Source organism: Anas platyrhynchos, chromosome 24, assembly GCF_047663525.1.
Source record: "Anas platyrhynchos isolate ZD024472 breed Pekin duck chromosome 24, IASCAAS_PekinDuck_T2T, whole genome shotgun sequence".
Classification (NCBI taxonomy): domain Eukaryota; kingdom Metazoa; phylum Chordata; class Aves; order Anseriformes; family Anatidae; genus Anas; species Anas platyrhynchos.
In genome coordinates this window covers 6,570,234-6,856,495 of record NC_092610.1, presented here as the reverse complement: position 1 = coordinate 6,856,495, position 286,262 = coordinate 6,570,234, and the positions used below count along the sequence as shown (strand labels likewise).

Below are 286,262 nucleotides of genomic sequence, written 5' to 3'. Positions count from 1 at the left end.
GGACTACAGACCTGGGAAGCTGAAGCGGAGTTTCCCAAGATGGCACCGAGAACTGGGATTCCTCCTGTTCCAGCAGAAAGCATTCTGTGACTGGGGACTTTTCTCCAGCTCTTTTTTTTTTTTTTTTTTTTTTTTTTTTTTTTTCCACAGGCTCAGCACCCACCTGCCACTTCCCTGCAGTGGCAGTGCTTGACATGATGTCTTTGGTGAACTGCATCACCCAAGGCTGGGTGATGCAGAGACTCTGCATCAGATAAAGAACTTCCAAATTCTACGGGCATGGAGGGCCGCAGTGTCACCTGGCCACGCTGCCCTCCATCGGCCTTTGCCTGCTCCCCCCTGCTGGTGGGTGCAGGTGGCCAGGAGGGAGGGTATTTTTAGACAGGCAGGATAAAGAAACTGAGTATGGATTAACCAGACAGGCCTGGGACCAGGTAATCTGCCTGTGCTCTGTGGCCTTTGCAGCCTGTGCAGCTCTGGTCAAGTGGGGGATAAAGCTTCAATACTTGTCATAGAGAAGACTTGGAGATGCCTCGGGCACTCGGTATGTTCTTATGGTGAGCCTGGGTTTTCTTTTTATCTTCATGTGACATTTGGTCTCTGTGAGTGGGAAGTGCTGTGACCCTTGTGTGGGGAGCCCTTCTGGCAGGGGACCTTGGGAGTGTCCCGTCTGTGCCCAGCCAGACTGTGGATGTGGAGCTCTGGGTGAGCATCCCTGCTCCAGTCTGGAGATGCTAGTCAAATGAAGGGGAGCAAACAGCCAAAAGTCTTGGTGGATGGCAGCAGTGGGATTGTACCTTTATACTAAACTTACGCCTCATGGTGTGAACAGGAGCTTTGCGGTGAATAATGTCTGTGCAAGACAGAAGTATAGAAGAGGCAGTAGAGCTCATAGCTTGGGAAGGGAGACTGTGCACTCAAGAGCTTTCCTCTCCCTTAACATCTGGGATTGAACCAGTTTGTGATCCAGACATCTGCCTCCAGGAGCCAGGTAGGTCTCTCCCCACCAGCCAGTCCCGGCTCCAGAGATAGCTGTGGGATAGCTGTTTGATTCAGATCCAGCAAAGACACAAGAGCAGGTCAGTTCACCCTGAAGTAGGCACCTTGAGCCTCCCCCTAAACACCACTGACTGGTGATGACACCTCAGACTGAGTCCCAGCCCTACATACAGGTGAGTTGGACCCTACTGTGGTTTGTAGAGGGACACTCAGGTGACTCATGGCCGGATGAATCTCACAACAGGGGTCTCCAGGGGAAGTTGGGATCAAATCAGAAGCAGAATATGTTTAATTTGGGGTGTAACAGGTGCAACTGTCAATCAGGTGTGCTCTAATTAGCATGGCATGCACTGCATAGTCCTGCATGTGGCACTTGGGCTGGAGCAGGATCAAATGTGTCCCAGAGCTCCTCAGCCCAGAGGGGAACTGACTTGCTGGATACCAGAGAAGCTGTTTGTGCAGCCTTTCTTCTTCCCCCTGGTGCTTTAATAGAGCCTTTGCTGACCCTGTCTAATGGATTACCCCTTTTGCTGTAATCAGCAGATTTCATAATTGCCACATTTCTTAATCAATTACAGTTGTTTGGAAATTCTTTCAACAAGCAACTCCAAGTGTTTGGACCTCCTGTCCAAACCCAGTTCCTTCCCTGAAATTTTCTTGGCCTGAGCTGCCAGGCAGCTCAGTGCCTGTGGGTCCCATGTACATTAAAGCAGAGCTGAAAATACACTGAATGCCCTTCAGAGTGTTTGCTGTTTGTGAGCTGTTGCTTCCAAGTCTGATTTGCCTTGTCCCTGTTTCTTGAATTTCCTTTCACTCTCATACAAACAGACAAGTTCTGGCACTGGATGGCAACGATGGCAAGCCATGAGGAGCTGTGGCCCCTGTAGACTTCTCACTGATGCCTTGAGCCAAGGAGTCCTGCAAAGCCAATATTCAGCTTAACTGCTTGAGAGCACTGGGAACACCCATTGCTCCTCCGTTTTGAAGCTGTTAAATAGCAATGGGTTAATGCTCAGGGTGACAGTGCAGCACCTGAGCTGATGGAAGGAAGAGGGAAGTTGGTTGAAGAAAGGCTCATGGCTGGTATAGCTACCCTTGATACTATTTTGTGGATGCAGATAAGAGCCGTGAAGAAAAATGCAGATGTGTTAAGAGCAATGTGGGCTTCTTCACAGTAACTAAATGCTATGACTATCCTGCAAACAACAGGAAAGCATTTCAAGCTCAAAAAGGAGTGAGCTCAACAAAGAAGACAGGAGTTCTGGAATTGCAGGGAGCCTTGGGTGGGGACAAAAACTTGCACACTTGCACCAAATATCAACATGAGCCAGAGGGAGAAAAAAATAGATGAAAGAGAGGTGGTAGTAAAACAGGAGGTATACGAGATATACGAGGCACTAGTGCACAGCCCAGCCTTGGTCATGTAGCTCCTAGCACAGCCAGTTAAAGATCCTGCAGCCAGCATCCAGTCTGTGACTGTTAGATATCCCCCATAAAGCAGTCTAGGCAGTAACCAGGAATGATCTTTGCTCTAGGCCTGCATTGTGTCATTCCCCCCCCCCCCATCTGCCCCACCTCCCCTTCTCAACTCTGTAATCAAGGCTTGGCTTTGTACAACACTGTGATCAACTTGCTTGCTCTCAGATTCGTTGTGCGGTGGGAGAAGGGAAGACAGATTGAAGCTGAAAATACGAGGCTTCATCTTTCTTCAAAAGGAATGGATCAATGCAGAGGGAAATGTGCAGGAACACCCAGAGCTTGCGCCTACTCTCTGTGACTCAATTATGATGGCTAAATGACACTTCTGGTTGCTACCAGCTGAAGTTGCATCAGGAGGCACATGGATGGAACACCTTGCTCCAGGTCTCCAGACTGGCTCTGAGCATGCACAGCATGCTCCATAATTAGACCGCTAGGGTGAGATCCTTGTCTCCTCAGACTTGTGGTTTCCTTTATGATCACAGCTTTCCTGGCAAGTTACTATCACATGATAAAATCAGAAAGTATATAACACGAAGAACTCCGGGATACCATAAGCTGGGAACTTTCAGCTTGAGGTTTAAAATACATTGCAAGAATCAAATTGGAACTTTATTCTGAGAAATTCTAGGGCAGACATGCCTAGCCTGTGACTTTGCAGGTTTTCTCCACTGTGATAGATATCCAGAAACAGATCTACTAAATGGAGTGACAAAATATAAGACTTCAACTGTTTTTGACTCTAGTTTGCCTAGCTGACTCAACACAGCTACCAAGGTGGGTGCCAGATTATATTATTGCACATACTAAAGCGATGCAGTTATGACCTAAATTCTGACTGCAGAGCTCCTGTCATTGACTGTGGATGACTCAAAGCCTACTTTTTTGATTTATTATTAGTAATTTGCCTTTTACTCCTTAGCTTAAGCAGTGCACTCACCTAATTTGGGCTTGGAAAATGCCCTTTGGCAAGGACTTTTCAGACGGACAGTGAAATGTGTCTGCCTTCATTTTTAGGTGCTCAGCTGTTTTTTTTTTTTGTTAGCTTGTGTTTATTTATTTTGTTGTTGTTGTTGTTGTTGTTTTGTTTTGGTGGGCATGAAGAGTTAAGGATTTCCAGTCACTTCCAAAGCTCCTGGTCCACATGGCTGTTTGCATCTCAGCTGAACAGAAGGCAGAGTCTAGGTAAATCCATCTGCAACTCAGTCATGAACAGCCTTTTTCCAGAGAAGGCTTGTCCAGACATTGTGGGGAAGTGCTATTGACTCACCAGCCTTCCTAAACATTGGGAATAGATTAGTAAGGCTTTGAAAAAAACAACAGAAGAAAGGCCAAATTGATCATATTTTGGAGGTGGGTTGTGAAGCTTCCAGGGCAACTTCATCCTTGACGTGTTACAGTCTGGGTCTGATTTGTGTGTGTGTGTGTGTGTGTGTTTTGGGAGCTGGGTACTGAGTAGCTGGGCATTTTCAGACATCCAGGTCCTGTGGATGGAGGCGATGATTCCCCAGAAATACTTTAAATATTTTTCTTCATCTGTCTTCTGGAAAGGGAGAAGCCGCAGAAGCATCAGCCACACACACAGCCTAGTACAGCTGACTGGGCAAACAATGTATCTGAGAATCCACAGCTCCTGACCGCCTCTCTGGGTACCAGTCCCAGCAGGTGGTCCTGGGGCACAACCAGTGTTGGTGATTTTGCACGCCAGTGACCTCAGAAACCAGCCATGCTGGCAGGTGGCCCCTCCATCACCACTCTCCCCAGAAGCAACCAGCCCAAAATGAATCATATCTGCCCTTTCACTCAGCAGCAGCATTGGCTTTTGCAGATTAAGGGCAAGACATTACATACAGAGAGGTGAGACAGAGGCTCAGTACAGCTTGCAGACAGTCAGCACCCACTGTCTTCAGGGTGGAGATCCATGTCCTGGACCTGTTGTCACTGTAAGCTTCTGCATATTTCAGGTGCCACATTTATGCCCACAGTGGTGTTGCAAAGACTTTGTGACAGTGGAAAGATGCATTTTGCTATGAAAAAATTAAGACTGGCCGTAACTGTCTGGGTGGCAGAGAAGGAGCAGATGCTAGAGCTTGTTTTGCTATCATCCATTCCAACCAGCAGACCACATCAACTAGGTATGTGTCTGTTCCTGATCCGTAGCTAAAATTTGTATTGAATCACCCTGGACAGGCAAAGCAGCCCTGGGAGGCTTAGTAAAGGATCACATTTCTTTGCTGCTTTGCTGTTGCTTTGTCCCTGGCCATACAGTGCCACAGTGTGTAGGAGGAGTGGTGAAAGTGGCTCCTGGGAACATGCTGTGTGTGCGTGTAGCTTTTGGGATGTGGAGGTGGAGACAACTTGTTCTGCTTTTTTCCATTGTGCATGGGTATGTAACCCAGCTCTCAGCCTCCTCTACAATAACGCTTTGTTTCCCTTAACCAACACCACTCTTTCAGTGATGCAAATAATTTTAGTGCATCCAAACAGGAAGTGGCTGAGTGTCTGAGTGTCTGAATCAACATCCTGGAGGCTGGGCCTTTGCCACCAGCACAATTACTAAATAGAGGAGTTGCCTATGGATGGAAGCACAGGTCTTGGAAATGGCAGAGCCAGTAAGATCATGCCAGAATGTGACCATTGCCAAATAATACTGTTGCTTGGCCAGTTCAGCCCTGTTTGTGTGGCCACAAGCTGCTCCATCTCAGCTTCTCTGTGCTGATGCAATCACATTTCTTCTCTGTGGCACTGGGTTGGAAAGAGCAGAATAGAGGGATCATCACTATTGCTTTGGTGAAGGTGAGCAGTTCTCAAAGGTTCCCAGTATTGCAAGCTCAATGGGCTTGCTAATAGGGAAGCCATGCACAGAACAGGTTTCAGAGCTACTCGTCCTTCCTGGGACATCTCTAAAGGGGATGCTGCTTACGTGGAACTTCTGGAGTCACTTACAGATCTGGAGAAGAGCCACAAGAAGCAGCAGATTGTCAGCTGCTTGGCAGAGGTTACCATTTCAAATTACGTTTTTTTTTTTTTTTTTTTTTTTTTCTCTTTCATATAAAGAACAAAAGATATCTTTCAGACTTTTGCTGCAGGTTTTCCAGGAAATCTAACAATCCCAGTAGATTACTAATCTGCCCCCTTTGCGTGTGTATTTGTGTGTGTGTGTAGGGTAAAAACTGTAACTGGCAGTACCGTCCCTGAATGCTGCCTACAAAACTGAAATACCTCCCTAAACCCACTTGATTTCCTGTTGATAAAAATGTTTATGTCTCCTGATCTAAACCTAGAAGATCTTCAGTAGGTATTTTACTCATGGTTCTCCTCTTTTCTCTCTCGTGAAGTGACTGAGGAAGGAAGGAGAAAACGGATAATTTGAGCTATTGAATACCCAAAAAGATTCCTGTGGCTTTTCTTTTGCTGTATGTATAGTCATGTTTGACTGTGAATCCAGGGCCTGTATGTTGCTTCATGCCAGGCATCTGTAAAGACTGAGCTGGATTTGGGTTTGACAGGCCAGGTAGCTGGGCACTACCCTGATGTTGGAGGTCACCATGCCTGGAGACATGAAGGTATCCCCGAGGAAAGCAAGACAAGGAGCCCCAAAGCCAGTCCCTGGGGCACTCACCTCGATCACTGATATGGTTAAACAGCTAATCTGATCTTGAACTTGCCTTTCTGGCTGCTGTAGATGGAGTCAGCCCTACCAAACACATTCTTGGTTGTGACATGTCCACACACACCAGTGTGAGGGAGATCTGAGCTGTGAGACACAGGGTACTAAGCTTCTCTAAACACTGAAGAAGCTCTTTAGAAAAGAGTATTTCTTCAGTAATCCCAATTCTGGACATCCAAACTTAGCCTCTCAATCACATAGCTGAGATGGAGGAGAGTCATGCCATGGTAGAATGGTGAGAGGCTGACTTAAACCTTTTGAAGGGACATCACTGGTCCCCAGGGGTCCAGTCCTGACTTCAGCCAACGGAGAAGGGAGGAGAGGCAGAACTGCCACACTGACCACTTCAGTAAGAAGACCTTCTTGCTTTGATGATGTTCTTCATCAACACCTTTGATTCCTTTTCCTGAGATTGGGAAACATGGATCAGCTCCATTTAAAAATAAGCATATTCTTTGATGCTTGGAGCTTTCATACTGTGCACTGCTCAGGGATAGTACCATTGTTCATGGAAATTTAGAAAACCAGTGGTGGCAAAATTAAATGCATTGAGTACTAGCAAAGTGTTAGCCATTATAGAGTGGAATTCTGCTGCAGTCTGGAAGGAGTGAGTTGGAAGGTTAATTTTAAAGTCCAGGAAAAATGCTTTTCTGAGCAAGTTCTCTTTTGAGTTTGTTACTTAAAAAAAATAAAATTAAAAAGCCAAAGAGTGAACTAAAGAGCATAAGAGCATATAATCTCATTTTAACATTATTATCATTAATAAAAAATCAAAGAGATGCAGAGGGAACAATACACTGTACTAGTATTGTGTTCTCACCTTTCACAAACATGTTTTAGACAAAGATGCTAATCTCACAGGAGCACTTCTGCTTCCTTAATCTGACACTTTAAGGCAGATGTGGATAGTGTTTTGTGCTGTGTTGAAAGCATCTATTAATTTTCTGTCATTTCACTAAAGAAAGTGGAAGTATTTAATGATGGGCTGGTGTGTGGGAGCTGTGACATTTCTGTGTTCCTATTCATCAAGAGCATTTTGGGCCCACTGGGCTTCTCAATTTGTCCCAGTGCCCTATTTCAGAGAAGACTCTAACAAATCTACTCTGGTTATTTGTAACACAGCAAAAATATGGCATTTAAAATGCTGCTGGCAATTTCATGGGGGATCAAACTCTGCCTTATATCAACAAATTTCTGAAAACTAACCAGGTCACCCTGGGGGTTGGAAGCTTCAGAGGAGAAACAGATCAGATTTGGGATAGAAAATACAAACAAACAAACAAACAAACAAGAACAAAACAGTTCCAAAATTTTGAAGAATAAAATTAAAAGAAAATCTTGATTCAGATCAAAACAAAATGTTGTTTCATCTCATGTGGGGAAAAACTCCCAGGGTTTTCCACCAACTCAAGTATCATTATTAACAGAGAGTGGCTTTTCTCATAGTGAATATGGTATTCGTCAAATGCCAATGATGGCCATAGGAAATTGGACAAGAGTTTTTGGTCTGAATAAAATGTTTGGGGGCTGGTACTCCCACAGCTGCAGAGCTGTGGAGTGCCTTTGTCCTGTTGTGAGTGTGCACACTCAGGGGGTGAAAGTCTGTCTCAGTCCTCTCTGCTTTGTGAAGAATAATGAAATATTTGTCAGTCCAATGAGTAAGAACATCTTGCTAGCCTGGGGTTTATGGTCTTTCTCATAGGGCAGGACAGGGGTCTTTCTCCTGTGTGTGACAGTTGACCTGTAGGGAAAGGTTTGAGGGACCCAGGGAGATCTTCTAACCTGCTGGTATGGGAGATGTCCACTGATGGATGCAGGACTTGGGCCAAGCACTTGATGTCCTGGTTGGGACTGGGCGCTGGGGCCTGAGATAGAAGTGAACCATTCCTCCCAGGGGACCTGGTTGTGGTGCAGAGGGCTGTGATAAAACATACTTTGTTTCAGTGGGAACAAAATGTTCCTGCTAATCCCAAACATAATACCTGGATGGTGGAGAAAGAAGGAAAATAAAGGTGTCTTGACCCGAACTGATTATAAAATAAATTTCTGTTTCAGTGATTTAATTGAAAATTCAGTTCTTGCAGCAGAAATTGTTATCTGGGTTTCTTAGAGCCAGAAAACTGATAACAGCATGGTGTCTTGACCAGACTCTGGCTGCAAGACCTTGGCACAAGCGAGCTGAAATGTGGGCCTGGATCTTGCACCCACTTCTACACCCAAGAGCCAGCAGCCTCCTCTGTGAGCAGAGGCCACCACACAACATTTCTTCATATGCCCCATTTGGCTGCGTTTGTGGCAGAACCAGCTTCAAGATAAGCTCATCACTTCCTGAAGGACTTAACTAAAGCCTAAGGGGGTTGTTAGCAGGAGATGACAAAGCCCACACCAAGGTCATGGGAGCGGTGACCACTTACATGCAGGGGACATGTGTAACCTGTGTGCAGTAACAAGGGGCAACATGCTGTCTCAACGACCTGCTCTTGGACATGAGCAAGGGGTAGGTAAAGTGATGATGGGTTTTGGAATGAGAAGGGCCCAGCCTGGAGTGCACAATGGATGGTGGATCTCCACTCTTAGCACCAAGCAGAGGAGCTTGCATGGAGCTGGAGGAGCCATCTACACATGCAGTCAACAATCCTTGCTACTGATGGCTCTGTCCTGCAGGGTCCACAGGCCATGGCAGCAGGCAGATGGTCAGGTCATTTAGGTAGGTTTGATCCTGTCTAACCGGGAAGGGAGGCCTCCTGAGGTCTTTCTCATCTCAGCTGTCTGTGGGAGTTACTGGCATTCTGTTGATCTCATTTTCACTGGCTCATCTTGCCCTGTGTTACAGGGAGCTGAGGCACAGAGATGTGCTGGTGATCCCATGGGAGCTGGGGATGTGCTCCAGCTGTGGCTGCAGCCAGGCAGCCCAATGCAGGGACACCAAGGCTGTGCTGAGACTCCTCCCCAGCTACAGGGTCCCACCAGCTCTGCTGCAGGGCTCTCTGCTCTGGGCTGCCCCCGTGGAGAGCTGAGCAAGGGACTGAGTCAGGCTTCTGCTATAATCATCCTTACAGATCAACTCTTTCCTCAGGCCTGTGGGGATTTAATGCAGCAAGGCTGAGCATTTAAACACCCCTTAAAGTGCATCTGCTCATGTTTTCCTGCTCCTTCATGGTCTAGAGATGGTCTTTCTGTCTCTGTGCTGGACCTTAAGCATGGAGCTACAAGAGAGCAGAGAGAAGCAGTGAGGATGCTCTTGCCACACTGAGTGCAAGATGGACCCATGACACAGCTCTTACACAACTACATGCTTAATTGCTTATACAGAATAAAGCAAATTCAGCTTCAGTTTTGTTTTCTCTCAGCTGAAGCCTGGCTTTCTTACCTTTGAGCACCCAAACCTTCACAAGTCAGTTGACCTTCAGAGCCCTGTACATGCAAAAAGGAAACACTTGTATGGCCATGGTCTAGCACAGGCACCAGCACAGAGCTAGCCTGGGCTGTCCCATCCCTGTTGCTGGGGACTGTGTAGGGAAACGAAGAGCCTGGCTTGGTGCCCAGGTCCTCTGCGGAGGTGGAGCTGGCAGCATGGACATGGGGCTGCCTTGTGAACAACGTGCTTTTGTCCTGGAGTTGTGACTCCTATGTAGAGTGCTGCAGCACTGCCACTCCCTCCAGACAAAGAGGGATGAAATGAGTCTAGCTGGGGCTTGAGAGAGAGCATGAAAGTGACTCCAGGAGCAGGCTGCTGTGGCCCGGTCTGCTGCTCAGCTAGCGGGCTTGTCAGTGCTTTCAAGAGTCCATGTTGTACCTGCCAAGCTCTACTAGGCATGAAAGCCTTAAAGAGGTTACAAAACTATCTAAGAAAAATTGTGTCTGGAAAGGATCTCTGGAGGTCTTTAGTCCAACCTCCAAATGTCAAAGCTAGAACAGGTTGCTCAAGTCCAGCTGAGTTTTGAAAATCTCCAGTGATGGAGACTCGACCACCTGCTCCACTGCTCAACCACTTGACCAAATGACCTGAAACTGTGGGGCAGGTAAACAGAGAGCCTGGAAGGAAGGATGTGCTCTCCTCATGGACGGGATAGTGCTGAAGGCAGTAATGCACTTCCCCACATGAAGTGCTCTTCTTCTTTTTTTTTTTTCTTTTTCCCTTCAGGAGCCTCAGCTTTCAGACCACTGTCACCTGTGTCACGGCTGAAACCTGAGTGGTGCTGGATGGTGCCTGTGAGCTGTGGGAAGAGCAGAGGGATTTAAAAGACTAAAAGATCTCTGCCCTGTGGGTGTTTATCAAGGCCAACTGGTGGATAAGGTTTCTTAATGTAGAGTTAGAGCTCTCTGGTACATTTACTGTATTTCCCACAAGAGTTTCAGAGGACTTGCATATCTTTCACTTGCACTACCATTCCATGTGCTCTCACAAGTCTCCAAGAAAGAGCTTAGCAGACAAATAGTTTGGTGTGGTTTGCCAACTAGAATTAAATAAAAAAAAAAAAAAAAAAAAAGAGTAATACATTTCTGGCCAAGACCACTTCTAAACTCAGACAAAAAGAGAAGTCTTCCCAGCAGATTTGGTGATGAGAGATGGTGTTTGTTTTTTTGGCTGGCTTGTTTTTCAAAAAGCCGTTTTGTGTCAAAACAAAGTTTTAGATGAAAACTTTTCAATCAGCTCAAGGGACAGCCAAGCACAGAGCCTGCGGGTTTCCCTTCTGCATCTCTGAGTCATTGCGAGAGTGGTGGGCCTCTATTTTTAGTCTCTGCACACACTAACTGATACCAGCTACAGGACCAAGCTGCTCTTCAGCACCGGATTACTGTTGCGAAACCTCGACACCAACATGGAGTGAGTCCAGGTCTGGGTGCATGGAGTGGCACCGTCATAGAAAGGAGGACACAGCTGTGCTGACCCGTCTTGCCCAGCCTGGGAGTGGAGCAGCACAGCCTCTCACATTCCCTTGGTGACAGCCACTGTGGCTGTGAAGGCAGTTGTCCCCTCCTGACATGCCCTCTGTGCCAGGGCAGGAGGATGGCTGGGCAAGGAGGGCCAGTACTGCAGAGGGATTAACAGTGACGTTAAGTTCGTGTCATTTTACCGTGGAAATGTTAGGGTTTTATTTTATTGTGTGTGTTTATTTACTTATTTATTATTTTTTAAGGCAACTGTTTGTAGTAGAAAGCTTGGAGTAGAAAGTAGAAAGCTTTTAAGTATCTCCGCTAAAAGCCAATGAGCACAGGTGATTGGAGGTAACCTGTCTTGGGCCTGACATGGCCTTGCAGACACTTGGGTTGGAGTGGCCAAATTCCTGGAAAGATGGCTGGGAGATGCTGTGTCTTGTAGTCTGGAGAAGAAAAGCTAGTTCACAAGCAGCAGCAGTCTACAGGAACTCAGCATTATTATTTGTGTGTGTATGTGTGTGTGTGTGTGTGTGTGTGTGAGAGAGAGAGAGAGAGAGAGAGAGAGAGGGAGAGAGCTAATTCTGGATGGAAAAAAATGACTTTCTCGGTAAAACTTTTGGATTTGCCCATAGTTATCAATCAGGCAGGAGAGAGACTTCCAAAGCCTAGCAGGGTGGTTGTGTATGGGGAAACAAGATGCTGTGTAGATGTGTCTCTGTAGGCTGTATGATGCATGGGTTAGCACAAAGAGGAAGACAGCAGGTATGTGGTCAACCCAAATGGTTAAAGAAAAGATGCTGTAAAAATAGCTTGTCAGTGAAGTGAGTTGAGCTGTAGGCAACCTGTCTGGAACACGCAGCTTTTGTTGTATGATGAGGTTAGTTGCAGTCTGTCTGAGAGACACGTAAATCTCCCTTTCTTCGGCTAGCTACAAATTACTATATGAAAGACACTGCATACTATCGGCTACACAGCAGTGTGCTAATTAAACACTGCTAAAATCAGCACAAGAACATGTCCAGCCCTAAAAGAGGCATGAGAGATGGATGAGATGGAAATACATTAGATGGAAAAAAAAAGTCAGGCATGTTCTGACCAAAGAGGTGCTGTATCTGTGCTTGAGAGAGAGAGATAAAAAAAAAAAAAAGCAAGCAGAAAGACAAAGCAGGGACTGTAGGAACTCAGTTCCTTTCTAACTCATATATATTCACTTTCTTCCCTGAACCATTTTAAGAAACAGCAGTATTTGTTCACCTTACATAACTCTGGTGTTCACTCTTCAAGTAGCGAATGCAGCATATTACTACACGGTCTCTGTGTAGAAGGCAAAGTGTTTTTCAAAGCATGTTAGCTGCTAGGATTCAGTGTCAAGAAGTCCACAATGCTACAGCAGCCCCAGGCTGGTGGCCTTGCACAGGCTTCAGAACCACTCTGCCTATGGGCAGGACACAGCCTGATGCTGAGGTATGCCAGCACGAATGACTTCCCACTGGACTACGTCTCCATTTTCATCTTCCTGGGGAAAACAAAATGTGAAAAGTATTTCCTCTAGCTCCTCTGCTGTCTCCTATTGCTCCTTAGTGTGAACTTTCAATGGGACACAGGACAATGAAAAAATCTTTGCAAAAGATCTAGAATAAAACTTTGATTTTTTTTTTCCAAGTACAGAAATAGTACTTTTATTTAGACATTTTTATTTCAAACAGAACAAAATGACATTTTACAATGGAAAATCCCATTGGCTACCATAAAGGATATTTTGTCTGATTCTGGTAGTTGGTAAGGCATGTGAACTTACGCCTAGGCAAATGAGCTTCCCTGCTGCTGATGACAGATTGCAGTATGATAGGGACCTGCTTCTGGGCTGTGTTTGGTTTAGGTGTTGCTGCCTTGGTGCACAGAGTAACTGAAAACCAAACGAAGTAGCTGGACGATAACTCTTTTCAAACTGAAGATCCCTCCAGCCTGCAACTCTGCTCACTTTGAGGAAGTCGTGGTGTTATACTTCATGGTGTTTGAAAGTGGTTGTGATTATGCAGAAATTACCTCAAAGATCTGTGTCTCAGGTCCAGACCAGTGTGTGCACTGCAGCCGTGTCTGCAATGACAAATCTCATGAGGAAGTTTGCGAACAGACGATCCCTCAGACTGTCTGCTTGGAAGTCGTGGGTGTCTCATGTCCTCTGGGGACACACTTGCATTTTCCATATAGACTTCGCTACAACTGTGACCCTATCTTGTGAGGATATATGGTATGAAGTCCATTTTCAGTGGTCAGGATGGAGTTGCCAGGAGGGATGCTGCACTCACCCATGTTCTTTCCCATTGTGTGAGCAGTGTGAGGAGGTGGGCAGTAAGCAAGCACCAAGAGGGCCTCTGCCAAAGGAATGTGACACCCTGTTTGCTCTGCTGTTCAGGCTGTTGGTCTGTCCTTGCAGCTCATACAGAAATGTACAGCCATCCAGGCAGCTGACAGGGCACAAGACCATATCTAGAGTCTTTGGGAGCAACAAGAGGACCTGAAGCCCTTGAGCAGTCAATGTGACTGCTGCATGAACTGAGATGGTTTCCTAGCACATGAAGGATAGGTCCATTTCCCGTTTCTCAGTGGGTCTGTTTGTTCTGCCCCATCTCAAGGCTTAGCTAGCTCTTTCCTGGCCCTGGCACAAATTGAGTCACCATTACACCAAAAAAAGAGCAAATTTCTCTTGGCTTCCCTGATAGTGTCTTGCACAGGCAACAGAGGTCTTCTCAGGGGGATTGCTCCCAATATGTTCCAGAGGTCTCTCAGCTCCATTCACCTGGTTTTCCAGCTCTGAGCAATGACGTAGAACCTGAAAAGAGATTCAAGACCTTTCTCCGAAGGAAAGCAGAACACTGCACACAGTTCTGTGAATACCTGAGATTCTGTGAAACACTTGACTCTGGGAACAGCTTCCCGTCTTGGAAACCCCAAACCACAGACAACAGCCCAAGAAATGAAAGCCTACCAAAGGAGGTAATAACTACCAAGTTATTTCTGTGTTTCTAGGGAGAATTTCTGTTTCCCAGGATCAGAAATGTGCTTTTCTGTGGTTGTGAGAGTGAGCCCCAGGCAGTCGTTGACACTTTCACACCATCCCACTGTCCTATGGCATATTTGTTAATCCACAAAAGAAGACAAAATCAGGAAACCTAAGTTTAGTTTTCAGTTGTAGGCAATGCAGCTGGGACAGGGGTAGGCCCCAAACTCATCTGTTGCTAACCTTTGCTACTTTATAATTAAATTCCAAAGCAGCACAAAGAGATGTGAGGCTGCCCAGTGTCAAGGTTCCCCAATTGCTAGGTGAAGGTGTTCCACCGCTGTCACTACAAGCAATTAACAACCAGGAACATGTCACTCTGTTAGGAGGCTGTACTGTTGTCATCTTTATCAGATATTTGGGAGCTGAATTTAATTAGCTCTTGCTGCATGTGTGTGCAGTGTTATCTCTTGGGATATTTGCATAGATCAATGCCAGTTATTTGTATCTGTCTCAGAGGGTGTTTTGCCTGCTAACAGCTCGGCTCAGACCTGCTCAAGATGTTTAGAATGGATTTTGTGTTAAGTGCGCCAGGTGTGTTTCTCCCAAAACTTACTGGAGTAACAGTCCCAAAGACTTAGACCTCTGGCTTCCAACAAGAGAAAATTTCCTCATTCTTTACTGGCCTGTTTTAGTTGGTTGCATTCTCATTTTGGAGGAAGCCATTCTTTTCCCTCTTGCTATTCCTGTTTCAGAGCTGTTTGTGCTTCTTCTAGGCTAGCCCCATGAGTCACTTTTTTTTTTTTTTTTTTAAAAGTTTGTTTTACAGTATAAACTCAACAGGGATTCTTAACTGCTCTTTCCAGCTTGCATCAATTCATGATTGTTAGAGCCATTTGCCCTGCTGCTTCATTAATGCCAGAGATTTCTGAACTGCAGGTACATTTATTAAGCCCCATAGCCAATGTAAACTGCCTTTTACAAAAGCTAATTGCTGAACACTGCATGTCCATGATCTCCTAGGCACTCCCTGTGATACTTTCTTTGCTACATGCGTTTATGGAACTCCACTGAAGTGAGGTGGGATCTAGCATTGAGAGACACAATGGATGGGGACCCTGGAGGAAAGATCTCCTTCACCAAAGCCTCAGTATCCATGTAAAGAGAGATCTTTTGCTCTGGAAGACTTCCCCTTACTGAGGTCAGGAAATGTGATTCCTTGTTACCCCAGGGCGTAAGGAGGGGATTTCCACTCTGGGTAACTATAGCTTTTGAAAAGGCTCAGTACAGCTCCTGCAGAAGCCTGTGGGACCTTTCTTTTGGCAACGGACTGAGAAGACCTGAGCTCACGCATGGTTGTTTTTGCTCTCGCTTGGGGCAGGTTTATGTTGTCTCACATTGGGGTCTGTGGAAACTGCATTTTACTTCCATATAGAACTAGCTATGTACCTACTGCCTTCTGGAAGTTGGGAGATAATGTGGGTCAGTAAACTCCCGTTTGTAAGCTCTGTGTATATAAGGTGTCCTTTGTTCACACCATCCTTTTCTGATGGTGAATGGCACGTCTGCCATTCACCAGCACTCAGTGGCAGTTACACGTTCTGCTGTAGACCTTTGGATCACACTTCATTTGTGAATGTATTAACAAAACTCTTTGACAATAATAAGCTTTAAGTAATGAGTGGCAACTGGTGAATGGAGCCTCCATCTGTTCTCACCCACAATGTGCAAAGTCTACCAAAGTCAATGGACTTCTCTGATGAATTCAGTGGGCCTTTTGCCAAAATCTCTGTGAATAGAAGATGCTTGTGCATATATTTATGAATGGTGAGGAATGGAATATGTGCAAATCCAGTATCCACTAAGTGCCCATGAAACTGCTCCTAATGTACTTTTTTTCAGACTCCCAGCATCTATCTGTCTGAAAACTTCATGTGTTCTAGTTGCAGAACGAGGAACATTTCCTATAGAGCTGGGGTCAGTGGTGTTGCTTTATCTGTTTGCTTGAAGTCAAACAAGCCAGTACTACCAGTACTGGAAAGGGGACTGAGACTCATGTGGGGTTTGTGAAAAGCCTGCCTGGCTTGTTCGGTCCTGCTACATTTAGGCTGTCTTCACCACAGACTCATAGTCCCTCTTGGTGGATAAAGCCATGGGCCAAAGAACTGCAAGAATATTCTGGGGCAAACCCATCTGTCTGTCACTGCAAGACAATCATGCAAGGAGCCAGTGGTGACTGGAGTTTTGTTCAAATGTTGGCTTCTCTCTGCTAAGAGAAAGCCAAGAGAAAGAGATGAGCACAGCTCTTGCCAGAGTGAAGCAGCAGGTGCCTCTCTGCAGCCCTGGGACAGCATCTGTTTTGATTCAGAAGAGGATCACATCAGAAGGCAATGGCTTTGCAAATGACACTGCTTCCCTGGTGCAGAAGAGATTTTGAAGACTTCAGCACTGTACCTCTGATTAATCTAATTTGCCTTGGGATTGTTTTTTATTATTATTTTTTAAATTGCAGACAATTGCTGCTGTCACAGTGTTTATCTAGTAATAAAAATTCCAGAGATGTTGTGACTCCTATGGAGGAAAACGAGACTTGGGAAAGAATTCTATATAAGTGTGTGCAATGTATATTGCTCTAAATTCATTAATTTCTCTTAAGGGGCTCAAGAACTGTTGAAAAGGCACATATGGAGTCAGCATATAATGAGCCCAATTAGGAATGACTTGAACCCATTTGGACATGCTGAGTTGCCACACCCAGTTGAAGAAAACTGAAGAGTTAGTCTGGACTTTTTTTTTTTTTTTTTTTTTTTTTTTTTTTCTGTTATAACCACCCAGAATTATCTCTCAAATTGTGTTTTGACATTTCAGGATAAGTGTATAAGTATTCAAGCCCCCATACAATATTGCCCACCCGAACACTAGCATTTTCCTCTATTCCACCCCTTCATTTTTTATTTTTTTTTCTGTTTTAGGAACTGGTGTCTAGAGTGAGAAAACAAAATACTGAGAGATAGAACAGGAGGAAGGTCGAGATAATGGTGTCACATTCTCTCCTCCTCCAGCAGAGCTGAGACATGGGTAGGGACAAGAGCCCTTGTCATCATAGCACATTGCCTGAAGGTGTCTGACCCCTAGCCCCCTTCACAGAGGCTATCAGTGCAAAACAACTTTCATTTGCTGGCTGTCCTGATCCCGTCTGCCTCCCTTTTGCATGTGTCCCTGAGGCTGAATGACAAAGATAAAATTCTCTTTCACATCTGCTGTAAAACCTTTGTGATTGTCTCAGTTTCACTTTCCAAGCTGGGGTGCAGTGAAGGGACATCTGCAAATAGAGCCTGAGGGCCCCTACCTCTGCACAGTGTTTGTCTCCTCCCTGCTGCCCCAGTTCACAGTGGTCAGCACTTGATTGTCCTCTGACAATCCCCGCTGTCCTCTGGGCAGCACATTTCACTCATCAATAGAGGGGGGGAAAATTTCCTTAAAGATGTAAAATGTAGTTGAAAGCTACAAGAATGGGGATGGATGGGAAGAGGTCTTACTCCACCTTACAATTTTAGGTTGATGATGCCTCCCAAAGTAAACACAAGTGATGTACAGCCACTGCCTCAACCCTTCTCCTGGCAGCTCTTTGGAGGGTTGCAGTTGTGGTTAGTGTAGAGTTAAATATGTTATTTATTTACTTGTGTGTGGAATTGCTGAATTGCACATTTGAGCTTTTCAAGATCTTGTGCACAAAGCAATCATGTTGGCATGCTGGGAGAAAGCTGGAGCCTAACAAACCTCACTCCTGCCCGAGTGCTGCAGAGGGCAGAGATGAATGTGGGCATGCCTGACAGCACCTTGCATGAGCAGCACTGGCTCATTTCTTTTTCCCTGGCCCTTGGTAGTGGTTGTCTCATCAAATGCAAACATCTTAATGACTTGAGCTATTCAGTGGATTTCCTCTCTATTATCCTGACTAAGCTATTCGCTCTACTTACAAGCTGGCAGGCATTCCAGGTCATCTGAAAATGCTTTGTAAAGTTTTGCACATCATTAGATCTAAGTAGGACGGTTATAAAGCAGTGGAGAGAAGTTAAAAGGCAATTTACGTTTTATGAGAAATGCAGGTACCCTGGTGATAAGCTCTCCAGCAGAGGATCTGCAAATCAGTGAGCCAAGAAGTCTAACACTGGTAGAAATCCCAGGCTTTGTTCCCAAGGGACATTTTCCTATTTCTCTTCTTGTGGGTGATATCATATACCTTAATAATACCCACACCCCTCCCCACAGTGTCATTTGAGCTGGCACTCTGCAAACTGTCACCAAAAGGTCAATTGCTCTGTGTTTCACACTCGGAAGCAAAGCTTTGCTGTTGATATCAGTCACCATTTCATGGTGGAGGGGCTCAGGGTCAGCTCTGTGGCAGACAGCAGTTTTTTGCTGCTGCCCTTTCTCCTTTTCAAACAGGTTACCACTTCTCTGTGTGCAGCACTAGTGTGGCAGTAATGGTGCTGAGCATCGACTGGCTGACATTGTCCTGGGGCTCTGTACAGACTTGGTGCCGTGTTTTTATTTGTATAAATCTCTGTTTATACTAAGAAATGAAGATTCCTTTGGCATTTGAATAAGGAATCTGGCCACTGCAGTTCATTCAGCAGAGAGACAAGCAATACTGCTCTTTGGTTCACTTTCCATGTTCAAATGTGCTGCATCTGTGCCCTCTCCAGAGCAGCTTATTGTGCACTAAGCCTGTCCACAGGGTGAGTGATTTTCCTAGTGCTGACAACAAATTTGTACTAACTGATGTGTTCAATGCTGTACTAATCCGGACCAGACAAAATGAACTGCTGGACAGGGGGTAGAAGGTAGACAGAGCTTTTATGTGCAGTCACAACTTGTAGTGCCTCCAGGAACAAAATTTGAGGATCTTCTGGCTACATTTGCATAAAGGCAGCCTTCTTCACTGTGCTAAAGGCTTAAAAGTATTATTTTTTTTTCTTTTAAAAAATATAACATAAATATAAATATAGTGAGCTGTATGAGATCACTAAAGTTATGTAGGTATTGGAGATCACTGTGCTCTAACAAGCACTCCAGAAGGTTTCTGAAGGCAGCAGGCTCTACTATTCCTGTCTGCTGCAGCAGTCTTACATGGATTAAATCAGTGCATGATGAGCTGCTGTTAATAATAAAAAAACATTTCTGCACCATTATGGTGGTGCAGTTACAATGCCAAGAAACAGCCCATGCCACTGTGGGCATGGCTTGCTTGGGCCAGCTGATGATTTTCCAAATTATTTCTGGGCATAGTTCAAGACTCCTTGTAGTGCAGATTCCAGTCTTGTTATTCAGGCTGGATCTACCATGCTGTTCTGGAGTCTCAGAGAGTTTAATGGTATGGATGTGGGAACATCCGGAGTGCAAACCTCTTGCCTGTGGTTTGGTGAACATTTAGTTCAGTCATAGAGACCTGAAAAGATTGCACATGTGAGTATCTTTTGCACTAACAGATTGCAAGGATTGTATTGTCTATGTAAAGCTAAAGTACTTGAAAAGAAGTAGCAGAGCTCAAAAACTCCACCAGCAAAAGTAAGACTGTGGCTCATTAATAAATTGGAGCAAGATGCTTCAACTGGCAGGACAGTGTTTCACTGAAGCGTGGCTTTTGGGACAGGAATTCACAACTGGACAGTTGAGACATGTTTGTGTTCACAGTTTGAGTCCTCGTTAGTTTTCTCTGTCCTTGTGGCAGAGCACGAGGATGTGCTGGATACTGACTTGGCAAAGAGCACTCTCTGCCTCCAGTTTTGGCACCGTGGCTCATTCCTGATAGTATCAATAAATGAAGCAGATGTCCAGAAAGCAGCAGTGTCCATCTGCCAGTGTTTGTTGATCTGTTATTTGGACTCGAGCTACTTACAAAATCTGCTTTTTAAATGCTCATTCTGGGGGGCTACTCTGAAAGTCTCAGAAGCAATTCTGGCTGGCTGACTGGTCCTGTGCACTGTCTTCCCATGGCAGATTACCCCTGACATTTTGTTCCTATTTAATGCTCAGCCCAAACACTGTCTGCACATCTGCTCTTATTCCAACCACCCTGAGTATCCACCATCCAAATCGTCCCAAGCTGTACAGAAGGTGAATCCTGCATGACCAGGACCTTGGATGGCCATGACCTTGCATACTGTTTCTCAGCCTTCCTGTGGAGCAGGAAAGGCAAACCTCTAGAACAGCCCTGAGCCCCTTGTCTGAAGAAAGTAACCACTGGGACATTACTGGCCAGTGCATACTGCTGGGTCATTCCCCCAGCCTCTGTTTTTTGGGTAGCAAGTGTTACTCCTGGAAAAGGTCTTGTTGAAATCATGCTTGAGGGTCTCTCTTTTCCAAAGGTGCAACCCTGCCTGGCTGGAATCCAGGCCATGCTTCCATCTCACTTAATCCATGTTTCTAAGCTTTTCCTGCCAATCAGGATGGGGTTAAGCCTGCTCATTAGTGAATGAAATGAGATTATCTGGCTCCAAAAGCCTGTGCCTGGTGTCTGCTCTGCTCTGTGTTCACGCAGGTGCTTCAAACACCAGTAACTAAGAACTGACACAGGACCTGACATCATAAACCCACACATTTTGAATCTACAGAAAAGAAATTGCCAACATTCAGCCATGAAAGGCTGATAGACAAAGTCACTGCCCCAGCACTGAGCCATGGGGAGCAGAGACACAGCAGCCAATTGCAAGATCAGGACAAAAGCATGAAGAAGTTCCCCATTCCCCAAGGGACAGCATGGTGTAGGTGGCTCTGGCACAGCCTACTTGTACATCCTTTCATCTCTCTCCCCCCCTTCTCCCCTCCCCCTCCCAGCACTGTGTTAGCCCCACCAAGAGAAGTCCTGCCAGACCCTGGTCTGAGCGAAACAGCTTTTGAGAACAGGAACTCAGCCTGGACACATCCTGAAGCAGACCCCACTACCTTGGGGTATGGCTCTCTTAGTCTTGATGGGTCCTTGCCTGAGAACAGCTCTGGTGTTTGCTGGGCAGTGTAGACCTGCCCACAATCCTGATTAAAAATCTATTCTGAGGAATTGCCCAGCCCCGTGGACCATTGATTAAACACTGGAGTGGCCAAAGAATGGGGGAACAGAGCCCAAGGGATTTTCCTGCTGGATCATGGCCTCAGCTTGAACATGGAGATGATTCCTCACAAGGCAGATTCCTGGACAGTTGTCTCACTTCTGTGAGAGCAACTGTGAGAGACTACCAGGACAGGCTAATGCTGGAGAAATTGTCTGAGGAAAATCTTGTATCTCCAGCATGAGAGGATTTTAAATTCAGGTCAGACACATTCTTCTCATAAATGACAGAAGCACCACTGTGCTAAAAAGTGGATTAGCTGGCATCTTGTGGTGTCTTCCAGCCCTGTTTTCTTATCATCCATTTGCCTTTTTATGGACATACCTTGTAAGGAGCTTGTAATCATTTTGTAACTAATGCAGCCAGATCTTCTTCCTTCACCATCACTCATAGCCAGTGAGCTCCTATAATGCAAAAAACGTTTTTATAAATACATCAACACAAAAAGGAGGACTAAGGAGAATCTCCATCCTTTACTGGATGCGGGGGGAAACTTAGTTACAAGAGATGAGGAAAAGGTGGAGGTGCTTAATGCCTTCTTCGCCTCAGTCTTTAGCGGCAATACTGGTTGTTCTCTGGATACCCAGTACCCTGAGCTGGTGGAAGGGAATGGGGAGCAGGATGTGGCCCTCACTATATGTGAAGAACGGTTTGGTGACCTGGTACGGCACTTGGATGTGCACCAGTCGATAGGGCCAGATGGGATCCACCCAAGGGTACTGAGAGAACTGGCAGAGGAGCTGGCCAAGCCCCTATCCATCATTTATCAGCAGTCCTGGCTATCGGGGGAGGTCCCAGCTGACTGGCGGCTAGCAAATGTGACACCCATCTACAAGAAGGGCCGGAGGGCAGACCCGGGAAACTACAGGCCTGTCAGTTTGACCTCAGTACCAGGGAAGCTCATGGAGCAGATCCTCTTGAGAGTCATCATGCAGTACTTGCAGGGCAAGCAGGCAATCAGGCCCAGTCAGCATGGGTTTATGAAAGGCAGATCCTGCTTGACGAACCTGATCTCCTTCTATGACAAAGTGACGCGCTGGGTGGATGAGGGAAAGGCTGTGGATGTGGTCTACCTTGACTTCAGCAAGGCTTTTGACATCGTCTCCCATAGCATTCTCCTCAAGAAACTGGCTGCTCTTGGCTTGGACTGGCGCATGCTTCGTTGGGCTAGAAACTGGCTGGATAGCCGGGCCCAAAGAGTCGTGGAAAATGGAGTCAAGTCCAGTTGGAGGCCAGTCACTAGTGGCGTCCCCCAGGGCTCGGTGCTGGGGCCGGTCCTCTTTAATATCTTCATCAATGATCTGGACGAGGGCATTGAGTGCACCCTCAATAAGTTTGCAGATGACACCAAGCTATGCGCATGTGTCGATCCGCTTGAGGGTAGGAAGGCTCTGCAGGAGGATCTGGATAGGCTGCACCGATGGGCTGAGGTCAACTGCATGAAGTTCAACAAGGCCAAGTGCCGGGTCCTGCACCTGGGACGCAATAACCCCAAGCAGAGCTACAGGCTGGGAGATGAGTGGTTGGAGAGCTGCCAGGCAGAGAAGGACCTGGGAGTGATGGTGGACAGTCGGCTGAATATGAGCCAGCAGTGTGCTCAGGTGGCCAAGAAGGCCAACAGCATCCTGGCTTGTATCAGAAACAGTGTGACCAGCAGGGCTAGGGAGGTGATCGTCCCCCTGTACTCGTCTCTGGTGAGGCCGCACCTCGAGTACTGTGTTTAGTTTTGGGCCCCTCGCTACAAGAAGGACATCGAGGTGCTTGAGCGGGTCCAAAGAAGGGCGACGAAGCTGGTGAGGGGCCTGGAGAGCAAGTCCTACGAGGAGCAGCTGAGGGAGCTGGGCTTGTTCAGCCTGGAGAAAAGGAGGCTCAGGGGCGACCTTATTGCTCTTTACAGATACCTTAAAGGAGGCTGTAGCGAGGTGGGGGTTGGCCTGTTCTCCCACGTGATTGGTGACAGAACGAGGGGGAATGGGCTTAAGTTGCGCCAGGGAAGTTTTAGGTTGGATCTTAGGAAGAACTTCTTTACTGAAAGGGTTGTTAGGCACTGGAACGGGCTGCCCAGGGAAGTGGTGGAGTCACCATCCCTGGAAGTCTTTAAAAGACGTTTAGATGTAGAGCTTAGGGATATGGTTTAGTGGGGACTGTTAGCGTTAGGTCAGAGGTTGGACTCGATGATCTTGAGGTCTCTTCCAACCTAGAAATTCTGTGATTCTGTGTGATTCTGTGATGAACAGTAATTCCTTTTTGAGTGTCTTTACACTTGGAAATACGGTACCACCTCTGAAAACACAGCTATAGTTGTCAGCATCATACAGAGCATCCTGCTCATTGCCTTCATCTCCTTCAAGCTGTTATTTCCCAGCCTTCTGCCTATTGGCCTGCTGCTGGCTCTGCTCTGCCACAACTATTATGAATCCTGGTATGTCTCCACACTGCAGCAAGTCCCACTTTTCAGGTCCTGTTGGTTTCAGGAAAATTCCCAGTAGGGAAGGGCAGGTGGAGAATAGGCCTATGAAAAAGATATGTTTACGGTAAGAGGGGTAGTGCCAGGTGCTGGGCACTGAATTTCTGCAAGGAGGCAAGGTATTTCCTCACCTTCCCAGGTCAGATTTAAAAGGTCTGTCTCAGCAAGGTGGCGACCATATCTCTTAGAACAAAGATGTCACCAATGCAACTCAAAGTGTGTTCAAATAAGAACTGAGTATCTGTCATTTGCCTGTGGGATTCATGAGGCTGGGGTTAGCAGTTTAGGGAGCTTTGAAATCACATTGGCTATGTATAGAATAACATTAGTATCCACAGTCCCAATAAGTAACACCAAGGAAAATTTGGGTTAAATTTTGTGTTCCTTGGCTGAACGATGTTTATATTGGGTTAGGGACCAATATAAGGCCTAGATAAGAGCCAATTTTTCATAGAATCATAGAATATCCTCAGCTGGAAGGGACCCACAAGGATCTCTGAGTCTAAATCTTGGCATCAGCATATGCTCTGTCAGTCTGGTCTGGGTGTATCAGAAATGGCTTATCCTGCCTGGCTCTCCTGTTTGTTGGCAAGACTTGTTTTGCTTCAGTTCAGCTTACCCTCATCTGTTCGCCACTTTGGATTCACTAATGAAGTTTTTCAGACTGAAATTTCCCTTTAAACAATGTTCTCATCTTGCTTGCTTTCTGTTGAGAAATTGTCCTTCTGTAGTGATGAATATTCCCACTGACTGAGTTATGCTCAGCCCAGGAAAAGGTAAAGGTGTCTTTGGTGTCTTGCAGCTGTCTTTCTGACCTATCAGAGAACCTGGGAATCTGTGAGACCCAAAGCCAATGCACTCACTAAGCTTTTGTGAACATGTATGTGTTCCTGTTTGTGCACACACCTGTGTGTCTATGTCCATGTGTGCTTTTGTCTGTTTATGTGTGATATAAGCATGATATGAGTTTGAATCCATCCTTGCAGGCTGAGCTATAAAGATGGAGATGGACCTGCAGTGTCTTGTGCTTCTTTAAAGCAGACAATACAGCTGAAAACCAGCCACGTCCACATCACATGTTATTTAGGAATCAGCTTATTTATATGCAATGTGCACTCTGGTACTTAGGCTCAAGGCTCGTTGCAAAGTCACTGGACTCAGCATGTGAATGTTTCACATTCTCTATTGCAGCACGCTAAGCCCTGTGCCATGTAGATGTTCTTAGAGCATAGTACTTGGCTGGATTCTTGAAATGCTCTGCATAAGCAAGGTTAGGGGAGTTTCTCTCACTAACAGTTCTTGAATTTTTCCATTTCCTGTCTTTTAGGCATTCATATCAGCAAAGAGATGCCTCACAGAGAGACCCTGGTGGACTAGAGGGCTGGACAATCACCACTGTATGAAGTTTAACAAGAGCTGGATTCTACACCCGGGAAGGGGCAACCCTGGCTATACATAAAGACTGGGGGATGTGAGGCTGGAGAGTATACATTATAATAATAATAATTATTAGAGAGTATACAAGAGATAGCTACAAAGATAGTGAAGGGTCTGGAGGACAAGACATGTGAGGAGCAGCTGAGGTCCCTTGGTTTGCTCAGCCCAGAGCAGAGCAGGCTGAGGGGAGGCCTCATGGCGGCCTGCAGCTTCCTCATGAGGGGAGCGGAGGGGCAGGTGCTGAGCTCTGCTCTCTGGGGACAGCAACAGGACCCAAGGGAATGGCAAGGAGCCAAGGGAGGGTCAGGCTGGATATCAAGAAAAGGCTCTTCACCAAGAGAGTGGTTGGGCACTGGCACAGGCTCCCCAGTAATGTGGTCACAGCACTGAGCCTGCCACGAGTTCAGGAAGTGTTTGGACAATGCTCTCAGAGACAGGATTTGATTTTTGGGTGGTTCTGTGTGGAGTCAGGAGTTGAACTTGGTGATCCTGGTGGGTCCCTTCTACCTCAGGATATTCTATGATCCTGTGAAAAAAGCAAGGTCTACAAAAGAGCAGGTGTGGCCAAAGTGCCTGTGTGTGCCTGACCTGAAGGGAGAAAGTCATGCAGTCAAGGACTCTCTGAGGGGGGAACCAGGCGCTTTCTTCCCACCTCATGCAGCTCACAGGCAGCAGATAAATCTGAGGGGGGATGAATGGAGCTTTATTGTCTAGATGATATGAAACAAATAGTTGCAAGACTCAAGATGTCATAGGAGTCCCAGGGACAAGTGTCAAGGAAGGTGGTTTTCAGGACACATGAACATTGTGGTAGAGAACCTAAATGGTCTGTGGATATAATCTTTGCTACACAATGAAGAACAAATGTATGTGAAAATGATCTGAAAGCCTTCCTGCTCACTATGGCAACAAAGAACCTGACCTATGCCTTGGCCAAGTGACCCAACCCTAGCACTAAATATGAGAGCTTCCAAATTCTCCTGCAATGATTTCACTTGGGAAGGGTGCTGCTATGCACCTGGTAGCCCAGCTCCTCTCTGACACACTGTGGTGGCCACACACTGACAGGCTCCAGGGACCATTCAGGAGCCACGTGGCAGCTTGCCTTTTTCTGGGCTTTTGATGGAGCAACCAGACACCATTGGAAAGGCCACTTGTTTCTAGAGGTATTTTAGGTTCCCCAGCTGCCGTATGTCCTCTCTTTCTGTTTTCTTTAGTACTGACTGGAACATCCACACATATGGTCATGGGGAAAAGTTTCCAACTCTCATGATGCAGCGTGAGGATGACCAAGGACATTACAACCAAGTGTGTGTACTCCCCCCAGAAGGGCCTGTGTTTTTGCCAAAGAAAGAAAGAGAAGCACCCACAGCAGCAAGCAACTCTGAAAAGACACATTTCATCACTGTTGCTGAAATTCCCCAAATAAATGGGAATTCAGCTTTTGCTATATCTGTCTCAGTCTCTGGATTTTGTTCTTTGCCATCAGGGTCATACTGGCCCATATGGTACTGGCCCATAACAGCATTTCTGTAAACCCCTGATAACAACAATAGTAACTGAATATTGGTGAGACGTGTGGAGATGCTCTCTGTTCCTTTTGAGGCTTTTATGGAAGGAGCAAACAGGTTAAGCTCAGCTGATCCATAGAGTTAGAGGAGCAAAGCCATCCTGCTTGTCAGTATTACGTTGCTGGTGTCCCAGTTCTGTAAACATCCTCTCACCAGAGCCTAAATCAGTCTGTCACATGTCACTGCACCATGCCTGTTATAGCCCCATGGAAAATAAGAGTGTTGCAGACCACAGAAAATAGCTCCAGTCACACTGGGGAAGCTTGGACAAGGCTGTTGTTGACACCCATGTGAATGGGGAATATGCACCATGGCACAGGATGGGTGCAAACATATGTACCTCCTTTGTGCCCACGTAAAGACAAACTGTTTTAATGTCTTTTGAGAAATCAAACAACAACAACAACAAACAAAACAAAACAAAACAACAAACCTTCCTGCTAGGTTTTATTTCCAAATGAAGAAACTGCACTCTCAACCTAAGGTGGACCCTGGGTGATGGATGAGCAACAGCTCTTTGACAAACCTAGATTTCCAACATAACCTAAAGAAGTGGGAGCCAGGCACACAGACAGTAAGCATGTTATTCTTCTCCCTGTAGGTGCCTGCCTGGAGCCAGTGGGAGAGCTGGGGCTATGTCCTTACAGAGGGCAGGGAACTGCATGGAGAACAGAGAGTGTGGGTACCTACAGGTTTCCCATCACAAAACCCCATGGGGAAGCCAACTGAGCCTTTTTATTTTCAGCTTAGCTGAAGTAGACAAAATCTTGAAAACACAGACAAAGTCAGAATGCAGTAGGTAAGAAACTAATGGGATTCGATGTGCATTTTTAATGCTAAAGTCTCCTTCTTTTAACCTGATTTCATATTTTTGAGGTTTGACAGTGACTAGCAGCAGTGAAACTCATTGATAAATAAACTGTCCTTTCTGTACTCCTAGCAAAACAATCCTGAAGGTGCATACCTGCCCAAAATCTAGGCAAAAGCAATAAAATAATTATAAAAGCAGATTCAAACCCTGTAAGTGTCCTGAAAAACAAAACCAAGCAAAACAGAAACACAACCATCCATTTTTGAGGTTTCAGTTATATGCTTTTGGTACAACTGTTTTCTTCACTGTTTTATTGTTTAAAAAGCCACAAGAGTAACAGCAATTACAGGACTGCTGTATCTGAGAAACCCTCAACTCACTGCACTCTAAGTCTGTGGAAATTTACTGTGCAATCACCACGACACAGGGAAAAAGCTCTTCCTCCTAATCCCTCATACCATAGGATTACTGCTACTAACAATAGCATATAAAACACTCAGGAAGAAGTGTGATTTTTCCGATACTGGGCACTGTGATGTTCCATGCTGCAAAAGATCCTCTTGGTTCAGTTACACATCTCTTTGCTGGCTCTGTGTGGTGAGCACTTCTGTGTTTCTCCAGCTGGTATTTGGTGATGTCTTGCTGAAAACAGAAACCAGAAATGCAAAGACATTCTCAGCAGGCTTGAATGGCCAAACTTGTTCTCTCTGCTTATAGGAAATGAAAGTTCAGTTTTGTGAAAAGGTGGCAAAAGATGGAGCTTCCCAAAATGACTGATTTTTTTAGACAGAAAGAAACGAAGTCCTCTGAAATCATCCTTGTGAAGATGTGAGTTGGGTCCTGGCAGCCTAAAACAGTCCTGTGGTTAGTACGTCACCTTGGGAAAAGAAACAGCTCAGGTACTTGAATGAGTTTTCTGCACCACATAGCACTCATGAGAGACAGCCTTCTGGCCCAAGGAACATTTAATTACATGCCCTGGATGAAAGTGGTTGTTTCTCCAGTCTGAGCCCAGGGCATGCACTGGGATTGAGAGGTATGAGCCAAGCTTCTGACTTTACTCAAACAAAGACAATGCTTGAATCTGTTTTATACACCTAACCCTGAAAAGCATCTGTCAAACCAGGCACTTTTTTTCTGCCAGAAGTTCTGATAAAATTGTTTCTTGGGAACATGCCTGGCCAATCTGCAGTTTGTACTTGATTTCCCTGGATATTCAAACAATCCAGCTACTGACAGGATGTTTGCTAGAAAAGAGTCCTGCGGTTCTGCAGAAAGCACTCTGGCACCCTCCCAGCTAAGGAGTAGGAGCATATCAGGTAGATTATCTGAGCAATTTAGGCAGAGGAGCATGGCACCACTGCAAAACACTTGTGCTTGGTGCACTGGAAAAAATAGGTGCAGATGGAAAATGTAAGGGAGAGAGGGGAGAGAGCTGATTAATGTACTCCTGGGCAAAAGAAAGCCAGGTACCTTGTATCTAGGGACCTGCACAGCCCTATCCACAAGCAAGATAAATTCAGGTTGTACATGTAACTGTCCAGGCTGAAAGAGAGACTTAGTGTAGGTTAACCACTGCCTAGCTTTCTAGGATGGATGGCAGTCTGGGTTATGGTTCTGGTCCAAATACCCAAAGAATCCTGCTGTGCACCAGCCTCTGGGAAGCTCAGATTCTGTGCATGGACACAGGGCATCAAGGCATCTTTCCTGGGAGGAGAGAGCTTGCATCTGTGCTGAGGCTCCTTCCATATTCTTTGCCTTAGGATGGGGCATGTCACTCAGAGTAGAGCTTAACCTTGGGCTGGTTCATCCAGTGGTAGGAGCTGGGCAAACTGTCCCACTGGGACAGCTCAGCTCCGCGATTCCTCGCTGCCAGGGAAAATGCCCTTCACGTGACCTTGCTGGAGCCTGCAGTGCTGTTGCCATCATCAGAAGGAAGAACAGTGAAGCCACAGCTCCTGAACCTTCCCTGTCCTGCTGCCCTGCGTTTGCTGCATATGCACAAGTACTCTGCCTTTCCACCTCATTGGCACTGAGAACCCTGGTGTGGATCTTAGGGCAGAAAAACCCACCAGTGCTGAAGAGAGCTTTGAACAATAGCAGGGTTTTTCAGAGAAATGTACAGACTTGCCAGTGACTTTTGTGTTGCAGAAGCCCTAACCTCACCCCTTCATGTGAAATCTGTTGTGACTGCCTCCTGAGCAGGCAGAGCCAAGCGGTGCTGCTTGCCTGTGGTGAGGAGCTGGGGTGGGAGGTAGCCTTGTGTCCCACCCCTTGTGCCTTTCCTGATTCCAGCTAGCTTAGAGCACAGCTCGCGCTCCTGACTTCATCTGCTTTTAAACACTCATGTCCCGTTGCATCTCTCCCACATAGTTTCAGCAACAGTTTTGTCTCCCCTTTCTGTCTATTTATTCCCTCCACACTGTGCACAGCCCATACACAGGCACTGATGGATATGGCCAGAGACAGACACACCAAAACCAAATACTCTTCAAGCAGCTGGGTCCGTGACAGCACTGGAAGGGAAAATACTTGTGCTGCCTCATGTCCCTGACCAGGCTGGGGCATCAGCAATGTGCTGCAGGTAAGAGCAACGCAAAGAAAGCTGCAGGTCTCTGCTGGTGGGATACACAACACCCACTGGTTCAGGGCAGTGAAAATTCAAGGGCTGAGCAGACCAGCATGCAACTTCATCCAGATATAGCTGCTCTGTGCTATCTAGGTAAGTATTTGCAAGCCACTGCTTCCTGCTGGGGATGTCTATCCTGACACAACCTGCACCAGATGTGCCATATCCAGGGATGACAGAGGGCTGCACTAGAGGGACCTGGGCTAGAAAGATATGAGGAATGTACCCAAGTCTCATGGTGGTTGCTCAGGCTGGCCTCTGACATGATTTTGGGGCAAGCCAGATAGTGCTCTTTGAAACAATTCCTGGAAAAAGTTTGAGGGCAGAATGGACTGCTGGGATTATTGCCCTATGTGATTAGATGCAGACAAACTTGGCTTGGAGGATAAGCAAGTTTAATAGATTATTCTGTGTTGGTGGCTTCAGGGCCAGAGAACAGTGCCAGGCATGTTTAAATTACCGGTACAAATGCAAGCACTGTGGCTGCTGGTAAATCTCCGAGCTTCTCCTGTGCAGCAAAGCAGCTATGAGGTTACGAGTGGGGTGAGAGAGGGTCAGGGCTGCCCAGCAAGACCCTTTCCTCTCCAGCTGGGAATTTCAAAGGCTGCTTTACCCAGCTTCTCATCACCTGCCAGCAAGAGCACTGCACATGGCAGGGTTGCACAATGCTTTGCTTAAGGAGCAGGCAATAAGGCATCAGCTTTCTCAGACATTCTCTGGACAAAAGACCCAGCCAGTTCTTAGAATACCTGAATGCATAATTCCTTTCATAATCACTTCAGAAGTGCATCCTGGGTGCAGGGAATGAGCGTCCCAGGGCAGCACAGAGCAAGCCAACAGTCTGAAGGAACTGGGCTGGCAGTGCTAGCTGGAGCCAGAGGTCGGGATCAGATTTCATCTTGCTGGGCTTTTTTTCCTCCCTGTTCCCTTTCATCAGATCACAAAACCTCCCCATCTGACCTTGGGGATGGTGGGAGGAGTGGGCAACACTGTGTAATTTTTGCAGTGGGGAAAATCCTGAAATCCAGCTGTTTCAGTGAGCTCTGTCTGGGGGCAACCTTAGATCTCTGTGATCCAGAGATCAGAGCTGGAGGAGACCTGGAGAACCTGGGGACCATGAATGCCCCCCACCCCTGGCTGAAGTATTTTGCAAATTCAGCAAAATCTCCATGCTGGGAAGGGCTGCCTGGAACTCCCATGGGGCTTCACACAAATTAACTCAGTGTTAGCCTGGAACAAAATTGTTTGAACATGACTCTGCATGGCAGAGACAGGCAGCAGAGTGGGGGATTGTGTTACCAGGCAGGGATCGATTCTAGATAGCACTGGAGGGAGGATCTGCCTTTGTTCTTGTTCTGCTGAAGACTCTGCATGGCATTTACCCTCCTCTATAGGGCAGTGTACGTGGTGAACAACAGTTGACAGCCACAGGCTGATGTTTGTGCTGGGCCTGGTCCTCCCACTCATTCTCAAGGAGATAAAAGTGGGAGGATGGCAATGAAATTAAGTGCACTGCCCTAGCAGGAACAGTGCACTGGAGGGTTGCTGTGGTCCCACTGCCACCGTGGGTCCCCAGCCACCTTATGGCTGCTTGTCAGTGGCCCATCATCAGCTGGCAGGGCTCTAACACACATTCCTTGCCCCATTTTCCTGCATGCTTATATTGTGCCATAGAAAAAACTATGGAACAAAGGAAGAGGGATGTCAACCTTAGCACAGGGGCTGTGAGTGAATTATGGGCACATTAAAGAGCATGCCCAAGCGAGGAGAACCAGTTCCGCCTCAGCAGCATGAAGGGCGTGGATCAGAGGCTGGAAAAAACCCAGACACAGGAAAATGAAGAAATGAGGCACGAACATTTTCCTTTAAGCAGTCAGTGTGAGTCAGAGGCACAGGCAGCCTGGGTCTTGGAGAGGAGCAGCAGAGCATGTTCCGCAGGGCACAGTCTGCCCAGGTGAAAGAGGCCCTGCAGATGGCAGGTGAGAACTCAGCAGAGCCTGTCCCCGAGCATCATCCAGGAGAACCTGTGCTGGAGCTGCCCAGGGCAAGGGAAACTGACCAGCAAATGCGTCCTAGGTAGCTGGGCTCAACCTTATCAACCAGGGCTGAGATGTACCTTTCTCTAGTCACACAGAAGTTCTTGGCTCGAAACTGCAGTGTCAACATCAGAGTAAGCTGTAACCTTGTCCTGACAGTGGGCTGCACCCTGTCACATATGGTTTCTGGTCTGCTTCTTCTAGTTCTTTGATGGCAGAGTTGAGGTAGGTCACTCTGTCAGTGGGTTTCCTCCAAAAGGGACCAACACAAATCTTTCTTTTTCTTTTTCTTTTTCTTTTTCTTTTTCTTTTTCTTTTTCTTTTTCTTTTTCTTTTTCTTTTTCTTTTTCTTTTTCTTTTTCTTTTTCTTTTTCTTTTTCTTTTTCTTTTTCTTTCTCTTTCTCTTTCTCTTTCTCTTTCTCTTTCTCTTTCTCTTTCTCTTTCTCTTTCTCTTTCTCTTTCTCTTTCTCTTTCTCTTTCTCTTTCTCTTTCTCTTTTCCTTTTCCTTTTCCTTTTCCTTTTCCTTTTCCTTTTCCTTTTCCTTTTCCTTTTCCTTTTTCTTTTGTCATTGAAATGGTCTGTTACACTGAAAGGCTTCAGCTTCAAGAAATCATTGTCAGAAGAAAAAAATTGTATGAAGTTTTGTAACTAGGTTCTGCAAGATTTGTTATATGGCAGAGGTCTTGGCAGGGCTGTGCAACTTTACAAGCAAGCAGCTATGCTCTCATCCCACTTCTTCCAAGACTGCATCAAAGGGCTACTGAAATAACCAGGCATTCAGCCTCCAGCTTCCCCAGGAACTGCAACAGCCCTGCAGCTACTTGGAGCCTGAGGAGGTACTGAGGTCTTTGGTCAAGCACATCCCTGCAATCATTCATAGAGGTTTCTCAGTGGGATGGGTGAAAGAAACAGACCAGGAAGGAACTGCTGAAACTGCCAGTGATTAAAACGCAATAAAATGTTTGCCTTCTGCTGCTGAGCAAGAATTGTGGCATGTGTTTTGCTGAGGTAGCAGAAGTGGTTGTGTTCACTGAATGAGCAGCTAATGAAAAGCATTTCAAGCAGGAAGCAACACTGATGAAGATTATGAGCCTGCTTAGATCTAGAAGAATTAAATGGCCCAGGCTGGATTCTCTTGTTTTACACCTGATTTTGTATTGATCAAAGAGGGTTTACTCTGTTCTACACCAGTGTGAAAAGGAGTAAAAACAACACTCTGTGCCAGAAGCTGCTTGGGGATGTCCTCCTGCCAGGGCTACCTGTCAGCAGAACAAATCCATTCCGCAGCCACAGACAGGGCAGCTCATGCAGATCACAGCCCAGAGTGAAATTAATCTGGCAGCAGCCATTTGTGCTGAAGCCAGTCCTATAGGCGAGAGCTTCTGACTGAGCTGATTTCTGCAAGGAGTTGGACTTGTAGGGCTCTGAATTGTGCTGGACTGCAGCAGCAAGCTGACTGTGCTCAGCCCTGTGCCAGCTGGAGGGATGGCTTTGTCCACATCCTCCTTATTCAGGGTCCTTTGCGTCCTCTTCTCCTCCTGTTGCTGTTATGAGCCAATGACCATAGCCAGCCAAGGGCCCTGTTGTGCTGAGACATTGCAACCATCGGCAGCAGGCAGCAGCTCCTGTGCTGGAGATGGTAGAAGAGAGCTACAAGCATGTGACAACATGCAGTGTGCAGTGACTTCTTCTCAAATTGTGTGATATAGAAAATGCTGATAAAGTTTGGAAAATCCATGTGAAGGTCTGAAAAGAGGGGAGAGGAAACCAAGCAGCCCCAATGTGCCAGGGTAGAAATAGAGAAGCCTTCTGCTGTTGGGCAATAGAGCTCAGAAATCACAGAGCAAGAGATCCTACTGTGAAGAAAATATAGTGAGAAGTTGTGGCTGAGGCTGTGACACCAACCAGACTCATACACATTGTCTCTCCATGGGCTGTCCTGTGGGGTCAGACAGGGGACACATCCAATATTCAAGGCTTTTTTCAGATTTACTTTCAGGTAGAACAGTCTCTGACCCAGTGGAGGGAACATTCCTGTGAGACTGGGCAGCCCTCACATTACTGCCTTTGGACAGCTTGGCAGAAGATGGCATCTAGGAGACAAGAACTGACTTGTGGCTGAGCCAAGTCCCCGAGGATGACACCAGAAAGCTTTGTGGTCTTTGCTGTGTGGAGCTGGTACCCATGCAGGGCCCGAGGTTAAATCTGCTCAGGAGCTGAAAATTGAGTCTGGAACTTGTGCTTTCTCTTACATATTGTTTCTGATTACACAATCATTGCTTAGCTTCAATGAATTTGTGTCCCAATTTAAATATTAGTAACATTGTGGGGGTTCCCAGGAGCAGTTTATGGCATGTACAAGGCCAGGAGTCCTAGGAGCCAGCACACTTTCCATCAGCCTGCAAGTCAGCTGGAAAGACCGGATAAAGGTGTTGCTGGAGGGCATGAGCCAGGGCCATGGTGGGGCAGAGCACATGACAGAGATACAGCTCATGACAACAAAGAAACTCATTTTGTCCTAGGGAACCCTTTGGACGCCAGTAGCCAGCCACTCCTTTAAGTGCCACCAGGTGCAGGTGTTTCCCTGTCCTGTCCAGGGTGCTTGAGCAAGGATGCCTCAGTGTGAGAGGCGGAGGGAAGTGCTTGCCCACACCCTCTGGACTGCAGGCTCAATGCCCACCTTGAATTTAATAGCCCTGGGGGTAAACACCATCAGTCAGCTTGTGTCTCCCTTCTCCAGGACTTACCTACTTTGTGGCTCTAGAGTGGATGTGTCAAGTAAACAAAGCGTGCCAGGATTGGTCAGGGAGAGTGAGATGCTTCAGGGAAGTTCTGCTGTGATTTCTTGTGAGGTGTCTAGTACTTTGTTAATTTTTCCCCGGCATGATTCAGGAGCCAGTAGCATATCTGAAAGTAACATCCACCTGGGCCCTGACCATGATCATTACAAATATTTTGTTTATTCCTGGTGCTAGTAAAACCCACTGTTTCTCTTTTGGCAAAAGACCATTGGAACATGGAACCTTAAAACACTGTCTTCACTCTGAAATCATCTCTGATCTTGCCAGATACGTATGAAACAGCTTCCATGTGCAGTGCAGGCAGCTTCCTTGTTAACACATGAGGAATTTCCTGCAGAGCCGGGTAAACCAAGAGACACCAACTTGGCATGTTTGAACTGTACTGAGTCCTCATAGGACTGCATGGCTGTGCTGCTCTCAAAGCCATCCACAGAGATAAACCAAGGGGTGCCTGTGGCCAAATGCTAGGAGAACACGTTGCACATGCTTATTCCATCCTCTTGGAGGGACAGGGCTGTGATCCTTACAATAGTCTCCACACTCTCCCAAACCATGGCTTCAAGTTTATTCTAGGCAGCATATTACAAAATCATGTGTGTACAAACTTGTTTGGATAGATGTTCCCTGCCTCATCTCTTCCCGCTCCCTTCAGGGCAGGAGATGTAACTCATGCTTGACGGCTGGTTCGCATTGCAAACACTAATGTGCTGTTCAGCTTTGCTGAAGGTGGGCAAAGTGCCTTCACAGGCTAAACATTGGCAAGGATCCATTCATTGTAAAATCTCATCTCAGCCAAAGCCCCAGAAGGATTCCTGGTAAAACAAGAGCAGGCATGTCTGCTTAGGCTGACACTGAGAGATATTAACATCAAGACTGGGGCAGCAAAGCACAGCTAATGGCTGGAATAATACATTCCAAGTGATACTCACATTCAAATCTTACAAGACATGGAAATGCAGTCCAAAACAACAGTTCCTCCATGGCTTCATTTCTTCAGCAGACAGTGTGCTTTGGTTATTACCAGGCTGCCAGCTAGAAGACATGTATGCTTTCTCATTCATGTTTACGCACTAAGAAGGTCACTGCTAAGAAAACTGCTTGCTACATGCATGCCCTTGTACACTGCTGGGTGTGCCGGGACTCAGGCCTGGAGAGCTGTAGTACTGCCCGTGCCAGATTCCACAGCTTGGCTGGGATTTGCTGCAGTGTGGTTGCACCCAGCATCCCATTAAGGCTTGTTGCCTGACTTCCTCTGTCTGCTTAATAGAAATGACTATTATCAGCCTGGATGCACCTGCATGTTCCAACACTGACATGCTGGGTGGTTTTGTTAAATGGGTTAAACCGACTTGTGCTGCAGAGCACACGCTAGGGGAAATTCAGCTCACCTGACTCTAGCTGTGAAGACATCAGGCAGCTGGTCCAAGATGGCTGTCTTGCATCCCACTCTAATCAGTGGAGAAATACATGAGGACAGCAAATTACAGGTATCAACTGCTAGCTTATCCCAGGCAATTTTCGATGCAAACCCTCCTGATGAGGCAGATGGGCACAGCAAATTCATGGGCAAGACTCTGGTGCTGCAGAGCACTGCTGAGAACCTACCTGGCCAGTAGCTGAAGTGTGACCTGAATTCTTCACTTCCAGACACCATAAAGATCCCCAGAAAACTGCAGTCCCTTGCAGTCTTTATTTTACCAGGCTAAACAGGTCATGCCCATATAGCATCTGCTCTAAGGAAAGGGTTTATTTCCCCATCACTACAGTTGCTGTCCTTCTGTGCACCAGTTCTCTTGAGTTCATGTTTCACTGAGCAGATAAGGTCTTGCTGATGTCCTGTACAGCGCCTTTTGTATTTCCCTCTTTTATAGAAGGGATAATATAATAGTCTCAAAGGGGGGAACAGATTCTAGCCCAGGAGCTGGCAGGGCTCACCAAGAGGGCTTTAAACTAGGTATGAAGGGAGATGGGGATGAAATGACACTCAATAGAGATGAGCCTGGGGGAGTAGTCCCAGGGTTAGGGGTGAGGGAAATGGCACAACTGAAGTGCATCTACACCAATGCACACAGCATGGGCAACAAACAGAAGGAGCTGGAAGCCACTGTGTGGCAGGCAAACTGTGCCATAGTTGCCATAACCAAAATGTGGTGGGACCACTCCCATGACTAGAGTGCTGCTATGGATGGCTACAAGCTCTTCAGAAGGGACAGGCAACTAAGGAGGGGTGGTGCTGTGGCTCTCTATATTAGAGAGTGTTTTGACGTTGTTGAGCTCAGGGTTGGAAATGATAAGGTAGAGTCCCTGTGGTTAAGGATCGGGGGGGCTGGCCAACAAGACAGACATCCTGGTAGGGGTCTGTTATAGACCCCCAAACCAGGATGAAGAAATGGATGAGGTGTTCTGTAAGCAGCTGGCAGAAAGTCGCTCAAACACCAGCACTTGTTCTCATGGGGGACTTTAAATTCCCAGACACATGCTGGAAATACAATACAGCCATGAGGAAGCAGCCTAGGAGGTTCCTGGAGTGTGTGGAAGACAGCTTCCTGACTCAGCTGGTTAGTGAGCCTACCAGAGTGGGTGTCCCACTGGACCTGCTGTTCACAAACAGAGAAGGACTGGTGGGATATGTGGTGGTAGGAGAGAGCTCTCTCTCTCAGGGGAGACCTTATTGCTCTCTACAATTGCCTGAAAGGAAGGTGCGGGGTGCTAGGGGTTGGCCTCTTCTCACAGATAACCAGTGATAGGATTAGAGATAACGGCCTCAAGTTGTGCCAGGGGACGTTCAGATTGGAAATTAGGATAAATTTATTCTCAGAAAGAGCAGTCAAACATTGGAATGGGTTACCCAGGGAAGTGGTGATGTCGCCATCCCTGGGGGTGTTTGAGGAGAGGTTGGACTTGATGGTTAGGGGCATAGTGGGTGACATTGGTGATGGTTGGACCAGATGATCTTGGAGATCTTTTCCAATTCTAATGTTGAACTTCATGAGGTTCCTCACCACCCAGCTCTCCAGCCTGTCCAGGTCTGTCTAAATGGTAGCACGGCCCTCTGGTGTATCAGATACTCCTCCTGGTTTTGTATCATCCTCAAACTTGCTGAGGGTGGACTATATTCCATCATCCAGGTTATTGCTGTATTAGTTGAACAAGACTGGACCCAGTATTGACCTCTGGGGGACACCACTAGCCACAAACCTCTGACTAGACTGCATCACTGGGCACAACACTCTGTCTGGAGCTATCTCACTGGATTGAGACTATAAATCCATTACTTTACCATAAAGCTGTAAAGCACTTTGCAACTGGTGGGGCTGAACTGTATCAAGCTGCTTTTGAACATGCAAATGTGAAACTTTCACCTTCATCTTCCCCTGCTTCCCTGTTGGTGGAACCATGACATTTCTTTGCCATCTATGTGAAGGAAGAACAAAGGTGTCTCAGGTGTGAAGTAGGGGGCTAGGAGAGGGCAGCATCTTGTAACCACCACAAATCAAAATGTCCCTTGTGGAACCTCCTCAGCCTCTGACAGGGCTTCAGTAGGTCACCATTCATGAATGATCAGCCTGCAGCATGTTAGGGCAGGAAAGAAAGATGACTTGGAGAGAGAGGGTTGGGCTGACAGTGGCCACTCCAGTACTTGAGGTTGCTCTGTGTGTGTGTGGAGCCTACAGTGTGGGCTTTTAGAAGACAGATTTGGAAGTAAGATAGGTCAGGGAGGGTGGAGCCATGGGCAGTGGTTCTTCAAAGAGCCCCAGGCAGCTGGTTGTGTGGGTAGCCTTGGATTGGTTTGCGCATATTTTCATCTCTCAGCCCACCACACAGCTGTAAGTAAAACCAGTATTTTCAGGCTCCTGTCAAGCAATTTGTGATTGACCTGGAGAAGACTTAGCACTGCACTTAGACTTGCTTTGGGATGATGCATCTCAGTCCCATCACCTGCTGAAGGCGTGTGGACAGCTGGAGAAGGACCAGCACCAAAGCTGTTTGTTCTCCTCTGCTGGCAGTGGTGGAGCTGTGCCAGGCAGGCAGCAGCACTGCTAGCCCAGCCCATGGTGATGAGCCAGGCAGCCTGAGCTCAGCTTGGAAAAGCTTTGCTGGGCAGCAGCTACTGGAGTGGAGGTCGGCAGACACGGACATGGGCTCGGTGCAGGGAGAGCCTTTTTGTTCAGTGCATTCACCCTTCAATAACCATTCAATAACCTTTTTTGCCAGAAAGCAGCATTCAGCACTGATATTACCAATGTCCTTTCTCTCCATCAGATTAGTCCCCAAAAAAATAGGCAGTTGGTAAAAGCTGGTGCTGAGGAGCAGCCTATTGTGTCTCAGGGGGATGCCCCCTTCACATCAGGCTGGAAGAGGCTGTTCCCTCCAATTACTGTTGGGGTGGATGAGTGTCCCCTTCAAGAATGGTGCTGTTAGCCAACTGCATGGCATGACAGTTGTTTTAGGAGTCCTGGCTGTTGTGACTATGTCAGGCAGGGCAGCAGGAGGATAGTAGCATAACCTCCAGCCACTCTCCCATACTTGACTTCCCCTCTTCATCTCTCAGGGGCAAGGGTTAGGCTGAGCTCTCCATCTCCCCTCCCATCACAGCAGCTAGATGGGGTGGAGGATTCAGAGGTAACGGAGGCTGAAGGCCATACTCTGTGCAGTGCAGCCCATCAAGGCTCTGCATAGAACCATAGAATTGTAGAATCATAGAATGGCTTGGGTTAGTAGGGACGTCATAGATCACCTAGTTCCAACCCCCCTGCCATAGGCAGGGATGCCACCCACCAGATCAGGTTGCCCAGGGCCTCATCCAACCTGGTCTTGAACACCTCCAGGGGTGGGGCATCCACAGCTTCTCTGGGCAACCTGTTCCAGTGCCTCACCATCCTCTGAGTGAAGAATTTCCTCCTAATCTCTAATCTAAATCTCCCCTCTTTTAGTTTAAAACCATTCTCCCTTGTCATGTCATTATATGATTAAGCAAAGAGTTACTCTCCATCTTTTTCATACATCACCTTTAAGTACTGAAAGGTTGCAATGAGGTCACCCCAGAGCCTTCTGTTCTGTGGGCTGAATATTGCCAGCTCTCTCAGCCTTTCTTCATAGGAGAGGTGCTCCAGCTCCTTGATCATCTTTGTGGCCCTCCTCTGGACCCGCTCTAACAGACCATCACCCTTCTTGTGCTAGGGGCCCCAGACCTGCCTGGATGCAGTACTCCAAGTGGGGCCTCACAAGGGCAGAGCGGACCATCCTCTGAGCCTCTGGGCTCTCCTGGCCCACTGGCCCTCAGGAAACCGGCCATGGTTGCCCTTCCCACAGGGTAAGAGAGTAGTGCTCTTGTGGTTTTCATGGGGGAAAAAATAACCAAACAAAGCAACCAGCAACAGAGACCCATCAGTGCTGCAAGCAGTGGTAATGGAAAATTAGTGTGGTAGCAAATGTCACTGTGCAGTGAGAGCTCTTCGGGAGATGTTTCTGTAGGACCCAGTGATTACAAAGCTTGTCTGTGTTTTCCAATCTGAGCTGGTTTCTCTAACTGTATAGGGACCAGATGTGGATGCTGTTAGGAAGTTCTGGAAGACAATGGACTAAAATGCTTTTTATCTTGACTGATAATACAATTCCAAAATTGTCATTATGTTTGTGTCTCAAAAACCTGATCCACAAAATATTTAGTTCTCATCTGGGGTTGCAACAAAATATGTATTCATATTAATTTTCAGTGTGTCTCATGGTGTGTGAAGGCAGGTAGTAAAGCTATCAGCACATGCCATAAGAACCAGAAAGGTTTGTCATGCCCTAGAGACTACAGGACACACATTAATGATTAGAGTGTTTGCTTTGGAAGCACTTATCATGCAAAATGGAGAACAACTTGTTCAGATCCAGACTTGGCTGCTAAGAACATAAATTTGTTGCAATTTCATGTGGCACTGGTGGGATGAGTTTATGACGAACCGTGCTTAGGGGTGGGGGATGTCCCCAGAACCAAACGAGGACTGATTTGGCAGATTTTTGGCACTTTCAGCTGTAGTCAAGAATGAATGGCTGTTGCTTTGTGACTGCATGCTGGAAATACAACCTTCCTTTTTGCCAGATCTACAGTCTGAAAAGGCAATCTTTGAAATAAATGAAGTACAAGGAACATGAATTACAGCCTTCCCCTGAAATAAAATGGTATGCATTGTTGCTGAAGTATTCATTACTACCTATCTTTAATCGGCCATTAAGTGAGTAGCAGAAGCCCAAAGCTCGTCAACAAACATCTTGGTTACACTCACATTTTAACCAGTTCCTTTCGATGACTCCTTTGAAGAGGCTTTTTGCATGCCTGCTGTATTCTCTCATCTTTACCCATCTTTCCCTTTTTATCTTCAGTATCTTCAGTATCTTCAGTGCTAATTTCAAAACTCCTGGAACCATTTTCTCGGTCCCTGGAAAAAACAGTTTTTTAACCTATTGCTCTGTGCAGAACCCTGCTGGTTCCCCTTTGGATATATGCATTTGACACTAAACAATGTGTTTGCAACTTGGTTTCAACCTCCTTTCCCAGATCTTCATTAGCATTTACCTAAACCGTGCCGAAAAAAAATAAGTTAGAAATTGGTTTTGATGTCAGTTCCAATGCTGCTGTTTAGGTATCTGTTTAGTTTGGTGCATTTCATGAATTCAACAGAAAGAAAAAATAAAAATAAAAATAAAAATAAAAATAATAAAAACAAAAACAAAAACACAAATAAAAATAAAAATAAAAAAAAATAATATTCTGGGCAGTGCTACCAACCCAGAATTCCAGCCCTGGCTTGTGTGCAGACTCCCAACTAATGCAGTGTGTTTTTCTTTCATAACTGCTTTTCTTAGGCAGAATTTAGTACAGGTACAGTCTACAAGACTCAGATATTGTGCTGGCCAGTTGTCTTGCCCAGCCTGAATCTCCTGGCCATCTCATCTTCTCATGAAGCCACTGCTGTTCCCCAGGCTGGTATTATCTTCTTATTTCCCCATATTTGACTGACAGCTGTGGATTGATTATCTCGGTGGCATCAGGGAATTCCACCCATGCCTCTAAATGGTTCTCATGGTTTCAGATTAAAATTAAATGACCTGTGGCAGAATCAGGAGTTTGTTTTTCTGGCTTTGCTACTGGAGTGGTGATGGACCTTCATTACTTGTAATGGTGCCACATATTCAATGTAGAAACACATATCCTTTTTTTTTTTTTTTTTTTTGATAGAGTCCTGGGTAACAGGCTTGGAGGACACTTGCTCTCAAACAAAACAAAACAAAACAACACAGGAATTTCCTGAAATCTTCTTTGAAATTAGTAACTCAGAATTGTGATAATGGTAGTTGGGAGGGAACTCTGGGGATCTCTAGTCCAGCCTCTTGTTCAAAGTGGGCCAATGCTACATCATGTTTCCCAAAAGTCAGTGTTAATAACTACTGTTTTTCTCATTCTGTGTTGTTCACCTAGCTTTCTATTGCTTTCACATATTTTTCCAGCAGGGCCACTAACAAAAATGCTGCTGGAAAGGTGCTCAGTTGTGGGAAATGCTGGGAATCTCAGCACCCTTCCCATGCTACCAGCCACCTGGGCAGGGAGGAGTGGGAATGGGTGCAGAAGAGAGGAGACGGCAATCACTCAGGTGGGGCAGGGTGGAGTCAATGGTTTGCTAGTCCCAGGGTCCAAGCTCTTGACTGCTTGACCACCAGCAATGGAATTTGGCTTGCTTTCACCAATAGTAAAATCTGAGAGGTGGATAACTCATTCTGTTCTGTGTTCTAATCTATTTTCAAGTCACTCTGGAGAATTAGGTTTAGTAAATGATACCTGTAAATCACCCATTTGAGACCAAAGCTGTTGTTTGTGTCGGTGATATTGTAAAGTCTGGGTGTGGGACTTTAGGTGGGTGAGCCTGCAAAACTATTTTAAAGCTGCTGTACTGTCATCTCTGCATACTTTCAGCCTCCAACTATCACAGCTCCTTCCTCCTAGGGGCATGAGGCAGGTGGTCTTTATCACCCTGTGCTCATCATTATCTTAGGAGCAGCAGCAATTTTTTCTTCTGGTATAATTACAAATTTCTCCAAATCCAGGAGGAAATAAAAGACAAAATTCTTCTGATCTCCAAACATTTCATAATAGATTTTTTTTGCCACAAGAATAAGAAAACCCAGTGAGGCTAGCCTAAAAAGAAGGCAGAAGACTTCCTGTGTGCATGTCACCCTCAGCTACAACAGCTAACCTCTGCCCCAGTGTAAGTGTGCTCATGTTTGTGGCAGCTATGTCTGACACAACTGCATGCTCACCTCCCCCAGCTTACAAAGATTCAGCATAAAAAGCCACTTGTAAGCCTCAGCATCTCTGAAAGCACCTGCTTAACTTAGAAATCCATTAATCCTGTATATCCTGAATCACTCATTGGTGTCACACAGGGAAATCTCAGCATCTTTGAGATAAGAACCAACCAGCTGCTCAGAGCTGAGGATGGGAGTACCTCGGATGGGACTACCCACTTCCCACCTGTCTGCTTGGTGCCCCAGGGAAGGATCAGGCCCCCAACACACCAACAGGTCCTCACAGGGGAGGACCCTGTGCCTTTCCAGGATCCTGTGGCTTTGGCCAACTTCAGGATCCACTGAGTCTTTCCATCCCCCATTTCCAAGTTCTCCAGGTCAAGACAGAGTGTTAAGTTACTGTGCTTTGTAAGCAATATGAGTTATACATGTCATCCTAGGGCACAGGTCTTCTGGGTTTGCCAGGGACAGTGTTTGCTCTTGCTTAGAGTCCCAAACCTCAGTTTTCAAATGAGCTGTAGCTTCACCTGACCAGGCATTTTCAGAAGAAAGGCTTCCTTGCAGCCCTCTTCCTGAAGGTGCATTAGACTCCATCTATTGATTTCCCATGGGATTCACACCTCCCAGGATTCTCTATTTTATAAATCCCATGGAGTGACAGCTAGTCCTGGAGGCCTGCAGGGTCTCCATGCACCAATGAGAAGCCTTCATCCAGCTCTCTGGTGAAAAGAGAACTGCATGAAAACATGCTGCCAGTGTCTCGGGTGGGCTGCCTGTGGAAACCTTGTGATCAGTCTCCAACTGTGAGACATACTGGGACTCTTGCATAGGTAATGCTCATCTGGTATGTGAGTTGTAGGTTACTGTGAAGCCATGGAGGCTGGGAAGCCATCAGTGTGTGAGCTGGTGGTGTTTTTTCTGGTGGCAAATTTGGCTTAAGGATTTCCCACCCCTCAGCTACCTATTCTTGCTTTTGCTTGGTAACCACCACCCCCCTTCAGTGTAGGGTCCCTTCTGACTTCAGTCAGTTTTAAAAAATTCTCCTCCAGTTATTCTTTTTATGTGACCAAGTCAGCCATCCAAATTGCCACAGCTCCCTGGACAGCTGTATTGACACAACTGAAGGGGTGGGGGAAGGAATTTCTTAAACTGGCTTTGCCACTAAAAAAAATGTTGGTGGCACCACACCCTCCAGCTGCCTGGGAAAATAGTAAGGTGGCAATGCAATCAGCCGCCTGGCAGGAGGGTGAGCCTGGTGTGAGAAATCAGCATATCACAAAGGCTTTATGTATTCCAGCACCAGACAAGCTTCAACAACGTTTCATTTGCATCCTCACAAACAACAGAGCAGAGCCAAGCTCTAAATACCATAAATTTCCCAAATTAATTAGTTAGAAGGAAGGAAAGGGAGGAGATGAGGTTGAACTGCTTTGAGGATACACACACACTCAGTACAGTCTGGTGGCCTTGACTTGTACCTACAGCTGCAAAGATGATCAGTACTAGGGGCCAGAAACATGTGGGATATGCCTATCTCACAGAAGGGTTGTCCCTGATAAGTAAACATTTTTCCTTATGTATTTATTCAGGAATCTTGTACTGAAGTGCTCTGTAGTGGGGCTTGATTGCTTAAACCCACATTGCTGTACGCAAAGTACACATTTGCCCCAAGTTCTGCCAAGTTTTACCAAACCCAGTTTAGTTTCTATCAGGAAAATGTGGATCAACATGTCCTGTTTGGGTTGTGGGGTATGTACTGTATATGCCAGGGACTTTATGATCTGGTCCACTGCCCTTTTCCTAAGGAAAGCTATGCGTCCCACAGTCCCATCCAGCCATGACATTCCCAGGTTTCACAGCAGGGGCAAGTTTTCTCGCTAGAGATATGATACGGAGATTGGAGCTACAACCTGGAGCTGGGTTTGTTTTGGAGTTATAATTATTTTTTCACTCCAGTTAATGTACAAGGCACTGAATCAGATTTTCCCCTCCTTTAAACAAAAGGGCCCATGGGAAACAGAAGTGTTATTCTGGCAGTTAGATATGCCAGGAACATGAATTGTTTTCCCACTGACAGTGTTTCAGGGTTTGATATGCTTCTAATACCACTCACTAGCTTAGAGCTAACTTGTTTCAACTGTGATATTTAAGGATTTAAAAGCTTCACCTCCTGTCTGCACCCATTTGCCTTATTCTGGCAGCCCTAGACATACCCAGCATCTCAAATCCCAAACCTTGGAAAGACAAAGCTGCCCAGATATGTTGTCTACAGTACCATTGCCTTTCATATTAAAGCCTCCTGTGAGGTCCCATGCAACATGAATTATCCTATAATCCATGTTCACGTGACTAAAGAGTTTAAGGTGATGTTCATATCTGATGCAGCGAAAACGAAAGATATGCCCTTGGCTGCAAAACTGAACAGAATTGGCAGCATAAAAGAAGAAAAAATGATTTTTTTTTCACACCTGATCTTGTGGCTAGCTCCTCCCCTAGGATGGACATGGTACATTCAGGTGGTACTTGGCTAGCAGAAAACTAAGATGACTATCTTGGAGCTGGCACCTGCTCTTAGAAGCTAATATCAGGTGAGATGGATGCTGGCTCCTTAGCTTATATTCCTGTACTGAGACTGTGTATGGAATATAAATAGGACAGATGTCAGAGTCATCAGAGTTGCTGTTCAAAGGTTTTTCTGGTATACCCTGGCACATCTTGCCATTTTTACCCACCATGAGCTGCAATGGCTTGCTGTGATCCATGCTGGGGAGATGTGGTACCTGGCAAAGGAAGACACACCAGACCTGCTGCAATCTGCCCATGAGGATATGTCACCCAAACTTCAGCCCAGGGCCCGACAGAACCAGCACTACCTAACTCAGGCTCTGGGGCTAAGACTGCAAGGTGCCATAAAGGATGCTCCACCTCTATCTGGGTTGAGGAATGCCCTGGTATACACTTGAGGGGTATTATAGATGTCCTTGAAAAAATTGTCTGCTTTCATTAATATGCACTGTATAGAAGGGTGTTCCCAAGCAGCTCTGCTGATTCAGTCTTGATGCCAGAATGAAGGCATAACCTGATGGTGGAGGAGCTGGTCACACTGTGCTGCAGGTCTCATCCTTCTGACCATGATCAGAATGGGCTGAATACACAAGAGAGAGCCAGAAGTCCCAGGAGGTACCATAAATCAATAACTTTGTTAACCCAATAATAGATAATAAATTAGCAAAGTTCAACAACAGAAGGTGGGGATCAAACAATCTGAGACCTAAAGTAAGGTGCAGGCATTAATAATTAGGCCTTGTAAGACATTCACAAGGACTGTGATTGACTGTGCTAACAGCCATTAAAGCAAGAGTGTTTAGTTGGGACATTGGAGAGAGGAGATGGAAAGGTAGTTATAAAGAAAAATGCCATCTGGTTGCTACAGCAAGATTGGACACAAAATATGTGTGGGCTGGCAGCCCCAGTGCTAACAGCATGCACAGCCGTAGCTGTGCCCCCTTGTGCCTTTGCCTTGCAGTACAGCTTGCATGCCCTGCTTGCAGGGAGTGCTGCACCCTGCATGGTCGCAGTGTGGGCTGGCTCTGCTAGATTTGGGTGCTATCACCGTGACACCCCAACGTCTTGCTCCTGGCTGCCCTTCCATCTCTTCTGTGTCTCTGGGAGTGCTGTGTGTGATTTTGCTTCCTGCTCTTGTGGTCTTTCTGATCCCTGTCTTTCCCATATTATCAGGCCTGAACATTGCCCTAATATGCAAGACTAAAGAATTTTGGAAAAGCAGAAAAATCATCAAGATCCAAAGTCAGCATCAGACATCCTTCAGCTCTGATTTTTGGGCACCACTTGTCCTTTTCGTGATGGCTGCCTGGATGTTCCCTGTTCTAGGGCGCATTTCCTCCTCATCCCCAATGCCTGCATGTCACCTCTGTGCAACAGTTGAGCACCACGCTGGTGTGCACCATGCTGTTGTATGCCATGCAGGCACATGCCATGCTAGCATAAAGCATGGTCTGCAGCTCTCCAGGGGCATGGCCAAGCTGTGCTAGCCTCTCCATTGCAGGGCTAGATGGGATCCACCCGAGGGTAATGAAGGAACTGGCATAAGGAGCAGATCACCAAGCTGCTTTCCATTATTTATCAGCAGCCCTGGCTGTCAGGGCGGGTCGCATTTTACTGGCAGCTAGCAAATGTGATGCCCATCTACAAGAATTGCTGGAAGGAGGATACAGGGAACTACAGGCCTGTCAGTCTGACCTCAGTGCTGGGGAACATTATGGAGCACATCCTCATCATGTGGCACTTACAGGGCAACTGGGTGATTGGGCCCAGTCAGCATGGCTTTATCAAAGGCAGTTCCTGCTTGACAAGCCTGATTGCCTTCTACGGCAAGGTGACATGCTCAGTGGACGAGGGAAAGGCTGTGGATGTGGTCTACTTTGATTTCAGTAAGGCTTTTGACAACATTTCCCTCAGCATTCTTCTCAAGAAACTGGCTCCTCATGGCTTGGATTGGTGTATGCTTCATTGGGTTAAAAACTGGCTGGGCCCAGTCATGGTGAACGGATTTAAATCCTGTTGGAGGCCGGTCATTAGTGGTGTCCCAGTCTCAGTATTGGGGCCAGTTCTCTTTGAGATCTTTATCAGTGGTCTGGACAAGGGGATCAAGTGCACCCTGTAGTTTTGCAAACACCAAGTTAGGAGTGAGTGTCGATCTGCTCGAGGGTAGGAAGGTTCTGCAGATGAATCTGGATAGGCTGGACCATTGGGCCAAAGCCAACTGCATGAGGTTCCATGAGGCCAAGTGCCGGGTCCTGCACTTGGGGCACAACGACTACATGTAATGCTACAAGCTGAGGGAAGAGTGTCTGGAAAGTTAACCAGCAGAAAGGGACCTGGGTGTATTGGTGGATAGATGGCTGAATATGAGCCAGCAGTGTGCTCAGGTGACCAAGAAGTCCAACAGAATCCTGATTGTATCATAAATATTGTGATAAGAAGGACTAGTGAAATGATTGTCCCCTGTTCTCAGCTCTGGTGACACCATACCTCAAATATTGTGTTCAGTTTTGGACCCCTCACTACAAGAAGAACATCAAGGTGCTGGAGCATGTCCAAACAAGGGCAACAAAGCTGGTGAAGGACCTAGAGAATAAGTCTGATGAGGAGCAGCTGAGGAAACTGGGGTTATTTAGTCTAGAGAAAAGGAGGCTCAGGGGACACCTTACTGTACTTTATAATTACCTTAAAGGAGGCTGTAGTGTGGTGGGGGGTTAGTCTCTTCTCCCAAGCAGCAAGCAATAGGACAAGAGGAAATGTCCTAATGTTGTGCCAGGGGATTTTTAGGTTGAATATTTGGAAAAAAAAATCTTAACTGAAAGGGCTGTGAAGCATTGGAACAGACTGCCCAGGGAAGTAGTTGAGTCACCATCCCTGGAGGTACTCAAAAGATGTGTAAATTTGGTGCTTTGAGACCTGGTCTAGTGGTAGACTTGGCAGTGCTAGGTTAACAGTTGGACTTGATGATCTTAGAGGTCTTTTCCAGCCTAAATGATTCTATGATGCACTGATGGCCCATGTACCAATGCCTCCTCTTCTTACCCACAGTTTCTCTGCCTTGATGCAGTGCTCATCTCTGAGAAGACTATTGGCATTGGTATGGGCAGGGGAGCATAGCAGCAGATGGACCTGTTTGCCAGCTCCTCTACTCAGCTGCAGGAATAGCAGTAAATGTACTTAATTCATATTTTGTTGGCATTCTACAAGGCTGGCCAGGAACATGCTGTGCAGCAGCTAAAGCAGAGTATTTTCTTTCCTATTGTTCTTCTTGTACTTGGTTTCTCATATTTCTGGGACAGGGGCAACTCAGGACCAGAGAAACAGGATCTTCAGGAGGTGAAGCATCATGTTAATATCAGTGTAGATGAGTTGTACTAGGACATTTTCCATCCACTTGGAAAGTAGAAGTTTGTTGTGCACTGACAGCTGAACTGAAACAGAGTTTTTGCACTCTAACAGTGTCATGCTTACTGTTTTTTTGTTTGTTTGTTTGTTTGTTTGTTTTTTTCTTCTTGAACACAGTGCCCTGTTCTATCACTAATGTTATTTTGTGCATCTGAAAACGCTGATTTAGCACTCTCATAGCTCTGGAGAAGGGAAGCAAAGGGCACGAGGACAAAAGTTGAAAGCTGTTAAGGAAGAAGCAGCAGACCAGGCAGAGCAGCTGCAGCTGTAAACCAAGTTCAGGCAGAAAATCTGAGGGCAACACTAAGACCACTCCTGAGGTTCACAACTGAGTGTGCCTCCACTGATCTGAGGCCTGATAAAAAAAGAAATAAAGTAACACATAATTAAATAACAGTTCCCCAAATCATGGATTACAGAAGCTATTCTGTAGTTACAAGCAGCTATGTGGCCCTAGAGAAAGGGGATTTAATCTGAGTTGTTCTCCTTCTCTTGTTATATACTTCTTTGCTATGTGATTTTGAAAATGATTTTGGTCCAGAGCTTTAATAACATATGAAGGAGAACCATGCAATTACTAAATGCCCCATGCTTTTGCAATGTTTTTTTGCACAGGAGTAGGTAATTGGTAGGAATTATATTCCCTTTTTGAGATTTTAAGATTTAGTAAGATTAACAGCTCTGTCCTCATAGTGGAGAAATGCTGCAAAAGATACAAAGAAATAAACATATATATTGAAAAACTCCATTGCTTGTTTTCTGAGAGCCTGTCCTGCTGACACAATGGTTCAGAGTCCTGAGTAGCTCCAGGCATTCTGATTGTTATGGTACCAACAGGGCAATGTTTCATCATTCAGGACGGAAATAACACAGGTGCAGAGGAAGAGGATTTATGCAAATATTTTGTTTCTTGCTTATAGAAGCCTGAATTTATCTTTACATTTTACCTGGTCAGAAATCCAGATCGTCCCCATTTATGGGCAGCTTCTCTATTTGGGGCAGCCATGAGGAGAGTTGTATTTGCTGGCCACTGAAGAGACAAACTGAAAAAAAGAAAATGAAACTTGACCAGAAAGTGTGATTTCCAAGAAAATGAATATTTGGGGTAGTTGAAATTTGATTTTCATCTGAACTGGGCTGAAAGCAAAACTTTTCTGCATTTCCTTTGAACAGGGAACTCTCCAGATGCTTCCAGGGCTGTGTGACAAACAGTTGACAGTCAGTGTCACTGTGTTCAGAGCACCTTTTGCCTAGACCTGGTTTCTCAGCACTTCCCAGTGTCCCCAGTCAGAGACGGACCCAGCTGGCTGGTTTCAACAGCGGTGGGAGCTGGGGCTTTGCAGAGAAGACAGAGTGGGGCTGGTTGCCAAGTACTGCCTGCCAGACCCACAGCCCTGGGAATACCAGGTCCACATGTGGTGCAGCCTGGCAACTAAGCTGAATCCCAGGCAGATTTTCCCAGCCTAAGATATTTCCAGGAAAAAAAGTGGGGATTTGAGAGCTGGTATTTTCCAACACAGAAAAAACAGCAGTTTCATTGCTAAGAGGCCCTAAATTGGGAGCAACTAGAAACCACAAATACTGCAGCTGTGAGAAGCCAAAGGTGCCTCATGAAGAGGGGTTGCCACAGTTTAGGTCTTGCATTAGCACCAGGCATGGTGTGCACACTATGCCAAGGGGACAAGGGGACATTGCCCTGCCCACAGCTGTCACCAGCATCCACTAGCACGCCTAGCAGGCTGGTCCCACCATTGGCACCACAACCAAACTGGTTAACTGCTTTAGGAAACTTCTCCATTTTCTTGACAGTTTATTTATTTTTCTAATAAATATATTGTGCAATCAGCTTGTTATGATCAGTTTAGTTTCTCTGGGTTTTGTAAGGATTAAAGATAAGAAGTTGTAATAAATGTGGTTCTTTGAGGAGGATTAAATTATGCTTTTTTATAGGTAGTGCTGTATTATGATAAGGATTAAAAACATTCACTTCTTAAATATTGCAATAAATCTATTGGAGATCTGCTGAATCTTTCAGTGCAGGACATTTCTGGAAGATCTCCACAATCAGAAGAGATGACTCGTGTTGCTTCTGCGACTGGCTGAATATCATCCCATGGATTCTCCCAATTCTATCCCTGAGTCCAATGAATTGGGCATGCCTTTTAAAGCCTTGCAGTCTTTAAATAAAAATCTTACCTGTTGGAGAGTGCATCATGTCCTAAGATCAGGTATTCCTCAATTCACCCTTTAGCCTGTTCATAGATAAATCAAATACATTGAACACCTTTTTCACCATGAGACAAATTTCAAGAACTTAATTTGAGAAGCCTATTTACTGAGTGCTGTTAATGATGGTGTGTGACCTCCATAGCCATCTTTCAGTACGTATCTGCCATTCCTTCAATTTGTAGGAGGGTAACAGCTCTCTAATCACCTTGTTCTTTTTATTATTTTTTCCTATCTTGTACATCTTTCATGACATCTCTAGCTCTATTAAAAATATCAACGTCCTATGACAGCATCCATTTGCAAACCCTTGGTTGCAGGTTATTGGAGCTGTTTAACTTTGAAGTGTTTAAGCAATCAGTTAAACTCTGTTTTTCTCAATCACAGCTTCACACCTTCTCTTAGTGGCGGAGCAGACACTTCTGTGTTATCTCAGCTTGGTAGGAAAGTATCTCCCACTTTGCAGATGCTAGCAAAACAGTTTACAGAATTCCTTGGAGCTGTGGAAAGCACAGTACACTGCTAGCATCAACCTGGTAGTTTCCATCTAATAAAGAACCTGTGAAATTTTCATAATACATAGTTCCTTCAAATATACCTTAACATTTCCACCTCCTAGTCATTATCCTTGTGTCTATTTGATTTTCATTTGTTTTATAGTCCACTGGATGCATTCGTAACATGGATTTTATTTTCTGACCACAGTACGCTTTCACACACCTGTAAGGTGTTGCCAATATTCAGGCTGAAAGAAGGCAGCCAGCTGAGATTGCTAAGACAGGAATCCAAGGACTTCCATTTCACATGTGAATTTGTGGCCAGTTATTCTGGTTTTGTGCAAGCCTTTCTTGGCCATGAAAAGGGTTTGAAAAATGGATTTTAATATTAATTTTGGTCATTCAAATATTGATTGTTGAAATTGAGCTATATTTAATCTTGACAAACTAAGTGAGCATTTAAAACTTTCCCAGTGTTTACTTTTGGTAGAAAGCTGAACATTCCTACTTACATGAACTAATCCAACCACAAGTCACTGTACAGTGACCCTAACTAATGCCATGTGGTGGCCATACCTTGTGAGCACACATGGTGACGTAGGGCCACAGCTGGCCCTGGAACCACCAAAGACTTTTAGAAGTATTATCCAAAATCTTTGCAGTTCATCTAGTCACTGTCTGCCCCAGCTTATAGCTTTGTCCCAGGTCTTCTCACTGGACAAACCTATGCTTCAGACCTCACAGACTCTTTTCAGGGCAAAAGGGAGAAGCAGAAGTCTGTGGGGCCATGAACACAAGATGGGTGTTTTATGCTGGGTGTCTGCTACATGTGCTTTGTCAGGGAGAGCACAGGAGGCCAGGGAGCATGTACATAGCTGCTGGTGACAGGAAAGGAGTTAATAAGGTGTGAGGGACTGAGCAAACCTTGTTGCAATCCAGCAAGTCTCTAGGCAGTTGCTGTGCCTAGTCACTGCAAGGACGACATCCCTGTAAGTCCCAGGCATCCCACAGCCCATCAGATATCTACCCACACTGGATCCCCGTTAATCAGTTAAGCAGAGAAGCTTAACAGAAATAGCATCTTATGTAGGCAGCCTGCCCAGGCCATAGGTGTGTGTGATCCCAGCTGAGAGACAAGGCTCCTCAGCACTACACAAGCAGCACGTCTTTCCAAGCTGTGATGGTCACCCAGAGTCTGCTCTGTAGGTTGCATCAGAGCCAGGGGACGCTTACAGAAGACCTGCAGTCAGACTTGTCCTGAGCAACTCTGCTCAGGATAACATGGGACATAGTTACCTTTTGGTCAGTATTATGCACCCAAAGTAGAGAAATACTACTGGAGATTGGAGAAGGTCCAACTGAGCATGTACCTCCCCAGCTGCTGCTGCAGTCATCTCAGTGCAGTGCATCCTGCCCTCCCCTTGTGACAAAATGAATTACTTTAGGATGGGGGGTACAATAGTCCAGGACTAGGGCCAGTTTGAGATGCCTCATCCATCCCCTACTCTGTGGAGAGGTTTTGAGCCATGCACACTGCAGCATCACTCTGCCAAAAACCTCAGTGTACTGATATCCCTTGCTGGAGAGTGGGAATGATAGGGAAAGGTTCTGGAAGTCTCTGGCATCCATAACTTGGCCAGCTTTGCCTGGCCAGCAGTAGCTCTTGCTCAGCCTGTGGAGACATTTGCCCTCTGCATAAAAAAATGCATTTATGGGCAAGAAAGGGAAAGTAGGGAAATATATCAAATACATCTAGCATCTGCTGCAGATACACAGCCCGTCTGGCAAGGTGACACCTCTTTGCAAACAGAGATATGATGCGTTTACAAGCCCTGGACTCATTTTGCCCCTGTTTGCCCAGGGATTAGTGACTTGCTGACCTTCCCTGCTGAGCAGTGCCAGGAGGGGGCTGTGACACCGGTGCTGTTTCTGGGTGAAATCCCCTGTGCACAGGGTAGCACTACTGCATTTGGGCACTCTGTGTATGTGGCAAAGGGAAAAGCCTGGGTTTATTGCTCTATGTCAGGCTTCAAATTTTGCTTTGCTTCCATGAGATGATGTCACATAGACATTAAGGCAGCGTTTGCACTTTAATTATTTTTCTTGTCCCCCCAAGATGAAGAAAATACATGGCATGACAAGCTAGTAAACCACACAGACAACTGGTCAGATGGCCTATAAAATGCAGAGTATTGAGGTGGCAGCTGCAGAGTACAGTTGGCCATGCTCCCTCAGCTTCTGACCATTTGGTTGGGACAGGTATGCACAGCACGTGGGCAGGAGTCATTTTCAGGAGTACAGACTGGGTCACAAAATATTAATACAAGCATTCTGAAATTAAAAGATAAACAAGTTTAGAATCCCTGCTGTATCTAAAAGCACTTCCTCTAAAACCACTAAATACTATGTTTAGGCTCAAACACCTCAGAGCAGTAAATAGCATGTTCTGTTTTAACAGTTTGTATGGCTGATAAAGAGCACTATAGGGTTTGCATCTGATTCACCTCCATTCAGACTCTACGTTGTTATTCAAAATAGATGGTCCCTGAACCTCTGGTCTTTAGCTGTAAATTACGTGAGAATAGCTCTCTAAATTACTGAAAATAAATCCAGGACAATGGCGTGAACTTGTGCCAGCAGAAGGTCAGGCTAATTGGTCAGGCTAGCTGGTGAAGACAGTCTCAGACAGACTGGTGAAGACATATGAAATCATTTTAGTCCCTTGAGTTACCTGACTCGGACTCAAGGTGCAGAAACACTGGTAAAGTGGATGATTTGGGGTTTCTCATTGTGATTTCATCACTTCAGACATTCTGTGTCTATTTAAAGTTCTGATTCCTGATTATTTGAGTATTTTCTCTTTTAAAATCAGAATAACAGTCTAGTGTTGGTGATTACTAAGAAACAATGAAGTACTGTCCTTCCAAGGCGGAGGCACTTCCAGGTGAAGCAATATCTTTCCAAGTGTGACACTACCATCGTGGCTGTGTCCCCAGGCTGTCAGTGTGGGCATTTCCTCAACATAGCCAAGGCCTCATGGTGCTTTCTTTACAGAAGTTAGTAGGGGCCGGCATGGGAAAATACAGAGAGAATTTGCAATCTATTTTATGATTTTACTAACAGATTTCTGATATTGATCCTCTGAAGCTGCCATAAGCATTTCTGGCCTTGCAGACCCCACAGCCCACCTCAGCCATGTCCTCTGACTGGGAGAGTTTGGTATCAAGGCTGGTTTCACACCTCCAAAGTAGAGGGCTCCTGTCTCTCAGGTCATCCTCCAGAAAGAGAATTATGTTTCCCAGCATTTGGGTTGTATAATGATGAGAATGTTCTTTACTGTATGAATCTCTCACCTGTGTCGATCACTGTGAACAAGGGAGCTTTCATGGGAACTGTTTCAAGAGTTCACTAACTCTCCATGCATCCAGTAGCTCAGGGTTACTGCTTTGCCTTGAAGATTTTTTGTGAGATGCAAATAATTACAGCTTTACAAATTCATTTTCTTGACTGAGCTACAAAACTTAGGAAAACAAATCTGTTTTGAGTGAAAATGAAACAAAAATCCAAAAATAAAGGGGGGGAGGGGAGGGGAAGCAAAGCAATTAATTTTAAAAAGAAGCTCTAACCAAGGAGCCAGGCTGGGGGATGACCCTGGGGCCACTGTAGGAATTGCACCATGATTATGAGCAATCTTGGGGCAGCCAAGAAGCAAGACATCACAGAGGGGTGTCAAAACTCCCTTAGCATCCCTCATCTTTGCTTGGTGGACTGTGCCTGTTGCCTAAGTTAAACCTTGATGCAGATATGTGCTTAATGCACTCCATCATTTCCTGCAACTGAAAGCCTGGCTCAGAGTTTACAAGCCTTGGAGACCTTGAATTTTGTTGCTACACCAAGACACAGGCTGTGCCCAACCACAGGGGCTCCATCAGGCTGTGAGGTAGAGACTGAATTCTTATCCCTTAGCAGTGAATGAGCAGTGCCTCATTCCAGCATGAGGTCACAGAAGAGAGTGAAAGAGAGGTTATCCCAGAGGTTGTATTATTGCAGGGGTTATCTGTGTTTAAAAAAAAAAAAAAAAAAAGTATAAGCATTTTATTCTCAGATAAACATTTCTCAATTTGAAAGCCCTGTCAACTGATTGACATATAACTGAAAGTCTTACTGGTGAACGTAAACAAATTGTTTACAATTGTTTATTTCAGCCCCTCCTCTCTCCCCTCCCACCCCCCCCAAATTATTTAACTTTGTTGTTGTTGTTTCTGTTCAGCTTTGAAAAAGAAAAGTTAGAATGTGTTGAAATAAGCAGGTGCTTATTGAAGAGCTAAGTCAGCCATCCTCTTAATCTTTTTCTGTTTTGATTTCATTCTTACCAGGCTTTCTCCCATGCCATTCTTCTTCAGGAAGAAAGGATGGGGTAAATTTCTACTATTTTTTCCTGTCATAAACGAACTGCAAAGCTCTTCAGTTCAGGAAATCTGAGCCTGGGAGATCCTGGCATTTAGTGGGAAAGAACGGAACATCCTACCAAAAGTTATGATGCAATCACAATTTGTCTTCACTAATACGTATTTACCTCCCACATGCCTGAAGTTGTGACTGATTTAAAACAGCAAACTAATCAGAAATTGTTTTATAAAGGATGAAAAACAAATGCTGCTTGAACTTTTTATTAAATCAATCAGTTGATTTGCTGGTGGTGAAGCTAGTGGTAGACACAGTCCTCTTTCAAGGCCTGGAGAGCAAGTCCTATGAGGAGCGGCTGAAGGAGCTGGGCTTGTTCAGCCTAGAGAAGAGGAGGCTCAGGGGTGACCTTATTGCTCTGTATAAGTACATTAAAGGAGGCTGTAGAGAGGTGGGGGTTGGCCTGTTCTCCCATGTGCCTGGTGACAGGACGAGGGGGAATGGGCTAAAGTTACGCCAGGGGAGTTTTAGGTTAGATGTTAGGAAGAATTTCTTTACTGAAAGGGTTGTTAGACATTGGAACAGGCTGCCCAGGGGAGTGGTGGAGTCACCATCCCTGGAAGTCTTCAAAAGACGTTTAGATGTAGAGCTTAGGGATATGGTTTAGTGGGGACTGTTAGCGTTAGGTTAGAGGTTGGACTCGATGATCTTGAGGTCTCTTCCAACCTAGAAATTCTGTGATTCTGTGATTCTGTGATTCTGTACTGAAGCTGATACAGGGCTCTTCATGCTTTGTTTCAAAGCTCTGCCAAGTGTGCAAAGATGAAGCATCTGTTTCTTTTAATATATATATATATGTATATATATATATATATATTTATCTGGACCATTAATGCCTCTTTGATCAGGAACTTTCAAATCCCATTGCCAAATTATATAGCTATTAATTATATAGCCATTAAAGAGACCAAAGCTCTTTCTAGTTCACTTTTTTTTTTTTTTTGTTTGTTTGTTTGTTTGTTTGTTCTTTTCTCAGAGGAAGCACCCTTATCCCATTGGAGTGAGTTGTAGAAGATATGGGTGATCTGCTACATCTGTTTTTTTCTACATTATGATCTAGACTAGATCTAGATCAGATCAGTCTAGAGACTTCAGCAAAAACATCTTCCAAGCAGAACATCAGTGCTTCCATATTCAGTGGTTCAGGACCTATACATTTGAACCCACATAGGTGCAAATTGTCCTCAGCTCTTGTATAATTCCCACACTGGATTTGAGTTATCTGTCTGGAGCTATTGCTAAGTCTCAAGCCAGTAAACAACAACAACAAATATGATACAGCTCTCAGGGGAATAAATCCTTTGGGCTTGAACAGTAACATTGATTCTGAGAGCAGCAAAACATGCACAATTTTATAACAGCCTCTGTTTGCTCCAGCTCATGTCTCTGGAGCTGGCAGGAGCTGGCAGGCTCGTGGATGGAAGCTTGAAGAGCCCCTATAAGACACAAGTGCAGGTCTGTGTGCTGGTACATCCCCTCCTCACATCTCAGGCCAGAGGCTGCCTATCATTCAGCCTGAGTGCAGTCCCAGGCAGCATGAACCAGTGCAAAAATCTACCTTTCATTATTTTTAATTCTTACCATCTAGCTAGCTGTCAGTTCAGCAAGTTCCACCAATTCCTCATGAACATGAGGGAATTAGGGGATCAGGAACAAGGAGTCTTCCTGGTCACTCTCTAAACGAGCCTCAAGGAGCAGAAGCTGCTCAAAGGAGGGTGAAGGGAAAGGTGAAGAGAGGAGAAGGCCTCCAGCATGCAGGGACAATATCTGGGTTTTCTGACAGCCAAATACTGCCAGGGCAGCTGGCTTCAAACCCTGTCTGGTGCTCAGTGTGTGGCTGCAAATTAATGCTATCAGTGAGGGGCAGTCAAGGGCTGTGTGACCCACCCTACAGCCATGCAGGCTCCCTGCTGAGTGGTGGGGCTGGGGTGGGGATGCCCTCCTCACACACCGAGGCTGGCTCCAGGTCCAGGCTGTCAGCACGAAAGCTGCTCTCAGGTGCTGTGGGATGCCACTGGCCATGTTCTGAGTAGGGCTATGGATGGGAGCCTCCATGCCTCCAGCCTCAGGTCTGTGAGGAGAGAAGCTAGGACTCTTTGGAGTGTCCTAAAGACCAGCGGCAAGGTTTTAGCACTGGTGACCTCGATGGTCCAGTCACACATGTGTAAACACAAGGGATAGCCTGCGGGTGTGAGCTGGCTCCGACAAAAAGGTTCCTGTTGACCAAGCGTGGGAAAGAGCACTCACAAGTAAAGAAATCATTGGTTTATGGGATGAAAACAACTCAGGTGACATGTCTGAGAGTATTTACTACCTTCTCCAATTTCTCCAGTCTTTCATGGTTCCCTTATTTGGTGGCTCTGCCTAGTGGAGGCTGGCCCCATTGCAAAGTCTTGTCCCAAATAAACAGGGTCATGCACAGATATTGGAGGCAAGAGAAGAAAAACAATCAATGTGTCAAGAAAAAAATAATGAAGCAGAATTCAAAGATTTTGCACAGATTTTTGAATTTCATAAACTGATTTCTGTCAAAAGCATTTGAGACATGTCTTTTTGGGTCTGCCAGTTGTAATGACATGCATACTTTCAGGATGAACACAAGCTTTTGAAGACAAAAGTTGTCTTTCAGAGAAGAATAGATCCAGAAAACAAGACACTTGTCAAGTTGTATATTTTCAGTGTGAGAGGAGCCACTCCTGAGTGCAGAAAGTACATCTGGGCTGGGAGAGGAGATGCAGTGACTGCCTGTGCCTTGCTCAATGTGTGACTTTCAACACATTAGGTAAACTGTCAATAAAAAAGATGAAAACACACTTGGAAATAGAATGAATCCCTTTAATGAATAAAAATGTTATGCAACAGGAAGTGAAATGTTATTTGATGAGCTTGTGACCCATTAAAGGAAGAAATCAGCTATTTACCTCTCTGTGCTGTGAAATCTCTCTTAAACAAACACCTGCTATAGTCATAAAGCTGCTAAGTAGTAAATTGGCTGCTCATTACACCCAGAGTATTATCAGTTATCTAAGGAAAACACTGAGTCCTTTCCAAAGCTTTTTGCTAGAGTCCATGGTAGACAGGAACTTCATTGTTGGTTCTGTTTCACCAACTTTACCCTGACTGACTGTGACACTAACATCTACCTTTTCTATCTGAAAAGCTGAGATTTTCCCAAAATATCACAAAAAAGGACCCTTGCATAGCTGTGATTACCTCTTATAGGGGACCACATGTGCTTCCATCATCCCAGAGGATGAAAGCATCCTAGCAAATCTGTTCCTTCCCATGCTCAAAGTGTAAAATGTCTCAGAAGCAGGTTTGCAGAGCTTTTGTAGGCTGAGATATTCCCTGACATACATACTTGATGTGTTGGTTCTGAGGAGCCTGTCCAGTCCCCCACAAAAAAGGCATTAATTGCTTCAGGACCCGAGGATGATGGGTGCATCAGCAGGTTCTGGAGCTTGGCCTGTGTTCCAGTTCATGCAGAGCTTTAGCACACAGCACCAAGACACAGCTCGAGCTCACACACACAACACAACTCGTCACTGGGCACTGCCTGGTCACTGCCCCCAGTTCAGCTGTGACACATCTGTTGGTACCACAAGGGACCAGGTTGTCCCAACCTGTGGAGCTGTGTTGGCTTTGGAAGGCAGCAGTTACAGAAGCCAGCACAGGATCCATGCCCAGGTGGCAGCAGCCAGTCCCAGTAACAGCCCCATCAGCTCATGTCTGGCTAGTCAGTGCTAAGTACCTCCAAATACCTGCTCTTTCATCAGCTCCCAAAGAGGTGCCACCAGCCAGGCCTCCTCTGCAGGTGAAGGATGCAAAAGCAGAGCCCTTGGGGATCTAAGCAAGGTCACAGTGCATCTGCCATAGCGGGAAGCAGAGAAAGACTCTCATGCAGGTGGCCTTTTATCACCAGCCTTCCTGGTGCTTGGGAGTGCCCTCCTTGCACTGAAACTGGAAATGAGCTGCACCCCATGAATCCCTGGGGAGCCCTTCAGCCAGATCAAATGTGTGTTTGCCATAGCTTCCATGAAAGACATAAGCTTCACGGCTCCAGGCCAACCTTTCAACTGGATCTTTTGGGGTCTGTTCTGGCTGCTCTTGACTTGGACTGGCGCACGCTTCGTTGGATTAGAAACTGGCTGGATAGCCGGGCCCAAAGAGTCGTGGTAAATTGAGTCAAGTCCAGTTGGAGGCCAGTCACTAGTGGCATCCCCCAGGGCTCGGTGCTGGGGCCGGTCCTCTTTAATATCTTCATCGATGATCTGGACGAGGGCATTGAGTGCACCCTCAGTAAGTTCGCAGATGACACCAAGCTAGGTGCGTGTGTCGATCTGCTCGAGGGTAGGAAAGCTCTGCAGGAGGATCTGGATAGGCTGCACCGATGGGCTGAGGTCAACTGCATGAAGTTCAACAAGGCCAAGTGCCGGGTCCTGCACCTGGGGCGCAATAACCCCAAGCAGAGCTACAGGCTGGGAGACGAGTGGTTGGAGAGCTGCCAGGCAGAGAAGGACCTGGGAGTGATGGTGGACAGTCGGCTGAATATGAGCCAGCAGTGTGCTCAGGTGGCCAAGAAGGCCAACGGCATCCTGGCTTGTATCAGAAACAGTGTGACCAGCAGGGCTAGGGAGGTGATCGTCCCCCCATACTCGGCTCTGGTGAGGCCGCACCTCGAGTACTGTGTTCAGTTTTGGGCCCCTCGCTACAAGAAGGACATCGAGGTGCTTGAGCGGGTCCAGAGAAGGGCGACGAAGCTGGTGAGGGGCCTGGAGAACAAGTCCTACGAGGAGCGGCTGAAGGAGCTGGGCTTGTTCAGCCTGGAGAAGAGGAGGCTCAGGGGTGACCTTATTGCTCTCTACAGATACCTTAAAGGAGGCTGTAGAGAGGTGGGGGTTGGCCTGTTCTCCCATGTGCCTGGTGACAGGACGAGGGGGAATGGGATCATGTTGTGCCAGGGGAGTTTTAGGCTGGATGTTAGGAAGAACTTCTTTACTGAAAGGGTTGTTAGACACTGGAACAGGCTGCCCAGGGGAGTGGTGGAGTCACCATCCCTGGAAGTCTTTAAAAGACGTTTAGATGTAGAGCTTAGGGATATGGTTTAGTGGGGACTGTTAGCGTTAGGTCAGAGGTTGGACTCGATGATCTTGAAGTCTCTTCCAACCTAGAAATTCTGTGATTCTGTGTGATTCTTAATTTGCTTTACAAGGTGGTGTTGAACTCCTAATGGGCCAAATCCCTGCTTTAGGTGCATAGAGGACTTGCAAATGGCAGAAAGTCCATCTTGTGAATGAGACTGACGTGAAGGATGAGGCCAGCACTGGAGGGTAGACTGCACTTAGAGTGGAGTGGTGACAAACTATGATATAGTAACAAGCCAGATCTACTGCATGAAAATGCAGCTTTGCTGCAGAAAGGTAGACTTTGGAATAACCCAGGAAATTTTGTGAGGGCAAGTAGCCTAGGAGCCAGAGGCTCAATGAATCTATCAATCAGTACCAGTGAGCCAAGGAGCAGAAATATGGGGTAACATGTTACTGGGAATCAAAAATGTGGGTGCCTGGGGGTGGCTCTGCATCATGGTCTTGGCCCTGCCAGATTTTCAGGTGTGGTGTTGTGGGTTGGGTATTCAGGCCTTCTGACCAACCAGTGCAATAGGGTAAGATCTATCTTGGACAGGAGATTTGTTACGAGATCTGGTTCTTACATCCAGTGGAAATGTGAGTGTGTTGAAGATCACACTGGGTTGTGAACATCCTGGGCTCTGTTCCTGGCTCTGCCATGATGCCTTGAGTAATGTCTGTGATGTGATGCACCAGTCTGAGGGCACAGAGGGGCTGCTTGGGTGCCACACAGCCAAAATTGTTATGAAATCAACATTCGCATGCATATGCTGTGGATTATCATATTACAGTCAGACTGGGGTAAGTTCATTTCTATAATGACATCAATATGTTTGAAATGTTCAGAGAAAAACAGCAAAATCATTTGGGACTTGGAAGCAAAAATGAAAAGCGTTAATATTTTTAGCACGGCAGTCTCTGCTTCAGCAAGGTCATGACACCAGCCCATTATCATTTGAAAAGTGTACTCATGAAAGAGGAAGAAGAACTGGTTTGGAGCAAGTATGTATAATGGGATGAAAGGCACAAAGCTACATTTCAAGTAGAGAGCAGCCTCTTCCAGGCACTCAACTGAGACTGCGATACCCAATTTCCTTCCTGTCGCTACCACTGACCAGCTTTTTCATCTGCAATTTCTATTATTCAGATGAGTGGAAATTACTGCAATAAATATTGATGGGCTAGTGTATGGGAATGACCACATGGGATATTGACAGATTACTATACAAGTGTATGTGAACTGCATAGAAATAAGTGGCTGGGATCCTGCTGCAAGTGCTGGAGCTGGCCCTGGCACAGCTCAGTGTGCTGTGGTCTCCACTCCATGCAGGGCAGGTGAGGTGCTGAGAAAGCCTCTTTGCCTCTTCCCAGCTATGACTGATGCAGCACTGCTTGGAAATGGGTATTTTGCATTGAGAAACCAGAATAGCAGCATGGATCTGAAATTGCCCTCATTTCAATTGCATTGGTTCCTTCAGGACTCCAGATGCTGCTGAACACCCAGGTGCAAGGGGTTTCTTCTGGTGCCAGAGCCCACTTGGCATGCTCAGGGGAAGCAGGGGCAGAGGACTTCACATCGCAGGTGACGCTGTGGCATGCCATGGGAATTTAACTTGCAGCCCAGCTGCTGAGAAAGGTGAAGGTGTCTGTGACCTGGAGAATGTCACAGAAAGCTGCTTGCAAATTCTAGTGGTCTCCAAAATCATTTCAACTAAAAGGTCCAGAACTAAAGACTTTTAAGTACTTAAAAGTGTTAAGATGCTAATTAATTCTGATGATGTGTATATTTTAATTATTTACTGACACTGTATTATTTTTCAAGAAGAAAAGGTTCTGAGCTGGAACTCAGTGTCACTGCCTCTGCTACTTAAAGCAGAGTAATTGTGTTTAATTAAACTGAGACCAACAAGGCTCTATTGTGTGACACTTGCAAAGAAGACTGTGAAATAGGAAATGTCAAAGATTAAACAACCCTCTTCTTAAGCAAGCAAAGGGGAGAGGTGCCACTGTTTATAAGATCAGAGCCAGGAAAAATATAATTATTAGAAAAAAACAGGTCATATGGAAAAACAGTATCCATCTTGACAATCTTTCATGCAGATATGATTTGAAGTTCATTACTCATTGTATTCCTGAACAGAAGGCTTTTTGTTATTCTTTGTGCTAAGTCATTTTTTAATTTAAATGGAGATGGAAATGTGTTCAAAGGATTTTTTTTAACAAATGAACACAGATGCATTTCATGTCATTTTTGATATAAAGGTTGAATGAAGCTGCAGGGGAAGAAAACTGCATTTAATTAATTTATATATATATACATATATATATATATATAGTCCCACAAATGGATGTGTTTCCAACTGGTCTGTTTAATATTCATGTGTGGGGGGTGGGGGGGTGGGGGGGGCAGAGAGTAGGTGAAGTTATTTCCTCATTTGAAGCTTAATTTAATTACTTGTTGAAGAATGTAACAGTTAAATTTAAGCTCTAAAATGTAAATACATTTATTAATGTAGAAAGAGATAATGGCAGATTTCTTACTGGCTGGATTTCATCACATGGACTCAATACTGTAATCTGAGAGACTCATTCAGACATAAAACACATATCATTAGAATGCACTTTAATTCTCCTCTTTAGTGCTTAGAGCTATTTTCCACCCCAAAAGGTTTCCATGTAACATACACATACAGACAGCTCACCCTCCCTCCTGCTCGGGGCTGCGTGGGGGTAGAGGCAGAGGCACTGCTCTGTATCTCGCCCTGTGCATTTGTCAGTCAAAGTCCCAGTGGTGGGCGGGCGACCGTGGCCACCTGCCACTAGCCCCTGCCCTGCTCTAACCCCCCCAGGGAAGTTCGACCCCCTCTTGGACCCAAGGTGCATGGTACCAGCCCCTTCCCTCGCTGGGGTGCAGTGGAGGCTGGAAAAACTTCTCTTCCTACATGTTCTACAACCTGCATGTTTTGGCACATGCAGATAGCACCACCCTCTTCTCTGCTTACTGACAGATATTGGGCCTGAGGGCGGATCAATGCAGAGAGGCTAAGCCTTGGGCAAATTATATTTGCCTTTACAGTGGGTCTTCTTTGGCATGCCTAAGCAAGAAGACAAATGGCTGTGCTCCTTTGTTCGGCAAATTGCTTGGCCTGAATTAGCTTGCTTACTTCCTACTCCTTGTGCCATGGTGTTGAACAGTCCTAAAATAAAATCTCTGGGAAATGTACAATAAAATAACCCCCATTTGGGAATTTCTGATTGTTAAATTCCATCCACCTTATTATCTGTAGTGCTGTGTTGCTGTGTACTAGGTGACATAGCAGATGTCTTTTTCCATTTGGAAGGTGTTAGAATTGACAAGGGCTCAATTAGGAACCCAGACCTGGGAAAAACTGCTTGGTTGTTGTGTCCACTGCCTGAAATAGCATCACATCCCATAAATCCTTTCCTAGTCTGCTTGGGATAATTGGTGAGTGGTGGAGGGGCTAGGGGTGGTTGCACCCTGTATCCCTAGGAACAGGCTGATGAAATGGGAAGGCTGCATCCTGCCTGGGGATTTCCTGCATGAAAAGCAGTTGTTTCTGGTACAGAGTACAAAGCTATCTTCACCTTCTCTTACAACAGGGGCAATGGTCCATGGGAAGGGGTTCAGGATACATCAGGCTCCATGGAAAGGGGTTCAGGAGAAAAATGGCTTCACTAGTCTCTTGGTCCCGCCACATGTCGCACCAGCATTTGTCTCCATTCTGCCATTGCAGGCACTCCTGCTGGCAGGAGTGGGACTCCTGCTGTCCCTGTCCTTCCCCAGAGGAGAGCTCAAAGGACCTCATCCGTCCATGCCAAGCTACAGGAGCCAGTGTTCCTGGGGCAGCTCTGTGACAGGGACAAATTTTTAAAATTGAAACTGTGTTCAAAATTACTTCAACTAGTTGATAGTGCTATTGAATGTGATGCTAACAAATTGAAAAATGTGGCAAAGATGATCATAAAGATGGCAAATGAGAGCCCCATGGCATGGTGGCAAATATGAAATTGCTACAACTGTGCATCTCACTGATCGCTGTTCAGCCTTGGGTAGTAATGGTCTGCTTTTCTGTCCATCTAAATATTCAGCAGGTTGATTAATGAATCTATCTACCCACTCCATAAAGAAAGGATTTTTTAGCATATAACTCTAATTTTTAAAGCATTCTTGCAGAATTTAATGGCAGAAAATGAGTTGTTGTTTCCTGTCTGGGATGAACCAATGCCAGGCACCAAACCCTCAGTCCTCATTTCTACTACAGAGCTGCAGACCATGGCAGACACATTAAACAGAGTTTGACAATGCTGCCAGGACTCAAAGCGCAATAGTCTGCACTGCTAAACTGACAAAAAGGGCCTCAAATTTTGGCCTGTGCCAGACAGCTCTCTCCAAAGAGATTCCTGCTCACAATTAGCAGCTAGAGCACTCCTGGGACTGTTCTGGATGCATCTGTCCTTCTGCAGAGACTCAGAAAGTCTGTGAGATAGTGTGGGCTGCCCATGCTGGTTGGTCCCAGTGCCCAGGAGAATTCCCAGACCTTTTTACACGTGAACCTAATGGCTCAGATACAGGCCCAAGGTGATGTCAGCCGTTGTGATGTCCTGCCACTGGCAGATACCACCCCATGCCCCAGTTGTTTCAGACCAGGGTTTCCCAAAAATCCATCTTGTTCTTACTCTACTGTTCTTCCACCATTGGTTCCTGTAGTTGTGCTGCTCTGCCAATGGCCTTCATGCTCCCCACAACCATAATTTTCAGCTCTGGGGCCCCTCTGGTTGAAAAGAGTGCTGGGCTGTGAGGTGGTGAGACCTCCCCAGTACCCTTAGGAAATCTCTTCCCATAGGCACCTTTGGCAACTCCAGCAGACACCACCCCATATGGGTCCAGTATCCCACTTATGTGGTGTACTTCCCTGGTGGCACCCTACTTTGGAGCTACTGCTCTCCGTAAAGACCCTTGCGGATGAACCATTACAAAACTGCTATCCCATACTTGTGTTAGCAAAATATAGATCCAGGTGTCCCCTCCTTCTCCTTGGGCACTTCTGAGTGGGGGACTCCTTTCCTCGGACACTTCATGGTTCAGTGGAGGACTTGTTAGTGTTAGGTCAGAGGTTGGACTCGATGATGGTCTCTTCCAACCTAGACAATTCTGTGATTCTGTGATTCTGAGTGCCTGCATGTCTACCCAAGCCTGTGCAAGTTCTGAACATCTCAGTACCTACCACAGCCCCATGTCTCATCAACGTCCCCCCTCTGCTGCCCAGTTTGGAAGGCCATTTCAGGTTGGGATGGAAAGAAAATAGCCAGAAAATGGCATGCTCCTCATCACAGCCCGTTGATGCTTAGAGATATTTCAGTGGGTCTCCTACATGTTGGAGGCTGCTCCAAGAATGCAGCCAGGATTAAAGGGGCTCTGCTCTCCTCGCCTGGAGGCTGTTCTCTTTGTTCCCTTTTAAAGCAAAGGCACTTGCTCATGCCAGCATGTTCAGATCTCAGGGCTCTGTTAGGGCTTTACCCTGCTGGAGAGACAGATGAACATTTTCCAACAAAATTAGTTTCAGCCAAAACTGATTTTCATCAACATAGAAAACATACCTTGGGGGAGGGTCAAAATTTCAGAATCTCATTAAGAAAATGAGACTGGAAAAAAACACACCTCATTTTTGCTTTTGATAAAAACCCTGGCAAATCTGGCAGAAAGTGATCAGCAAAAAGATTTGTTGTGAGCCCATGTAAGTCATTCCTGTGAATGTACTGTTGTCCTCCAGCCAGTCAGCTCCAGGCCTGGGGGCCTGGCCCAGGTGCATGGCAAGTCCAAATAGACATGTTTCCTTCCTCTGTTTGCTTGAAGTGTCCCAGGGCTGTCTTAGAAGCAGAGGATACATTGAGATAACACACACATTCATTAGTGTCGCTGCTTGGTAACCAAGACCTTCATGACAGTGATGGGGCTTCTCTGTTTCGTGTCAGTGGTGCATGGGGTGCCACCGAGCCCTTGCAGATGAAACTGTCACTGCATCCTTGGGTGTGACCCTGCCCCTTCCAGGGTGCAGCACTCGTGTGCCATCTCCCTCACCACATGCACTGGAAGGAGAGATACTGGGGTGTGTGCTCCAGGCTGGGTACTAGTGAAGATACTGGGATGATGAGGAAAAGAGAAGGCTGAGAAGTAAACTAGGGACAGAAGTCGGGGGCTCTGGATTTAGTAAATACAGCAGCAAATGTCTGCTCTTTGCTCCTGCCAGGCAAAGCCCTCAGTCTGTCCTACCCCCTTCCCTTCCCCTCCCCTCCCCCCAAAGACCAATCCTCCTAATCAGAGGTGTCTGTTTGCAGGGGTTAGGTGGAGATCAGGCTGTCTGAGGATCTTACTCTCTTTTCTGAAGAGACTCCGGTTATTTAAAGAAGTGTAATTTGTTGTCCTCATTACCAGGGACTGGGAAATACTGTATAGAGCCCATGCTGTGCTCCTTGGGTTGCAGCTGCTCTGTGTGCCTGCCCTCTCCCACAGAACCAGTCTTTATCTGTCCAACATAAGGCTTCCAGACTCAGGACCACTGATAAAAGTGCCTGTGGCAACTGCAGAGAGGGGCTTCCTCTGTGCTGGCTATTGCATCTGTTCCAAACTTCAGGGTTACTGCTTGCCTGTAGCAACTGGCATGGAGCTCTGCTGGGATGCAGGGCGGGTACCTCTGGACACCTTTCCTATTAACCTCTTCCCCAGCCACCCTCACAGAATAATCCCAAACCTCACTGACTCCTGCTAGCCTTCCCAAATCTCTCTAACCTTACTACCTGCCACCTCCCAGCCCTGCAAACCCTACTGACCATTCCCAACCTCCTGAAGCCAGCCACAACAAACCTCACAGCTCTCACCCTGGGGCTGCTCCCTCCTCTGCTGCCCTCCCCGCTCATGGCCCCGGTAAACCCAGGCCTGTCCCCCCTCTGCTATCACTGCACAGCTGCACACCGAAAGGACAGGAACACAAAGGAGGCATGCCTGGCTCTACCTGTGCTTGAACCATTCCACCATGTGTCCCTGCTGACACCTCACATCTAAAATCCTTCCTGGGGTTTGGACACATGTGGTTGAATAGTGCAGGATGTCCTGGGATGCTCCTGGGAAGTCAAGGCCTTCCTGAAATGGAAGCATGCTTCTGCCTGTTCCCTGATACTTCTGCATTAGGTCTCAGCACCCTTGTGTCTCTGCTGAACAAGTAGACTTGAATTCCCTACCTTTGATTTCCTGTAGTTAAACACCCAGTTCTTGATAATCTCCCTGGCCCAGGCATAGTCTTGCAGCTGAGAATGGAAAACCTGGAGGTCTCTTGCAAGATAACCCCCAGTTGCTGGGTCCTCTGCAGCAAACTCTTCTCATCTCACTTATAGCACAGATTTTATGAGCAAATAAGTGACTCAGTACCAACATCTTCCATGATTTGCTGCAGAGATGGGTTCCCTCTTCCCAAGGCTAGGAAACTCAGTCATGTCACATTTATTAAGAATCTTTTGATGAACTCCCTTCATCAACCTCTATATTGTCCAGGGCTTATAGTACAGCAGTACATGGGGAAGAGTGGTTGTGTCTTTTCTTTTTGAGGCTGATGTGGGAACTGCTGGTGATGTTGCACTGGTCCCAGGAGCTGGACTTGCTGTGCTTACAGGAGGTAGTGGTGAGATCTGGGGGGACTCTGTGTGGGACACGGATACCCACATCCCTACAGTGCACAATCCCACCTAACCTCCTTCACCTCCTGCCACGATGTTTATCAGTGGTTAAAGATGCCTCCTTTTGGGAGGCATCTGTTGTCACTTTGTTTTATGTCATCTGCCTTTTCTCCTGCTATAGACTCTGCTGTAATGAAAGGCTGCTCTGCAGAGCTCAGCAGTAGGCTTTTCCGAAGGATGGTCCATCGCCTCCCAGTGCACATGACACTTCACCTTCTGGTTAATGGCAAGTGCTCCACTGCTTTAATAGCAGGGACATCCCATGGGGCCATTGTACTGCAACTACCAAAGGAATTTTCTTATCCTGCCAGGCCTTCCTGCTGCTAACTCCCAGGACTTTTTGCAAAAGGCTGCTAGGCATGTGTCTCCAAAGGACAGAAACACAGAGTGGCTTGTAACAGTCCTGAGTGGGAGGTGACTGGAGACCTCCAGCGGTCCTCTTTCATTAATACTGTTATAATGAGAACCATGGAGTAGCAGGAAGGAAATGCAGATGAGAAAGACCAGCTGCATTTGCAGTCCCAAAGCACACAGAGACATTTTCTAGTACTTCATAAATTAACACTTTAGAACCAGAACAGTCTGCGAGCTACCTAGGACAAGGAACGGAAACTATTTCAGGACCCAAATGGATTATTCCAGTTGGTAGAAGTGATGTCCATTCACTACCTTTAAATGTATCTCCACTGCCTAGGACTGTGGCCTGTGAGACCCTGTGAAATGACCCAGAGTGAGACGCAAGGTCCAAGGGCAGGCTGATTTGTGGTTAACAGGTTGTAAAGTTTCACACTGGCATTTCAGAGTCAGTAAAATCAAAATGCTCTGACAAATGGCTGGTGTCTGAGGTTGCACCCACATAAACAGGTTGTTTCTAACATATGTTTTGGGCTTTTCCCAGCATCTGGTTTGCTTCACATCTTTAATACCTGTTGGGCTTCAGTGAGATTCAAAATCTCAGAGGCAATGACTACCAGCTAACTGTACTAAACTAGCCTGAAAATCCCAAAACAAGGGAAACCCAGGGAGGAGAAGACACAGAGACAGAGACCCAGGATTACAGGGTTGGGTCCCACCAGAACATACTCCTTGGCACATTCAGGGCAATGGTGCCAACAGATACACACCACTACGTTGGTGCTCTCTTGACTTGGTTCCTCTGCCAGGAGTTGAGGATGCTGCTTTGGACAGAGGGGCAATATGTGGGCAAAAATGAGAGCCTTGGTGAGAAATGAGCGCCTTGGCAAAAATGAGAGCTGCACCTTGTGTTACTTCTGCTTGCTCCCACCACTCTGCTCTGAGCTTAGTCCAGGCTTTTGTCCTGGAATGCAGGGGCAAGAAAAGAGCACCATGGGCAAACATGAGGAGCCAGAGAGCAGGGCAGTGGCACAGAGCTGTGGGAAGCATCGCGGAGAGAAGTCACACCTGTACAGCAGTGAGCCCATCTGGGGTGAACATACAGACTTGAGAAACATGTTTTCACCTGGATGTTGCTTAGCCGGGGAGAGTGTAGAAAAGATATATAAGCTATCTGACAGCTGGGGAAAATGTCTGAAAGAGTTGAATTTGTTTAGTTTTTCAAGAAAGTCTGGGAATGACCCAATTGCACAGTGCATGGGCACTAAGGAGGAGAAAACAGAGATCTATTTGTCCTTGGGGTGTATGAACTGTATAAGGGAGCATTACTTGGCCTGCCTATTCCTCACTTTTTCCATCAGTAAACTGGAGATAACATTTGCCCAGGTCCAGGAGGTTTACTGAGCAGTACTATAAAACAGTACTGTACTCTGATATAGAAAGTATAATACGATGGTATGGCATTGATTACTTGCTGAATATGCAGTTTATTTTATTTTGGATAGCCAGGGAAAGATTATAAAAGGAGATATTTTACACTCTTATTATTTGTAATCTTCAAATAAATAACCTGCTCCAGTCTGAGAAGAAGCTGTGTGAAGCAGTGAGGTACAGCCTTGAGATGAGCATCCAGGATGGGATGGCGAAGGTGGTTACCATCACCCTGGCTGCAGTGGGAATAGGCTTGTCCTGCTGTGCTGGGAAATGCTCACCAAAATGAGTGAATAACCCAAACCCATAAAGGCTGTGAATGGATGAAGCTGAGGAGCACCCAGCCCACACCTTGCATGGTGCAGGGTTTTGTCTGTAAACAGTGGTCAAGAGGCTGTATTAAAAGCTGGTCCAATGCTTTGGCAGGTGAGCAGAAACATCACGTGTGGCATCATTCCTCCAGGACATTATTTTTCCTGAGTGTAAATGATTAATGAAGGATATTGTGGAAAGCAGATGTACTGTTGCCACAGTAACTGAGATGAGTGGTAGGCAAGGTTTGTGCACATGCTGAATGCTGAAGCGATGATCTTTGTGTGTATTGCAATTATTTTAGCCTTCATAAGATTCTGGTTAATTATTAACACCATAAGGTCCTAACCAGGGGGAATATTTATAAGTTAAGCTAAGTTCATAATGAATCCCTTTCCATTTTCTCTCCCTATCCCTCTCTCTCCCTGGATCCCATTTGAATTTTATCTCCCTAAAATCTTCCATTATCTAACTTTCAAGTACAGTAACCTATTACTATCTTCAATTTTTAAAAAGGATAATAATGCAAGAGAAAATGTGAGTGCAGGAATGATTCATGGTCTGTCACTTCCAGTGGCATTTCCTTAGTTCGGTACCTACTGCTCTCTGCTTTGTGGGGTGAACCTGTGGCTGGAGGTGCGAGATCCCACTCCAGCCAGCTCATGTTCCTGCTCTGAGCCTGTGTCCAGCCTGCTCTGGAGAGCCATGGTGCCTGATGTGGTAATGTGACTGTTACTTTGGGAGACCCATCACTTCTCAGGGGCAGCTGTCACCATCAGCAGAGAGGTGGGATCAGTCTGAAAGTGAAAAACCCAGGCCTTACTAGCCCCCACCTTCCTCTTAAAAGTGGGGGTCTTCTATCATGCAGCATCAGTGTCTCCTTTACTGCTTCCAAAATGGTTCTGTGAAGGGCCAAGAAGGCAGCTGACCCTGGAGGTGGGCTGCTGAGGAGAAGCTCTAGCTGGCCATAGGGTGCAGGGATCATGCCTGCTGCTGCTCTCGCCCCCAAGATCCTGCAGTGTGACACATCCTGTTTTATTGATAGGGAAACCGAGGCACAGTCAAGCAGTACTTCTTTCTCAAGGACACACAAGAGGGTTGCCCCAGGGCTAGGAACTCTTCATTTCCTTTGGAGTCACCAGAGCTGGACCACAACGACAATGAGAAGTCACATCTCTGGCAAGCAAGGAGCATTTCTATGGGACATTTATAGCTAAGACTTAACTTTGAGGCTCATCTTCTTTTAACCTTGCAATTAGTCATAGAATCACTGAGGTTGGAAAAGATCTCCAAGATCATCTGATCCAATCATCCCTGTACTACCAATGTACTACCCACTAAACCATGTCCCTAAGCACCATGTCCAACCTCTCCTTAAACACCCCTAGGGACAGTGAATCCACCACCTCCAGGGGCAACCCATTCCAGTGTCTCATCACCCTTTATGAGAATAAATTTATTCTAATTTCCAATCTGAACCTCCCCTGGTGCAACTTGAGGCCATTCCCTCTTGTCCTATCACTGGTTATCTACAAGAAGAGGCCAACCCCCAGCTCTCCACAACTTCCTTTAAGGTACCTGTAGAGAGTAATAAGGTCTCTCCTGAGCCTCCTCTTCTCCAGACTAAATAACCCCAGTTCTCTCAGCTTCTCTTCATAAGACTTGTATTCCAGATCCTTCACCAGCTTCATAGTCTTTCTCTGGACAAAGCTCCAGGGCCTCGAAGTCCTTCTTGTAGTGAGGGGCCCAAAATTGAACACAATATTCGAGGTGCAGTCTCACCAGAGCAGAATAAAAAGGGACGATCACCTCCCTGGCCCTGCTGGCTGCACTATTCCTGCTACAGGCCAGGATGCTGTTGGCCTTCTTGGCCACCTGGACACACTGCCAGCTCATGTTCAGGCAAGCATTGAACAACACCCTCAGAGCCTTTTTTCTTCTGTACAGTTTTCCAGCCACCCTGGCCCAAGCCTGTAGCACTGTGTGGGGTTGTTGTGACCAAAGTGCAGGACCCAGCACTTGGCAATGTTGAACCTCCTCCCTTGGCCTCTGCCCATCAACCCATCCAGTCCAGGTCCTTCTGTGGGGCCTTTCTACCCTCCAGCAGATTGACACTTCCCCCCAATTTGGTGTTTTCTACAAATGTACTTAGGGTGCACTCAATTCCCTCATCCAAATCATCAATAAAGATATTAAAGAGGATGGGTTCCAACACTGATCCCTGGGGAACACCACCGGTGAGTCGCCAGTTGGATTTCACTCCATTCACCACTACTCTCTGGACCTGGCCGTCCAGCCAGTTTTCAACCCAGCAAAGTGTGTAACTGTCCAAACCATGGACTGCCAACTTCTCCAGGAGAATACTGTGAGACTCTGTGTCAAAGGCCTTGCTGAAGTCTAGGTAGACTACGTCAACAGGCTTTTCCTCATCCACCAGGTGGATTGCCTGGTCATTGAAGGAAATGAAGTTGGTCAGGCAGGACTTGCCACTCATGAACCCACGCTGACTGGGCCTGATCCCGAGGTTATCCCCCACACACTGTGTGATAGCACTCAAGATGACCTGTTCCATCACCTTTCCTGGCACCAAGGTCAGGCTGACAGGCCTGTAGTTCCCCGGGTCTTCCTTATGAATCTTCTTATAGATGGGCGTCACATTAGCAAGTTTCCAGTCATCCAGAACCTCTCCAGATGACTATGACCACTGACAGATGATGGAAAGCAGCCCAGAAATCACATCCACCATCTCTCTCAGCACCCTTGGGTGGATCCTGCCTGGCCCCATGGACTTGTGACAGTTCGGGTGTGGAGCAGCAGGTCTCTGACTGCTTCCACCTGAACTGCAAGGGGTTTATTATGCTCCCCTTCCCAGACTTTCAGATCAGGAGGCTGAGAAGCCCGAGGATAACTGATCTGACTATTAAAGAAAGATGTAAAGAAGGCTTTGAGAATCTCAGGCTTTTCCTTACCCTTAGTAGTCATGTTTCCCACCACATCCAGTAAAGGATGGAGTTTTATTCTCATTGGCCCTCCTCTTACTGTTAATATATTTGTAAAAACATTTTTTGTTATCTTTAAGCATAGTGGTAGGTTGAGCTTGTGCTGGGCTTCAGCCTTTCTGATTATCTTTCTGCATATGTTAGTGCAGAGCGGGCATTCCGCTTGCCGGGAAGTTGAGCACTCCCATCCTGATCTGCATCATCCCCGACACACTGCCAGGCCTGGCTGGCCCCTCCTCACTCTTTTGTTCCAGCTGTGTCCTGCCATAGTTCAAACTGGACACTGTCCCTCATCAAGATAAGCCTGTAGGGAAAGCCACGAGATCACCTTTCCACTCTGCCCTCCTCAAAGGAGCTCTGTTCTCATAGTACCACCACCATCCGTCAGGCTCCCTGCTCAGCTTTCTCCCCTCATCCCCCACCCCCATTCCCTGCTCATCACTGACCCCCAAAGCCACCATATCACAGACCCCTCTGGCCCTTCCCTACCTGATACCCCTCACCTCCTCTCACCCCTGGGCTGCTATGGTGACCAGCTCCTCAGCAAGCTCTCTTAAAGCATGGAAGACCTGTTCTGACAAAAGTGAACACCCCTGCTCCTACCTGCTCCCCAGCATGGTCCACCAAGCCCCTCCTCTAGCCTTGCCCTACATCATACCCACTGATGGTCCCATTGGCTCCTTCCTGTGAAGGTCGGACCCACTGTGAGGGCACCTTCTGTTCTTCATGTACTTAGAAATCACATTGATGTCTCCAGCTGATGCTTTTATCTCGAGCAGATGCTTTTATCTGGAAGCAGTGCTGACATTGGACTCACAAATGCATTAAATAAAGGTTGAGAGGAAAAATGAAGGGCATGTTGGCTGGTCACAAATGGAGGGAGCTGGGAGTCCTGCCAGCAGCAGAGGGGCTAATGGGATGCCTGGGCTTCTGCCTTGCATAGCATTCAGGGAGAGACAGATGGAAGCTCCAGGCTCTTGATTTATTTTGCTTACAAACCTCAGCACTACCCACCTTCCTCCCCAGAATGCTGATTTTGGCCTGCAGGAGAGACAGCAGTGGAGGGCAGGACCATGTGAGACCAAGCCTGGGATGGAGTAGGTTTATCAGACCAAGGGAAGCAGTGGCTCACACTAGTGTCTGCCCTGTTTAAAATGGTAGTAAGCCACACTGTGCTGAGCTATTGTGGAAAAAGCTTTTCTGGAGGTGAAGGATTTTGGTATGTCACTTGGCACACAGATGTCTGGAGCCCAAATGGCAGTGAAGAGGGAGCTGAACATGTCCCATGTCCTCCTGGGGACCCACCCCTGTGTTTGAGCATAAGCTCATGGGCTCCCTGAGCTGAGAAGCAATAGCTGTAGGGTGTGCATGTAGAAGGGCAAGGAGCAAACCCCAGGGATTAGATCCTGCAGGGAACAACTCTGGGGGCTCCAGCACAGATGGACAAACCACTTAGGTCACCTCTGGCCACACTGCACTATCAAAGCTATGTTCTCTGTCAGCAAACACCTGTGTGTCTAGGAAACTGAGTAAAGCAGTCCCTGAGCCTTTCTCCTAGGATTGTAAGGACACCACATCTGTTCAGAAAGAGCAAGCGCTGTACAATTGGACCCTGCTCCTTGAGGTGACAGTGATCAGAAGGTGCAGGTACCCTGAGGCCAAAGGTGCAGGACATTTCCTTCTGCCTTAAGCCTCAGTCTAATCTCTGAAGATCAGCTTAAATGATATTGACTTAAACCCTGAATACCCCTGCTATATTTCTCATTTCTGTTCATTATCATAATGGGGCAGTCCTCACATGCACACAAGTTTTCAGTCCTTTTTATGCATCTTCATGAATTTTCATCCTCAAAGATTAAGTGAATTTCAGAAGGAGGTGGGATAACTAATGGCTTTCAGAAAACTGCAGAAGGATCAGGAGTAAGAGCAAAACTCAGGATGAGACCTTCTTATGATTAGATACAGAAAATGCAAGATATGCTTCTTTTGTCAGTGATGTTAAAAATGTGTTGGGGAAAGGCCACTTGGAAAGGCACACAGAAGCAAGATATCAGAGGATCTGTTTTAGACCCCTTACCACTTGTTCTTTATATTTGTGCGAAGGCATTGCCAAACTGGGTTCAGCCATCAGTATGTGATGCACAAACTGCCTCTGGCAGGGACCGGCCTTAGACAAGGCTGAAGGACAGGCAGCAAGCAGAGCTGGACTCTTCTGACTGGTCTTGCTGCCACCAGATGGGGCTGCACCTACAGGCTCTGGGAAGGATGGGGGCTGGCTCCATCCAGCACAAGGACCTCATGGATCCATGGCTTGCCCCACTTCGGCAGGCTCCAACCACATGGTTCCTGTCTGTGTGTCTCTTGCAATGGAGAAGCTTCATCTGGAGAAAGAAGAGGCCTCCCTCTGTGGCTGCTGAGGCTTCAGCTCCTCTCTGGCTGGGATGTCGATGTTGACCACTGAGCCCTGCCTGACATTACAGCCTGGAATGGCCCAGCTGGGAAGAAGGGTCACAACACATATGGGCACAGGAGCAGCCTCTGCTGTAGGCACTTCAGTCCCTGTAAACACTTATGTAAAGAACTGAGAGAATCCCTGCTCCAGCCAGCTAGCAAAGCCAAGGTCAAGCTGTCAAGATGTCTTTGATGAAGACTTTTTTTTTTTTTTTTTTTTTTTTTGGTAATGGAAAATGTGATTTCATCAGAACAGCCTTTTCAGAACAAGCCTCTTTCCTAGAGCTGTGCAAGAATGCTGGAGAACATTGCACACCGATTCTGTGCTTTTGACCTAGAAGAAATAGGCAATTTGATCACTTTTTCTCATCTCTCACGTGGTTTTCTGTTTTTCAATTTTTTTTTTACTTTTCTCACAAGAAAAACATGTCTCAGATGCAGCAAAGGTAAAAAGTAAGGGAGAGGATGGTGAAGGTAGTAAAAAGAAAACACTAGTGAAAGCAACATTTTTAAAAAAAAATAAGCTTCCTGAAAAAGTAGAGCTATCAATTTTAATTAATTGCATGTCCACTTTAAACTGCCTGTGTCTCTAAGTGAGTAAAATAAGACAAAATACAGCCCCTTCTTTAACTAAATAATTAAAACATTGTGCGAGAAACCATTTGTCTTTTATACCTTTCAGTTCAAGATGCTGGGAATAGGATATGGTTTTAAACAATGAAAAAGAGAAGTTTTCATGAGAAGCCCAAAACAAAGGAACCAACTACTGACATGGAGCTGAAGTGGTCTCAGAGGAGTTGGGGTCAGCCCACGAAGCTTCTGGGTGCTGTGTTCAGGATCCCCCTGTGGATGGGCAGCTGCAGCTGGGGGACGGAGGATGCTGCAGCCCCAATGGCTCCGCATGGCCTGCAGGGAGCACAGGGCATTGCCTCGCTTCACAACATCTCCATGAGCAGGAGCTGCTCTCGTCCAGCACAGGGGGTTTCAGCTTCCATGTCCTTAAGGCACTTCCAGGAGTGTGAGCTGTGCCTCGGGACTAAAGTCTGCTGTTATCTGAAGGGTTATCTGATCTTGCAGAGACACCTGAGTAGTAGCCCTCAAAGACAGCTGATCCTAGGCTGGAAACCTGAACTCTGTGGGTTGGGCTGAGACCTGCTGTCCTGCTGGAGTGGTCTTTCACTGCTGCTCCTCTGCCCTTATCTCTTATGCCACCTGGAGATGATCCTTCCCTCCCTGCCCCACTCCTCTCCACACTGACAGTGGGTCTGGGATATTCAGGTCCCTGAAGCTGGGAGAGGGGGCAGGCAGGGAGTCACAGAGGAACAGGCAGTAGGTACATAAAAAAGTGGAGCTGCTTTCTTTTGGGACAGAAAAGCTGCAAGCTCAAAGTCATGGGCAGAGTGGGATGGCTATGTGTGGAGAAAGCTCCACTTTGGGTGGAAATCTGCTGCTTCTCCGTGACTCACTCTCACACTACTGTCACCTTCCTCATGGGGAAAGGCAGCTGCCCCTGGGCCAGCACAGTTTTTGGAAGAAATCCTTTGAGCGATGCTATCAGTACTGGAAATTGCAGTACATGTCTTGCCCGTCTGTGGGCACAGCTACCAGCTTTGCCTTGGCCAAAGCTGAGCAGTGACATGAGCTCCTGCAGACATTAGCAGGGGATGAAATGAGAGTGGGTCCTGCCAACAGCAGGTGCTGCAGATGGGGCTGGAAAGCTCCCGTGCCATTGCACGTTGCTTGGGTTTTGCCTTGGCCACAGCTTAGAGTCCACATTTCTGCTCTCAACATCTGGCCTCAACTAACCACTGTAATTTTGTCAGGATTTGTCTCTTAAATCACGAATTGCCAAATCTGCATGTTTTGTGTGTCTTGGGCACGGTGTGCGTGCTGGATGGGGACTTGAGGGACGGCACGTAACAGATGCGTCTGGTTGATGCTGCGCAGAAAGCAGTGTTATTAAATATTTGCTAAAAGAATCCTTCCACTGCCTAAAGGGTTTTACTCCTGATTTATACCATGAAGAGGGAGGAATTAGCAAGCTATCACTACAATGGGGAAATGGTATTATGTCCACTATGTTACATATTTTGCAAAAGCTCATGAATCTCAGAGCAATCTTTTGTACACACTTTCTGAATCATCCCTTTCTGATTCAGAAAGGGAGCTCTTCTGGCTGCTGCTTTTAGCAAAGAAGGGCAAATCAGAGCCCTTCTCTGCCAGAAGAATATGCTAGCATTAAATAGTGAGGGATAATACAGAAAGTCTTGGAAAGAGATGAGAGAAGGGAGGAAAGTGGATGAAGGACAGAATCAGGGAGTTATCAATATCCCCAGCCTGACTGAGGAAAGGGCACGAAAGGCTCCAAGACTCCCATGCATCTGCCCTTGGCCCCTTTTCCTGGTGCGTCAGGGCTGGAATTCAAGGCATGCAGTATGTTAGCATTTCAGATACTGGAATGAAAACAGGAAACACGAGAGGCTGCAGACACCCAGCATGCTCAAGCCCCTGCAGTGCTCTGGGAGAGAAGCAAAAAAGAGTCGGTAGCACTGAAACGCGTATTCTTCAGAAGGGTTTTCTGCCTGCAGTGCATGTCAGTGCAACTCTTCCCCTCTCTCCCAGCTCCCAAATGTGCTCTCTCACAAGGGCAGCCCCTCTGCACGTGGGGAGATGCAGGCTGGGTCTCATCAGGGCTGGTCAAATCAGGAATGCAGCCACAGCCCTAGCTCCGTTAGTTCATAGGGGCAGAAAGCTGCTCTGTCTCATCCAGACTAGGAGCTAGGAGACATTCTCATCTTGTGGAGTGGGCACCCTCTATGGATAGTGTTTCAGTCACCATTGCTGTCAGCTGTGGTCATGGGTTGGTTTTGGGCAGTCAAATGTGTTCACCTGGAAAAGCAGCACATGAGAAAGGATGTACAGGACTTACAGTAACAGCTCAGGTCCCAGCACACTGTGAGTCCACAAAACTCCCAGGTGGAGGAATAGCACCAGACACTTCCCCCTCCTGCATCTCCAGTAGACACAAGTCTCCTTTTCACAGCACCAAAGGCAGGCTTATGACAGACCTGGTACCAAACAGAGCAGGCCTCATTGTGCCCGTACATGTACGCTATGCTGGAAAGAGATGGTTTGAATGGAGGATCTCCAGACACAGAGACCATGGTTTGGAACAGCAGGAATACACACGAAGACTGATGAAGTTTCAGGTTAGGCTATGACATGGGGATTTCAAAATGTAGCTGTGGGGAGACATCACAAGATTGTATCATCATTTGTTCATTTCCCGATGAAAGGTGTGTCGATGTAACTACCACAGGGCTGGCACAATGGGCAAGGTAGCAATGACATGAATCACTGCAAACCACTGCCCTTCTCCCCTTCCCCCCGAATTCCACCTGCAGGTAAACTCTCTGCATTTAGGAGCTCCTGGGCAGAGAGACTTGCAGTACCCAGCACCACACACACTGCCCTGCTGGAGAGTTAGCTCCCCACAACGGGCTAAAAGAGGGAGCTGCTTACCTATCTGAAATGGTGATTTCCACAGAGATCATGTTTGTGGTCCCAAACAGTGAGACTTATTACTGCCTGGTTACTGTCAGTGTTTGCAGAGCCAGAGCTCTGGGTGAGCTGCTCATGAGTGAAGTATGATGATGGGACAACCATGGCCACAGTTCCTTGGGCTCAGCAGAAATGAAAAGTGACCTATGCAGATAAAGGGTTGAATGATGCAAATGCTGACTCAAGATGCTGTGTCACACACAGGATGTTGTTCCGTTGGTCCAGACAACTTCATGTAATGGTCAGTAAGAGTTGGTGATGTATTCATGTGTATTCCTGTTCATCTGCTTCCATCCTGTGCACTCTGCTCCACAAACACAGCACTGGGCTTCTGGCAAGGAGGGAAGGATCCTGCCAAAAAGTGAGGCCAAGTGACATGAAATGAAGAACTGAAACATCTAACCAACAGGATGCATAGAAAAGGCAAAACACAGGGCTCCAGAGCCAATACTCAAGTAGGCGTTTCAAGCATTCCTTAGATTGCTCAATCTCTACCACAGCTTCCTATTGCACAGAGCAGCAGTTGCTGAAGCCCTTTGTTGCTTTCTCAACAGGGAAATTGTATGGAGATAAACTCACCAGCATGCAGAGATCTCCAAGAATGTCAAATAGTTATTGACATCTGATTCAGGGTTCATTCATCTGGGTGAAAAGAAATAATGGAGGGCTACATGTTTGCATCGCATTGTGGTGCTGGAGCCATCCTGAGTCATGCACTGCCAGGTGGGACTGAGGGACCTGCTACTATGCAAGCACTATGCCATCCACTGAAGAAAGCTATGGACAAATGGGTAAGGAAGTGCTCATTATGGTTAATGAAATCAATGCATTCAATAATTACATCTGTGGAAGTGCAATCAAAATCTGCCAGGCTAAAAGCTGCTTCTTGGATTTCTCTTTAAAAACAAGCATACCTTTCCAGGTGTGTTCCAATGAATGCTGCCATGGAGTGCTGTGATTACAAGCTTGTTTACAAGCTGGGATAACTGATTGCCAATGCTGACGCACTGAGCTGGCTGATGCTAAGAATGTGAGATCATGTCATTCCACCTCCAGATGAAGTTTTTGTAACATAACTTCTCCCTACCTAACCTCTCTTCGCTGACCAAGTTGTGAGAATGATTGCCCTGGTCCCAGACTAGTGTATGATTCAAATGACTTTGTGGGGATCCCTGCAGAAACTGTATTTTGACTCATAAACTGTATTTTGTCTCATAAACAGTATTTTGACTCATGCTTCCATAAATGCTGCTTTAAAAGGAAGCTATAATATTATTCTTAATGAATGTTTCTTGGTCCTTGCTTAGAACACATCTAAGAACTCTGTATGTGAAGCTATACCTGATGCCCCCAAACCAACAAGAAAGCTTTGTTTCTGCCAACAAAGTCGTGGAGCTCATTTGTCTCTGTGGTTTCTGTTCTGTCCGTTCTGCCCCACAAACATAACTCTGGGCAATTGGTTTGTAAGATATTCATGTCTGAATATGAAAACAGAGGAGAGAGGACAGAATATAGAAAAGGAAATTTTAGTGTAAATAACTTGAATCAAAGCAGCACTCTTGGCAACCTGGTCTACTGCAATGTGAAGATACCATCTCTTAAATGACATGGTGGATGCTCAGCGCATGGGGCACTTACGCCAGATCCAGACAAGCCATAAAGAGCCAGGCAGAATGACCCAATCCCCAAGAGACAGCAGAGATTGCAGGGGTATCTACATCTGCAACCCTGACTTTGAGTCTTTAAAACATGACCTTTTCCCAGTGCCTACAGGAATTTAGCACCCACACTGCATTATTTCCCATTGTACTCTGTTCCTGGCTTTTCCAATGCACAGATTTTGCCTTTTGTTGCTTCTGTGGTATTACAGCAAGCAATTACTTCCCCGGCTTTCATGTTCTTTCAGCTCCTCCATCTGAATAACAGCTCTGGAAGCAAATGTAACATACAGTCCACTCTGGGCTCTAGTCATCAGAGCAAGACAGATGGCATAAAAACAGAATCACAGAATCACAGAACTGTCTAGGTTGGAAGAGACCTCAAGATCATTGAGTCCAACCTCTGATCTAACAAACTGCAGCACCACTGTGCCATGCTCCTGCAGTGACATTTCCAGACAACTTCCTTAACCCATGGTCTGATCTGCAAGGTCTCCTTTCTGCTGTCTCCTGCACTGGCTGAGTTCCTTTGTGCAACATCTTTGTTTTTGTTGTTTATAGAAAAGTTTATGTGATGGCACCCTGCCACAGATTAGGGCTACCAGTCCTTATTCTATTTATCAATTAATTAATCTTCAGAAAGCAATGTACTAATTCATAATTATCATTAATGTACAATGCAGTCCACAAGGTTCTTTGCTGACTGGTTGCGCTGTGGCATTGCTCCTCACTACTTTGCAAGTTGTTTTCTTTTTCCTTTTTTTTTTTTTTTTTTTTTTTTTTTTTTCTCCCTGTATATTCTCATTTCTTGAAGACATGTCAGATGCTTGTCTTTAAAGCATAGTGAATGGGACAAACTTGGGGCCATTTCAAGATGTCAAATCCATTAAATGTGGGTTAATGGGTACTTTGATGAGAAATTGATAATGTTGGGATATCTGAAGAACTGAGCTGCATTTCTGTACTTTTCTTCAGCTATTTCCAGACTTAGTACTTCCAGAGTTGTAAAAAAATAGGTATTTTAGTTGTAAAAAAATAGGTATTTTAGTTGTAAAAAAATAGGTATTTTCACACCTATATGAAGCTGCTTCTGAGGGACACAACCCTTTGCTGATTCCATCACTTCATGTATCCTGTCACCACAAAGCAGCCATTTTCTGAAACAGTTCAATCCTCTCTTCATTTTAGTTCCTGCAAAACCTGATCTCTTCAGTGCAGAAGGGTGGAGTGCAGCCAGATGCCTCATTGATTAACCAAATGTCTTGTGGTTAGTTGGCCTTCAATCTTTGCAATCCCTGAAGTTAGCCTTTTTCAGGGTTTTGTTTTCCTTTCTGATTTGCAGACTTACTTTCTTAGGATGCCTTGTACTGCCTACACATCATCTGAGTGCCTTGATCAAGTTTAGTAGTGTGAGGGTCTCTAATTCTTCAGTTATTTTCTCTTTTGTTTAGGACATCTCCCAGTGAACAATTCACCTTCTATTTTCATTGTCACTTTCTGTTATCAGGTATCCCTTGCTCACTTTGCATATATTTGCATAATGCTCCTTTCTATGGCAGTAGTTGTAAAATTCACTGTTTTCAGGACACTTATTTCAAGGACACTCAGCTCCACAGTTAATAAAGTTCAGTTTTCTGTTTATCTCCAAAGTGCCCTCTGAACTTTCACTGCTTTCAGTGCAGACCATGACAGATGGGTCAACATTTCCTTCTTGGTGAATCTGGCTTTGTTTTGTTATTCAACAGCTCCCATATTTCCATACAGCTGCGGGGGATGCTCAGATTAATCTCCCCCTAACAGCTCCCTCGACTTCTGGAGGACATCAGCACCCTGAAGTCACGCATTTCTTCCCTGGTCTACTTTCCTTCCTGCCATCTTTTTTGCTCAGCTCCTCTCACCTACCTGCTCGTTCCAGCTCTGACTGCAGGCATCACCTCCCAGAGATTTGCGGTGTCTTGTCAGAGAGCAGGGATCACTGCAGGCCATCTGCAGTTTGGCAGAAGCAGCTCCTGGGATGTCCAGGGCCACCACTCTCCTCTGATGCCGTGCTATGTAGAAGGTCAGGCAGAAAATCCTGCCACTGCTTAAAGCGTGTGTGACCTTACGAAGGGGCACGGCCACCACTAGAGGGAGGTAATTTCCTGAAGTGCTGCTCTGTGCAGCTCCATGCGGAACCACTCCTTGCGCTGCGATGACATTTTTCAGCACTGAGATGACAGCTGTGCCCTGGTGCTCTGCTGGGACTGTGCCACAGCTCAGCAGTACCAGGGGCCGGTGCAAATCTCTCAGTGAAGGAGGCTCACCTGAGCTACCGCTTGCTCACCAGCTCAACAGGCACTGCTGGCTGAAGGGAAAAGCAGGAGGATCAGTGGCTGGGGCCAGGCTGGCAGCAGCGAAGGGACAAGGGCCCTTCTGCATCATGTGTCTCCCAGCTCAGCTGCTGCCAGGTTGGGACTTGGTTTTGCTCAGTTAAAGACAGAACAGGAGGCCTCCCACTGGCTGGTGTTCATCTCAGCCACATCCAGTAGTAGCTGAAAGGCCTTTCATACTGCTGTGCCAGGTTCAGCAGTATGAAAAAAAGTTCAAGGACTCCTATCTGAAATTCTTCTTCTGCCCTGAGGACAGCACCCGTGTACCTAAATAACCAGCCTCACCTACTCCAATCTCTGATTTGGTGCTTGAACTTACCTTGCATGCAGCAAGCATGTCATGGCAGCTGGGCAAGGGGGTTACAGACAGCTCTGCCCAGCCCTGCAGGTGCCTTCTGCTGCAAAACAGAAGTGAAACTCAGCAGCACAGTTTGGGTCTAGGACAGTCAGGGCGACCAGCCCCACATCCCACCAGGCTGGTTTAGGATACTGGATCATCTTTCTTACTCATACAGCCAACCAGGTGGGGTCACTGACATTGTTTTCCTGTGGTCTTTCTCCTTTACCTGTTTTCATGTTTTGTCTCTGCTCATTCTGAGATCTTTCCTGCAATCAAAGTCACCCAGGCTGGCTCATTGACAGCATGGCAGGATTTTGAGAAGAATTTATATGAATTAACTAAACATGTTGTGCCCAAGTCCACTGGTGAGCAGACCGGTTTCCAGGCTCCGATTCAGAGGTGGCCTGGATCATATGGGGAGATGGACAAAGTCATTGCACCAGCTGAACTCCCAGCTCCCAGCATGTGGATGGCTGGATGGTGGTGAGTCACTCTATCATACATTATTTGTGTTGTACAGTCTTGCATATTAAGGCAAAATGAAATAAAATGATTCACATGCAGTAGGTGAGAGGATGCTCTGGGAGCAGAAACTTCATCATCAATCCTGCTGTAAGCTGGCCCTTCTTGCTCATCATAGGTATTGCATCTCTGATTCAGGAGTTCAAGATGCTACTATGAAATGGTGTCTGTAAACAACAGCAAGGAAGATCACAGGACAGGTCACCTCACAAAACACATCATCACTCTGATGAAATGGAGACGGTGCTCATAGCATGTCAGAGACACAGCTGTGGTTTTCCAGTCTAATTTATAAAACAACTGGCAAAACTCTTGCACAACCTTTAGATCAAGAGGTCAAAACTCTGTCAGCGCAACAGGTGGAGGAAAGCAATGTCTGTAAGTTGCAAACTGGCCCATACACATCTGTGGAGGCAGCTTGCAGTGTCAGTGTCTGCTGAAACCGCCCTGAGCTGCCTAGCCTTGAGCTGCTAGGGAATGGTCATTGTTAAGTTCTTTCCAAGGGAAAGGGAGAGAACTGTGATTAAGACCTCCAACTGATCCAAAATATTCTCATGAAGCCAGTGTCCAAGATGTAAATAAGCATAAGTACACAGGAGTTTAGAAAGCCTGTGCTCCAATTAATGATATACATCACAGACAGAGAAAGGAAATAAATTTTAAAATGTTAAATCTTGCACCAAGATGCTCCATTTCTAAATCAACCATTTTCAAATTCTTTATGTATTTCTTTTTAAATACATGCTCGGAACGCCCATAATCTCCAGGGGAATACCCCACACTTTCACACTGAAAGTCATCCCAACTTGCAATAAGTTGTCATCATCACCACCAGACAGCATGAACACTTGTGGCTGTGCAAGCATGGGGTGGCTGGAAGGGCACTAGCATAGAAAAGTGTGTCAGTGACTCACTGGTGCCCAGAAGGATTTGCACATTTTCTTTACATTCAGGAATCATTTCCATCTTCAGAAAGAGTGAGGTTCAAGCACGTAGAGCTTCACCTCCCCCTGATGTATATGTGCAGTGATGGAGGGGATGTGCAGGTTTTCTTACTTGTATCCACAAGCGAGCAAGGGCTGAGCTCCAAAGTCACATTTGTGTCACAAGCATGCAGCCATCACTTGGCACTACAAATCTTCCACCAGCTCCTGACCTGGGCTGTGATTTTAGGCTGTCAGAGCTGACTTTGCAGGCTACCCCACACATAGCCCCTCAGTGAAGTCAGAGTAGATCATTTCCTACTGCCAGGCCAGGATGAGCTTCAAATACTCTGGTGCAGCCGCTGCACACATCCTCTTTTCTAATGAAAATAAATATCACGGTCACAATTATTTGTGCTGCCTTCTAATTAATAGGCTGTTGCTTTATCTGCCATTACTTCCTGCCCACCCCTTCTCAGAAGCCTCGAACAGAAGTCAGGCTGCAGAGTACTATTTCCTGCCTGAAACAAGGCAGAGCAGAGAGCAAGGAAAAGGGTGGTTTGTTGTTTACATTGCTGGTGGCTCTGCTTAATGTCACTTTGTCTGAGTTTGTGTCATCTGGTGAGCACAAGTGGTGACTGGAGAGTGCCAGACCATGCTCCTGACAGGGAGGTGCAGGGGAATCCAGGGCTTCTTCACTGGTGCTTTACCCTCTGAAGAGGAGGAGAAGGAAAAGGAGGAGGAGGAGGAGGTAGAAGAGGAGAAAGAGAAGGAGAGGGATATCTTCCTGCTCAGTGTCCAGGGAAAAATCTCTTCCCAGTGCTTCTTGCTCACTGTGGGTGCTGAGAGTGAGATGGAGAGACAATGTGGGACAGAGCCACTAAGAACACACATCTGTCACTTGAGAAAATCTGTTTCCCTCATAAATTCTGTATTTGCCCAGATTTGCTTCAGAGATCCCAAGCTGGGCAGGAGTCACCCTCAGTCCCTGGAAGTGATCTCTTTTTGACCCTTCACTTTGCATCAACAACATCAGATACAGTTTCCTCTAGGAAAGGCGGAGAATCTTCACAGCCTCATGGCTGAGGTACTCACCAAGCAAGGGACCCCTCCAACTCCAAGCATCCTCCCTCCCAAGAAGTCCTCAGAGATGCTCCCTTTCCCCTTGATCCCATTCCTTGGGAATGCCCTGGCTCCTGATACAGGCATTGCCAAAGCAGCTGCTGTTGCCTTGGTTCACCAAGTTGGCTTGAGCAAGGTGCTCCAGGTGTGGGCCCTGTTGAGGCAGGTGTGGACACTTGCAGCTCTACTGATCAAAGGTTACTGCTCTATGTGCAGACCCAGCCTCTTACTTAGTGGTTTAAAGAGCAGCGATGCTTGTTTTTGTAAAGCCATGAGTTCATCATCACCGAAGTTTGTCTTCTTTTCTCCTTGTCTTTGTACTGAGATTCTGGGATGCCCCTTAGGCTGTGCTGGCCTTGCTGGGAGCCACAGGGAATGTGAACTGGGAACACTGCTTATACTGTCATTGTCCAAGGTTGGATTTTTACTGAAATAGTTCCTTCAGGTATTTGTTAGGCATCAGACTGGAAGAGATGGTCCCAGAAAGCATATGATTAGCGTTTGGCTCAACACCTCAACAGTTTGACTTCCACTGCTCTCAGCTCAGTGCCAGATGCGCCTGCTGGGTGTACAGCCTTCTATACAGCCTTCTAGTACAGGCATGTGTAACATGGAAAAAAACAGCTACAAACCACCATTTTCTCAGGTCTTCTTTATTTTCTAATGCTTATACCCCACAGCCTTCCACTGAGACATGAAAGTCTGCTGGTTGCTTGCTGCCCCCTTCCAAAAGCTGATGGGTTTGTCCTTGATCCCTGCCTGTGTCTGCAGGGATGCTCCCTTTCCTCACTTCGCCAAGCTGGGTTGTGCTTGTGAGAACCTGGCCAAGGCCTCCACCAGCTAATCACATCCCCCTGATTAAGGAGAGAGGGACGATTGCCCTTATTTGTCTTGTCAGTGCTTGGATGTGATATGTGGCTGATAGTAACAGGCAGCCGCTTTGCCTCAGGGCTGCCCCGGGTAATAATTTACATAGTGCAGCTAAATCTGAAAATCCCACTAACATCCTCTTCTAATGAAGCTCTGGGTACCTTCCTCAACCCCCCCAGCAAGGCTGTATCTAGGCAACAAAGACTGTCCCTCACCAAGGAAGTGCTTAGATGAACACCTCCAAAGGCAAAGGATGCTGCTAATTAACCCTTGGGGCAGTGCTGAGCTCTCTGCTCCATAAGAAGGGCTTTCCATCCCTTGCAGCCCACTGGAAGGCTTTTTGGGCTTTGCCTCATACCTGCACTCCAGATTCCCCTCGCAGAGGAGAGCTGGCAAGCAGTGCAGCTTTTCTCTTTGAATGGTATTTGCTAACATGTGGAAGGCATTCATCTGAACCCTTGTAGCTCCTCTTTGTACTAGCAGCTCCTGAATAATTGCAGTGTTGGCAGAAATTTCATGTCAAATTCTCAGTGCAAAAGGCAACGGGAGCAGAATATAATGTATTGCAGGCAGGTCTGTCCCTTCAGTGGGCAGGGTGCAGGAATAGCCTTTGACCCATGGCTACACAAACCTCCCTTCAGAGCTCCACAGGGCACCTGAGAGAGCAACTAGTGAAGCAGATGACCACCAGCACCCATGCAGTCTGACATAAGCAATAGCTGTGCAGGGCTTAAGTTTGGGACTGAAAGAGAGAGGATTAAACGGTCACCAGGTGCAATAACCAGTCACCACGGGAGTCTCCAAATTTCCAGAGGCTACAGGGAATGAGTGGAAAAGTTGCCCAAGAGCACAAGAGAGAAGAGGAAACAGTAATTTAGTGTGAAGTAAAACAGAGAAACAGAGCCAAAATAAAACCAGCATTGAGCTCTTTAGGCAGTTGTGTTGGGAGCTGTGAATAGGTTCTGCAGGCTGTAAATGGTACCTGCCTGCTACCTTATGCAAGAGATCCTCTGCTAAAATCCATGAGCCAGAGAGCAAGTGTAGTCTGGAAGAAGCAGAGTGAGATCCCCAGTGTGAGACCCACACATCTGAACACCTTTCATGTAGGAAAGGGCCCATCAATGTAATGCTGGGTTTCAGTAGAGGGGAGAAAAGGAAGGAAGGGGGGAGAATTGGAAGGAAAGAAGGAGGGAAGGTAGTTTGGTTGTCAAATAGACCCTAGAATGGCAAATGGCAAACAGGAATTAAACCTTTATGCTACTGTTAGAAAAACTATTTAAAGACCAGAACTGAACTCCCAGCTCTAGCTTTGAAGCACTTTACGTTGCAACTTCTACAGCTCCTGATAAAGTGCTTGTGAAGTGCAGTAAAATTCACCAGGAATAAGAAGAACAGGCCTCAGTTATACAGAGGCTGATCCAAAGTCTCAGAAGAGACCCCACAAGGACCAAACCATGCTGTCAAAAACAAAAACAAAACAAACAAAAAAAAAAATCAGCAGACTAAATCTGGTGCTGATGAGAGGTTCTTCCAAAGGGATAACTGCATCTGCTCGTGAACTGTACTGGCTTCTGAATTCCCTACATGAACTTGGGCAAAAGGCCTTTGTGTACATGTTGTGAGCAGAGGCAGAGCCAGGCATGCTGAAGACCCCAGGAAGGCTGATCTGGCATCCCAGCTGTGAGCCCCGCAGCTGTGTTTGGTGAATATTTTGGTAGGGGAGCTTCCTTGCATCACAAAGCTGCTGGCAACATGCAGAAAGATGCAGTCACTTGTTTTCACACAGACAGAAGAAGGCCAGAGTGTGACCCACAAGTGGCATATGATTCAGAATATAATGGAACTGGAAGAGTGCTTTTCAGGACTGGGAAGTGCTGGCTGCATCCTAACTCGGGACAGATGCTATTCTGGAAACTGGTGCTGGAATGGCTCATGCTCTCCCGGGCACCTCCAGAGACAGAGCAGATGGTTTCAGTGACTTCTAGTGAGTCAGGCACCCTTTCAGTGACATGGAACAGAAGAAACACTGGGATGCCCTGTAGATAATGGAGAAACAGAGGATGGAGAAAGGCAGCACACTGGTTCTGAAGCAGAGGATGAATTTGCAGTGCAGGTGGATCCCTCACCATCACTGCTCTGCTGTTCCTGTTCAGGAAAGTGCAGCCACTGCTTGGCCTGTTGCACCCAGGTCTTAGTGTACAGATTTCCTTTGCTTTTGCTATAAATAGGTTAGACAAGGATCTGCTGCTGTTTTATTTAGGAGCAAGTGCTCTCTTTTTTGAATTCTTGTTCTCACCATCGGGTCTCTGCCATAGCACAGGGCACAGATTTCACCAGTCCTGTGCTACCCTGGGTCTTGGATCTTTTGCTCCTTGGGCACTGAACAGGCACTGAACTGATGGCAGGGTCTGTCACTGGCATTCAGGAGGAATCATCAGCACGTGAGGCACAGAACTGGGTGCCCACATTGTGGGAACACTGCTGCAATCCCCGTTGCCACAGCCTGGGGCAACCCATCTGTGCTGACACTGACTCTTTTCTCAGTGGTATTTGACCATGAGGCCAAAGCTGTATTTTTGGGAATAGCGTAATATAAAATGTATGAAAGAAGTAAGGACAAGTGTTTGTGAAGCCTTCAAGGTGTCCATCCATGTTGGTCATCTCCAAATGAAAGCTTAGCCCATATCTTTGTAGACTGGCTCTTCTTTGAGTATTGGGGGAGAGAAGAAGAAGGCCGGGAATTATATGTGCAGTCCCGGCAAGTCCCCAGAGGTAGCTTTCAGTTGTGGACACATATTTTGACTTAAGACATTAAAAGTTCTTCCTTAAAATCTTGTAATGGCCAGGTGAAGAACTGATAAAGGGACAATGTGGTGATGATGTGACTAGGCCGTGCAAGTCTGATCACTGAAGCCAAGAGGGCAAATGAACTTGAATAACTAAGTCAGTATCTCTGCATTTTTACCTGCTCAATTTTACAACCTTGCTGCCCTCTTCACAAAGTTCATTTGTGTATTTGGACAGAGTGATTCTGCTCTAAAATGCAGATACAAGACATGAAGGTCCCAAGGAAAGATTCAGCGTGTGAAGGTGAGAATTTGTAAAGGTGCCCATAGATGCCAGGAACAATCCTGCCATGGGAGATGTTCCAGTTGTTGAATGTGTGTTTAGCTTTCTCTTGGCAAGTGCTCATGGAAATCCTACCACTGAAGTTGCTTCTGACTCACAGGGTGACTTATTAAGGACATCAGCAAACTCCCTACTTACACAGCCTCAGGGAAAAGCACAAGAAGCAATTCACTTACTTGCACCTGGACGTCCCTCCGGTGTTCAGCAAACCTGCAGTTCAACAGGACTGGAGTTGGTTTTGGGGAGGGACACCCTGGGGGCACCTCTGCATGATGGAAGCTTGTAGCTCTCTCTTTAATTGGAGGTGAATTTAATTTCAGTAATGAGCCTGGCACATTCCAGTTCCTGATTAGATTTGCACAGTGATTAACCCAGCAGATATTCACTTGGCAAACTGCCCAGTCCATTCCAGTTGCAGTGGACTGAAACCATTTCTACTGCTACTCTCACACTGGGCAGCAAGGTCACCTGAAGGTCATTGTGGCAGGGGAAATGTACCAGGACTCAAATGCATGCTGCTGCTTTTCTAAAATTTGTCTTGGGAAAGGCCTTTCCAGCTCCTCACATTTGATCCTGTCAGAACTGAGAAGACTTTGTGGTCTTCACTGTGCAACTTCTGATACTCCATGAGGCAGAAGCAGCTTTTGGAGAAGTTTCCCAAAGAGCAAGGATTTGTCTGAGTCCCTGGGGATGCTGAACATCTCTCAGAAAGTGCTGCCAAGATCTTCCATCTCAGTATCCTTAAGATATGCAAGAAGCTTCCTGTTGTTGTAGTTGCATTGTTTGCTTACCTGACTGTGCCCTTGTCTGAAAACAGATGGACTGTGGGTACATTCATACTGATCTGTGCTCCTGGACACGGGGGAAAGCTGTATGGGGAAAAGGGGCATGGTGTGCCTGAGTTACACCAGCATGTTTGCACACCAAGAATGCCGTCCCAAGTATCATCAGAAAAATGTTCTTTACCCTCACTAAATTCACTCTCTCAGAAGAAAATCACAGAATCGTTTGCTGGCATTTTTCCTTCTGCCACTAGAGATTTTGCACTTGGCTACTTTGTGGTCACTGCTGCTGAGGCGGCCAACAATTGCCACGTCGCACAAGATCCTTCATGTTTGCACGCAGCAGATCTGTGAGGCCACCTTTCTGCATTGGCTCCCTTAGTGCCTGTACCAAGAAGTTATCTTCAATGTGCTGTAGGAATTCCCTGAATATGTTTGTGTCAGCTGTATTTTCAGAATAATCCAGAAACTACTTTAAGATGTAAAATTCATATCTGAGTTGGTCTGAGCAACAAAGTGGTTTCCACATGCTTCCTGAGGAGCTCTCTCTGTCCTGCCCCACGGCAGGACAAGCCAATGGCCAATGCCCTGCCTGTGATCTCTGCACCCTACCCCTCCTGGTGAGCTGATCTTGCTCAGCTCCTCATCTGCAGAGGTGAGATCACATCGTAGTTCAAACTGAGTAGCACACAAAACGTCACAGGATTTCCTCTGTTCTAATTCCATTCCCTAGTTACTGGATGTCTCCATTATGATTATTACCAGTATAGAGAGTGAAAATGGCCATAAACACACTCTCAAATCAATTGCAAAAGTCCACTTTTGGCTTAGCAGATACACAGAGTAGTGCCTGTTCACTCCCCCCTCCCCGCTGCATGGCTTATAATTTTCTTATGCTCACAAAAGAGATTTTTTCCTTCCCTCAGGGACTGTCCAAAAGGGAAATAAGACAGGATCAGGAGATTAGCATGTGTGGTTCATGTTTGTAACTTGGCACTGTTGGAATATTATAATATGGTCCAGATGCTTGGGAAGGTGTTTAATGTAAGCCAGCATGATTGACATCTCTCCATACAGGATCTGAAGGCTGTCAGATCTCAGGTTATTGAGTGTCCCACTTACTGACAAATATATACACCAGCTAAGTAGGGCACAGAGCTCCAGTTCACCCTGTCTGAGCTCAGATCATTCTCCTGGAGCTGCTTTCCAATGAGATATGAGTTGCTAATGGTGTTAGCAGAGGATATTGGCAATTCCTAAAAACGGTGATGTCCCAAAAGCAACAATTTCCAGTTGTGCAAGTGAGGTATATGTTGGAGATAGGCACTGAGTCAAGTAAGTATCAGAAACTCCCGTTAATCCATGACTTTGGGTTGCAGGAGCAGCATGAGGACTTTGCCTCTTAGGAGGTTCTTTTTGTGCACCAGTGGAGATCCCTGGGCAGTGGCAGCCACATGGCAGCGGCCGGGTCACCCCAGCTGGCTCCATCTTCCCCCAGGCGTCGAGCCCAATGTGCCGTGAGGGAACAGCTAGGCCACAGCCACACCAGGAGCTCTTCTGATATGCTGAGGCTGTGAAGCTTAAGCAATATTTCTGCACCTGCAAAATCTGGGCATAGAAACATTTATGTTAGCATTAATTTACCCCCTGCCCCCCTTATTTTGCCCTAGAGATCACCCCGCATTATAAAGACTGAATTATATTGCCTTGGGGATCCTTTTGCCTGCACCAGTGAAGATTTTCCAGGCCCATCTGAGCACTTGCATAACAGCGGAAGTGATTTCAAATAGATGTTCCTGGGGAAAACCTCTGTTCCCTTTGAATCAAACTGGAAATCTGGGAAAGAGACATCAAAACTGATTTGAGAGATGTTGTGAGCCAGAACTCAGACACCAGGAGTTCCTTGCTTCAACTATTATTTCCAGGTTGAATTTGCCTTGCAGCTCCCATTTGGTGGATGTAGTTATGTATTTCACTACTAGATTAACAACCTAGCAGAAATCAGTTTGTCTTGCATTCACTTGCAGTTGTTATGGACTGTATCTTTCTCATTTCTTTCTTAAGATAATTTGATTGAGCAGTTGTAGCATATCTGTAAAGAGCTTTACTGGGCCTTGGGTCATTCTAGAAAACCCTACATACAACTTTCCATTTGGAGACAATGCCTGGTAAGACTCCCATGACTACCATTAGAGTCAAAAATAGCTGATATTTCCCGTTGTAGAAAACCAAAATTGAGATTCTCTCTCCAATTTATGCTCTTCCACCCCTGCTTCCAGGAAATTGTTATATCTCAGATCCCAGCTCCAATCTCTCCTTCAAGCACCAACGTAAAAGCCTCTTACCCCATCCTCACCCAGACTGCTTTGTTTGCTTGGTGGAGGACAGCGCTAGAATATCTGTGGAGCAGATTAATTCTTGGTACCCTGTCAAGGTAGGCCCTCCCATTCCTTCTTCACGTCTTCTAGCTGCAGGACCCATGCTGAATCCTCTTTTCATATTTCAAGATCCTTGCATCATCACTAAGTGCTCTTGCTGATTATCAGAGTAACCTGCTGCCGTTGTGCCAATACTCAGGAGATTCATTTGAACATTGGAGTTCCCTTTCCACATGCTCAAGAGCTCCTACACCAGCCTGATGGGCAGTAATTGGATATAGAGTGGGTTTCTTGGGGGAGAAGTGCACCAGGAAATTGATGATGGACTCATGCTGTCTTGAGTCAAACCTGCAGCACCAATATTTGGTAATTCTAGTTCATTTGAGGCTTTTGAAAGATCCCAGAGGCCCTGGGGCCAACATCTTTCTTTCATCTGCTTTGACAATCTCAACCTACACAATTCAGAAACCCACTATGGTAGAAGGTTAATGAGATGACTGTTATATACTGAACAAAGATCCTTTCATGTTTCTCCTCATTACCTTGAATGAAGAAGAAAACACACGTAGAAATGACCTTTTTCATATGGAAGAGAGTGGAAGCAGCACAGCAGCACTCAGCTGACACACTGACTCTGCAGATGGGACTGCAGTAGTGTGGGTGAGCATGTGAGGTGGCAGGATCATGCTGGAACCAGTCCCAGAACTTTGAGGATCCACCACCACCAGCATGGTGCTGTGCTGTGCAGCTTGAGCCATGCTCCTTATATGAAGTGGGAGCAGCACATCAGGAAGCTCTGGAATCAAAGGCATGCTCTGAAGTGGAAGAAATGACTTAAGCAGCATCTTCACAATAAATCTCCTTGGTTTATAAGAAACAGAATAGCACCCTGTTCTTTGGATTCAGTTTAATGTGCTCAGGAAGCATTAACGGGGAATAACATCTTGAGGATAAAGAACAGGTGTTAGCCCAGACTCAGGGTCTCATGCCAGGCAAGGATTATTTTATTATAATTAATATTCTTACTTCTTATTATTGCTAATTACTGGCTGAAGCTCAGTGCTTTAGGGACACAATAGTACTTCCTCCATCAATGCTTCAGACAATCCTGCATACTTGGAAATGCATTGTCAGATCTCATCAGGTTTTGCAGATGACTGACTACAGAGCAACTAGAGGTGAGTGAAAATACTGCAGACATATAGGGAAATCTTCTTTCAAGCTAATCCCTATGAATCATTTTGTTTGTATTCGTGACCTCCTTTATTCATGAATATTTGGTAGAAAAACATTTCCTTGCAAATAAACACTTGTGAAAAACAAACAACTTCTAATTACTTCAGCAAATATTCTCATCTGAATGTTTATGCAAATACATTTACCCATGTGAGCTCCTATATCAAACAACCATGAATATGCATTTTCATGAGAAAACACATAAGGTGTGAAAAAAACATTCTGAGTGTTCTTTGTTGGCTTAGTAAGGGAGCAGAAACTGAACTATATATCTCTTTCGACTAAAGCTTGGTTCACCAAGATTAGGTTGACAACATTCAATCAAATTACAGAAGCTGCTTTCTAAAAATATTAAATTATTCCCCCCCCCCCAAAAAAAAAAAAAAAAAAAAAAAGCATAGGATTTCATGGAAAGAAATGTGATTGTGTGCATGTGGAGTAAAATCAGTGGGTTATTTTTCTTGGGAAAGTCGAGGATGATAGTAGTTATTTAAAGTGAAAAGCATCAAGAATCTATTTTAAGGACCTAAAATTATGCTCACAGGGAACCTATAGAGGGATTGCAATGACAGCACATTTGTAAGTATAACTGTGTTTGTGATGGAGAAGATGACACAAGCTGCTCTCACATTTTTGTTTGGAAGAGTTTGGAAGAATGGGTTGGGAAAAAGAAAAAACAAAACAAAACAAAAAAACTATTTGGTGGTTCAAAATAGGCTCAAATAGGCAGCAAGCAATGGAATTGTCTGCTTCAAAATTGATAATGAGTGAAGGCCCCAAGGTGCTATTCAGGTTCACATTATTCCACATTTGATATAGTGAGCATCCTCAACAAATACATGCACAATATAAAGTCAGGTGAGGTGGATATTATGCAAAATAGCAAGGCATTGATAGAGAGGGGCAGTAAAGGGGGACTAGAATGGTCAGGGGCTGTCCTACAAGGAGAGGCTGATGGAGCTGACCTGAACTCACATGGTGAGGAGGTGATGTAGTAGCAGCCTACAATTATTTGAAAGTGAATTACAAAGACACTAGAGCCAGGCTTTCCTCAATGGTAGGTGACGTAACTGGGGCAGTAACCACAGACTCAGTCTCAGGAAGCTAAGGATGCACATCAGGAAAAACTTCATCCCCAGGAGGATGGTACAGCCTTGTTCAGATTGTGGGAAAGGTAAGAGGTCTCCATTCTTGGAGTTTTGTAAGATGTAGCTCAGCAAAGTCTTAATGCTGATTTAGAGTTGGGGTTGTCCTGCTCTGAACAGCAGGTTAGACTGGAGAATTCTACACATCTTTGCCATCAGTGCTGCCCAAATTTGAATCTAAGACGTGGGCAGCTCAGTTTCTGCATGGCTTTCCCCCACAGCTTTCAAAAAACCCCATCACAATGTGGAGGGGACAAAGCCCTGACAGGTGATGTATATGGGCTGCACAGAAATCCTGTCTCTCTGCCCGCACTGTTGAGGGCAGGCAAAGAGTTTAATGGAGAACAATTCTCTCTCCAAATCCACAGAGAAGGTCCACAGGGTCAGAGACAGATCTTCATGGTCCAGATCAGAGCCATGTGTTCTCTACAAGGTCAGACTGATCCCAAGTGACATTATGTGGAAGTAAGGAACAAACAATGAAACTCAAGGCCAGAGGACCTGCTTACCCAGTAAAACCAGTTGATTCACACTGCAGCCACTAAGGGGCAATGAGCACAAGTTTGTTTCCCAATGTTTTAACAACTGGCAGCTGTGACATATATTTTCATTTTGAATATCAATGGCACAAGTAGGTCCATATGCTGCTTTTTTTTTTTTTTTTTTTGTGGTCATGGGCAGGCCCCTTGAACCTCCCTCAGGCCCATTTTTATGTATGACAGTTGGCCATTTTTATCTGTCTTACTAAAAATCTTCAAATGGGAGTCACATAACTGTGCAACGCTGGGCACAATGGTGCCCCATACTGGTGTTTTTCAGTCACCTTTTTTCCTGGAGACCATACAGTTTCCATTGTCTTGTTTATATAAAACTGTTATTCCAACTTCCTAAAATTCACTTCTTAAATATGACTGTGATTTTGCTGTCAGAATTTATGAATGTACATATTTAATAAACCCCAGAGTAAATTTTGTTTATGTGTGTATCTATTTAAATGATTGTGTAGCAGCAACTGGCTGATGGGGACATGTCAGGAAATCTTCACAGTCCATTTCAGTGCATACCAGATTCTTGTCCAGTCTATGAAGCTAGAAATCTGCTTGGAGGAAAGCAATTCTGGGTGTTTGCACAGGCTTTTTGACTTTGTTGAAGTGCACTGTGCCATGCTGAGTCCAGCCAAATGGCCCTGTCTGTCCCAGCAATGAGATTTCACCCTGACTGGACTCTCAGTTTTCTGACCCACTTCACATGTAACCTCCCCAGATGTTGTAGATTTCTATAAAAGACACCCTTTCCTATTCTGTTTCTGCTTTGCTTGAAGGATCAATGAGATGTATTGTTTCCTAGTCTTGTAAGAAACTTATGTCAGTTTTTGACTTTCTCCCAGCACTTCGTTCTTCTCCTCTGAGTAACCACTGCACAGCAGCTCCTCTCAAAATGAGCAGGTTATTGGCTTTTGTGCCCAAAGTGTGCTCTGCTCTGTGCTCACATCAGTGACAGCACAGCTGTGCTTTTCCAGCGAGAGGGAAGAAGGCAGGTGGGATAAAATCAGGGGTTAGCAGACTTCTGGAAAACTTGGAGCAGCGTAGGTCTTGTCTGAATGTGAGTTAAGAAGGCAGGGATGGGGGGAAGCCGTGTGTCCAGCTGCCAGTAGGCCCTGCGCTGTCAGGCCGGGCTCCATCGTAGGGCCTGAGCCCAGTCCCACCGTTCTGCCAGGTATGGGGGGACAAGACTTTGGATCAGATTTTGGTCCAGTCTCCCAGGTGAGGCAGAATTTCAGCTGTGTTAAAATTTGCAATTTTGATGTGCTGAGGATTTTTTCCTCTGGATGCAAGGTGATTTAGTATATGCTGAAAAGTTGTAGCTAACCTGTCTGCATGAACACAATCATTTCCTACGAACAGAAAAACAAAATATATTAAAAAGAAATACAGACAGACAGTATTGTCCTGTTTTCCTATGCTCAAGTCTCATTTGAAAACTCACTTGAGTTTCTTTCACTTTTCATTTTGAGATTATGGAAATGTTTGTCTAAACATCTGTGGTAGCCGGTTAACAGGATCAAGCCAGCATTAGACTAGTCCAGACATAGAGAAGATAATCTTTTCCAGCCAAAGAGTAGCAGCAACATAAATGCATAAATCCTCCTATCCAACTCCATGTATTACCCAGACGTGCTACCCCCAAAACCAGGTAGTTTTGCTGCCAGTATGGGCTTTGTCTCTGCTGAAAACACAGGGTTGACTGTAGAAATCTTATGAACTCCTGCAAGGCAATGATTAAAGCCACTTCCCATGCCAGTGAGGCAATACAGGAGTTAACCATATCAATATTCTCTCGTGGTAGAGTTTGAGGATTGGCACACAGACACACGAAATCCTAAGTGTTCCATCAAACTGGATAGAAGAGAACAGAGCAAAGCTCAGCCATGGCAGTTTGCCACTCTCATATTGTGGACAGCCCTTGTAAAAAGCAATTGTAGAAAGAGTTAGGCAGGCAGGGACCTAGGAGGTCACCTAGTCCAACCTTCTGCTTCAAGCAGGGCTGGCTTCAAAGTTGGAGCAGATAGCTCAAGGCCTTGCATATTCAAGTCCTGAAAACCTCCAAGGATGGAGACTCCATCACCTCTGGGTTCATCCACTGCAATGGAAAAGAATTCCTCCTTACGTCCTGATGGAATTTCCCTGTTGTAAATTGTGTCTGCTGCCTCCTGCTCATTCATCTTGGCTGCACACTTCAGTTCTTCAGTATCTTTCTAATAGCGGAGTACCCTGGCACAGTACTCCAGATGTGGTCTCCTAATTGCTGGAGAGAGCAATCCCACCCCTGCCTGGCTGGCTACACGCTTGCTCATAGAACCCACTCCATGTCTGGCCTTCCCCACAGCACGGGCACACTGCTGGCTCCTGTTCAGCTCATTTCACCAAGATCCCAGATCCTTCTCTGTAGAGCTGTCCCCAGTCACTCGGTCCCCAGCCCTGTACCAATGCAAGTCACTGCTTAACGCTTCTTGCTGAACTTCACAGGATTGACCCCACTGCCTCCTCTTGGACAATCCCTTCAGCTCGCCCCATCCCCCCAAGCAACCTGCCAGGACATCACTCGCTACCGCAGCTTGTTGCCATCCTGGCAGCGATGATGGTAAACAGCACTTGTCTCTTTCAGCAGGGGAAGGTGTTTTCCAGAAGCTCCTGTCAGATACTGAGTTCCCATCTGTAACTCTTTTGTCCCACTGTCTGTTGGCTGGGCGCTTAATCAGTGTTTCTCATGAATAACAGACATTTTGTAATTTTTAAAGTATTTGTCATAATTGGTGGATGAATTTCACAGGGCTGCTAGAAAACAGAAGGTAATGGACAATTAGCTACAGCTGTCACTGTAATTCAACGTGTTAATTAATGTTTATTTGATCTGTTACCTTTACTGGAGGAAAGCTGGTGTGCACTCTTCTCTTCCAGATACCAATTTTCATGAAGTGGGCAGGATTTTAATAGATTCTGGACCTTAACTTCTCTATCTAATGTGGCTGATGCTAGTCAAAAGCTGCCAACATCAGGAAAGGAAGAAAGACAAGAGGCAAAGGTACGACACTACTGCATGAAGTCATCTCCTCAGCGTCACAACCTCATCTTCATTATCATATTTTAAATAGGACCAAGAACTTGGAAAAATGAAGACAAATCCACAAAACAGCTTGTGTTGCTGCTCTATAGTTTATTTGTAAAAGTTTCAGCCAAACATTCTGCCCAGCTCAAGAACCATGAGGTGTTGAAATCACAGTGCTGATTGCACGTGCAGCATCACACAACAAATTGCCTCTGTGCTCCTGGTGGTTGCTGCCATGCCATCCCCAGATCATGGTCTGCTCAGACCTTCCTGCTTAGTCCAGCTGTTGGGGTTGGATTTAAAACAAGGAAGTGAGCTGGAGTGTTTTGATTTTTCTCCACTGGACTACAAATCACATTATGCACCAAGTCATTTTTACAGTACATCAGACTGGGGGGTATTTTCCAAATGCTATGACAAGAATGGCATTAAAAAACAGGAAAATGAAGTCCCCACAGATTGACTGAGGATAAAGCATGCATAAGAATTCATTCACACACACACACCCCAGTGATAACACAGTGGTGATCAGAGCTCCCGATGAGGCAGCTGAGGGCAAACAGTGACTCTTTAATGACAAGCATAAATTTAATTTGATTGCTGGGAATAATTGAGTGTTACGGCCCTCTGCTCATTTCAGTGGATTTGAGCAAAATTAATTGGAAAGGACATGTGTTTTTTCCTTAGTACTCCCTCTGCAGTTGCTGATTAACCTCCCAGCTGCAGGATTTGAACTTGGTGCTGGCTTTCAGGCAGGACAGACACACTGACCCAGCGATGACGGAGCTCAGCCTCAGGGAAGCTGTATGTGGTACAGCACACAGAAGGCAGGAGAGCTGCAAAGGCACACAGCAGTGCCCAGTGGGCTTTGGAGGGAGGAAAGGTTGTGAATTTGTGTTGAGCCTCATCTGCCTGGGAGATAAGATGCTGTTGTGGTTTAGCCCTGGCAGGCAGCTAAGCACCACCCAGCCACTCACTCACTCTCTCCAGGTGGGATGGGGAAGAGAATCAGAAAGGTGAAAGTGTGAGGCCTCATGGCTTGAGATACAGACAGCTTACTAAACAAAGGAAAAGCTGTGTATACAACCAAAGCCAAACATGGAATCCATTCTCTACTGCCCACTGGCAGGCAGGTGTTCAGCCACCCCCAGGAAAGCAGGGCTCATCACAGTGTGGTGCTTTCTTGGGAAGACAAACGCTATCACTCCAAGCCCCCCTCCCTCCTCCTGCTTTACACCAGCTTTTATTACTGAGCATGAGGCCACATGCATGGGTTCCCTTTGGGCAGTTTGGGTCCCTGTCTCGTCTGTGTCCCCCCGCCTGAGCTCCTGGTGCACCCCAAGGCTCCTTGCTGGCAGGGCAGCATGAGAAGCAGAAAGGTCCTTGGCTTAGTGTAAGCGCTGCTGTGAGACAATTAAGACATTGGTGTGTTATCACCACTATTTTCATCAAAAATCCCAAACACAGTGTTATGTCATTCTCTACGAAGAAAATTAACTCTATCTCAGCCAAAACCATGACAGGTGTGGATTATTCCTGTCAGCCCCATTCATTATTTAGTTTTGAATATTTTTATCAGAAGTGTCACTGGCTGCTCCAGCTTTGTGTCCTCCTGTTGTGGATTCTTCCTGGCAGTCTTCCGGGGGTGTTTCTACCAACCCATGTATAAGAGAGCTGCTGCTGACCAGTAGCAACTGTGACACCATGGTTAGGTGGCCCCATGCAACCCAGATGGTGCAGCCATCTTCCTGCAGGACCTGCAGGAAGGCTATAGCCTGCTAGACAGCAGCAAGACGGGGACATGAGGTGAGGCTGGGCATTAGGAAGGCAAGTCCAAACCCCAGCAGTTTCTGCGCCTCCTTTCCCCATTGCTCCAAGTACTTTGCACTGCTGTCGTGGTCTAACCCAGCTGGCACCTCAGCACCACACAGCCGATTGCTCACCCCCCATCCCACTGGGGTGGGGGAGAGAATCAGAAAAAAAGTAATAGCTGGTGGGTTGAGATAGGACAGTTTGATAGGACAGAAAAGAAAGGATAAAAATAATTACTATTAATAATAATAGTAATGTGTACAAAACAAGTGATACGCAGTGCAATTGCTCAGCACCCACTGACTGATGACCAGCCCCTCCCCAAGCAGCGTTCCCCCCCCACCCCAGCCAGCCAGCCCAGTAAATCCCCAAAACAGCACCCTACCAGCTACTAGGAGGAAAATTAACTCTGCCCTAGCCAAAACGAGGACAACTGCCTAGACACTTCCTCCACCTCCTGACATTAAAACTCCAAAGCTATTTCCATGCAGCTTCCCATTAGCTGCTGAAGGGTGGAATTCAGCAGGTCAGTGTGCATTGTGATCTGCATCAACAATAGAAGAAGCACTTCCGAAACCATTTAGGGGACTGATGCCTGCCCCAGAAGTTCCAAAAGTGACTCAGGCAACTTAGAGCTTAGAACTGGGGAGCAACTAAAGCTGGCTGCAAAGGGCTTTGGGCCTTGTCCATCCTGCATGGCAAAAGTGTCCTCTAACCACAACTGCAAAATCAGGAGGAATGCTATTCAACAGCACCAGAGAGACTGGGGGCGAATGGGAGAGGACCAAGGTTCTCTGGAAAAGCTAGAAGTATTTAATGAGTCACTGAGCACTGTGAGCTGGTCAGCACAGCCTTCTCTTGGGGTACACAGTTTTGCCATTAGTATCATTGCTTCTGGTCCCACAGTAAATATTTTGGTCCACTAACAGCATGCTTTGACATCTACAAAGACCTTTAAGGGGCACGAGCAGTTTTGTTAGTAGCATATTGCTGCTTCGACAGAGGTCTCCACAGGTGTTCAGCAGGGACCTACTCTGCCAGTCACCTGGCTTGTGCACACAAATTCTGCTGAAATAGTTAGAGTTTTTGCATGGAACATGCCATGCCTGAACCAGAGCTGGCATTTGTAAATAAGTCATGAGCTCTGTAAGAGTGATAATTCTTGCCTGGGTTAGGAATGTATCAGAAGTAAAATATTTACTCAAAAAAAAATCAGCGTATCTTTCAGCATCCGTTGGAAATATGTGACAATCAGAAGGGGAAGTTACTTCTTTACTCCATCAGCTATTGGGGAAGGGCAAAAATCCCTAATACAGTATATGATTTTCATTCAATTGCATATTTCCATTGCATGCAATCTAGTTATGCCAGACAATTATGTATTCATTTAAATGTTTCTTATTTACAATTTTCTTACACATCTTACACTTTTATTTTTCAGCTAATTCATAAAACTCTGCAGTACAGGTGGGTTCAGGTCTGATTAGACTCTTAGTGTTATCTGAACCCCCACTGAGCATGTCTGCACCCCTTCCAAGGGACTGTTAATTCCAGAGCCCGTGTGAGATAAGAACAGACATAAGAAATTCCCTGAAAAAAAAAAAAAAAGAAATGGAAAGACCAGGAGTTTGAATTGGATCATACACATGAAAAATACGTTGCTCCCTGAAAACATAATTCCATCATCCTATGTAAAAAGCAAAATAATGACTGGGCAAGTGTCCTGGTTTCAGTTAGGACAGAGTTAATTTTCTTCCTAGTAGCTGGTGGAATGCTGTGTTTTGAATTAGGATGAGAAGAGTGCTGATAACACCCCGATATTTTAATTGTTGCAGAGCAGTGCTTACACCAAGCCGAGGACATTTCAGCTGCTCACTCTGTCCTGCCAACAGGCAGGCTGGGGGTGCAGCAAGAGCTGGGAGGGGACAGACCCAGGACAGGTGACCCAAACTAGCCAAAGGGGTATTCCATACCATCTGACGGCATGCTAAACAATATATAGGGGTGGCTAGCCAGGGTGGGGGGGCCGGCTGCTCGGGATTAGGCTGGGCATCGGTCAGCAGGTGGTGAGCAATTGCATTGTGCATCACTTGTTTCGTACACATTATTAGTAGTAGTACTATTATCATCATTATTGTTATTGTTACTATTGTTACTGTTACTTTCCTGTCTTAATAAACTGTTTTTATCTCAACTCACAGCCTTCACTTTCACTTTCCCATTTCTCTCCCTCATCCCAGAGAGGGAGTGGGGAGGGTGAGCGAATGGCTGTGTGGTGTTTAGCTGCTGGCGGAGTTAAACCACAACAGCAAGCCTCAATGCACATGAAGCAATACTATCTAATAAGGAGAAACCCTGTTAACATCCTTTCACCATCAGTCTAAAAAAAAAAAAGTATGTCCAGTGGCCACTTCCACATTTTAAAGTTTGAAAAAATGAATCTGTAAAATTAAATGTAAATCTGTAAAAATGTACATCTATGAAAGTAAATCCTGGGAGTCTGAAAAGTTTGCTAAATGAAGAAAGAAGATGACAAAAAAAAGACCCTAGAATCCTACAATATCCTGAGTTGGAAGGGACCCACACAGATTATTAAGTCTAGCTCCTGACTCCATACAGGACCACCACCTCTCTCGCTCTCAAAAAAAAAAAAAAAAAAAAAAGACATTGCAAAACACTGAAAACATTCAAACTCAAATAGTATTTGCATTGCTTATACAGTGTGTGTGTTCAGTCCTGCTTTCAAATAATAGTATACTATACACAGAGTTTCTCCAAAGGCAATGTTGGCATCTTCAGCTGCAAATATTACATTTTCAAAGCTGAAAACATTTTCTTGTAGTTCAGTTCCTAAATGTTCCAAGCTCCTAAATGTTCCAACACACGTTGTGACGTTTCATTGCTATCTTGCAAACAAGCAGCACAAGATGGGTAATATTTTCTTTTAACAGTGCAACAACAGACAATTTAAAATACTTTGATATTTCCACAGTTTGAGCAGTCACTGGCAATTGATATAGTCCTTCTAATGAAATTATTTTTTCACAATGAAAAAAAATTAACACATTGTTAGGCACAAGATGCTTCTCCACTAGCTGTCAGTGATGACGACATTTAATTCCTTAAGCTTCCTGACAAAGATATCCATGTCCTTCTTACTGTCTGACTTGAGGTAGTATATTAAACTATGGTTAGACAAATGCAGCTTTTTCTCATTGACCCTCCATGCTGTGGCATTCTTGAGATTCATGCTGCCACGTATGACATTGCCAACGTCATCCGTGTCCCTGCAGCACAAAGAAAAGGAGAGTGAGAAAACCCTGGAAAGCAAAGCTGGTACCGCCTTCGCAGACAGTGCCGGGGGATGTCTGGGTTGGATTTTTAGAGAATCACAGAACAGTTGAGGTTGAAAGTGACCTCTGAAGATCATCTGGTCCAACCCCCCTGCTGAGCAGGATCACCTCGAGCACCTTGCGCAGGATGGCATCCAGGCGGGTTTTGATTATCTCCAGAGAATACTCCACAACCTCTCTGGGCAACCTGTCCCAGTGCTCTGTCACCCTCCCAGTAAAGAAATGCCCCCTCATATTGAGCCAGAACTTCCTGGGCTGTAGTTTATGCCCTTTGCCTCTCGTCCTGTCGCTGGGCAGAACTGAAAGGAGACCGGCTCCATGCTCTTGACACCCTCCCCTCAGATATTCATACACACTGATGAGCTCTCCCCTCAGTCTTCTTTTTTTTGAGGGTAAACAGGCACAGTCCTTGTACTGGGGAGGCCAGAACTAGACACGATACTGTTATTGCATTTTGTGCTGCTCTGCAGCCTTGATGTCCCGGGGCTCTCTGCCTTCCTTGCAGTGCAGAAGGCCCCCCCCAGCTCTGCCCTCTGGCCCAGCCCGGCTCTCTGTCTGAGGCTGTCCCGGCCCACCGCTGGGCTGGGGAGGCCTTAATGGGAGCCGTGCACTCCCAGTTCCTTCCTCTCCACAGTGGCAGAGCATATGTGACAAAAAGGATCCTTTTTAAAAACCTGTTCTTGTCTGGCTGCCTCCAACCACAAAACCCCGTGCTAATCTCTTGACTTCCAGACAGTAACTTACCAGTAATAGTGAAGCCACAGGCCCCTGATTTCAAAACAGCGATTCTGGTACCAAAATATGTAATTTGTCCATTTCTTGAAGCGATAGATTTCCACGTCCATGGACACGGGATGCAGAGGACTAAACAGAAAGCTGGAACAGAAAGTGAAAGCAACATTTTTTTTAAGACTTCCCAGCAATAGGTGGGGCAAAATGCAGAGGAGCTCAGCTCTGGCTCCGAGCACTGTGCAGCCAGGAAATTAGCCCCGTCCAGTTACCAAGGGGCAGTGGCACACTCAGTGGGACAATGTGGCCACCCATCAGTGTTAGCCCAGGCAGGGCAAACAGGCAGCTGGTGGCTGGGGTCAGCCCAGAGTCCAGGCCATCAGGCAAGCCCAGGGTGCTGAGGCAGGCCTGAGGTCAAGTCATGAAGTCTGTCTTCAGGTTGGGGTTTGGCTCGTTGGGGTCTGCAGCCAGGTGTGGGCATGGCTGTGACACAGCTGTGCAGTGGCTCAGGCTGGGGACATGTGTGAGAGCCCTGGCTTGAAAGCAGATCCCAACAGACAGGGCACAGCCGTTGCTGATGCCTCTAGCTTTCTTCCCTATGGCTTTCTTTGAGGTCACCTTCAGTGCCTTCTCCAAACTTGCCCAGGAAGCCAAAGCACCAGGAAGGGAGGATGCTGAAGGTGCTGACACCCAGCTCCTCCATGCCCTGTGGCCACATCTGCCTTACAGCTCCAAGCACCTCATTTTTGCATTGGGACCCTGGGCCCTGCTGGGCTTTTGCACTTCAGGACAACACAGCCTTGCACATGAATGTCTGCACAGCACCAGAGACTGTGTCCTGCTCCAACTCACGAAGGCAGTGACACTTCCTGTGATTAACATGGAGACGTTACAGAGCCACAGATTCTCCAGAGACACGTTGGTGGTTGAATTGGCTTCTACATCAGTGTTCATGAAGTGAAAGCCTTTAAAGTTTTAAATCTTGAAGTAGCTAATGTATCACAAAAAGGAGAACAGTTTAACTTGTCTGGAAGCCAAACTGCAAGAAACACAGTCCAAGGGGAGAGCAGACACTTAATTCTACCATCTGGCACTGAGCCTCAATGCAAACGGAGAAGTGGCAAGAGATTTCCAGGTAATCAATTGCTTACTGCCAAATCCTTCCCCCAGGTGCTCCTTGCTACCACCAAGGCTCTAGCTCTGACTCTAGAGATGCTTTCCCCCAGATTCTCAAGGCCTACTTTCATCACTGCTGTATCTCTTCCACTGGTAGAAAAGTGCTAGTATGGATCTGACGGCAGAGAACACGAGTGTTTGACATGACAGCTGTCCTGTGACTCCAGTCCCACTGAGTCCTGCGTTGCCAGCTGGGAATTACTCACCTCAGTGTGCTGAAATATCTGAGTCCGAGAGTCTGTGCAGTGACATATATCAATTATGCCTCTTACATCTTTTAGGTGCTTTTTAAAATCTTAGCATGAATTCTGCACATTTTAGCTCCCATTGTTTTCCCTTCAGTAACATGGTTCAGACTCTTGCTTTCAACTGAAACCCATAGTCCATTTATAAAGGGATCTGCTGTGAATTTCTCATTCAGGGATTTTGGAATTCCAGGTCTTTGGCAGAGAAGTCCAAGGAAATTTTGCAGGAGAAAGGGAAAAAAAAAAAAAAAAAAGTATTGCGACCTTCTAGATTTCCAGCAACAGAAGTTGTCACTTATTTTCCATCTTGCACACAGGTGGCAGTGCCAAAAGGCTGGGACAGGCTCCACTTTGGGAGTAGCAGTGCCCGTTTCCATCACCATCACACAGAGAAGCCTTGGAGGTATTTATTCATGCCCTGAAACAAGAGTGCTGGTAGATGTGGATATTTAAAAAGAAAAGTAGAAAGCAAGAAAATAATAATAATAATAAAAGTATTTAAAAGCAGCTGCGTGCACATAAAAAAATAGAAGGCATTGTCAGCACACAGTCACTACACAGCAAGTCAGCATGCCCAGGGCCTGCCCAAGGAACAGAAAATCCATGCACATCATAGGATTTCTGTCTTGGCCAGTGTGGAAGAGAGGCCAATGAGTATTTCTGTACTTAGTGTGAACCCTTTTGCAAGGGTCAGCCCAAAGGTGAAGTAGCCACGCTGCCAGGCTAGCTGCATGCCAGCATGAGCATGGACAGGTTCGCCCGCAGCGGGGACATGGGGAGCTATCAGTGCCATCAGCACGCGCCTGCCAGCGCTGCCTGACGCATGGCAGCTGTCTGAGCGTGGAGGCCACAACACCCACAGAGCTCTGCTGCTTGGTGCTGGCTGAGCTCTGGCTGCCAGCATCTCAGCTCCCTGGGGTGGGAATGTCCAGAATGGGGGCACTGGGCTTGGCAGCTTGGTTTGAAGCCTCCCAGAAATGCTGAGCTGCCAGAGAATGCCCTGAGATGAAGACGACACTGTTCAGAGTGCTGACGGATCCAAAGTCACAGCAATAATGTCCCCCATCCTGGAAGTGCATGGGAATGTTTTTAGCTACCCAAATAGGCTTTTCTTTTTGATGATCTGCCACCAGAGTGATGTGGTACATAGTTTGGTCACCTACTCTACCCAGGTAGTGCAGCCCATGGAGGTTAGGGGAACTTTATCCCATGGATGATGGATTAGTAACAGAAGCTCCCATATGACATTTAGCCTTTCTGAGTGCTTTCTGAGAGAAAATTACCTTGGCTCTAAAATTCCACACCACACCCTTAGCATTTTCTTAGTTGTTTTTGTCATTTTTTACCATTGTTTTGCCGTTACTAAAATCAGATGCACAATACCATGCTGAAGAGAGTCAGCTGTCCTCAGAGACCTCTGAGCAGGGATCTCTAGGAGAAGGGGAAGCTGCTTGGCTGTCGGGGGAGCAAGAAGAGTCAAGGCTGCAACAACCACTTCAGCCCTTTTAAGCCTCTACTGTGAATTGTTGCTAGTAGTCTTAGGCTTAGATCCCATGCAAGGAGGCCGACACAAGTGATAGGCTATTTTGCAGAATATAAATGATGCAAGAAAAGTAAAGCCTGAGAATAAGCACACAGTGCCACGTTTCCAGCAACTGTAAGCCAGTGAATCACACTTGGTTTCTGTCACCTTTGAATGTGGCCCACAATCCTGAAGTTACAGAAGAGAATACAAAATGAACAGAAAAGAAAACAAGATCCAAAAGAGGTGAGAAGTGAATGTGATTACCTGCAAGCAGATAGAGCAATGTCTGCTTTTCAAATAACAGGTGATGTGCAAAAATGTCTAAGAGGGGTAGAGGTTGGTAGCAGGCAGAAGGGGAGCATTAACCAAATATTCAGTAGAAGTAAAGAGGGGAGAAAGAGAACAAAGGAAGCTTTTGAAAGACAAAGATCCTCTTACTGAACAACAGCAGAGAGAAAGGGCAGTTTCTTCAAATGCTACCACAAGATATTTCACTCCTGAAGGGCAAACACAGGCCCCCAGGCTTGGTGAGTCTCTGTATCAAAACGCAGCATCAGATGACTTCAGAGAGGAACTGTAGGGGAGGTTGGATTAGCCTAGGAGATTCTGCAGTCAAAAAGTAATGCAAGTATTAAACCCAGGGAGTGCCAGGAAGACATGAGCCCCCATCTGAATCCCATGGTTTCTCTTCTGGCACTCGATGCTTTGCTCATAATCTGGATCCTGATGATACCTGAAGTTAGGAAGAACAGAAGAGCATCAGCTGTGATCATACAAATCAATGCAGGAATGTGGTCAGACCCCAGGGGCACCATCTCAATGTCAGCATGGCCTTGCGTTTGGGTAAGGTGGCACCTTATTGCTTCCCTTGTCGCCAAAGAGACTGTAGAGTAAGGATGCTTTTGCTGACGGTCACCATAACATCCCTCTCCCTGAATTCACCCATCAGCCATGCTTAGATACACTGGCTTTTTTCTCCCTTCTCTTGTTTTTAGTTTAGTGAGGCTAACAATTTCACTCACATCAGTTCAATATAAATATGGTTCCAGCAACCCTCCTGGGATGGCTTTAGTTTTACAGCAATGTGAGGAACAGTAGGGTCTGGCTCTTTCCTTGACTATTGTCTGCTTTTTTACCTTAATTATTATCTTTCCTCTCTCTGACCTCTCTCCAACCCCAAACACCGTATCTCACTGATCAAAGAGGAAGAAGAAAGTCTTGTCATTCCATCCAGAGAAAATGAACACAAGCTCTAACCCCATTCCAGGTTCCTCAGTTTCAGCCAGTGCTGGCAGAGGGGACCTAAGTGGGGGCCTCTGCCCGTATGCCGAGCACTTGTCAGCTCTGGCTGTTGGAGCAGACAAAGCAGAGACCAGCTGCAGACTGTCTGCCCTTGAGCTACATTTGCAAGGAATGAAGTCTCAGAGTGAGCACCCTGCCTTCCCATCGCAGCATGGCCTTGAGGGCAGCAGGGCACTGACAGTGCTCCACAGCTCCCACGCAGAGCTGCTTGTGTCCACCCTGCTTTGAGAATGGACAAAGGGATCGTGTACGAGGACTATGTAAACCTGCCTCGTTTGCCTGTGTGAATGAGTCCCAGAAGAACACAGAACTGGGTGATGGTGCAGAATCGGTGAAGATCAGACTTGGAGATTCACAACATTTCTGCACAGCACAGCTGGGGCCCTGGAGGCAGCTGAGGCACACAAGGTCCTAGGACCATGTGAGCCTCCATGGTGATGGGATCCTGCATTAGCAGAGCGCAGGGGCAGGCAGCACAGCTCTGAACCCACATGTCCCCCTCATCTTTCAGGCTGTTCTTGGCACCAGCACACACAGGGGAAGAACCTGGGGCCTGCCTAAATATCAGCATTGCTTGAACTGATCTGACCCCATTCTCTCCATCCCCCACAGTGCTCTGACAGCATCCTTCTCTACCTCCCGCTCCCTCAGCCCGCTCAGAGCAGCGCTTCCTGCAGATTGCTTTGTAGTAATTAGCACATGGGTGGGGCTGGGAGTGCGGAGTGGGGAAATGGAACAGGAGGAGAAGCTAACGAGGTCAGAAGACAGCATGTGGCATCCCCACGAGGAGAGGGAAGAGGATTCAAAACCTGCTGCAATCAAAGCAGCACCTGCCTGGGATGAATCCCTGGGGCCAGGAGAGCAAAAGGAGAGGGAGAGGATTTCTTACTGTAACATACGGCTGCAAGTCTTTCTCACCCATTTTTTTTAGAGACTAATTAGGTCAACGTTGCCCTTCTAGGTTCAGCCTTGAAACCTGAGGCCTGCCTGTGCTCCAGTTTGCAGGATCCTGGAGGATGGGGGAGTGGGTGGGACAGCAAGGCTGGGGGAGCTGGCTCTAGCTTTGCACAGGGTGCTCGGTGCATTTGCCTTTTGATGCTTGCCTAATTTCTTTTCAGCCCCAGCCTTGTGGCAGAAGAATGCCACCACATGCTCAGCCTCACACTGGCAAATTTACTGGAAAGCAAAATAGATAGGACTTTAAAAAATAAAAACAAAAATTGCAGCTATTATTGCAGCTATTTACAAGACAGTGTAAATAATACTGCACAGAACAGAACCTGCTTTTGCCACCTCATTGCCAGGAGTGTCCGGAGTTCACAAGGCTGTTTTCAGCTACAGTATCTTTCACCAATGAGTTTTTCATTGATCCATATTTCTCTCACAGCATGGATATTCTAGGAAAGTTTTTAGGGGTCATCTCCAAAAATCTGCTCTTTTGTGGCATTTCAGCTCCGTGTTTGCTTTCAGTTCTGAAACACTGAGCTACCATGTAAAGCAGCATGCCAAGAAATGCAGCATAACCAGGGCAAGCCAGAAAGGGATCAACACGGAAAAGAGATAGAGAAGATCTATCACCACTCGTCACCACCACTCCCAGGAGTTCCTTATAAAGAAAAGGATGAAATCAAGATATAACATCCTGAACATGATTCAGAATTTTATTTGACAGCATTATAAAAGCAGAAGCCCCGTGTCCTTGGGTACCAAGGTATGAAGCAGCTTGCAGAGGGAAGAAGAGAGGAAATTCCTTCTTACAGGGATTATTACACCACTCAACCCTGTGAAATCCTGGCTGCTCAGGATCACAGCAGAGAGAACTTGTCAGCTAACAGACAAAGGTTTGACACAATCTGTCAGCTCCTATATCCCCAATCATATTATTAAAAGTTTGGGATTGCAGTGACTCCCAGACCTGTTCTGGTGAGGGACAAGCACATGCCTGACAGACAGCTCCAAGCAGCCCCATTTAGGAGGCCATAAGATGCAGAAGGTGACAGCCCTTTTGGCAGGTGTAGAACAACCCTGCTTCTTGGGCAGAAGGAACTGAATGCTGGTGCCACCGGGCTAAATCACCACTGGAACTGAATCCTGGTCGTCCATCTCCTCGCCGTGCCTCTCACACACATGTGGGCACGTGTGCAAGTGTGCACTTCCTCTTCCCACTCAGCAGAAGCTGGTAAGGGGGTCACCTTGTGGCACCAGAAAGCTCCTCCTGTGTGACAGCTATTCCTGGAGCAGCACAGCGGCCGTTCAGCCATCTCGGATGCTATGTTGGGTTTGTGCTGTCATCATCTCCTTCTTTATCAGGTCAGCCTCAGGGGACTAATGGAGGTTGATTCCCGTAACAGGCTCACGCCTTTACCAGGCTTTCTGAGTGCTGTCAGAGCATCTCCATGCAAATGACCTGGGAAGCTGGCAGAGTCCCTTTGACTTTTCCAGATCAAAGGTGGTTGCTTTAGAAACGAGGAGGTGGTTTTCCTCCCAGGCAGCTTGGTTTTGTTGGCAGCTGGTGAGAAGTACAGCACAGGTGCTGTCAAAGCTTGCGGAGCCAACGCAGGAGCCCTTTGGATCCCTCCCAGCTGAGCCAGCTCAGCCTGTGCACAGGTTGATGGCTCTTTGAGCAGCAGAGCATGTCCTCTTGTCATCTCCATCACCCTGAGGTGATGGCAGGTGGTACCATAATGTAATGCCTTCTCCGCCATCCTGCTCCTCCAGGCCAATTCCATGCACAGTTCTGTTCCTCACTTTCTGCTGTGCTGCACATTGCCCCAGGGCTAATGGCAACAGCCACTGCTCCTTCCACGAAAAGAGAGAGGTGGGAGAAGGAAGACAGGGCATGCCTTTCACAGCAGAATCTTTTCTTCACTTGGCTCTTCTTTTTTACTCCCTTTCTCTCTGGACCTTTGATTCCTGAATTTCTTCCTTTCCAGGCTGGCAGTGGGAAGTGACGATGCGAGGGCAGATTCCTCCTCACCCACAGCCTGGCTCAGCCCCCAGGACCCAAATGTGCCACTGGAGCCTCCCTGCACCCACAGGCCCTCATGCCCAGCATATTGCCAGGACTCACAGTGCTTTGAATCTGATCCAGATGCTCTGAGGTGAGATGAGCTCTGCTGCCCTGCCTTGCCCCCATCATTGGAGGAGCAAGTCTGGTTCCCTCATGGCAAGAGCAGATCCTCAGGGACAAGGCTGGCCCCCCAGGGGCCTGCATGGTTGCTCTCTCCCCTCTTTGCTCCAGGCAGGACCTGCAGGTCTCTCCTGCAGCAGTACCCATCGAGTAACCAGCACGGATCTCCCCCTTTCCCTTCTACATGCCCATGGCTAGAAATCCTCTTTTCACCCTTCCTTCCTCTGTATCTATGTCCTGTCAATGAGTGAGCAGCAGGAAAGGCAGCAGGCACAAGCCAGAAACCCTGGAGAAGCCTAATGAGATGGATGCTGATCACTCCAGCACTCATATACCTCACCTATGTCCAAATTTGCCTTGATGTTATCAGCAAGCACCCCAACAGCCCCACCTGGTTGTGCTGACAGAGAACCAGCAGGTGCCACACCAGTGGCAAGGCTGATCAACCCTGGGAGCAGGGCACTAGAGATCCAGTGCTGGGGAGAGCTGTGGTTGCAGCTGCTAGTGATTTCTGTGAAAGGGCTACAAGTTGTAATCACCACAGCTCAGTAAGCATCTTTGTGCTTAGCCAGACTGTATTTGATGGCAAGTGCCTGCAAAATTTGAGGAAAGATCACACTGCTGAGTTTGGAGACTGGATTATTAAAAATAAATCATAGACTAAAATACAGACGCTCTAGTCTGTATGCAAAAATGATTTATATTTTGCCTTTGAGACTCTGATATTCTTAAATCTCCTTGGAAACTTGCATGTCATCTGTGTGGAGAAAACAGATCATACTATGCCATTACACAGCTCTTGGTGTGGTCTGTCTGGGGCTAAGCCTCCTTGCTTTGCTCCATAAGTACTTCTCCGCAAGTATAGCAGGGGAACAGCCCCAAAACTCAGGCATGTGTGCCTGCCTCCAAGGGGAGCAGCTGCTGGATGAGCCAACAGAGTGAGGTGACATTGCTAATGGAGACAGAGCTCCCTAGCTGCAGAGGTGGGGTTTGTAGGTGAACAGATATACACAACTGAGGCAACACAGACGAGCAGTAATAAAGTTATCACAAATCTCCCTGGAGCACTGGAAAACAGCCAGAGGGAAGAGGAGGTTCTCTCCAAATCCCCAGCATGTTCCAGCTCATGGGTGCACACCAGGAGCCATCCCATGTGCAGTGTCCTATCTGTGCGAGGACCAAGGCTGAGATGCAGGTCCCCTGGGCACCTCCTCATCCCTTCATGAGTCCCCAGACCCCTCCAGGTAGAGACTCAGGACTGCAGTACCGTTGTTTCAAATCTCATCCACTCACCCGTGCTACTTTTCATCTGGTGATGGTTTGTTTAGCCTGTCCCCAGCAAGTGACCCGTGAGGATTCTGGCAGTGTTTATGCTATCACTGATTAGTGAATAGCTGTGTGACCCGCTGGGAAAATCTAAGTCAAGTCCTTGTCTAGCTGCTGACCCATGTAAACACCAAGAATTACTGCTCCGACTGGAATGATACAGGGCTGAGGTCAGAGGATTAAGCCACGGGGAGCGAGGGCTGCTTTACTTCTCAGTGACAGCATCTAAACAAAGGTTTATTGACTTCCACTCACAGGCACTAACGTCCCCACTCTGGCTAACTCAGCTTTCCTGAGCCTCGGGAGACAAGCCTGGTGCATCCATCTGTTTGATCTGCCCAACTCGTGGGCCTGGGAAACCAGCAAAGGGTGCAAAGAAAACAAAGAGGTCAGAGAAAAAGCAAAGTGAGAAAACAAATGCAAAGAAAGGAGAGGTTCTGTCTTCGCCAGACGTGGGAAGGCACCTCTTGCAGTGAATGCTGCTTTTGGCGTGACCAGAAACAACAGGGCAGAGGCATCTCCCACCCCAGAACTTGTCCTGCAGCAGCAAGAGTCACTGGAGCAGGAGCTCAGTGTGATCACTGAGAGCAGAGAGTAAAAGAGCAGCCTCCACAATGAACTTTGTGTGACAGTTCTGCTTTCCCCAGGCCAGCAAGGCCACAAGAGCTGAGTCTGCCTCAGGTTTCTGCTCAGTTCTCTTGACTGCTCGGTTTTAGCACGAGCTGTGCCTCTGGCTGTACCTTGCCTCCTTTGCATGCTTGGAAGAAATTATTCTAGCAAATGGCATTCATCACTCTCCAGGTTATCCTCAGTGCCTAAGCAAATACCCAAGCTGCACATGCAAATTGACATCTCTCTCAAAGATGATGTTGCATCATGGACACAAAGAGAAACAATCTCTGCTGTCCCTGTTTCCACTCCAGTTGCTCCTCTTGAGAGACACAGGTAAAAGGAGAATCGCTTTTTATGTTACCCAGCAAAAGGGTGACTGAGGCATGTGAAAGGCTGTGATGGACCCAAACCTCATGGATACAGAGCAGGAGAGGGACAGCAGGTAAAGCACTGTGCTGCATCTGGACTGATGGCAGGGGTGCAGGATCCACTTCAGGATCTGCTGGATCTTCATTGTATCCACTGAGGCTGTGAGGCACCAGCTGCTCTGCATCTCTTTGTCCAGGGTGCCATGGTTTCTGGTGCCTCCTCCCAGGCACAGTTCTGGTAACAGAGAGTTTTGATGCAGTCGCCTGCCCAGGAGAGGTGTTGGGATGGTTTATACTTGTATCTGTGGAGTTATGTGGAATGGGAGACAAGGATCAAAAATATTCTCAGCTGAAATTAACATTTTCTGAAGAAGTCTCCTTGTCAGTTCTCCATGACTGCATTGGAGCCAGTTGCTGTGACAAAGCTGCTCCTGGCACAGTGCCTTGGACAAAGGCGGGTGAGGAATTACTGGGACTTGAGTGACATTAATAACAGAGGGCACTCCCAAAACAGCAGTTTCATTTGTATCTTCTAGCTCCTTACAAAGAGAGGTCTCTTTCCCCAGGGCAGCATATAACCCCGTGCACCCACAACAGGAATAATGCCAGCTCCTGCACACAGCTCTGGCTCCTGGTCACCCAGACCTCCAGCCCTACCCATATCCAGGGGTTAATACCATGTTTTCTGATCTGTCCCACTCTCATCTGCATTGTAAACTGATCACCCACAACAATCGTCTCCTATATAGTGGAAATCCCTCCTTCACTCCCTCCGTTGGCCATATCTCATGCTTGCTGCCTTAGCTTAGCTTAGATAATTTCCTAGCTTTCACTGATCTGGATCACTCATAAATTTAAACATGAGTTAGAAGTTGTCAGCTGTTTTGCCTGATCACTACATGCACATGGGTTCTGTTTCGGTTCAAGAGAAACCAGCAATTTCCTTGACTAAAAGTTATTTGGGAAAACTGTGGCTTACAGAAATTAGTCTTGCAACACTCCCAGCTCTAACTGCTCTGAGACCTGCTTTATGCCTTAGTATCACATCCCTTTGTTATTCACCTAAGCACTCCATAGTTAATTGCAGAGCTCACACTTTTTCTTGGCTAGCTAGCTTCCTGCTGCTTCATGATTCATTACTTGTAAATGAGTCCCTGTGGTTCCCCCAGCAAAGCTCATTCCCAGCAACACAGAAATCCTCACATCTGTCCTTCGGCAGAGCTTTCGCTGTTAAAGCATGTGGCTGCTGCCAGGGGAATCTGCTGCTGAGGTGCAGGTAGTAGCTGCAATTTGAATAACTGTTTCATCTTCATGTAAAAAAGACATTTTTTTTATTTTTTTGGGGGGGTCAAAAGTTTCTATTGACTCTGGGTCTATGAAGACATTCTCGGATGTGCAACAGCTCCAGGGCAGGGCCCCAAGTCATCTCCAGACACAGAATTACACAAGGACCTCTGAAATAAGACCTATAGACAGATAGTGCAGCCACATTGCCCCACGATCTCTGCAACAGCCCACTCATGTCCAGTGTAGATGCAAGCCCAAAATAGTTCCCCTTGATCAAACTACCTTGACCAAACAAACCAAACACAGTTCCCCTTGACCAAACAAACACTACCAGTGCCCAGGGACATCCTGATAGTGTCCCTGGGAACAGTCATTTCAGATGGCTACTTAAGCATCACCTCTGAACAGGAGCAATGATTTGTGATTGCCTGAAATAGACAGAGCACATCCACTTCAGATTTGAAAAACAAAATTTGTAGTTTGCAATGTAACCCTTAAATTTGAGTTCCTCCTAGAACAGATGAAGCTCCACAGCTGTGTCCAGGAAGCTCCTTCCACCACATTCTCAGTGGGAAAAGCCTCATTAGGACTCATGTGGCTCATCCGTGGTGCAGGAGACAGGACTGCCACAGGCTATGCCACGTGTCCCAGACTCCTGTCCTGGGAACCTCCATGGCTGTGGGCAGGTCCCAGCCCGTCGTGTTCCTGGTCTCTTGAGCTCCCTGCCAAGACACAGTCCCCCACCTGATGCCCCTGTCCCTGCTCCCTGGGGAGGACATTGCTGCACCAAGGCCTGCAGGCAGGATGAACCCCTCCAACCATCGCAGTGGCTGATGTTCTGTTCCCCTCAGAAGGCCTCGGTTTAATTTTCTGAAGAACATGATTCGGTTAGGGTAAGGGCACACACTCTGTACTGTAATTTTTAAGACCTCTTGGAGACCATAGCCACAAATCAGTGCAAAGCCAGACTCCTTGGATCAGCTTCCCTGAGCTCATCTCAGTCTGCATGGAGGTGAATTTTGAGGCATATGCGCACAGCAAATCACCTTAAAGAAGCTCCTTCTGAGCAATTGGACCTTGCGCTGAAACTGTGAGTATGGGGCATACCCAGCACTGGTAGAGCAGCAGCCAAGCCAGCCAGGCACAGGGGGAGAGCAGACAGGAGAGTACCTGCCCTGAGAGGGTAAGAATTGAGATTTACAAGCATTTCAGAAACAGTCACATCCTTCTAGAAGAGCACTTGCTATTTCACAGCTGGCATTCAGCAAGTGTTGCATGTCCTCAGCCTTCGCCATCAGGGCAATGTTGTCATGGGGAGTTAGTCCACCCACAAACCCACAGCCAGGAGCTGCTGAAGTTTATGGCTGCATGTGCTCCCAGGCTTGGTGCCTGTGGTCTTGCCAAAACTCCCCCAGATGAACTGATTTCTTATTCCTGACAGAGGTGCTCATCTGCACCAATATGAGGGCCATGACTGCCAACCTGCAAGAGAGCATCCATCATGCTGGGATGTCAACAGAGTGCCTTGTGTGTGTGTGTGCCATCATGGCTAGTTGCTGTATAGTCATCAGCAGACAGCACAGGTAACTCTAAAAGCTCCTGGAAAGAAAAGAAGGAGGAACGTATGTTTCCAGTGGACATTGTCACAAGGCACGAATAATTTTCTCCTAGTCACTGTGTTAGGACTGCTTCTGCCTAATTCACCACCTCCCAGCAACACGTGAAGATCAAGGGGCAGTCAGTAGTTTGCAACCCAACATGGACAGTCATCTGGGGGGTTCTCCTGCTTCTTGGGGGAGCACTTTGAAACATCCTGCCTAACAAAAGGGTATGCACAGATCCGTTGTTGAATACCATGGGAATGGACCTTTTAAGCAGCCACTTCTCCAGGGCTGACAGTGAGCAAGTCAGTCCCTTATGCTCACAGCTGTGCCCCATTCCTAGATGGATGTGGAAAAACTGCTCCCCCCTGGAGTGGATCCCTGGCAGCAGGCTGGAAGTGGCAGGAGTCTTCTTCTCTGGAACAGCATCCTTCTCCTTTGTAGTCAGATAATAACAATGATTTCAATTTTGTTTCACTTTCTTCCTTGTCACCAACATTTCTTTTGTCCCTTTCTCCCTTTACAAATGTTAATTTCCATCTTTGTCTCAGCTGTAGCTGTTTCAGTGCTTTGTCTTTTGCCAACTGAAATAAAATCCTCCTTGATAGGCAGATCTTAGAAAATTAACATCATGCTGCAATTTGGAACAAGCACAGCTGAAGCAGCTGCCTGGCTGAACAGAGAGACAACAACAGGACTGTTATCTTGGAAAGCACCTCCGACCCAAAAGAGCTTTGCAAACTTCATGCTGCATAATACCTGTATTCACTAGGGTGGCATTACTTTGTCATCTGAAGCAAGAAGAAATAACTAGGGACAGACACTTAGACAAGTTAGGCAGGGTTTTGTATTCATTTTGAATTTGCATCAGCTGGGACAAGAACTGGGAGCTACAGCCCACCAGCCTCACCTCGGTGCCTGGAAAGGTCATGGAGTGTGTCCTCTAAGGGGTCCTTATCCAGACCAGTGAAGGATGAGGAAGCAGCCAGAAACAGTCAGAACAGGTTTACCAAGGGCAAATAGTGGTCAGGCAACTCCATTGCCTTCTGTGACTAAATAACTGACTCTAGACAAGGTGAACATAGTAGATGCAATATGTCTTAACTTCATTAAAGCTTCTGATGCTGTGTCCTGCTGAAGTCTCATCTGGAAGGCAATGCAGTGCAGGCTGGGCAAACCTACACTTAGGTGGCTGAAAACTGGCCAGACCACCAGGCTTAATGGTGATCAGCGATGGACTGATACCTGTCTGATGGGCAGCGAGGAGTGAGTGTCCCCAGGGTAACACGGGTTTACATAAGTCAACATCTGGAAAATGACACAGAGAACATCCTCACCAAATGCACACGATACAAAATTAGGGTGCATGGCTGATGCGTAAATGAGACAATGTCTTCTTACAAGGACCTTGGAAACTGAGGGTCCAGTCAAACAGAAACCTCATGAGCTGACTATGGAGAAATGCAAAGCCCAGCACGTGGGGCAAAATAATCCCACACATTAGACTAGTCTGGGACCCAGCTGGCTGAGCCGCAGCCTGTCTGGATGTTGGAGTGGACAAAAGGCTCAACACAACCCATAGCAGTGTGCCCTCACTGCAATTATTTGAGCCACTGTGCTACCCTTGTGGCAATGTGGACAGTAGATCAGATGGAGGACGGTTACTGTCCCTTTCCCTAGCTCTGCTGAGGCCATACGTGAAATTCTGCATCTGGCACTGAGCTCCCACATCAAAAGGGATGTGGGGAAACTGGAGAGGAGCAGTAAAGGGGGACCAGGATGGTCAGGGGCTTGGGGCACAGGACCTACAGGGAGAGAGCGATAGCTGGGCTGCATTAGTCCAGCAGCAAGGGTAAGTGGCAATGTGATGGCAATGTGGAGATAATTGAAAGGCAGTTACAAAACAGAGCTAAATCCTTATATCATGTCACCGTGCTGGTGACATGATATAACAAGGGGAAATATTCCACTTAAACTTTTCAACTGAAATAGGGATAAAGTCATAGCTACGAAAGAAAATTAATACTTTTGTCAGTCCTGGGTCCTTCCTGAACTATGAACTATGAAGGCTGGAGCATTCTGGAGTTGTGTGTATTCAAACACCTGCCTGGGCGTCTTCTGTTCTTCACTATGTGAGACAGGATCTTAGCAAGATGTGATCCAGCACAACTCCATAGCTATAACAAGGAGTCTGCTCAGCTGGGGACTGTGGTCAGAGAGTTCTTGTGCATCCAACAGACACAATAAATCTAGAGTTGCTAGCTGCTGGCTGAGCACATGACTGGGATCACTGGGCTCCTTGGCCATCCACTCTCTGCCATCCATAGGCACCTGTGGACTTTTTGTTCATCCTGTAGCTGACCATGCTCTGAGCAGGAGGATGAAATAGAGACCTCCTGAAGCCAGCTCCAAGGGCTACTTCTGCTGATACATTCCCTTGGCCCTCTCTGTTCCTCCTGGAGGGGCTCTGCCCTTCCCTGGTAGGCTCAGGTTGGGTCCATGTGTAATATCCCTGTCAGTAACAGCCTGAATTAATAGTAATTCACCTGGCACAGCTTTTCATCAATGGATCTCAAGGTCTTTTAAAGAGTGTTGCTCTTTAAAAAACAAACCAATCAAACAACAACAACAGACAGACTTTGCCACCGTGAAAGACAGAGAAGGGAAATGACAGTCATCAGGCAGAACAGGCCAGACCCCAGGCATTCTGGCTTCTTGGCCAGCTGGACCCTTGCATCCAGATCTGCATGGTGGTCTGCAGCCTAGATCCTTGCATCTGCTTGGAGTTGACCCTCCTAGGAAATTATTAGGCTGGAGCAGGTGGTTGTGATGACACATCCTTGTCATCTGATTGTTTATTATTTGGCATGGTAAAAGTAATGATGTCCATAATTGCAATGTTAAGTGATTGGGCTTGGAAACAAAGTCACATACAGTTTGTTACTTTTGCTCTGCTTTTATGAGACTGTCAGTCTGATTTTCTTGTGAGATAGGATTGCAAAAGAGCTGGAACAGATCAGTCTGACGAGAAGTTTCTTCAGTTTAAGTACAGAATAGCAAGGAAATGCCACTTCCAATGGCTCTGAACCTGCCACAATTCAATGGGATCTCCCTTACTTTGTTTTTCACATGGAACATTGGACAGTTATGCTCTACGTGCCTTCTCACAAGTGGCTCATGAGTTTGTAGATTTCTCTTATCCTTCTCATTACCTCTTTTCAAGGAAGATAGGTTTGTGTCTGCTCTGGGCACCTCAGGTGGAAGACACCCCAGACCTTTGATCATTGTTATTGCACTTCTTTGCAACTTTCCTAGTTCTAGAGTATTCTTCCTTGTTACTACCTGGCCACCCATAAGTGTAGCACAGTACCCAGCTGGGACCTGGTTGTGTGCCAGAGCTGGAATAGTTGGTGACATCTGGGACTCAGGGACAGAGAGATGCACTGCAGAGTGAGGACAGGGTCACATTCATGCACATTCCCTCGGGGGGAAGATGGGCAAGTTAAGCTTAAAGCATAGCCACAACAGAAATGATGCAGACCTAGAGGGAGGGTAAACAACAACCACTGAACATGGAAAAAGAGTTTGTGCCAGCAACGTGCCCAGCCTCTTTCAGCTCCATGGGCTCAGTCCAACAGCCCACTTTCTAACACAGCCATTCCACCCCTTGGTATAAGAAGGCACCTCCTGTCCTCTGCTCTTTGCAGACATTTCTGCCCTCCAGAGGCAGAATGCAGGAAGCACTTTCCAGCTCAGCACAGAGCCTCTGAGAAAGCATGATTCTGGTTTCAAATCTTCATTTCAAACCTTTGCATTGCTGTGAATATATGTAAATAATTAGATGTGCTCACTCCTTGAAAATAGATCATCTGCATGGCTTTGCTTCATGGACTGCATTTTTCATAAAGTCTTGTACTTCAGGTATCCAGAAAAGTTTTCATTATTTTTTGTTGGGAAAAAGCCCCAAACCTGTGTGTCAGATCAAGGTTCTTGCACAGCAAAGCTGGAAAGTATAGAGGATGAAGCCTGGGGAGCAAAGGACCCAGCAGCTTGTGTGTAGGGTCTGCACTGAATGTGCTGGGGGTGAGCTGTGGAGAGAGCACAGTCCTGGAGCAGACAGACGTGCAGCCATGCTTTTCTGTTTTCAGACCAACAAGTACATGCTACAACTGGTTACAAATACATTCATGTTAGCCAGAAGTGAAGAAATGAAATATTGACAGTGAGAGTTATCTGGAATGTCTTTTACTAAATTCAGACATAGGGAGGTTGGGGCCCTGTCTTTCTGCAAATCCATCATCTCAGCCAGCATTTGCTGAGAATAAATTTCCTGATGTGTGATTGACTTTTGGAGAATCTCTTGGACTCCTTCAGGGACTCCATTCAGGTTCATTGTCTGTCCATCAAGACTCCATCTCTCATTTGTGTAGATTTATCTTTTTCCTCTAAATAATGCAGTTCCTCACCACACTGGAAATGCGCTGCACACCTCTTTGGTGATCTACCCTAATATGTTGCTGGCCTACTGCCAACTCTTTGAATGACCCCTTGAGAAGTGAAACAGTAGGCAGATGAGTGCCTGTACTTCAGCAGGGAAGGGACATCATTCATTACACCTCATCTTTAGATCGATTTTTGAATTGGCAAACGCATCTGATACAATGGCGTGACTGAGCTAACAGCTGCGATCAGACACAACGGTATATCTTTGTGTGATGATGTGTTTAAGATGACTGATCTCATGTTTGGGAATTAATTCCTGCTGGAAGGCTGACACAATGACGGTTGATGTTGACGGGCTTAGTAGCAGCCACGTACTTCCTTGGTGCATGGTTTTGTCAGCCAAGAGCTGTGGAAAACTAGGTGTCCTGCCAGTGCTGAGAGAAGTACCATGGCAGCCCACAAAGGAGGATGTAAGGATACTCCTTCATGTTGATGAATGGGCGGTTAAAAGGACAGTATGTGGATTTGGCCTAGCCAAGGGTTCAGATCCTTTGGAACAACATTGTTGGCTGACCATCCAACACAAGTGAGCAGAGTTTATATCATGGCTGATCAAAGTCATCTTGTTGTCAAGTACAGGCAAGACTGGCACACATCTCTCTGAATATCACCTTTCCAGTCCTGAGGTTGCCTTTCATCCTCCAATGACTAAAGCGTAGTCTCCTCCCTGGACTCCGCTGCTGCACAGGGGGGCACCAGCACCCCCCCTGCCACCAGGGAGGACAGCAGTGTGTGTGGTACTGCACACCAGGACCAAACATTACTGCAAGAGGTCCATGCTGTAAGGAGGACATGCTCCCTACTCAGGGAACACAGAGCAGTGTTCCCCTTTGTAGAAAGAGAAAAAAAAAAAGAGAGAGAATAGAGAAAAAAATTTACAGTACCAAGATGTATGTAGAGTCATGGGAGTAGCTCACTAATGTCTATACAAGGGGATGTCTGTCAGTCCAATTTACTCTGTCGAGAAATTTCTATAAATGTTGTCAGAGACGTAATGGTCTCAAAAATCCTAACTTCATGTAAATACAAAAACCAACAGCTGTCTAGAACACAAGCACACCAGTAGTGGAAGACTGCATTCTGCTGTGCAACAGTCAGCAGGCCAACCAGGCTACTTACCCCCATTGTCTGTGCAGTCCTGTGTCAGGGTATGTGCACTTACCCTCGTTGGTCAGGTATTGCACGTGTTGCCTCGGGACAGCCACAGCACGAGCTCACTGACCTACTCAATGGATGAATTATTGTAGGTGAGGGGTGGCCATAGCATAGTCAATGGGCTCAAGGGCCCTGGACAGGGAATGGTGGTGCTCCAGAGGTACAGGAGACAGGACAGAGAGCTAAGGGAACTGTGCTTGGGCACCTAGAGGAACAGGGGTGCTGTGGCATAGTCTGGGGTCATGGGTAGAGCCACGTGGTCATGGAAGAAAGAGGGTCTTATTTCAATTAAATGTAGTCAGGGCCATAGCACAGGCACCTGGAGAAAGTAGGCTTTTCAGTTCCTATAATCGTGAAACAACCTGATTTGTCTTGAAATATAGAGACAGAAAAATCAGTATTGCCATTAAGCTCCAGTGATACTTAAGGGCCTCATGCCATCTCAGGTTCTCATTACTTAGAGGTTGTGCTGACATGGAACAGTGGAGATGAAGATGCACAGCTTCACCTTTGACACTTGGTGAGAAGTTCAGTCTCACTCTCAATAGATAAAAGCAAAAGTCCTCTGTCACTCTATTAGAAATTATCGAGGCCAAAACCTGAGCTGAGACTCACAGAAACTCTTTTCAGGTATTCATTTATCACTTTCCTGGAGAAAAAATATTTTTGGATCATTCACTTTCAGGTAGTTGGGAATGGTATCTGAACCTGTAGCAAGAGCAGCAAGACCTTTGTTCTGCTAGTACGACAACACAACTGTGGGTACAAAAAGCCTATTAGCAACTTGAGTAATGTAAAGTCTACATGGACAGGAACATACTTCATCCATACTAATAAAACACCCATGGTGTCAGCAGACAAGTTACCAAGACAGAGACCTTGTAAGTTCCAAGTGTTTGCTCCTCTTTGGAGTACATTATTTATAATTTAGGGATGACGAAAGACAGGGAAAGAAAGATTTTTAAATTGCTTGGAACATTCTGCAGTTGTATACTAGTCTACTAGAGTATAAGTGTATATATGTAAGTATATATAAGTATATGTGTTGTATATAGTCTACTAGACTAAAAAAGTCTAGTAAAGGAAAGAAAGCGCAGACCTGCTTCTGCCCCCTCAACCCATGATTATCCCATTATCTTTTTCCCATTCACACCAATTTAAATGAAACCAGAATAAGCCCCTAAGGTTTTGAGATAATCCCTTCAATTTTTTGGTTTTACATGTTATAGCTCAGGAAGTCAAATTTAATCAAAGTGCAGTTATTACCTTGCAGCTGCATTATATATTACAGCTACAATTTGCACAAATGCACTAAACGAAGCTAGAAATCTCTTTGGGTATTGTATCCTTTTGAGAACAAAAGCTAAACATCTTCCTAGGATACTAAGACAAATGCCAGAATCAGATCTAATAAAAAGCACAATCAGCTGCAGCTGCAAAACTAGCACACGAAGAAAAAAGACTCTTCAGCAGTTCTGCTTCCTAAGTGAACTTTCTCCCTTGAGCTGCAGGCAACACAACACAGTTAAGCCATTAAGCAAGCACTGTGAGGATAAAAGAGATGCTGAAAGTCTTGCAAAAAGGACTATCTCTGAGGTTTCCAGCACCTACCACTTCAGGATTTCAGTGGAGGTTGATGGTATTTAGTTGTTTAAAGGACCGCGTCCAAATGCACTGGAGGGCTCTGGCTCTGGGAAGCTGACTGATTATGTTGTGGTAACCAGCAGAATGCCTTAATTAATTCCTCAATTAAATCCTCAATTAACGTATCAGATGTAGGACAGGCTGAGCTGGACAAGGCAGTTGATGCCTCAGCAGAATCCTTTGCCATGCTGGAAGGAATGTGGAAATCATTCAGGATTAAAATTCCTCTGGCCCATCCAGATTGCCCCTCTGCAAACACAGCAGGACTGCAGCCCTGGGGTGATGGCAGGGACAAAAGCTTGCTCTCTGATCTGCTATTGTGGCACATCTCCTTCTCACTACTGGACTCTTAAGACCACGCTCAGCCTTATGCTAGAGAGATCAAGAGAGAGAGATCAAATAAAAATGCCAACTGTTTCACCATGGGGTGAATATCGCTGAGTTTACACTCCCGATACTCTGGCCACCTGGCTTGGCCATTTGCAAGACCGCTTGCTGTTCCATTTCTCCTAAAACAAAGGCGACAAATAACACTCATTTATATCTGAAAACAACCCAGGTGTGCTTGTGCAGAGCTTTCCTCTGTTCCTGACCCAGTTTCTTCTGCTCTTCCTGGCTGAAACAAATAAATCTTGTTACCCCTACACGCTCAGTCAGTATATCACAGGTTGTATAGCTTGCAGCTGTTCTCACTGTATCTGTGCCGAGGTGTGGGTAGCTCAGCATGCAGGTGTTGTCTGTCTTTTCACACCTTCATTTCCTTTGAGCTCTTTATTCTTTCATGTCTTTCATAATGTTGGACTCTTCTCAGCAAGGATTCAAGTTTATAACCTGCTCATACATAACAGCCTGCCTTATCTGCAGGCATGGAGTGGAGTTTGCAGGAATGTTTAACAAAATGAGCTGGAAGTATTAGTGTGACTGCAGCTCAGCAGGAAAGCACACTAAAATCCTTTGACTGAACTTGAGGGTTTCTTCTCTAATGACTCATTTTGTGCAGGGAAATGTTATAAATTTAGGCAGAAATTAGAAGCTTAAGTATGTGAATATTTCTTCATTGACAGTTAAGCAAAAACAGTATAAAAATTAGCTGTGAAGTGGCCTCTAAATGAAAAACCCACTTACAGCTACATCAGCTAGTAGGAATAGAGTGTAAATGATTTTATTTCAAGGAAGCAGAGAGTTGTATTTCTGGAGTTTTGACTGAATTAAATAGAAGTTCAAATTATCTGAGAACTGAATTAACTGGAAGTCACTCTATTTCTCACACTTTTCATACAGATGAATAACCCAATCATGTAAAACCTCATAGAGCACTTACAGCAGGATTTTGCTCCCTTTAAGACTATACGAACAAGGAATGATGTGTCCTTTTCCATGCAGTCCACTTTGAGAGATTTCACACTCCTTACATGATACACTAATTACCAACCAATGAAGGTAGCATACATGTATATGCATTCAGAAAGGAATTGAAATTCCTCAGCTTCTTGCCTCTTCTAAATTAGGAACTAAAGGGTAGAGGAAGAAGAGGAGACCACTTGCAGAGTTAGGCTCAAAATGTTTGTGTTCATAAAAATCAGGGTAAGAGAATGGAAGACATTTCAGACTGGCGTGTCTTTGAAATGACTACATTGTGGAGCAGCTATCATCCTTCACATGGGATAAAGAAATGCCACCCTGATAGTGCCAAGCTCTTCATGGGGTCTTCTGCTCTGTTCTAATTTCTGTTCTAATATACCTGCTACCCAACATAGCCAGATGTTTTGCAGATACTCAGGATATTGATGAGAAGGTGTTAGATCTGGTAGCTCAAACCCCATCCAGATCCTAAACAACCACAGCAGTTCATATCACATCCTACATGTATTCCTGTTACCAGCACGCAGCCAGAAATGATGGTAGAGGCAAAGCCTCTTGTTAGAGTTCTTTGACTTTGGGCACTGACCACAAAAGCCCAAGCTGACACTGACCCCATGGATCTCCCACCTCAGCTGTTTGCAGGATGTATCTCCAACCTACAGTTGATCTGGGCAGAGCCCAGGCTCAGCTGCTTCTGTGAGCTTTCCTTGCAAGCTCAGTTTTATTCCTGTAACAGTCCGTTCAAGAATCTCCCAAGAGCAGTCTTTCTGTCTCGGAGTTCAGCGCCAACATGAATTTCCTTCATTCTTTCTGGAGTCTTACTTTCCTCTTTCCTTTCTCCTTCCTCTTTCCTTCCTCTTTACCTCTTTTCTCTTCCTGCCTGGCTTGCTTGGAAAAGATTTACAAAAGCATTACTGTGTGATCTGGTCTTTCTCAGCCAGCCATGCGGGCCTGAAAACTCTTCTGTCATTTGAATCCTCACACCCTCTGATCATGCTGGTGTCCTCTCATGCCAGTTCCTTCATTTCTTTTGCACTTTATCAGCAGAACTCCTTCTGCATGTGCTGAGCTGTGCTCAGCTGTCCTCCAGCCAAGGTCAGGTCCCCATTTCGCACACATTGCTGTGTTAGTAGTATATTCTCTCCTGCTGACAGTCACATATGCTCTGCTCCTAAAATGGAAGAAGGATGCTACTTTTTTTTTCCAAGTCAAAGGAACCTGAGGGAAAGTGACGCTTCAGTGAGAATCTGTGTCATCTGTTCTCTGCACAAGAGAGTGATCCTGTCAGATTTATGTTGTGGACTGAAACATGGACATCTGATCTCACCCCTTAATTCTGCCAGAAATCTTATATGACTTTCAGCAAAGTCTCTGCCAGAAATCTTACTTGGCTTTCAGCTGAAGTTTGAGTGTCTTCATCCCTAGAGCACCATCTTCAAAGAGGCAGGCCACAAAATTTTGGGAGAACCCAACTTTCTCTCAGTACTGCTTGACTGATACCCTGAAAAGTATTTCTTATACATTGACACCTGTTTGCTGCTCTAAACCTTTCCCTACACTGTTGGGAAAAAGCAGCTCCTTGGATAGAGCTGAATCCTGCACTGAGGTGAGACTGCTCCCAGAGGAATGGGAACTCTCAGTGTTCTCCAGTTATCCAAAAATCGCCTTTGCTACCAGGCAGATAGTGAGACAGGAAATTTAATCATTACAATGCAAATACTGTCAGTACCAGTTTAAAGATGGGTACAAAAATAATGAAATATGCCACCAGAGCTTTAAATTAGCCCTACGTGTGTTGTTTCCTACGTGTGTTGTTGTCCAGGAGCTGGCAGGTCTCATTGAGAGGGCTTTAAACTAGGTAAGAAGGGGGATGGGGCTGAAGCAAGGATTGTTGGGGCTGTACCAGGGGGAACAATGGCAAGGCAGGAGGATGAGGTAATGGCCCAGCTGAAGTGCATCTACAGCAATGCACGCAGCATGGGTAACAAACAGGAGGAGCTGGAAGCCATCGTGCAGCGGGCAGGCTATGACTTGGTTGCCATCACAGAAACCTGGTGGGACCAGTCTCATGACTGGAGTGCTGCAATGCCTGGCTATAAGCTCTTCAGAAGGGACAGGCAGCACAGAAGGGGTGGCGGTGTGGCTCTCTATATTAGAGAGTCTTTCGATGTTGTAGAACTCGAGGCTAGGAATGACAAGGTCGAGTCCCTTTGGGTTAGGATCGGCAGGGACAACAAGGCTAGTGTCCTGGTCGGGGTCTTCTATAGACCCCCGAACCAGGATGAGGAGACGGATGAGGAGTTCTACAGGCAGCTGACAGAAGTTGCGAAATCTTCAGCGCTTGTACTCGTGGGGGACTTCAACTTCCCTGACATATCCTGGAAGCACAACACAGCCCAGAGGAAGCAGTCTAGGAAGTTTCTGGAGAGCGTGGAAGATAGCTTCCTGACACAGCTGGTTAGTGAACCTACCAGGGGTGGTGCCCCGCTAGACCTTCTCTTCACAAACAGAGAAGGACTGGTGGAGGATGTGATTGTTGGGAGCTGTCTTGGGCAGAGTGACCACGAAATGGTGGAGTTCACTATTCTTGGCGAAGCCAGGAAGGGGACCAGTAAAACCGCTGTATTGGACTTTCGGAGGGCTGATTTTGGGCTGCTCAGGACACTAGTTGGAGTCCCTTGGGAGGCAGTTCTGAAGGGCAGAGGGGTCCAGGAAGGCTGGGCGCTCTTCAAGAGGGAAATCTTAATGGCGCAGGAGCGGTCTGTCCCCATGTGCCCAAAGACGAGCCAGCGGGGAAGAAGACCAGCCTGGCTCAACAGAGAACTGTGGCTTGATCTTAGGAGAAAAAAGAGGATTTATAATCTTTGGAAAAGTGGGCAGGCCACTAGGGAGGACTATAAGGATGTTGCAAGGCTCTGCAGGGACAAAATTAGGAAGGCTAAAGCTCATCTGGAGCTCAATCTGGCTACTGCCATTAAAGATAACAAAAAACGTTTTTATAAATGCATCAACACAAAAAGGAGGACTAAGGAGAATCTCCATCCTTTACTGGATGCGGAGGGAAACTTAGTTACAAGAGATGAGGAAAAGGCGGAGGTGCTCAATGCCTTCTTTGCCTCAGTCTTTAGTGGCAATACTGGTTGTTCTCTGGATGCCCAGTACCCTGAGCTGGTGGAAGGGAATGGGGAGCAGGATGTGGCCCTCACTATTCACGAAGAACAGGTTGGTGACCTGCTAGGCACTTGGATGTGCACAAGTCGATGGGGCCGGATGGGATCCACCCAAGGGTACTGAGAGAACTGGCAGAGGAGCTGGCCAAGCCCCTATCCATCATTTATCAGCAGTCCTGGCTATCGGGGGAGGTCCCAGTTGACTGGCGGCTAGCAAATGTGACGCCCATCTACAAGAAGGGCCGGAGGGCAGACCCGGGAAACTACAGGCCTGCCAGTTTGACCTCAGTACCAGGGAAGCTCATGGAGCAGATCCTCTTGAGAGTCATCACGCAGCACTTGCAGGGCAAGCAGGCGATCAGGCCCAGTAAGCATGGGTTTATGAAAGGCAGATCCTGCTTGACGAACCTGATCTCCTTCTACGGCAAAGTGACGCACTGGGTGGATGAGGGAAAGGCTGTGGATGTGGTCTACCTTGACTTCAGCAAGGCTTTTGACATCGTCTCCCATAGCATTCTCCTCAAGAAACTGGCTGCTCTTGACTTGGACTGGCGCACGCTTTGTTGGGTTAGAAACTGGCTGGATAGCCGGGCCCAAAGAGTCGTGGTGAATGGAGTCAAGTCCATTTGGAGGCCAGTCACTAGTGGCATCCCCCAGGGCTCGGTGCTGGGGCCGGTCCTCTTTAATATCTTCATCAATGATCTGGATGAGGGCATTGAGTGCACCCTCAGTAAGTTTGCAGATGACACCAAGTTAGGTGCGTGTGTCGATCTGCTCGAGGGTAGGAAAGCTCTGCAGGAGGATCTGGATAGGCTGCACCGATGGGCTGAGGTCAACTGTATGAAGTTTAACAAGGCCAAGTGCCGGATCCTGCACCTGGGGCACAATAACCCCAAGCAGAGCTACAGGCTGGGAGATGAGTGGTTGGAGAGCTGCCAGGCAGAGAAGGACCTGGGAGTGATGGTGGACAGACGGCTGAATATGAGCCAGCAGTGTGCTCAGGTGGCCAAGAAGGCCAACGGCATCCTGGCTTGTATCAGAAACAGTGTGACCAGCAGGGCTAGGGAGGTGATCATCCCCCCGTACTCGGCTCTGGTGAGGCCGCACCTCGAGTACTGTGTTCAGTTTTGGGCCCCTCACTACAAGAAGGACATCGAGGTGCTTGAGCGGGTCCAGAGAAGGGCGACGAAGCTTGTGAGGGGCCTGGAGAACAAGTCCTATGAGGAGCGGCTGAAGGAGCTGGGCTTGTTCAGCCTGGAGAAGAGGAGGCTCAGGGGCGACCTTATTGGTCTTTACAGATACCTTAAAGGAGGCTGTAGTGAGGTGGGGGTTGGCCTGTTCTCCCACGTGCCTGGTGACAGAACGAGGGGGAATGGGCTTAAGTTGTGCCAGGGGAGTTTTAGGTTGGATCTTAGGAAGAACTTCTTTACCGAAAGGGTTGTTAGACACTGGAACAGGCTGCCCAGGGAGGTGGTGGAGTCACCATCCCTGGAAGTCTTTAAAAGACGTTTAGATGTATAGCTTAGGGATATGGTTTAGTGGGGACTGTTAGCGTTAGGTCAGAGGTTGGACTCGATGATCTTGAGGTCTCTTCCAAGCTAGAAATTCTGTGATTCTGTGATTCCTGTGGTCAGCTGGGACCCTTACACAGCCATGTGTCTATTATAGACATAGAATCATAGAACAACAGAACATCCAAGTTGGAAGGGACCCACAAGGATCATCGAGTCCAACTCCTAGGTCCCCTAAAGACCACAAAAAAAAAAAAAAAAAAAAAAAAAAAAATTCAGACCACATGTCTGAGAGTGTTGTCCAAACACTTATTGAACTTCGGCAGGCTTGGTGCCATGACCACTTCCCTAGGGATCCTGTTCCAGTGCCCAACCACTCTCTTGGTGAAGAGCCCTTTCCTGATATCCAGCCTGACCCTCCCCTGTCCCAGCTCCATGCCATCCCCTCGGGTCCTGTTGCTGTCCCCAGAGAGCAGAGCTCAGCTCCTGCCCCTCCCCTCGTGAGGGAGCTGCAGGCCGCCATGAGGCCTCCCCTCAGCCTGCTCTGCTCTGGGCTGAGCACAACAAGGGACCTCAACCGCTCCTCGTATATCTTCCCCTGTAGACCCTTCACTGTCTTCATAGCCCTCCTTTGGATACTTTCTAAGTCTTGTATCTTTCTTATACTCTTATATCTTTCTTTCTTTCTTGTCACCCAAAACTGCACACAGTACTTGAGGTGAGGCCGCACCAGTGCAGAGCAGAGCAGGACAATCCCTTCCCGTGGCCAGCTAGCAGTGCTGTGCTTGATGCACCCCAGGGTCTGGTTAGCCCTCAGCTGCCAAGGCACACTGCTGGCTCATGTTCAGCTTGCTCTTGACCAAAACCCCCAGATCCCTTTCTGCAGGGCTGCTCTACAGTATCTCAGGCTCAGGTCTGTACGTATAACCAGGGTTGCCCCTTCCCAGGTGCAGAATCCAGCACTTGGTCTTGTTAAACTTCACACTGTTGGTGATTGCCCTGCTCTCTAATTTGTCTAGACCTCTCTGCAAGGAATCACCACCCTCAACGGAGTCAACAGCTTCACCCAATTTGGTATTATCTGCAAACTTGCTCAGTAAATCATCGAGTCCTTCATCCAAATAGTTTATGAAAATATTGAAGAGGACAGGTCATAAAATAGAGCCCTGGGGAACCCCACTAGTGACAGGTCACCAGCCTGATATAACCCCATTTACAAGAACCCTCTGGGCCCAATCCATCAGCCAATTTTTCATCCATCTTATTGTGCTTTTATCTAATTGTATTCTGGTCATTTTGTCCAGAAGAATGCTGTGAAAGACAGTATCAAAAGCTCTACTGAAATCCAGAAAAATTACATCAACTGGCTTCCTTTGGTCAACTAGCTGGGTGATCTTGTCGTAGAAGGAAATTAAGTTTGTTAGACATGACCTTCCCCTAGTGAACCCATGTTGCCTCTGACCAATGACTGCATTGTCCTTTAGGTGTTTTTCAATAACTCCCAGAATAATCTTATCCATAATTCTATCAGGCACTGAAGTGAGACTGACAGGCCTATAATTGCCAGGATCTTCTTTCTTGCCCTTCTTGAAAATTGGGACCACATTTGCTAGCATCCAGTCAGCTGGGGCCCCTCTGGATTCCCAAGACCATTGACAAATAATTGAGAGGGGTCCTGCAATGACATCAACCACCTCTCCGAGTACTCTCGGATGAATCCCATCAGTCCCAGTGGACTTGTATGCATCCAGGTGGAGCAGCAAATGCACACAAATTCAGGGTTAACTGGGAGTTTATCGTTCCCGCAGTCATGGTCCTCCAACTCAGGGCAGCGGGGGTCCCAGAGCCCATCACTCGTGTTAAAGACAGAGGCAAAAAATACATTAAACGTCTCTGATTCGTCTATGTCCCTGTTTGTGAGGTGTCCATCCTCATCAAGTATCAGACCAATGTTTGTTCTGGTCCTCCTTTTCTCATTAACATACTTTAAAAAGCGTTCTTTATCATATCCCACACTGCTGGCAAGCTTCAACTCCTATTGAGCTTTGGCCGCATGGATTCTCCCTAAAAAGGCTAGCAGCATCCCTGTAGTCTTCCCATGTCACCTGACCTCCCTTCCAGTGACCATACATTTTCTTTCTCTTCCTAAGCTCTTGAAGAAGATCCCTGATCAGCCAAGCCAGCCTTCTGCCCCTCCTTCTTGACTTCCAACACTTTGGAATTGCCTGTTCTCATGCTCTTAGGAGGTGGTGCTTAAAAACCAACCAGCACTGTTGGACCCCAATGTCTTTAAAAGCAGTTTCCCAAGGGACCTTACTAACCACTTCCATGAGCAGTCTTAAGTCTGCTCTCCCAAATCCCGGGTTGAAGTTTCGGTGGCAGTTTTCCTCCTATCACCGAAGATTTTGAATTTTACTACCTCATGGTCACCGTGGTCAAGGTAGCCACCTATCATCACTTCACCTACCAGACCCTCCCCACTTACAAGTAACAGGTCCAGGAGTGTCGTGGTTCCGCTCGAGTGGGCAGCCGAGCTCCACCACAGCCGCTCTCTCACTCCCCCTCCTCAAAGAGGAATGGGGAGAAAATATGTGAAAAGAGCTCAAAGGTTGAGATAAGGATGAGAAAATCATGCAATAATTATTGTAACGGGCAAAACAGACTCGGCATAAGGAGATAGTAAGATTTATTGCTCATTACTAACAAGCTAGAGAAGTGAGAAACAAAGGAAAGAAACCAAAAGCACCTTCCCCCTCATTCACCTTCTTCCACCTCCTCCCCCCAAGTGGCACAGGGGAACGGGGGAATGGGGGTTATGGTCAGTCTACAGCACTTCTTCTCTGCCGCTCCTTCTCGGTCACTCTCGTTCCCTGTGCTGTGGGGTCCCACCCACGGGATGCAGTCCTTGATGAACTGATCTGGCGTGGGCTTCCCACAGGCAGCAGCTCTTCCAGAGCTGCTCCAGATATGGGTCCGTACCACGGGGTCCATCCCTCAGGAGAAAACTGCTCCAACCAGTCTCCCCCATGGGCAGCAGCTCCTGCCAGGTCACCTGCTCCTGCGTGGGCTCCTCTCCACGGGCTACAGGTCCGGCCCGGAATCTTCTCCGGCAGGGGTCTTCCACAGGCGGCAGCCTCCGTCGGTGCAGGGCCGCCTGCTCCACCGTGGTCTCCTCCACAGGCTGCAGCGTGGAACCCTGCTCCACCGTGGCACTCCATGGGCTGCAGGGGGACATCCTGCTTCACCATGGTCCTCACCACAGGCCTCAGGGGACTTCTGCTCCGGCGCCTGGAGCACCTCTCCCCCTCCTTCTGCACTGACCTTGGCACCTGCAAGGCCGTTCCTCACTCCTCTCACTCTCCCAGCTGCTGTGTGGCGCAGCGTTTTTTTCCCTGTCTTAAATATGCTCTTGCAGAGGTGCAAAACAACATCGCTTATTGGCTCAGCTCTGGAAAACAATGGGGCCCTTCCCAAACATGGGGCAGCTTCTAGATCCTTCTCACAGAAACCACCCCTATGGCCCCTGGCTACCAAAACCTTGCCACATAAACCCACTACAAGGAGGGCACCTTTCCTAGCTGGTTCTCTTAGTACCTGTACCAAGAAGTTATTATCAAGGTGCTTCAGGAATCTCCTGGACTGCTTGTCTCAGGTGTGTGATATCCCCAGTTGAAATCTTGCACGTTGTAGTCCCCCATAAAAACAAGGGCATGATGGTAGCTAAAACGTTCTTAGGGGAAAAATGAGCTGGGGTATATCTCAATTCAAGGAAATATGTTACAGAGAATTACATTTACTCTTTTCTCTGACTTTTCTATTGGGGTTATGAACTGTTTGGGAAAGAGGTCACCTTTCAGTGTGTGCCTGCACAGTACCTCAAATCTTCCTTTGGGCCTGGGCACATTTGGCTAGTACAAACAGTAGACACTAAAATAAACACCAGTCACAGTGTTTATGTATTGTGTATTGCAAACAATGAGACCAAAGCCTGTTTTGCCTCTTGGCATGTCACTGCTTTGCTGAATGTTCCTGCCCTGCCACGCAGATATCATGCTTCAGGATTTCTAAAGCTGACTCTTCACTAAGCAATGACATTATCTCCTGCAGCACTGAGCCCCTGTGTTCTGTGGCCAGCAATGACCTTTTTGTCCCCATGCAGAAGGTACCATCAAAGCAAATTCTGGTCATTATCAAATACCTGGACAGATGAGCTCGCCTGTACTCTACCACAACGGCAAGACATTCATGACTGACAAATGCACAAGTTGCAAGGATGGCTTGTGTTCACATGTGGAACACCCTGCATCCCAGGGTGAAGACATCTCCATGAATCTCCTGGCAGATCTTTCACCTAGCTCTGTCACCTCTCATTACCAAGCCTCTTCTTCAAAATATTCATTACCATAACAATGCCTGATGAGCAGCTCTGTGAGATAATTTTACAACAGCTACCTGTTGTTATTAGGAAGAAAGGGACTGATTAGTCTCCTTAGACAATGAGAACAGAAGTAGTTACGTGATCTTCCTTGACAGCAGATAAAATTTAAGTAAAGTCTAGAAAAGACAAAACCAACAGTCAGTGCACCAGGATTTGGACATCAGCCTGAGAGGCATCAGAGAAATCTCAGAGATGGAAAGGTGACAGCATTAAATTGGCAGATATAAATGACTGTATGAAAATGGAACAGGCTAAAACCATTAAAGGCAGATGATTTGGGACATAATGCAACCTGCATGTTGACTGGAGGTGGGAAGTCTCTTTTCTCTATACCTTTCTTTTTCTTGAATGACTCACTACAAAGCTCTTGTACCAGCTTTCCCCGGTCACTAATAGGCATCTTACTGAACTAGAGGACTGGCACATCTGTCACAGCATTTTGGATTATTAGGGAACTTAAATTGCATGGTTCATGTACAAGGACCAGGCAACTCTCCTGGGAGCTGACGTCATTAAGTTTTGCTCAGTCATGCAGGTAGAGAAGAAACTCTTGATAATCCTGCCTCTTGTCCTTGCGTGCTCTGTAATAGATTGCCTGGCAGCTGGCCTTACCTCTCTACCTCTCTGGAGTGCGTGAGCTGGAAACCCAGAACACTGAGGAGCCAAGTACACCCCTTAGGCTTCACATGTTCTACCTGGTTCCTCTCAGATCACAGGTGTCCAGCAAAGCACTCACCAGCACCCCTCAGAGAAGGGAACCTCATTTTTTCAAAGGAAAGCGTAGCATTCAGGGTCTGTGAGTGGAACTTCTCTGTGCATTAAATCTGCTGCAAACACAACAGCCTACAGACTGTGCCCTTGCCAGGCTGGCCAAAGAGTGACCAACAGCTCAATGAGCATCCATTGCCCCTTGAACAGCAATCTGGCTTTGGCAGATCTCAGTTTGCATATATAGGATACGCGAACTGAATATAAGATATGCAAACCTAATTGGAACAAGACAGTGCAGGATCAGGCACCCAGCTGGCCAGTCTCATGGGTGGAGCCTCATCTCTTTGTTTCTCCATGTAGGAAGGATGCAGGCTCACAGAGAGAGAGCAAGTCACCAGCTGTCAGTAATGAAAACATGCAGCTTTAATGCCCTTTTAATTGTAGATCTCAAAAAATCATCTCTAAAGGGTCAGAGTTCTCAACCCTGTCTCACATGGGAGAAACTGAGGCACAGAATGGTGACATGACCCCTCCCACCCCAGGAGGCTGCTACTGGGGTGAGGACAAGGAGCTGGTCTCAGTTCTGCACTCTGTCCAACGGCAGAAGAGGTTTCATCGTGCAGAGCTGAGAGCTTTAAATCCTAATACATGCTGCCTTCTGCAGTCACAGAACTGTTTCTTCCCACCCACACCCCTCTCTGGTGATATGCTGCCCTCTTCTCAGACAGTCCTGCTCACTGCCATCTTCTTGTAAGGTCATCGTCCTCTAACCAAAGCACTTTTTTTCCTAGCATGGACTAGCGAGGACTCAGCACCCCAGCGGGCTCACTTCTTGCTTTCCTGGAAAGGTATTTTCTTCATGGAGAAAAAGAATTGGATAGGCAGAGGCTTGAAAGTGAAGAAACCCCACCTGAAATAACCGAGGAGGGATCTTACCAGGAACTGACCAGAAGGGATAACAGTTCCCCAGTCCCTGCAGGATGGAGGAAACATACAGACCCCGTGAGCCCCAGGGTGCTGGCAGGTGCCGCCTGCCATTCTCAGGGCACACGCGGTGCCCCTGCGCTTGGTGCCGAGGTAGCTCGGCCCTGGTTCTTTGTTACTTCAGAAACTCTTTTACTGTTCAATCCTACCATCTAGTGGACATTTCTTGCAGTACACTACGGATCTTCTACAAACAGCTCTTAATCATACATTATTTTACATCCTTTGTAAGCTCTGCCCAAACTCCTTTGTTACCCACGGTACCAGATGTGGTTACTTTGCATTTTGGAGAGTACCTGATCAAGTTTAGACCAGAAGTTTTAGAAAGTTTCACCTCAGTAAAGAAGATGAAGACTTTACACAAGGCCCGTATCAATTCTGCACATGGAAAACTAAGGGAGTGGTACACAAGGCCCAAGGGGAACCTCCTGACATGGAGAACTGGGGATAGACCCTTGCTGGCCAAACCAATGATTTGTAAATGGAGATTTTTTACCCAAGTCAAATTCTGTACAGTCTGCTTGCCACTTTCCAATGAGAGCATAACCCCTGCTAAGTTTACAAACAATAAAACATCAGATAAAACCCAGGGGTGAGCACAGAGTGGAAACCAAAAGAGCTCTACTGTGTTTCACTGGCTGATCACTGCAATGGCTTTGGTCCACATCTTGATGGGAACTGGTCAAGAGAAGCTAAAAAAACAAAACAAAACAAAAACAAAACAAAACAAAACAAAACAAAACAACAACAACAACAAACAAACAGGATTTTTACAGTCTTCTCTGGAGAAGAAGAGTGTCATAACTCAGGATGTATGCACCTCCTTTTTTGAGAGAGCTGCCTCTGCCACCACTGAAGCCTTTTGGTAGATGTTTGGATCACAGTAGCGTTAGGAATGTTTTAACAATTCGTGTCAGCAAAGAACAATCCTGCACTGGCAATTTAATTCTTGAACCACAGATGCAGTGTGTCCCAGTCTCCCCCTCATGCTAGTCAATTTATCAAGTCTTCAGAAAATACTCCTCAGATTTATGAACCTGTTTGCCTTTGTTATTCCGGACTTCTATTTCTAACAGTTACAGCTTTTTTTTTTGTCTTCTTGGAGATTAACTTAATACTGCTATAGGTGTGACTGTCCCTGTGAATGGCTGGTGAAGAATGTTTTAATTACTGGTGAAGCGTCAATAAGAAAGCTATTTGTGTTTGTATGAAGTCTTTGATGTCTGGGGGTTTCAGAACAACTGATAACAACTAGTGACTGTTATGGGATACTCTGATATCTTGGTGGCCAAGAGATTAAGAAGAAGAAAAAAAGAAGCTGAAGGACAGCTGGGAGACAAGACCTGCAGGGGATGTTCTATAAACTTGATACGGTGCCAAAGGAGTACAAAGGGGAAGGATGAGAAAAAAAAACTTGGAGAGGAAGACTACGAGCCTTCAGCATGAAAGACCCCTAGAGACCCCCAGAGGGACCACCGGAGACTGATGTGCATGCTCCAGTAGGAGGGACTGGACCCCGGAAGCTAATTATAATAACCTGTTTTTTTTAGAAGTAGTAATGAATATGTATTAGTGTAGGAGCATAAAAATCAGCTACTTGATGTAACTGGTGTGCGTCCTGGTGGAGCGGAGACTCCCAGTGCACGCAGTGCTGTTTGCTTACCTCTATTCTTTTAATAAATCCTATTTTTCTATTTAATCCTATTTTGAAGATTGAGCCATTTCTAACAGTAGGAACTATTTCACCACAGTTTCAGCAGCCACAGAGTAAGAACTGAGGGCGCATCTGGAAAAGGGCAGGTGGCAGTCACTCCTGTGTCTTGATATTATGCTGCTTACAACATTCTTCATTAAAAAACAGACAAGAATGGTTTCCACAGGTACTACAGATGTGCAAAACACTTCATCAGCATGTGAGCTGCTCCATCTTGCCAACAGACTGTGCACGCCTCCAATGGAAGCATTTAGAAACATTCTTGCATGGCATTTCAGATTGCTTCTTGTGGTTTGCAGTGTATAGCAGTGCTCATGCCACATAAACCAGCTGGATCTGTACCAATTACTGCTTTCTGCAGACGTTGCTTTGGTGTGCTCTGCACAGCACAGAGGAGAGCAAAGGGGTGGAGTAGGTGCACCTCGTGTATGTATGCTAATGCTGTGTAAATCTTTATTCTGGTGCATGGCTGGGTGCTGATGATGCTTTCCTGTCTGGGAGGGTGCACGAGGGTAACTGCTTTACTTTTTTTTTTTTTTTTTTTGTAAAGTTTTCAAACTGCATGGCACGGTCAAAAATATGTATACAAGAAATTTATAAATGTGCAATAAGGACAAACAGCAAGGTTTTAAAATAAAAGTAAAGGGCATTTGATTTCAAATGACTCAGAGGTTTTGGCTCACCCCAGGTATTATCTCAGGCTCTTAGAGACAGATCAGGGCTGCCTCTGAGCTCAGGCAGAGCAGCTGGCAGAGTACTGGGGTGACAGAAAGGACAGGAAGCAAGTGTCCAGCCTGTCTCTGTCCAGACTTCTGTTGCAAAGTCCTCTGCTGCCACCAAGGAAGAGGTCAGGGTGGATGGGGTTCCAGCTCTGGCTGCAGGAGGCAGCTGCACTGTCAACAACGCAGCATCAGCAGCAAGTATTTCCAGGCTTCTCCGTCTTAGCCCTGAGCCTTTCCCTCCCAGGACAGAGGCAGGCTTAATCCTGTCCCCTCCATCAGCAGCAGGCATACAGGCAGGTTGGCAGCAGCCACCAAGGATGAAGAGGAGGCACCTCTGGGGGCACTGGTGGGGAAGTGATGGGTGGGGTGGTTCAGCTCAGGCAGGCAGCTGAGCAGGGCATGAAGTCACTCCGTGGGGCCAAAGGAGAGTGGTGGAAACAGGGTAAGAGAGGATTATGGTTGGATAGGGTTGTACTGTTCCCTTCTCCCATAGGCGGCTAGATAAGGTATTCTCACCCACATCATTGCCTCCTTAGTCACATGGAAGGCAGCACTCAGAGGAGCATAACCTCAAACCCACCCAACAAGACACATCTGAGGTGATAAATGTGAATTCCAGACATGTGGGCAATACCCAGTACTGATTACAGTGAAGACAAAATGTTTTCTCTGCATGGCCAGCCAATGTTGGGCTGGCAGTGAGCTCAATTGGCTGCCAGACTCTCCTCAACAGGGTCTCAGCCAGGCTCTTGGATAACCCATCAGTGTCAGGAACACTTTGGTGCAGGGCAGCCTTAGCTGCTTCTTTGACTAGTCATGGCAAAGAAGAGTTACTGGCCTGAGATGATAACTCACTGGCAAAATCTTGCCGCAACAGATCACGTTTTGATCTTCAGGAGTGACCACGCTAAGAGCAGGTTGCAGAGGTCCCAACAGCACTAACCACGCTACCAGAGAACTAGGCACCTAGATGTCAGCCCTCCCTTCTTAGGGCTGCGCATGAGGCACACACCTCTCCACTGCCTGTAACAGGAGCACAAATAAACAACTAGCTCAGTGGAAAACATCCATGCTGCAGGCACTGCATGCCATGTCAGGCACGTGTAATTCCATCTGTGCTTGCTTGTTGTTATGAAAGTCAAGTTTGTTTCAGTAGTCACATTCAAACACAGCCTTGCTGATCCCACACCACCCAGGAATGGTACCACATACATGTAGGTGAAGGGTGCTTCCCTCTTCTTGAATGGACCTGGAACCAAGAAATATGGCAAAGCCACAGCTGAAACACATTGTTTTGGCAGCAAGATCTCAGAATACAGGGCAACAGTGGGATTCAGGTTAGTAGAAAACTGGCTCACACCTGAAGACGTAAGATAACTAGCTCTGCATGGGTCATAAATAGTGATCCTTCTTAGTGAATGCAGAAATTAGGGACTACAAAGGCAGAGCCACAGTGAGAAGGCACAACACTCCCATCAGCTCGAGGAAGACAAACCTTTGAGATGGCAGGGACAACACCATGAGGTGCACGCACAGTGGTTACCTTACAGAATCACAGAATCACAGAATTTCTAGGTTGGAAGAGACTTCAAGATCATCGAGTCCAACCTCTGACCTAATGCCAACAGTCCCCACTAAACCATATCCCTAAGCTCTACATCTAAACATCTTTTAAAGACTTCCAGGGATGGTGACTCCACCACTTCCCTGGGCAGCCTGTTCCAATGTCTAACAACCCTTTCGGTAAAGAAGTTCTTCCTAACATCCAACCTAAAACTCCCCTGGCGCAACTTGATCCCATTCCCCCTTGTTCTGTCACCAGGCACATGGGAGAACAGGCCAACCCCCACCTCGCTACAGCCTCCTTTAAGGTATCTGTAAAGAGCAATAAGGTCGCCCCTGAGCCTCCTCTTCTCCAGGCTGAACAAGCCCAGCTCCCTCAGCCACTCCTCATAGGACTTGTTCTCCAGGCCCCTCACCAGCTTCATCGCCCTTCTCTGGACTCTCTCGAGCACCTCGATGTCCTTCTTGTAGCGAGGGGCCCAAAACTGAACACAGTACTCGAGGTGCGGCCTCACCAGAGCCGAGTACAGGGGGACGATCACCTCCCTAGCCCTGCTGGTCACACTGTTTCTGATACAAGCCAGGATGCCGTTGGCCTTCTTGGCCACCTGAGCACACTGCTGGCTCATATTCAGCCGACTGTCCACCATCACTCCCAGGTCCTTCTCCACCAGGCAGCTCAGAATATGGCATTGATATCACCGGGTAGTCCCTGTGTAACCTGGGAATGGCCATAGTGCAAACAAGGGGCAGCAGGAGGGAGGGAGTGTCTTCCCCAGAAAGTGTTTTCCTCGTCTGAGCCTCCGTGATGCCAGCTCCCCCGCAAGGCTCTTGGTAAACACCAGCAAGGAGGGACAGTTTCAACGTCAGATTTTCAGAATTCCAATCCCAAATCTTGTAGGGATGGGAATGGCCCCTTCATGGTGGAACCACCCCAATTGCACAACCCAACCCTGGGCAGAGCTGGCACCTGCAGCCCCGTGGCAATAAAAAGGCAAGAGAGCCCTGCGAGGAGCACAGCCGCCCGTCTGCCTGCTGCAGAGATGGTGCCGACGACCTCCCTCCTGCTGCTGCTTGGCCTGGCCCTGCTGGCCCCCGGCCTCTCTGCTGACCAGGTGAGGGGATGGGTGTTGCAGGAAGAACAGCTGAAAGCACGACAGGCACTAGTATGGTCAGATAATGCTCCATTTCATTGCCCAAATAGCCTAACTTTTATAGAGAACTTAACAGGGGCGGACAGTGTTTCACACAAGATTGTTGGTCAAAAGCACTCAGACAAACAACTACAAGAAAACAACCCCCTTGTGATTAGCAGTCACATAGACCTTGTCCTTGAAGCCAGCTACTGGTAACAATATTTTTCTGAATTCCTCAATTGGGCGATGTGGGAACATTGTCATGGGAACTTCCCATAGTTGCCCTGGTAGTTTGGTTTGCTCAGCTACAGCAAGCCATGGGATTTTTGCTGTTTCAAAAATCCCTCAACAATTCCCCCTTTTTTTTTCTTTTTTTTTTTTTTTTGAGCAAACCACACCCAATATAACATTTTTGCAAGTAACCCTTTAACCACATTTATCACAATACCACATGCAATGATGATTGACACCACAGCAAACAGAATCCTTAATCCCTCTTTGACTAATCCCAGTAACCATCTATGCATTGTTTCAAACAAATCAGTGAACCATTTATTGAAAGGATTGATACCATATCGAATCTTTCTCATGTGCTCTTTCAGGAAAGTAATGGATTTGTGAATTGACTCATTATGATCAAAAAGGTTTAAACAGTACGTTCGCTTAAAGTCCTCACACCCATTCCTTTGAGCCAAAAGCAAGATGTCAATAGCAGCTTGATCCTGTAAAAGCAGATGTCGCAGACTATTTTGATCTGGTAACATCTCCTCAAGTATCTCTGTCGTGGCATAGGCTTGCTTCTCGGCCCAGCATACCAATTTTTCTAAGTTGTTACGTGCGGCCGCAGATGCCACTCCAGGCACTAAAATTGCCAGTGCCGCTCTAGCTGCAACCTCACACAATTCAACATTATCATTGCAATCCAGTGCAAGCAATGCCCATTTACGTCTGGTGATCTCAGGCAACTGTAACAAGCTAGGAGCAAATACAATGAGTTTATCTAAGTAACATGGACATCTGATAGCATTTGCAGGGATATCTTGCCAGGCCCTATCCCCACAAATCAGAAAACCATCAGGAGGTAAGGCCAAAGCTGTACAATTGTTCCAAACACTGTAGTTGTTACCCCTTGTCTCCATGCTATAAACCCCTAAACCCTGCTTAGCAGCGTCATTGTAATCACAGGTGTTATTTGTATTTCTATACCCGTATGGCCCTTTCCAGGTTCCTGTAGCAGGATTCATCTGATAGCCACGGCTACATTCACATTTGTAGCCACCTTTCAGGTTGATACAGATTTGACTACAGATACCAGGGTTTTGGCACTCATCAATATCTCCACAGTTTCTCTTGTCTACAAACTCAAACCCAACTGGACAGTCACATTCATTTACGATGCATTCCTTCAGGGGCTCATCACCCCAGTCCTTGCAGTCTCTCTGCTGGTTACACACTTTGTTGATATCTATGCATTCTCCACTTCTGCACTTGAATTTGCCAGGTCCAGAGCACTGAATAACATCGTTACAGTTTGCTTCATCAGTGCCATCCAGACAGTCTCTCACACCACTGCACTGCCTACTCCTGTGGACACAGTTCCCATCTTCACACCTGAACTGGTCTGGCCTGCAGGTCTGAGAAGAGCAGTTAATTTCATCACTTCCATCCTTGCAATCAGGATCTCTGTCACAGTCTTTTTCACCATCACATTTCCAGGACACTGGGATACACTGGGTTGACTGAGGACCACAGCTGATTTCATTTACCTGGCATGTTCTCATATAACACAGATCAGCAATCTCATCAGACCCATCTTCACAGTCCGGATCCCCATCACACTGCCATCTGTTTGGCACACACTGACCACTGTTGCACACAAAGTCAGATTCAGCACACGTCTTCTTCACACAAGCACTCTCATCACTGCCATCTGAGCAGTCTTCACATTTTGCACTAGCACTGTCGGCAGCAGTGCACAGGCAGGTGAGGGCAAGCAGCAGAGTGCCCCGCAGCATGGCAGCGCCCACCGCCACCCCACACCTGTGTCACTTATACTACTCCTATTACCCGTGCTGTTAGTTTCAGTGGCATCCTCCTGGTACCGTTTTTGTCTTTGTCGCCCCTTACTCTCCCCCTTTTCTTTTTGCCACTGACCATTCATCACAAATGGATGAGACACATGATTACTAGTTAGGAAAGAGAGTGTAACGTCTGCTATACGGCTGCAGGCAGTGCCAGCTGCAACCCTAGAAGCTGTTTGTGAACGAGCCTGCCGGTGGGCATTTGGCAGTGTAATCTGCGTCTCTGCACTCCTGCCCCGCAATAGAGCTAAGTCGTCATTAGTAATCCGTAGAATGTGGCAACCCCACGGAATGTTATGCAGAAACCAAGTTATAACACCGATCTGGGGACGAATAGTCTTTTTTGCATTGCAAGATAAACCTCTTATAAAAAGAATGCCAGAGAGAAGCAGCACAGCTCAGCACAGCCGCCGCTGCCTCCATGGTTCCGTCAGACAGGCTGCAGGGTCCTGATGTCCGCCCCTCTGCTCTGTGCCGACTCGCCTCACGGTGAGGGTCGGCTGCCGTTGTCCACTGATGCCTCTGGTCTCCCGTAGCAACTCGATCTCGGATGTCCCGCATCGCACCGCGATTACTTCAATTTCACGCGTTTGCCGCGGCTCCGTTTCCCGCGTCCCGCCGCGATTGCGTTTCCCGCGTCTCTCCGCGATTCCTTTTTCCGTTTCCCGCGTCCTGCCGCGATTCCTTTTTCCGCGTCCCGCCGCGACTCCGTTGTTCAGGTCGCTGTGTAGAGTGTTTCAACGTCTCTCAGGTGTTCCGGCGTCCGCCAGCTCTGTCCTTTGTCTCTCGGAGTTGGCCGTAGCCCTGCAGCGTCACCCACTGCTCTCTCCGTGCGGTGGTCGGCTTGCCGTGTGCCTCGGCTCTCCCGGCGCCGCTCCTGTGTCCCGGCACCGCTCCGATGTCCCGGCCTCAGCCTGTTCGGGTCTCAGCCTGTTCGGGCGCCATATGTTGCAGGAAGAACGGCCGAAAGCACGACAGACACCAGCAGAGTCAGATCATGCTCCATTTTATTGCCCGAATAGCCTAACTTTTATAGTGAACTTAACAGGGGCGGACAGTGTTTCACACAAGATTATTGGTCAAAAGCACTCAGACAAACAACTACAAGAAAACAACCCCCTTGTGATTAGCAGTCACATAGACCTTGTCCTTGAAGCCAGCTACTGATAACAATATTTTTCTGAATTCCTCAATTGGAATGGCCCATTCATGGTGGAAGCATCCCGATTGCACAACCCAACCCTGGACAGAGCTGACACCTGCAGCTCCGTGGCAATAAAAAGGCGAGGGAGCCCTGCGAGGAGCACAGCCACCCGTCCGCCTGCTGCAGAGATGGTGCCGACGACCTCCCTCCTGCTGCTGCTCGGCCTGGCCCTGCTGGCCCCTGGCCTCTCTGCTGACCAGGTAAGGGGATGGGGATGGGTTTGGGGATGGGGATGGGTAGTGGGACTGTGCCCCTGGGGGCCTCCTTGCCTGCCTCCTGCCCGGTGCTGAGTCCCCTGTGCCCCAGTGCGTGCTGACTGGACGCTGGATCAATGACCTGGGCTCCGACGTGACCATCGGGGCTGTGAACAGCAATGGTGAGTTTGCCGGCACCTTCCACACGGCTGTGATGACCCCGACAAAAGATATCAAAGCATCACCTCTGGTGGGAATCCAGCACACCAAGACCCAGCCCACTTTTGGCTTCACTGTCAACTGGAATTTTACAGGTTCGTCTCCTCTCCTTGTGGTGTCCCCGGTGCTCCCATCCACTCCCTGTGCTTTCTCCTTCCACTCTACCCTCCCCTGTGGTGCCCTGATGCTCGGCAGCCCTGCCCTGTGCCAGCCTTGAGGCTCTTCTGCCCTTCATGTGGCATCCCCTAGGGCTGCCCACCTTTGGTGTCCCCAGAGCTCCCCCATCCCCTCCCATATCCCCATTGGTCCCCCATTCCTGCCCCCAGAGCCTCACCACCTCTGGGTGAGGAATCTCCTCCTACCACCTATCTAAATCTCTCCTCTCTTAGCTTCAAGCCGTTCCCCTTGTCCTATCCCTCCAGCCCCTGACAAAGGGGTGCCCACGAGAGCAGAGCAGAGGGGGACAATTCCCTCCTTCGTCTTGCTGCCCACCCTATGTTGGTGCAGCCCAGGACACGGGGCAGCGAGCACGCATTACTGGCCCATGTCCCGCTTCTCGTCAAACAACACCCCCAGGCCCTTCTCCTCGGGGCTGCTCTCAGTGCATTCCCCACACAGCGTGTGTCTGTGGTGTTCCCGAAGTTCCTGAGTGCGCCAGAGGGCAGGGACAGCCCGAGCGAGCTGTCCCCAGGGCCAAGGAGCCCAGACCCAGCCACGCTCCCCTCACCTACCCTTCCCCGCAGACTCTACCACCGTCTTCACGGGCCAGTGCTTCGTGGACATAGAGGGCAAGGAGATCCTGAAGGGCATGTGGCTCCTGCAGTCACACGTCAACAGCATCAAAGATGACTGGAAAGCCACCAAGTGAGTCCGGGGCAGAGGCACGGGACCTGGGCAGAGACACGGTGGCCCCGTGCCTCCTGCCTGACGTCTCCTGCTCTGTCCCCACAGGGTCGGCACCGACACCTTCACCCGCCGGCCAGAAGTGATGGAGTGAGGCTGGCCCCGTGGGGGTCCCAAGGCTGGCCACTGGCTTCTAGAGGCCTTGTGGCACCTGAAGGGGGCTACAGGAGAGCTGGGGTGGGACTCTGTGCCGGGGGGTGATAGGACAACGGGGAATGGCTTTAAACTATAATAAGGGGGATTTAGATTAGATACATGTATTCGTAAGAAATTCTTCACTCAGAGGTGGTGAGGCCCTGTCCCAGGCTGCCCAGAGAAGCTGTGGCTGCCCCATCCCTGGCAGTGCTCAAGGCCAGGCTGCATGGGGCTGGGGGCAGCCTGGGCTGATGGTGTCCCTGCCCATGGCAGGGGGTTGGAGTTGGGTGATGTGTAAGGTCCCTTCCAACCCAGAATACTCTGTGACTCTGTGATTGCGTGACAACACCTGGGCATGGCCAATGCCCCCGCCTCTCCTCACAATAAAGCTTTACTGCAAACACCTCTGGCTCCTGTCACCTCCTGTCCCTTTGGGCTATGTGTGAGCCCTGGCTCCCATGTCCCCCCCGTGGCGTCCCACTGCCTCTCCCATCACCTGTCCCCAGGCCCTGATGCCCGTCTTGTGGCACGGTGGCACCAGCAGTGGCACCCATGTCACGGCGTCCCCTGTGCCACCACAGGGGACACATCAGCAGCCAACTTCACAGCACCCAACACCCCAGCACCCAACTTATCATCACCCAACTTCTCAGCACCCATCACCTCAGTGCCCTATGGCTCAGCACCCAATATCTCAGTACCCAACTCCTCAGCACCCAACTCCTCAGCACCCAACTCCTCAGCACCCAACTCCTGTGATGGTTTCACTCGGGTGGGCAGCTGAGCTCCACCACAACGCCTCTCTCACTCCCCCTCCTCAAAGGCAAAGGGGGAGAAAATACGATATAAAGGGCTCAAGGGTTAAGATAAGGACCGGGAGATCACTCAAAAATTGTAGTGCTGAGCAAACCAGACTCAGCATAGGGAGACAGTAAGATTTATTGCTCATTACTAACAAGCTAGAGAAGTGAGAAGCAAAGGAAAGAAACCAAAAGCACCTCCCCCCCATCCACCCTCTTCCACCTCCTCCCCCTGAGCGGCGCAGGGGAATGAAGGAATGGGGCTTATGGTCAGTCTACAGCACTTCTTCTCCGCTGCTCCTTCTCGGTCACTCTCGTCCCCTGTGCTGTGGGGTCCCTCCCACGAGATGCAGTCCTTGCTGAACTGATCTGTACTCGAGGTGTGGCCTCACCAGAGCTGAGTACGGGGGGACGATCACCTCCCTAACCCTGCTGGTCACAGTGTTTCTGATACAAGCCAGGATGCTGTTAGCCTTTTTGGCCACCTGAGCACACTGCTGGCTCATATTCAGCCGACTGTCCACCATCACTCCCAGGTCCTTCTCTGCCTGGCAGCTCTCCAACCACTCATCTCCCAGCCTGTAGTTCTGCTTGGGGTTATTGCGCCCCAGGTGCAGGACCCGGCACTTGGCCTTGTTGAACTTCATGCAGTTGACCTCAGCCCATCGGTGCAGCCTATCCAGATCCTCCTGCAGAGCCTTCCTACCCTCGAGCAGATCAACACACGCACCTAACTTGGTGTCATCTGCAAACTTATTGAGGGTGCACTCAATGCCCTCGTCCAGATCATTGATGAAGATATTAAAGAGGACCGGCCCCAGCACCGAGCCCTGGGGGATGCCACTAGTGACTGGCCTCCAACTGGACTTGACTCCATTCACCACGACTCTTTGGGCCCGGCTATCCAGCCAGTTTCTAACCCAACGAAGCGTGCGCCAGTCCAAGCCAAGAGCAGCCAGTTTCTTGAGGAGAATGCTGTGGGAGACGGTGTCAAAAGCCTTGCTGAAGTCAAGGTAGACCACATCCACAGCCTTTCCCTCGTCCACCCAGCGCGTCACTTTGTCATAGAAGGAGATCAGGTTCGTCAAGCAGGATCTGCCTTCCATAAACCCATGCTGACTGGGCCTGATTGCCTGCTTGCCCTGCAAGTGCTGTGTGATGACTCTCAAGAGGATCTGCTCCATGAGCTTCCCTGGTACTGAGGTCAAACTGACAGGCCTGTAGTTTCCTGGGTCTGCCCTCCGGCCCTTCTTGTAGATGGGCGTCACATTTGCTAGCCGCCAGTCAGCTGGGACCTCCCCCGATAGCCAAGACTGCTGATAAATGATGGATAGGGGCTTGGCCAGCTCCTCTGCCAGTTCTCTCAGTACCCTGGGGTGGATCCCATCCGGCCCCATCGACTTGTGCACATCCAAGTGCCGTACCAGGTCACCAACCAGTTCTTCGTGAATAGTGAGGGCCACATCCTCACTACGAACATCACCTGTTCACATCTGTCCCTCAGCACCTCTGCCAAGGTGTCTGCCTGAAAAACTCACATTCTTTCACCACACTAAGCTGACTTCACACACCAAAGGAATGCACATGTCACCAGCATGTGACATTTTGCACTAACATGGCAAATAAAACTCCAACGCCTGCTTAAAAATGATCATACACATTTCTCTTCTTCAACTCATTATTCTGTCTTATAGTCTTTGAATATCACAGCAACCTCACAGGCCTCCTTTTGCTTGTAGATCAGGGCTTGCATCTCACAAACATTATAATTAGGCAAAATCAACATTTCTGTGGAATTCTAAGGCAGCCAAAGAAAATAATGTAAAAACAAAGATGAACGCAGTGAACTTGCTAAGAAAGCCCTCACCTGAAAAAATGTTAAATGTGCCTTTGAAAGGAAATACAAACCCTGATTCCTATAATCAGGATGATAGCATACTATTATTATAACAATAGTGAGTAATAAAATTACATATTATATAATATATTACTATAGTGTAATATTATATCAACTCTAATAACAAACCTTTTCCTGCATGAACACACACCTAAATAATAAGGAAGTTCAAATGAATATTTGAGGATTCTAATATATTCTTTCCTCACATAATTACTGCAATACATTAGCATTCATCAGGACTATGCCAATCATCTGAACAAAATGCTTTCAAATTCATTTGATCTGCTGTGAATCAAATCCTGTTAAACAGAGTAGATCCATTTTATCGCATTCACAATCTGTATTTTACTGGGAGAGACTCAAGACCAAGACATTGTAAAGCCAAAACAGTGAAATACCACCACCATTGTTGCCTCACTTTGCCTGCAAAAGGTCCAGGTAATCTTACATAATTTGAGATGTAACTTTTCTGGGTCGCTGCAATTCCACACCATTTAATATTCACAAATAGCTCCCAGTGAGTTCACTTATCTCTTAAGCACCACTGGATATCCAATCCCTGAGGCCTTAATTAGGCACTGATGAAAAGATTCATGCATCTAAAAGTAGAAGCTTGCATTTAGGTTACAGACATCTCTGAAAGTAAGGGCCTACCTTCACTCCTAAAGCAGTTGCTCCAGTCAGATGTCTGATGCTCACTCAAGAAATAGAAAAAGCTGAGATGCTCAGCCCCAGCCCCGGAACAACCCGGCCTCCCCGTGCCTTACCAGATGCTCTCAGCCAATGTATGTGTGGTACACACACACACAGGTATACGTACACACGCATCCTTTCCTGCATTTCTGCATACTGTCACCCCTTCATCACACCTACCACTAGCCTCACCTTAAAAAAAGATGTTGGAAACTAATGCTCTTCTTGTTTTAAGCTAGCTGAGTAACAGATGAAAGCAACAAAAGCCCTTCATGAAGAAGCAAAACAGCACAGTCAGGCAATTCTAACAGCAAATGCTTCTCAGAGGAATCGCCATCAAGGGCACCAGAGGCTGCATTACTGTGCGCTGTCACTGCCCACCTGCAGCAAGTGGAAACAGCCTGCCCCTGGGGGAGGCAAGAGGCGGCTTTGCCCACAGAACTGACAATGTGCAGGAGAACATGTCCATGGGGAAACATTCGAGCAGACCAGGTGCAGACTTTGAGTGCAAGACCAATGACGGCAGAGTACGCTGGCACATGTTTCCATGGCAGACATATAACCGAAAGCAAGAAAAGACTGGAACCACTCCCCACACCATCTCCAAACTCCCAGCAGGGTCTGTGCAGTCACCTCCCCCGGCTAGGAACACTCCTCAGCAGCTTCCAATGGCATGGCCAAAAGGCAAACATCACCAGCATGTTCCTACCCTTTCTGATTCCTACCCACGTCCAGCTGATCACCCCATCAGTGGCCCTACCCTGTTTCTACATCCCCTCAGGCACTACCCCCAGGCAAAGTCACCAGTCTGCAAGGGACTGGGTGACACTGCCAGATGCCGTGAGGTGCCTCGTCTCTCAGGATCTTCACCAGAAGGCCAGAGATCGGCCACACCATCTCTTTCACACAGCAGCCTGAGGATGGTCCTGAATTAAACCACGGAGACAATGACAATTACAGCACAAGAATCTGCCTGGCTTTCCTTCATGGCTCCTTCCCCTCTTTTCTGTCATTGGCGTCTGGTATAATTAGGCACAATTATTTTGGGGAAAAGTCTACAACTTGGGCATGTTAACTGCAAACAATAGCAATACATTTATCTGTGTGATTGTATACACAAAGTTCTCTATGTGCACTACACCCACCAAAATGTCAGTGAGCTCTTCAGAGGCCAAACCCTAATTGCAAGGATGGGGCATGACAGAGAAAAGAAACACAGAGAAAAACTGAAGGAGATAAAAAGTTTGAGGCAGCATTTGGTAATATGACACAACCACGAGATGTAGTCATTTGTTTCTTACAATGGTACTTCCATGTAAGCAGTGACAGTTGCCACACACAAGACAACTGATTAAGGCATACACAGAACAACTCTGTAACTATGACTAAGAATGTCTAGGATAATTTATGACCAGATAAAATTGAGCAAGCAGGAAGCAGAAAAAAACGCGTGGAAAATCAAGCAGCATCCTGACACCACAGCAGGCTGCTCTGCTCGACCATCAGGAGAAATCCACCACCAGACCCCACCCGCCAGCCAACAACGGGCTGGGGACAACACGCGGGGCTGCGCGGGCACCGCCAGGCTCGGTGCTGGTGGCGGTGGCGGGGGGCAGGGGGCGCTCGGACCCGGCTCTCCCCGCGTCAACGGCCCCGTGCCCGCGGGCCGGGCCCTGCGCTGGGGCGGCCGTTAGCGGGCCCCGCCCCGTCAGGGCTGAAGCGCGGCTCCCCTCACCTCCCCCCCCTCCCCCCCGCCTCACTGCGCAGGCGCCCGAGGGAGGCCCGCGCTTGCGCCCCGCCGCGCGCCGGCCTCATGCGCCTCAGCAGCTCGCCGGCTGGCAGCGGCTCGGCGCGCGCGAGCACCTCCGCCCGCTCCGTTCTGCGCTCCCCGCCCCGCCACGCGCCCTCCGCGCGCCGCCGCTGCTGCACCTCCTGCACCTCCTCCTGCTGCTGCCGCCGCCGCGAGGGCCGGGCGGGAACAGGTGAGGGGCGGCGGGGTGGGGAGGGGGCGCGCGGCGGGCGCGAGCGGGCGGGACCACGCGGGCAGGCGCGGGGGAGGCGGGGGGGGGGGGGGAGGCCGGATGGCGGGGGAGGGGATTAGGGGGGGGGGGGCCGCGCCCTACGGCGGGAACGGGGATGGGGGGGGGGGAGCCTGAGGGACAGCGGGGGGGAGGGGGGGGGCGGGTGACGGGATGGGGGTGACGGGGCCGGGATGGGGGTGACGGGGCCGGGGGGCTGCAGGCGCTGAGGGCACAGGGCCGGGGTCTCGCAGCGGGGCTGGCGCTGCCTCGCCGGGCACCGCGGCCCCCGCTGAGGCTGTGAGGCGTCGCAGGCCGGCGGGCAGATGAAGTACATCCTGGTGACGGGCGGCGTGATCTCGGGCATCGGCAAGGGGATCATCGCCAGCAGCATCGGCACCATCCTCAAGTCCAGCGGGCTGCACGTCACCTCCATCAAGATCGACCCCTACATCAACATCGACGCGGGCACCTTCTCCCCCTACGAGCATGGTGAGCGGCGCCCGGGGCTTCGGGTGGCTCCTGGGGCTGGTACCTGCCGGCAGAGCCCTGCCATGAGGCAGCATGCAGCAAAGATGTTCTCCTGGTGGCTTTGGGCTCCGGTCTGTTATTGCTGCAAATGAAGCTGGTGGCTGGTAAATGGGTCCAGTCGTCAGTGCGTTAGTCTTCTTCGTTGGACAAGGCTTCTAGTTTTATGAGCTGCTCCTGAATTTGCTGTAGCAACCAAAGAAGGTGTTACCCTGTGTTGAATTCTTTAGCTGTCACATGCAAAATCAGCAAGTTGCTGATGCGGACTGTGTATGCGATGGTGGTGTTTGTGCCTTTTTGTGTCCTGCAGGTGAAGTGTTTGTGCTAGATGACGGAGGGGAGGTGGACCTGGACCTCGGTAACTACGAGCGCTTCCTTGATATCCGACTCACCAAAGACAACAATCTGACTACTGGGAAGATTTACCAGTATGTCATCAACAAGGAGAGGAAGGGAGACTATCTTGGCAAAACTGTCCAAGGTGATGTGAAGCTTTGTTTCTGGTGTTTAGATAGATATTCCGTATTTCTGTACTGGTGAGATGCTTTTGAATTCCATCTCAATTTGAGGTCTTTTTTTCTGATCTATGCTGTCTTTGTGACTTTTTGATTTGAGAAGGCATGCTGGTGCAAATTTTGGGGTGCATGCCAAAGTTTACCTGTAACCCCCCCCTCAAAACCTTACAGTGCTTGGGAGCATACTGCCTGTTGTATGACCTATATCCTGGGCTTGGATCCAACTTTCTAACAGCCAGTCCTAAACATGAACAGACGACAGACCAATATATCTGTGGATTATTTGTTAGCTTGTTAAGACTGTTACTGTTGTTGATAACTCATTTAAATAATACTGTTATGTTTTTAGAAGACCTGAAGGATCTTTGAGGATTAGATCATTCTTCTCTTTTTAAGCATCCTCCACAGCTGCTTTGGATAAAGATTTTTATAGCCGGTTTAAAACAGGCTAACTTTCTGCTTAGTACATAGAACAGTATTTACTGGAAGCTTCCATCTTAAAAAGGAACATTGTTTACATATGTTTAAATTGAAGCAGGATTACATTTCCTGCCAAAGCACCTCTCTTGAAAATCACAGCCAAGAATAGCCATTGCAAAAACGCATACTTCTTTAAAGACATGTTATCGGTGCTGATGTGATAGGGGAAGCACTGGCTAGTTATTGTCAGTAATTTGGTCTGTAATGTGATAGGTTGTGATTTTAACCCTTTCCATGGTTTCTTCTTCAGTTGTTCCCCATATCACAGATGCTATACAAGAATGGGTAATGAGGCAGGCACGGATTCCTGTAGATGAAGATGGTATTGAACCCCAAGTTTGCGTGATTGAGGTTTGTAGCTCTTAAAACATAGCTTTTTTTTCTGTATGGAATAAACTGAACTATACATACGTTTTGTTTAATAAAACTTTAATTTTCAGTAATATTTGACTTTGCATGTTGAGATGGTTAAAAAATCTCCCTTGTTAGCCTCACTTTAATCTTCTGGTTGCTCTGTGTCTGAATCCATATACAGAAGGCTTAGGTCGTGGACAGTTATATTTTTGAAGTCCTTTGCTCTCTAGAATAATCCAAATTAGTTTATGGAATGAATTTTAGCTCTCGTAATTTTATACATCGAAGTTTGAGTTAACAGTGCTGTGCCCTCATCATACTTGGTGGATAGAGGAAGGGTAGTAAAGTGACCCTCTGGTGACAAGTACTTGTCTCTCCTTAGCAGTAACAGGACCCTCGGAGTGACTACCTCCAGCATAGACCTAGAAAAATGAATTGCACGAGTCAGTAGTGATGAACCCTGTTCTGTTGCCTGCACATTGTATGTGTCATCCTGCTGCCAGAGGAGACAGAATAGGGCTAAGCCTCTGAGGTGGTGCCGCTGAGTTGGCTGGCAGGATATGCTGATACAGGAGAGAAAGCGTTTGTCAGAGTGCCCAGGTCACGGTGACTTAGGACTCCTCCTGCAGCTTGAGTGCCAATTTCTGTCACAGGATTTGCAGCTATGGATCCTGAAGTACCTAGGAAGCACTGTCTGACAGCGCTCAGGAGTTTGTCACTGCTCCAGAGGATGCCTTGTGTTTCTTTATCTGCATGTGTGCAAAAACACTGTATAGTCATTTAAACTAACAGAAATTTTGCTTCTTTGTGCCACCTAATGTTCATAAATGATAATTCAGAAGATCTGTGATAGTAGCCCAACAGCGTTTTAACACTTAAATCTTTTCCCTAAAGAGAGAGTAAAGGCAAAGCTAATGTCCCTGGAGATGTGCTGTCTATGTGAGAAGCTGTTTTTCTCGTGGATTTTTGACTTTGGGGTAAATCACGAAGGTAGAATAATAGTTGGGGTACAATGGAGACTGAGGAAGTAGTACGTACAACTGGCAAATATTGTTGTTTTTCATAATGATGTTTTGGTGTTGATGCTCCTTAGGGAATTAGAGGGAGGTGCTGGGGAGGTATTTAGATGTCCTTTATGTGTTGGTACCCTTTAGCATACCTATATAGTAGAGTTTTGATGTTAACTTTAATTCTAAATGTCTTTGTCTTTTTTTAGCTTGGTGGAACAGTAGGTGATATTGAAAGCATGCCTTTCATTGAAGCTTTCCGTCAGTTCCAGTTCAAAGCCAGAAGAGAGAATTTTTGTAACATTCATGTCAGTCTAGTTCCACAGGTAAGGAACTAAAATGCGAGGTGGTCAGCTGCTTCTTTGGATCCAAAACTTGATTTATAAATAGTTGTTTCTGATATGCTGTATCTAAAGACACTGTATTTCTATTTCTATATATAGAAACTTCTGGAAGAAATGCAGAGAATATAAGGTTACATATTTTTATGAGGTTCACAAGAACAGAACAGATTTTTTTCAAAGTGTGTAAACATGTAATAAATAGTTGGGAGTTGCAGCAAACTCAGTTGTCATCTTTTAACTGCTGTTTTTCTCTATGGAATCATCTAGCTTTGGCAGATAAATTTGCTGTCTAGTGCTGAAAACTTCCCAATTTTCTTGATTTATGTTGTCTTTCACTTCTGCAAAGCTCTCATAAAATTCAGTGTTAGAGCAAGACCTCATAGCCATTTCATTTTAAAATGATCATATTCCAAGTTATTCCTACACTTTGTTATTTGTTACTGTATTTCTTTTTCCCAATATGTCCAATATCTGTAGTTCATGAAATAAGTTGGGTTACTTTTGTAATTTGAATACATAATACTGTGATTTGAAATACAATCTATGTGTTTTCATCTTTAACAGCAGCCAGATGTGACAGTTTTTAAATGCTGTATGGTAGTCTCAGTGGCAGTTGCCCTTGGTTCAAAAATTCACTGAATAAGGTCTTAAGAAGCAGTGCTATTAAAAGAATCAGTTAATTAGAAATCACAAATTAAAACAAAATGTCCTTATATTTCAAGTAGATGCTGCAAACTCCAGTTAATACGACAAGCAAATGAAGGTACTTTATGCCATGTAACCTGATCTGTATTATCTGCCCTGGATTTGAATGCAATTTACAGTTTTTACCACTCAAAAACCTCTATTTCAAGAATCAGTGCTGAAAAAATGTCTTCTATGGTAATGGAAGTATGCATAAGTATTTGTTGTTTAGGATCTGGATTTGACAGAGTAACTCAGTTGCCTTACAAGGGTGCAGATCAGTCTTCGTTCTCTCTTCTCAATCTTACCTTCCCTTTCTGGCTGGGCTAGGTGATTTAGGGAGAGAAAATCAGGAATTTGAATTGCTAGGTATTTGGAGGGAACAGTGAATAAAAAAACTGAGACTGCGCTCTCCTTTTCCACAGTAATATGCATGTCTTCCTACTGTACAGACTTGATCTCTGGTTTCTGCTGGTTGATTTCAGTCAAAGTTTGGGTCAAAGTTTTATGAGACAAAAAGGGTGGAGAGTCCCCAGTAACGTGAGTAATTTCTACAAATCATCAGAAATTAATGTAACAAATTCTGTTCTTTGACCAGCCAAGCTCTACAGGAGAGCAGAAGACCAAACCCACCCAAAACAGTGTTCGTGAACTCAGAGGACTTGGTCTCTCGCCAGACCTGGTAAGGTTTGCTGCATGGCTTTGAATTTGAAAATGCAGTACTGGCACGTTGCAACAGCAACCTAGTCTAAATAAGTTGAGTTCTTGCATATTGGTAACTAATTGTTTTTTGTTGTTTTTTTTCCAAGTCACAGAGACATTGCAGAAAGACTTTTTTTTTTGTTAGAGGTTTGTTATGTGAATGTCTGAGTAGTCTGCTGCTTCAGAACCTTAACGGTGCTGTTCTGTTAGATTGTTTGCAGGTGCTCTACTCCTTTGGATACCTCAGTAAAAGAAAAGATTTCCATGTTCTGTCATGTTGAACCAGAACAGGTAAAGAAAGGTTGCTGTCTACTTTGTTTATTGCAAGTAGCAATAAATATTGTAGCTGTTTGTCAAATGCTGAGCGAAGTTTTACCTGAGCATAGAGCTGTTGTTCTAGCTCTCTCTGTAATAGCTGCATAATTCATTTACTTCTTTGTCTTACCTACGTTCCCTTGCATAAGCAACTGTTACAATTGTCCTTTTTGTGTCCGCATCTATTTTTTATAAGGTAAATATGCTTAGGTGTAGACAATTCTGTGGAATCCAAGGTATTTTCTGAATAGCTTTTTTATACCTTGTTTATCCTTCAACATTCCTTCTGTAAATACAGAAAAATGAGATTTTTATCAGTGTTTAGAAGCAAAAGGGTAGTTGCCCAAAATTGTGTTAAAAGGATATGTGCATTTTTGTACACTACTTCTGTGATAGTATTCTTCTGCCTGTGGTTACATATGGAGAAATTACAAAGAAAAGTTTAAATGGTATTTGAGAGGAGCATTGTTTACTTGAATGTTATGTGGTATGCAAAAATTCCATGTTAGCCTGATTTTTGTGGTGCTGAGCATAATCTGCATAGCATAGTCTGAGTTTGACTTTGGAAAATAATCAGATAGTCTGGAGGGTGCTTATTAGTGCTTTCAGTTCCAGCCAGAGCTTGAAAAAGTGTGTCTTTTTATGAAACAAGGGATATCACTGCACATTTTCAGGCTCTGTCAAGTCTTCTTTTTAAGTTCCTATACAAGATCAAAGGGAGTCTTGAGGTTTCAGGTGTTATATTCAGAATTAGCTGGTGATAATATTGATGTGTCAGCAGTATGATACCCACCTCTTGTTTTCTAACGTGCTGTTGGTCAGGAATTTTAAGTAAATACCCTATGTCAGCCACTTTCTTGGAAGTTTAATGCAATTTTATGTAGTTGTTTCTCTAACTGCAGTTGCACTTGAATTGAGAAGTAGATGTTACTGCCTACAAAGGCAGAAAATTGCAGTTTAGTTTTGCTGGTGAAGTGTTGAACTGTGCTTTCATGGGAGTTGGGAGAAATGAGGATTTAAAAATAGTTGTCATATTTTTGATCCTTAATAAAGTAGTCTCCATGATGGTCAGGTGGCCATTGTTTAGAGATGTCTTTCCTTTTCTGCTGAAGCCTTCTTCAGTGAATTTAACTGTTGAAGTCTGTATTCCTCACCAGTCTTAGAATTCTTTGTTCTGTAGCTGTTTAATTCCAAGTCTGATGAAGGACTGAAAATGATTACTTTATTGAGCCCACAGTGTTCCCTGGACTTTAGTCAAACTTGGAGCCCTGGTTAAGAATGACAATGGTGGGCAGATCCAGTCATGCTGGGGGTTGTAGTTCTAGAAATATGAAGTCTTTCCTTCCCCAGAGCTGGAGACCTCTGCTTAGGAGGAGAAACTCACCTCTTGACTTCTTTTTTGAATTCTGTTACACACTTGCATAACTTCCATAGCAGCTGACTGTCATACTGCTGGGTCATCATGCCACAGCCCTTCCTCAGGCTGCAGTGAGTCGCAATACCTGGGAAGTGGTGAAGGATAACCTTTTTAAGTATAGGGAAACTACTATTAAGATGTTCATGTGGTATGTTATTCAATGCATCTTATTTCTTGCATGTTTAAGTAGTCAAAGGGTTTTTTTCTAGAGGTGGAAGTTCTTTCAATAGTCATCTAAAAATAATTTGACAGGCATGCTTAAATCTGTTCTAATGACATTCATATTTTATGAACAGGTTATCTGTGTTCATGATGTCTCTTCTATATACCGGGTTCCTCTGTTGTTAGAGGAGCAGGGAGTTGTTGACTACTTCAGACACAGGCTTGATCTTCCCATTGGGAGACAGCCCAGGAGGATGCTTATGAAGTGGAAGGAAATGGCTGACAGGTGAGCTGCACCGCTGCGTGAAGTGAGACTTAAGAATCTCAATAAGTTTCTCTACTTCATTGTTGGTCGTTAGGTTATGAGTGTTACTACATATTCAGCCAGTGTTCTGAAGTGCTCAAGCTTTTTCCTCTTTTTTTTTCTTTACTACAAAAGTACATTTTCTTTCTAGATGTTTAACCATTTGGAAAAAAATATAAATCTTCAGTTAGAGAGTCTTTTAAGATACATTGAGTTCCTTACATTGTGATGTTAGTGTACTGCCTATGTCAGAACCATTTTGAAGTACTTAATGTGAATGGCTCAGCCCTCCCCCCCAAAAACAGCGGTGTTGTTACATAGCATTGAAATCCTTTTGTAGGCACACACAGGAGTCATCAGGAATGTCAGTTAAAAAAAAAAAAGTGCGTGCTTTCAAGCGAGTGAAACAGCTGTTCTGTAACTGTTCCATCTGAGACTCCTAGAACACTTTTTTTTTTCATGTGGGGACTACAGTGCATCTTCTTTTAGAAATAGTGAATTGAGTCTTTTCAGTCAGCATTCAGGCCCTTTCTGAAGCCGTATATATGGCTGTCTTTATAAGAAATTAATTTTCAGGATCTAGATTCTTCTCCTTAAAACACGGGTGACCAATGTAAAGAACGTTTCACTTTGACAGGGAAAGGCCTCAGTAAATGACTTGGTTAAAGGTACTTAATTCTGAAATACACTGTTTAAACAGAATCTCTTAGTTGTAATCAAGAATGCTGTGTAAATCACGTGCTGCCAGAGGCTGGGGACAGAAAGTGTAGGCAGCACAACTCAGGATTCTAGAAGTCATTTCTTTATTTCTGGCTGCTGAAGTGAACTCAGTCAGAAGCAGCGTGGGAAGATGCAGTACAGTATAAACATATGCAGAATTGTGCTTTGATCCTCTCTTCTGATAGTTTACTGCTGACTTCTTGGATATAATAGAACTTCCCGAAAAGACAGTTTGTATCTGTTCAAAATGGCTTTTTACCACAAGGAGAGACAAGTTAATTTATACGTAACTTTATGCAAGCTTTTGCTCTCATGTTGGTGTTTTTTCTTCTATTCTTGCTTTGATGTTTTTTAGGTTGTCTTTGTTACGGAAGGTCATCTCTTTCACAGTTGGTTTATCTCTAGTCTGACAGACCCCAAGAGCCTAGCTCTTTAAATTACTTGAAAAGCTGAATAGAATATAAATAATTCTTGTCCCATTTCCTCTTATTGGTGAAATAACACCAGCGTTTTGATTTTTCTTTAGGTATGACCGTCTCCTTGAAACATGTTCCATTGCACTAGTTGGCAAATACACCAAGTTTTCAGATTCCTACGCATCTGTCATTAAGGCACTGGAACATTCTGCACTGGCTATCAACCATAAACTTGACATCAAGGTGTGTGTGTGCATGCAAGTAAATTTCCCCTTTCATTCTTACAGTGCTACAAATCTTAGTTGTTAGGCTTAAAGGGAGAGTTGGTCCAGCCAGTGAACTTTAAAACTGTTACTGGATTATAGCATCTGTTGTCAGGCATAAAACAGCTTTAAAGCAAACCAGCCTTTCATCCTGAGAGTTATGCAAGGCGTCAGTGTTGATGGGAACTCCTGAGTGCACAGTGTTGCATGTTGAACTATGGCAGAGCTCTAGATGTATTTAAAGAGGGCAGTATTTGCTTTAATTTCTAGCAGTTTTCGAAAGTGATCCTTTTTTAGGGTTGTTGCTGTTAACCTTGTACTGACAGCCTTTATGATGCTTCTCCCTCATTCTTTTATTGAGGTTTTAATGCTGGACTGGCTCCACAGATGCTTCTAATAGTCTTGATCACAGCCAAATGTTCTGAAAAGGTTAAAATGTGTATCTGTTGTCAGAAATTGAACTTATTTAATTAAAGGTTTTTTAAAGGTGCAGTGGATTCATGATGCCATTGAGTCATGGAAATAGCTGCTTTTTTTTTTTTTTTTTTTTAAAACAGCACCATTCTGCATTTGTCTTACTTTCACCTCCGCTGATTTTTTAGGAGTGGTGAAAGGCAAATACTGAGTGTGTTCATTCATGGGCAGTTCCTAGTAACTGTATTTGTATGGTTCAGAAGGGTAATGGATTCTGTGTGTGTTGTGCATCTAGACCTTATATTAATGAGAACTAGAAGATTTCATGTTTGTATTTTTTGTGGCAGTACCTCATAATCCTTTTTGGGATTTATTTTCCTCAGTATATTGACTCTGCTGACTTGGAGCCAGCAACCCTCCAGGAAGAACCTGTCCGATACCATGAAGCATGGCAGAAACTATGTGGTGCTCAGTAAGATTCTTGTACTCTGTCCATTTCTTTGGAGCGCGTCTGGTAAACTTGCTACTTCTGACACTTAGGGAATGTCTCGCCATAGGCCTTTTTCTTAGGCAGTGTACCAGCACACTCTTGAAGCTGCCCCAAAGATCTCTCAAGGAAACTAAGGATAAGATAGAGTAGAATTACTTTGAAAAAAAATAAAAATGAAAAATGAGGGAGTTTGTGAAAGGCAGCATTAGGGAAAATTATTATAGACATAAGGATTTGCACAGACTTAGCAGGGAAATGGGGTGAAAGGAAATGGGATAGATAGTGGCAAAGGTTTGGAAAACCAAAGAGAGGAAATGCATAAATGTGGTATTCAGTTCTTTAAGAAGAAGATATAGGTAATGTGTTCAGCTCTGGAGCCACCTAGAATGATCATCTTGGTGGCTTCCTCTGGACTCAGAAGGCTGGAGCACCTCTCTTGTGAAGACAGACTGAGGGAGCTGGGGTTGTTCAGCCTGGAGAAGAGAAGGCTCCAGGGAGACCTCACAGTGGCCTGACAGTGCCTAAAGGAGGCTGCAGGAAAGCTGAGGAGGAGCTCTTTGTCAGGGAGTGTGGTGATAGGACAAGGGATAATGGGTCTAAACTAAAACAGGAAAGGTTTAGATTAGATATCAGGAAGAAATTCTTTACTATGTGCGTGGTGGTGCACTGGAACAGGTTGCTCAGAGAAGCTGTAGATGCCCCATCCCTGGAGGTTTTCAAGGCCAGGTTAGATGGGGCTTTGGGCAACCTGGTCTGGTGGGAGATGACTCTGCCCATGGCAGAGGGGTTGGAATTAGATGATCTTTAAGGTCCCTTCCAAGTTGAACCATTCTGATTCTACGAAAAAGTGTTACAATGCAGAGAAATACCAAGAGTTAGCCAGGAAGCTCTTGTTAGAAAACAAGAACCAGTGGGGCTTGTTAGTCCTGAAGGAAGCAGGCTTTGGGTTATACTGATAGAACAAAGAAGCTCCTGCAGAATTGAGTTTCTTTGTGCCTGGGGTTAGGACAACGTGACTGCAGCCAGTGGCTTCCTTGGCATGGGCCAGGGTGGATGATGCATTTGCAAACGGGTGTTTGTTGCGGAGTGCGTGAATCATCCAGTGTGAACTACTTGAGTATTGCAACCTGTGTTATATTTGGGATTCCTTGGAAGGTAAAATGTGCATTTATAAAATGTTACCCCCCAAATATTTTATGACACCTCATATGAAGTCAGACAGAAGCTGTGCTGCAGACAGGCTTTGCCACTTAAGGCACTTTAAAGCCCTTTTCAGTAGTGAATTCTTGCAAGATGTATAGGAGAGAGTGGCACGTGGTTGCTGGGAGCCATGCTGGTGAGTCACATGTGAAAAGAATCTTCTCACTCTCGTGCAGCGGAGTCCTGGTTCCTGGTGGATTTGGTGTTCGTGGGACAGAAGGCAAAATTCAAGCTATTTCTTGGGCAAGAAAACAGAAAAAACCCTTCTTAGGTGAGAAACATTTTTCATCCATTAGAAGAAATAAGGAAATTAAATAAAAACTTAACTGGACTGCAGCAAGAGCTTTGTGGATTTTCACGACTGTTTAGAATATACAGTTTTGAAGATAATTGGCTGAAGGAAAGCGGTAGTCTGTGCTCAGGTTAATGGGGTAATAAAGTCATCATCTTCAGTTAGCTCTGAAGTAGTCAGAGTTGGTTGGGATGTGATGACAAAATATCCGTGATGAGGGGGGTTATGAGTTTCAGAACATGGCTGTGGTATCTTGGCACCTGGAAACAAAGAAATGTGTGAATGCTTTTAAACTAACTGGGCATAGTGCGAGACTGGAGATGTCATGTGAGCAGTGGATAGGGTGTGAGGTGTGGAGGTAAAATGTGTCAAAACAGTCTGGTACAGGGTGAACAGCCCCTTAAATCCAAATCCCAGTCAGGGGTGTGTCTCTTCCAAGTTTTCCTCTGACTCCGGACTGCTCTGTGAAGGCGTGTGCGCTTTGCCCAGCAAAGCTTTTGCTTCTGTGAATATAGGCTCAGTGGTCCCTTGTCCTGACTTGATCTGTATTCTGTCTTTCCTTCTGCAGGCGTTTGTTTGGGAATGCAGTTAGCAGTTGTGGAGTTTGCACGCAGTGTTCTTGGTTGGCAAGGTAATTGCACAAAGCCTTTCCAGGGTTTTGGATATTTTATTTTGGTTGGGTAATACCTGTAACTATATTTTTCATTGGTAGGTAGATTAAAATTTATTTTTTTCTAGGCTTATAAAAAAATTCCCCTCCTCCTTTGCTAACTCAAAAAAGAAATAATCTCCTTATCTTACTCAAGTAAAGCTCAGTGCTGGAATGCTTTTAACAACAGAAAAAATTCTATTGCTTGGAGTGAGGTTCAGCTCCTGATTAAGACACGTAAGTGGAGTTGTGCTCACGTGTGCTGGACAGCCTAATTCCCATTATAGCCATTCATTGGCAATGAAGACCAGAACACAATTCAGCTGACCAGGCAGTTACACCTACTTCAGTGATTTGAATTGTTTTCTGGGCTCCACTGCTTGAGTGGACTTGGTTCCTGTTTTAAAAGAAGTTTTGACAGGAAGTAGTGTCTCAGACTGATTCTGAATTTTGGTAGTAGTGAAGGGGTGGAGGGGGCAGTCATGGGGATGTGTTCTTCAGAGTACTTCTTCCTTCCCACTCCCTAGCTTTATTTAAAATATTCAGAACCGTTGTATTTTTCCTGAATGACCCTTGCTTTCAGCACTGAGTGCACTAGCATTAGTTGCCCTGCCTCTGGGCAGAAATTCATATCTAACGTAGCTGACAGAGTACTGTGTTTTTGCTGTCTGGGGCTGAAATGACAGCTCTGTGCAGGGAGAGGGTCTCAGCAAAACTAAGGCTGCTGCTTGCCAGAAGGGTGGGGATGGGATGCAGTTGTACCTGGGGGAGGTGCATGCCATGGTGAGAGGAACTTTGTGTTTCTAATCAATTAATGTAACGTTGCAGATGCTAACTCAACAGAATTTGACCCCAAAACCACTCATCCAGTGGTGAGTATGTAGTGACTTGCTTGTAGTATCCTTACTGTGTTAGACTTGTCTGTACACACCTGTTCATATAGATAAAGCCTTGGATTGTTATGTCTTATGGCTTTTTTAAGTCTGCTTTTCATCACTTCCTAATCTGAACAACAAATGTTTCCTAGTTAACTGTATGACAGTTGCCACTTCTTAAAATATTATAGTGCTTGTTAATGGTGCAACAGTGGGATATATATATGTGTGTATAATACAATTGTTCTTCTTCGTAAAATGAAATGTTTCCTAAGAGACGAAAGGAAAAAATGCCCTTCTTAAAGGGCAGTTTAAAAGCTATCTGAAATCAAAGAGTAAACAGTAAAGATTTGGTGATATCCAGGTCCAGTCGAATTTGGATATCACCAAATTTGATTATGATCTCAGGAATCAGCATAGGCAAAGATAAATTCCTTAGAACATTTGTAGACAGATTTCCGAACGTGTGTTTCTCAGACTGCAGACCACATATGTGTCATCCAGGGTCCTATCATAAAGGCTGACTTCTGCTATGATTTTAAAACACTACTCAGAAGGAAAGGTTTTTCTAAAAACAAGCTTATGGAGTTATATGAAGTATAACTGATGCTGATTTCAGGTTTTTGTTTCTGTGAAATTGATTTGCTTAACATTTAGTTCAGTAAATAGCACAGTATTATTATTGTGGAATCTGTGTGGGCTTTGACTTGGACCATTTCCTATGCTAGAGCTTCCCAAATATCCCCAAGCCTTCTATATGTTCTCTGTACAGCCTTTACTAGAATAACTGCTAATTAATCAAGTTCTGTGGGTTGATTTAGTTGTTTTCTGCATTGATGTTGATTTCTTTTTTCCTGTTAGTGTTTCAGAGTGTGCCTGGGACTGAGCATCCCTCAGTCTCACTTCCTGCTCTGAATGCTTTTCCCAGGTCATAGATATGCCAGAACATAATCCTGGGCAAATGGGTGGAACTATGAGGCTTGGCAAGAGAAGAACACTCTTCCAAACGAAGAATTCAATCATGAGTAAGGCTTGTTTTATCTTCCAGGTTTGGAAGTGTTTCCTGGGAATAAGATGCCTATATAATGGGTATAGGGAAGTAAGATCTGGGAATGTTAAAGCATTCCTTGAACTTACTTCCATTAGTGAAATGGAGATCAATCAATTTGGTCCCCTCTAGAAGTGGTTCATGACAGTAAATGCTAATCATGTGAGCCTGTCAAAACTTGGCATCAGGTGAACTGTTTGGCATTTATTTAAGACATTGACTTTTTTTTTTTTTGGTGTAGGGAAGCTGTATGGGGATCATGATTTCTTGGAAGAGAGACACAGACACAGGTTTGAGGTAAAAATGCTATTGTGGGTGTTGAGCTTTTCCGTATAATCCAGGCACAAGAAATCATGGGTTTTCTTGCTTCTGGTCTTCTAGGTCAATCCAGAACTGAAAAAATGTTTTGAAGAGCAGGGTTTGAAATTTGTAGGCCAAGATGAGGAAGGAGAGCGAATGGAAGTGGTTGAGTTGGAAGGTGAGTATTTAAGCAATGAGACTATGAGCCTCAGTATCTCTGAGGGAAACTGAAGGTAATCAAGCAGACCAGTCCAGGCTCCCTCAGAACCATTCTGTCCATAGAATGACATGCTGAGTTACATGAGGAAAAACAAAAAAAAAAAACAACACACACACAAAAAAACAAACAAACAACAAAAACAAAACAAAACAAAAAAAAACAGTGCCATGGGCCTGTCCATTTAGGAAGAACAGACAGAGATAGAAAGATACTGATCACATTTAAGCCATGGTGTTGGGGAGGAAGTGTTTTCAGTGACAGTTCAGGCATAGACTTAGAGACTTCTCATTAATGTTTCCTGTTTCTTTCTTGTAGAGCATCCATTCTTTGTGGGTGTTCAGTATCACCCTGAATTCCTCTCTAGACCAATTAAGCCATCTCCTCCATACTTTGGCCTTCTGTTGGCATCTTCAGGAAGACTCGCACATTATCTGCAAAAGGGCTGCAGGCTCTCACCCAGGTAGGTTAAAGGAAGATTCTCATAAGGAAGATTCTCATGCAGCAGTGCTTCCTCCTACAGGGTAAACTGGAGGCTCTTGTTCACACAGAGTGGGGCTTTGCTGGTCTGTGAGGTGCTGGGAGTGCTTAGAATCACAGAATAATTTAGGTTGGAAAAGATTTCCAAGATCATCAAGTCAAACTGTTAACCTAGCACTGCCAAGTCTACCACTAAACCATGTCCCTAAGCACTGCATCCACGCATCTTTTGAATAACTTCAGGGATAGTTACTCAACTACTTTGCTGGGCAGCCTGTTCCAACCCTTTCATTGAAGAAATTTTTGCTAATATCCAACCAAAACCTTCCCTGGCACAGCTTTAGGCCATTTCCTCTTGTCCTATCCCTTGTTGTTTGGGAAAAGGTGCTTGCAGTACCTCTTCTTCACGCTCTTAGTTGAAACCTGTTGTCTTGTATTTTAGTATTGACTGTAGTGCCATAGAGCTGCGCTTGTCCCACAGTGAGGTCCCATCTTCAGGAAAAGTAATTCTGGAGTGTCCTGTTGGGAATCAGATCTTTGAGGAAACTCAGTTGGGCCTGCTCTTCTAGATGATTGGAGACCTCACAGGGTTTTCTGCATGTTTCTTGTACAAGTCCTAGGTACAGGTTGATCCTTGAGAAACTTGTTTCCATTGATGGTTTAAAGAACGGTCCCAGGTTGTTGTAGCTTTGTGGTTTTTTTCTGCTGCATTAAGCTTTTAGTTTGCAAAACAACTAATGTTTTGGATAGATTACAACTGTGCATTTACTTTATTCTGTTGCTTCTGACTGCCCTGCAGTTCTGCTCAGTAGCCACGGCAGTGTGCAGCAAATGAATACCACTTCGGTAGTGACCCTTTTCTCCTTATAAAGAAGGATGTGCTTTCGTAGTAGGAATGCTAACACACGCTAAACCACAGTAGCAACACCCAAAAACACCTCAACAATACCAGAGAGAGAACACAAAATTTATTAAACAAAAGCAATGCAAAAAGGAAAGCATTGGCGTTTCTGGGTTGAGCTGAGCGCAGCTGTACCCACAGGAATTCCTGCGCCAATCTCTAGGGAATGGCTGTCAGTTGTGCTCTGACTGATCTGCCATAAAGAGAGTTTGTGTTACGATGCCTCATTTCAGTGCTCCATGGGTTGAAAGATATTTTAATTACCTGCTTTTGCATGTGAAGTTTGAAGTGGCTCCTCACAGGAGAGGAGCTTGAAGTTTCTTCTGTATTGGAGCATCCTAAGTTGTTGTTACCTGCTGTGGGAGTTTTTTGTGATTATGTTAACAAATTATTTCATATTGGGCATTTAATCTAAAAAGATTTGTAGCAGTTATAGTCCAGCCTTTATTCCTGTGTTGTTGTAACTGTTACGGAGTGTTCAGGTAAGTCTCATCATTGCATATAGGTGAAGCTTGCAACTAACACCAAAGGAGGGAACAGTCTGTACACTTGACGGTGTAATGACTCTTCAGGTGGGCTTAGGCAGGAGGAGTGGCCCAAGAGAACTGTATGAAATTTAGCAAGGACAGATGTATCTGGGAAGGATAAACCCCTTGCAGTAATGCAGGCTGGGGACTGAGGATCTGGGGAGCAGTTCTGCTTGAATGTTGCTGCAAGTCTTGGTGAACAGCAAGCCGAACATAAGCCACCAGGGTTCAGTGTGCCCCGGCAGCGTAGAAAACATGAACAATGTTCTGGGCTGTATAAATAAGAGATAAAGCCAGTACATGGACAAAAGTGTTTGTCTCTTTACTCAACGTTTCTTAGACCATGCCTAGAATGCTTTATAAAGTTTTGGGCCCCCAGTACAAGTAAGATGTTGATAGACTGGAGGGAGTTCAGTGGAGGGCTACCAAAGAAGATCAGGAGGCTGGAGTGCTTGCTAGTTGAGGAGAAGCTGAGGGAGTTGGGCTTGTTCAGCCTGGAAGAATTATTTTGTTTATGGGGACTTCATGGGGGACCTAATAAGAGCCCACCAGTACCTATGAGAAAGTTTTTAAGAAGATGAAAATCGGATTTTTACAGAAGTGCATGATGGGAAGATGAGAAACAATCAACACAAATTGAATCTGTTTTCCACCTTCAGATTGTTCAAGCATTTGTGCAGGTTGCCCAGTAAGGATTGTGCAGTCCTCACTCTTGGAGAACATCAAAATGTGACTGGATAGATCCTGAGCAATTGTCTCTGGTGTGATAGCTGATCCTGCTGTCTGTCCTGAGAGCCCTTCCAGTCTGAATTATTTTGTGACTCTGAAAAAGTTCTTTCATGGATTAGAGACAATCAACTGTTACTGGGAAGATGAACATAATGGATCATGGATGGTTACCCAGTCTTCTCTTGATTGAATTTAATTTAGATTAGCTTGGTCTTAAAATGTTTCTCTCTATAGATAGATGTGGTTTGATTTATTTATATATATATACATTTATATTATAATATTCTATAATACATATATTTGTTATTCTAGGAAATTTTGCATGCTTTGCTTTTTGTACTAAGCCAACAGTACAAGACCACACTAATTCCTGATGCACATCTAGGTTTATGAAGCACTTTTGCTCTGTAAAATAAAATCTTCCTGAATTCTATAGGGACACGTACAGTGACAGAAGTGGCAGCAGCTCACCTGACTCAGAGATAACAGAGCTGAAGTTTCCATCGTTCAATCACGACTGATTCCCGGTAACTTTTAATGATATTAACCTCTTCCCTTATGGAAGAAAAAATCGTTGCCCAGTCTGTCCTAGTGTTTCACGTCAGTTAGTTGAAAACTGGCATGCTGCAAAAAGTGCCGGTGCTTACACGTGTTCTAGCTGTGTGGAGGGATGCGTAATACCTCGTGTCTGTGTAACAGATGTGGGTGTATATTTCCCTGGCAAACTGACAAATAATAAAGTATAAAAATAAATGTGGGAACTTAGGAATGACTTCAAATAAAGAAACAAAGCACAAATACAGCACACCTTGCTGAAAATGGAAGCATGGCCAACCAAGGGGTTACTGGATTTAGAAGGCTTGGTATTTTGAGAGCACTATCTCATCTTTGCCAAAAAAACATACTTGAAATATCCATTCTCCCCTACTTCATGAGACAGCAAATTTCTCTGTTAAAATTGGATTTGTATGTGTGTATAAAAATAAAATCTAAGTTTTGGAGGAGGGGCAGTAAACCCTAGCTTTCAAACTTCAGCAGCAAAAAAATAAATAAATAAATTAGAACACTTCAAACCTTAATTTCCAATGTTAACTGCGGAGTGGAAATGAGGGTTAGCCCATGAAATCTAGCACAGAAGTACTTCCCCCATCCCCAGTCGTGTTACTGGGCCTTTGTAGTACTAAAGTTAAAGTAGGTTGGGCGTTGGGTTGTTCCAGATCTGGTGCCATGGCAAACTATAAGCTGAAGAAACCCTCTCTAAAGTTCAGAAGCTTTGGCTCACTAAGAGTATCAAGCAAGCTCCATGACATGCCTAGTACTGGGTGCAGAACTGATACCTGGTAACTTGGAGGCCTTCCCCAAAATAAAGTTGTAGGGAAAGTCAAATTGGCCAATGTGATGCACGTCCTGTCCAGCTGACTAAACTGCTGGTTCAAGTCTCAGCTCAACTCTGTTAATAACTGCAACAAAATTAAGGTTTTCCTTTTGGTACAGGCAGTGAGTGGGCAATGCTGCTCATCCAGGGCTGGGAAGGGGGAGAGGTTAATGCTTAGCCTCATAGTGCTCATTCCCAAAGTTTTATTTAAATGCTGACTTCTAGAATAAAGTTCATAGAATGGCTCAGGTTGGAAGGGACCTTAAAGATCATTTAGTTCCAGCCCCCCTGCGATGGGCAGGGAATAACTCCAAGGTTGCTTTCTTGGAGATATAATCTAGTGGTTTTAAAACTGCCACAATGCCCCTGTGAACTAAAAGACGTCTATTTTCAGACAAGGAATGTTGTCAGGTTGCAACTGTTACATTTGTCTGGCGCAATGCAGTTTTAAGACTCAGATTTCAGTGTGCTATGCAATTTCAGTCTATCAACTGTTACTAATTAATTCTTCTGTTTCTTTCTTTCCTTCTCCAGATGTGTCTTCACTGAAGAGAAGAGCCCTCATTAGATTTTTTCCAGGCATTCTTACAGCAATAGCTTGAACACTGTCAGCTTTGGGCTTTCTTAAGTTATATTGTTTTTGTTTTTTTTTTCTTTTCTTTTTTTCAATTCCGTTATGAAATCCTGTCTATTTCCTCAACTTTTCTGTCTTGTTTTTCTGTATAGATTCTGATTATTTCTGGAAGAGAGCTCATCACAGCACATGCACCTCTAGGCTTTTTTCAGTTAGCACCATCTTGGAGATAAAAAGCAAATCTGAGTATGAGATTTGATGTATTGGGGAGAATCTAGTTGCATACGTCCTTCCTAATGCATGGTAATGCTGGCATGAGTTTATATCTTGGACACTGGTGGTTGTGTTGCTTTCTCCAGCCTTTCTGCTCCCAAAGCAGTGTTTATTACTTGTGAAATAATGTGTATGATTCTGGATTTGGAGACTCGGTTCTTGTGCTGTGCTGCAGAGGATGGGTCTGTTAAGCTTTATGCAGTCTTTTTCTGGGAGGGAGGCGGGGGGATGCTTTGTTTATTTTTCCAATAGTATTTAAAAATGTTTGGCACTGGTGGTCTTGGTGCATTCATTGCCGGCAATGAACTTTTAACCAGGAAAATCTTCCTGGAATAGAAGAGTTAATCTGGAACATGATCTGCTCTAACTGTGACAAGTCACTCTGCAGGGATGCAATTAACTTGGATCATGTGAAAAAAAGCAAAACTGTCAGGAAAGCCCATCATTGCTTGAAACGAGGCGTAACTGTTGGCCCTTTCTATGCCAGTGTTTACTGGTGCTGCTTCTTGGGCTGGGAAACTTCAACTCCTTGCATCAAGGGGGAGGTACAGAACAGAAAGTGAACTACTTTCAGATGCTGCCTTTAAAAGCTCCCGTTGTCGTTTACCTTGGACTGAACAGTTCATGGTACTTTTTCTTTGATTTGTAGTGGAGCCTTCCTTTGCCTTTTTTATATGGCGGAGCCACGTGTCCCGCACTCAATGCAATACAGAAGTGCTATTTCCTGAGGGAGGGGTTTAGCAACTTGCCTACAGTGTTACTTGATGTAGTTTGTAGAAGTGTGCTGTCCTATGATGATGAGCTCAGCTTTGCAGTCTTGGGGTGGGAAATGCACTCTTTTTTTTCTTTTTTTTTTTTTTCCTGCCTCTTGCTGCAGTGTAAGCAACACAGTTTTTGGTCTCTGATAATTTAGAAGAAAGGAAGAAAGTTACTCAGTTGTCTGAAGTGTCATATATTCAGAAAACTTCAGTTCATTAAAGTTTGGGGAAAGCTGTATGTGTCAAGCCAGGCTGAGTACTAACTCTTGTGTTATCTGGTGCCAAACTTTATTAAGCACTGTTCTGTCATCTTAAGTGACCTTTTCCAAATTCCCTCTTGCTTTATTCCTTAATTATTTCAAATATACATTGTAAATCTTCTTTTAGCCAGAAAAGCTTTAAGCGTTCTCTGTGTGTGTCACTTACAACATCTCTTGCCAACTGAGATGCTCTCTGTTCTGAGCAAAATGCCAGTCATAAAATGGCTGACTCTAGCAATGTAAGGTCACTTGTTACCTGTAGCACAACTTCCTTTTCTTTTTCCTGAAATATCTTTATTTTGGCCAAAATTGTGCAACTGACTTCGTCATTAAATGAGTATTTGTAATAAAATAACTAGGCAAATGCTTGCTATATTACTTCTGTAACTCGGAGAAAAAGGATGTAAATGTAATATTGTCTACCTTACAATTTTTTTTCTAGCTTGCATTGGCTAATTAGCCTCACAGTGGTTTTAAGACATATGTTTTTGAAGTTCATTCCTCATCTGTCTTTGCTCCAGCCCTGCTCAGGCCCTGGTGCAAGCTTCAGACCTGGGCTGCAGGCTTGGGGCCTGGGTGAGTTGTAGCGGCAATTTCATTTTTTTGAGTTGTTGGAGCCCTGTGATCAGCTCTGGGGTCCCCAGCACAAGGACACGGACCTATTAGAGCAAGTCCAGAGGAGGCCACAAACATGATCAAGGGGCCGGAGCACCTCTCCTGTGAAGGCAAGCTGAGGGAGCTGGGAGAAGAGAAGGCTCAGGGGCAGACCTTACACCAGCCTTCCAGTACCTAAAGGGAGCTGCAGGACAGCTGGGGAGGGACTCTTTGTCAGGGGGTGTGGTGATAGGACAAGGGTGAATGGCTTTAAACTGAAAGAGTTGGTTTCCATTAGATAACGAGAAAATTCTTCACCGTGAGCGTAGTGAGGCACTGGCCCAGGCTGTCCAGAGAAGCTGTGGATGTCCCACCCCTGGAAGTGCTCAAGGCCAGGGTGGATGCAGCTTTGAGCAACCTCAATGTCGTTGCCCATGGCAGAGCCCCCAGCCCATGCTGCACACCCCGTGTCCCTCCCAGACGCTGCTCCTGGACCCTCAGCACCAGGTGGGCCTGCAGCGGCCTCTCCTGCTGGCCCTGCAGCCTTCCCAGCCTCTGCCTGCCTGCAGGGGCCCTTCTTGCTCTGGGATGGTTTTGTGCCTGTTTTATGGAGTGCAGCAGGATCCCCCGGAGGTCTGGCAGAGAGGAGATGAGTGTGGTGCTGCTGTGGGGCTTAGCAGGCAGTGGGACAGCTTGTCCTTTCTTGCAGAGTAAACCCTGGCCAGTGCCTCACCCTGGGGAGCAAGGGACCCCGAGTCCACTCCAGTGCTCCATGGCCCCTGCCCAGTGCTCCCACCCATGAGCTCCCAGCACAGAGCAGGACTGTGACCCTCCGGGAGCCCACGGGGTCTGTGCCCAGCTCATGGGGGAACAGTGCAGTGCCCTGATAAAGGTAACGTGCTCCAGGCAGGGCTGGGCCCTGAGAGCAACCTGCTCCTGGAGCAGGAACTGGAAACGCAGGGGCTGGGTGAGCGGTGAACTGCCCACTGTAGGAGAGGGTCAGGTGTGAGACAGCTGAGGGACTTGAAGGTGCACAAATCCATGGGCCCTGGTGAGATACATCCCTGGGTCACGAGGGATTTGGCAGATGTAGTTGCTGAGCCACTGTCCCTCATATTTGGAAAATCATGGCACTGACAGTTCCCACTGACTCATCATGCCTAACAAATCTGGTGGCCTTCTATGATGGGGTTACAGCCTTGGTGGATAGGGGAAGATCTGACATCATCTACCTGGATTTGTGCAAAGCATTTGACATGGTTCTGTACAACATACTTGTCTCCAACTTGGGGAGCCATGGATTTGATAGATGGACCACTCCGTGGGTAAGGAACTGGCTGGATGGTTGCACTAAAGGGTTGTGGGCAACTGCTCCATGTCCAGGTGGAGATCAGTAACAAGTGGTGCTCCTCAGGGGTCAGTTCTGGGACCAGCACTATTTAACATCTTTGTTGGTGACACAGTGAAACTGAGTGCACGCTCAGCAGGTTTGCAGGTCACACCGAGCTGTGTCATGCAGTCGACACGCCAGAGGGAAAGGGTGGATGGGAGCCAGAGGTGGGCCTGTGTGAACCTCATGGGGTTCAGCAAGGCCAAGTGCAAGGGGCAATCCCAAACATGGATCCTAGGCTGTGCAATGAGGGGATAGAGAGCAGCCCTGCAGAGGATAGGGTGGATGCAAAACTTGACATGAGTCAGCAACGTGTGCCTGCAGCCCAGGCGGCCAGCCATGTCCTGGGCTGCACAAAAAGTGTGGCCAGCAGTGCAGGGAGATTCTTTTCCTTTGCTCTGCTCTCATGAGACGTCACCTGGAGCCCTGTGTTCAGCTGGGGGGCCCCCAGCACAGGAAAGACATCATAGACCTGGTTGGTTAAGTCCAGCAGAGGCCACAAAGATGCTCAGAGGGCTGCTCAGAGGCTGGAACACCTCTCATGTGAAGACAGGCTGAGGGAGTTGGGGTTGTTCAGCTCGGAGAAAACTCCAGGGAGACCTCACAGAGGCCTTCTAGTACCTAAAGGGGGCTACAGGAAAACTCTGTTAGGGACTGCAGTGAGAGGACAAAGGGGAATGAAGATAGGTGGAAATTCTTTACTGTGAGGGTGGTAAGGCCCTGGCTGCCCAGAGGAGCTGTGGGTGCTCCATCCCTGGCAGTGCCCAAGGCCAGGCTGGATGGGGCTAGGGGTAGCCTGGGCTGCTGGGAGGGGTCCCTGCTCATGGCAGGGGATTGGAATTGGTCTCTAAGGTCCTTTCCAGTCCAAGACAGTCCGTGAGTCTATGCCAGAGGGCCCTGGGTTGGCTCCAGAAAGGCAGTGCCACCCATGGAGTCATAAAGCGCCTCCAACCTCTCAGAAGTGGTGCAGGACCTGCTGTACCCGCTCCCCCCCCAGCAGTGCCTGTGGGGCAGCCAGGGATCTGTCCGTCTGTCCTGCCCCACTGCCTGACCCCATTCCCATAGCGCCCAGACATGCCCCCACAGCAGGTACCTGTGGAAATGCTGACAGGGGCCCAGCTATGCACCCCCCCCTCCACCCCCAGTGCACACAATCAGCAGTGAGGAAACGTATTTAGTTATTCTTTTATTTATAAAGAAATCAACATAAAATAAGTGCAGAGGAAAGCACTGGCTGACCCCGCATGGGGACCTGTCAGCAGCGGGCCAGCGGGATCAGAATCGGATACAAACGAGGGGCATCCCAGGGCCAGTGCTGGGAGTGACGGGGCTCCGTGAAGTGACCAGAGTCCCACCTCCCTCTGAAGACACTGGTGCAGGAGCAGGGAGTGCAGCAGAGACCTTGCTGTACAACAAAAAGCCTTTTCATTTAGGGCTTGCGGCTTATATTTTTTTTTTGCAACTTTCCCCTTAGGGGTAAACCTGACCCAGTGCAAGAGACTGGAGAAGAGACCGGCTTGCCACGGGGACCCTTCCTGCTGCTGCCCAGGGCCCTTGAGGGTTGCAGGGAAGGGTTTGTGAGACGTTCTCTGTATGAAAAGAGGGTGACCTAATGGCAGAAGTGCTTGCAATGGAGATCCCCGTGCCCCCTTTGGTCATTGCAGGAAGGAAGCGCCTGTGCACCGGCTGCACGGCAGCGCTCCCCAGTCAGCCCTGCCCCAGGGCAGGAGACGCGGCAGGGACCCAGCGGCCCGGGCCTGGCTCCCCGGGGATGCAGTTTTGGCACAAGCGGGCAGCCTCCGCTCGGGTACTTCTGCAGCTGCAGTAACGTATCTGGGACAGAGGATTACTGCTCAAGTGCCATCAAAAATAAATACATTAGACTGTCTGAAACAAACAGGTGCCCCTGGGCAGGGCAAAACCCTCACAGAAAGAGCAACGCAAGGGCTGGTCACCAGACCGGGATCCTCTGCCTTGCCAGACCCGACAGCCTCTTGCCAATGCCGAGCTGGGACGGAGCGAGACACAAGAGGACCAGGAGGGTCCCTGGGAAGACGAACCTTTGCACCTCTGACTAAACCAAGAGCTGCAAGTTCAACAACAGGTACAAAAACATTTTAAACAGAAAACTCCTTATTAAAAAAAAAAAAAAAAAAAGAGAAGAGAAAGAAAAGCGGGAGAGAAGGATCAGTTGAGTCCTACAGCATCCAGCCAGCCTTCAATGCTGACCCAGATGTGTCCTTGCCACGGGTACGCTAGACCCAGACACGCTCCTTGGCTCTCCCGTGGCTCACTCCATCTCCTTGGCCGCATGGCGTCCCCAGCTTCCCCAGTCAGAAATAAATACAAAGGCCTTCCTCACCAGCCTGGCGGCCCCAGCACATGGAAAGCCAGGAGGGGAGGGGCAGGCAGTGCTTGGGCCGTGAGGGTGCCCCGGAGGGGGCAGATGGGCTCTTGTGGAAGACGGGGAGCGGGGTGGTTGCTGCTCTAAGCCAGCCGCCATGCTACGAGGGCCGAGTGCGGTCGCAGGCGCTGTCCCTCTCACAGGCTGCCCACGGGGGCACAGCAAAGCGCAAAGCGTCCGAGGGGGCCGGGCACCACGGGCCACCTGGGGCAGGCGAGGCCAGGAGAACAGGGCCAGCTGGGTGCTCCTGCAGCACAGCGAGAGGGAGAGGAGCCAGCACAAGTCCTGTCCTGAGGTCTCTGCCACTGCTCCTGCCCAGAGCAGCTCCTCAGTCCCAGAACGGTGGGACTGGAAGCCTGCAGAGTGGCACCAGCTCGGTGCTTGGACGTCCACGACGTGCTGGGTGCGGAGCCCAGGGCCAGCCGCGTGCCGGCCTCCTTGCCAAGGCCTGCGGGGCCTGGCTGCCGGGGGCAGGGGCGGACGGCTGGTCCCTGCAGCAGGTTGGGGTCGGAGAGGCGTCCGTCGGCAGCGTGGATGGGTGTGTGTGCATGCGTACCTGTCTGCAGGTGAGTGCGGGTGTGGGTGGCCAGGAGCAGAGCTTCCAGGATCTGTCCTGCCAAGCGTCCTCTCAGAACTTGCCTTGCTTTAGCTTGTCAATGTGGTAGGTTAGCTTTAGGGCTGGCCCCAGCTTCAGCCCCATGTACTTCATCATCATGTCGCTCCGCAGCAAGAGCAGCGCTTTCCCGTCGATCTCCTGCAAGGAGGAGAAACAGCACCTGTCAGAGCCCTGTTCAGCCCTCCAGCCTCCCAGTATCCCAGCTGCCCAGGGAAACACAAACCAATGGACAAGCGAGGAGTGCCTTCTGGCTCTGGCTGCTGCTGGCACCTCAGGACAGGCAGGATTTTGTTCTCATGGCTCATTCATGTTTGCGTTCGTCAAGCGTGAACTGTTGCACAAGCAGCCCAGCAAGCTGTACTGCTGACAGGTCCCTGCCCAAACCCTGCCTGTTAGCCAGGCTGTGCCCACAACACTGACGGCTGAAACAGCACAGTTAGCACAGCGCATCGTTCAACAGCAAAGGAGGCGGCTTGTATGTAGCCTCCGCATCCTGGTGTGGGCATCCTGCCCCCAGCCCTGCCTGTGGCACAGGGGACATGGCCAGGACGCCACATGGTGGTGGCACACCTGCTGGACCCATGCTGTGGGGCAGAAAACGCACAGGAGCTGTGCTGAGCTGGTGGTCAGAACCCCCTGAGCAGAGCGGCCATGCTTGGGAGCAGCCTCTCACTCAAGGGCATTGATGCCTTGGTGCAGGGAAAATGTCCTGGGAAAGGATGTGCCCTGAGAGCCATCCTACTGCCATGCACGCAGCACGCTGCTAACTAGACTTCATCATTTAGAGGTTGGACTCGATGATCTTGAGGTCTCTTCCAACCTAGAAATTCTGTGATTCTATGTGAAAAATAGCCATGGTGAAGTCAAGGCTGGAGAAACGAGGCAAGAGACAGAAATCTGTAAACCCAAAGAGAAGGCCACAATGTGCAAAGTTGTCTGGAGTCTCTAAACAAATGCCCTGCAGCTGGCAGGGAAGTGGAGCATCTCACCTCCAGAAGGCCTGGTCTCAGCAGCATGGCTTACAGAAGTACCTCCTGCCTCAGAGCGGAGCCAGACATGCCCCTCGCAGAGGCTCAAAGAGGGAAGGGATCATGAAGCTTGAAGAAACTGGGGAGCAGCTTTGCACTTAGCGTCTGCTAGCAGATGTTTTTCAGGCTGTCATCCCTTGCAGCACTCTTTTCCTTGGCTCAGAGCTTTGCAGTGGACAAGTTGCCATGAAGAAAATGTTTACTACTGCATTTACTTTTAGTAAATATCACAGCCTCTAACAATAGAAAACTCTGTCCTGTGTTGACACTCAGCTAGGTCTCACATCTAGCAGGATCTCCTGTACTGGATTTGTTCTGTTCTTCCTTTCCTGAAGTGAAAACTAAGCGCTTCCTCAGGACTGCCAGCACCAGGGGCTGTAATCCGTTAGTGGAGAGCTGAACACTCTTGCATAATTAAAATATTTTTCAATTACTGGTGATTCTAAAATAGAACTCATTAAGGAAAAAAAAAAAAAAAAGAGCAAAGAGCGCGTGTCTCAGCCTAGCACATGCCACACTTGCCTCTCCTCCTGCCTGGGGAAGGGCTCTGAACAGCCCCAGCTTGCAAAATCCCCACAGACCTGCATGGAGGTCTGACTCCAGCTGCACCACGAACACAGACGTGAGCACGCTCAGCACAGAAAGCCACGCTTGGGAGACACCGAGTGTGGGCTCCCCTTCCTGCAACGAGCCCTAAGGCAGTGAGGGGGGGAGATGCTTCCCCCGGCTGGCACACGAGCTGCGCCGCCTCCAGCTCACAGCAAGGACTTCCTCCCACTGCTTTTCTGACTTCACAGGCACTACCAGGCAGTGAACTGAAGGAAAAGGTAGAGGACAGACGAACTGGCAGGAACCAAGACATGAAGGTGACAAAATTTTTGTAGATTTCTTTGTACAAATTCCATGCTGTATATCTGCAGCTATTTTGCACTTAAAGGTATGAACGAAAATCAGAGCCTTAGAAGACCCCTTTTTATTGGAGTCTAACTGCAATTCACAGAGTGAATTCCACTTGGAACATGTTTCTTGCCAGAAGAAATTTGCTATGAAGTGAATTTTAGGATTCCAGGATGAAGAGTTTTGTGTGTTTTTGGTGCTACAATTCAAATCCAGCTCCAAGATGAGCTCTCTGCACGCACAAAGGCAGCATCACTGCAGCTTTAACCGGGCTGAGACGTCTTCCCCTCTGCAATTTCTGAGTGAGAAGATCCCAATCCCAGACGTGATTCAAGTAGGATTTTTAAGATATTTTCCTCAGCACAAAACTAGTGTGAAGTGCTGCCGTTCTGACTCCCCCAGACTTTCCTCATCAGGAGTATGTTCCCCACCCATATATAATACACACATACACACATGTGCATACACACACACACAGACATACTTACATGTTTTCGAAAGAGGTCAGCGTGGGGTCCCAGCTGTGGATCTGCTTCTCGAATGAACTGCATCACCTCCTCCACTGTCCAGGACGAGGGGTCTCGGCTGTTCAGCCGCGAGACATCCCGAGATCCAAGGTATCTGTCTGAACCTGGGGGTGTAATTTGCGAGACAGCAGCAGTTACTCCAAGTGTGACCGCAGCAGCGTTGCAGCAGACATTCACCCTAAGCTACCATTCAGTCTCCTCTTTCAAAGCACTGGCAGAGACAACGTGAAGGGCACAACCACGCCATACTCGAGAGAGTCCTGAGGCACAGGGCTAGCACCAAAGGACTTTCTCTCTCCATATGCCTTACTTCTGGGGCAGCCTTCTATATCTAGCCCTGTTACTCACCCTAAAACCCCACTTCCCATTGCCCTCGTCCTTCATATGAGGCTTGCTCCACATTCCCACTCTTCTTTGCCAAGCTGCTGTTTCCCTGCTTTGCAGACAATTCTCCACTCCCACTCCTCTCCCCGAGCACTGCTCCTGCCCTCCCCCCCTGCCCAGAACACCACCTTTAGCAGTTGTAACACGGCAAAGTTACTCTACATTTTCATCGGCTGCATTTTCTGTTGGACTGAGCCCACGTTCAGAATTCTGTTGCCTTGAAACACTGCCTGAGCTAACACAATCCTGCTCTCAAAGCGCTGGCCTGGCACAGCCAGTTGTTTCAACTCCCATGCCTGTATGCACAGATGGGGGGGAAGCAGACAGATCGCGGCATCAGCAGCCTGAGCTTTTTAGAATCTTTTACTGACACCATGCACACGAAATTACAACTTTTTCTTGCAAACACCTGGATTTGATACGTGATTTACTGCAGTTAACAGCTCTCCTGATGCTATTCCTCTACACAAGCACCGTTAGTGCATCCACCCATCCTCCTGGCCACCCCCGCCAGCTCCCACCCTAACCAGACAGTTCCCATCGCACTGACCGCTCCCCAGCCATCCTCGCTGACACCCAATTACCGCTCTGACAGCCCCTGCCCATGCTCACAAATTCATCTCCTGCCTGCTCCTCCCTGTCCACTGCCTTCCACGTCCCAGCTGGTCACCAAGCCACAGAGCTGACCCTGCGAGCACCTCCTGGCCGTATTTCCACCCACCCATCTGCCACGTCTCTAGAACTACTGTTAAACCTAACAGACTACCTGTTTAACAGTGTAGAGGCCAGTCTCTGGTACTTGCTGAAGTTAGAAAGATGTAACTGCAGTTAGAAAAGCCCTTTATTGCCAGATTTACAATCGGAGGGCTGGCTTCTTAACTCTCTTACCCCCAGAGCTAAGCCTACGCAAGGCAGAGGTACTGCCCTGAGTGAGGCTAGAGGGTTGGTGCAGGTGCCTGTATCCTTGCAGGCGATAGTCTCTGGAGCTCCTGCTGTGGCTGGATGAATTGACAGAGTTCAAGGCAGAGTCCATGGGGTCCAGGCGAGGCTCCAAGGGCCCTGGGAGGCCATCTCCCAGAACAAAGGTTTCACCTGGAACGCACCAAGCTGCAATCAGTGCACATGAATGCCACGCAGCCCCACGTCACGGCTCAAGAGCAGTGAGCAGAGCCGCGGCAAGGCAGCACCATGCAGGGCGTACACGCGGCTGCAGGAGCAGGTGTCACACCGCTGCACTGAGGGGCTCCTCCAAAGTACCCAAACTGCAATATGCACGCCTAAAGCACTGCGGCCTGGTGTTTGCCTGGCAAGCTCCAGTCCAACCAGGGAGCAGCGGTAACGGTTGATACCCAGATTTGAGCAACAGCTACTCTGCTAATGCCACCACCAGCTCCAGGTTGCATTCCTGCAGCCTCTTACTGCTTCCACGACTGCTTTGAGCTGGGAGAGGAAGCTCCCTGCATTTCAGACTCAAGGCCCACACATCATGGGCATCAGTGTGCAAGGGAACGGCCTGGGCCATTGGGACTGTGGGGGTATTTAGCCAGACTCATGCCTTGGAGTGGACAGCAGCACACACAGAGCAGGAGGGAGCAGCAGGCTCCTCCGAGCAGCTCACCTGCCCCATCATGGCCAGCAGTGGCATGGGGCAGCACCCAGAAGTGGGGATCAGCTGTGCACCCCTCCTGCCTTGCGGCTGGGCCCTTCAGTGCACAATGAAGCTGGTGACCAGCACCCATCGCTGGGGCAGGACAGAAGGCTCTCCCCAGGCAGGGGTCCAACTGCCTGCTTGGCCTCCTCACCAGCCCTTCCAGGGTGGGGAATGGAGAAAGCTGCCCTGGATGATGTTCCACTGAGATCTGCATACCAGCAAGTGAACCTCTGGGCAAGATTTCCCTTTGCTGTTATACTGGGATGGTTACATCCTAGGACCACGTTTGTAGGTTTTACTATGGCACAATGCAACCTAATCTCAGTCCAGGTGGAGCTGGTGCTTTATGAATCATCCTCAAATTCTTGGGTTCTTTATCATGAAAAACCTGGCAAGTTTGCACAGCTGGAAAGTGTCTCCTACGAGGCGTGGTTCCTGTGTACATGTACTCCTCTGGGCTGTGCCACTGCGCCTGGCTGGAAACTGCAGCACCTTCACCAGCACCCACCCAAACGCTGCAGCAGGCTGCGAGGAAGGGGAAGCCTTGGGAGCTGCTCCAGCAGGAGAAAATCCAGCACAACTGGTGCTGAAGTGGGATGGTGGTGCGGGTGCTGAGCTGGCGTCACAGCCCATGAAACCCAAAAGTTCTGCCCAGGCATTTCTGCTAGGCTGACGCTTTTATGCTCCAGAGAAGGGAGATGCAGCTTGCCTGAGCCCAAACCCAAGTGCTCCAGAGGCTGGGCCCTGCCAACCTTCTCCTGGAAGCAATTTACTTTCTTTGTTTCCTATGAACTCCAAGGCTATTCTGTGAAGTGGGATCCTCTGTTTTTGGTGCTGTTGCTGTCTGTATTTGAGCAGAGAACCCAGGGGCAAGCTCAGCTGTGGGTGGGCAGACCTCAGCTTGCCAGGCAGCACCTCATTATGTCGTAAGATACAAACACCCCTTTTTGCCTGGCTGCTCAGCAGTCCAGTGAAGCAGGTGTGAGCTTATCACCTTCATAAATGCAATGCTCCATCTTGTGAGTTTTGCTGCTCTGCATCTGAGGCACTTCTGCATTTATTTGCTCTTAGGCCACTGTGATGTTCTTAGAAACCAACAGCACATCCTTAAGGAGCAGAACCAGTGCTCATGTAAAGACTGATACTCTCTGGGTGATGTTTGCTGGCCGGCGTGCCAGCAGTTTCCCATGTGGGAAGATGTGTTTTCACTTGCTCTCTGTGAATCAGACAAGGGGTTCTGATTCATGACTGTTCCTGAATAACTCTGCACTCCTCCGTCACTCCTGTTCCACACTGGAACAGCACAAAACTGGGTGCAAACCCAGCACTGAGCTGGCTGCCTGCTTCCAAGGCAGACTGAGACTCCCTGTCCTGAGCCCAGACACGCAGTGGATGCGATTTGCACCACTGGCTCTTCATAGGAGCCCCTTCGCAGAAGCTACCTTGGGTTTCCTCTCCAACATCAGGACAGTTTTTCTTGAAACACAAATCACTTCCCATTTCATACACACTTCTTGGAACATCTGTGCAAAGGGTTACGTCTGACTCCTGGAACGTGCGGTGGCGTGAGAGCAGCTGGGGGGCACAGCCTGCTGCACCGCTCTGCGTGCCTTGTGGCAGGACAGGGGCAGGCACAGCAGAGATATGGCACAGGCAGGGGTCTGTGCAGCTCAGCTCCAGCCTCCAGGGAAACACGACTCCCTCTGCGAGTGACGCACAGCCTCAGCTTGCCAGGAAGCCCCAGATGTGCTGGGTCAGGCAGAAGTGCGTGTCCAACTGCTAATGACGACACCGAAGCTCATGCAGAGGGATGTTTGTCAGCAGAATTTCAGAGCTCGGCTGGAGAAGGCTGCAGCTTGGGAGGCTGGAAGACCACATGCATAGGTTCGTGTCGGTGCAACACTAAGGATCCAGAACTCACCCTCGAAACATATTTAACTCAACAATTAACACGCTGTCATTATTCTGACGTGAATGCTCTGTGATGCGTTCTTCAAATATGTGATCATGTTCTCACACGTGCTCATGATCAAACATCCGAAGAAGAGCATGCAGCCACACAACTTGGGAGCACTGCTTTTTTGCCTAGAATTAAAGCTGCACACTCATCCTCAGGTTCCCTGTCTCAGGGTTGGTGAGTGCTTGGTTGTGCTGTAAATACTGCAGCAGAGCTGGAGGCTTCTTGGTAGGGTCAGTGCAAGAGAGGTCTCGAACTTTCTTAAAAATGCAAACACACAGGGAGCTGCTTACACAAATGATACCGTCAGAGAGGGGAGAGGGAAACAAAGCAAAGGGAAAATTTTGACTAGCTCTGTGAATCAGCTACAGCAGAAGACAACATGCTTCTGCAGGTGGCAGCGCACAGACTGCTTTCAGGCACACACACTATCCAGAATCCTTCTGCCCTTGATAACTAGTTTTTGGAGGGAGGAGGAGGTGGTTAATTCTTAGGCAGATTTCTTATATGAACTGCTAGTTTTAAATACAGGCTTGCTTTTGGAGCATTGTAGGAAAACATGCCACAATTAGTGGTGGAGAGGCAGGGAGCAGATAATTAAAGTTTAATTAAACAAATAATGCTATAGATTCAAGAGTGCAGTTTTACTGCTAAAACACAGTTTGGCCACAAGCACAAATCTGATTTGCACAACTACTAAACACCCACTGTTTCCAACAAATGATAGTCTTTCAAAAGGGGGTCCCCACTGTGCTGGAACTGCAGCTTTTTAGCAAAAAGCTACATTAATAGCAGTGAGTGTAAGAAGAAAAACAATATATGAAGAGATCCCCTTCTTGTCTTTCTGCCTTCCTGTCAAGGGCACAATGAATGGAGACTTCCCCCTGCTACTCACTGCTGTCAGTTTGGCAAACTAGAAATAGCTCAGGTGCTGCAGTGTGCCACACCATGAGCAGACACCTCCTTGCTCAGGAAATACACCTATCTGAGTACTTCGGGCTCAAGTTCTTAAAAAACATTCTCTGAAATGCAAATATCCCTGCTTCTGCTTAAATTTCATAGTGGAACGGGCCATTAATTGATTGCCTGCAGGATAAAATTGAATTTCTCAAAGGGATTTAGAATTGTACCTTGTTTCTCTCCGCCCTGTATATCTCCTGCTTGAACCAAGAATGGACCAAGACCAAGTTTCTGTAGGAAGTTCACAAACCACGAGAATCACCACCTTCACATGAAGGCACACAGTCTGCACACTTGTCTCTACTTTTACCGAAGAGGCTGCAATAATCTGGGCATCTAGATGGCACGCCACATTCAAAAGCCAAAAGATACCTGAATACACTCTGAAGCAGACTCAACCTTCCAGACAACCTAACTAGGTTCCTACTCAGAATTACTTGTTACAGAATCCCTTTGACTGACAATACAGAGAGTCTGTGATACCACCTAAGCAAGGCACCTTAATTTTAGAGCCCCCCCAAGAACAGCAAGGCACTGCCCGGACAGTAGGAGCTGACGTGCTTTGCTAGTGGTTACCCGTGTGCACTGGCTGATGGATTAGAGGACACCAAGAAGAATGTGTACCAAGAGGTGATAGAGGGATTGGGTTCTAGGGAACAACTTTCAACTTGTCAGTATACATGGGACAGTCCCACAGTCACCTTGTTCTTCACATCAGCTATGTGACAAATCCACAGCTTTGATCGATTTAGGTACTAAGGCCATTTGAACCTGTCCGTCACAGGGTGCAAGTTCAGATCAGCTGTGATTGGAAGAGCACAGAGCATGGTGAGGCACGAAGACTAAGCTGCACCAGAGTGCACAGGAGGCTGCTGACTCTCAAATCTGGGATCAACAGCCCAAGCCCAGCAAACTCAGCAACAACTGCAGAAACAGTGACTCTAGCAGGACAGCAACAGAGCACGAAGCAACTGAACTAAGAGCCCAGCTAACAGACTCCAGCAATTTTTCAGGAACTTATTACAAAGAACTGAGACTAACCACTTGACAGATTTTGCCATCAATTAAAGGGCTTTAGGAAAGCTGTACCTCCACTCTGCATTATGGAGCATTAATAGTTCAGAACAAAAGGGAAGGTGGAAGCATATTTACTGAGGACTCCTCAGGCTCACAGTCCTCCAGCTACCCAGACCCCCTGGAAGCCCACGACCTGCACATGCAAGTGAAACCTATGGACCACGTACCAAAGAGGTTATTTCTGCAATTACTTTTGAGAATGTGGCAGAGCACATCTGCATCAGTTATTTGGCTGATGGTGCAGGCAGCAGCAGTGCTGCAGGAGGTTTGGTTTAGCTGGTGAAGCACACGGTAGTGAAACGTGCCGTGTTATTTAGTGAGGGTTGTGAGGAACACGATGGGATCCTGGGAAAGGGCACTAGTTCCCAGCCAGACAGCTGCACATCAGCATCTGTAGAAAACACTGCAGCAAACAAACCATCATGGAAAAAAATCAGGGGGAGATTGACTGAAGCAACTGGACAGTTTTATGACCTTTAATACCATATATAGCAATGGAAGCTAAAATATAGGTAATTAAACCCCAGGTTTTATGGTATTAGCTGATTGCTATCAGGGTTAGAAGGAATTCTGCCTGCATTTCACATGTCTTGCACAACTGCTTGGGCTACCTGCCTCAGTGTACAACAGTTTCTTCTTCTCTCTGAAACACCACGCACCGACCCATGCCAAAAGAGACAAAGCAAAGCAGACTTCCTAAGCCCACAGCTTGGGCTGGCATTGCAGTGAGGTTCTGCTGCATCTGTTACAAGTTGCTATAAACAGCCAGCTTTGGGAAGAGACACTGTGCTCACCTTCCAAAGGGTGACGGTCATTCTTTGGTAACTTGGGGGAGAGAGGAGCACTGTATGGAGGGGAATCTTGGGAATATCGCTTTGTACCCCGGCCTGGTCCCTGCAGAGTGCCGTCTAACGAACTGCTTCTGTCTAGGAAAAGAGAACAAGCCCTATTTAGGAGTGGAGATTTTCTGGGAAATTCAGCCCTGCCAGAGTCACTTGCGACTCTTGTGCACCACCAGTCTGGTAACAGCCTGCTGGAACTGCAACCCAGCTACAGCTGTCAGCGCTTACCATTCTGTACTTTGCTTTGTGAGTTTCACAGAGAAAAAGGGTGGGGATGAACCTAACAAGGATCTGGAGCCATTTTTTGCCATGCTTCACCCCAAATGGCACCTTTGATCAGCTTCATTTAATTTTTTCTCCTTCTGGCTCATCTCCCACATGATTCCTCCTCCACCCCAGTCTCTTCACCTTTTGGACACTTGCAGCCCTCAGACAATTTGCAGACACTCTATGCCACAGGCACCACTTGATTTAACTGTGCTTGAATTTTCAGTCTTTCCCTGAACGGCACCCCCAGAGCCACAGCTGTCCCTGCCACTCTTCCACCCCAGCGGTAGGGTTACAAGGTGCCAAGACCCAGCCACCCGGCACCGCAGGCACCGGGCCAGGCCTCGAGGCATCCCTCACAGATGGAAATGCTGAGCACACAACGTCACTGCACGGATGGACACAGAGAATGGGACTGCTCACACGGACAGGACAGCAGCAACGACAGCGGTACGGCTGGTGGCGACCTTGCCCCGTGTGGGCACAGCGCGGGGTACGGCCAGCACGAGGCGATGCGTGCCAGCCTGCAGCGGGCACCCTGCACCAAGGGGTGAAATGCTGGGAGACGAATGCCAGGAGCCAGACGAGAGCCTGCAGCAGCTCGAGCCACTGGTGCGGGATGGGAGGGGACTGGAGGGGTGACAAATACGGCGAGGAGTGGGTAGGACCAGACACCAACGGAGATGTGTTACACAAAACGAAGACACAAAGGAAAGGATGGGTGGGAAGCATCAGGCAGTCACAGCTTAGTTGGCTAACAAGAAACATGAAGGTAGATAAAAGCACTTGTTTTATCAAAATCCTTTTGGGAAAGGAAAGAAGCTGCTTTTACTGAGGCCCCTGGACTCCCTACAACTATGGTCAAAAACCACTGAAATACTATTAGAAAGATTAGCACTGTCCTCAGGACAGTTCCCCGTAAGAAACATTCACTGCCCAGACAGAGATGAGAAACAAACGCTCTTAGTAATGTCTTTGGATATTTTTAAATGTAGAATAGGATGCATTTCTTCACCAAACAGTCACAGAACCGCAACAAAAGGTGATTTTTTTAAAGGTTTTATCTTTTATCTTTTTTTTTTTTTTGGGGGGGGGGCAGGTATTTTTAAAAATTTTTGATTGTAAAAGTAATACAAACACACAGAAGGTCAGGTTGTTGAAAATAATGCAGGGAATTAGAAAGTAAGTCAAGGCAAATTAAAGGAAGGATAAACCAAAGCAGGTCTGCAGTCAGGGTTTCTCAGTTTAAATGGCCGTTTTTAAGAAAATACGGAAATAGATATGCACACACAGCTGCATGCTGTGGATCATCAGGAGAAAAAGAAAATGCCCTTATTTCAAAGGATGCCTTAAACCTCTTGAATGTGTATTATCAGTGAGGGAAAGCTGGCAGGAAAGGACCCCACATCTAACTGGAGAGGGATCACTTAGAGAAGGATGCTGAGAACATGCAGATCATTTACAGGAAACGAAAGGGACCTGCTCAGCCAGGAGATGTACGCCTCAGAGGACAGCACGTACAGGGACGATGTGAACTTTGAACTCTGTCTTCTGACAATGCAAAGGAAAAGACAGCACTATGTCCTCCACTGCAAAAGTAACAAGTGTGTGGGTACAGAGCTAGAGGACGTCATGCAGAAAGGTAAAGACTGGGAAAAAAGCTTGTCCTTGTCTGTGAATTATGGATCAGCTTTGGGGAATATTTCACCTCCCTAACTTGGAAAGTTTGTGGGGAGGGAGTACATCTGACCATGCCAGCATTTGTGCTGCCAGGAGGGGCTGTGTTGCAGTCAGGCTCTGCTCAGCTCGTCCCATCAAAGCAGCCCCTTCAGGACACTGTAACTTGCCCTGGCTGCACTGCTGCTTCCTCCCTGTCTGCAGAGCATGGCTACGCAACGAGCCTCAGCGGAGATGTGCTTGGGACATCCACCTGAATCCAGACATACCAAAGCCACCTTCTGCTTTGCTTCCAATTGCAGCAATGTTGAACACTGGGACAAAGCCCAAAGGCTAACAGAAATGGGACAGGAATGAAAACACACACCATTGACTAAGAAGGAAAAATCAAATAACCAAATTTACTCAAGCTGGGGGGGGGGAGGGGCATAAGGGTGCAGTAGGAAGCAGAAATAAAACAAAAGAGAAGGTGCATGGGTCTGCAGCAGTGACTTCAAACAAAACTCAGTGATGGACTGCTCAGCAGGACTGGAAATTCAGTGCTAGCATTTAAAAAGGAAGGGGAAAAACGATATAGGCAACTGAATGCTTATGTATGACCTCAGCAGTACTGCAAGGCTTCTCAGAGGTTCAGAAGGGAGGGTAAGTATAACATTGCACTTACACACAGCACATACTGCAGTAGGCACTTATCAGAGGTGACTAACCCAACAGCTTCTGTATCATGGGAAAATATCTCATTTATCAGACAACGGAAGCATGGTCAATCTCATTTACCTAGAATTCAGCAAGGCATTGGTCATAGAAGACCAACATTCAATATTTTATAGTAGCTTTGGCACAGATCTTAGAAATTCACTGATGAAATCTGCTGATGTCTTCCTAAGTTGGGCCAGACAAGACAGTATTTGATTAGAAAAAAAAAAATAAAGAACAGAGTACCAGACAGGAGGTAAGTTCAGATGCAAAACGCAGATATGTATGTGACACATTAACCTGCAAGCTGTGAACCTGCAGCTGACAATGATGGATGGGAAGAACAGGGTACATGACCAGCATGGGACACTCATCACCTGCTACAAGGACGCAGCAATGAAAAGTGGCTTCTTGTGAAGACGGTGGTGCCAGTGCTGTGGCACCAGGCCCTCACCAGATCTTCCCCAGAGTGCTGGGTAGCACCCTGGTCACCTCACTGAAGTCTGACCCCAAGCAACACTACGTGAGGAGAGCAGAGAGTGTTTCTTACTAACACAGATGGAAGGCGAGCTCCCCTGCAGGATACAACTGCTTTCTAACGGCCTCCAGAAGGAGGGGAACTAAGTCAAGCTAAAAGACGATGCTAAGACGAGACGACACAGTTACCAAGTAGCCCAAGAATAAATTTGGACTAGAAACTAATTCCCAACTAATTAAAAACAGAGCTCCAGAGTTAATCGAAGCAATGCTGTGGTGTCCATAATAACAGGATCCCAACTCAGTGGTGCAGAGGGTTCATCCCGTCCGTGTTTTCGGATAGCTCCAGATCAGACCTACCTGCTCACAGTATTTCCCAGCCCACTTCTATTCCTATCAACAATAATCAACTTTCCATTTTCTTGCAAATCCACAGTTTCCTGATGTGTAACTCGATCCATTCCTGCTGCCTTCTGTGGCTAGGACCTACAGAGACTGCGTGCCACGTCGCAACTCCATGGCAACACAGCCTGACCTACAGCTGCTGAAGGCTTCTTCTGCCCCAAGCACACCCACGAGCCCCCCAGCACACCGACGGCGGTGCTCGTGTCACGGTTACGGGCATTTGTTCTGGGAACCGAGACCAGTTCCCACCAGTGACTGTTTTCTGGAAGAACTGGCCTGCTCAGGCACATGAGTGCCTGAGCCACACAGGAAACAAAGCAAGACACACGGAGCTGGAGGTGAGTCCATGGCAGCCTTCTCACTCGGTTTGATTTAAGCAAATATAAAACCACATCCTCATTCTTCCATGACCAGCACTAAGCTCTAAACATTACTGGTACTGTTTCTTTGCCCTCACCAGAAATCACTGTAATGCACAGATGTTTATCATCTTTCAGGCGCTTAAGAGAGGTGTTAGATCCCTGAGACATCACTGTGAACTAGACGACTAGGGGTTATCACTTCTCTAGACTGTGGTTAATCTTTAATCCTGGCAAACACTCTAACAAAGAGCTCCCAGTGGGCAGATCTCAGGACTGTGCCACGTTTGGTGCTTGCCTGTACTTCCCCCGCTTTTCCTCCTACCTTCCTGCCCTGCCCTTGGTGCAGACACCCGTGACATCCCACGGCAGCTCCCAGCCCCATGTGGGCTACAGGACCCTCTCCACCCACACCTGCTGCCATGCCCAGACACAGGACCCTCTTCCTCACATTCTGGCTTTGCTCTAGTTCATGATGAGAAGGTAGATCCACACAGAAACATGGAAACATTTCTTCTAATTGGGGGTCAGCTAGAGGGGTAACCTCTAGTTCCAGCAACTAGTCCAGCCGCTCCACTACCTGCCACAGCAGCCAACCAGCCTCCTACAGCTCTCCTTACACCACAGCAAGAATCCCTGCTCCTGGCCCTGCACAGCTCCAACTTGCAGGCAGCTGCTCAGCGCCAGAGGAAGCAGAGGACACTCACCCGAGACCCTCATGCTCTGAGCACTGTTGCCATTCCCCTCCCCAGACACGTGTGCTTTGAACACCAGCCTGGCCATGCCACCCAGCTGGTTTCACCATCCTCACTGATGGCTCCTGGAAGCACAGGAGTGAGAGGGCAGCAGGAGAGAGCAGAGAGGCAGGGGAGCAGAGCACAGAGAGCAGAGCACAATGCACGAAGCACTAAAGCACCAGGTGCCTAAGCCTCACACTTTTCAATCTTCCCTTAAGCAGTTTTTCCTAAGACCTTATCCTTTTCCATTAGAAATTCTTCTTGCTCTTTATGTAAGAGCCATAATTATCCAAAGGATTAACTCTGAAAGACCTCAAATGGTACAACAGTTATTCACTGGCTTGGAGAGTGAAGGATGCGTAACAGGAGAGCAGATCAGCACGAGACATTTGTCAACCATGTAACGAGGGTGTAGATAGCATCTATCCTCTTCACAAGCAGAGCTCCTACAGGATTAGCTCCCCCAGAGCCCCACAGCCAGCCCTGGGAGGCAGCTGTCGCCCCGGGGTTGCTGCCACCATATAGCACTTGTAGGGAAAACTACTGCTTTTCTTGTTTCCCAGTGCTTTCATTTAAAAGCAGTTTTGCAGCCTGATGATTTGCATCGTGGCATGAGCTATCTTGCCAGGGGTGTGCTGCTTCAACGCAGTGGAGCATTAGCCTCGCCAAGAAAAACAAAGCCACCTTTGCCTCGGATAGCTGCAGCGTGTTTCCATCCCCGAGCAGGCTGAGCTTCCGCTGAGGGCTGGACTGCTGGCAGCAGATTTGTAGCCACGCTGGAAACTGCTCAGGTAGGATTTAATTAAATTCCTAATTACAGTTTACCTACTACTTGTTATCACTCTTCCATTTCTTATGCAAAGGCTTTCACTAATTCCTAGCTGGCTGAAGTCACTCTAATCAGATTACAGGAAGCGGGAAGGACCGGGGGACGAGGAGAGGAGGGAAGACAGGGAGACAGCACGGATGAACGGAAACCTACAGGCAGAGATGGAAATCGGACTGACAGGCAGAAAATAAGGCAAGTTGAATGCTAAGCGAAAAAGAGCCCTGTGGGCATGTGAATGACACTGCTGCGATGCGATGAACCCTGCAGAGAGGGCTCGGAAACACGCTCCTGCCTCCTGAGTTAACGATAAAATCTGGGTTAAGGCGCGGAGCACCTGGGGTCCCTACAGCGCCGCCCCCGCCCCAACTCCTACCTGGTAGATACCTGTCGTGGTCGTACTCGTGTGAGCGCTGCATGTGGCTGTTCTGAGTGAAAGGCTGGTTCCCAAAGAGGTTGTCACTGCGGAGATTGTGGCAGAGCTTCTCCAGGAAGCGGAGGACGTAGGTGATACTGTTTACTGCTGGCAGGTTCAGAGTGTGCTGTTCCCGATCAAACACAGCTGGAGACAGAAACAAACAGAGCCCAACACGTAAACCCCCAGCAAAGGCAGGAGACTACGCCCAGGGCTGCACAGCCAGCTTCTGTATCTCAGCATCACTGGTCTAGACTAGAGCAAACAAAAGCCACTGCCTTCCGCTGGCTGGGCGCTGGCGAGCTCGCCTCCCTGGGACAGGCTAAAACCAGCCTGCTGCACCCGCTGTCAGGACCAGGCTGCACGGCTGCGAAGCCGCGGTACCGGGAGCGGAAAGGTGCTCAAGGAGGGGCCTGCACTCCCGCCATCCGGGTCAACTGGGGCTTAAGAGTAAAATTCAAACTCGGGGGTAGGGGAAGAGAAGCTTCGCGGTACTGCTTTTCCTTCCACTAGGAGTTGTGCAAGGCCCTCCGTTCCGTCCCCTGCTGGGGTCCAGGCAGTGCCGGAGGTGCCGCACAGCGCTCCCCAGGCTCGCAGCAGCAGCTGGGCCTGGAGGACAAGCTACTGCTCTGCTCTGCAGCAGCCACTAGCTGTTGCTTCACTGACACAGATTTCTGGCAAGAAAGAGAAGACAGAAATCTTCTGTCTGCCCCTGGCCCATGACTGTACCAAGCTTCAGGAGAGACATCTTCCAGCGACTGAATTCTTGCAATGACATCTCTGAAGGCAAAGTGCTGCAGGCCAGTTCTCACCTGAGATGACCTCTCCCCCGTGGCCTTGTTTTAAGAAGGAGAAGACAGTTTTCTGATGATAAGCGCAATCAATGCAGGCCTGCACTGCTTGCTGAAGGACAACAGAAGCTCGAGCTGGTCCAAAATGATCCGGCAGCTGCTGAACTTTCTTCTTGTCTAGGTGGGGCCCAGTGCTGCCGTTCTTGTTCAAGTAAATGCAAACTGCCAAGATGAGAAACGTGTTTGCCATTAACCCACTCAAGAAATCAAGAAACAGATGCCTAAAATCCAGCCTGAGGGATAGAGATGCCCAGGTTTTAAGACTGTAAAATCACTCACAAAGTGTGAGCGAATCCATCACCTGCCTGCCTGCAACCTAACGACAGAGACACTTTTAGGGGGAATCACCTCTAACGCCTTCCTGCCTCATCATGCTCACCTTTCACACTGCTGCTATTACTCCTATGCTTTCCCCAGTGCTCAGGCTCCCAAAGGCAGGCTGCAGTGTGGTTCCTGGGCCAGAAAGGTAAAGTGGCTGAGATGTTCAAAGGAAATGAAGGAATGCAGCCCCAACTCTGGGGGGAAACTGGGTTCTTTGGGTTCCTCTGAAAATTGCGTTCTGGGGAAACAGAGGGCTCTACCCATATCCAGTGTCTGAACATATAAAACCCATCTTTGCATGAGACTTTCCTGCCCAGGTTCACCTTTGGCTGTATCTCAGTCGTAGCAGAGCACATGCTTTGCACTGGCTGCTTCTATTCCTCCCCTGCTCCCTCTTGTCCCTGCTTCTCTGGCTGAAGCTGAACAGCCCATGGCCACGGCTGCTCAGCAGGAGCTGTTCTGCACCTTGCTCTCTTCAGCAGCTGTGCCTGGAATAGTTTTGGAGAGCCCATACTATGAACTCCTGAGTGCAGCTGCTCACAGTACTGCCTCTAGGCTGTATGGGCCACACGAAGTGCACTTTGAGGGCTTTGGAGTCACTAACATGCAGGTGACAACTCAGGGAAAGGGATCTCTGCATTTGTTAGATGGACTTGCAATCCTCCTATGGCTTCATATTTCCAGTATGGATAAATGAACAGCTGGTCTGAGCTCACGTGCCTCTTTTCCTCCTGACACACTCTGAGTTAGGCCAGCCTTTGTTTGTGGAATCTTAAGGTTTGCTGGTTTGTGTGTTTGTGAAGAAATGGGAGTGCTGCGGCGTGCCACCTCCTGACTGCTGCAGCTCCTAACTGTGCAATCTTTTTGAGGATGCAGTTCGAGACCCTTACCTGTGGGAGCCTGCATGGCAGAGCTGGGGATTGTAGCAGCGTCCTGGGGCACAGTGCTTGTGTCTGGTTCTGGGGTACTGGTTGTTGGAGAGGTGGGTGCTGGGTTCAGCAATGTCCTAGGTTTCCTCTGCAGAAAAAGATGAGGATATTTCTCCTTTTATCCCTGCTCTCCTATACCACCCATGATCACTACACTCTCTTCTCTGCATCCAACAAACAAGGCACTGTGGAACATGACATACTTCTGATGGCGATGACGGGGAGTTTCAAGAACCTACTTAATCAATGTGTACATTCTAGAAACCACGATCCTCCAAAAAATAACAAGCCTGAGATCCGCCACCTCTGCTTGACTTGACTCTGCTTGACTAGCTACACATGATGGACAGAAGAGCTTATTCCACCATTTGGCCAACCTGTCATGATCATAGCATTTGCCGTGCTACTTCACAGCTAATGCAGCTCCAAAGACATGGTTTCTTGATGGAAATGATCTTTAGGACACAGACATTCTCTACAACTCTGAGGCTGGACTCGGAGGGATATTCCCAGCCCCACACACCCCTCTGGTCTCCTACTTGCTGCAGTCACACAGCCAGAGGCTGAGACAAACGTGCACAAATACACGCATGCACCATCCCATGGCAGAACTTGCAGCACCTGCTTTTCACCCGCCTGCATCAGCATCAGCTTTTACCTTACTGCCAGGCTTTGGGCCTCTCTTTCTGGGGAATTTCAAAGGCTCCACTGACTTGGAGGGTGTAGGCATGGGGTGATGGATTAGCGCTTTGGTCGTTCGACCACGCTTCTTCCCTGTTTTGCGACGCCTTTGCCCTTGTTGATGCCCCAAAACAGTCTTTGTGCTACTGTGCATGCTAGGTTTCTCCGAGTTTACTTCGGAGGCAGGTAAAGGGCTCTTTGGAATCACAACTGAAATAAAAAGAGAAAAAGCAAATATAATTAAATCAGGCGAGAATGAAAACAAGAGCAGCCTCCATCTTTAAACAGTGTCATATGGAAAAACCTGGAGTAGTCACAGTCCCCTGAGTGGAGGCTACTGCTCTCCATGCCAGAGTAAAAACCAAACGCACCGATCCGGGGTTCAGCACCTGAGCTGTGGGGCGCTGTGGCTTAGCCTGGGCAGGCTGAGCTCTGGAAGGATCGCACTTCCAGCCATACCTTCTTCCTGAAAACAACTGGCACTTACAGCTCTTCCATCTGCAAGTGGAGACCTGCCAGAGATCAGGTAAGATGCTCCGAAAGCATTCCTAGGGGAAGGATCAGTCAAGACCTGCCTGACAGTACAGAGCCAGGGCTGTGCTGGAAATCCCCTTTCTTGAGAGGCTGAGGTCAGATTTGCTCTGTCCCTAAATTACCAGTGAACTGCAGGGGAAGGCACCACTATGTCCTTGATTCCTGCAAGGACGACTGCTCCCAGCCCAAAGCAATAGCTCCTATCTCAGTTACTTCAGCTCCTCTCAGGTACTGCCAGAGGTGAGAGATGAGACAGTATCTGGCTGCAGACAGCACATGGTCCGATCCTTCTTAGCTTCTCAAGCTTTCCACGACAAAACCAGGTTTTTCTGGTGTATTTCCCCCAAATCCCCTGCATTTGGTCATTCATCTTTCCCAAGCCCCACTAAAGGCTGGAGATGAGCTGGCCCAGCTGAGCAGACCAATGCCTCTTTAAACTTCTGCTACAAGGAAACAACACAGCCCTCCTATATTTTGAAAACTGCACGGCGACATTTATGATGTCTCATTTCTCAGATCTGGAAACCTCACTGTGTGTTCAATATGGGGGCTGTGACTTCAAAAAAAACCCAACAACTTCCACCTTTTGACGTGGGGTGCGTTATAGTTAAGAAGAAAACCTTGGCAAGGAAAGCAGAGATTCATAGAAGAGCGATACCAGGATGGCAAGCGGCACCAGCAGTGACAACTGTGGGTGCATAAGGAGAATGTAAGGTTCTCGAATGAGAGCTTTCCAAGCAATCACCCTAAGCAAGGACAAAGAAAGCCCTTCCTGCCGACACCTCGGGAGCAGCTAACAGCTGCGTCCCAGGTTTTAGGGGTCTGGAGAGGATCCCTGGGCTGCAGGGTGGCAGCAGCAAGGCAGGAACAGGAGCCCCGGCAGCCCCAGGGCAGGGAGCTAACTGCTTCGCTGCGGCGTGGCTGTTGGGGAGGGTCTGCGTACGGCTCCATCAGCGGCTGCTGGCTTCGGCCTTACACAAATGAGCCCCTGGAAGTGGAGGATCCTGCTCTGCTCCTCCGGTCTGACTGTGCTTCATTCACCAGCTTCCACGCTGGGGGCCTCCCCTGAGAGCAGACCTGTGCCTGGCTGCCAGCTCCCGGACACCCACAAACTGTACATTCAGCTCAAAAACAGGGCGTTTTGCTGCCTCGCTGGGCAGGACCAGGAGACCTCCCACGTGCCAGGCGTGCCTCTGGTCCATGCTGCCACCAGGACACCAGCCTCCAAGAACTAGCCCCACTCTGTTCTTCAGGTGAGCAGGGCAAGAGTTACAATGCCCTCAACTTATTTTCTTTTCTTTTATTTTTAATCTTTATCTCCTTGCCTTTGTGCACTACATGCACTAGGGCTGCGTGTTGGATTCTGCTGATAAGCTCGCAGTCATTGAGTGATTTACCTAAGATTTACCTCATTTCCGAACTAACATCATCTTGTGCCAGGTGGATACAGAGAGTGGTGGCAGAAACAGAGTCGAGGGATTTTGCTGCTCTGTGTCTAAGATAATAACATCAACAACAGTGCTACTTCTCTGGCAAGAAAAGGAATGCAATACACAAATGCTTGTTACTGTGTCACCCACCGAGCTGCGTGAGCAGAGAGGAGCAGCAGGGCCAGGTATCCTCGGCCAAATCGCTGCGCCTCCAGCCTTACATCTGCACAGCTGACTTCAGCCAACGAGTGTTTGTGTAAAGGGATTGACTAGAACCCTGTCAGTTGATAGAGCACGGATAAACATGGGTAAAGAACTCAGTACTTTAAAGAAACTTCCAAACATCAAAGCCATGTGTAAAACAAAGTGGGAGGCATTTTGTTTGCACTCTGCAGCAACACTAAGTGTCCGAACAAAGCTGTGCCATAGCGAGGTTTCGCTAAGTTTCAAGAGAAATTGTGGATTCTACAGACGAGCTGTGAAGCAACCTGAGTTACCAGTAAAAAAAATGAAGAAAAACAAAAACAAAAAACACACCACAAAAACAGAAATAGTAAATTTGGAAAGTTAGGATGCCATGAACAGCTGCTGAACTGCACCCTCCCCAGCTTGAACTGCATCTCAGAGAAATCCCAGTGCCAGGGAAAATGCAACTGACGTCAGGCGGACTCCCCGTTTGCATGATTTCACTACAGAATTTTGTAATAAAAAGTCATTTTTTGGGGGTAGAATAAATGCTAGAAAGTTCCATTGTCCACTTCAGTCACAAAGATATTAAAAGTAACATTAATTTAATGTCAAGCTTTACCACTCACTGCTTTCTTTTTAGGGAAATAAAAGCCCCTTACACGGTACGTGCAGAGCACACGGCAATTTCTTTCAGCCACAGCAGAGGAGATTGCACTGAGGCTGCTGCCATGACAGCCCATCCTTGCCACCGCCCTGTGCTAATTCATTTCATAAAAAAACACCAGCCTGTGCTAATTCATGTCTCTTGTCCCTGCCAGACGTACTGAGCCACACACCATCAGCTTTTGAAGAAGGAGACAGCAGCCACTCGGGGAGATCTGTGCTGTACCAAAAACCACAGGGCTCCGGCTGCTCGTGCTGCTTGAGCCCTTGCGGTGACCTGCTGTCTCCTAAGGGAGCCTAAGGTTTTTTGGTATGTGCCTGCAAACTTTCCTCCAGGATTTAAGCCCCCGATGGTACAAGGATGGGGTGAGGATGCAGGCGGGAGCTGCTTGTCCTGCAGCTGCAAACCACTGCCCACATACCCTTACCTGCCAGAAGCTGCAGTTTTTGGGTCTCATTCAGCCGGTGGTGGTGCCAGCCCAAACGTGAGCACAGCTGCCAGGGCCATCCCCATCTCCTGTCCCTTGTCCCTCATGCTCACCTTCGCCCTGTGGTGCGCCATCAGGAGAGCAAAATTTTCTTAAAGCTACTTGAGGCCCTCTTCAAAAATCAAGTTTGCTGTCACTGAGAAATGCAACCTCTGCCTCAGGGCTTTGGTGCTCATATGGGCTCTGAGTAACCGAGCACAGCTCCAAAGCTGGCCTTGCTTTAGGCATGGACCCAGGCCTCCAATGGTCCCTTCCAACCTGCATCATTCTCTGAACTCATGGTTAATCATTTCAGCCCGTTACTGGAACGGAGAACTAAAGAGAGCAATTTTTCTGCTGCTTCAGCTCACTGAGCTGTCTTGCTTTGGGTTGTACAGGCACCAGGACCTAGAGAGATGGAACCACTCCTTTGGGGCTGGTATGGGAGCAATTTGCCTGCAATGAGGATCATCGCCCTGCAGATGCAGGATCAAAGACTGCTGAACTCGGAGGCAAAGAAAAGACTGACATCACTAACTGGTTTATTAACCATCAAAGGATTAGTTTAAAAAGAAGTCCCAAGCTTCCTGCAGAAACAAAGAGACTTGACAGAGAATTCAAGACTATTTCCTAATGCCAAAATATCCCCTGCCAGTCAGCACATGGCTGCAGCAGTACCTGCAGCTACACACCACAGTTACTCAAACTGTTATTTACTGGACACTCTATAAAACATAAGTTGCTGCCCACACTTTGAGGTTTTGCTAATCATACTAGAAAGCAGCATTTGTCACTCATCAGCTTCTCAGGCTTGTCTGAGCTTGAAGACGACAAATTTATGTCCTTGTGGTAAGAATAACAAAGCCAACACATGTAATAAAATGTGGAACAGAAGGGTTTAGGATGGAGAAGAGTTCCCTACCTTTCTGTCCATTACACCAGCTAATTACCAGTTTGCATTTTACTAACAGCCGTCGGACCACCATCTCCATTTTATGTGCTAAGGGCTCCTGAACTCGGATGCAGCTGTGGGTCATGAACCCTCCCTCTGGGTATGGCAGTAGTGACCACTGGGGTGTAAAGCAGGCGGTTTACGAGAAGACTGAAAATGACGTTTGTATCCAGTGTAAAGCATCTATGAGGAACACCCTGCAGGGCACACCCAACTGCTGGTTTTTTTTTTTGTGCTCCAGCTTCAGCACTGTGTGGTCAGAAGCACGAAGCAAAGATACGGGTTACAGAGACACATTTAAGGTAAGCGCAATTGCCAACACCCTGCTGAGAACTGGCTGAATCCTCTGGATGCAGCCGTCCAAACCCAGACTTCCTGACAAGGACCAGCACTCAGTGCCCGTCTGAGAGCAAGATGTGCAAACTTCAAACCTCTGTGATTCTTCTTGAAGCAGAGGCTGTTATTATTGTCCACCACAAGCGCGTGCAGGAGCTAAACCCGGGCTCCAGGAGGGCTCCAGGTTTGACACGTCCCCAGCTCTCAGCAGCTGGGCAGCCAGAGCAGAGGGGCAAGGGGCAGAGCACAGCTGGGAGACGCAGGTGTCCTGGAGCACAGCAAACGTGCACTGTCCTCCAGATCCTGGAATTTAGAAGTCAGAATCCAATTATTCGCATGATCTAATATTTCCTGCAGGGACTCCAGCTTGAAATGGCTCTTTGACCTAAGGCTGAGAGACCAGAGGATGTACCTAATACAGCAGTACAACAAGAGGATCCAAGCGCTGCATGATTCAGCATGTTCTAGATGTTCTCATGATCAGTTATCTTAATTCTCAAAGATGCTTTTTTTTTTTTTATATATATATATATATCCCCTAAACCACAAAATTTGTCTAGTTTCAGTTTTTGGCTACTGAGGCTTGCTGGGAGCTATGAGGTGCTTTATTCAATGTCCCCCTCCCGGATCTGACTTGCCAGTGGTGACACAGCAGCATGCACAAAAACGGAAAACCATTCACCCTAGATCTGTCTCTGTGCTATTAGTCCTGACGATCAGGACATTCGTCACTCTCACATGTATTTTTGGGCAGGGCAAGCACATGAAGAAGAGTGGTTACTAAAAACCAAAGCAATGCCTTATATACATTTGCTGTACCCAAGACGGGCTATGAACACTCACCACGACAGTGTCCCATTTCTTAAAGGCTTCGAAATCTACAAGTTCTGCCAGAGTTGCAGTTTTCTTATTTTAACCGTCTGCATGTGCTTCGATGAGCACTGTGCACTGTGGATGCCACCACACTGGTACAAGCTGTGGCATTTTTATGGTTGCTTTATTTTTGTAAAGACATCTACAAAAAAGTCACACAAGTCACAGTGATGCTGGTATTAACTATTTGCTTTTTGCACAAGTCTTGCATTTACAGCTCTCAAAGCAGCATTCCTGTGCGTCTCCAACCACTCTGGTAATTACTCGCAGCACCTTCCCAAGGCACTGTGGTGAGGGATTTACAAACCCCTCAGCAGCAGTCTCTGCGCCTTGTGATGCATCTCAGACAGCTGGAGGGATAGGCACTCCTCGAGTGCCAGACCAGTATTAGTACTGCAGAACATCCCAAGTGCCCTACCTCTAAGTAAAACCATGCATGGATGTATGAAGAAGAACAACTCAAGACTGCAGTTGGCTCTTCTGGAACTGAAGAGCAGAAAAACCCTGTTCTGGACCCGCAGGGTCTGCTTATGCAAATCCAAACCCAGAGCTCACAACCCAGCTCTGCACCACCGAGGTTTCCCCTCTGTGCACCACAGTTGGCTCCTTTCACCCTAACACTTGCCAAACCCAAGGAGGCAGTTTTAATGAAGCATGAAGTTTATTGGGCTAAAACATTTCCCCAAAAGAAAAAGGAGGTTTTATCTGAAAACACAGCCCTCAAGATGAGTCCAACCAACCTGGGCAGTCAGTACAGCGTCTGTGCCAGAAACCTAGACTCACAAACCTGGGAAGGTATGAAAGGGAGAGCAAGCACATGGATGGATGTGACACAGCCTGCCTCCCTTTCCACAAAGCCACATTATTCACCAAAGGATTTATAAGAGAGAAAGAGCCATGGGATAAGAGGGAAGGTTTCTGTAGGGCTAAATCACTGCTTAGAAGAGGTAGGGGCAAATGGTTATTCTCACCAGGTAAGGGAGGCGAGGAAGTTTTCTAACAGTTCATGCTTTCCAGGGCAGACACTGCAGCTCATGAGCAAGCTCCAGACAGCCCAGGACACTGAGAGCCAGGGCAACAGAGCGGCAGGTGACCTTGGTGACAACAGGTACAAAGCAGTGAGCGAGGGGAAAACCACTCCTTTCAGGTACAAAATGATGGGCTCTGAGGTGCGTGGTGCTCACTCAGGAGAGAGAACTTGGGCTGCAGGACCCATCACACAAGAACATCAGCTTTGGGCACAGCAGCAGCTAAAAAGAGACAGGACAAAGACTCAGCTTTGAGTGGCAGACGGCAGATCAGGACTGCTGGATGTCATGGTAGAAACCAACTGAATAGAAATCCTTATTATGCTTAAAAAAAAGAAAAAAAAGGCAAAAAGCCACCAAACCTGCCGATGATCCCTGGATTCTCTTTTCCAATATTTCAGCTGCTCTGGGGATGTCCTCAGCCAGGGCTCAGCTCTGCCTTGTCCCTGCCAGGGCACCCCGAGCCTGCCCCCGCTGATCCGGGTAAGCAAACCCCCATCAGACGGAGCGTTTTGAAGAGTCCCATCTTTGGGACTTCCCCGCTAAGCATACGAAGACATCTTTTAATGTTTGTAATCGGTTCCTAGTAACTTTTCAGAGACAGTGATTTTTAATACACATCCCAATTCCTTCTCTGCTACGCAACTACATGATTACACATTTTTAGTCTATCCAGGGCCTTTCAAACACCACGGCACTGAGTGGTGACTTACAGTTACACCTCTGGGTACAGCACAGATCCCCTCCTGGAGCCCATAAGGGCAGTCTGGTGGGAGCGCTGCCTGCCTGCTCTGCAAGGCAAGGTCCCCTCTTGCTGGCTGGAAGAAGCTGGCTGAGATGTCAGCTCTACCTGGCAGGCAGACTCACGAGGCTGAGCAAAGGACAAAGCTTGAGGACCACGGAGCTCACCTGCAAGGGCGGGACAGACAAAGCAACCAGGAGGAAGCAGTGTGTACCCCGCAGGCAGGGACGTGGGCTTCACAGCCGCTGCTTCATGCACCAAGAACCCAGAAGCAGGTTGAGGCAGGGACATCGGTCAGCGATGCTCTCCCACTTCCCCATTTTCCTGGATCCCCTGGTAGCAGCTAGTCATGTAGCAGTTCCTGGTGCTTTTAAACAACATAAACATACATGTGCAGATATTCCTGAACATGGGGGTGTGGTGCTTTGAGAGCTGGCACAACAAGTGTTACGGATGTGCAGCATAATAGACTTATTCATCAAGATGCCCTGGGGGTCAGCACGGTCCCCGTTCTGCTGATGGCAAAATAAACAGAGATAAGCGACTGGCTCATGATCAGACACAAAGACAGTGACAGCGCTGTGAAGGGTGAGGATGTCCAAATTGTTGTCCTCAGCAAAAGTCATTTTCAGTTTAGTGCTGAGCACACGGATTAGTTCCAAAAGCCAGGTCTCCATTTCTCCCCAGTACAAGAAAGAAATGAGCTGTTTTGCATCCAGCTGGGTAGCATTATAAAACAAATGGGTAAACTGAGTCATGCATTACTATTTTTTAAAAATAAACCGCAAAGGCTAGCATTCGGGTAAGGAAAAAAAGGCATCATGCCTGCCACCACTGACAAAGCCACACAAGTTTCTCCCCAAAGAGCATCTCGTAAGCTCCTAAGCTCTCGGCACGTTAGCTGTGGAGCATCTGCACAATCGATAACAGACGTCTCTCGCTGCCAGTTACACGGCTGCAGCTTGTAGGAGCAGCGCAATGATCCTTCAGCCCCTCTTCTCCCTGACAGCCCCTCTTCCTGCTCCCTGAAGGCACAGTGAAGGAGCAGAAAGACCGTGCTGGGAACAGAACCGGCCCAGGGATTTACACTGCAGAGAAAAATGGTAGGTTTGGACAGCAGGGCTAGACTTCCCATTGGTTCAAGGGATTTATCTTGTAGATCTGGATTGCACAGGAAGTCCTCAACAAAATTACAGCCCTCTCTGAGACAGCACTGTAATTTACACTATAGAGAGTATCCTCGTCAACCTTGGAAAAATACTTGTTTGTACAAGCCAGTGTCCAGCAAGATGTGCAGCCCCTGCATAGAGCTCACAAAGCTGTTGGCCTTGGCTTGCACTCTTTGTGCTGGCATGGGGTTTTATTTCCCCAGTGCTCACACCGCTTAATTCTGGGCCCCATTCTGCAAGGCCGATCAGAAGCTGCTGCTTGGCTGGCACAGCCCAGAGCACAGGGGCCACCAAACTCAGCCAGTCTGGAGCACAGGTCCTCCTTCAAGCCCAACCACCAACCACCAGGTCAGAGAACAAGGACCCCACAGGGAATATGGTTCAAATGCAAAGGACAAGCAAATGCCACATTTGTCTACATCCACCCTCTTCATAACTGAAGTCAGCAGTTTTCCCCCAAGCTCCATCCTGGTACCTCTTACCACAAATAAAGTGGCTGCAACACAGCATGGACTCTTCTTTGTTATAACCCCTTTAATAGCCTTACCTTCTCCAGCCCACGGCAAAAAGAAACCTCTTGTAACGCCGAGTTCCTTTAATCAGCAACAATGGAATTAAAACAGAAAGAGTCTGAACTATAAAAGGGGGATGGGAACCAAGCCAGTTCCAGCATGAGAAAACATCAGCAGAGTTGACCCTCAGACTCCTGATCGAAGGGAGGCACTAGCAGGTAAGGGACAACACTCAGGATCAACCAGGATGCTCCAGGAGAAACATCACTGCCATTTATTTATTGTCAAAACGAGACCAAAACCAAGTCAAAATCTGAACTTCAATACTCAAGCTTAGTTTGATTACCCTGAAGCCAGTTCAGCCAGTGGAGATTGTTTCTTTCCTGACAGCACCCACGGGCCCACGGTGAGTACTCCAGCAGCAACTGCAAGAGCTCAGCTGGAGCCACTGGAGTTGCTCAGTGGATGGTGCATGAGAGGAGTCGGCACTTTCAGTCCTGACACAGACGCCCACACCAAACAACCTCACTTCCACACCCCGGGAGAACCATCTCAGTGCAGTGCCACCGGGCTCAATGCCCTGAGGACGGCCAGCAGCCTTCTCAGTACGTACCCAGAGCAGGCTGCCAAAAGCATCAGGGATGACTGCCCCATGTCTGGTCCACGCAGCAGTCCTCAAGGAAGTCACAGAGCCACGGTCTTAGGATGCGACCAACCTGCAGACAAGTAAGGCTTCAGCACGTGCAAGCACAGCCACGCCAGCCTGAGCAGGACAGAGGTCAGCAGTCCCAGATTTACAGCCTGCAGGAAGCTTGCAGCAGCATGGCTATGCTGCTAATAATATCCAATGAGCTCAAGGACATTCCTTGAGTTAAAATAGGTGGCATGAGAAGCCACCACAGTCAGTCTACTAACTGATTGTGTCTATTGCCTCTGGGAGTTGATTATCATCTCGTTTCCAAAACCCCATGTTGAGAATCAAAACGCCTCTGTTCTTTTAGAGTCTCTTAGAGTATTCAGGCTATTGAGAACCGTTCCTGGGGTTTCTGCTTGTTCTGATCTTCTCTGAGGCTCTTTTTTTAGCTTTGGCTTCCTGGTTAAATATTAGCAGAACACCTTCAACATCTCAGAGCACAAAGAACAAGGAGACTGCTACTGGGTGCAGTTTATTCCACCTTTTGTTCTTTATTAAAGCTGCTCAGAAGTCATAAAAATACCAAGATCAAGAGGAGAACTGACAGGCTGCAAAAGGTCTAATCTTTTTAACAAGTTGGGCTGTATATTCAGTATGAAGCTCCCGGATTCAATAAAAATGCACGCTGTGGCAATGTAGCCCTGTTTACCAAAGCCTGATCTGCGCTCAACATTTCCAACTTCTCCGAATAACAGGGAGGAAACAAAGAGAAGAAACTACTCAGTAGGTCATGAGGTAACGTAATGTTCCTGCTCCCATTGTGTCACTGCGAAAAATCCTACCAAGATTCAGGTATCCTTGGACCAGGCCCATTTCTCCTGCATGTACGTGGGCTGCTCCGTTCACAACTGTCCCACCAACTGCGTGCAGCCTCAATAAGCCTTTGGGAGAAAAATCTGGTCAGATCACGCTGCTTCCTCCAGCACTTGTCCGTATCAGAAACAGCACCTCTATTGGGGACCAAGCTGCGGTCATCAACAGCTGGCACCTGCGGGCTGGTGACAGGCAGAAAATAGACTCGGAGCACTAAATCCTCAATGTGAAGCCTCGAAGGGCATCCAAGCTCAGCATCTTCCATGTCCCAGTACAGAGCTTAACTCAAACTCAAACTCTTCTGTGGCTGCTGCTCCAGGAACGCTGGACTCCTGTCCCTGCCGGGGGACAGTGAGGCAGCTCAGGGTGCGCCTGGCCCACCCGTGGAGGAGCAGGAGTGTGCTTGGAGATGAGCGTCCCCACTCACACCAGCCGTGCTTTGCTTTCTTCCCGTCCTGAATCATCACAGAGCACGTGTGCTGGAAGCCCTGGGGTTGAAGCAAATCCAGAATGACGGACTCCAGGAGCCATCCTGACATGTTCGGCCATGACTGTGCATTCAGGCTGTGCGACTTAATTTTTAACAGGCTTAAATCTGAACTTGAACAGATACCTGAGCAGTAAAAGGCCTCTGTCCTCTTCCGATTCCCTGCTCTGTGCCATCACCAGTTTTTCAGGACCCTGTAAAAAAGCACCAGGAGCAGACCAAGATCGCTTCACTACTCCTGTTTGAAGATCCCACTGCCCTGATCTCACAGTACACACCAGCACCTTGCAGTTCCAGTACCAGCACCGCTGACCAGCTTCAGGACAATGCAGCATTGCTTCCTCAGGCCCTAAAGTCTTCTGGGCCCGGGTGACACAATCCAGAGGGTTTGGGCAGAGAATTTGCACCAAACAGAGGCTACAGGAGGTCTCTTTCATCCTACAGTACCAAAGGCGAGTGAGAGGACACGAGCCCGGTGTGTCCCAGGTCAGACCAGGCTCTGCAGAAGCTGAAGCACTGCAGGGAGCTCAATGGGAAATGGGGCTCTCCTTGCTGCCCTCCTGAAGGCGTAAAACCTACTGAACTGAGCACACTTGAGCTCTGTTTAACTCTGCTTCCAAACCTGTCAGTGACGATGGTTAGGCAAAGACATCAGCAGCTCCTGAGCCAGACCCTGCATTTAGACCAGCAGATGTAAAAGCCCTCAAATTTGTTTGGCTCCCTCCCCAGAACGTGCAGACCTCCAGCCTTCACAAGCACCATGCACAGCCCAACACCGCATCCCACCCGCACAAGTAGCGTTACAAAGTCCCCGCAGGAGGGGAGCAACAAGCCCAGCTTCATTTGTCCCAGGAGAGGAAGGTTTCCAGCAGTGATGCTCCCGCAGAACCATCCTGTGGTGATGCAGAGACTCCTGGAGATTTTAGAGGTCTGGTTTAGGCCAAAAGGCAGGAAGGAAAGGGGAAGGAAACATCCTAAACAGCATCCAAACTCTGTGGGTTACGAAGAATTTTAGAATAAAATACACGAGGAAAGTTCACGCTGTGACACTGATATTAAGGACAGACTAGGGGGCAGTGGAAACTCAGGTCAGCTCTTGCAAGTCCCAGCACATCACAGGGTAACACCAGGCGTCCGATGCTGTGGCTCCCCCTGAGCCACAGACCTGCAGCTTCGTGCAGCAGGAGGAGAGCGCAGCTCACCCTCCCAATGAGCGCCCAGACCTCCACCCCAGCACGGATTCCAGCACACATGGCCCAGCCCAGCCAGGTTTATGGATAAACCCCATGATTTTGTGCTCCAAACAGGTCAAGGGTGGTGCTTGGCAGTTCCCAACAGTGGTCTCGAAGGCAGCATCTGCAGGTACCCGGCTGTGTGTCCACATGGCTTGCGGCTGCAGGGCCGAATGCTGAGCTTCTGTGCGCAACCCCTCTGGATGCCGGCACGTAGCTGCACCAGAGCGAGGCCCCAGCCACCCCACCGACTGGAGGCTCCTTGCCCTGCCGTTCTCTGCACCAGCTTCCTGAGCCTGGCTTCGCACCAGCCTGAGGTATAAGCTCCAGACCCCAAAGTGACAGCAGTCAGCATCCTCGCATCTCCTCCCAGCAGCAAAGCAGAGGAGCTGACCCGAGCGTCACCCTGCCAGCTGCTCCCGACAGGCACTGCCACCCACCTGCGTGCTCCCTTCCCAAAGGAGGAAGAGAAACCAAGCAACACCAAAAATAAAGAGAAGTCATAAAACAAGTATTACCTTTGCCCGTGGGCAGGAAATCTAGCATCTGATGATCATCTTCCTTTGAAGACACCAAGCAGTTAATAAATAAATCGCACGGCAGCAAGGGTGGCTAGAGAAGGACGTCACGAGCTCCGTGTGTTGTGCCTCCAGCCTCGCACTGCTGCGAGCACGGTGGGATGCAGCACGCGGCAAATGCAGGAGCGTCCGTGAGCTTTGCTTCAAAATACTCCCGTGGCGGCTAGGTAAAACTATTAACTTTTGCTTGGAAGCGCTCGCAAGCCAGCCAAACCCATGGGGAGGGAGCCGCGTGCCGACAGCGAGCAGCAGAGACCCAGGCAGGGCAGGCGAGCGCCTGCGGCAGGGCCCAGTGCTCGCTCTGCAGCTCCCCACCGGCCGGCTGAGCCCCGCAGCGGCGCTCCCCGAGCCCGAGGCCCCGCTGCCAGCTGGGCTCCTGCCAAGGCAGCGGCTCCACTCCTCCAAATTCCAGCCCAGGCTGCTCCAGCTCCTGCCCGCCCGGCCTTAACGCTTTCACTGCTGCTGCCTCGGGCTCCCAGCACAGCATCGCCTCTCCTACGGGGATCCAGGAGGGCGTAAGGAGGTGTAAGGGACCCACCTGCACCTAGCGCAGTCCCTGAAGGAGACATTACCCACAGGGAGGAGAGGCGCACAGACCTTCCGAGTTTCGGATTTGACAGCAATGCTCACGGCCGTGGGCAGGATGCTGCAGGCGGCGGTGCCCTGCATCCTGCTGGGAGGGTTACAGCATCTCCCTGCCCTCCAGCAGGGATGTGCCACTGCATAAAAGGATGAGCAGACTTCAGGGGTGCTGTTACCGCAGAGGAGGGGTGTGTGTGCACAGGTGCATGGGGAAGGTCCCAGTCCAGGTACAGCTCACACCTGGATTTCTCAGGACCTGGCACGTTAGATGCTTTTCAAGAAAACTTTTCAAGTTTTCAAAACTTTCTCAAGACTGTCCCTGCCCTGGCCCCTTCCCGCAGCGGTGCTGCTTGTGCTAATGTGTATAGCTCCCAGTGCTGAGCTATCACCAGGGCTCCTGAGGGTCCTGTGCATGCCTCATGCTGTCTGAAGTGAATCACAGTTACAATTCCCAACACTGCAGCATGAGAACCACAACAACACATGCATTTCCTTGAAATGTAAAGCTAGCACTAATGAATACAAGAGTTCTGCATGTTTCCTTATGCAATGACCCAAATCTTGCAGAAAATCTCATAGATTCCTCCTCTCACAATCAGCGTGTACAGAAAGCAAATCCTGATCCCACCTGTCCAGTCCCCTCTTCCCAGCCCGCTACCCGGCCTCCTCCTTTGACACGAGGCAGAGGAAGGAGCATCACCTGCTTGGGTGAATAGCTCAGAGGTAGAAGCTTCCTGACAGAGGACCTGGCAAGACCCCTGCTTGGTTTTGCTTTCTTCAGGGGTTTACAACCCTCCATTTCACAAACCACTTCAGAAAGGAGAACGTCTCCTCATGGAACCTCTTCCCATGTGTGCTTCACTGACTACAAAGCACTGAACTTTCCTCTAGTCTGATCACTTGTGAAAAGCCGATTTTCCCATAGATGAAAGCAGCAGACACTCTCTGCCAGACCATGCTTTGGCTGTTGGGGGATTTCCCCTATACCCACCTCCCTGCTGAGGGCAGGTGCCCTGGAAATGACAGTCATTAGGCAGCCTCTTATCTCATTCTTCTTTCTTCCAGTGATTTTTATCACAGCCTGGTATTTCCCTCTTCAATCTGCTTTGCCCTGATCCTTAGCAGCTGCACCGCGGTTTGTGGGCATCTCTCCCACTCTCTTTCTCCCCAGACATGACTTAAAGTAACTAAGCAACAACCCTCATTCTTTAGGTTGATCTTGAGTATTGATTTTCTGTCCTGTTTATAATGAAGAGGAACTCTCCAAATCAGCTTTCCAAATCTGCACTCTACTGATGCCACTGACCTGAGAGCAGAATTGTTTCTTTGCCCTGCTGAAGAGCAGCAAAAGCTTGTTACTCGCAGACTCCCCGAGGAGTATGAAGTTCAGAAAATGGAAAGTTTTTCCAAAAGTATTATGTGGTGTACATAGTTTGCTTCTTCAGTCTCTGCTTCTTCCCAGTTTACAATGCCACCTGACATTCCAGCAGTCCACAGCCTGGCGCTCTGATCACGTGCGTCACAGTGTAACTCAAGCCTCCAAGCTCATGGCTTGAGAAACATGCTATCTCCTGCCTCTTATCTGCCACAATATTTGTCAAGTCTCTATGTGACTCATATTTGAATTATTCCTTCTCTACCCAACAAACATTCAGGGTCTTCTGCTGAAAAATTCTGCATCTTGACTTCTACTGAAATGATCTGCATGTAGTGGATTTTGGCCATGCTTTTGTGTGCTGCTAACCTTAAAGCTGGAGAAACAATCATTTTACCTCTGTTTCACCCTGGAACTCTGGTGCCACCATGAAACAGGAAAGTCCAAAGCCTTTGCAGTAAGTTTGGGTTAAATGCCCCATGCAACTTTAACTCAGCTGCTTTATGTACATGCTCCATGACAAATTAATATTTCTCTACAATGAGTGTTTCATTCTTTATGAATGGATGTACAAACAGTTCTTCCAGAAACAGACAAAAAAAAAAAAAAAAGACTTATAAACCTGTGAGGTGAATCTACAAGTCACCATTATCCCCTGTGCAAAGTGGGTGCAGAAAATGCCATTAACACAGTCTGCCCTGAGAGCAGAGGTCAAACCAGCACTGCATCTGACAGCGAGCCCACCCACACCTTACGTTCCTAACAGCCCAGGCTGGGCAGGAAAGGGCGAACGAGCACGTGTGTAACATGAAAATCCACTGAAGGTGCCATGCACCAAGTGTGAGGGGTGATGGGGCAGACTGGGGATTCCTGCCCAAGAGACAACTGGGGGTGCCTGCTTGGCGTGGTGGGGAGGTCCCTTTGGGACGGGCAGGAGGACCTGATTTCCCCGGCTGCTGTCACGGAGGGCCCAAGGTGTATGAGACGAGCTCTGCTGTGCTTTGCCTTGCCCCTCCATCCAAAAAGACCCCACCTCCACCCTTACCCCGCTCCGGCTGCCCTGTGTCAGTACCTCATGGCTGTGGGTCACCCACAGCGTGTCTGGCAGAGCCCTGTCCCTGGGCTGTGCTGTACAGAGGCAGCCTGAAGCTGGGCACTGCAGGCACTTGGCTGCCTGGGCATGGCCAAGCGCTCCCAGGGGTCTGCCAGCACGTCCTGACGGCACTGCTATTGCCAATGCTGCAACCACCAGGCTGGCGAGGTGAGGGCCGTTCCTCCGCGCTGCCTGGGCTCCCTTTGCTCCCTCCCTCCGCACACCCATGCCCTCTGGAAAGCTCCCTGGGAGCGGCTGGCCCGGCCCCAGAAGCACCAGAGCCCTCGAAGCCGCCCCACTGAGCAAACACGGGTGGGAGTGGGAGGCCTGGAGGAGGAGGGATGTGCCTCAGAGAAAGCCTGCTCTCCTCCACCTCTGCTGGCAACCACCAGAAGAGACAGATTAGAGCTGAATTAAGTTGCCAGCATTAAACAAACACGCCTGTTCTCTTTGAAGTTCTGCTTCCCTTTAACATGAGCTCATTTCTCATTGTTCAGCCCTAGGAAGCCACGAGCTCCGATGGAGTTAACTCTTTGCAGGGCTCCTCAGCTCTGCCAAGCACTGCATCTCACCCCGCTCGCACCCACCGAGACGGCCGGGCCCTTGTGGGAGCAGAGGCCGGTGTAGGCGCAGTCATACCGAGGGTCCTGGCCGTGGCTCTCCCTGCTGGGAAGGGCCCCCCCTCGGTTCAGCAGGAAGCTTTACCGCAACGGTTCCTGGAGCTAAAGGAAACGGGGATGCCTCTGCGGTGAAGCCTCCTCCAGGCCTGCCAAGAGCAGCACTCACAGGCCCCGGGGGAGCTGAGCTCAGCCCTCCTGCAAGGCTGGGCGGAGGGGAAAATGAACAAGGGAGGAATTGAGATTGGGAAAGAGGAAGAAAGTTCCCAGAAGTCCCTTCTTTTGGTTTAATCCCACAAAGCGGAAATTGGAAAGTTTGGGACAGGAAAGGATGGGGATAAAGGAAAATCTTGCCACAGAGAGGAAAGTAAAATACCACAAAGCCAATGCCGATCCCGACTCTATGGTGCTTTTGCATGGCTCACACAACCTCTGCCAGTCCCTGCTGCTGCCGCAGCAACTGGAATACCTGTCAAAGACAGCAGAGATCTGCCTGAAAGCACGTGTTCTGGCTGGAAGCGTGGAGATGTGCCTTCTGCTCACTGTTTCTGTACATGAGCAGGAACCACGGAGTCCCTGCAGGTTGAGCAAATACACGAGGGAAAACTGGGACAGGCCGGCAAGGAGGAACAAGCGTTTCTTAGAGGGCACCCGGCCACCACAGGGCTGCTCCAGGGCTGGGGGGTCCTGGGCACTCTTCCCTGGCACAGAGAGGGGTGAGGCAGAGCTCTCCACCCCTGGCTGCACAAAAGCTCCTACCTGCCACCAACACGTCCCTGCCCCTGGTGTGGTGCCTGAGAAGCACCTCGGGGACACCGGGCAGGAGCCCCCAGCCCCAGGTCAGGAGCGAGGGAGAGGCTGGGAACACCACGGCTGGACACGGGCATCCAAGATAAGCAGCCTTAGCATGATAAGTGCCTCCCAGCCTAACAGAAACCATTCCTGGCTGGGGGGAGCTCACAGCACAGCCTGCAGGCCACCTTGTGAGGCGAGCCCAGGCCACGTGCCCAGACACTGGCCCTGCAGCACCAACAGGCCTGGTGCCACCACAGGGCCGCAGGACAGCACCAGCCTGATGGACTAGCACAAACCCTGGATTTTCAAAAGGAACTGTCTCATCGGAGAAACGCCTTTCCTAAGTAATCCTTCAGCTCGGGCAGGGAGGTTCCTCTCCTGCTTTTAATTTCACTGCCAGGCATGCGCTGGACTCGCCAGCCAGCAAATGCTAGAGGGACCTGCACGGGGACAGTGCCAGCTCCTGTGTTCCCAAATAACTCTCACACTTGCAAGCTAGACACATGGCTGAAACTCTCAACAGCCAGTGTTCAGGCATCAGCAAGTCAGAAAGCTCCCCAGTACCATCCCTAACCAACCATCACAGCTCTCGGAACACAGCGGGCACTGCCTGACCCAGACCTGCTTTTTCCAGCAGAGACTGCAGCAAACGGCACAGCAAGATAGCACTGTCAGAAGTACAAACTGGCACAGTACGGCTACTTAAAGACAGATAATTCTCTCATTATTTCCTTATTATATCTCCAAATATCCCAGTTCCTGTGGGAAAAGGTCTGTGTGTGTTCTAGGGACACAGGAAAGACTGAGGAAATTCCTGAAGAGGAACAGAACATGACACAGCATTGCCTTCCCTCCAAACAGCCACCATGCTGCCCGTCTTTTGAGATGGCTGCTGCCTAGCACCTTGACGCCAGGCTGCCTGTTACACTGCCAACAGATATGATCATCTGTACCTTCACCACACATGAAATTGTGATAAGAAAGCCTGAGACGGCACCCAGATGTCCTTGCTGCTAGCTTCTGCCTGTTTTGCTGCCCTTGGAGAGCTGAGTGGATGAAGAAGACAGCAAAACAACAACATGGACCTTACCTTTTGTTCCAGGAGGCTGCAGATTATCTCCAGTCAGCGAGCACCAGCCTACGGGAAAGATGTCCCGGGAATCATATCGGCACCAGTAATCGAAGGCACCTCTCCAGCCATCAAATGTTATGAGGACCTCAGAACCTCTCACCTCCCCAATGGTGGCCGGGCAGATGAAGTGAGGGTTCTTCCTGTCCACTGCCTCCAGCTTCATACCTGTCTTGAAGAAGTTTTGGGATGGAGATGGTGGTTCCTACAAGGAGAAGTTGAAAATATTCTCAGCGAATGCCAGTGCCTCCCCAGATCAGGGCTTCCTTCTCCATCAGCACTCACCTCCACAAGCAGATGGAGAAGGGAGCTAGTGGGACAGATCTGAACCCCGATTAGATGTGCACGAGTTGGCCTAGCTACGCAGCCATGTGCCTTTACATTCATGAGGCAACAAAGTCTATTACTGACTGCTCTATCATCACCAGGCGGCTGGACCAAATCCAGACAGCGCTACATTAACACTGCACCCTGTGACAACTCTGTCATGCATGACAGAAAACAAAGCTCTGAAGAAAAGAGCCTCTGCAGGATACTCTCACTTTGTACCTCAACCAGAGCAGGAAAAGCTGAGATGTGACAGTCTCTTTCCATCATTCTTTCTCCACCTTCAGCTTTGCTAGATGTATGAGAAGCCCGTCAGCCATCCTTATCTGGGGCTTGCTCTGCCTGGTCTTTTACAAAGAGATACAGTAAAACCACCCCAACCACCCCATATGATGGCATACGCCTCCCAGACTGGTCTCTGTCCCTCTCTCTTCACTAAGCGGACGAGAATACAAACTGAGAAATCATACTTGCACTGTTGCTTCACAAGCAACACAAGGTAGCTGCATCCCTTGCAAGCTCTGGTACATTAAAAAGCTTCAGGGAGAGGTGCTGACTTTTATATAGAGAATTGGAGAAGCACCCGCTGCCCAGGTGAAAACAAGCACATCTCTCAAGCCCCAGCGTTGCAGTCCAGCTTCCCAGTAGACCACAGTCTGCACCCTGACCCCTGCTCAATGCAGCAGCAGAGGGTACGGATGTGTCCCTAGGGAAGCAACGTGTGGCAGCACTGGGCCATGTGTTCAGCTCCTCTGGGACCGATGGACCATGAGAAACTGTCTGTGATTCTGATGCTCTGCAGCAGAGGGGCCACACCAGAAAGACGTCTTCACAAACAGTAAGATACCTTGTGAAAAATCCGGACAGGAGCCATCTCTGCTCCATTCAGAGTCTTCAGAAGGAACATGGGCCAAGAGGAGGCATTCAGCCGGAAGCCTGCAGAGAAGGGAGCAGAGATGGACGTAAGGCTGGGAGGTCACTGGATCCAGCCACACATGCCTGTCCTGACAGGAGCTTTGCAGCGGGCACATGTTGTGATCCCACACCACCCTCCTCTGAAAGCAGGAGTCAGGCTTGACCTTTTCCAGATACTCCAAACGCAAAACATTATGTTGCTGAAAAGAAACATCTGGAAATGGATGTTTGACTGCAATTTTCACTTATCATAACAAAAGTCTGTACATTGACCATACAGGCATTGTGCGTAGCACTGGTGCTGGCAGCTTCAGTGATCCTGCTACGGGGGAGACATGAATCAGCAAGTGCTCAGGCTATGAAATGTCTGCCTCAGGAGGGAATCTCAGCTTCTGGGTGGCCCCCTCCACCTTTCAGGAGTGAGCTGCCAGCAAGCTGACCTGAAGAAATAAAGAGGCTGTGACTTGGCTAGGAAACGGACTTAACCATTTAACCAAACAGAAAGGATGGCAACTTTTGGCTCAATACCTTCTGTGAAAGAAGCAACAGGAAGAGGCATATGGGAAGAAAAAAGCAAATTCTCATGCTCTGAGTCAATGGACTGAACACAACTGCACAACAGCTCTGTGTCCACTGGTCAGCTCTGTTCTTTCTACACCCTTTGTTGTAAGACCTGCTCTCTAGAAAGGCTTGTGGTATTAATCCCAGAGGTGACAGAGCCCAACACGCTGTCTTCTTTGAAAAAGTGCACACACAAAAAAAAGATCAGTGAGAAAGTAGAAGCGAATGATGAAAACCATCGCAGAATCTGGCATGCAGGAGCCCTGTGCATGTAGTGTCCCACTGAAGATGACAATGGGATACCTGAATGTACAGAAAACACAGACCTGGAAAGTATGAGCACAAAGATCATCTCCAGATATCACACAACACGATCTTTGCTAAATGCAAGGCTGTACCTTCCTGCATTGGCAGTTTCTGCTGTTGAGCTGAACATGGCATTGCACTTTCTGTATTTGTGGTATTTTGAAGGTAACGCTGGGAGTGGACCTACAGGGAAAGCATCCCACAACGATAAATGAGGCAAAGTTTTGCAAGAGCTCAAACACCAGAACACAACCAGCTCAATAAAAACCACTCTGGTTAAGAGAGCTAAGCTCCTGGGGGGGGCAAAAATGACCTTTGGGTAATGGAGTTACTATTACCTTTGGGGTAGTATGAATTATCCACGTACAGGAGAGCAGCAGCTTATGTATGCACACAGAAAACACCACAAGGAACACATAAGTTCCTCACCTCGTTTTCTGGGATCTTGTACTCTGCAGGCAGAAAGGGCAACTGCATTGCTAGCTACTTGTTACTGGTGTTCATGCTGGGCACAAGAGAAGTACTCTCATCTGGACCAGAGTTAAGCAGGTGACACAAAACAGAGCTGGACACAGACTTCTTCCACTGAGTACTAACCTAACCTGCTCCTCTGGCACGGACAATCAGTTTTGTTCCGTGACTCAATTATGTTTATTGCCATCTGCTGGCAAAACTCAAAAAAGGCACAGGAGGAACCCACCCCTCTCAGGGGGGACAGGCACCTGTGTTTGCTGGGCAGACCGCACCAGAGGTGTGAATGGCACCCTGGGACCTGGGTTTCAAAGAGACGTCTGAAAATGGACAGCAGCATGTATTAAGGTGACATAGGTGACATGAAAAACTGCAGCTTTAATGTTAATAGCTGCAGCAGGTTCTGTCTGTAGTAAATATGAAGGGAAAGAGTGTAGTGCAACTTGCATACACATGGCATTGTCTGGAGTGACACGGCAAAACGTGCACTTACTGATGTTTTTTCCTTCAGAAAGGTCAGTCCCAAGTGTCCCATTGCAATTTATACCCGACTTCCACCAAAGCTCACAAATGATGCTCCAGAAAAAAATAAAAATACTTCTAACTCAAGGTATTCTATTGAAGGCTTCTTCCATCACTATAGATCGGCTTGATATTATCTGGGGGTGTGCTAATTCAGGAAGTGTTTTATGAAGACGCTTCAATAATAATTGGCAGCAGAATGCAAAAGCAGGTTAATCCTGCTGTTTAATTAAGAAAGAACCAGCAAATCAACTCGCTATTCAGCATTGTCAAAAAAAAAGATGCGTGTTTAACTGGAGATGACACTGGCAGAACTATTCGACTATTCAGGTTATTTATAAAGCTGTAGCTGAGTAAAATTAAATAAACAAACAGATGAAATATTGCAACTGTCCCTTCATTCTACACAGGACTTAAATCACTGGCAGCCTTTTCAGACATCATCGTGTTTTCCCATCTGATGGTCTCCAGCTAACCTGCTATTGCTTCTAAGGCACCTGGGCACAAATACACTTAGACAGCAAGAATGAAAATTTAAATGCTTTTGAAATCACAGTGTCAGGACTAGCAGTGATACAGTAGATGCCTCAGCCCTAATTGCTCTCTTGGTTATTCTCTACATCAAGATTTAGAGTTCTCCAGCAAAGCATCTCTACCAGGATGTCAGTACAGCGCTCTGCTCTAAGGGGAGGTGCTAGGGACATGCTGCTGGACGGCAGCTGTTTTCTGTTAAACACAGCTTTGACATGACAGCAACTGCAAGCAGGATCAGAAGACTGCAGCAACAGGCAACGGCCTGTAATCAGGCCTTGGCTAGAGCTATGTGCCAGCACTGCCCCTCTGACTGTGGGGTGTCTCCCAGAAAAAAAACAACAGCCTGGATATATCTTGTTCGTGTGCTGGCTCAGGAAAGGTCATCAATAACTCTGCCTTCACTGCTCCTACACACACCCCCGGGTGATCAGAACTTCTGGAGGCCCCTCCTTTGCTTCTGTATCCTCTAGGAAACTTAAGTGTCTCTCAGACTCTTTCCCACAAATGGCTGGAAAATGTGTTTCTCCTTTGAGGTGCAACAGGGAGAGCTTCAGAAGGCATGAGAGCATGGTCAGCATGTGCCAAGCCCATGCTTAAGCTGCAAGCTGCTCACTTGCAAGCGAGCTATCAGCTCATCTAAGTGCCAAAAACACTTTAATATACACTCCAACGCATCTCCCCATCCATGACACAATGTGCACGTGGAAATACAAACCTGGTGTGGAATACATCTGATTAACAGCCCAAGCTAACTGGGCTAGTCTACATCACTGTGGTAGGCATGGGCAGTCTGCGGGCCTCTGTCCCAAGCACAGAAATGTTAAAAAACAAAAAGGTTTTTCCCCACAGATGATGTAGGTGCTTGCTGGACAGTTGAACTTCAGCTCACCCAGTGGAGGCTGCAGCATCCCTCCATTCTTCTCACAGTTTCCTATGGGCTGGATTTCGGCAGAGTCCACCAGCCGCCAGAAGTCATTCTTGTTATCGCTGCCATCGAGACGCAGGCGGAGGCGAGCGCCTGTCAGACCCACCACCGTGGCAATGCAAGTGGAGGTGGTGTTCCTGGGGTCCTGGGCTTCTAGTTTCATACTGATCTTGAATTCGTTTGCAGGTGGCGTGTATGACTGCAAAGAGAAGGACGGGGACCCAGTTAGAGCCAGGATTTCCAATACAGGTACCACCTCAGTCCAAAAGCTGAAGCCTGAAGATGATGAAATTTGTTTCTACCGAAGACTGACAGCAGATATTCCTCTGTGCTGCTGCCCCTCTGCTGGGACTGACGTGCGCCATGCCAGTTCTCTCCTGTATCCCCTGTATTCAACACAACCACCTCTGTACTCAAAGCACCCGATGCCCAGGGGGCTGCTATTCCATTCCTACAGAACTGGTGAATTCTGTGGGAAATCTTGCTGGACGGGATCCAACAGAACCTGTATCACATCCTACTCAAAACATTTTCTCCAAGGGCCTGTGCTCAGCAGAGAAAAAATTGTTCTTGTGTCCCCATCCATTCACATCTGAGACTTAAATCTTCTGTGCTATGTTAACATTTGCAGTGCCTAAACATATCTTTTTCATCTCTGCTTCAGCACACTATGATTTCTATTAAGGCTCTGTTTTATCCTTACCATCTTCCTTGCCAAAAAAGGGGCCATCCCAGGCACTAAACTCCTGGGCTGCAAATGACCCATCTTCCTTGGATTTCTTGTTTTCATTCATCCTCTTACCTGCTTGAAGCAATGGGCAGGAGCTGGGATGGCACATGTCTCTTTCAGGTATTTCTCCCAGGTGAAGTGACCTAAGGAAAAAAAAAAAAAAAAAGAAGGGGGGTCATTCAAATAGGATCTGATGAACAAAAAGCTCAGAAAAGAGATGGCTGGAGTCCTAGAGCCAGCAGTTCTCCACTTCTCACAGAGGAGGTGCTCACAGGCAACATGTTTTCACCATGATCCTCTGATGTTTGTGACCACAGAAGATTTACAACTGCAGCTGACAGGCAGAACAAAGCATGGCGCTGCCTCCGGCACCGTGCTGCCTCTGTGCTGCTGATGGAGGGTCTCAGAAAGCAAGGATAACAGCCCACATCGTCACATAAAATACCCAGCACAGATGGGAATCCGTGGAGTCCACTAGACAACTGCCCCTTAAGAATCATTCATTAGACACTGCTCTGACTGGGGATTAAGCACAGTCACTAGGGGCAAAGAGCTAAAAGCAGCCCAGACCAACAGAAACCTTGCAAGGTGCTGACTTCGTGGTTCTCCCGTCCAGTATGCCCACAGCCTGCCCTGCCAACCAGCAGCTCCCAGCAAGTACCAGCCCACCTACAGAAATAATTAGCGGACAGGTAAGTTTATTGATTAATTCCCTGATATGGGCACGAAGCCCACGGCTCGGGCAGGATGGAAGCAGGGTTTCCCAGGACAGGGATTTACGGAGCAGAGCAGCCCCCATCCAACAGCAAAGCCCCTTCCCCCGAGCGTTGCTTTTATCACGCCTGCACTGCTTCTCATGTACAGCAGCGATGGTGAAAGCAATATGGCATCCAGGGAAACCTGTTATTAAATGAGGAATTAAAAGCTCCCATGATCCGAGCAAATCATGACTTCTGCCATTTAAGCTGAGCAGCTGGGAAAGGATCCTTCCAGCATGACATTAGCTTGTATTCATCCCAACGGCTCCCAGGAGACCGCTGTTTTCAAGTCATTTCAAGAGCATTGGTGGCAGCACAATTAAAGAGCGGCTACCGCTTCCCCTATTCATGTCAAGTTTTTAATCAGTCTGTTTTCAAAACAAAAGCTACATTAAGAGCCATTTCAGCTACTGCAGAGCATACCACACCTCTGAAAATCCGGGCGCTGGGGTCAGCACACATTGCTTCAGTTCTGCCTCACGTGCGCAGAAGCCTTAGGGGCATGATAATCCACCAGCTTCAAATAAGTAAAAGAAACACTGCTTTCTTGCCACCTCCATGCTGATAACTAGCACTCTTCTAAATACAGTGGTAAAGAACAGAAAAAATACAGTTTCACTGCCACAGTGGCTGAATGCATTGCTTTTACACACTCTGACAGCAGCTCTCCATCCCATCAGCTGGCACGCGTTTCCTTTCAGCCAGCAGTCTCACATGGGGGGGAATGAAGAAATTAAGTTTCACTGCAGCGGTGCTCTCACAAACAGGAATTTTTGTGGCTTAATTGAAGATATGATCTTTAACTCTATGAAACTCTTTGCATGAATAATGTGTAGTAAGTATACAGCCACAGCAAACCCAGACGGAGGACTCCAAGCCCAGCAGCCCTGCCATGAAGCACTGTGCTGCTCTCCATCCGTGAGTTTGGTTCCTGATCTGGGCTTGTCTCAGACCAGCCTGACCCTTTGGAGCCCGTGTCCATAGAGCACCCAGTGATCATACCAGGATGAGGAGCGCAAGCCTCAGGGCCTCAGCAAGCCTCCTAAAAAGCATCAGCTGCTTTTGACAATTTTATTTAGAAAAAAAAAAAATACAGCTCATCCTCCCCTCAGCTGGTTTCAATCCCTCACTATTAAAACTAGTTCTGGTTTTAATCCTTCCACTTTTCACTTACTCCTGACCAAGTGAGGCCATTTGCTCTCTGCAACAGCTCACACCGCAGTCGAGATCAATGCTGCAAAATTCCTGCAGGAGCAGTAAATTTCGGAGACAGCTGTGTGCCTCTAAAAATAGTGTTTGGACATGGAACTTATTTGAGATTAATTCTAGAGCCTGTTGGGACTCAACCGCCATATGAAGACACACACAGCAGAACTGCAGCTACTAACAGCTCACATTTCTGATGACTTCTTTTGCAAAGAAAAGGAGGAGCAGCAGAGAGACCCTGAACCCCAACAAAAAGACAGAGGATATACAGTGGAGTTAAACCTGCCTTCCTTCTCTGCTTACAATGGGTAATTTCTTTCCGTAAAAACAGCACAACAATCCGAATTAGAGGCTGCACGTCTGTTCCAGCATTACTCATAAAACGGGACAGAAAACGTATACTGAGTTAGAGGGCACCACCTCTGCCTCAGCACAGCTCCCTTCGCAGAATGCTGGAATGGTTTTAAATGATTTCAGGAAAAATGTTTAGCTCATGATACAATGCTTTTCAACTGGGAATTTCAAAGTGCTTTAAAACATAACCAAATATGATCAACTTCAACCTAACAATGCAGGAAGAGGAAAATGGCACAACACAACAAAAGTTGGGCTTTTACAACAAAGGGAAAGCTGACAGTAAAACAGAAAAAAGGAGGAGATTCTTCAAGCTTTTTTAACCAGGGAGCAGAGAATGAGCCCTGACACACATCAATAAACCGGGTGTCTCGCCGTGGGGGGACAGGGTGTTTTTGTCTTCTTATTTGGCCTGGGCAGACAGCACTGCTTAATATTTTCTGAGTGTTGGTCAAAAAACACTGGTGGCTTCTCTCCAGCTCCCAGTAAGCGGCTTTGCTTCATGCAAAACCAGCACTTCATTCTGGTGACAGGGCAGGGGTGCCAAGGACAGAAGTGTCTGCAGGGACTGACAGCCTCTCTTGCCCCGAAAAGCAAAGGGGAGTGCTTGCTCCCCTGTGTGCTGCCAGCTTCCAGCACTATCTGCAAGATGCCCTCCTGGTCCAACAATCACCCTCTGTTTTCCCTCATCTCTGCCTCCCCTTTTTCCACTCTGCTGCAGAGCACACCATACCCCTACAGACTGGAGGGATCATTTGTTTGGCCAGACCGTGTTCCTCAGTAAAACATACATCAAATCTTCTTTTCAGGCAGAAACAAGAGAAGGACACTTAATGAGAAACACCACGTCGCTGTAATTACAGTTGTGAGCTAAACAAAAGCCAAGGATTATAAACCTGTATAGCTCCCTGTAAGTCGGCTGTGAAAATGCCTATTAAGGACAACTGCCTGTCACTTTTGCTTGCCTTTGGAAAGTGCCTTACAGTGTGCTAATGCCAAAGAAAGATATTACTTGCAGGCAGTGCACCAGATTGGGGCTCTGATGTCTTAACATTTAAAAATATTTACTACAAACAAAACACTCCACACACCCAAGGGGTCAAACTACAGTAGTTGTGAACAATGCAACTCTGCACCCTTGTGTTTCTATTCTCATCATGTTGCATTTAATGTTGATCTGTTGCCCAGAATTTAAATGGAGTTTCTGTTTATATCTTTAACCGAGTCTGGTTTGGGCTCCATTAGCATTTCAGCTCCCAAGGGGTCATCAATCCCACTGAAATGATACATGTGTGTTTCAGGTCACATCTGTGAAGGAGAGCGTGCCCTACCCAGATCAAGGCATCCCATTAAGGTCTGCAGCCCATATGTGTGTCTGCTAACTAGCATCAAGGCAGCACATGAAAGCAGCACAGTCGGAGCCAACTCAGAACAAAAAGTAGCAGAGCATCGGCTGTGCTCGCAGATCCAAAGGTGACAGTGGCTGTCCCCAACAACAGGGTGCAGCTTTCTGAGGGGCCAGCTCTCCCAGTGCGATGGCACAGCTCCTGCACCTCCTACCCGTGTTACTTTCCAGGCACTCTGCTCCGCTGGCCGTCCGGCCGCACAGTCTCCATCAGTAACAGCTACAGCTGATAACACGATACTGCTTACTCACTGCCTCGCTCACAAGAAATGCAAGGATGTGTGAGCCAAAACTAATAGATTTCAAACACCAACATGTTGTCTGCTTTGCTGCTTCTCAGAGGTGTTCCCACTCAATTTTAGCTTTGAGCAGAAATCCCTCCAGCCTGGACGGCAGGGTGCTTCGTGCCAGAGAGCTGCTGCAGTTTCACACCCCTTGCCGTGCAGCCAAGCTCCGTGCAGGCGGTAAGTGATTCTCTGATCAGAGTTTCTTGAAGGGGGCTGATGTCTGATCCCTGCTGTTATGCCATGTGCCCACTGAGCGCACGCACACAGAAGCATGTCTGCAGTAGTTCCTCCTTAGCTCTGAAACCCTGAGATGCAGTGAGGTGTGGAGACTGGTGTGCACGAGTACTGATGGGAGCGCACACCCCTGAATTTCACAGAAAGCTCCATCTCAAGTTGCACTTGCCTCTGAACAGCAGCCAGCCCTCTGGCATCTGCAAACAGTGCAGCAAAAAGGAAAAAGTAGTGCAGCACCTAATGCCCTGTGGGGACACTATGCAGAGCGCGTGGGAGCTGTGACAGCACCCTGTAATGTCACCTGGAGCTCTGCGCGGGGTGACACAGGGCCCAGGACTTTATCTGAGATGTTAAAGAACTGCCTCCCCTTGGAAAAGGACCTTCCTAAACTGTGATCTGCGGGACTTCAGTACAAGGTAGGTAAGGACAGGTCAGATGCCCCAAAGGAGAATGGTGAGGGCAGCCACCACCCTGAATCAGGGTCTGAGACAGCCAAGCCCCAAGGCACTGCAACCACTCTGGTCCTCACAGGGGCTCTCAGAAACACAGGAGTGCCTTCCACAAGGCAAACACAAGCTTCCTGTTAGAAGTGGTTCAGCTGTTCAGCTCAGGAAACTATTTAGCTTCTTGTTGCTCTGTACTTGGTGGGAAATATGGACATCACCTTCCTAAGATAAATATAAGTGAAATACAAGTCTTGCATACGCTCCATAAAACTGGAAGTTACCTGCATCCCTACCAGCAGACAGCAGGAGCTGGCAGTTTCCTGAACAACCCACAGGTGCCCTGCATGGGAGCACATTGGCCCTGCCCAAAGGGACACCCCGCTGCCTCTGTGCCAGGCTGCCTCGCTGGGCTCCTGACCACAGGCATCAGCTGCTGCCGTGAATGCCAAGAGAAGTTCATGCAGAAGTAAGAAGCTCTCTACATCCTGGACACGTGTAAAAACGTGGCAGAGCCACCCATTTGGCATGCACAGATGGGCAGGAAGAAACAGCTATTCGATCCTGCCTGATTTCAGAATGAGCTGCCTTAGCCGAGTGCTTGCCCTGACATCTTCTCAGCAATTGCTGACTGTGGTCAGAGTTAAACACATGAGGACTGCCCAAAAGCAGTTTTAAATCTGTAAACTAACTTGGCACACTGTAGTTTCCCAGATCCAAGCCAACTCCATAAGCTTTTTGAAAGAAAAGGAAGGGAAAGGGAAGCATGCTGTCTTACCTTGGTACTGGGAGGGAGACTCTGACGGGCGGCTGTACTTGTGCTTTTTACCATCTTTCCAGTCTATGGCTGAGACAAGAAATAAAGCATTCATGTCAGTGAGGGAAGCCAGCTAATGCTCTCTTCAACACTAGCAGCTCGCATCATCTGCTTTGCAGGCATGGGCCACCTCAAAGGAGAGAAACGACCTCCCTGTTCTTGCTGACACACAGCCAGGTAACACAGGTTATGCCCAGAGCAGGGAGATTTTGTCCGAATCTCCTTCCTCCACACAGCTCAGAAGACCTGACACCAAGTCTCTGCACTGCAGCCTCTGCCTAGTCCTCACCAACCAATATTCTTCTGCCATGGCAAGCAAAAAGGTGAAAAACAGCAAACTGATAGATCTTCATCATTTAAAGTACATGAAGAGCTATCAAGGCTCCAGAGAAACAAAAGCCAGAGCCACTAAAAGCAGCTGGCATGCATGCCATGCACCCCAACGGGGAGCCTGAATCGCAGCTCACTCATTGCCTCTGGGGTGCTGCGGCCAGCCACGAGTGCACAAAGACACACAGGGAGCAAAAGCCTCGGCACTCTCCAGTGCTGGGGCTCATCAGCACTTCTCCCAGCGGCTGCACAGTGCCCCGACAGGGACAGCATCAGGCTCCACGGCATCCTCCTCACAGGCCAGAGCAGCAACGTAGCCCTGGCTCTGATGGACATCTCGTCAGAGCTGTCTTCATCATGACAGCTTTGGGCAAAAGAAGTTCTCAAGACTGCTCTGGAAGACAGATTCAGCCAGAAACAGGCGATGCTCATCCCCTCTGGCAGCCCTCAGCCAGACAGAGGGATGCCAGAGCAGCGTGCCATGGCACAGCCTGCACCAAGTGAGCGGCCCATTGTGGGCTCCTCCGTGTGCTGCTGGCTGATGGATGTGCACTCACGAGCACTTTTAGCTGCTACAGTCCTGCTCATTTATTTTACAAGGCATTTTGTAGGCTACTATAAGCAAAACCAACCAACCAAAAAAAAAGAATTTGGGAATTTGGTAGTGCTCTAGAAAATTTGTCCCCGTGAAAAGCAACTACTTGTGAAAGAACAAAAAAGAAAACAGAAAAAGCACAGAAAAAGTTTTGAAATCTTGGAGAAGCAGCTGAAAGAGGCAGGCCATGAGCTGCTGCTAAGTGGATAATCTTAAGGTGTTTAAAATTGCTTTTGGACCATTATTTTAGCAGTCTTCTCTTCATGACATGTTCTTTTCAGTAAAATGCACAGGAAGACTTACTATAGATTTCATCCCTTAAAGGATCAAGAGGGCCATATGCAGTATGGCCACAGGACCATTAGAAACAGACCAGCCAGAGTCTCCTCAGAGAGAGGCAAATGAATGAAAAAGCTGGAAGGAAACCCTTCCTAAAACTGCATTCCCTTCCAAGACAGTATCCTGCTTATCTCCTGATGAGAACAAGGAAAAAGGACACAAGGTATACATGCAACAAACAGAAAAGCCTCCATGATGAGAAACACTCTGCTCAGGATAGCTCTGTAGCAGCCTCTCTGTGCTCGGAGCTGCCTATTGCCATGTTCTGCAGGTGAAGTTATGTTTTATTGTTAACCTTTACCACGCAAAATCCTCATTAAGCAGACTGCAAAAGCAGAAAAAGAGGAAAAATGCAAGAATTTCTGGAGGCAAATCAAAAAAAAAAAAAAAAGGCAAAAAGTTCAGTGCCTTACTGGAAAAGCAGGTAAGTAGGACAGCAGCCCATCTGCACACAATACAGGTGTTGCTTCTGCAGCACACGGCAGAGCGCTCGCAGCACAGGTCACGCTGCCTGGCGGCACCCTGCTCCACGAGGCAGAGAGGACAAGCTGTGTGCGGGGCTAAATTCAGGCAGCCAGGTCCGCGGCCGTGCTGCTGACTAATCAACCTGCCTCTTCTATTGCCAAGCCCTCCAGCTGCCTCGCAGCATGCTCTCCCCATTCCCCGCTTCCCTTCATTTATTTTCACTTCATTAAAGGACAAGCAGCGTTAGGAAGAGGATAATGCTTCTGTAAGATGAACCACCAGAGAAGCAAAGGAGACGTTTAAAAAAAAATAAAGGAAGGAGAGAAATTGAGCATAGAAATCTCCTGTGATAAGCCTTGTGTGCATGCAGCAGATGTGAACAAAGGACTGCGGAGGATGCACTCTCCTCTGCTGCGCTCCCTTCCCCCACGCTCTGAAGCGCATGTGATGAGATCACTCCCGTCAAATGCACATGTATGGAACAACACTAAAGGAAATCAATATTATTTTTTAAGCACGAGGTCCAGGCGGCTCAGCTGCAGGCAGCCTGCTTGACAGGGCCCTTCTCATCTGGGGGAGCGGGACACGGGGAGTGGGCGTGTGGCTGTCCTGAGCACCTCGCCGCAGCTGCGGGCAAGGGGACGAGAGACCGAGGCTGCGAGAGGTAAGTGCCTGTAATGAATTTCATCTCCACGAGGTAGGCTGGTCTTTGGTTTCATGCCTCATTAGAAGGGGGAGGCTTGTGCCAGCAGAGCAGCAGTTTGCCTCACGCTGGGAGCACGAGCAGATGGTGCGTGCAGCAGCTCCGTGAGCAGCGTCCCGCCTGCCATCGTGCCCCAGCACCGCGGGGGTGTGCAGGGCCACCAGGGCTCCCCCGGTGCCCAACCCTCTGCTCCCCGACCGCTGCTGCAGGAAGATGAGGAAGGAAGAGGCCGGTGGGGCTGCCGGGAGGGCTCCACCACTGCAGGGACCCCTGGGGCCAGCCCAGGCATCCTGGGGGCTGCCACAGCCACGCTGGCTCCTGGTGGGGAACTGATGGAAGCATTCCCTGCACACTGCCAGAGATGAGAAACTCCCTCGTCAGAGCTTTGTTTGCACCTACAGCCAGCATGTTCCCCCACCCTCCCCAAGGCTGGCCACCTGGTCTGCTGTGCTCCATCCTCTGGTCTGAGCAGTTCGCTAACGGGCCTTTGTCTGTGCCAAGCATCACCGCTCACCTTTTTGAGGGCCTGGTTTCCGCATTATATCACCTGCTGCTGTCCTTATCCTGGGACTGGCTTGATTTTAGATAACTGAAGATGTCTAGGATAAAAGAAATAAACATGAGAAAATTCCCCATTTCTGGAGCATACAATCATCTGCAACATTAACTAATTACACAGCGGGGAGAAAATAGATGCTCTTTCACCCCAGGTTGCACAAACACCTCCTACTGAATACAGACAATTCATTTCAAGCCCACTGAAACTAAAAGCCTTTCTCCAATACGTGGAGAGCTTCAAATTTATGGTAGTGGGAGCAGCATAAATAAGCAAGAAGAGCATATGCCAGTCTCTGTGCTAACTATACAGCAGGTCCCAAGTGTGCACATGGAAGGGGGGCTGCTCTTGCTCACTAACAAAGGGAGGCAAAGCTGGAATTTATGAAAGAAAACACATGGAAACATAACATTAACTCTGGCAAAGCAGCACCGCAATCCCCAGCTCGCCACTTGCAATTCAAATTGCTCACAGCAGTTCTGGGTAATAAGGATGAGAAATTGGACAATGACCCAGGAAATATTTTTGCTATTACTACTGCAACGATTGTCCAAGTTGCATTGTATTTTTTTCCTGATTGGAGGAAAACTGGCCAGACTGTCCCCGACAAAAAAAAAAAAAAACCAAACATTTGCATTCTTGTTAAAAGCAAGTGTTACTGGAGATGGGAGCCGTTAGGTGTGCTCTGGACATGCACGGAGGCCACTGCTCCCACACAGCCACTGCGCAGGGCAGCGCCTCCCAAATGCAGCAAGCCCCAGCCCTGGCAAACCCCGCCAGAAAATACCTAAATGAATGGCTAAGCCACAAACAAGCCCTTAGGAAAGCTAGTAAAAGCATGTTTTGACACTACACTAACTAATTAAAGATTAATTGTGTCAATATAATTCCATTTTGTTCACAGTGGGGCAGTCAGGCTGTAAGAGGAAGCCGTACCAGGACGCTATGCTGAGTTTCCTGCTTACAGGGCTTTTTACAGATCCAGACAGACTACAAGTTTTGATTTTGAAAAACAGCCTTTTTCCACATCTAATAGAAAGCTAAACTCTTAATTTCTCTACAAACGTTGCAAACTACAGTCTTTAGGTGCGGTGCTGGCAACATTGAGCAAAACTCTGAATTAAGACTAAACGAAAAAAAAAGTGAATAGCTGATTTTTAATCTAAAGCAAAAGGTACACAGTAGTCTCTTATTGCCTCTCTCATAAATAGTGTGTGTGTTTGTGCATACTTATGAAAAGAGTAAAGTTTCTTTCCCTTCTAATGCCTGAAAGCAATCAACATGTGAAAGCGTATTTACAACTTTTAATGCTTTTTTTTTCATAATTTTCATCTGTCATTTTTATTAAAAGCTAGCAGTCACGGCAGGAAAAGTCCTCCAGCCATAAACCCCAGGGCGCGAGGTGTTACATAAAGGCAGCAGACAAGCATTCCCCATCTCTGGCTCTGCACCACTGATGTCTGCTTGGCTCCTGTGGACCTGGACTTTCTGCAGCACCTAATGCTGCCCATAAATCTCACCCACTTGGCGCTGGACCACCCATTCTGCACCACTCAGACGGCTTTTGAAAAGCTGCTTCAGCCTCAGTACTTCAGAGCCCTACCCGGCAGGGATGTGTAACCCTTCCCTGCAGGAACACTTGCAGGAGAAATTCATGAGTGCGTACAAGATGTTCAGACACCATTTGTGGAAGACCAGAGCTCAGCAGGCAAGATGAAATAACTCCACACTTGGTCCTTGCTCAGACAGTAAGGAGAGAGACCCAACAATTTGTAAAGCATGAAGACAACTGCCGAGACCCTCAGCTGACACCGTACGTAGCTTCCTGGTAAGATCTCATGTCGTGGAAGAGAATGAGATGTAAATGTTGAGTTGGGGAAAAATCAAGGCAGAATCCCGAAGTTTTTTCCAACCTGAAATAGGCTATAATCTTATTTTGCTGATATCTAGTCAGAAGAGAGGTAGAATCACCCCCACAGTCTTTAGCAAGCCTGAAACACCCCCGTGAAGAAGACAGACTTCAGCTGAGACAGAAGAAAGTGAATGTCAGAATGGGCAAGTTAATGGGCAGGGCAGGAAGAAGTGTGGTACGGATGTACATGTATGTGGTCTTTTACACTGTTCAGGAATCCAACACTGAGAAAATCCTACAGTAATAAACAGCAGAAGCTACAACGTGGTATCCAAAGGGGGAAACTTGGCTGCTCACACAGACAGGAGTTTTCTTAAAGGCATTAGAAAAAACAGACACCTGAGGAGAACCTGTTGGCTGGGTCAGTGTCACTGAGGGGACAATCCCACTTTTGAAGCAGGTGAAGCAGCTGAGATTTAGACAGCCCAGCACATGCTGTAACGCTTCGTCTCCAGACCCTGCCACTTCTACAAAAATGCATACCAGAATTAAAACTCCCTTCATTGTCAAAACCTGTATTTCTCATACTTGTGGCTATCAAGGTAATCTTGCAACCACAGATCACAGTTTTATGTGGTGCTGGTTTCCAGAATTCACGCCCTGAAAGGACATATCAAGGTACAAACTCGTTTAAATGGGATGCTACCTTAAAACTTTAGTAGACCAACTTATTTGCTGTCTTTTGTAGTAGACAAGGTGCCTTTTTCACAGTTCCAAACAACTTCCACTCACCAAGATATCAAAAGTGCCAACGGCTCCACTGAACTGTCATGAGCTCTAGTTCCCCATCATTCCTACAAGACAGCAAAGTCAGTACAAATACTGCAGCATATCAAAACCTGGAAGCACAGAGACAAAATGAAAAAGTTTGCATTTAATTGCAGAAAGGCTAGGTTACCAGCTGCATTATTCATGTTCATATTTAATTCATTTAAGACATCCAAATTTAAATTTAAAGACAGCTGCAACAAACATTCCCACTTGCCATAGCAAAGCAGCGTAGAGCTTGACACAATTTAAGTTCAGCTTGCAACGAGTACACAGGACCGCAGCTGTTAAACACTTTTGATATCAGTAAGATCACATCAACTGAGTTGATATAAACTAGTTCAGCTTTTGTAAAATGAAACTATCACACAAAGAAGGATTTAAAAGACTAGATCTGATTAGTAATAAAAAGGAGAGAGACCTCCAGAGAGGCATATAAAATAATGAACGGCATGAAAGTAGTGAATTGGGGACTCCAAATTATCCTTTCCACATTGCGGCAGGCCAAATCTATAATCTATAAAAAAATAACAAGTATGTACCCGGGAGAAGGAATTGTTGTTTATTGGAAACTAACAGACATACAACTTCCTCATGGAGGACGTTATCAAGACAAGGAAATCAGTAACATTAAAAAAGGGCACAGACATTCAAAGCAAAAAAGCATTTCTGACTATGTGAAAGTCTGAACCGCACAGGCTGTTGGTACTCACGCTTCACTCCAAAGCTGACCAGTCAAATCCTGCCCAGCACACGACTGCATTACTGCTGCCCTTCGCAAGGAGAAGCTGTGCCCGTGCCTTCCCACCTGGCTGCCGACACCTGGCCACAGGCAGCACACCAGGCACAGCTCTGCCACCTTCCCGCTGCCCCCGGAATTGTTTGCATCAAGATGTACACCTCGGGTGTATTTTACTTTTCTTTTTCCTGTTCTTCTCTATGTCAGTGTTGCAGAAAGATGTGTAAAAATAAAGGCAGCAGCTAGGAAGCTGGGAAGGATATCCCAGGGCTCTGGTTCAGGCTGTCGCTTGCTCAGCACACACACTGTGCAGTCCTCATCCTAAGCGTTGTTGAACAGCTCCTTAATCTAATTAAGTTCTGCCCCCCCAACCACTGCTCTTACCAAAAAATCTGATCATCCCTAAGGGGAGGATGATTCAATTTACCTGTGCCAGATTGCAAGGGACCTCAAGGGCTGTGGGCAGCCTGCTCTGTGATATTCTTGCACTAAACGTTGCAATTGTGATGTCAGTAAAACAAGAAGTAAAAAAAATGTGGATGGAAGGTACTGTCACAGCTATACAGACTTCATAAAATGCATGTAATCTCTTTATCTACAAAGCCTCTGTTCCTTTAGAGTGCATAATTATGAAAGGAGTTATAGCTGCGATTCTTAGTGCCTCTTCTAGGCACTTCTTTATTCCACTAAACGCACCACTTGCATCTGAATTATTTCCTAGGGTTGTTTGGACTTCCTATTATATGAGGAAGATTATGGTGAACCTTGGGATGGAAGCCAAGTCAGTTCACAGTGCTACCATGTTTGATTGAAGGGGTAACTGAAGGCTTGTTGACAGCGTGCCAAGCTTCAGACCTCTCTGGACAATGCAGTTGCCAGCAGGCAAGATGTTTTCAGAGAGAAGAGGAAGAAAACTACCAACAGTGAAGCTGAAAAATGGTTTTAGTAGGGTGGATACATACCCCACAGCTTAAGGTCATGAAGAAAAGAAAACTCTGCATATTGCCAGAGGACTGTGAGAATGACGCTTCTTGGAGATCCCATGGGACAGCTACAAGAGAGTCCCGAGGGCTTCTCATAATGCAAAATGCCTGCAGTCACCGATCCCCCCTGCCAAAAGCACGGCTCTTGAGCACCACAACAGGCCCAGCTGGTAAAAACCCCCTCCTCACAACCTCTGCCTCCACTGATTGTTCTGCAGGGGAATCCTTCCATCAAACATTATTTACATGCCCACAGCGAGGGGCTATCACCGAGGAGCTCCCGCGGCGGTGCCAGGGCAGTGCTCCCCGCGGCACCGGCTCCTGCTCCAGCCCAGCTGCCCCACATGCACACTGCGGCCAGATTCCACCAAACCCGGCCAGGAAACCAAGCACGGAGACCTGATCAGCAGACGTGTACAACCATGTATATAACCATGCCAGCCTGCTCCATTACTATCACTTTTTTTTTTTTTAAACCAATTTTAATTTCTAAGTGGAGAAAAGCACTTCCAGCCTCCTTGGAAAATGAGAGCATGCAATCTATAGCACTTCTTTCCTCTTCCAGTTTCCCACCAGACTTAGCTCCTCAGGTTTCTGCCTGACCTGCAGACACCACAAGTTTTGCTGGTCTAAAACCATCAAGGAGCAGACGGCTCCCAGCCCATGAACACCAGCCTCCAAGGAGCCAGCAACAGCCAGTAATGGGTACTGAAATGCAGCAACGTGCACATGCTTGTGCTGGACCAGGAAGGAAAGCTCTCAAGAGGGAATAGCTGCAAATTTTTAAGAGGTGAGCCAGAATTTATCTTCTTCCACCTCCTTATCATCATCCTCCTGGACAAGCCTGGAGTTTTATTTCTTCTTGTCTGTGCAAAGCTGCCTTTTGGCAGCAGTGAGCGCAGGCTGATGGAGCGACAGTACCTCTGGGAGCATCTCCCCTTGTTAAGTCTCAAGGGTCCTTATGCTTCATGCTAGGAAATTTCTCAAAGAAACACTGTAACAATGAATGTCAGTATTTCCATCTGGAGTACTGATCCCTTCGTGTGATCTGAAATACCCGATGGCTGCAAACCATTACTTCTCTTTTTACCAGGAGGATTTTGTGTCATTTCCAACATCTCTCTCTCTCTCTGGAACTAATTTTATCTTTCTACCATGTAAGAAGTGGACTGATAAACTCCAGACCTCACGACTGGCTCTTCAGAAACACATTCTTGTGAAAGATGTTAAGATACTGAGGTGTCTCGAAGATGTGATCACAAGCAATACACTTCTCTAGCCCCGAGCCAAGTCTCAGGGGAGAACATGTTTTAAGAGAGAAAAGAACATGTAAAAAACTTGGATAGGCCGTGTCTCTACAATGAAAATATCAACTTTATGACTTCCTCCTGAACACCTTCGGGTTGGAGGGGAGAGGAGATGGGTCAGCCTCCTGGAAAATGCCAGCTAGATCACCAGACACTGCTGAGGCGAGTTCAAGGGAAAGCCAAGAGCTCAGGATGGGGGTGAAAGCCAGAAACCGCTGCAAGGAATCACTCACCACCACGAGGGAGGCTGCAGGACTTACCACCTCTCAAGACTGTGGAGGAAATGAAATAAAACCTTGCAGGATTCCAATAATGTTCTCTCTCTCTCTCAAAAAAAAGACCCAACAGGGTGGGCCTTGGCTCAAAATAGAAACATCTTGCCTTGTGTCACTGTGAACAGACCTTGCTCTCCATGAAGTTTCAAAAGGTTGCAATAAAATCTACACTTTCTGTACGCTCCAGGAACAGGATATCCAGGCTGCGAAGCAGAGGGAGAAAAGAACTTAAACAAACAAACAAAAACAACCAAAAAAAAACAAACAAACACCAACAAACAGCCAGTTTAGGAAGTCTGGCTTGAGACTGCTAATAGGAAGCCCCTATAAACCACGTTTCATCTTCTCACACACTTTTCTACTGATGAGCTGGGAGTTAAAGCTGGCCTGCTGCGCATCTGCCATTTCGATGGAAATGGGAGTGAGAAAGCTGGCCCTTCAAATCCTCCTGAGAACGGGTGCAGGATCCGACCACTGCAAGAAATGCACACATTAAACCTAGAAAAATTAGAACTCTTTTGCTTTAAGCTGGGTTTTGCTTTGCTTCTTAAAGAAAACAAACACAACAAAATGGTGCAAGATCTAAGCATTCCCCCCCCCAGGCCCAGCAAAGTCAAGCAGCACAGCCTGAGGCCTGCAGCAAAGCTCTGGGCTGAGGAGGCCAGGAATGGCCCACCACAAAGGTGCCTGTACGGAGCAGACTTAAGCTAATCATACAGAACCAATCCCTCTCATTAGGGCTGGGTTAATGAAGCTTCATTACGTTCCTGAGTTACTCCAGCAGATGCCTTTGTTGCTGGTCCTGCTGCTGGCTTTCAGCCTCTGCCTCACCACTGCTCCTCCTTGGATGGGGAAGGCTTCAGGCACAGCAGTCAGCAAGGCCATCGAGAGCGTGGCTCACCATAAATCTCCCTAAGGAGCTTTGGGAAAACTGGAGGTCTCTGTTTCTTGGTGTTAAGTGGAGATTTCTGAGCCACACCACCACCATTCCTGCAGCATCTCTCCCAGATGCGCTGTGACAGAAGCCATCGCTGGGGGCAGGCCTTTTGGAGCGGTGAGGCCCCTTTTACACACAGAGCACCGCAGGACTTAAAACATGCTGCACGGGAAGAACGTGCCAAAGCAGGGAATTGAACCTGCCCCGCGTGCCCTAGGCTAATGTTTCTGCCACTGAGCCATCTGGGCTGTAATTATTTGGTGTCAGTAGGACTCACACAGCCCCAAGTCACTCATCTGCCCCTAGGAGAGTGCTGGCTGGGAGACAGCAGCGGGAGCTGCCTTGAGCAACGTGCCAGCACACCCAGCCCAGCCCTTGGGGTCACCTCAAAGCAGACAAGAGAAGTTACCAGGCGTGTGTGTGCTCTGCAGTCCCCGACCCCAGCCGTGTTATGGACACATCCTGACACCCTACAGGCAGAGAGCCCCACTGGGGAGCGGTGCAGAGCAGGACGCACACCGACACGCTCTGTGGCACAGGCACAGGGGCTGAACTAAGTACAGAAAGTTTTGCAGCAATGTGGCTATTTTAATCTGCACTGAGCTGTGTGCCAAATCCAAAAACTATTAATGAAAGCAGATGGCTTACAGAAGACCTTCAGATGGGATTCTGCCCATGACCATTACAAAGTCACCCCCTACAAAAGCATACAACAGGATGCTTCAAGGTCTTTAAATAAGACCTTAAACAGGAGCACGTAAAAAAGAAGTACAGCGTTTCCATATCACTGTCATCTGGCTGTAACATGGGCACAAACTTCTCTCACCAGGCTCAAGCAGCCTGTCCTGTAGAGAATTGTGGCAGCTTTTCCAGAGGGCAGTTACGCTCAGAATGCAGGTGGCAGCAGAAACGTGCCCCACCACGCACTCTCTTCATAAGCCTATGTTTATCACCCATTATATATACTCTACAAAACCCTGATGATTAGCTTTAGACTTATTCTATCCTGGGTCATATCTTACTTAAAAACTAAGCTCCTTATGGGATGGGAGAAACAGGAAGAAAGGATCAGGTGGATAAATACATCCATGATTTGTAATACTAATTAATGAAATGAATGTACCTTAGCTCCATAGAGACAATATATGCCCATGCCCCTAGCAAGCAGAAGCAGAAAGGTCTGACTTCCAGTCGTGTCTCTGCTGGAAGCGTCACCATTGATTGTGCAATGATACTGCAAGCTGGATACGAAAATTCTTGGAAGAAGATTTTGCATTAACTAATTCTCATAACACAAGTTTGATAAAGTCTCAGCATAATATTCTCAGGAAACAGTAAGCAGGAAAAGGAAGGTTGAGGGGGAATTAAAAAAATATGAAAAGGATGATAATTAGTGGGGGACAACAGAAGTGGCAGCGAGGAGAGCCTTGGAAGGAGAGGGGAAGCAAATGACCCAATCCCCACATCAGCTTCCAACTTCCAAGTACTCCGGCCCAGAGCAGGATGCTCCCCAGGGCCAGGTACAGAGTATCAGGTGTTTCCACCGAAACTGCAGAGAGGGAAACGGGAGCTCAGGGAGCAGATGAGAGCCAAGCAGCCCTGATGGCAAGAGGCAAAACCACTGCTCTCTCTAGGGAGCTGAGGTACTGCAGGCATGTGGGAAGACAATGCTTACATAAACCTAGAGCTGCCTTTTCCTGTCTTCTGCTTTACTTTTGTAACTGATGCTAATAGTTAAATTGAGTGCTTAGCAATAACCCTTGGGAAAATGCACAGGCTGAAAACCTGCTCCTGTAAGCATGGCTCGGCACCACAGCAGCCTCTCAGGTGCTCTCATCCCTCACCCAGCCCTAGGCAGTGCCATTCCCCAGGGCTCAGAAATGCCCCAAGGTCTCCACATCAAGCTGCAGAGCGAGATGATGAGCCCAGCTCTTCCCCCTAGCCCTAATCCTTCTGTGCGAATGGGCAGCAGGATTGAACAAGCTCTAATTGCTCAGCCCTGCCTGCAAAAGGTGAGAGAAAAACCCTCCCGCATCCTCACGGTGCAGAGCACCGCTGCACAAATCCAGGTGTGCTCCTGCAGAAGGGAGTCAGCGCAGGTCAGCCAGCCCTGGGCAGACGGATGGACGGACAGACAGCGGACAGAGGGAGAGGCCAAGGCCATGCCACTGCTCCCCCTGCCCAGCAGCAGGGCAGCGGAGCGTGGGGAGCTTGCAGAAACGCGCCACGACCCGAGGCAGCAGCGCACAAGGGCAGGAAGCGAGCCTCTTTGTTTTATTTCTCGCTCGTGTAGAGAGAGATTAATTCATCTATTTCGTAGGAAAAGGAGAGGAAATTGCAGCAGTGCAACATGTCAAGGGAGACCAGAAGAGCCAGGCTCACTGAGGATGTGTATTAATTACTGCTTTCTATTTTTATCCTGTGTATAACTCCGGTCTCATCTGTGACTGAAGGAGCTAAAATCCCAGGAGTCAAAACTGTAAATCTACTGAAATAGGTGAAATATCCTCTACAAGCTGCAAACTCTGGAAATAAAGGAATTCTAACAAATCCTCATCAAAACTTCTGTAAATTTTAATAAGAAAAGAAAGAGCAATCTAGCAGTACAGAGAAATGTTATCCCCAGAGAATTACTCCCAGAGAGGAAAATTCACTAGCCGGTTCCTGCAAGAAACCCTGAACAGATTGCTTTTGATTATGTAAAGAAAAAGTTGCTACATTCCTGAACGGCCAAGAGTTTGGAAAACAAAAAGTATATTGCAAGGCCTTCCACTGTCCTCTGTACAAGACACCATTAAATCTCTTATTTTGGCAATAACATGTACATACGGTAGACGCCAATGTAAAAAAAAAATCATGACCACAAGGAACCAAAAGTCCATCCTGCAGCTATGAAAGTATGTTCAGAGTCTGCCAAACAGCTAATGAAAAAAACGCACTCTTACAGAGTATCTGCTAGACATTAAACTACCTGCTGGACATTTTGTACAGCTTATAAAGCCATAAAATATCACAGGGCATTTACAGATTTTCCAGCTGACAACAATATGAAATAACTGAACAGACCCAGACCGAGTCCTCTGGTGAGGCGCAGTGGATAGGAGTGAGTGTATACGGCCACAAACAGAAATCGTGCCAGCAGCACACAAGATGAGAGCGAAGCTCAGAGTAATGGAAAGCGAGCCAAGACAACAAAGCCATCCCTCAGCCTTGCTGTAATCCCTGAACAATAGCAGGACGGCCCAGCCGTACGCTGCGGGGGCTTGGGCGATGCCAGAGCAGAGCCCATCCCTGCTGCACCGCTGAGCACCAGAGAGCTGTGACCCCGGCATCAGCCAGCGGGCTCCTGCCGTGCTGGGGACACGCAGCACCATGCGGTCAGCCCAAAACCCTGTCAGGGACTGCTGAACTGACAGCATGGTGCTCACCTCCAGGGATGTGTGACAAGGCAGCAGAACTGCTCAGCTGCCGCGGCTTATTGCTCTCTGGGGAGGGAGACAGGCTGCAGGCGGGCAGTGAGCTGGGACCTACCTGGTTGGAGTTGGCACCTACTGGCCATCAGTCACCAACACCTTCTGGGCTGTACCACACCAATTGCATGCGACAGAACCTGCAGAAGACACCCTAGTACAGGACAGAAAGCTGTACACAAACCTGTGCACAAGGACAGAAACACAGAGCAGGGCACCAAGAACCTGAAGGGCACTGTGAACTTTGTTCTCTAGGGAGCAAGGTAGGAGCCAAGCATTACACTGTTTCTGAGCTGGTAAGAGCCACTAAGACTAAATTAACAAAAAATCTAATGTCTGGGGGCAGAGCACACATGCTGCTTTAGCTGCTCTACAGCAGTGCCGGGCACTTCAGGGCCAGCTGCTGGCACAGAGCCCGCGACCACCCCTGCCACGGAAAGGCCACCGGCACCGAGCTCTCACCACAGCCCCGGACATGCAGAGCAGGTGTATGCACACACAGACAGGCACTGCTGGTCAGGCAGTAGCAAACTTGCTCTAGGTCCATGCAACAGTGAACAGTTTCCCCAAGGGATTCTGTGAAATGGAAAGTAAATTGGAGTTTTAATACACGAGACTGAATACTACAGTGCTGACTCTAGGAGCTGGCAGATTGGAGGGTGAGGGCACCGTAAAGGAGTTGCACGTGTCTGTTGCCTCTCCTTATAGGAGTGCAGGAGCAGCCACACGTTCCCAGCACAAAAACAACACCTGGGTAAAGACACAAGCCCCAGAGATAACTGATGGCAGAAAACACAGCAAGGAAGCAGAATAACTGAGGTACAGAAATCTTACAGAACCACAGAATATTCTGAGCAGGAAGGAACCTGGGAGCCCAGGCCAGCCCAGCCAGGCTTTGCAAGGCAGAAATTCTCATCCTTGGTGCCTTATTCCTTTTCCTCCCTTTCTGAATAAACCACAGCCTATTGCAATCGTAGACCTCTCCCTGAAATGCATCATAATGATTTTATCAACAAATGAAATGAAAAAGTTATGGTAATGCCTTGAAGATATTGCAAACACCCATCTTAGCATGGAAAGCAATAGGAAATTAGCTGCAGATCATGAACTTCTATAGCAAATGCAGATTTCATAAAATGCTCAACCACAGGCAAAGGAGACAAAACCCAGCCCTGTGACAGATAACAATATTCCGCTCCTTCCTTCTCAGCAACAGTTTTATCAGCAGCTTTTAATGCCATCCTGTTGGTTTTTATGAAATGTATTACTAACAAAAAACTTTGTATGGTGTTTGAGATGTGCATTTTTCTATAGAAGTAAGAGACAACTGGGGAATTCATGATGCACAAATTCAGTAAAACATTTTTCACCTCAAGCACTGCTTTCCCACTGACACCAGCGCTGATGACGGTCTGCAAGTCATGGCCAACACGGCACAGGAGGCAGGACCAGGGCTCCCCGAGTGTCACACACATGTAGTTAAACACAGAGCAGCACACAAGAGCCAGCAGGCACTCGAACACTGCTGCAACAGACAGAAAGAAGAACCAAGCCCTAGACATATGATCGCTTTTGAATTTAGAGAATCTTTCTTCCCTTTGGCAGCCTGGCAGGGAGAAGGTGAAATGTCAAAACAAAGAGGTCAAAACACAGCCTTAGTGGTCTGATACCAAGCAAGGCTTCTTAATCATTGAATAGTCTGGCATTGGAGTGGGTTGCTGAAGCAACTCGGAATCACCAGTATTGAAAATCTTTAAGAACAGCTTAGAGAAACCTCTAGGAAACACTACGTGTGGGTAAATCCTTCAAGGTCACTTCTAGAAACACTGGAATAACCAAGCCTGTTATTGGCGTGTACATCTGATCGCACAAGCAGTGCAGCATTTTGATGGACTGTAATGTCTTTTTTTTTTTAAAATTTGCCACAACAAGACAAAAAAAACACAACTCAGCATGTAAAAAGCGGCAGCCTCTGGGCTGCGGGAACATTAACTCGACTTATTTTTAGAAAGTGGAATTGGTGCAACTTCCTCCTCTGTCCACATCAGAATTCATCAGCTTTTCTGCCAGCTCGCTGTGCCTCCCCGCGGGTAACGCTCCTCGCGTGCCAGGCAGAACCTTCTCCTGCCTCCCGTGCACAGCACGGGCAAGGCCAGAGGGAGGGACGGCCGTTTGAGAGAGGTTCAGCAGACACCTGGCTGAGCAGGACCTGCTGCACAGCACCGGGAGCCAGAGCAGAGCCCGGCATCTGGCCTAGGAGCAGCTCTGTGCGTCCCCGTCCCTTGGTCCCTTGCTGCCCATGTGCCTCCCGGCCAAGCCTCCCGTGGAGGCCGCTCGCTGGCCTCCCTTGGGCTCCCCCTCAGCCTCTCCCTCGGGCTGCAGGCCGCAGGGCCCTGGGCAGGGCCGACGCTGGCAGGCAGCCCGGGAGGCTCTGCGCCGCCGCGGCTGCCAGTGGCCAGGAGGTAGCGGCCGGGGAACACGCGGCCCCCGCCTGCGGAGACGCAGCTGGATGCGCGTCCCGCTGCCTTGAACGCAGGGTTAGTGCTGGGGGAGGAGGCAGAGGCTTATTTGGAGCAGGGGAGGAAAGGAGAGGCCCAGAAAGAGGGGATAAGGTGCGGCTGTCGCGCATGGAGAGGTCAGGAAGGACAAAAGCTGGCGCCCAGCTGGCACTTGCGGAGGCACCGCAGGACTCCCTGATGCAGGCAGTGTACAAGGCAGCCAGGAGATGTGACAGAAACAGCACCGCTTACACCGTGCCCATCCGTGGTGGGCTGGAGTGATGCCGGTTTTCTGACCTGCACAGCACCCCACGAGCACCGAACCGAGAGAAACAGCACAAGCCTCCTGCTGCAGCTCCCGCAGGGATGCAGCCCTTGCTGGAAAGCAGCTGTTCTTCATAGCAGGACCTTTCCCCAGAGCCAAACGTCAGCAGCACACGGGGGGAAGCCAGAGGCGTTGCTCCACGTCCACCCTCAGCATGCCTGACCAAACTGCATGAAGCGTAGCTCCCGCAGCACCTGGACCAACCTCGCTCTCCTGACGAGGAAGGGACCCGACGCAGCCTCTGGCACAACGCTGGCAGAGCCGAGGAGTGGGAGAAGTTGTCTTTTTCTCAATGGGCAAACGCGGCGTTTCACAAATTTCCACTGGCATCTACTCCTACGGTTTCCGTTGTTAAAAACAAAACCAAGCCGCGGGGAGGTTTCTGGGCTGTTCGCATTGTGTCAGCCTGGAACACACAGCTGCAGCTGGGTAACTGGGAGCACATCAGCTGGGGGAGGTATCTCCAGGAGGAGGTGGGCTTCTGGCTGGTGCTAATACTGTTTGATTTACAGCGCACACACATAAAAAATTTCTGAGCGAGAAATGGAGCACGGTGTGTGTATTTCAGAGGCGCAAGCACAGTGCCAGGGAAAACAACGAGCCCTGTGCTGAACTCTCACACCAGCTCCCTCGTGCTGGCAATGGCCATTTTGACTCAGCTGCAGCCTCCTCACCACCACCGAGCAGCTTCCAGCCAGACAGGGGAGCCGCAAGGACAACTTCCCTCTCCCGATGAAGTCAGGTCTCAGGGCTCATCTGCAGCACTGTAGGACATCACCCACCTGCACGGCCTCTGGGATGAGGCTGCCATGCAAATAGCAGTGGCAGCAGAACAGGATGGTCATCTTTTCCTTCCATTCACGGCCAAATCCTTGAACTTTTGCTCAGGATGAGTCTGCATTAAACCGCAAGACTATGCAAAAGGAAAGCTGAGGCATATATTCTGCTCAAATCCCTGTTACAGCCACAGAAACATTTGGTAGGTGTCTGAAGGAACCCTGCTGGCTGCAATGCCATATATCACGGCATCTAAATCTGCCAGAGGTCATCTGTCAGAAACCTTTGTAAAAGATCTCAGCACTGTGCTGTTCTTTTAAAGTAATTTAAGGCAGAGAGAGATTGCTGGGAATTAAAGTTTTCAGCACAAGGCAGGCAGCAGCGATGCCTCTGCTCTGAACTCTCCTTCAGCTTGGTGACACTTCAGTGGCTTGACACTGCCAGCTCAGGCCACTAGACACGAATGAGTCTCCTTTGATCCATGAACAAGCCAAGCAAAAACTGGTGATAAAGAGACAGAAGACCTCACGTGCTTCCCACTACTTTCAGATTTGCATTATCACTTCAAACACTGAGCAAGAATTTAGGGAAGTCTTCACAGTGAGATATTTTTTAAGCTTGGAAATAAAGGAGTTCTTTATGAATACATTGAAAAACACACAACACCTTGCCTTTAGAACTAGGTCCTGCCATCTTTGGGATAAAACATTGCTCATGTCCCATGGCTTGGAGTGCACATGCTGCACCAGGGTGTATGGCAGGGGTGAAGGAGGTTCGGAGTTACAGTCTCATTGCACCCAGAGACTTCTTGTGGGGATGTTTTTTACCTTGAGATGTTTCTGTCTTATGTAGGAGATTAACAACCTTGCAAAAGAAGGTGGGAGCTGCAGCTACTGCTCTGTCCTCAGCGCGTCTTGCTTCATTTCCCATGGACCTCTCCTGGTCATCTTATGGGGAAAGCTTTTAAACAGAAAAGGGCAACTCAACGACTCAAAATCCGCTTGTCCCATTGCAAACTGAATTTCAATTTCAGTTTCAGTCAAGAAAAAAGAGAGACAGTGGGCTAGATGCAAGCATAACGGATTTAAGGGAACCAAACATGCTGAGTTTTAACTTACACCAGCAGTGAGCCCACACTGCTAGCATCCTACTCCAGATTTTGCAAATAGGAGTTTGCAGAGCAAGCCAAGTCTTTTGCCACAAACAGCACAGTTCAGCGTGCAAATATGCAAACATCTGATCTGCCTTCCTTTTGCACATAATGGTACTCAGACATACCTGAAATGCGATAGTTTGGGCCCACTCATTATTACTGCTCCACAGAAGCTCAGCTAATACAGTCCTGCTTAGCCCAGCCTGACCACAGCATCACATGAAAAGCACGGATGGACAGCGGAGTGCAGAGAAGGGCAGAGATCAGCAGAGCAGAAAACAAGTCCATATGAAAAGAGAACAGAAAGGGAGCTACATCAGCTTAGGAAGAGAGAGCAAAGTCTTTGAATACTTCGAATATATCTGCAGAGATGTTGGGAGTACAGTGTTCTCCACGTGCCCTGCTGACCATAAAAGCAGGCACAGGCTTAAAGCACAATACGGAGATTTATCTTAAACAGCATCAAAATCTCTCTAATAGCAAGGATGCTTGAGTGTTGCACCTGTACAGGATGTGCAACGGCCAGCAGGAAAAGCCTTAAAGGAAGAAACGTTAACCAGGAGGGGTTTTAGATCTGTACCGGATCTTACTCTGAATTGGGAAAGAACTACATGATCCCCTGAGGTTCTCTCTGGGCACACTGTGCCTGAGGCTATGACACAAAGCGTTATGGATTCCTTTAAATTAAATATAAGGCAAGGACACAACCCCTGGAGCACTGACACCCTAGTTTGAAATACAGCCAGTTGATGAATAATATCAGCATTTTACACCCTAACATCACCTTTCATTTAAAGACACCAAATGTGCTGCAAAATCCATCAAGGTTCCAGGCAAGTGACTCAGAGTTAAATATTGCTAAAATTTTATACACAGGAAAAACAAGGTAGAGGAGACAGACTGACCTGAACTGAGGCTCAAAACTTGCAGGGATGCCACTCACATGCCTGGTCTAGATTCTACATTTACTTTCTCTTAATTAGCTAATCACCTGATTTATTTAATACCAAATATTTGACTAAAAAGCGGATTATCAAGACACAGATGTGTCATTTCCTCAGATGTAAATGCTAAAGCAGGAGCACCTTGGGTCAACTTCTGTCTCTCAAAACAAATCACACTTCAACCTTTACTAAAATAAAGATCTGAAATAGCACAGCCGTGTGTATTTCCATCTCGCCCACTGTAAAAGTCTCTTCCTATTTCCGTCTGCATTTTCATACCATCTACTGGGCAGACCCTGAACTACCCGACCACGCAGCACAGACCCTCCCAGCAGCTCGTCCCAAGCGCCGGCTGCCCACAGGCTGGGCTCCATCCCCTACAGCAGCGCCGAGTTACCAGCTGCTGCTGGTGACAGCTCTGAAGCACAAGGGAGGTATGAAACTATCACCCTGTATGCCAAATATTTCCAGAATGTGTGCTGGGACACCTCACCCTGGCCAGCTAACGTCCGAGAGCAACACCTGAAAGGGAAGAGGCCAGCAGAGAGGAGGAGAGGAGGCAGCTGTCCCTCTGCCAGCAGCTCGGCACAGGCAGCCGTGCGCCGTTACTCCAGCAATTGAAGTGATACGGGAGAGCGTTTTCCCCAATATTACTGGCTGCTGGAGAGGAGCTGCCACATGGCTGTTCTCAGCCACTCAGAGCACAGTGTTTACTATAAACAACAACAGTAAACAGAAATGGAGCCAAAAATCAAAGCTGGGTACCCTGGAGCTGGGTCTCTGCGTTCTTATTTTATCCACGGAGATAATTAAGTTCAGTATAGAGCTGCTGAACCTAAAACGGCCAAGGCCAAAGCCGATGTTACTGAGCATATCCAAAATACAGGCCACAGACTTGGATTTATTATCTCTGCCTTCAGTCATCAAGACTCCAAACTGCTGCCACAGTTTTACACCAGAGCTTCAAAGAGCGTGTGGATTGAACCTGAGCGATGTGCGGTAGAAGCCAGCCTGACACCGTATTTATTTTTAAACATCTTAATATGCATGAAAAGCTCGATTTTGCTCGAATCCCAGCTCCGCTCAAACCCTTGGTTCAGAGGGGCTACGAAGGAGAAGCAGATGCTCCCCCGGGGACAGTAATTGCGGGATGTCTCTGGCCAGTCCCTGGGACTGCCTTTCACCCCTCGCCAGCAGTGTCCCAGGGGCAGGTCTGTGCGCGATGCCCGCTCCTGCTCCCAGCTCTGCCCTTGTCCATCCCCACACCACGGCCTCGCTGCTGTCCTCCAGGGCTTGCGGCCAGGGGCAGGCAGCACCGCGGGCTGGCAGCGGGAGCCTGCGGCACCTCCAGCAGCACGTCCCCGTGTCCCCGCTCCCTTTTCATACCCGGGGTGTCAGCGGGCAGCACACAGCACCGGGGCGGGCCAGGGGCTCAGGCAGCCTGCTGAAAGCACTCACGGGCCGTCGGGGGCCGATGCGAGGCACCGCAAAGCGCTGCGGGAACAGCTCAGGACCCGAATCCCCCTGCACTTAACGGGGCCCCATCGCCCAGCCCTGCCCGGAGCCAGCTCAGGGGGCGCAACAAAGCCCCGAGCTCCCGGGGCTGCTCCGCGGGCAGCCGGCCCCGGGCCCGACAAGGGGCAGGAGCGGGGCCGGGCCCCCAAGGGCACCAACAGGTGGCGGCGGGGCCGGGCAGGGCCGGGCCGGGCCGGGCAGCGCGGGGGGGGCCGGGCCGGGGCGCTGCCAGGCCGGGGCGCTGCGGGCCAGGCGGCGCTGGGGCCGCGCTGACAGCCGGGCTCCGCTCCGCGCTGCTCCGCGCCGGGCCCGGCCGCGCCCCCCGGGCTGCCCCCGCGGGCGGCGTTGGGGCCGCGCTGCCTTCGCCCACCCCGCGGGCAGCGCCGTGCCCGGAGCCCCGCGGGCGGTGCCGGCCGGGCCGTGCCCAGCGCCGCGCCTCCCGGCCGGGCCGAGCCAAGCCGAGCCGAGCCGAGCCGGGCCGGGCTGGGCCGGGCCGCGCCGTGCCCGTCCCCCGCCGCCCCCTCACCTGCGCGGCCGCCGGGCGCTGCTGCTCAGTCCCTCGCCGCCGCCATGTTTCCGATGCGCAGTGAAGGCGGGGAGCGGGGGAGGGAGCGCGGCGGCCGGCGGCCCGGCCCGGCCCAGCGCCGCCCCCTGCCGCCGGGACAGCGCCGCGCGGGGGCTGCGGGGCCGCGGGGGGCCCGGCCCGGCCCGGCCCGGCCCGCACGGAGGGGAGGCCCCCGGCGGGGCCCGGCGCTGCGCGGCCTCCGCTGCCCCCCCCACCCCCCCGCTCCCCGTGCCCCGGGCCCGCTGCACGCAGGTGTTGGCCGGGCCCGGGGCCTGACCCCCGGCTCTCCCCTCGGCCCCCCGCGGACACGCCGCGGGTGTGGGGGGCTGCGGGGCGCCCGCGGGGACCTCGCGTCCTAACCCGGCCGTGGGACGAGCGGGAGAGGGGCCCCAGGGGACGCCGCGCTCCCCCTCGGCAGCTGGAGCCATGCTTCTGTCCAGCCTGCTGCTGCTTCGTGGCGGTGCTTGGAGATGTGTCCCGCACACAGCTCACACCCGGCCAGTGGTGCCGTTGGATAAGGGGCATCTCGTTCCCCCCACACCCCCAAACTTTCTCTTTGGCCCCCCAGATGCCCCCCGGCCTCGTGTCCCAACCAGGCCCTCGCCCTGCATGCAGCCCTGCAGCCACGTTGCAGGTGGGGACAGCACAGAGGGATCCCAGCGCCCCAAACCTCCCTGCCCCCAGCCAGAGGGCACCTCAAGCCACTGCTGTACTCAGTGCAGAGAGCGCAGAATACGGTACGGGAGGTGCTCAGTACCTTCATGGCATCCTTCATGGCTTGCAGACCAACCCTTGTGCAAGCCAACCCCCACCAGAGGTGGACGTGCCCTGTCCTGCAGTGCAAGCAGAGCCTACAGTACCCTGAACCATCCCCTAGCACCCCTCAGCTAGAGAAAACTCAGTCCGACACACGGCTACTCTAAGGGCCACCTTTGTCCCCTTTCCCCCTGTGCACCAACACAGCCACAGCCACCTCTACCCACAGCAGAGCCCCCCACCCGCTCACGCCTGCCTCTGTCCTGTCCCCAGGTCTCTGTGCCCCACAGGGTGGGCAGGCAGCAGAAGCCCCGGTGCAGCCAGAAGGCAGCAGCACACGGTGGTCCTGGAGCCAGGTTCCCAGCTGAGGGTGCCATTTCCCTCTTGTTCTGCACAAATGTTCTGGCTGCTGGGTTGGCCATGCTGAGGACCCCACTTCCATTGCAAGATACTGCAACTGAACAAAGCCATTCATCTTAATTATCAACTAGATCGTGCTGCGGCTAGTTACAGAGCAAGAGCTTGTGTCCTCTCTCTGTGTGCTGGCTTGCCTGAAAAATACCAACACGTATATTGCATTCTGGAGATCTAGTTATCTTCAGAGCTGCTCGAGTCAATGGTCAGTGAGTGTAAAGGACTGCTGCTGGGTAATTGTGACTTCTCACAATACAGATATTTCACTGAGAATATGGAGACATCACTTTGGAGTGACTCATGGACATATGTGACAAACCTTCTCAGGAAAAAAGCACCTGAATGCTTTCCAAAGTGCACGTAGTGACATGACGAACATCTGAGTCTCTCCCTGACTGTTCTCTTGTGCTGTGGGATTACATGGAAACTCATGAATTTTAGCTCAAAACCAAAGCAAAAGATCAGAAGGAAGCATCCTTGGTGCAGATGGAGCCTGGCTGTGTTTGGAAAGGTTGTGCCTGATAGAGCTCTGCCCAGTGAGGAGACAATGTCCTCAGGGAGAGCTCTCTTGTGCCTGAGACTAGAATTACCCACTCCTGTCTGTCAGGTATCATGTCCCACAGCTTAAGGCCAGTTAACACTTGAAACAGCTGAGACACAGCTGGAGCCAGCACAGTAGGAGAGAGTGAGACTAAGGCAGAGGGTAGGTTCATCATCGCCTGAACCACAGCAAGTGCTCTGCAGCCTACTGGGATGGGATGGGACGGGAAGCAGGTTGCTGCTACATTGGCAGCAGGGATGTGAGTGCCCCTGGGAATGTGCAGTTGTCAGCGTGCATTTTCAGCCAAAGGATTTGGCCAAACTTTCTGCCACGCAGTATGACCTCCGCCCTGCTGCAGTGCAGTGTCAGCAACCTGCTCCTCACCCGGGCACTAGTCCTGGCAGCACCAAAGGCTTCCTGCTGGTAGCTTTGTCATGTGCAGTGAAGGGAAGATGAAGCCATTTACTGCTTTCTGTCAAATCTGTGATGCTCTTTGTCCTGGCCTGGAAGTCACGCTGATGCTGAGCAGAGAGGAACCCAGTAAAAAGCCAGGGGCTCTGGTGGTGCAGAATGAGGGGGAATCGTCACACCGCTGCCCCCGGGGGCACCCTTGCAGGAAGGTGTGAACTGTCTTGGCCCACTCGTTGTGCTCTTCTCTTTTCCTTTGAGGCAGCTAATGCCATTCCCTGAGTTGTGAAGGCTGCAGGTAGAACTGGATGGCTGACCTCCAACTACTGGAGGCAAGAGACAACACAATGGAGGTGCTAATGCTGTCCTGTCTCAAATGCTGGCTCAGTCCACTCAGTCCAGCCTCTGCAAGGTTTAGGATCCTGCCCAAGGCCAAAAGAGCTTCTGGCTGGCCAGTAGCTAACTCCTGGGGTCCAGCAACTAATTCACAGCTCTTCTATCCCCTTCTCAAAGAAAGAAAGGAAAAAAAAAAAAAAAAGGGGTTAGTATCCCCATAACAAAACACAACCTGTATTTGCCTGCTTCTCCCCCCACAAAAAATGGCAAATAAGGATATACACTTCTCCAAACAGGGCAGGATTTCTAAGGTCAGGGGAGAAAACTCTTCTAGAGAGAGTTGTTCCAGAACTGCAGTTGGGAAGTTTCTCATGCTCTTTGCTGGAGTCTTTTCCACAGCTGCTGAAGATGAGCCGTGGACTGAAAAGCCTGTTCCTAAAATTTTCCCACTGAGGGAATGGGCACTTGGAAATGCTGGTGAGTGGTTTTGTTTTAACCAATACACAGAGTACTGTGTCATGGCAGTACAGCACAGGGATATGTTCCTTTCCATATCGGGCTTCACGGTGCTCCCTGTCAACATGGCATCTGAGCACCTTCCGTATAAAATCAGAAGTATCAGTGCTCCTCATGGGTTTCATCAGCTCTGGTATTTCCTCATTTCTACAATAATCGGGATTTCATGAATGGAATAAATGCGCAAGAGCTAAGGGCTGCAAGATGGAGGCAGGAGAGAAATTTCCCCATTGACTTTAATTTGGAATTAGCAGCAGCAGAGTTCTGAAGGATTTACATATGACATCCATATGAGCACCACAGGAATTCAGTTTGATTAATATTACAATGGAAATGAGCTGCAGAAACGGTTTGCCATTTATTATGAAGTGTTGCCAAAAAAGCTCCAGCACATTTGCAGTCTGCTTTGGGCCAGCTCCTGGAGGCTGCCAGCATCACCAACAACTGAGGATGGGCACTGATGTCCTAGTGCCTGTGGTGCTGGACTCGCTGGTGGCAGCAGCTTCTGAGAGAGAGGATGTATGTTAATGTAGTGCAATAAAGAAGAAGAAATACATCTGCTGTCTGTGCTTCTCCCCTCTCCTCCTCCCTCGTTAGTGCCTCTCAGCTCTCTGGGACCAACTTTCCTACCAGGCTGGTTCCACTCTGCTGACCTTGAGTCTGGCATGGATGATAAAAATATAGACCATATTCTGCTAGGAAAAAAAAAAAAAAAACAACACAAATGTTGGTGTCTCGTGGTTCATGACCTTATTTTCCGGAATCTGGTATTTAATAAAAAGTTGAATACAGGGCACAGGGAAGGAAATCTAAGGAAACATGTGCAGTGCTATCCTGGCTGTCCTGATTCATTGCTCGACCTGACAGCTCCCTCCAGGAGGGGAGGAGATCCCCCAGGCCTCAGAAGGGCAGAAGGAGAGGTTATTTACAGAGCCACAGGCAGCAGCAGGTCACCCTGCAGCACCTCCTGTGCATCCTCCTTCCCAAAGCAGGCTCATACTGAGAGCAGCCATTGAATTTCACTAGGGTTAAGTTTTCCCAAAAGGGTCTGGGTTTGCTCTGAAGGCATCACGGGACAAAGAATCATCTTTGCGATCACAAGGAAACTCTTCTGGTGGTGTGAAATTGCCTGGCATCCTGTTCAGGCGTCTGCGGGCAGCTCTGCCTCTCCTTGCCAGATTACAGAGTGACCTTTACAAGAAGGCTGCACACTGCAAACCCACCCCTTACGATCTCCTTCTGAGGCAAAACAGTGAATTTCCTTATTACGGCACATTTCTCTTTCTCCCATTTCTGATGTCTCCTTTCCTGCCTTGCCCACAGCCTTTAAAAAAGGTGGACACTGAGCCTGGGTGCCAAGGTCCGTGTCACCGCGCCACGCTTGGGGCTCACACCTCCTCTTCCCACCCGCTCCTTGCTGGCACAGTGCCCACGCCTTGCACCCTGTGCTTGGGGCTTGCCTGGTTTGTACCTGTCGTTACTGTGATATCAAACTAGCCAGCCCAAAATGATTTGATTTCCTGCTTTTGCAGTGGCTCCGCATCAGCACCCTTCTGATCTCAGCAGTAGTTCAAAAGCCCTCTGTGTGCCTCCCTCACCTCTTTGGGAGTTATTCTGTTTGGGCACTCCAGGACTAAGTGTAAAGATAAGTCTGTTTTGAGCATATGTTGTTTAAACCTCTCGGCTAATAGCAGGCTTGCAAGTACCTCACCAGCCTTACATATTACAAGAAAAAAAGATCCAGTTTCTGCACAAGCAGAACTCTGAAAGTTATTGAACACCTGATCTGTTACCTCTGTTAATAAATTCTGCATCTATTCAGCAACTCATATGCGTTTGAATTCCCTTGTTCTGGCCTTATTTTAAACACTTCCTACTGTTGCTCTTTAATCCCACCAGCCACAAACAGTCCACTTAATACCCTGTTTGCACCCTTCACAAATTACTGCATGTCTTAACCCGAGCTGACCCCTCACCCTCCCACTGGGACTCGAGCATCGTCTTTGCCCCACACACAGGAGAGTGATGCTCTGCCCCGGGACGCACCCCGCTGTGGGGGCCGTGCTCAGCGGGGCAGCTGCCAGCTTGCATTGGGGCAGGGCCGGGAGGAAGGCAGGGCATTTTCTCCCATTTTTTCCCGTCTGTCATTTTCCCCCAAACAATGCTTGCTTTGCTTTTCAAGTTGTCGTGGAAAATTTCAAGCAAAAGATTCTTCTTTTCAGAATTGTAACTGTCTATGGGAATGAGGAAACAGTTCAGGTTGTTGATTCAATTTAATCCATCTTTTCTTTAACTGCTCTTCATATTTATGGCATGTCTTAAATTTAGGGCCATCTTGCACTCATTTAACCTGGAGAGGATGTTTAGATTACATGTTGGGAAGAATTTCTTCATGGAAAGGGTGGGTAGGCATTGGAACAGGCTGCTCAGGGCAGTGGCGGAGTCACCATTCCTGGGGATATTTAAGAAATGTGTGGATGTAGTGCTTAGGGATGTGGCTTTGTGCTGGACTCAGTAGTCTTAGCTGGTGGTTGGACTCGATGATATTATGCATCTTTTCCAACTGAAATGGATCTATGATGCTATGACTTCATATTTTTTTGTGTTTGTTTGCCATTACTGCCATTTGACACATACCTATTGATTTGAGATCATCAATTTGCTGGTTTTTATTTGTTTATTATTTATTTATTTCCCCCACTTTTCCCATTGGATGGGATAGGATTTCTGCTGTTGCTCTGCTCCCAGAATTGATATCACTCCGAGTATCTCAGGAAAGTCCCTCCAGGAAGCCCCCATCTCCATACACTTTTTCTGGCCAGGTTTTTCCTCCCCTGGCACTCAGCCAGTAGCTTGCAGCTCCTTCAAAGCCACAAGCCCCAGCAGTGCTGGCTGGGGTCACCCCCCCGTGCCTTTAGCTCCAGCCAGGGAATGGTGACAGCCGACAGCCGATAACCAGCAGCCCCGTCCTGTTCTGAGCACGGCATTTGTGTTGGTGCCTTCCTGCTCTCCACACAATAGAGTATTCCCTTCAGAATAGAGGAGTTTGTTCATTATTTTACATTAATTTAAAGAATACAGGACCAACAAACCAGAATGTAGGCTCCACAGTGGCTGAAGGTTTTGCGCGCCTTTTTGGGAAGCTTTTCTTTGTAAATCTGGCAGCGTTCACCCACGTCCTGCCCCAGCCCCGCTGGGTGTCCTTGGAGACGCTGTCACTTTGCAGTGAGCAGGGCGCAGGCGCGGTGTCTGATAACGCTGAATGTTTTCGAATCAACGTGCTGGAAAGCCTCAGCCTGGGGCTCTCAGGGGAATTAGCTGGGAAGCTGGCTGAGTCATGAATGGTGAGATTTAGCAAGTCTCGAAAACTTGGAGAATCCCGAGAGACTGGGGGATTACAAAATCATCGTGATGGTTTGAGAAAGGAAAGCCACGAACCCAGATCAAACAGCGGGAAGAATAATTTGAGTTTCTATGGCTAAGCGTTGGCTAAACACTGTAATTAATGGCTTTTGGCATGGAAAGTCAGCCTTGCTAGACAAACTCCTGGTCTTTGCTGTGAGAGACTGGGGCTGGTCAAAGCATCCGTGCAGGCCCATGCAGTTTTCAGCAGGAGCCTTGGCAGCACCATGCAGACTGGCAGAGTACAGGTCAATGTGAAACAGTCCCACCAAGAAAATCAGTAAATGCTTCGAACTGGCAATGTAAGCGAGGGATAACAGCCTGTGTTAGCTGTCTCTGGCTTCGTGATAGGTCTCCTCACCATCAGCAGCTCCTTGAGATGAAGGGTGATGCTGCTCCTGCTGGACTGGAAACTGGAAGCAGAGAGCAAAGTGATCATTTTATTAAAGATGTAGAGGACAACCACAAAATCTATGGTAATGTCTGCAGATGACACTAGGACCAAGCAGGACAGGTCACTGCTACTAAATGATCAGGTTTGTTGGTTTAAACAGTCAGCCCAGCCGCTGTGTTTGAAGAGGCATCTGCAGGACCACACCTGGGAGCCAGGAGCGCATGCTCCTCGGAGCAGGAGATCCTGTCTCACAAAGCATCATTCAGAGTGGCTTGAGAGTCATTGTGTGCATCCACGTGATGTTGGATGTATGAAAGGGAAGTAGCAAGAAGTCAGGAGTGACCTAGATCCTTCACACCGCATCGGAAAAGCTATTACAGGAACACCGCAGCAGCTCTGCTGTCAGCCTCTGACGAAGCCTGCAGGAGCAAAAAAAAAAAGGTTGGAAGAAATCTACAAAAGTCTTCCAGGGACTGAAAAGCATCCTTCTGACTCAAGGTCAAGGAGCTCTTCACACGACACAGCACGCTGAAGGATCTTCACCGTGAGGTGCCCCTCTCACTGGCGAGCAGCTGGCTGCTGCGGTGCGATGCGGGGGCTGCAATAGGAGCAGGGTGATGCAGAGCAGGAACAGCCACCAGTGCCCAGGGTGGCCTGGCCAGGGCCTGGAGCCAGGCATCTCCCTATTGCAGTGGTCTGAGTGATGTTTGGGGGCTTACCACTTCATTGCTGACCCTGGTGGAAAGCGGGAATTCTTGCACCATAGCAGCAATTGTATTTAAACACCTTGCTCTGAGCTTCTGCTTTTATCTGCAGAAAGACCTATCATGCCCGGGGGGTCATCTTTGTAGATCCCACCCGATCTGGTGGCCCTGATGGTCCCTTTTTGCTGGTCCCTTTCTACTGGTCCCTGCCCATGGCAGGGGGGTTGGAACCAGGTGATATTTAAGGTCCCTTCCAAGCCAAACCATTCTATGATTTATGAAATATTGAGCCTCGCCACGGTCTTTGGGCTTAGTGGAGCATATTGGGGTGAGACCATGACCTTTGTCAGATAGAAGTTGCAATAACTGGTCTCTGATAGCTATGCTGACTTTAAGGTTTGCAGTCCCTTGGTGGGTGGAATAGCTGCTCAGCCATTTACCTCTAAGTCCCTCTAATTAAATAAAATGGTTTGCCGTTTTCATGGAGTGTGTCACCCAGGCTGGCAGATCACAGCCACTTTTCCTGCTTTGCTGCAGCAGTGCTGGGTCCTGCTGTGGGTAAATTCCATAACTGGTGATGATGGAAAAGCAGGGGCCAGTCCTGCGGGGCTGCCAGCACTGCCCTCCCTGTGCTGGGAAGCCCTGCCTGCATGCACCTTGCTCCTGCAGCACCAGTGGTGTGGCAGCAGTGCACCGCTGAGCCTGCCCCCACACTGCATCGATATCTGGTAACCTCTTCTAGCCCAAATCTGCCTTTTCCTTGTCACCGCTTGTGACAGATCCTCAGATGTGTGCTCCACTTGTAGCTGGTTAGGAAAAATTGCTTCAGTGAGTTAATTTGTGCAATTTGTTCATTCGGGTTACTGCCAGGCGGCTGGGCTCTGCGGGGACACAGCTCTGGGCTGACAGCCAGGGGCATGGGGACTCCTGGGCCAGGCTCGTAGGGGTGTTTTCCAGGGCACCACGTTGTTTTCTGCAAGAAATGCTACGTGCTTATTTCCTGCCCATCTATATTTATTAGGATGCAGAGATTACGTTAAGGAGGGGGGGGGTGGGTGTTCCTCTGCAATGCTGCTTGCAAATGGTGTACAGGAAGGGTTCAGGACATGAACTCGTTGTGAATCAGGCTGTGCAGTGTGGCGATGGAGCAGTTTTGCCTTTAAAAGCGGACCGCCTGCCCTGGCTGCTGCCTGCTGCGTCACCCCCTGTGCGCACCAGGCGCTGCCTGCACCCACCCTGCCTGCACCACCCTGTGCTGCCTTCCCTGCGCAGGGCCCACGGTGCCCTGTGCCTCCTCCAGCATGCCCTGACTGCAGCACGGTTCATCGCCTGCCTCGTGCACTGCCAGCAGCACCCTGCACTGCCCACATTCTGCACTGCCCGCTGCCAGCCCTGTGCACCGCCTGTGCTGTGCCCTGCACCACCAGCAGCACCTCACAACCTGCTGCTTTGTGCCCTGCACTGCCGGTGCCGTGTGCCACCTGCTGCACCCTGCAGCGCCTGCACGGCGCATCGCCTGGTGCACTGCATACTGCCCGTGGTGCTGTGCGCTGCTGCAGCACTGTGCATTGCCCACAGCACCAAGCACCACCTCCCTTCATATCCTGCACTTCCTGCAGCGACATGGACCGCCTGCAGCACTGTGCAGTGCTTGTTCTCTGCACCACCTTATCCTGCACTCCTGCGTCCTGCACTGTGCACGGTTGGCAGCAGTGCACCACCTGCAGTGTCACACCTGGCCTGCACCCCGTGCTGCCTGCAGCCTCTTGCACTACCCACAGGAGACTGCACCACCTGCAGGGCCATGCATGCCATGCTCTGTGTGCTGCCTGGAGCATCACGCACCACATGCAGCATCCCGTGCTGCCTCTGTGATGTGTACCTCTTATTCTGTGCACCGCCTGCAGTGCCATGGACTGTCTTTACTGTGCACTGCGTGCCCTGAGCGTCGCTTGCAGCCCTGTGCTCCAGCTGTGTCGTGCAGCACCTGCAGCACCAGGCACAACACTTCTGTACCATGCCTTAGCTGGCACCATCCTGGTTGTGAACCACCCTGCAGCACATGCACTGCCTGCACCATGCACTGTCCCGTGTCTGTCACCCTGTGTGCCATGTGCTGCCTGAAGCACTGGCATGGCTCTGCTCCGTGTGCCGCCCTGCATCAGGTACCTGCATCATCACTGCCTGCATCAGGCACTGCCTGCAGCTCCGTGCAGCACTCTGCACCGTGTGCTGCCTGCACCATCCATTGCCTGCAGCGGCGTGCTGAGCTCTGAACCATGCCCCCCTTTCCATGCCATGCCCTGCTTTGCCCTGCTTTTGCCCTTTGCTCCCTGCATTTGGGTGCTCAGCCCTCCTGTTCTGCTGGAGGTGTTCTGCAGGGAGCTGGGATCCTTGGGTGCAGGGGCATTTTGGCACAAGCATGGGCTGCAAGGAAAACACCATCTCTGCATCTTGATTTGCAAATCAAGAATCATGACCTGGAGGCGTTGGGAGTGAAGAGCTTCACCTTTTTCCTGAAAAGCTGGTATCTGTCAGAAAATACTGGATATCAGCCCTCCTGTGCTTTGTGCTGGCACTGGTGGCCAGGCTGGGTGCTGCTGAAGCACTGCTGAATGAGAGCCCTGGTGCTGGCACACATCAGCCCAGTGGGAGCAGGAGGCTGTGCTCTGCCCCGGGGCCCTGGGTGCCTTTTAAGACCAGCTCCCTCGTTAGGCTGTGTAATTACAGCATCCTACTGCTTCTGTGAGCATGCGACCCACAGGCCATGAGTACAGCTGCGTAATGTCATCTGATCTAATTCACAGAGCCCAGGCCCACTGCCTTTGGTAGCAAATGGGTCTGGGGAGGGAGTGCCAGGCTGCATCCCGTGTCCCAGGGGCAGCCGAGGGCAGCGTGATGCGAGGGGCGCTTCGAGGCATCCGAGGTCCTCCCCCAGCTCTGTGATTATCCTGAGCTCCTCTGAGCCTTTGAGAAATGCAGCCAAAGACTTTCCCCCTCAGCAGGAACTGGCTTTCCTGAGCTCACGGGGAGCTGGGCATGCTAATTTGCCTCTCCCAGAAAGTTAATTGAATTGCAGATATGCACTGATGTTAGAGGATTCCGGAAATAAGCTAGAAAAGGGTTTCCTGGCAATGTGCTACAGGATTTTCTTTGTTAACATTTCGTAGGGAACCAACTGTAACTCAGACATCCCTGCAATTGGCTTCACTGCTTATTGCCGTGTCACCAACCGTGCAGCGGGCGTGGGAGCTGCGGGGTGCAAGCATGGAGCCTCGCAGCCGGGGCTGGCCTGCAGGAGGAAGGAGGCCGGGCAGTGCCTGCACCTTAAGCTCCTGCTCTTGTTCTCCAATTATTTGGCAAAATAAGCCTATTGGAGAGGAAGTGAGGGTGCCCTGGTGTGAAGGAAGCACAACCCCACCAGCGTGTGGCAGCTCAGGGCAGGGACCGTCCCCTGCTGGCGGGTGCAGAGCTGGGGAGGTGAAATGTTTTCTGAGAGCTGCAAATTGAGCGTGGCAAGAGATATGAGAGCTTGTCTGAGCGCTGAGGAGACAACCTGGGGGAATTTTAGCAAGAGAGGAGCAACAAGCCCGTCAAATATCCTAGACAAAGTGATCTACAGTTGTGTAAGCTCGTACCAGGATGCTGAAGGCAGGTGGGAAAGATATCTATGAGGCAGAACTGAGATACAGTGACGCATGGGACAACTGCAGTGAGACACGCGAGTCTAAAAGATGAAAGAAACGCGGTACTCGAGAGAGAGAGAAAGAGAGAGGGGAAAACAGGCACAAGATGGAAGCCTCATAGGTGCCAGGTGCTGTGGTTCTTCATCTGCTTTCCAAGGTGGGGACATGGCTTGGAAGCACAGCGGCTCTCACAAAGGCTCCCCTGGCAGCCTGTTGCAGGAGGAGGTCAAAGAGCCTGGAGAATCTCAGGTTTTTATGTTTCCATTTTGAAGATACTGGAAATAAAGAGGAGAATTTTGGGGTCTTGCTTTTATCTGCTTCAGTGTGCTGTGTTTCAGTGGCAAGGCACAGAATGGGGAAAAGGAGGAGAAAATGCTTAGAAGGGAAAGGGAAAACAATGTATGAAACACTGGGTAGGAAAACCCCGTGTGTTTTCAAACCAATTGAATTAGTGGTATCAAAGTTTTAAAAAGGATTGCTATTTTCCCTTACAGCTAAAGCATCCTTCAAAGGCCTGGCCTTGCCCTCTTAGTCCCAGTGAAGGAAAGGCAGACGGAAGCGGGTGGAGAGCAGACAGAGGGGACGTGGGGGTGCAGGGCTGGGTAAGGGGACAGCCGTGTCCGGCTGTGCCCGCCTGGTGCCCGGCCTCGGGGTTCAGGGGTGGTCCAAGGGATGCTGAGGGCTCAATGCCATGCCCTGTCCCGCTGTGCAGGTGGCCACACATGGTGGGACAGCGCCGGCCCGGGGCTGCCCTCACTGCGGCACCCAGGACACAGCCCTGCCATGGGCGATGCCACCAGGCACCCGGAGGCAAGGAGAGGCTGTGGGGTGCTGTGGTCAGCCTGAGCCCTCCGCGGGGCAGCAGCTGGCTCTGCCCCCCCCATCACAGCAGCACCGCGGGGTGTTCGTGGGCCTCTGCTCCCCTGTGCCAGGTGCCCGGGTAGGGGCCAGGGGCTGCACAGATGTGGGGCTTCTGGAAGCCAGAAGGGTCTGTGCTCTTTGGGTCTGGAGTGTGATGAAGCATTCCAGGGCACTTTTTGGGCATAAACAGAGCACAATGGTTTGGCAGCTCTGGTAGAGGCAGCAAGGCTCCAAGGCTCTTGTGACAGTCGCTGCCACCCCCCCCCCAGCTCCAAAGCACACAGCTGGGACCAGCCCTGGCAGCGCACTGACACCCAGGCGGGTGCTGACCTGGCACAACTGGGTGCTGTAAAACCTAACCCCAGCGAGGTCATCCCATGCCTGTCCTTACCGGTGCCAGCGCCCCAGGCCCCTTGGTGCTGCGTGGCGGTGGCAGAGCCCGTGCAGACAGCGGGGTTCACCCGGAGCCCCCCAGACCCTGCACTGACCACACTGTGCTCAGGTGCGCCAGCTCCCGTGGCTGCAGCGGTGCCACGCTTGCTGACCTTGTTTCACCAGGTGCTTTCTTTTAATCTTGGAGGAAATAAAAACCCAACTTGCTGTTTTCCTGCATTATTCAAGGTGCGCTCCATCCCTTTCATGTCTGAGGTAGCTTTTCTTAAAGCTGCGTTTTCCCTTAGCTCTGTTTTAGTCCCCTTGGCTCCTTGGTGCCCGTGCTCCTCCCTGGCCAGGCACGCCGAGCAGCAGCGATGGCCTCGTGCTGCTGCTGCTGGTGAGAGCTGGGCTCTGGTGGGCCTCCGCCTCCCTCCTCAGGTGCAACAGCCTGGGGAGGGGGCTGTGCTGGCTGTCAGGGCTGTGTGAAGCTGAGGCTGGTTTTGACTGCAGAGCCTAGGACACGGCCATATTAAAAGCCAGGGAAAAGAAAGGGTTTGGAAGGCTTATTCTGACACGAGGATAAGGTTGTTTTTTAGGAAACAAAGCAGGTTTGTTTGAGTCTTTGGTGCTGGCTGATTTTCAGTGCCCAAGAGAGGGAAACTGAGGCAGCATGAGGATTTGAGCAGATCCCTGCTATCCTGCCCATCAGTCCCACCAGGTGCCAAGGCTCTCTGGAGCCACTCCAAGCTCTGAGCAGTGCTGTTGCTTCTTGATTTGCACATTTTATGGCAGAAAGGCTGGCTGGGACATCCAGAATGGACACCTGTGTGTAAATGCCCCTGCTACTGCAGCCCATGCCAACAGCAGCATCCACACACTGCCTCGAGGGCAGGCTGTCCTTCGGGGTACATGAACGAGGGCTTTTGGGGCTGCCAGAGCCTGCTGTGCACCACAGCCCTGCCCTTGAGAGCTCCTGTGTGGGACTGGGTGAGGGGTCTGATCCTTCCTCTGGCCATCCATGGGGGCCTCTTCCCCTGCAGCGCTCACCCGCAAGGTGAGATGTCTCCAAGTTGCACACGCTTGATCGTGGCACAAATTATTTGTGACCATTGTTGGAAAGTGTTGTTCATGGGAGAAGAGCAAACGGCTTCTCCTCCCCAGTGCAGGCATTTTTACAGCCAGCTGAAACCACAAGAAACATGGACAGGAATTCAGGCTGTTGGAGGTGGAAAGAGAAACAGCTTCCAAGAGCTGATACAAAAAAAAAAAAAAAAAGCTTGCAATGTCTGTTCTTTCAGAACCAGAAGAAGGACTAACTGCCATGCCAGCTTTGTCTTTCATTACTCACTGCATGGCGGAGGGGACAGGGCAGGAGGAAGACTGACAGACAGACAGACGGACAGACAGACTGACCTCTGCGACGTGCGGCAGGGACCCGGGGTCAGTGCCCACAGCGCGCCTTGGCTGCCCGGGAGGGGAGGGCTGCAGCCAGCCCCGGCTCTGCAAACCTCGTTGGAGATCATGGAAAGCTTTCTCTGAACTGGAGCAGCAGAACCTGAGCTGGCTCAGGCTCCATCCTCAACTTCAAGCACCGCTGGGGGGTAAACCTGCACCCTGCTAGCCCCAAGCTGGAGGGCACCTCTGTGCCCAGATGAGTGCCCCCCCCCCCCCCACTTCAGGTTAATTGGGTGTAGGAGATCGATAGGATCTGCTTTATAGCTGCTACCATCCTGATGCATATAATTAAACCATCAGCAGTTTAAGAAACTGCTGCAGCTAATGCCAGAGACCACTGACATCCATTTTTTTGTATGTTCGTAACTGTCTGAAACATCCAGCTGAGATTCCCATGTGCTGCCTGTGCCAGAGGATGAGCTGTTTTGGAAAAACCAAAGGAAAATTACCATGATACTTCTGAGGCTACAAGGAGGGAGGTATTATTTCCCCACTGTTTATAAACAACTTTTTGTGCTTTAAACAAAACAAAACAAAAAATAATTCAGCTCCACAGCTGGAAAAGCACATGGGGGGATGATGGAGGTCATCAGTGATGCCACCTTCTCTGCAGGGCCATGGATAGCTTGGCACCAGGGCGCTTCGTGGGCTGTGCTGAGGGGCTCAGCATGGCCAGGGGCTTGGTTCTCCCAGCAGCTCTGCAGCTCTGCACTGACACCTGGAGTTCACCCTTTGGGTAGGTGACAGCTGTGAAATCGGAAGGCCCTGAGAAACCAGGGCCATGGAGGTGGCACGGTGACCTGTGCCTGGGGAAGGTGAGCGCAGTGCCCCTGTGCAGCCAGGACACCAATGGAAAGCTGGGAGCTTGCAGAAATGGTCCCTGAGAGGGTGCACAGCCACGGGGCTGCAAGTCCGGTATGGCACAGAGCTGCTCCCGCTGTGCTGGAGATGTGTTTCTAAGATGTGCTGCAATTACAGCCTGGAGAACTGTGTTTTCCTGATGGGCAAAAAAGGTTCCTCTCTCGATTGGTTTCCTGAAATACGAGAGCGGCTCAGGCAGCGTTTGGGGCTCTGCGGCTCCTGCCAAGCTGCTGAAACTCCTGGCAGCGACCTGCGGGATGCTCTGCCTGTCTCCAGCTCCACCGAGCCGGCGCTGGGAGCCCGGGCTCCTCTGCTGCCCAGCGCTTGCCAGGCTGGCAGATGGGCACCCGCGGCTTCCAGGCTCGCTGCGTCCTCAGCAGCTTGCCACGCGGGCTGCTGCAGAGCGGGGATTGCCAAACTGCTCCACAGCTCGCCAGCCGCACCGCCGGGCTGGCAGGAACCTCCTGCCCCTCGCTGCCCGCCTGCCAGGCTGCCGTGCCCAAACCCCAGGGAGCCCTGGCCCAAGGCTGTGGTGCCCTGGAGGGGTGCTCAGCAGCTGGGACCACCAGGACCCCCACGCCTGCCTGGCTGGCAGCTGTACAGCAGGATGGCAGCGAGTGCTGGGAGCCCCATCAGTGAAATCCCATCTGTGGCACTCAGTGCCTGGTGGCTCCTGGCTCTCTCCCTGTTCTCCATGCCACCGAGGCAGGGACGCTGCTGTCCTCTTCCAGAGGAGCCCCCCAGGGAGGGAGCATGGGGAGGGGGTTTGGGAGGCTCTGCGGCTCTGTGCCAAGCTCCCAATGGGTGCCCTGTCTCCTCCAGAGCTCTCCCATCACCGTGGCTGGGAGCATGGCCCCCGCATTCATCCTCTGGTTGCATGAGGGTTCTCCAGGCTCCCCCGCCTGCTGTGCCTCTGGGCTCCAGCAGCAGGGACAGGCCTGGTCTGAGGCTGCTCGAGGAGATTAATGGGTCTCTTTCCACGCACACCCTCGCCCCCGAAAGCACGGGGGCCGAAAGTCTGCCAGGCAATTACATCCAGGAACATAAGCAAGTTATTGAAAAGCTTTGCTGGCAGAAACATCAGGATCTAATTTCAGCGTGAGTGAAAATATTATTCTCCAGTGTGAGGGGAGAAGTGATGAAAGAACAAGAGGCTTTTTGAGATGAGCCGGGAACACCAAGTTACACCAGGACAAAGGTTGAGCAGCAATTTCCCAAAGCCCAAACTTCCTGCAAAAGAAGTTTCAGTTGTGATTAAACCATTTCCAGGAGCTTCCCTCTGGTCCAGGGTATGATTTGTGGTCCCAAGAAACTGCAGAGGGCCTTAGCCAAGGTTGGAGCAGGCGCTGGTTGTGTCTGGGAACTTGCAGGGTTTGAGGGGCTGGGGCTGTGGTTTTGGGTAGGCGCTGTGGGTACAGCCTCATCTGCTGGAGGTTCAGGAGGGAGAGCGGTGTGTGCCCCCTGCCCTGGGGAGGGCACAGCCCTGCCTTCACCCACTGCAGGGGGCTTCTCATCCTCCCCTGTGCCCACACACGAGCCGCTGCAGGCGCGTGGCTGCCGTCCCCGTCTGGGCTGCACGGCAGACGTCGTGTCCTGCCACACGGCGGGCCCCTTCCCAGCACTGATCCTCTCTGGCGCTCCCGGCCGCCGGTACAATGCCGCCTTTCAAAGCCCCGTGCCCAGGAGAGCGGGGAAGATCACACACATCGCGGGGAAAGGCTGGGGGTGCGCAGAAGGACGTTTGTCTCCCTGAGCTAGGCTTTGGTTGCTCACGAGCTGCCTGCCTTTCATGTGCTTTCAAAGGCAGCACTGATGTCTGGAGACGCAGCTCTTTCAAATTACAGAACTTCTCTGGCTGCCTTCACTGTGCTGAGAGCTGCAACGCCGGGCAGAGCTGCAGGGGGAGAGGTGCTCAGATGGAGGCACACGCCACGGCCAGCCACGCACGCACAGGCGGGCGCTCGGCGACAAGAGCGCTCACACAGCGCGGCTCTGAGCAGGGGCTGGAGCCAGAGGTCTCCAGAGGTTGCTTCCAGCGTCAGCCTTTCTGTGGTTCTGCCAATGGTTTGTGATTTGGCAGGAAAAAAAAAAAAAAAAAAAAAAAAAAAAAAAAACAACAAACTGGCAACACACAGAGCTCAGCTCGGGCTCTTGTTGTGGTGTCAGCCTGCGTGGGGACGCAGTGCGATGGGCTGAGCCTTCCCTGAGGCTGCCCTGGGCAGGACCCATGGTGCTGGTGTGGGGCTGTGCGGGCAGTGCCAGCCCAGCTGTCCTCCAGGGTACAAGGGTGGGGAAAGAGGGAAGCGAGTGTGGCTCACAGCACTTCTCTCCCATGCCCAGCACGTGGGACATCTACACCAAGACCTCCCCAGCACCTTGCATATGGTGTGCATGGTGCTGCTGGCGTGCAGAGCTGCAGTTCTGAGCCAAGAACAGAGGAGGTGAATATCCCAGGGATGCCCTGGGGATGATCCAAGCCTTTGCTGCCATTGTATTCTCCAGCCCCACAGCTGCTGCCCACCAGCCCCCCTGTGCCATCAGTGAGACCTAGAGAGAGCTGGGGACTGAGCTTGGCTCCCACCGAGCAGCCGCCAGAGGCAGCCAGGCTCTCCCTGGCTGGACCCAGTGCCTGTGCCATGGAGGATGCACGGGCAGGATGCAGCTGGTGCCAGCCCAGAATGGCAGAGGCCAACAGGGCTGCTCCCCCCACCCCACTGCTCTGGATCTGTGGGGCAGCAGCTGGGGGAGGCAAGATGTGGGCATAGGATCCCTCCTCCCTCTCCCCCCTTCCCAGCAGGTCACACGTCACAGGAGACAGCACAGGGTAAAAGAAGCACGTAGTGGGAGGATCATCCTTGGGCTGGGGTGCAGGGAAGAGACGTGCAAGTGCCCAAGCATGCTTGTACCAGGAGCCAGTAGCCCCTTCCCCTGGGGTGACATTTGGCGAAAAAACAGGGAGCCCAGTTCCTGCACTTTGGGTACTCTTCACCCCAGGATTTTATTTCTAAGAAGGCGAGAGGACTGGAGCCAGCAGTGGACACAGCAGGACAGAACCGGGGCTGTCCCGGGCAGCAGGGTGCTGGGCCCCCGTCTCGTGGCTATCAGCACCCAGGGGAGGTTTGGGGAGGGGAGGGCTTGGTGGCTCAGGTCACCTGCGCCTGCTGCCTCCTCCTGCCAGTCCAGCCCAGGCACCGGAGAGGTGGCCACTGGGAGGGGAGGGTGAACGAGAAACACTTGGCAGGGACAAGACATCTCCCCTTTCCCCCTCTCCGACTGCTCCCCCTGCCCTCCCACCCCTCTCGTGGCTGCACCCATCCACTTCACGTTTGCTCCTGAAGCTGGGGTCGTGGCAGCAGTGGGTGCTGGGCCATGCGGGAGGGGTGGCACCGACCCCCTGTAGCTGCCCTCAGCACCCTCTGCCCCTCGCTGGGCACGGGGCTGGGTGGGGGCAGTGGGAGCAAGGTGCGACCGGGGGGTGCCCAGGGGATGGGGCCCGGCCTGGGGGAGCCCAGGGGGATCCGCAGCCCCGGGGGCCAGCCCCTTCTCCCAGGCTCGTTCGTGCCCCAGGAACGTGGCTGGGGCCGGAGGGGGTCCCGCAGAGCCATGGGCGCTGGGGGTCCCCTGCCCCACGGCCGAGGGGGGGGACGGGGAGGCTGGAGGCTGCCGGGGGGGACGGGTCGGGACCGCGCCCCGGCCCCGGCTCCCCCCGAGCCCCCTCCGGCCCCCCCAGCTCCGGAGGTGCGGAACGGCCCCGTTTCCGTGGCAACCGAGCGGCTCCCGCCGGCGGCGGCGTCCCCAGCAGAGGGCAGTGGGCGCCCGTGGATGCGCCGCGGCCGGGGGGCGGCGGGGCTCGGCCGGGGGGGCTCGGCAGGGGGGGCTCGGCCGGGGGGGGACTCAGCTGGGGATGCTCAGCCGGGGGGGACAGCCCTCGCCCCCGGCCCTTTGCAGCCGGCGGTGGGAAGGGGCTCCGCGGTGGGTGCCCCCCTCCTGCCGGTGGGCGCGCACCCGGCTCGCCCGGGGCCGTTCTCCGCCGCCGGGGCCGGGGGCGGCCGGGGCTGAGCCGCCCCCTCCCGGCCTGCTGGACCGACTGCCCCTCGACCACCCGCAGTGAGACCCAGACCTCGAGCCCTGCTGCCCCCCGCGGGCCTTCCTTAAAGCCCCCTGTAGGGCGCTGGAGCGGTTATTTCAAGGGAAACGGGTTCAGCCTGAGCCTGGATGGCCGCCCTCTGCCCGGGGTGCTCGTTCCTGCTGGTTGTGCTCCCAGGGGGGCTGCTCGGGCCGTTGGAGCAGGGCCAGTTCCTCCCGTGGTGGGGCAAAGCCCCCTCTCAGCTCCCCGAATGCCTCTCCAGCCCCGTCCGCCTTGGCACTGAAGCCATCTGAACTGGTGCCAAATGCACATCACCACCATCAGTCACATCGCTAAGACAAGCCCTTTATTTACATATTTTATAGCATTAAACATGCACCGCAGCCCACACACCGCACCACAGGGGCTTTCTGTCCCCTCAGCAGCAACTCCTCAGCTTGGCACGGCCTCAGCTGGCTCTCCCCTGGGTGACCCATCCTCTCCAAAGGATCACCAGTGGGATCCCCCACCCTGGGTGCTACAAGGCTGCCCGATGAGTGGTGGATCCCGCTGCTCCCAGGGAGGCCTGCTTTGCTCTAACAGCAGAATGGCCAGAAGCTTTTCCTGCTTTTGGTCCTGAGCCTTTATATGATGCTGTGCTCAAACTTTCCACCTCTGCCTGCTTTGTCAGGACTGGCTGCATCATCTCCAGTCCCATCGGCTCCCAGTGCCTACGTCCTGGGATGGTGACGTGTTTGGGGGCACGGTGGAAGCTGGGGCATCTCTGCAGCACCTTGTCATCCATGGACATGGTCTGCCTGAATGGGGAAATTTGGTGATGGGTGTTTTATCCAGATCCTGTGTGCATTTGCAAGAGTCAGAGGGAAAGTGTGTACAGATTTCAGTCCTCATTTGAATGCAGATCAGCGCCCCAGCATTCCCAGGCTGAGAAGGAGTTTTCCCCGGTCCCTTGCATGGCTCTGTAGCCTCAGGCACACAAGCACAACAAGAAACATCTGTCCTTCTTTCATGCAATCAGTTTCAATCACTAATAATTATCTCTCCTCTTCCTTTTTCCTCCTCTGCTGGCTGCTGTCCTAGTGCAGCGTGGCACTGCTGGAGACCAGGTATCCACCTGCTCTGTGCCAGGGCTCGCGCAGCGCGGGCAGACCGTGCCCTGCTCCTTTCTCTGGCCAGGCTTGGCCAGGCTTGGCCAGGGCTCTGCCTCGCTTGCCAGACTCTGCAGTCCTGGGGATTTTGTTGAAAACCCCAGCTCTTCTTGGAAGTGATGGGAGGATCTCAGCTTTCCTTGCTGGATAAAAGCAGTGTTCTGATTCTATGATGGGGAAGAAAGCTGTGAATACAAACAGACAAAGCAAAGGCACCAACATCTTTCTTATCATAAGGCAATTTCCTGGTTTTGGGGGGCCTGGTCAGGGTAACGCATCCCTTAGAGCCACCGTTCATCTTCTCCCCTGGAGCAGGCAGGGAAGTGAGGATGGTTTCTTAACACTGCAAGAAAACACAACCCTCAAACGCATCATCCTTGCTGCTGAAGGGTTTGGGGTGAACGCCCTGCTGGCAGGGTCCCCCTGTTGCTTAGGGGCAAATTTGGGTGTCAGCAGACTGCGGGGAGCCAGCAGGGATGGGGCTCGTGCCCGGGGAGCAGCGGGCTCCGAAGTCCTGCAGCTGGGCTCCAGCCACGCGAGGCTGTGGTGCACAAGCGGCGGTGCAGCAGGGTGCTGTTGGTGTGGCTGGCGAGGCAAGGCATCGGGCTAGATCTGGGCTTGTTTTAAACACTGGCAACTGGTGAGCTCCTGGCTCCGAATACCTGTGAAGATGAGACATATATATATTTACACATCTGTCATTAACCTAAAAATACAATCAAGTGACAGATTACCTGCTGTGGGTTTTCATGGAAATTCAGGGGTCTGAGTGCTTGCAGAGAATAGAAAAAGACTGATCAGCCCTGCAGGTCTCCAGGGAGCTGCTCCATGCCCAGCCGGCACAGCACGGGGTGATGCTGCGAAATGGGTGTTGTGGAAGAAGCCATGAGGACGCCTACTCCATCCTTGGGCACTCAGCACTGAGAGCAGGACAGGGGTAGCATGCAGGTCTCTCACAACAGCTTTTGGAGCAGTTTTCCTGCTGCTGACGGGAGGAGCCCTGGGGACCCCTGTCCTCAGCACCTCCTCTTCTCCTGCAAATGGCTTTATACCCCACAGGGCTTCCCACAAAAGAGACAAGGGTCACCCAGTTTATGGGTTTCTGGGCCATGTAGGCTGACTTCTCACCACCTAAGTGGCCACAAGATGTCCTGGCAGCACAGCTCCCCAGGAGCTTCTCATGGTGGCAGGTGGTGAGATTTCAGTTTTTCTTTTCCATCCGCTGCCTCACTCCATTTGCAAGATGAGAACAGGCCCCACCACCTCCCTCCTGCTGTGACCCTTCAGGGGCTGTCATCCTCTGCAGGAGGGAGGCTGGCAGGGAGGAGGGGGCTTACCCCCAGCCCCTTTTCAGAGCTGCTCTCTGCCAGAGTGTACAGCGGTGTGTGGTTTTCCTTGAGCAGGTGAGTCAGTGACCACCCCTGAAATCATCACTTTTGGTCATTAGATTGGAGCATCTTGTCCGCTACAGGGAGGGGACGTGGCAGGGAGGTGCCCCCCATGTGCTCTGAGCTCCCTGGGGGCAGTGTTTGCCTGAGCACTTCCAGCACCATGCTGTATGCACGACGTCTGGGCGTCCCTCCGTGTCCATCAGCTCAGACGACCACCGGCATCGCTACAGACATTGCTCCTACCTCATCCGGGAGCTTCACCTCTTACTGGAAATTACGAGATGAGCAGATCATGAGCTGCAGTGGTGGCTGAAGGTGAAAGCTGCACAGAGATGTGGGGATCTCTGCCTTTTTCACTTACTGCAGGCTTTTATATCTGCAATTTTGCACTGGCATCCTGAGGGAAGGCCCCTGAGTCACACAGCATCCCTGCCCATCCCCCGAGATAACCCCCCACCCGACTGCTGTTGTGGTGGCCATGAGCCCTGCTGCAGTGTCTCTGGCTACATCCCTTGCACAGGGATGCAGGAGAACAGGCAGGAGCAACTCAGCCCTCCAGAGCCAGACCCACTCCCCAGCTCTTACACCCGTGCCCCTGTTGAGGACCCTCGGGACACTCAGCCTCACCCCTGGGGCTTGTCCCCAAAGTGGTGCCACACTGGAAGCCAACCGTGCAGCAAAGGGTGTCTTGTTTCACCTCAGGCACTGTCCTGGCCCTCTGAGACAGCCTACCTGCCCCTGGAGGTGGTGGGGACCCTCCACTGAGACATCTGACTGCAGACGTGACTTTAGGGGACGACGATAGGTGGGACGAATCCTGTCCCAACGTACGCGCTGCGAGGGTCCAGATGGAGAGCTCGCGTAGAATATCAGATGCTCCTCACGTCTTTCCAAAGAAACCTTTGAGTCATTTGCTCCGAGGCTGTGTGGGTGTGCGGGTATTTGTGCTCATGCACGTGGGCTTGCACCTGGCTACTTGTGCAGACGGATTCATCCTGTGCCCATGCGTGCACCCCGTGGGCAGACTGGGGAGTGGAAGTGGGACGGATCCTGCGCAGCCACGGGGTCTGAGGTGAGGAGGCTCCCGGCGTGGCCACCACGGCTCCGCGCACCGATGCTCCTGGAACAGAGCAGGCTGGCAGAGACAAGATAACGTGCCACGGAGAGCAAAGCTGCTTAGATCACCTCTAAAATGCCTTATGCGATCAGACACTTATCACCTTAAATCCCCAGCTTGTCCTAGGTCACGTACCACAACCGCTCTATTACTAATATCATTAAGATCCCTTCGCTGGCTTCTAAATAATAAGCATAGGCGGGGACACTGTGATTAATGGAGGGCTGATGGATGAAACCCCCTGTCACCATTTAATACCTGTAACAATAGATTCATTAACTAGGATTAGTTTCAGACATAAGCTTTCTATACCCATGGCTATTACTCACTCAGTTCATTAACAGGACAGCATTAGTTCTGGTACCTTTGAGCTAGAATACATCCTGCATACAAATGATGCCCGGCGCTGTAACTTTCAGGAAATGTGAAGACTGTTTATAAAAAGATGGAATCTCTTAATTCAAACCTGTCAGCGAAGACATTTCTGCTCTCATTTTTTTGCACGCTTCATTTCTGAAGGTGAAGGATGGAGGTGATGTGCCAAAATACATGTTCCCGCTGCCCCAGCTCTGCCCTTGGTGGCTGCTCAGGGCTGGAGGGGCAGAGCTCGGTGCCTGCAGAGTGCTCACCACGGCGTGGCACTCTCGTTTCCCAGGAATTAACTCCGGAGAGCTTTACACAGTGGTTATTTCCCAATGCCACAAAATGTGCTTAAAGGGCCTGGCTAACGAGCTGGCTGTGGGTTGCTGCACACCAAGGGGTGCCACGTCCTGAGGATTGTTCCCACAAAGCGTTCTCCACACTTTGGCAAGAAGGAAAACATTTTTATTTATTTATTTATTTATTTATTTATTACTCTCCCTGGTGTGTCTTTAAGCTTATTTCTGCTCATGTCCCTGGAGGTGGGCAGTTGGACACTGCTTGGTGGGGACAAGATGGGTGCAGGTGGTGGGGGTCATTGCTCGCAGAGCAATGTGCAACCAGGAGGCTGCAGGAGGTGGCTTCAGGAGGCTGAGGTGGCACTGGGTGAGAGCAGCCAAGTGCAGAGGTGCTGGCACGTAGCAGGCCAGTGTGGGACACACAGGGACACATCCGCTGTCCCCACAGACTGTGATGAAGGGAATGCTCCCTCTGTAATTGTTGGGTGCTTTCTTACCTTGGGATTTTGCAGTGGGGACATAGCTGTGGTGGGCATCAGGAAAAAGGAGAAGTCTCGTCTTACTTAGCAGAAGAACCAGGCTAGAGGGATATTTGCCTGACTTGGTTTTCCAGAGGCTGTCCTGTGCCTCCTGCACCCCAGGGATGGTGTTCGAGAAGGGGATGGATCCTGCAGTGCAGCCCAGCACTCGCCCTTGCACAGGCTGCGCAGGGTGAGTCCCCTGGCTTTGGGTGGTTGCAGGGTCAGGGCTGGAGACCCTAAAAGAGCGACTCAAACATTTTCCAAATGGTAGCCAACACAAGCACGCTCCTTCTGGAGGAGTACTGATGCCCAGGAACGAGGACATTGACTCAGCCGCCCCTCTCTGTGCGTCTCCCAGTGCTCGGAGGAGCTGCGAGAGCTCCCACCGCTGTTTGGGGCTTGGCTGCTCTGCTCCACAAAGCCAAGCTGCAGACAGGATACTCCCCTTGTCAGAAGAGCCATGGAAAAATGTACGTGTATCCAAAAATATTTGAGAGTTGAAGTCAATCTGCAGGATTTTAGTCTACTGTGGAAAGTGCCTTCTCAGTTTATCATAATAAGTGTGATAAGTTCATTGTTACAGAAAATGCACAATATGTTTGGCCCAAAAAGCAAAATAAGGCTTTTGAGGATGCAAAAGCAAAGCTGAGGTCTTGCATTTTGATACGTTTCAGTCTCAGCCTCCTCCCTATTAGTATGCAGTGCCAAGCCAGGGGGGTAGGAACTGCGATTTTGCACATATGGAAAGATAGGGAAGATAACCCATTTCCTCCAAGAACATTAACACAGGCTGGAAGAAATCACTTTGGGGTTGAGTGAGAGCAACCAGGGAGGGAGGGGAAGGAGGAGAGGTAATCACATTTCACAGATAACTCTTTAGATGGAACAAGCTGAGATCACGCACCCTGGCCCCGCGGTGGTGGTGAGCCATGCAGCACTGCAGCGCTCCTCCCGCGGGAGCTGCAGGCTTGGGTCTTGCTCCTGGTCAACCTGTGTGTGACGGGGATTAGGAAGGGAAGAAGATGCCACACTCATGGGGCCGTGTGGGTGTTTGCAGCACAAGGTGGGAGTGACACGTTTGGCTAGAGGTTAATGTGAGGGGTGGCTCCAGGTCAGGTATGGAAAGAAATTAGGACCTGCGAGGACTGGTGCACACCAGCTGCTGGTGGGAGGCAGCTCAACCAGTTATGGGATTTCCCTTGAGGGCAGAGAGAAGTGCAGAGTATGGCACCTGGGGCTGAACAACGTCATGCAGACGGGGACGCATCTGGTTATGGTGGGCCTGGAGGTTACAGAGGAGCCTGGCTGGAGCGTTAGCCGACTGCTCGTGCTCTCTGCGTGTAAGATAAGAGTACCAAGGGGATGGGCAGCACATAGGGAGCAGCTGCGGCCCACTAATACGGGGATGGCCAGGGCTAGGGGCAGCTGGGCTGGGGCAGTGTGAGCTGGCAGCAACCTGCAGCTGCCCGTGAAGGTGAGGGAGCCAAGCTCCTCCTGGCTGCAGCCAACACTTATAGTGAGGGGCAATGCCCACGGGTGGCATCTGGGGAGCTTCAGGCTGGATGGGAGGGGAAGCTCCCTCCCCAGAAGGGTGATGCGCCTTAAGACAGGTCGCAGAGATGGAAACATCTCCACCCCAATGGGACCTGGCCAGGCAGAACCACAGCTACCCGAGTCCACTGCTGGCAGCATGGGCTGGGGACGTCTTGAAGGTCCTGCCGCCAGTAGTGCTGTGACCCTGCGGACACCGGGAGCACTGGGACCAAGGAGCTGTGCAGCCAGGCACAGCCCCAGGGACCTGGTGCTGCCCATGCCTGCTCTCCTGGCCTCACATCGTGCTGCCCACATCCCTGCTCAGTCACTGCAGCCAAGGGTGGCAGTGAGCAGTGTGTGTGTCCTCAAAGTGAACTCGGTGCTTTTTTTCCACTGCAGATTTCAGCTTTTAATCAAAAACTGGAAACAGACTTTGACTATTTTGGAGCATTCCAACAAAAGTTTTTTTAATGAAACTGGAACTGTCCACGGGGAATAGAAGCTTAAAAAAAAAAGTAAATTACCAAGTCAATCAGCTGTCTAACCAACTTTGAGTCACAAATAAATTTAAAAAGAAAGTGTCTGGAAGTGATGGGGCAGTGGTGGGCAGGGTGTTAGGACAGGTGGCTGTGATGTCCACCCTTGGGGGACAAGTGGCAGTCAGGAGGATTTGGGATGGGCAGAACTGCACTGTTAGCTTGCCCCGGGGTGCAGGATGCTCACCCTGGGGTGCGGGGTTCGCTCAGGGGTCTGCGTGGGGACACTGGGACGCTGCACGGCCACAGCACCAGGGCAGCAGCAGCTCCATGTGTCTGCAGGATGCTGCCAGTGGGAGGCATTTCTTTGCACACGAGTGTTCATGGCGCATACCTGCCCGTGAGCACACCTGTGTCTGTGTGCTGCAGGAGGGGCAGAGCCAGCAGGGTGAATGCTGGGGTGAGTGGCGAGAGAATGGGGGGACAGGCAGCGGGTGCAGGAGGAGGCACTGGGATGTGCCGGCCTCCAGCCAAAAGCTCAGCCCCTGCTTTGAGGCTGTGCGTGAAGCAGGATCAGCCCCTGCCCTGACTGCAGGTTCATGAGGAAACGGCCGGGGAAACGAAGCTCTCACCTGACCCTGGGCCGAGCTCTGGAAGAGCTGAGGCAGGTTGTGAAGCAGGTCCCACCCGCGGTAAGTGGTAGGTACCCTGTGTTTATGGTAATAACAATAATTTACCCTTCACTATCACCTTCCAGCTGAAGAGCATAAAGCCCTTTGCAGGCATTAATTATCATTAGCCTAATGACATGCTTGATGAAACGGAGGCCGTGAGAGCTGCAGTGATTCACCCAAGGTCCTGAGGCCCCTGCGGTGGCAGAGGCAGGAGCTGCGACCAGCGCCTTGGGGCACGGGGCAGGTGCAGGGGACACCACGAGCGGGGACACCAAGGTGGGGACACCAAGGTGTGCTACCCGCTCCTTGCTGGGCTGTCCCTGCTAGTGGGCGAGCTGGCGGGGGGACAAGCTCAGAAGGACAGCAGGATGGCTTGGCTGAGGCTGGAGGCAGCTCTGGCTCCACTAGGTCTGACCACCCGCTCAAGCAGGGCCACCTACAGCGGGTGCCCAGGACCATGACCCTGACCATCCCCACGGGCTCACCTGTGCCAGCCCTCGGTCACCGCCCCCCACGGCACCGGGGACCCTGTGTGGGGCTGGGACCCTCCTGGGTGCACCCAGGACTGGGTGCGGTGGCAGCGGGGACAGCGAGGGGATGGGGATTTGTCTGGGGGATGGCAGGGGAGCAGCAGCTGGGGCAGCCCCAAAGGGGGGGCACCGGAGCCTGTGAGCACCGCAGGGAGGATTTCATTTAAAGGGAGGGATGACGTTTGGGCTGGTAGTGGCTGTGACAGGGGGCAGGTGAAGGATGGTGTGGGGTGGGGGGCACAGGAGGATGCTGGGGACAAATTGGGGCCTGAAGGAATGCGTGTGGTGCGGGGCTGGGAGGAGTGGGGGGGGGGGAAGAGGAGATGCCGCCTTCCCCTCCTCTCCCAGACACAACCTGCTCTCATTATCCTGAGCCACCATAGGCGCTAACGCACACAAATATATTCTAATTTATTAGAGCTGGCAAAGATCTCTTTGCAGAGAGCGAATGTTTTATTTTTGAGGCTCAGTGGTTCAAGTGTTTGAAAGGGCAGCATTCTCTGTGCCTCCAATGTGGGGCTAATGATAATCTAAATTAGTTATTGGAAATAATTACCAAGGCTTTATTGTGCCAAGCATAGCAGAGCCCTGGAGAGCAGTCGCGCTCAGACACGGCCATGCAGCTAAAAGCTTTGATGCTTCATTAATATTCAAGGGGAGTCTTTGGCTGTTTTCCCTCCTCCCCTTGCGAGCTGCTGCAGCTCTCTGAATGAACCCAAGGCCTCCGGTGACACCAGCGAGGGGCCTGCCAATTGAAATTAGCAGTGGTACCATATCAAAGTTCACTGCACTCCTAATCTCAAATGGAAAAGGTGGGTTTCAGAAGATGCTATCGCTCCGCGCGGCGGAGAGGATTCAGTGCCGAGACAGCTTCTTCTGGCTCCAGGCGCCTGGTTCCGGGCTGAGATAATGCTGGAGAGGTAGCATCTCCAAGGTTGTCCTACACAGCTGGGTTTTATGATATAATGGACCAAACCGGCTGCATAATTAATCAGCCTATATTTTTCCCCTAGTAAATCTTCCTGTGATGGGCAAACAGAAGCCCTGGAGCTGTGTTTGCCTGCCAGATCCATGGTGGTGCGTGTGTGCCTTTTTCTTTTTCTTCTCCCCATCTCTCTTCTGGAATAAATGCTGTGATTTGAAAGTGACTCCAGCGCTGTTCCCGGTGCTGCGGGGATCTCAGGGCTGCTATTATTTTTTGCATGCGAAGCAGCTGCAGCCTCCCTCCCCAGCCCCTGGGCTCCGAGCAGGACGGCAGGATGTATTTTTGGAGGCGGACTTGGCCTGGCAGGGCTCCAGGGAGAATTTCCTCTCCTTGCTCAGGATTCTGCACTAATAAACAATTCAGCCCCGATGCCTGCAGGCAGGGCTCGGAGCAGAGGCAGCGTCCGTCGCGGACGTGATAACCATGCTCGGCACATCTCCGCAGCGCCCGCGGGCCGCCCCGCCAGCAGCAGCCCCAGGGCTGCTCCGCTCAGCCAGGGCCAGGGGTGAGGAGCAAACCCTCGCTCGCAGGGTGGGCGACAGCCGCTGAGGCTGTTTTCCAGCTGAGCATCGCCGTGCTGCACAATAAATCAGGAATTTCAACCCCTTCCTTATAACCCACGCCGTGCAATGGCTAAAAACGCCTCAAGCCACGTAAATCTCCAAGCGAGCCTGCCTCTGCGCCGCCGTGGATGGCCGGGTTGGGGCTGAACCCAGGAGCCCAGGTGCTGGCGGGGCGCGGGGAGCGGGTGCTGGCTGCGGGAGGCGCGTGCCGTGAGTCATCCCCGCTCGCCGGCCGTGCTCCCGTCCCACGCCGTCTCAGCGGGTGAGTTATGGGGCTTCTCCTCTGCTGAGCGGGCACAAATCATCGGGGGCTGTCAGGAGTCAGGATGAAGTGGGCTGGCTGGAGAGTCCACACCAGTCCTTTAACAAGATTGATGCTTTGCTGCTTCCCAGGTCTGAGTTCAAGAATCTATATTTTATTCCTTCCCTTCTCTCCTTTCTCCCTGCCCCGTTTGCTGCTGTAGAAACCGGCTCTTATAATTCCTGGTCAGGTTTGCGTGTGCAAGGTGGTAATGTGTCTCCCTGGGAAGAAAAAAATTGTTTCTAGGAAAGATTTATGAGGAATGAATTATTTAACCTCACACTCCTGGCTGCCCCCCTGCCTGCCAGCACGGACTGCAGGACCTGCAAACTTCGTGTGCTGGTCTGGATGGGACAAGGTCCTCCCGGTGCCGCTTGGCACGGTGCAGGGGCTCACTGGGGGGAGAGGACGAGCAGATGCCGGGCCAGCGAGCAGCAGATGTCCCCAGATGTCCCTGCCTGGTGCAGCCTGTCCGTTCTGAAGTGCGGTGTGGAGGCAGGTTGTGCCCAGGCAGGCAGCATCTGCTGCTGCGAGGGAGAGAGCCAGAGGTGAGCAGCTGGCGACACATCTGGGGCGGCTTCTGCCAGCGCCGGGCTGTCCGCGCATCCCTGCCCCACCAGGGCTGGAGATACCCAGCCACGAGCCTGCTCCTGGCCAAACCCCACGCCGTGTCCCCCCACCAGGCTCAGAGCTGCCCCGCTGTGCCCCCAGTTCGTGGAGCACTGGAGGGGCAGCGGAGTGACACGGTACGGTGGGGGCATTGCGGGGCCAGGCACAGGGAGCACGGGGGAAACTGAAAGGGACAAAACGCCTTTGCAAGGTATTTTTCCCTTGAAAATGACAATTTCTGCAGGAAGTGCCTGTCTGCAGTGAATTTCCAGAAAGAGAAGAAACACACACACACAAAAAAAATCAGTTTGTGCGAATTGAAAACAAAAACCTGCCAGACGTTCCCTGCTCCTCACTCACCCGCCCCCTCGAAGAAATATTGGCAGAAGACGATGAAGGGAAGGGGAGCCAGAAAACTTTTGAAGAAAAATATTAATGAAAACCAAACCTTTTCGGCTTCTTTTTCGGCTGCCAGGGGGAGATGCAGGGCTCCATGCCCTTTGGGCTGACCCCGCAGCCAGGCCAGGAGCTGGTCCAGCCTCGCTGCCGCTTGTCGAGGGGCCAGCCCAGGACCCAGAGCTGGGCACGTCTCGCTCTGCCGGCCCCTTTCCCATTGCCCTGGGGTCCCGGAGCAGCATCAGGTCCCTGGGAAGCAGCTGGGGATCACTGGGTCCTGCCCGGGGAGCTGGGTGATGTCCTGAGCAGGAGAGGAGCAGCCCTGGCTCGAGGGGGAGCCGGGCAGTGATGCTGTGTTTGGAGGAGGGGATGGAGACCTGATGTCCATGCTGTGTGCAGCAAAGGCAGAGCATGGGCTACTCAGGGGTCTGGGGAGCCTTATTCAGCGTGAGGATGGCCTGGCCCTTGGAAGTCCCTGAAAGGAGACCAAGTGCCAGCCTGCCCAGTGACGTGGTGCCCAGCCTACAGACACAGCCACCGCCAGGGTGTCCCATGGCTCCAGCCCCGCCACTCAGCAGGACACACAGGATGGGATTTCTTCCCAGCTGGAGGCTGAGAGGGCAGGGAGAAACCAGCCATGAGTCCCACAGGAGGACCTGATGGGACAACAGAGATCACCACCGTTCTCTTGAAAAAGGCATCAAATAACTCAATGCCTGCATATTGAAGGCTTCTTCTTCATGCCCCAGGGCCCTGGCTGCAGCCCAGCAGCACGGAAGGGACACCACTGCCGCTGTCCTTAGCATAGGTTCCCAAACCACCCGACTTTGCTGCTGCAGCTGACACTGGCCACAGAGGTGCTTGTGCTGGTGTACAGATGGCAGGCGTCCCAGGACAGCCCCGGTGTGGGGATTGGAAAGGGGAAACAGCAGAAGGAAGGAGAGGAGCTTGCTGACACTGGTGCGCCGGGTCAGATCCTGCAGAGGGAAGCACGGGTCCCACGGTGCCATGGGGTCCTGCAGAGCCAAGGGGTGCTTTGGGCACCATTGGATCCCACCATGACACAGCTGGGGCAGACTGGGATGCTGCGGTGCTCTGGGGTCATGTTCTGGGAGGGGAGCACATGGTGTGTCCCACCTTGGGATGGAGAGTGCTGGGTCTTCTCCCATAGGACTGTGCAGGTGACACTGGGACGTGGTGCTGTTCCTAGGTGAGCCGGCAGCGGTGTGCCACAGCTTGTTGGTGAAGGTGACAGTGACAGCAGGGCTGTCACCATGGGCCATTGCCTCTCGAGGAAAGGGCAGAGCAGGTGGTTGAGCCTGACCCTGCTCTGCTCACTGAGGTCCCCTTGGGGAGGTAACGACCCTGGTGCAAGGGCAGAGCCAGGCCCCCCTGCCCTGCAGGGCGCTCGCTCCCCCAGCTGGCTCCGCAAGCTGCAGTGGCACGGGCACAGGGGGCTTAGGGTCAAAAGGGGCTGGGGGGGGCTGCGTCCTGCAGGGAGCCAGGTCTGCTGGCAGGGCAGGAGCCCTTTGCCTCCACATGCCACGATCCATCAGGTCTCTTGCCCTTGCTGCCCCCTGCCCGTGCCTGTCTGTGTGCCCGGGGAGCGGCGCTGCAGGCACCGGCACTGCCCTGGGGCACGGACAGACCCCACCGTCCCCTGCCCACCTCCCCAGGGCAGCGGGCACCTGTACGTGCCCCAGGCTCTCAGCAGGCCCTGTTCTGCAGTAAGCAGCCACCAGCTCCAGCCTGCAGAGGTGGCTGAGCCTGCGCAAGAAGCCTGACAAGGCACACGAGGAGGATTACACTTAACAACGCGTGTACATGCGCTGTGCACGCAGTCATGCTTACGCCTTGTGCATCCAAAACAATGCTCAAAGACACCCACAATAATGCCTCCAGCTTTCAGTTAAAACTAATTTTAACCAGTGAACACCTGCCAAATTGATTTTACGGGTTTGACACCGGTAAATCACTTGAAATTTCAAGCCTCCACAAAATTTGCATTCTGCTATTTTCAAGTCTCTTGGAAATTCTCGACTTTGGCTGGTTTCACTGTGGAACTTTTTGATGAAGCAGCCCAGGGGCCAGGAGGCAAGTAACAGAAAAAAGGCAACACGAACGACTGCTGGGAAACACCGAGTGGTCTGCAGAGGGTTTTTGGATCTGGTGTATGGGTCTGGCTTACCCCGAGCTCGAAGGACTTCTCTCCAGGTGAACAAATCCTTCACCTGATGGATTCTGGTTTATAGATAGGGGTTCCTTGTCGCTATCCCCAAAACAAGAGAGCAAATGATGCTGCTGTACATCCAGGAGGCTCCGGGGGAGAGCTTTGCTGAGCCCTCTCTGTAGTGAGCTTGGAGCCTGCACCCCACATATTCAGCCTTGCTAGCAGGAGCAGGATGTCCTCCACAAGTGATCGTGTGATGGTCCTGATGGATAAAATCACCTCACAACGACCACATCTGGGGAAATGGTTACAAGGGCAGAATATCACCTGGATTTTGTTGTATCTGCATTACTGGATGCGCTGGGCTGACAGGATAGCCATAAAGCCAGGTTTGTTCGTTCTGACCCTAATGCATTAAGCAGCTAATGATGCTTGTGTGGAGAGCCATTCTGTTGCTTTGTGTAACAAGGACATAAGCAATGAAAAATCAAAGCTCCTTTAAGGTATTCCTGAAATCAGCAATGCTGCCAGAGGAGGATTTTTATCTTTGAGCTTTTTAATGGGGTGGATATCCTAGCTGCTGCAGCATGGCTGAATTTGTCCTGCAGTTTCTTTCTTTTCTAAGTGGGCAGCTTGTGGCAAAGGGTCGGCAAGGTGTAGCCTTTGCCATGTGCATGACAAGGTCTGGGTTCCCTTCACCTGTAGCTGTGCAGAGGAGGAAGATCCGGGGTGCAGGTGTGGGGTGACGCCGATGTGGTCTGTCCTGACTCAAGCCCTGCTGCTCCCCAGCTTGCCCTCCCCGTGCCCGTGAGCCAGGACATGCATCGCAGGAAATGGACCCAAAAGTGCAGAAAGAGCTGGGCACTGTGCTGGAGGGAGATGGGGAATTTGAAACTGCAGAGGAGGAGGGAGGGGCTGGGGCTGTAAGAAAGCCGGGGAGATGCAGGTGCCTGTGGTGGGCTCTGCCAGCAGGAACAGGCAGTGGCCACGTTTCTGCCTGCACAGGCCAGGGGAGTCGAGGCCGGGTGAGAAGGGGAGCAAAGAGGTGAAAACCTGGGTGATCTTCAGGGGAATTCTGCTGTTCCCGTTCAGAGAAGGGCAAGGAGTGGTTGCCGTGCAGGTCGGCAGGTGAGCTGAGCATGCAGAAAATGCTTTGTCACGGGAAGGCATCAGTGGAAAAAGGCTTGTTCTTTAATGGGGCATTTCACAGAATTGTGGAAACATCGAAGCACAGAATGGCTTGTGTTGGAAGGGACCTTAAAGATCATCTAACTCCAACCCTCCTGCCATAGGCAGGGATGCCACCCACCAGATCAGGTTGCCCAGGGCCTCATCCAACCTGGTCTTGAACACCTCCAGGGATGGGGCACCCACAGCTTCTCTGGGCAACCAGTTCCAGTGCCTCACCCCCCTATGAGTGAAGAATTTCCTCCTAATCTCTAATCTAAATCTCCCCTCTTTGAGTTTAAAACCATTCCCCCTAATCCTGTCAATATCTGCCCCCAGAAAGTGACTCTCCACCTTTTAATAAGCCCCCTTTAAGTACTGAAAAGCACTGAAAACTTTTTATAAACCTTTTTTACTTTTTATAAGTATTGATGAGGTCTCCCCAGAGCCTTCTCTTCTCCAGGCTGAACAACCCCAGCTCTCTCAGCCTGTCCATAGGAGAGGTGCTAAAGCCCTCTGAGCATCTTCATGACCTCCTCTGGACCCGCTCTAACAGCCCCACATCCTTGTTGTGCTGGGGACCCCAGATCTGGATGCAAGACTCCAGGTGGGGCCTCAGAGGGGCAGAGGGGGACGATCTCCTACCTCCATCTGCTGGCCACTCCTCTGTTGATGCAGCCCAGGGGGTTTTCCCTAGGGACTTTGGGGAACAGTCTTCTGGGGCAGAAGGTGGCATGGGAGGGCTTTATGACAAGAGGCGCTGGGGGTGAGGATGGAAGGACGGGGGCAAAGATGCTGCTCTTGCTGCCAGGTCTTCACTCAGCATGAACACTGCCCTGGAGCCTGTGAGGATGCTCGTGGCCACTGCTTTGGTGGGAAGAAAGCCCCAACAATTTAATGCACAAAAGAACTTGGGGAACCAGCTCACCGCTGCCTCACGGCCCTGGAAGATCTTTCAGGAACCATTTCTTCCATCAGTCCAAGGAACTGTCACCATAACTGAGACTGTAAGGAGCATGTCTTCGCTATAAATGTGGGGCAGGCAATGGCCTCTGTTATACGGAAGGGTTCTGAGATCTCGATAAACAGGACAACAGTTAAAGTCACTGAGGTATATGGAAAATTGAATAAAATGCAACATTGGTTCTCCAAGGGTTGTCAGAGACCAAGCGAGCCTTCCTGCACAAAGGAAAGTCATTGCATTGCGTCTGTCTAGATTTAAGCAACTATCAGATACAGCACCCATGGGAAATTATTAGTTAACCTAAGGAAGATGGGATCACAGAATTAAAGTGGATAAAGAACTTGCTAAGGGTGAGTCTGCAGTGGATAATATTAAAAGGAGGTTATCAGGAGGAAGAAAGATTAGTAGTGATGTTCCCCGCGGACTGGCCTTGGTCTGTCTTAGTGAGCATTTCCTTTCTTGGCCTCGGTTGCACCCTGCCTGCAATACATATAAAGCAGGGGATGACCATGCCAGTAGGAGCAGGGCAACCAAGAAAGGAAGAGCAGAGAGCAGCGAGGAACGGGAGAGCCTTACCTTGCCAAAAGCCGACGTCAGGCAGGCCTTCCAGCCAGCCAGCGGACGGCACCTCCTCGGCTGAGAACTCAGATAAGACCAGGCAGAAACAGTTCAAGTATTTCTGAGCCCATGCCAGGAACATGAGCAATAAAATGGAAGAATTAGCAGGCCTCATCCAGGAGGAATGAGTAATCCTGGGAACTGTGGATATGGGAGAACTTATCTTCCAGGGCATAGAAAGCAGAACAAGTGCTACAGATATCCGTGATCACAGCCAGATTGCACTACCAACTGCCCCGCCAGAAGGAGGGAGGACGAGTTCAGATCTGGCTTTGCTAAGGAGCAAAAAAGGAGAATTTGGTGCTGGTGACAATCTCAGATCGCACCACTGTGGCCTGCTGTCCTCGCAGGGGCTGGGGTGGACACACGCTGCTCTCCCCCCACGGCTCGCATGTGGCATGCAGACTTTGTGTCATGAAGCAAAGCACGCAGTGAGGCCGCCTGGCCAGGGCAGCTCTGAACAAAGACAAAAGCCCGTTGTACCCAGAGCCCGTGGCCCCGCAAGGGGACGGGCTGCAGGACAGGGCTGCAGGTGCCAAGATGTGCCCTCAGCCGGTGCTGCCAGAGGACAGGGGGTGGGCAGGGAGGGGAGGCTGGGGCCAGGAAAGGTGGGACAGGAGCAGGAACAGTCAAGAGCAGATGTAAACAGGCCTTTGTTCAGAAAACCTCGGGGCAGGAGATCTGTGGTGTCTGTGCGTGAGTGAGGAACTGTGAGCAGCAACTGGGGGGCCCCGGACCTGACTGCTCTTCTCCAGTTGCTTGCCGGGGCTGTGGACCCAGCTCAGCAACCTGGGTGCATCCCTGGTGCTCTGGGCAGCGGGTCCACACCGTGGGGGTCTCACTGCCCCGCTAAAGGCTGCAAAAATGCTGCTTTCTGGCACTTCGATGGTGTGTTTCCTTGCAGCAGGGCCCCAGCCCTCTGCCTAAACCTGGCCAGCTCTGCAGCAACTGGAGAACAAAGCTTTGCCCAGGCTGCTTGTCCAAAACCACCAGTGCTTGGTACCCTGCTTCTGGGCAAAGGAGCCAGTGAATTTGGGCACATGGGCACAATGGGCAGCCAGCAGAGCACCACCAGCAGCGCACCACCAGCAGAGCACTGCCTTCCCTGTCCTGCAAGTACAAGGTCCGTAATGACGTCTTGTTAGGAAAGTGGGAGCAGTGAGTGATGCTCTTTTCTCTCAGATCACTGCATTTCAAGCTACCTGCAGAAGGAGTGTGGTTGGGGATGGGAAGGAGAAAAAAATAAATAAATTGATGTGTTAGATATTTCTCTCCCCATCCTGCATGTGAGGCTCATCCCGCGTGCACCAGCGTCGTGGGGCTGACTCAGGGAGGTGTCACCACCCCGCTGCCCTTGCCCAGCTGCAGGAGCCTCCCAGCATGATGCTGGTCCCCTCTGCGGGGTGCCTGGGGGCAGGCTGGGCTCGTGCTCTGCCCGCACAAGCTTTCATCACTCGCTTCCTCCTCACCGCCTCCTCGCCCCACTGCTGCCGGGCAGCCCCCCTGCATCTAGGTCAGGCGGAAGGTTTTGCTTCACCTCCTGACTTCCACCACACCTTAGGTGTGTGGGCAATTACAGCCACTCTGCACACACCCTGCCTGCTCTAATTACCTGGCAGGGGCAGTGCAGGAGCACAGCCGCAAACTGTGTCATGCTCCTGGGGCAGCTGCCCCTTGCTGGGGCGCACTTGGCACTGCTGTTGCCCCCCACAGCTGCCACCTGTGGCTGGGGACCTCAGCACCGTACCCATGTCCTGCAGGATCACCACACAGGCAAAGGGGGAAAGGAGTTGGGACTCAGCATGGACCAGGCTCATCCTGAGCCTCATGGGCATCAAAATGTCCCTGGTGCCAAATATTCCCTCTAGCAGTGACTGAGCAGCCCCAGGGCCTCCTTGCCTTGAATCTCCTTGTACAGGGTAAGTGTGGGTGCTCTGCTGCTCGCTGCCTCCCCATCCAGAGCTGCCAGTCCTGCTGTCGCATCCCTTCCTGACTGCATATGCAGCTGCACCCCCCTCAAAGCTGCACACATCTTCTCTTCAAGCCAACCTCCTCCATGGTCAGTCTAAAGCCAGTCGCCCTCCCAGGGCATCAGGAACCTCGAGATTTGCTTGGCTTGCTGCACCCCAGTGTCCTCATGGGCTCGCTGGGGTGGAGATTTTCACCCACCAGCATGGGGCTTCCTGTAATGCCAACCCTTCACGCTCAGTGCCCGCTCTTGTGGGTACCAGGAAGGGTTTGGAGTAAATTCTGAGTGAATTCCAGCCATAACAGCGCATTTTGTTGTTGTTGTTGCTGATGGGCAGAAAACGAGCCCAAAAGGCCATTTTGGTCAGACCAAAGCTGGGTGTGAGAGCTGCATTCAGTGTAAAACAGGAGGAAAAAAGGACAATTAAAACATTTTCATTTTACGTTTTCTAAATGAAACCTTTCACTGCAAAAGACCCCAAAAGAAGCAATAAAAGGGAAGAGAAAGGGAGAAGGAGAAAGGTTTGTAAAGCACTTCATTTCCTGTTGAACAGAGGCTTTGGCATGACCCAGATTCACTCTTCAGGTTCCCCTTTCTTGTGAGTTGAAACGCTCCTCTTCTGATTTCCTCTCCCCCCTCCTGGGGGTCCTGGAGGGCTGTGGGGGGATTTCTGTGCTGGGGGTGGGTGCCTGCAGCACGACCTGTGAGCCCTGTCTGGGGGCAGGGGGGTGCCTGGCGGGTCCTGTTGTTGCCTTGCCATTTGGGCACAACCCAGCCCAGATCGCTGGGTGGGAGCATTTCTATAAATGCGAATAAATAAAGGAAGTAAATGACAGTCATTTTGGACGTTTTCCTGTATGTAAATGCGTTTCCTTGGTAATCACATCTCTAGTATTTCTGTTTATTTTTATACATCTGTTTTCGGTTAGCCCACAGAGCTCTGTGCTGAAATACAGCAATATCCTTAGATGTCCCTCACCTTGGCACGGGAGCAGGGCCACGCGGTCTCACACGCACACGTGTGCTAAGACACGGACCCCTGCATGTGCCTGCTTGCACACATGTGTACATGTCTGTGTGTGGGGGTCCCTGCTGCCCCACGTGCACTTGGCCTGGAGGTGCAGTGCCATGGACGGGGGGGCTGGAGCTGGGCTTTTGTGTCTGTGCCCTGTAGTTTATCCATGTCATGCTGCTGCTCGCAATGACACATTTTTAATAGTGCCTGCTAAGCTGCCCAGAGGCTTTTTGCTCCCTGGGATGCAAAATACCGCACCAATACCTGAAGGCTCTCAGGTATGTGCGCTCTGGACGGTGTCCCCGGCCCAGTCCAGAGAGAGCGTGTCCCCTGCTGCTGCCCTGTCCTGGGGTGAGGGCAGGGCATGGTGCTGGCTCCCAGCCCAGCTGCGTCAGGGCTTTGGGGCGCCCATCCCAAGGCTCAGCACTGGCAGCACCCTGCCCCACAGCGCACCGCGCCGTCCGGGGGAGCTGCAAAGCGTGGGGCGAGGTGTGGTGGGGATGGAATACATGGGGGGTGGCGGCCCCGTCCATGTGTACCCAGCGTGGCTTTGCTAGGTGAAAATGATGCTGGGTGCCTGGAGGCCACCTTGCCTGGCCCGACACGTGGTTTTGTGGGGACGGCAGCAGGCTGGGGGTTTGGGCTGCCTCCTGCAGCCCTGGCACACACAGATGGGCACAGATGTCCCACCTAAGGCACCGCCCGTGAGGCTGGGGGTAGGCAGTGGGACCACAATCTCCCCCCACTGTCACCCCCGTGTCACTGCTGGAGCCCCAGGTGGGCTGGGAGCTGTGGCTGTTTGTGGGTGCTTGACTTGCAGCCCGTGAAGGAAGAGGGAGACATAGCCAGGGCTCCCCAGCCTGATCTCCACGATGCAGTGGAAGAACCTCTCCAGCAAGGCATTGACACCCTGGATTGTCAGTGCTGATCATCACTAAACCACAGCACAGACACAGCAAGACCACGAGCACCCTGCTCTCTGGTGGGCTCTTTATCCCATGCTTGACCCTTGGACAATGGTTATTCTACTGCTAGTGGCTCTTGTATTTCACTCTGCCTTTTCATACGCCCCACCCTGATGCCAGAAGCCAACGTTTCCCATCCCCTTCCCTCCTTAGCACCCCATGAAATGAGGTGTTCCCCCTAGGAGACCTTCCAGAGCTCTCAGGGCTGGGAAACCTGCCCTCTGCCTCTCCTGCTGCTCCTCCATTGCCAGCTGAGGCCACCCCAGGACAGCCCCTGGACATGGGGACGTCCATGCAGTGCCACGAGGATGGGGGCTCGCCAAGGCTCCACCACCCATGTGGCCAGAATGGGTGCTGTGGGGTGGGCAACGACCTGGGGCCACCTCCCTCTGACCCTCCCTGGGGACACCCCAGCTGCTGCTTGGGCACTGGTGATGCATCAGGATGATGGCTTGTGTCTCACGGAGGGATTGGAGAACAAACCTGCCTGGTCTCGTTAAGGGTTTTGTTAAGGATTTTCCTCTAACTTAAGCTAAAATAGAACATCCTTAATACCAGCAGTAGCTCCCTTGCATCTCGTCAGTCCACGCACTCCGTTTCCTGACAGCCACAGCCCTGCAGAAGGAAGTCGATGTTTGCTTTGTGCCATGCACATTCCCCTCCCGCACTGTGGCCGCGCTCAGGACCCGCACCCAGCCGAGCGCGGTGCCCCCTCGGCGTGATCAATAAACTGGGGAGAAGGCGCCAAGGCACACGTCTGTCTTCCTACCACGCAGCACCTGATAAAAGTTACTGCTGCGAGCATAATCTCAACCAGCACATGGCATTAACCCAAGGAAAAGCGGCATTTTCTCATTCACCTAAAATTATCCACCCACTGAAATAGGTACTATATTCTAGCGATAAACAGGAGCCGGCTGCTAGTTTCAGCACACGTTCTCCTTCAATGCAGCACAGAAAAAGCCCCGCTGCTCGGTATCATCTGCATGGCTGTAATGTCTTCTGCATCTCCACGTAGCTAGTCGGCTGGAAATAGCTGGTGTTCAGTGTTCATTTTGGATGCGAGCTCCTCGATAATGCCTCTACACACACCGATACACATATTCTCACTGTCTCCAGTCCCTCGTTTGCCTTTTCATTACCCCTCCAGCCCGGTGTTCATTATTTGTGTACTTAACTGTATCCCAGCTGGAGCCCCCGACCCCGTTGTGTTAGGCGCTGCACAAGCCCTCGAACTGAGCGGCAGCTCTCGCCTCAGAGAGCTGGCAGTCTCATAACCATTTTTGG

At 48.7% G+C, this 286,262-nt stretch overlaps 3 protein-coding genes and 3 long non-coding RNA genes across 18 annotated transcripts; 3 read left to right on the top strand and 3 right to left on the bottom strand.

Annotated features, from left to right (window-relative positions):
- Positions 1 to 74,829: 74,829 nt before the first annotated feature.
- Positions 74,830 to 88,889, bottom strand: LOC119713683 (uncharacterized). The gene is made up of 3 exons (XR_005260888.2): positions 83,881 to 88,889; positions 80,282 to 80,671; positions 74,830 to 80,001 (listed from the first exon to the last, which is right to left on the bottom strand). It is a non-coding gene; the product is annotated as an uncharacterized lncRNA (long non-coding RNA).
- Positions 81,063 to 148,618, top strand: LOC101805210 (avidin). Its single transcript, XM_027444048.3, has 5 exons — positions 81,063 to 81,111; positions 146,780 to 146,964; positions 147,071 to 147,272; positions 147,921 to 148,041; positions 148,129 to 148,618. Exons 1-5 carry the CDS (start codon positions 81,078 to 81,080, stop codon positions 148,172 to 148,174), a joined length of 588 nt encoding a protein of 195 aa, XP_027299849.2. The 5' UTR covers positions 81,063 to 81,077; the 3' UTR covers positions 148,175 to 148,618.
- LOC101791942 (uncharacterized) lies at positions 104,895 to 106,521 on the bottom strand. Its single transcript, XR_005260864.2, has 2 exons — positions 106,310 to 106,521; positions 104,895 to 105,499 (listed from the first exon to the last, which is right to left on the bottom strand). It is a non-coding gene; the product is annotated as an uncharacterized lncRNA (long non-coding RNA).
- A 4,751-nt stretch (positions 148,619 to 153,369) lies between the features above and the next one.
- Positions 153,370 to 173,586, top strand: CTPS1 (CTP synthase 1). Its single transcript, XM_027443837.3, has 19 exons — positions 153,370 to 153,590; positions 153,941 to 154,118; positions 154,465 to 154,635; positions 155,400 to 155,500; positions 156,720 to 156,836; positions 158,137 to 158,220; positions 158,451 to 158,531; positions 160,269 to 160,420; positions 161,685 to 161,817; positions 162,635 to 162,723; positions 164,118 to 164,212; positions 164,802 to 164,864; positions 165,711 to 165,754; positions 166,686 to 166,782; positions 167,047 to 167,102; positions 167,187 to 167,283; positions 167,641 to 167,785; positions 170,396 to 170,486; positions 171,869 to 173,586. Exons 2-18 carry the CDS (start codon positions 153,953 to 153,955, stop codon positions 170,478 to 170,480), a joined length of 1,776 nt encoding a protein of 591 aa, XP_027299638.1. The 5' UTR covers positions 153,370 to 153,590; positions 153,941 to 153,952; the 3' UTR covers positions 170,481 to 170,486; positions 171,869 to 173,586.
- A 2,768-nt stretch (positions 173,587 to 176,354) lies between these two features.
- Positions 176,355 to 246,523, bottom strand: SCMH1 (Scm polycomb group protein homolog 1). Of its 13 annotated transcripts, none has more exons than XM_027443688.3 (16): positions 246,370 to 246,501; positions 230,885 to 230,946; positions 228,199 to 228,283; positions 225,214 to 225,282; positions 219,821 to 219,891; positions 218,983 to 219,217; positions 215,632 to 215,720; positions 214,419 to 214,662; positions 196,145 to 196,377; positions 195,448 to 195,574; positions 194,198 to 194,398; positions 193,347 to 193,532; positions 187,479 to 187,610; positions 181,928 to 182,131; positions 180,617 to 180,759; positions 176,355 to 178,341 (listed from the first exon to the last, which is right to left on the bottom strand). In XM_027443688.3, the coding sequence occupies exons 3-16, from the start codon at positions 228,221 to 228,223 to the stop codon at positions 178,216 to 178,218; spliced, it is 2,085 nt and encodes a 694-aa protein (XP_027299489.1). In that variant the 5' UTR covers positions 228,224 to 228,283; positions 230,885 to 230,946; positions 246,370 to 246,501; the 3' UTR covers positions 176,355 to 178,215. The 13 variants fall into 13 exon arrangements, 12 of the variants coding, with proteins under 12 accessions (XP_027299489.1, XP_071883396.1, XP_027299487.1 ...); XM_072027295.1 differs by having other exon boundaries at positions 230,885 to 230,991; positions 246,370 to 246,469; XM_027443686.3 differs by lacking the exon at positions 230,885 to 230,946 and having other exon boundaries at positions 246,370 to 246,523.
- Positions 191,073 to 193,233, top strand: LOC139999377 (uncharacterized). Its single transcript, XR_011804769.1, has 3 exons — positions 191,073 to 191,386; positions 192,871 to 192,935; positions 193,049 to 193,233. It is a non-coding gene; the product is annotated as an uncharacterized lncRNA (long non-coding RNA).
- Positions 246,524 to 286,262: the final 39,739 nt, after the last annotated feature.

Coding starts and splice junctions, on each gene's coding strand:
- LOC101805210 (XM_027444048.3), top strand. CDS start 81,078: ATGCCATCCACTGAAGAAAGCTATGGACAAATGG. Junction 147,273..147,920: donor TGTCAACTGGAATTTTACAG/GTTCGTCTCCTC, acceptor CCTTCCCCGCAG/ACTCTACCACCGTCTTCACG. Junction 148,042..148,128: donor GATGACTGGAAAGCCACCAA/GTGAGTCCGGGG, acceptor CTGTCCCCACAG/GGTCGGCACCGACACCTTCA.
- SCMH1 (XM_027443686.3), bottom strand. CDS start 228,223: ATGCGGAAACCAGGCCCTCAAAAAG. Junction 195,575..196,144: donor GCCCAAAGCCTGGCAGTAAG/GTAAAAGCTGAT, acceptor CTTTTTCTGCAG/AGGAAACCTAGGACATTGCT. Junction 193,533..194,197: donor CGGGGGAGAGGTCATCTCAG/GTGAGAACTGGC, acceptor TTCTGTCTCCAG/CTGTGTTTGATCGGGAACAG.
- CTPS1 (XM_027443837.3), top strand. CDS start 153,953: ATGAAGTACATCCTGGTGACGGGCGGCGTGATCTCGGGCATCGGCAAG. Junction 154,119..154,464: donor CTTCTCCCCCTACGAGCATG/GTGAGCGGCGCC, acceptor TGTGTCCTGCAG/GTGAAGTGTTTGTGCTAGAT. Junction 158,532..160,268: donor GTCATGTTGAACCAGAACAG/GTAAAGAAAGGT, acceptor TTTTATGAACAG/GTTATCTGTGTTCATGATGT.